This window comes from Sciurus vulgaris (genome assembly GCF_902686455.1).
Source record: "Sciurus vulgaris genome assembly, chromosome: 16".
NCBI classification, from domain to species: Eukaryota; Metazoa; Chordata; class Mammalia; order Rodentia; family Sciuridae; genus Sciurus; species Sciurus vulgaris.
The window spans coordinates 3,242,742-3,485,526 of NC_136477.1; the positions used below are offsets into that span (position 1 = coordinate 3,242,742).

The 242,785-nt window shown below is 62.0% G+C and overlaps 7 protein-coding genes and 3 long non-coding RNA genes across 12 annotated transcripts; 5 read left to right on the forward strand and 5 right to left on the reverse strand.

Moving 5' to 3' along the window:
* Positions 1 to 26,089: 26,089 nt before the first annotated feature.
* Positions 26,090 to 28,246, forward strand: FEM1A (fem-1 homolog A). The gene has a single exon (XM_079114036.1). The coding sequence runs from the start codon at positions 26,228 to 26,230 to the stop codon at positions 28,166 to 28,168; it is 1,941 nt and encodes a 646-aa protein (XP_078970162.1). The 5' UTR covers positions 26,090 to 26,227; the 3' UTR covers positions 28,169 to 28,246.
* Positions 28,247 to 28,812: 566 nt separating this feature from the next.
* LOC306647218 lies at positions 28,813 to 29,979 on the forward strand. The gene is made up of 3 exons (XR_013760056.1): positions 28,813 to 28,889; positions 28,951 to 29,221; positions 29,252 to 29,979. It is a non-coding gene; the product is annotated as an uncharacterized lncRNA (long non-coding RNA).
* A 6,104-nt stretch (positions 29,980 to 36,083) lies between these two features.
* On the reverse strand, positions 36,084 to 46,120 carry TICAM1 (TIR domain containing adaptor molecule 1). The gene is made up of 2 exons (XM_079115952.1): positions 45,967 to 46,120; positions 36,084 to 38,381 (listed from the first exon to the last, which is right to left on the reverse strand). The coding sequence occupies exon 2, from the start codon at positions 38,245 to 38,247 to the stop codon at positions 36,184 to 36,186; it is 2,064 nt and encodes a 687-aa protein (XP_078972078.1). The 5' UTR covers positions 38,248 to 38,381; positions 45,967 to 46,120; the 3' UTR covers positions 36,084 to 36,183.
* A 3,115-nt stretch (positions 46,121 to 49,235) lies between these two features.
* On the reverse strand, positions 49,236 to 63,302 carry PLIN3 (perilipin 3). 3 transcript variants are annotated; one of them, XM_079115294.1, is made up of 8 exons: positions 63,252 to 63,302; positions 60,840 to 60,928; positions 59,038 to 59,236; positions 58,833 to 58,915; positions 55,553 to 55,850; positions 52,817 to 53,016; positions 51,567 to 51,695; positions 49,236 to 49,733 (listed from the first exon to the last, which is right to left on the reverse strand). In XM_079115294.1, the coding sequence occupies exons 2-8, from the start codon at positions 60,909 to 60,911 to the stop codon at positions 49,392 to 49,394; spliced, it is 1,323 nt and encodes a 440-aa protein (XP_078971420.1). In that variant the 5' UTR covers positions 60,912 to 60,928; positions 63,252 to 63,302; the 3' UTR covers positions 49,236 to 49,391. The 3 variants fall into 3 exon arrangements, with proteins under 3 accessions (XP_078971420.1, XP_078971418.1, XP_078971419.1); XM_079115292.1 differs by lacking the exon at positions 63,252 to 63,302 and adding an exon at positions 62,423 to 62,627; XM_079115293.1 differs by lacking the exon at positions 63,252 to 63,302 and adding an exon at positions 62,200 to 62,335.
* A 28-nt stretch (positions 63,303 to 63,330) lies between these two features.
* LOC306646684 lies at positions 63,331 to 64,544 on the forward strand. The gene is made up of 2 exons (XR_013759939.1): positions 63,331 to 63,553; positions 64,263 to 64,544. It is a non-coding gene; the product is annotated as an uncharacterized lncRNA (long non-coding RNA).
* Positions 64,545 to 74,881: 10,337 nt separating this feature from the next.
* Positions 74,882 to 81,618, reverse strand: ARRDC5 (arrestin domain containing 5). The gene is made up of 3 exons (XM_079116653.1): positions 80,945 to 81,618; positions 79,396 to 79,601; positions 74,882 to 75,607 (listed from the first exon to the last, which is right to left on the reverse strand). The coding sequence occupies exons 1-3, from the start codon at positions 81,195 to 81,197 to the stop codon at positions 75,068 to 75,070; spliced, it is 999 nt and encodes a 332-aa protein (XP_078972779.1). The 5' UTR covers positions 81,198 to 81,618; the 3' UTR covers positions 74,882 to 75,067.
* A 2,690-nt stretch (positions 81,619 to 84,308) lies between these two features.
* On the forward strand, positions 84,309 to 109,409 carry UHRF1 (ubiquitin like with PHD and ring finger domains 1). The gene is made up of 17 exons (XM_079115284.1): positions 84,309 to 84,479; positions 85,675 to 85,837; positions 93,682 to 93,942; positions 94,353 to 94,513; positions 95,953 to 96,168; positions 98,513 to 98,613; positions 98,693 to 98,879; positions 99,248 to 99,371; positions 99,457 to 99,564; positions 100,342 to 100,446; positions 102,270 to 102,376; positions 104,506 to 104,668; positions 104,755 to 104,892; positions 106,056 to 106,191; positions 106,292 to 106,437; positions 107,992 to 108,090; positions 108,955 to 109,409. Exons 2-17 carry the CDS (start codon positions 85,685 to 85,687, stop codon positions 109,099 to 109,101), a joined length of 2,352 nt encoding a protein of 783 aa, XP_078971410.1. The 5' UTR covers positions 84,309 to 84,479; positions 85,675 to 85,684; the 3' UTR covers positions 109,102 to 109,409.
* Positions 109,227 to 113,091, reverse strand: LOC306646685. The gene is made up of 3 exons (XR_013759940.1): positions 112,870 to 113,091; positions 111,973 to 112,140; positions 109,227 to 109,338 (listed from the first exon to the last, which is right to left on the reverse strand). It is a non-coding gene; the product is annotated as an uncharacterized lncRNA (long non-coding RNA).
* Positions 113,092 to 113,554: 463 nt separating this feature from the next.
* KDM4B (lysine demethylase 4B) lies at positions 113,555 to 229,756 on the forward strand. The gene is given in 27 exon segments (XM_079116302.1): positions 113,555 to 113,678; positions 149,475 to 149,640; positions 153,986 to 154,161; positions 154,694 to 154,808; positions 159,881 to 160,074; positions 178,413 to 178,462; positions 182,269 to 182,372; positions 186,476 to 186,613; positions 202,465 to 202,661; positions 207,560 to 207,640; positions 207,877 to 207,878; positions 207,881 to 207,921; positions 207,923 to 207,994; positions 207,997 to 208,032; positions 208,034 to 208,076; positions 214,287 to 214,696; positions 214,863 to 214,983; positions 217,049 to 217,227; positions 218,758 to 218,980; positions 220,322 to 220,398; positions 220,569 to 220,624; positions 220,907 to 221,015; positions 224,517 to 224,702; positions 224,779 to 224,943; positions 225,280 to 225,399; positions 228,420 to 228,512; positions 228,998 to 229,756. Coding segments are annotated over 26 exon segments (3,309 nt in total). The 5' UTR covers positions 113,555 to 113,678; positions 149,475 to 149,499; the 3' UTR covers positions 229,178 to 229,756.
* LOC306647223 (uncharacterized protein) lies at positions 221,025 to 223,971 on the reverse strand. Its single transcript, XM_079116299.1, has 2 exons — positions 222,086 to 223,971; positions 221,025 to 222,046 (listed from the first exon to the last, which is right to left on the reverse strand). Exons 1-2 carry the CDS (start codon positions 222,430 to 222,432, stop codon positions 221,311 to 221,313), a joined length of 1,083 nt encoding a protein of 360 aa, XP_078972425.1. The 5' UTR covers positions 222,433 to 223,971; the 3' UTR covers positions 221,025 to 221,310.
* Positions 229,757 to 242,785: the final 13,029 nt, after the last annotated feature.

The window sequence follows — 242,785 nt, forward strand, 5'->3', positions numbered from 1 at the left end:
CCAAAGTCCGCCTCCTGCCTGCTCCCTCCCCCGCGGCCCGCGCCGCGCGGAGCTAATTACCGTAATTGCGGTGGGAAAGCTCCGTCCGCGTGCGGTGCGCCGGGGCTGAGCCGGAGAGCGGGACAGCCGGAGCCTGTGCTCCAGCAGCCTCGCCGCTGCCTCCACGACCGCCACCAAAGCATCCATTAGGCGCCTACTGTGTGCATCCACTGCGGGTGGAGAGGATCGGAGTGTTTGCGGCGAAGGTGGGGAACCCTAGCTTCCAGCCTGGATCTGAGGGCAGAGGAACTGGGGCCTCAACACCGGGCCTCATGGGCACTGTTCATTCGCTGTTGGCCTACTGAATAAACCGGCCCATCCCGCTGGGCCTGGGTTTCCCGTCCGCGAAAACACGGGAGAGCTAACTCTTGAGGGGAGTGCATAAAAAGACAGGGTCGGAGTCTCCTCTCTGTCCTCCCGTGGCGGCTCTAGGTGAGTGTCTTCACTGAGTCCCTGACCGCTCATTCGTTAAAAAGTAAAGAGGATATTTTTCTGTGTCAGTGGTAATTACGGAGAGGTTGTACACAAAGCATACAGTAGGCGCCAACAGCAGCAGCTAGTCCTCGCCCGAGCTCAGCTCCTGGTGAGCTGGGAGACTGGCAAGCACCGTCCAGCGCAGGGACTGGGTGGGAGGCCTCTGCAGCTCTGCGCCAGTGCAGTGTTTCCTTCAAAATGAGCCCAACCTGGGGACTCTCCTGTGGAAGGCCCCTGCAGGCACCTGAGACATTGATTCCTGAACTGGACTTCTCAGGTCTCTTCCAATTCTTTGTTGGCCTGTTCCCCACCCCCATCAACAATCATGCATAGAGCATCGTCCTGGGTCTCAGTTGTTAGCCTCACTGGGAGCACAGACTTCAAGAAGGAGCTCTATCAGTGGCCATAGATGTGGCCAGGATCTCAGTGGGCAGGAGGGCATATCTGGTCACCTCTCAGTTTCTCCCATGCTGGGCCCTGCCTCTGGGCCTTTGCACATGCTGTTGTCACTGCCTGGAAGTCCCTTTCCTCTGACCTGCCTCTCTTCTCTTCCTGTCCCCACTCTACACAAACAGCACAGCCCCAGAGGGGCCCCCTGGAAACACACACATCTTATTTCTGCCTCACCTATGGAGAGAACTTGTTCACACTCAATGGTTGTCAGAATTTGGGCTCCTGGCCCTTCCCCCACCTCTAGGATGGGTGTTCAGGGAAGGGCAGTTGTAGGGGAGGTTGTGCTCAGAATTGTGTCCATCCCTGCTCCCAGGCCAAACCCAACCAGGGAGCACACAAGCCTTCCTTCCCTGGAGGTCAGTCCCGGACTCAGGGCTGGAAGGAAAACCAGGGCTGCAGGCCCTTGGCTTCCCTCCTGGACTCTGCAGCCTGGAGCCGCCTTTAGGTCTCACTGGAGGCACAGGAAACGGCCACAGGGTGTGGCTACAAGTGGGGATTCTGGTTTCAGAAGGGAGTCATCTCCCTTTCCTGCTGTGTGAGCTCGAGAAAGTGCCTCAGCCTGTCTGACTGCCGCTTCATCTGGAAAGTGGGGCTAGTAGCACTGAAATAGGCAGCCAGCCCCAGGGAGTTGTCAGGAAATGGGAACTGGTGTTACTTCGGCAGAAAGGGGGTAAATTGAAGGGATGTTGTAAATGTCACAGGACCAGTAGGAAAGCTAGGACGTTGGCTTGGGGAGCTGGCAGGTGCCCAGAGAAGGGCGGGAGGCAGGGGAAGCCGGCCAGCTCCCCTCTGCAGCCTTTCCTGTCCCATCTTTGAATAGGAGCAGAGCTCCACGTTGGCTCGTGGAGGGGGAGGGTGTGAAATTGAGCAGATAACCCGTGTAGGGTTCTGGAAGGTTCTGGAAGGTCTAAATGTGGTACTCACAGCATCAAATATCTATTGGGGCTCACTATTTGCAGGTGCAAGACAGCGTGAGAGGCTCACAGAAAGGAGCATTGAAGAGAGGGCAGGGGACGCTGGGCTCTGCTATTTCTGAGCCCTGAGCCAGCGGAAGTTACTCCCGCTCCCTGGGTCTCAATGAAAAGAGGGACGGGGTTCAGTAACAGGATCACCTCCTTTCAGATCCCTTCTTAGCCTGTTTGCTGGGCGTCCATGGGAGGACGTCTTCACCACTCTGAGCCTCAGTTTCCACCTCTGAAATCGGGGTTCCGTCCTTGTGGCTCAGCTGGCTGAGGAGCACAGAGGGGACGCCATTGGCCCTTCCTTCCACGCTTCACGGGCAATCACTTCTAGGTGTTGGGAAGTCAAGATGATTAAAATGGGCGTGGTCCTCGCCTCTACATGGTAGATGACGCTCTGGGCAACAGGGAGTGACAGGTAAGTGGTCGTCACCATGGTCACCTGCATGGAGTTAGCACTGTCCCTGGCACATGAGGTGACACAGCTTCGGTTCCACGACGCGCCTACCAAGGCTCCTGGCTTTCCCACGGCTGAGGTGCCGAGGGCTTGGCGACTCTCATTCAGGGCTCTGGACCCTCCTTAGGGATTCCCTGGAGACCTGGGGGGCGGGGGCTGCGTGTGGTCCTGTTTGCTCCCTGCTTCTGGGCAAACACGTCCACTAATCTCCCCCTGCCTGGGCTCCAGGGTCAGGTTTCGGGCCCCAGGCAGATGTTGTCCAGAGCAGCTCAGTTTCCCTAATCCTCAGGGCTCCAGAAATTGTTGCTACAGGAGAGAAGGACGGGCCGGCTGAGGCCACCATCTGTGCGGTTTTGATTTGTAAATGCTCATGAGGGTAGGAAGGAGGTCTCTATAGTAACGGCTGGGGAAGGGGCTGGCGTGCCTGCCTGTGCGCCTGCGCGGGCCTGGCGTGGACCAGGCGGGGACAGGGAGGAAGAGACTCTTGTTCCTGGACGTTTCTCTTCCTGCCATGATGAGCTATTAATGCACACTCATTGCTGGCTTCGTGTCTCTGGAGATAATTAGCTACTGTTCTTCACTGGAGTCTCCAGGGCACATGTTCTAAAGAGATTCATTCACTACTCCCTGCTGGCACCTGTCCTTCCCCTGGGACACAGGCCAGTGTTGCAGAACTTGGGGTCTCAGAGGGGGAGAAAGTTGAACAAGGGGCCCCTCCTTGAAGCTGAAGCCCCCAGCAAGGTGACAAGATCAGTGCCAGAATTAGCCAGGACCCCACAGTAAGTGACTTTAAGAGCCAGCTGTGATTGTTGCAGAAGGTAGAATGAGTGCTAGGGGAAATTGCCACCTGGTGACCCAAAGCTGGGACTGGAGGAGGAGAGAGACTCTGAAGCCTGCTGGCTCTGGGCCCAGGTGCCCCCCTGCTCTCTGCACGTGCTGGTCCCCCTGCCGCGAGCACACTACCCACAGCTCCCCAAGTCTCAGTTGAAATGGCAGCACTTCCTCCAGGAAGCCCGCCATGATCTACCCTTGGCCCCTCCACCTGGCCTGGGTCAGGTGACTCCTCTGGGTTCCCAAAATTCCCTGTGCCTCCTCCAGACGTTTTGTTCCTTCGTTTTTGAGCTGTAACCATCTGGGAGAGCAAACCTTTTGTGTGGAGGATGACGGCATTTTCGGCTCGAGCACGTTTCATCTGGTGTGTGCGGGGTGCTACTTTTTGTATTAAAAGGTTGGAGGGGGCTGGGGAGATAGCTCAGTCGGTAGAGTGCTTGCCTTGTAAGCACAAGGCCCTGGGTTCAATCCCCAGCACCCCCTCCCCCCAAAAAAAAGGATGGAAAGGAAACAACGCATTTATTAGGTGGCTAATAAAGAAGCCGATGATACCAGCTGCTGGTGAGGGCTGGGAGCAGGGACATCTCACGCACCACCTGGGAATGCAGACGGGAAAGGCCAATCTCGGGGGAAGTGTGGCAGGTTCTCGACAGTGACACGCACTCTCACCGCGTGACCCTCCGTCCCTCGCCTGGACATTCACCCCAAGGAAGTGAGAGCAAGCCCTGCAGAAGCCTGTGCCTGCGTGAAGAGAGCAGCTTCACTCTGTCTCCGAACAGATGTCCCAGCCCCCAGGTCCCTGGAGAATGGCCACCGGAATCGTGGACTAGCACTTCATAGTGAAAAGGTGCTGTGTCTAGGTCCACACAACAGCAGGGCTGGGTCTCCAGCACACCACAGGGCGAGTGGCCAGACCCAGAGCCACTGCCGGGTTCTACCGGGAGAGGTGTGGATGCAGACAGGACAGGCGGTGGCCCGGGCAGGGTGAGGAGGGGACGCCTGCAGGGTCCAGAGGGACTTTGGGGTGATGGAATAGTTCTCATCTGGCTCATGGTGGTCACACGAGACTATACATTTGCCAGAATGTACAGAACTGCACACCTAAAATCACGAACGTCCCTCCCGGGATCACGTCTCTGCCTCTGCTACCTGGTTTTTTAAAATAATCACTTTTCTTTTCTTTCGTGGTGCTGGAAATGGAAGCCAGGGCCTCATGCATGCTGGGCAGGTGTCTACCACTGACCCGCACCCAGAATCCTGAGCGTGGGCCCTCCTGGAGCACAGAGGCCCTTAGGGAAGCAGGCAGGGCCAGCCGCCAGGAGCAGGAGACTCAGCCCAGGGAAAGCTGTGCTCCTTGCCAGCTCTGGCGCCTGCTTTCCAGGTGGCCTGTGTGGTTGCTTAGCCTCTCTGGGCTCCCGTCTCCCCACCTTTATAATAGGAATAATGGTAGCTGTCTTCTGGGGCTGCCCTGGGCCCCGGGATGCTTGGCGTGGACAGCATCTGGTGCGGGAGTCTGACATGCGCTCAAGGACAGGTGGTGGTGTGCTCAGGGGTGGGCTGCTCACCTAGCACGGCGGGGGGGGGGGGACTCTGGCTTCCACCCTCTGCACTTAAAAAAAAAAAAGAAAACTCAAGGAAGGACAGGACAAGAGGGGTGGTGGGAGGCCCCATGCGCCCCAAGGGGCTTCTCACTGGTCCTGGTGGGAATGCCACCTTCCCTGACCGCACCTGCCTGTCCTCCACTCCTCCACCCGCCCACCAGCAGGGCCTCTCCCTCGCCCCAACTCTTCCTTTGGCCCAATATCTGCCCTTTAAACACCCCCATGCCATCTCCTCACCTTTCAGGTTGGCGCTCAAGTGACCCCACCCTACGATGCCTGCCCAGACACCCAGGCTCAAGCACTGCGCCTCTCACCAGCCAATCACATCTTCCCACAGGGGTCAGCAGACTGTGGCCCCTGCTGTTGCTTTTATAAATAAAGTTTTATTGTCACACAGCCATGCCCATTGATTTGCATCTCTCTAGGGCTGCTTGTGAGTTCCTATGACCGAGGACAATGCTCATGACTCAGTTCGTTCCACACAAGTACTTTCTGGCCCTTTATGGGAAAAGTTTGCAGACCCCTGCTCTCCATTTTCCTCATGGAAGTCACCAACACTGAAAATTACCTGTCTTCTTATTGGTCTCCTTGCCTGTTATCCGTCTTCCACAGGGAACAGAGAACAGAAAGAACTTCTGCTTCATTCCCTGCTGTTTCCCAAGCATTGCGCACTTCCTGGGGAGTGCATGGGGGGCACGGATCTGGCTGGTCCTTTCCGGAACGTTAAAAGAAAAGAAACTTAAGACTCCCCCTCAACAAACTCTTGTCTTAAGAAAGGGGGGGGGACAAACCCTGTATCATACACACCCTTCGGAAGACAGAGAATGAGCCCGAGATTTAAGGGTGAAGAAGAGAATCCTGGGGCCTTAGAGTCATCTGGTTATCGCAAAGCCCCACTCTGCTAAAGTGTTGGGAACAGACAGCCCAACAGTGCAGGACTCTGAGTTGGGTCCCAGCTTGGGGAGAACTGCCGTAAAGCACAGGGCCACAGGGCAGGATGGCTGGCGAGATGTACTGGATTAGGCGATGGTGCTGTCCCGACGTCTTGGTTGTGATCGCTGTGCTGCAGTCGCCTGGAAAACCATCCTCCATCCTGGGGGCCGTGGGGATGAAGGAACGGGGTGCCTGCAACCTGCTGGCTGGGAAAGAAGTGGAAACAGCGCACGGAGCGTCGGGGAGCGACGGTGGAGATGCTGCGGGGTGTGTTCACGTGCACTGTCTGCCGCGCCTGTGGACTTGATCTTGTTTTCCTCTTTCTAAAGGAGAACAAAAAAAAAAAAAAAAAAGGAGAACAAATGCACCAAGCCCCTCCCCACGCTGCCTTCCTGCTCCTTCCTCCGCCTGGCTCTCGGTGCCCCTTCGGATCTGGGAAGCCGGCCCTGGCAGCCGAGGCACAGCAGAGGCTGCACAGTGTTTCAGAGGCGCTCCCTTGGGTCCTGCCTGGCCAGTGACCTTGTTGAGCACCTACTGTGTGTCAGGACTGCACATGACCTCTGCGCCTGCTCCAGGGTTTTGATGGAACTTTCCCCAGGGAACTCAGAGTCCCCTGGTGTGTGGGCTGGCTTTCCACCACTACAGCAGTCACACAGATGGGCGACTCCCCAGGAGAAAAGGCTTATTCTGGCTCATAATTTTGGAGGTTGGCCCCATTTCTTTGGGACTTGAGTGAGGCAGACCAGACCCACTCACCTGTTGCCAAGAAGCGAAAAAGAGAGAAAGCAATCAGGACCCCGTCCTCTTTGGGAGCACGCTCCCCCCCAGGCCGCAAGATCTCCCAACGAGTCCCCCTCTTGGAGGCCCCACCACCTTCAAATGGTGCCACCCTGGGGACTGGCCTCTGACACAGATGTTTGGAGGACGCTCACCAGACCATAGCAACTTGGTGTGGTCATCTTGGTTGACAGGTGCTGGGTGGCTTATTTGAAGCCCCAGGCTCCATGGGTCATCCACAGGGGCTCATTTGGGGGCTCAAATTCCCTGAAATGAGCAACCCCTTTGGAGATTTTCGGCTGCGGAGGGCACAAGCAAAGACAGGATCCCTCTGTTGTCACACACAAGGACATTAGAGTATGGTCACCCTTCCATCTTTACGCTCTCCAAAGATAAGGCTGCGTGCTCAACTCATGTAGTGCCACCTGTGCTGCCGCAGTGGAAGTTTATTGAGCAAATAAATGCAAGGACTGGCTCACAAAGTAACAGGCACGAGACCGTAGTGTCATGCCCTGCCGTCCTGGAGCCTAAAAGAAAGGAAAAAGCAAGAATGAACCTCTTTATTTAAGAATTTGATACTCTGCTCACCATGGTTCTTCTGCATGAACTGGGGTTTCTTAAAACATGATTTATCTTGGTTGCTGAGTTCTGTGGTGTCCCCTTAGATTTTGCACCCACGGCAGTGGCTCCCCAGATTGCCCTGGCTCTTGGCACACAGGGTCCACACATGGTGCTGGTTCCTCAGCGCAGTGCTGAGAAGGCCTTGCCGAGACTGCCACGTCACAGCGGAGCACACTGAGGTACAAAGGGGCTGCACGGTGCCACTCGAGGAGAAGCTCCGGTCCCCTCCCCTGCAGTGCTGCACCACGTAGTCACACCCCAGCCCGGGACTTGGGTTTTAGCGCTGTTTGGTTGTTGCCTTGGAGCCTGCTCCGCAAAGCTCTGTGGTACACTGTGCTGAGCGTGGAGTTCTGAGACAAAGGACAGAGACGTGGGTCTGCGCCCTCCTCGGCCCGGGCTCCTTGGAGCCCTCCATTCTGCAGACTCGGGTTCCCGAGGTGGAACTGGCTTCAATACTCAACGGCTCGTTTTCCTCCCACATGGTTTACCAGTTTGCTCTTCCCTGACCCAGCAGTGGCACAGACAGGGAGGTTACTGAGCCCCCCGGAAGCTCAGAGACACGGGTGGGGCTGGAATCGAGTGCGGGAACTCCGCGGAACCGCGAGGCGCGCTCCTTCCCGCTCCAGAAAAAAACCAGGTTTTGGGCAGATGCCAGACTTTTATTCTGAAGCCGAGGCCGCAACCTATGAGGTAATCCTTGGAGCTTCATTCGAGGCGGAGTCCCATTGGTTAGCGGGCGAAGCCCCCGCCCAGGGTCCCCGAGGCCCCACCTCCCCCGAAGCGCATAAAAGCGCGGGTCCCCGCCTCGGCCGCCACCGGACAGCCGCAACTTCCAGCGAGCCTGGAAGCAGGTGAGGCACGCGGGGACTGCGTGGGGGAGGGACGCTCCACGGGGCCGGGACCCTGGGGACAGGGCTGGTTCGCAGGTCAGCTGGACGAGGCTGGTTTGGAAGTCAGCACACGGATCTCTTCCCAGGAAGCCCGGCACCTGGGCGGTGAGTGCGGAGCCGCGCCGGGCGCGGAACAGGTACGAGCCCTCCCCAGCCTCCCCCGGCCCTTCGGAAACTCCCCGAGGGGAGGGCTGGCGCGGGGGGAAATGGGGTTCCCAAGAGTCGGGTGGGGGACCGGCCGAGAGAGCCAGGCAGGCTCCTCCCGCGCCGCCGAGGCATCCCGACGGCTTCAGCACCGCGCTCCGGACAGCTCCCGGCGGGGCCCGCGCTGCTGGCCCCTGGTGGGGACAGCCTGCCGCCTGGCGGGGGAGGGGCGGGGGAGAGGGCGTCCAGCGGGGCGGCGTGCTGGAGACCCGCCCCTGCCTAGAGACTTCAAAAACGGCTTATTTTCCAGATAAGCAGGTGAGAGGGAAGCACGCAAGGAAGCCCGCAATTCCCAACAGGTGACACGGCCATCAGCGGGAGCCGTGCCTGCCAAGTGGACCCCGCGCCTGTTCCAGACTCCGTGGGGAGCACCTGTCACGCAGTGCACTTACACTGTATCATGTCATCTGCAGCTCTAGAACATGGGTGTCATGACACCCAGGTGACAGTTGAAAGAAAGGAGGTCCCAGAGGGGCAGGAAAATCACCCCAGGGCTCCCAACCCAAAGTCCAAGCTGCAGACGACCCCCACATCCAGCCGCCCCCAAATCCCCGTGTTTCTGATGTGCCTTTCCCTCTCCAGGGGACAGTGTGGCAGTGGGAAGCCCAGATGCCCCAGGCAGGCCCAGGCTGCGGCCAGGCTGAGCGGGGAAGACCAGTGGTGTGGTCTAGTGCTGTGTGGAAGACTAGTGATTTTGTTGTTCTGGTGTACTATGACAACAAGTCACAGCCGGCCTCACAGCGCAGACTCCTGTCGACAGTCCAGAAATGGACAAGCTGGGCAGTGGAGGGTCAAGGAGGGGAGCCACAGGTCGCAGGCAGGGACGGGGAGGGAGCTGAGCATAGGCACACACCCCTGAGCCCACAGCTATGAGCCAGTGTCTCCCGCCACTGATGAGCACCTGCCTTCACACTCAGGACCCTTGGCCACGACCTGACGCATTCTGGGGGAATGGGTGAGGGAGGGCGTGGCCCCCAGACCCCTCCCAGACCAGGGCTCCCAGGATGCTTACTACCGAAGTCCCCACAAGTATCCCTCCCCCCTCACCGGCCCATCAGTGTCATGGACTAATCCAGGGGCAAGCCAAAACCGGGCCTGGGCAAGTCCTCGAGGCTCACCCACCCTCTGCGACATCCTGACATGTCACAGACACCACCTGTCTTCAGGCCTTTGCTTTTGTGGTCCCCAGGGTTCGGAATGCACTGTGCCCCTCCCACAGAGTTCCCCTGGAGGATTCTGCCTTGCCCCAGCTTCACTTCCTCCAGGGAAACTCCAGTGGCCTCACCACCCATCCCGTGAAAGGTCCGCCCAGATGCACGAAGTCCAGTCACCCTCAAGTCGTTTATTTCACTTCTGTTACCTGCAGTTTGGATTTTCACTGCTCTGTCCCCAACACCCAGTCCAAGGCCTGGCATGCAGCAGGCACTCAATGAATGTTTCTTGAATCAATAAAGGCATCGAAAATAAACCAATACACCAATCAATAAATGGATCGATGGCTTCGCCACACACACGAAGACCCCCCACTGAAAGATGCAGGGTGCCGGTGGCGGCAGGTGTTTATTGAGGCACTGTAATTAAATTTGTGGACACTCAAGGGCCAGCGGGACAACTAATAGCCCCAGGAGAGGCCAGGCTCGTTTAATTAGCAATTAGGAAGCATTGATTCTTCATTAGCTCGGGCAACCCCCGCCCCCGCTCCCTTTTCAGCCCCAGAAAAATGAAATTTCTCTCTCCCTGGAGGGCTGCCTCGGTGGGTCCATTAACACGCAGCAGCATGAGTCTAAGACCCCCGGATGCCAGCGGTGTGCGGGAAGGGGCGCGCAGGCCGGGCGGCAGGCTGGCGAAGCCTGGTGGCGGGAGCTGTGGCGGCGCGTTCGGAAGCGTCCGGGGTGGGAGAGAACGGAGGGGGTACTGCGGCGGGGGAGCCGCTGCCCCGCTCTTCCACAGTCACCCCGTTCGCCACTGTGGGCGGGGCGCCCACACCCAGCCCCCGCCTTCCCGCCCCGGCTCGGTGCTCCGCACTCCCCGCCGCCCGTCCGTCCACACGCCTCCCGCACTTTGCCCGCAGGGCCCGCGGCCTGCGCGCCCCTCCTCGCGGACCCCACCACCTGCCTGCACAGGCGCACAGCCTTCATCTTGGCACAGCCAGGGCTCCTTCTAGAACACTCCTCTGATCCAGCCCCGCCCTTTCGCTCCGGCTCCCGAGACTCCCGCTGCCCGCGATAAAATCCAAATACCCCCGAGGTCCCCCTGAGCGGCCCCACCCACCGCGGCCCCTGCTGTTCTGCCCCGCCGTCGCCGCCGCCGAGCCCAGCCCGCGCCCCAGCCTGGCTCCCCGCCCCCGCGAGGACCCTTCCCAGTTCCGGCAGGAGACAGCCCAGCGCACACGTGCCAGGACCCTCCAGGTCCCACGGGGCAGGAGCGAGGCCCGCCCAGGATCCTGCGTTTTGCCAACGATTGATTCCGGTTAAAGCACCACCAAATTTTCTTTTGCTGAAAGAGCCCCGGGGTCGGGGGCTCAGCTCGCCTCACTGGCTCCTCTTACACCTCCATTTTTGGCTCAGGGTGGCATGCGGAGCGCATTCACCTGGGGTATGAACGCAGTCACAAAATCACGCGGCCACACCCGTGCACACCTGCCTTCGCCCACACAGCCCGGCCAGCTGTGACCCTCCTGGCCACCCCCAAAGGGCTCGGCTGGCAGCTGCTGGGGGCTGCTGTAACAAGAAGGCGAGGGAGACTCCCTCCTTGTCCTTCTGGCTTTGCTGCTGTGACTGGTGAACTTGGTGAGGAACTAACTACACCATTTCCTGCCGACTTTTTGGGAAAGAGCAGAGCTGGCCCCGCGTGCCCTCTGGCAAGCTTGAGTCACCCCCAGAGTCAGCCTGGCATCCCGCAGGAAAAAAGCAGGTCCCCACCAGCCGCCCTGGCTCCAGACATCACTCCGGAGTTCTCAGGCCACCCAACTTCAGGCCAACTGGCCACAGATTCTGGGGTTCCCACAGCTTCCTCAGGCTTGATAATTTACTAGGAATGATGCTGAGAACTCAGAAAAGTGCTGTGCCAACAATTACAGCTTTATTATAAAAAGGCACAAGTCGAGGGCTGCCAAGTGAAGGGATGCACAAGGCAACCTTTGGGAGGGTCTTAAATGTGAACTACCTGTGTCCTCACCCCATGGAGTTAGGGCATAGAAATTAGTTTGTTCTGTTACTATAACAAAGTAACTGAGGTTGGATGACTTCATAAAGACACAAGGTTTATTTTGGCTCATAGTGCTTCAGGGTCAAGAGAGCCACATCCAGTTGTGGACTTCTTGCTGGCAGAGTCTTATGGCACACATGAGTATATGTGTTAGTCAACTTTCTGTTGCTGTGACAAAGTACCTGAGAAAATCACCTTAAAGGAGGAAAAATTTATTTCATTTCATGGTTTCAGAGGTTTCAGTCTGTGGACACCATGGACCCCTGGTGAAGAAGATCATGACAGGACCCTATGGCAGAGAACAGCCGCCCACTTTTAAGAGCCCGTTAAATCATGAATCTCTCAGCAGGGTGATCCACTGATGAGGTCAGAGTCTTCCTGATCCACTTGCCTTCCAAGGACCCCAGCTGGGCACCACAGCAAGTCCAGGGCCACTTGCTGCTTCAGGTCCAGCTGCACTCTCCTGCAGGGGTCGCACTCACTGTGTGGCCAGCGTGAGGTGTCTTCAGCGGCCAGGTGGGGAGGTCTGCCTCTGTGTGGAGGTAAGAGCCACAGAGAGCCCCAGCTGGGAGCAGCCCCCTCTGCGGTGCCCAGCTGGTTTCCATAGAGACCCCTGGGAGGCTGTCTCAAAGCTCCACATTCCAGAATGACATGTGAGCTCCCAAAGAGTGGAAGAGGGACAGACCCAGGGCTGCAGCCTGTACCTGGAGTGTCCCTGTGTGTCCCCCCGGGTGGCACTCCTGGGAGGCAGTGGAGCCCTTAGGAGGCGGGCCTGGTGGGCGCCTTCGGGCCCGTTGGGGCCTGCCCTTGCAGGGACCTGGGACCCTGGCGCCTGGTTCTTCCTCTCTGCCTGGCTATGGGGTGGGCAGTTGCCCCTCCACACACCCTGCCAAAGCAATGGGACAACTACCCGGGGCTGAAACCTGAAAAATGTGAGCCAGAGAAACCTTTCATCTTCATAAGCTGATTGACTCTGAGTTTTGTTACAGTATGGAAAGCTGACTCACACAACCAATGTCCCTGGACTGCTTCAAGGTCCTGGAGAGAGTGGCAAGGACAGCGGAGCTGGGGCACAGGCTGGGGGATCTTGGACGGTCTTCATGGATGGGGGTTAGCATGACGTGTATAGTTTATGGGCTTATTTTTGATGCTGTCTCGGTCCAGTTTGGATCAGCAGCTAAGTCCACACAGGACTGCCACCCTTGCGGGTTCTCACCCTGACCCTGTGCATTTACCCTGGGGGCTCTGGGCCAGGTACCAGGCACCTGCAGACACACCCTGTGCCCCAGAGGCAGGACACCACTTCAGGAAGGGGCTGCGGCAGGAGCCAGCTCCCACCCACCTCCCAATGCGCTTCCAGTCCCCACCCCAACCCCCTGGATCCTGTGAAACGGGCACAGCAGGAGGTAGCCATTCCAGTTAAGGTGGCCTTCAGTGATTCAGCAGTTCACGATCATCTGCAGCCATCACCAGTGCATTATCTCCAGAATCTTCCACCACCCCAAAAGGAAGCTCGTCCCTCTGAGCAGTCCAGCATCCTTCCCCAGCCCTGCACCCACGGTCCGCATCCTGTCTCTGGACTCCTGCTCTGGATGTCCCCTGTCACTGGAGTGGCCTTTGTGTCTGGTTCTCCTGAGCGGGTGTCCTCCAGGTCCATCCACGCGGGCTTGTCGGAGCTTCGCTCTTGCTCGTGGCTCCAGCAGGAGACAGACCCCGTGGTCCTTATTCAGTGTGTTTAGACAAGCTACATTCTCTGAGGTAGGTGCTCTGTTGTACCCCGTTTTACAGAAGAGGAAACTGAGGTCCAGAGAGGGGAAGCAAGTTGCTCAAGGTGGCACAGCCCGTGGGCGGCAGAGCCAGGGTTAGAATCCAGGCTGCTTCTGCCGGTCTGCGCGTCACACCGCCACCTTGCACCCGCTAATGGTTTGGTGATCAAGGACCTCAAGGCATGACGACGTGTCCCTGTCATTTTCCCAAGTGAGGATGTCGAGGCTGAGCTGCAGAGGGGCTCCTGGTGGTCAGCCGGGGGGCCGCTCCCCGGGGGGCGGTGGGGACACAGTGAGGGCAGCAGCGCAGGCCCCAGGCCCCAGAGTCCAAGGCCCTCTCCCAGCCCGCTGCGCCCTAGGGTGTGACTCAGACCTTCTGCTGGGGAGTGGGGGCGGGGCTGCCGTTCCTCGTCGCCCCACCGGGGAGGTGGGGGTCTGCCAGGGAGCCTTGATTATTTCCTGCCCCTTAATGGGTCCTTCACAAGAGAGTGGCTTGGCTTCCATGGCAACAGGCAGGCACCCCAGAGGAGCCTCTGAGGCTCCTCCCCACGCCCACAGCTGTCGTGGAGCCGCCCCCTCTGGCTGCCGGTCCAGAACCCGGGGCCAGCGGATGCCCAGCCAGGCAGAGGCGCCCGCAGGGTGGGCCTGCCCTGTGGGGCGAGGAAGGGATGGGTAGAGACCGCAGATGCCACCGCAGGCAGAGGGGACGGCTGGGGCGGGGTCCTGGGGCCCCCTCCTCACCCCGAGCTCTCCCAGCCCAGTCCACCCAGCAAAGTGTGGGGGGGTGCTGACAGCCCAGCAGCTAAGCTGACAGTGACCACCCAGGTGAAGAGTCCCCTCCTGGGACCGAGAAGTGAGCTTGGACCTCCAGGGCAGGAGGCAGCCAGTGGAGAAGAGTAAGCCGTCCCCCGTCCCGTGTCACACCTGGCTTAGAGGCGACAGCTTGGGGACTGGGGGTGTCCTGCCTCCGGGGACAGGGGCTGCCAGGGGTCACTGGCTGGACCGGCCATTGAGCTAGACAGCAGATCAATGACGATGCAGCTCTGAGCTGCAGCCTCTGGTTCTGACTGTCGCTCTGTGGTCCCAGGACCATGAGAGGAGGAGGTGCTCCAGCCTGTGTGGGGTCCGAGCCGCCAGGACTGGGCTCCCTCCAGTCACCAGGAAACCTTGCATCTAGGGTGGACACACATTTATATCCATTACATTTCATATGAACTAATAAAGGAATTTTTTCTGCATATTATTATTATTATTATTTTGGTATTGAGGATTGAACCCAGGAGCGCTTCACCACTGAGCCACATCCCCAGCCCTTTTTTGTATTTTATTTAGGGTCTCGCTAAGTTGCTGAGGCTGGCTTTGAACTGGTGATCCTCCTGCCTCAGCCTCCTGAGCCGCTGGGGTGACAGGTGTGGCCGTCGCGCCCAGTGTGTGTGTTCCATCTTACTTTACACATCTGGCACATGTCCTGTGACACTGTAAGACATCGATGTATCTCATAGCATAAAGCAGGGCGTATCATGCACTGTCGCTCGAACGTTCTGTGCCTGTGACCTACATCCTGGGTCGTCGACAGTGGTGTGCTGCGTGATCTGTGCTCTGGGCGGCTGTATTCACTTTTTTTTTTTCCCCCTGCGGTGTGGGGACAGAGCCAGGGCCTTGTGCCTGTCAAGCAAGCACTACGGTTTGGATGTGAGGTGTCCCCAAAAGTTCAAGTGTGAGACGCTGCAAGGAGGCTCAGAGGAGTCAGGGGAGCCTTCACCCAACACGCACGGATCCCTGGCCTGGTGGGACTGACCGGGTGGGCTCAGGCGGTGGGTGCAGTGGAGGGGTGGTCCCGGGCGCCGTTGGGGTGTCTATTTGGTGAGTGTCTCTGCTTCCTGGTGTCCTGAGCTGCTTCCTCCACCCTGAGGTCCTGCTTCACCTCAAGCCCGAGGGTTGGAGCCCGCTCTTGGTGGGTGGTCCGGGCCTCTGAAACTCCGAGCCCTAAAGCAAACTTTTCCTTCTCTAACATTGTTCTTGTCAAGTCTTTGAGTCACAGCGGCAGATGAGTCGGGTCAAACACCCTCTCGGTGTGGTGTCTGTGACTCGCACAGGCAGACAGAAGTGGACAGACGAAACCGCTGAGGAATCTGGGTAAGGACTCCGCCTACTGCCTTGGCAGTTTTGCCACGCTTGGAACCGTATCAGAGTAAAGAGGTTAAAAAAAAACTCAGTGCAAGGTTGAATATTCAATGATCACTCAGTGCAATTTGCCATGCTAATAACCGTAAAAGAAAAACCAGCAGGACGTGGTGGCTGCGCCTGTTGTCCCCAAGACTCAGGAGGCTGAGGCAGGAGGATGGCAAGTTTGAGGCCAAACCGGGCAACTTAGTGAGGCCCTGTCTCAAATTTTAAAATATAACGGCTGGAGATGAGGCTCAGTGGGAAAGTGCCCTGGATTCATTTCCCATTATCCAAAAAAAAAAAAAAAAAAAAAAGAAGAAGAAGAAGGAAGGAAGGAAGGAAGGAAGGAAGGAAGGAAGGAAGGAAGGAAGGAAGAGAAAGACAGACACACAGACTGGATAAGTACATTCTCAGAAAACTAGTAACAGAAGGGAATTTTCTCCACCGGATAAAGGAGCCTGTAAACCGTGCGCTAACCCTGTTCTCGATGGCAGGAGACTGGATGCCTTCGCCCTAGCGGGGGAGTGAGCCAGAAATGTCCACTCCTGCCGCTTGCTTCCGTTTGACGTTGGCTGAGATTCTAGCAAGTAGCAGGCCTCTGCGTGGGAAGAAGCAGCCGCCCGGTTCACGGGTGGCGTGGCATTCATCAGAGAACCCACGGCATCTGCAAAAGTCACTGGAACTAAAACAGCTGAGGATTCAGGATCGACACAAGACGTGCGTCCTGTGTCTACGTCCTAGCATTATCACACAGACGGTCAGAAAGTGGTCAGAAGTCGATGTTAAAAAACGTGTAACTAGCTGGGCTCGGTGGCCACTCCTGTAATCCCAGTAACTTGGAGTGTGAGGCAGGAGGATCATGAGTTCAAGGTCGGTCTCAGCAAATTATCTAGGCTAATTTGGGTAACTCAGGGAGACCCTGTCTCTAGATAAAATACAAAAAACGGACTGGGGATGTGGCTCGGGGGTGAAGCGCCCCTGGGTTCAATCCCTGGTAACAAAAATATGTTTTAAAAACTGTAAGGAGAACCCCAACGAAAGATGTGCAACATCAGCATACTGCAGACTCCCCCGTGGAGACGTTAAAAACTGAATCAGTGGGGAGCGGGATCCGGTCCACAGGCGCAGACCCGGGGCCACGGGCTATCCGCTGCCCACCCGTCTCTCTTCAGCGCAATTCCAACAAAAGCACGCTTTTGCGGAAGTGGGCACGCTGCCGTGGAACGCGCGGGGACGCAAAATGGCCAGGATCCCGCTGGAGAATCACGTGGAGGACGGGGAGGGCAGCCAGACGAGCCACGGCGGGGCTGGCGCAGGACGCGCCCGCGGAGAGGCCACCTGAGGCACCTGGGGAACCCTCGGCCCCACACCGGGCCACGGGGTGACCGCCCTGAGTGGACCCCACCAGAGCAAGCTCCCTGGGCACATGGGCAGCAACGGAAGGGCAACTCCAAAAGGGCCACAGCGCCAGATCCTGGCGGGAGTGAGGTGGCAGCCGCTCCCGAGGACAGGTCAGCGCTGGTGACACAACCACAAGGACGCGCCCTGTGGCCAGCGACGCCCTCCTGGGTGTTTCCCTGAAAGTCGGCGTCCACACCACGGGCCCGCGGCTACCGCGTCACAGAGGCCCAAAGGTGGGGGACGACAGGACGTCTTCAGGGGCGAAGCACTGCGGTCCTCACGCCCTCAGCACCACGCAGAAACAACCCGCCATGTGCAGGAAGGACGCGGAGAACCTGGTGGGAGAGGCTGAGCGAGCGGAGGGGGCCGGGGGCGGTGACGGGGAGGGCCACGGGGACCAGGGAGTTTTAGGGCAGTGACATCCGTGGTGGAGATGCGTCCCCGCACCTCCGTCCAGCCCAAGGGATGGACGCCCTGGAGAAGCGGTGGGCTTCGCTGCCCTGGAGGGATTGCCGACCTCATGCGGTAAATGGTGCAGGTTTCCCCTGGGGACAAAAAACAGATTTGAACTAGGTAGAGGTGTGAGCACTTTAACATGGGGGCTCAAAATCAAAAAATACACGCACACGGGGGCACGGTGGCCACGCCTGTCGTCCCAGAGACTCGGGAGGCTGAGGCAGGAGGATCACAAGCTCAAGGCCAGCCTCAACAACTTAGCGAGGTCCTAAACAACTCTGACTCAAAATAAAAATTTTTCAGAAGGGGCTGGGGATGTGGCTCCGTGGTTGATCACTCAATCCCTGGACCCAAAACACAAAACCAAACAAACCATGGCAAAGATCTCCCCTCTGAGAAGAGAGCCGCGCCCTGCTGTCCCAACACTTCTGGGGGGGCTGGAGCAGGGCCCCCTCTCCAGATCTTCAACGGGAGGCAGAACACACTCGTCGCTGGCAGCCACGGCTGGGGGTCATCTCGGCTTCGGGGAGGGTGGGAAAGCGGCCACGTAGCCCTGCCTCAGAAGACCCCGCGCCACTCCCCGCACGTAGCAGGGTCGGCGTCACCGTGCAGACTGCCCACGACCCTGGCACGGCGGCGGGGACAGGCCTGCCTCTCCCCTCGCTGCACCCTGCCCTCAGCCTCCGCTGAAGCTCCCTGGGCTGCAGAGCTGGGCTCTGCCTCCTCTGTTGGGCAGCGGGAAGGGCCCACGGCACCCGGACCAGGGACGCTCAGAGGAGGACGTGCGCCAGTGTTGGTGGCACAGCGAACACTGCCTCACAGATGCCGCGAGTCCCGCGACCTGCGAAGGACGGCTCCTGGGCATCCGTGGCCGCCCAGCGATGGCGGCAGCTCTGGAACACATCCCCGTGTCTGCGCGCGGCTCAGAGGCGGCTCCCGCCCCTCAGGAGCAGGACCTAGCGGCTCCTTCCAGCCAGCAGATGTCCACGGCAGGGCTGCCCGTGGCCTGCAGGGTGCGTGGCCGGAGGCTCCCGGCCCACAGCGCCTGCCGCGAGGGTGCCCAGCTGCAGGAGCCACACCGTGAGGACCGCCCAGCGCAGTCCACGCACGGCCACGGCCAGTGACGTGGCACATTTCCTTCACCGTCCTCCCAAAACCCCGGCCTCATCCCGGAAGCCTGGCCCAGTTCCTCCTCCTCTAGCCGGGGGCCAGCAGGGCCCGAGCTCGCGGCCCCCTCCGACCAGCCCGGGTTCCGGGAAGGGCGTGTGCCCCTGCGTGCCCAGCCTCCCCGCTGCCTGGCATACAGCGGGCGCTGCCGTGCCCGGAACGTGGCCCGACAGGCCATTAGCAAAGGTGGGCGGCCCTTCGGGCTGCGGGGCTGCGGGATCTCGAGGTCCATGGGCCCCGGGGACGGGGACGGGAGCTGCGCTCAGGCTGTTTCTTAGAAACGAAGCCGTCGCGTTTCCCAGCGAACAGGCTGTTCCTGGAGAGGAGGCGACTAGTAAACAGCCCGGCCGCCGGGCGCCTGGTAACAGGATGCTCGCGGCCACAGCCTGGCGGGCAGGGCCCTCCGCTCCAGGCTGCCTGCCGAGGACCGTCCACGTCCTGCCCCACGCCTCCTTGATGCCAGGGACCAGGAAGTGGGGCCCTTCTTTGCAGGTAGAAGGCCGGTCTGGAGGTCAGGGTGGCCTCTTGCACCTGCAGACGCCCCAGGGGACGCTGGGGAAAGGGGTCTGCACGTGGCCTCTCCCCTCCCCGTGGCATCAGGTTGTGCAGCTTCCTCACGGGGCAGGTTCCCCGGGCAGGGCAGCTCCCCACCCAGATAGCAGGCGAGCTCTGGCAGCCGGGCTCCCCAGGCCACGCCGCCCAGCCACGCAGCCCGGCAGCCTGGCCACGACGCGATGCGGGTCAAATTCCCTCCTCCCTGCAGCTCCCGCCCCTCTGCCCGGCCACGTGGCCGCCCCTGCTGTGTTGGCCATGCCAGGCCCCCGCCCCAGGGCCTCTGGGCGGAGGGTGCAGTCTTTCCCGACCCCTCCCAGGCTGGGGTGTGGCTCAGGGTCAGCAGCTGCCTAGCCTGAGGCTGGGCTCCATCCAGCCCCAGGAGAGGGAGAGGGAGGAGGGAGAGGCACCTCCAGCAGGGAGCTCCCACACCCCTTTCCCGGCTCCACTTCTCCAGCTCCGGGCGCCCTGCGCCCCGCCCTGCACCTCGCTGCCCCACGGCCAGGTGCAGGGAGGCGCTGGCTTGGGATTCCCGTGGCCCTTGGAGCCCGTGTCCCCGTGCACGGCAGCGAGGTGTCTGCCCAGCACCCGCATCCTCCGCACACCGCGCCTCAAAACGACTCGGAGCCGGGGCCACAGAACGTCGCGGCAACACCCGGCATCGTCTCGCCCTGTTGCTGAGAGGACGGCCACGTGGGCCAGGCCGCCCGGTCCAGTGCCCACGACCCGCAGATGCTCCCTCCCTGGTTGCTGGCCCGGGCTGTCCGTTTTCGGGGACGGGGTCTTGACAGAGGCGATTGAGGCAGAACAGGCCACGTGGCCTCCATCCAGAGGACCGAAGTCCCTATCAGAAGAGCCAGGGCACCAGGGATGCGCATCACAGGAAAGGCCTCACGGATGAGGCGTGGGTGTGGGCGGTGGCTCCTCGACCAGGCGAGGACTGAGGCCCCGGGAAGCCAGCGGGGCCACCCATTGGTCCTCGGCTGCGGCCTCCAGCTCTGCGACCGCCCGTCCGCTGTGTGGTCCCCTGGCAGGCTGGACTCTCCGTGATTGACCCAGCTGGCCAGGGCCCGGGCTTCCCAGCCTCCTCACTGCAGCGAGAGTCCGGTGCTGGGCGCGGGGCCTGCCCGTTCCTTGCGCCTCTCCCAACCGAGGGCTGTGTATCTCCGCCGACTGCCCAGGGAGCCGTGAGCCTGCCCTGTCTTGGGCAGGGTCATGTTGGGGTCTGTGCTAATATTCTCTTTATTCTTTTGAATACTTAAAATACGTTTTCATTAAAACATCATAAAGACCTGGGAAGGATTTGGCACATCCCTCACCGTCCCTGCGGCCTCCCTGAGCCACATAGATGGTCCTGGCACGGCTCTGCGCCGGCTGCCCCTGTTTCATGACTCCCTGGGGTGCGCTGGGGTGGTGGGGGAGCCGAGCAAGGCGGGCGAGCTTGGCGGGTGGACTTTGGTGGCCAGGGAGCCACGGAAGCCGAGAGCCTGCAAAGGGAACAGTCGCCTGGTACCGCCCGAGGTCATAACCAAAGAGCAGCCCCCACCATGCGTCTGTGTGGCTGCCTCCCCGAGGCCGAAGAAGGGGGGCTGGCGAGACCCTGGGGTGTGGGCACTGGGCAGCCAGCACCACGGCTGTCAGAAAGTCTTCCCAGGAGCAGGACGCGGTGGCCAGGCCGGTCATCCCAGCGGCTCAGGAGGCTGAGGCAGGAGGGTTGCAAGTGCAAGGCCAGCCTCGGCAACTTAGCTTTACCCTGTCTCCAAACAAAACTAAAAAGGCCTGGGGTGTGGCTCAGTGGTCAAGCGCCCTGGGTTCGATCTCCAGTGACGAAAAGTAAATTAATAAATTAAATAAAATTAAATTAAATCAAATTAAAAGGAATAAAAAGCAAGGAGCCCTGGCAGCTCAGTGGGGGACCGTGCCCACCAGTGCAAGGCCCCGGGCACCACCCAGCACCGGGAAGGGCGGAGGGGGGTGAGCTTCCTGCTGGAACGAGTCTTTCCTTGAGCGCCTGCTCTGTGCTAGGCCAGCCCCGGGAGGGACACAGGCCCCCTCTGTCCTGCTAGAGCTCCACAGCGAGAAGGAGACCCAGGAAAAAACATCCTACGTGTCCATTATGTCACAGGTGTGGCTGGAAATGGATCTAGGCTGTGGGACAACGACCGAGAGGACGTGGGGCGGACGTGGGGCGGGAGTGGCTGAGGCAGAGTGGCCACTTCCCTGGGGTAAACGTTCCCACCAGGCAGGACTTGCCTGCCGCTGGAAGGGAGGCAGCACAGACCCCTCAGTCTGGGGTGGGCAGATACACCACGGGGGTCCCCTGAGATCAAAATGGAGCTGGAAGCCCCACCGCCTGTGTTGCCCAGTGCCCTTCTCGGGCTTCAATGTGTGGGATACGTGCTCCCCACTGAGGTTCAGTCGCCTACCGCGGGCTGAGCCTCGGGACCCTGCCTGCTGCCTGGGCCACGGGAGGGCAGAGGCACGTGGCGCCGGGCTGGGCATCCACCCTGATCACACAGTGCCAGAGCGGACTTGGCAGGCGGTGAGGGACTGTAGTGCCCTGTTCCCAGCAGGCCCATGCGATAGATATAACCAGCCTCAGGAACGCACTTAAGGGTGATTCGTAGTAAAAGAATTAGGCAGTGCGCGGGGCGGTGGCGCGCACCGTGATTACAGCAGCTGGGAGACTGAGGAAGGAGGATCGCAAGTTTGAGGCCAGCCTCAGCACCTAGCGCGAGACCCTGTCTCAAAACAAAATTTAAAAAGGGAACGGGGATGTGGTTCAGTGGTAAAGGGCCCCTGGGTTCAATCCCTGGTACCAAAAAGAAAAAAAGAAGAAAGAAAGTCGGTGATGTTTCGGTGTTCACCGCCTCTGTCGCAGGATCTCTCGGTGAAGATTGCACGGGGCTGGTAAAACCCCGACCCTGCGCAGTGGCGGAGTGGCTCCGGTGGCCGGCCCGCCAGCTCCCGCTGCTGGGGGAGAATCCGAGAGGGCGAGGCCGGGCCGCAGCCTTAGCACGCAGGCGCGCTCTGCGGCAGCGCTGCGCGGGGGGACGCGCCGCGGTCCCCAAACCTCGCTCGCTCCGCCCCTGCGGCTGTCACCTCCGCAGGGCGCTCGAGTCCAGGGCCAGCCGGCCATTTTCCAGACCTGTGCCCATCCCCGTGTCTGCCTCCTCGCTGACCGCGGGCCGGGAACCCAGCCCCGTCCCTCCTCCTCCCGGTCCCTGGGTGGCAGTCAGGCGCGCCTCCCACCCAGAGTCAGAAAAGCCAGCTGGCGAGGCTGAGCGCAGTCAGGGCCTCCGTGCCTGGACACCCGAGGCAAGACCAGCGAGGGGAACCGAGGGCCGGCCCGGACTCCAGCGCCTGGAGCGCCGGCCAGCGCTGCCCCGAGAGGCGAGGAGCCGCGGCGGCGCAGGGCCACGGGATGCCCCGGGACTCTGCTCTGGTCTAAAGGGCGAATTTTATGTAACATTGACCTAAATTAAAAATAATCATACGGACGACAGGAGCTGACTTCACCCTCACGGAAGAGACTGTCGTGAGGTTGCTGGTCCAACGCTCCCTGTGTCGGCATCCCTGCCGCCCATGAACCCTACCATGACATGGTCGATGGTGGCCATGGAGTGCCTGACGTGGCCATGGTGACTCTGCTGTCCCTAGTCGTGCACTGGCTCGGCCTCTGTGGCCACAGAACTTCTGCTCACTCCCACGTCCCTGCTTTGATACCCGGCTCGAACCCTGGGGTCTTGACGCCAGCCGCATCCCCAGCCCTTGGCTGTATTTCATTTAGAGACAGGGTCTCTCTGAGTTGCTTAGGGCCTCACTGTGTTGCTGAGGCTGGCTTTGCACTCGTGATCCTCCTGCCTCAGCCTCCCAAACTGCTGTCACCGCACCAGCTTCTGCTCACTTCTCAAAGGCTGGGCTCAGTCAGGTCACGTCTGGCTGCAGAGGGAAGCTGGGAACGGCCCTCTTTATTCTGAGCAGCCCCTGACGTGACCCAGCCCCTACCGGGAGGAAGGTGAGATCAGGTTGAGGGTGACGTGCAGCAGCGAATGTGTCCCCATCCTAACATAAAATCCTCCACCCACAACCCTGGGCTCCCCCACCCTTCCCCAGCCAAGGCCTCTACCAGCGAGGTTGCACCATCTGCCTCTCCTGGAGGCCCAGGCTCCTCCTTGTTCAGCAGGCAGCAGCTCTCCTGGCCTGGGGAGCGAGCCCCGGGGTTTTCCGTCTCCTTCCTCCATGTAGGATGACCGGGGCCACATGGCATCCCCGTGTCCAGCCGTTTCTGAGCCTCCCAAGCAATCTCCTCCAGGTGTCCAGCACACATCCGCACCCTTGTCCTCGGGCCAAAGCCCTGTAGCCAGAGATAGGGACACGATTTCTGGTTAAGCATGGAGATGGGGAAGATGACTTTATTGCCACAGCAATCGTTCTTCTTCCTGGGGGCTGCCTGCGTACAGTCACGCGTAAGGGATGGGGTGTTCCCCGAACTTCATCACCATGTGAAATCAGGTGTCACGCAGGGCAACACAGCTAGACAGACCACAACCCGTGAGCCACATGGTGCGTGTGTGTGCACCTGTAGTGAGGGACATAGTCACGACGGTGGTGGTGATGATGAGGTAGCAGTGGTCATGCTCACGATGGTGGTGACGGCACCCAGGGTCACGATGTGAAGATGATACTGGTGATGACGGTGGTGATGATGATCACAACAGCACTCAGGGTCATGGAGGTGGTTTTGAGGTGACAGTGGTAATGGTGATAGTGAAAATGATGGTGATGATGGAGCTGATCATCATGGTGATGGCGATGGCGATGGTGGTGATGGTGGTGATGGTGGTGATGGTGGTGGTGATGGTGGTGATGATGGTGGTGGTGATGATGGTGGTGGTGGTGGTGATGATGGTGGTGGTGGTGATGGTGGTGGTGATGGTGGTGATGGTGGTGATGGTGGTGATGGTGATGGTGATGGTGATGATGGTGGTGGTGGTGATGGTGATGGTGATGGTGGTGATGGTGGTGATGGTGGTGGTGGTGATGGTGGTGGTGGTGGTGATGGTGGTGATGGTGATGGTGGTGGTGGTGGTGATGGTGGTGGTGATGGTGATGGTGGTGGTGATGGTGGTGATGGTGGTGATGGTGGTGGTGATGGTGGTGATGGTGATGGTGGTGGTGGTGGTGATGGTGGTGGTGATGGTGGTGGTGGTGGTGATGGTGATGGTGGTGGTGATGGTGGTGGTGGTGGTGATGGTGGTGGTGATGGTGATGGTGGTGGTGGTGGTGGTGGTGGTGGTGGTGGTGGTGATGGTGGTGGTGGTGATGGTGGTGGTGGTGGTGGTGGTGGTGGTGGTGGTGGTGGTGGTGATGCGGGTAGTGATGGTTTCCTTGATGATGTTGTGTTGGTGGTGCAGGCGGCTCTTCCGTATGGAGCTGTGAAGGCCTAGAGCAGAACGATCTCCCTCCACACCCCTTTGTTGCGGCCTCCCTCCCAACATGACCATTTGGAGACAGGACCTTTGGGACGTGACTGAGTGAGAATGAGGACATAGGTAGAAACTTAACCCGACGTAACTGAATCTTTGTCAGAGGAACGACCCCTGGACAGGGGTGCCCGTGTGGCAGGTTGGGTGGCCACATGCCAGCCAAGGAGAGGGCTCAGGAGAAACCAAACCCGCCCTCACTGAGCCAGAACCCAGCCCTCGTATTTTTAGCTCTGAGAGAGGGTCTCACTAAGTCACCAAGGCTGGTCTTGAATTTGCAATTCTCCTGCCTCCGCCTCCAGGGTGGTATCGTTAGTGAATTAATTTTTAAAATAAATCCTGTAATTACCTTGTTGAGACAACCATTGTACTGAAGGGTGCTGCGGTCTGTGGAGGGACATTTAAACCATGGTTAAGTGTTCTGTGTTAGAAGTTTAAGAGTCCCGATTTCACTGTAGAAATTCTGAATTTTTCAGCTCCACAAAAACAACTTTGTTTTTATGCTTTTTCTGTTAAAAAAAAAAAAAAAACTCCAATAGCCTCAGATGTATTTGTAATTTAAGTGGTTAAAGCTGTTAATTACGAAGATTTATAATATGCCACGAAATCGTACCTGGAAGCATTTCCTCACGTTGTCACACGCGGGAACACGAACAAAAAGCAGGAGGGACCTGGGCTTTTCCAACCGGAGAGGCCTTGGCCCAACGCTTGAGGGACTCCCTGGACCGACGTCCGCAGGATCTCACACCGTGAGAACAGGACATTACCCACGAGGAATGAAAGTGCAGTTTTACGGAATGCAAAGGTTGGTGGTGGCTTCATTTTTAATCACTGAAAACTGGAAACAACCGCTGGCAATGCCCGGGGGTGAGCCACCAGCTGAAGCCCGCAAGAGGCTCAAATGCAAAAGCCTCGCTAGAGGCAGACCCCTCCGGCCCAAGCCGCACGCTTTTATATTTACATTATCCAAGAGGCAGAACTACAGGGTCAGAACACATCAGCAGTGGCTAATGGTAGAGGGGAGGGTTGACCAAAAAGGGCTCTAAGAACTTTCTGGATTGTTGTGGTGTTGAATGAAAGAGTGAATGAATGAATGAATGAATGCATGAATGAATGAATGAATGAATGAGAAGTACGCGAGTGATAAAGATTAACCCTTATCGCCACCCGTCCTCCCAGCTCCGCCAGGGTCCGCGCCCTACTGACTTTTCAGCCTCTCCCGCGCGCCCTCTGTCGGTTAGCCGCTCCGCCACATCAAGACCAAATCAGACCCGCCTGACCGGCTTAGCCTTCTGGGAAATGTAGTCCTTTGAGGCCCTAGTCTGTTTGCCCTTCCGGTCGACCTGGGCAAAGTGATAGCAACAGGAAAAACGTCACTAAGTTTGCCCCGAGTCGCACAAGCTAGAGCGTGTGGCATGGCATGCCGGGAGTCGTGGTCCTTTGATTGGCTTTTTGCGCTGCTATCAGCTGTGATTAGAACGGCAATTCCCATCATGCACCGGTGCTCACAGGGTTCAGCGACTGACCCGCGGCCTTCTGGGAAGTGTAGTCCTGAGCCTTCAACGTCCCTCCGAGTCTTACAGCGCTGTCCTGCGCAGAGAACTCCATCTCCCGGCATGCCCCCAAAGGCCGAAGGCCCCAGGTCGCGCAGCCATTTTGTTCCGCCCGCCGAGCCCCTGAGATGGCGGCCGGGGAGACGGTGAAGGTTGCCGCCTGCCCATCGGGGCTGTAGCCGCCGTCTCCCTGCCCCCCCGCGGCCGGCCCATGGGCTGACGGAGGCCGAGAGCATGGACCTCCACACCGCCGTGTACAATGCCGCCCACGACGGCAAGCTGCAGCTGCTGCAGAAGCTGCTCGGCGGCCGGAGCCGGGAGGAGCTGGACGAGCTGATGGGCGAGGTGGCGTGCGGGGGGACGCCGCTGCTCATCGCCGCCCGCTACGGCCACCTGGACGTGGTGGAGTACCTGGTGGACCGCTGCGGCGCCAGCGTGGAGGCCGGCGGCTCGGTGCACTTCGACGGCGAGACCATCGAGGGCGCGCCGCCGCTGTGGGCCGCCTCGGCCGCCGGGCACCTGGACGTGGTGCGCAGCCTGCTGCGCCGCGGCGCCTCGGTGAACCGCACCACGCGCACCAACTCCACGCCGCTGCGCGCCGCCTGCTTCGACGGCCACCTGGAGGTGGTGCGCTACCTGGTGGGCGAGCACCAGGCCGACCTGGAGGTCGCCAACCGGCACGGGCACACGTGCCTCATGATCTCCTGCTACAAGGGCCACCGCGAGATCGCGCGCTACCTGCTGGAGCAGGGCGCCCAGGTGAACCGGCGCAGCGCCAAGGGCAACACGGCGCTGCACGACTGCGCCGAGTCCGGCAGCCTGGAGATCCTGCAGCTGCTGCTGGGCTGCAACGCGCGCATGGAGCGCGACGGCTACGGCATGACTCCGCTGCTGGCGGCCAGCGTGACCGGCCACACCAACATCGTGGAGTACCTCATCCAAGAGCAGCCGGGCCAGCCGCAGGCGGCCGGGGCAGGGCCGGCCCCGGAAGGCTCCGCCCCGGAGGAGCCCCTCAACTCGTACGAGAGCTGCTGCCCCACCAGCCGGGAAGCCGCCGTGGAGGCCCTGGAGCTGCTGGGAGCCACGTATGTGGATAAGAAGCGAGATCTGCTGGGGGCCCTGAAGCACTGGAGACGCGCCATGGAGCTGCGGCACCAGGGGGGCGAGTATTTGCCCAAACCCGAGCCCCAGCAGCCGGTCTTGGCCTACGACTATTCCAGGGAGGTGAACACCGCCCAGGAATTGGAAGCGCTGATCACGGACCCGGATGAGATGCGCATGCAGGCGCTGCTGATCCGGGAGCGCATCCTGGGCCCCTCGCACCCAGACACGTCCTACTACATCCGGTACCGGGGCGCGGTCTACGCCGACTCCGGCAATTTCGAGCGCTGCATCCGCCTGTGGAAGTACGCCCTGGACATGCAGCAGAGCAGCCTGGAGCCCCTGAGCCCCATGACGGCCAGCAGCTTCCTCTCCTTCGCCGAACTCTTCTCCTACGTGCTGCAGGACCGGGCCGCCAAGGGCAGCCTGGGCACGCAGATCGGCTTCACGGACCTCATGGGGGTGCTCAGCAAGGGCGTGCGGGAAGTGGAACGGGCCCTGCAGCAGCCCAGGGAGCCCGGGGACTCTGCGCAGTTCACCAAGGCGCTGGCCATCATCCTGCACCTGCTGTACCTGCTGGGGAAGGTGGAGACCAGCCCCAGCCAGGAGCACCTGAAGCACCAGACGGTCTACCGCCTGCTCAGGTGCGCCCCCCGCGGCAGGAACGGCTTCACGCCCCTGCACATGGCGGCCGACAAGGACACCACCAACGTGGGCCGCTACCGCGTGGGCACCTTCCCGTCCCTGCACGTGGTCCAGGTGCTGCTGGACTGCGGGGCTGACCCGGACAGCAGGGACTTTGACAACAACACCCCGCTGCACATCGCGGCCCAGAACAACTGCCCTGCCATCATGAACGCCCTGGTGGAAGCCGGGGCCCACGTGGACGCCACCAACGCCTTCAAGAAAACCGCCTGCGAGATGCTGGACGAGGAGCTGCTGGCCAAGAGCACCATGCAGCCCTTCAACTACGTGACCCTGCAGTGCCTGGCCGCCCGCGCCCTGGACAAGAACAAGGTCCCCTACAAGGGCTTCATCCCGGAGGAGCTGGAGGCCTTCATCCAGCTGCACTGAGCCTGGGCCCCTCCCCAGACGCCAGCCCGGCCTCCTGCCCCTGCCTGGTATCAGGGAGGAGCGGCGCGGCTGGGCACGGGCGGCCTGTGGGTCGTGCGCACCTCTGGCAGCCGAGGTGCTGGTGCCCAGCTGTCCAGTGTTAGGAGCCAGGAGGGGCCGGTGGACAAGGGGCCGCCAGCGCCCGGCTTGGTGGGTCTCCTGCTTAGGTAGCGGGTGGGATTCAGGCCTGTGCGCAGGTTCTGAGGTTTTGCTGCAGTGTTTTTAGGCTTTTTGTTTGTGGACCCTGCAAGCCACCTCCAGGCGGTGAGGGGTGTGGTGCCTGTCGCTGCCCATCCCGGCAAAGGAGGCCGCAGGCCCGCGTTGGTCCCCAGGATGCAGGTGGCCCTGGGTTTGTGGGGTTCCCTCCTGCCTTTTAGAACAGTGTTGCCCCGAGGGTCAGGGCAAGCACCCAAGAGGCCGCCACAGAGCGTGGCAGCCGAGTGCCTCCCAGGACGGCCCCGGTGGGCCTGGCTGGCACTGTGCAGATTAAAGAGACAGGCCACTTGGCCCGGAGATGCCCCTGTAGCCTCCCGAGTCTGCCCCAGGGCCCTAGTCCAGCCTCCCTGAGAAAGGCCCCGCTATGCGGCGACACAGGTCGGCCGATCGGGGCCCAGCTCTTGCCCAGCCCCTGTAGGCCCGGTCCCGCCAGCACCATGAAAGCAGACAGGGCCAGGGCCAGTCTGTAGAGGGCATGGCCTCCCGTGCTCAGGTGACACTACGGCCCCCGCAGGAGCAGAGCCCAGGTCCGTGGGCAGAAGGGCACCGGCCACCCCTGCGAGCAGTGTCCCCTGCTCGGGCTCCCACTGGGCGCCTGGCCCTGGAGGAGGCCCTCCGGCTTGCAGTGGTAGGTAGGAAGTGTATGTATTTGCAAGGCGAGCTTTTGATTCAACTCAGGAGGAAGCGCAGTGCCCGGCCCTCCCGGCGGCGAGGGGCCGCCGTCTGGTGGGTCTCGCGCCACAGCTGAGGCATTAAAGAGCAGGTGTCTGAACAGCCTCCAGCCTCCTTGCCTGGCGGGTGGGGCGGGCATGGCGGGCGCTTGCTTAGTGTGCTGAGCGCGAGGCCCTGGTTCCACCTCAGCCCTGCAGAGCATCCACCAAGTCCAGAGGCTGCTCTGGGGGGACCCCAGCACGGAGAGGGGCTGGCTCCTCCCACGGCCCCCCAAGGGCTGGGGGGTGTTGCTCACCGCCTCTGCGGCGCCCAGGAGCCTCCCCTGAACGAGCCGTCCTCAGGGCCGCGCGCCTCCTCCTGCCTGGTGCTGCCGCCTGGTCCCCAGGAGCCTGTGCCCACCCTCCACCTGCACTGGGGTGGGGTCGCAGCTAGTCAGGCCAGCCCTCCCCAAGTCTGCCCCACGGCAGGATGTGGAGGCCACGCTGCGAGGGTCTGTGGGGGGAGGCCCCTCGCTCTCCCGCTCCTGGTTTCTCTGGGGTGGACAGAGAAGCGCCTGCTCAGCTCTGCGTGACCGAGTTGATGCTGGACTTTATAAGTGCTCAAGCTGGACACAGCGGCCACACTGGCAACCAGCCGCTGGGAAGCGCAGGCAGGAGGGTGGCAAGTTCGAGGCCGACCTCCGGGGCTTCCTGGGACACTATCTCAGAGAACCCAAAGGCCGGGTGCAGCTGGGGACGCCGCGCCTGGGACGGAAGGTGGTCCCCCTGAGATGTGAGGTGGCCGCTGGCCACTGCGGGCAGGTCCTGCGGGGCGTGCTTAGAGTGGCCCTCTGGCCCGCACCCTCCGGGCAGGTGTTCTGCGCCACCGCGGCCCCGGCCTCTCCCTGCGGGGTCAGCACAGCCGGCACCTGGCGCAGGCTGGACCACAGGGAGCCGATGACAAGTGCGCCGTCAGACCTCGGACTCCGTCCTGACCTCAGCCCGGTTCTGGTGACCAGGCCACCCGGTTTCAGGCGCCAGCAGCCGGGCTCGCTGCCAGGTGCAGGAGGGCGGGGCCTGGAGCGGTGCCCTTGGTCACATGTCGTGTCTGAGCCAATAGCAGCCCAGCCTGGGGGCTCGGAACCCCTTAGGCCCGGTGGGGTCGGGGGTGCTGCGAGGCGGGGAGCAGCCCAGTGTCGGGCGGACGCGGGCCCAGGGGTCGGCGACGTGGGGCTGGGGCGGAGGGGCAGCCCTGCCCCATCCCGCCCTGCAGACGTCTGTGCAGAGCAGGGGTGCAGGGCGTGGGATCCCCTCCAAGCGGGAGGCCGGGGGAGATCCAGGACCCTAACCCAGGCATCGCCCCCACAGGCGCTACAGGTGTCCTGGCCCAGCAGGCCGCGCTGCCACCGTGGCCACAGAGTAGGGGTTGCGCCTGGGCCCCCAGTGGACACTTGGGACCCCCAGGGCCACCCCATCGCTGACCTCCTCCAGGAGGCCCTCGGGGGTCACTCGCCCAGCCTCGCGGGTAGTTCTCTTCACCCTGAACCCCTCTTGTCCAGTCTGACCCCCCAGCCCTTCCGCGCCCCTGACCCAGGGCACCTGCAGAGGGGTCTGGCCTTCGCCAGCTAGAGGGCAGACTTAGGATGCCCAGCGAGCCGTGGAAATGGAGGGACAATGGACGGGTGTGTGGCCAGTGGGCTGGCCAGGCCAGCACTGAGGCGCCTCTGGCGGGAGCTGGTGGGGGCCCGGGTCGTGGTGCCCGACTGCCTGGCCCAGGCCCTCGTTCACAGCCCTCTGGCCCTGGGGGAGGCCGGCGGTCCTGCCCTGCTTCTCCCTCCGCCAGGCCGACTGCTCGCACTCCAGCGTGGCTGGCCTGGGGCCCAGCACGGTCAGCCCCGGTGAGGGGGCGTCACGACCCACCCTGAAGATGAGCCCAGCCAGTGCCCCCTGGCCATGCTGGCCGCTTCAGCCGGACATGTCAGTGGCCTTGGGATTCGTGGCCCTGCACACAGTGTAGGACCCTCGGTGTTTTCAAAAGGTCGATGTTAGAACCTAAGGAAATAGCAGATGCCACGTAGAGCAAAGGAGGCCAGGGACTTGGAGGGCCTGGCGGGGCCCAGGGAGCCGGGCAGGTGCTCTTCCTGGGAGGACAGGCTCTCTGACTTGGAAACCGGACACCTGGCTGCCTCCCAGCGCTATAATAAGGCTGTGGCCGCAGAACAGTTTAAAAATAAGGTCCCGCCCGGGCACTTGGGGTCGGCCTGTGAGCCAGGCAGCCCCGGGGTCCCAGGGGAGGACTGCTGTGTGGCCTCCGCGGGCGTGTGCCTCTCTGAGCCACAGGCACGGGCACGCACAGGGCATGGGCCAGTGCAGCCTTGGCGGCCCTTGCCCTGCAGACTGGCCCTGCCACCCTTCAAGGTGACACCTGCCTCAGTGTCCCCCTGCAGTATGGGCACAGCACCGGTGGCCTCCCAGCAAGGACACACACTGGGCTGTTTGTTTCTGTCTGCACGGAGGCTGGGAGCCTGGCTGCGTCCCCGTCCCACTGCCACACGGCGCCATCTGGTGGCTCCGCCTGGGTCTCCAAGGGAACCTGTGTGTCCCTGTGTCCTCTCTTTCCAGGAGGGACAGTCCTGCCCAGGTCTACCACATGGCCATGCGCCTGCCCACCCCGGGTCACACCCAGGACCCTTCCTTCCACGCCCAAGGGCCTCAGGCAGGCTGCACCCGGCCACCCGCTGGGGACACCCCTCACGGGTCTGCCCCCCAGGCCCTGGGCCTGAACAGGCAGCAGCAGGGAGGGCCTCCAGCCTCCTGGGTACACAGCAGGTGCTCAGCACCAGAGAAAGTGAAGGGATGTGGGGAGGAAGGAGGGCGCCCTCTAGGGCTGGTGACTTGTGAAGACCCGCAGCAGGTTGGGTGTGGCCCAGTGGTTAGCGCTGCCTGAGCCCCGAGGCCCTGGCTCCATCCCCACACAGAACAAAGAGATCAAAAACGCACTGCGGCATCGGTCACCGGCGCCCGCTGTGTGTGGACACTGGGGTCCACCAGCCAAGGGGACAGAACCCTGCCCAGATGGGGGAGGCACAGGGTGGGCCCCAAATTGACATGCTGTGTTTGTCCAGAGCTGCCAGGTGTGGGAGTGGCGTAGGGCTGGGGGAGCCGCGGTGCCACCTCAGATGGACCTTCAGTGTGGCGTTCAGAAGCCCCGTCGAGAAGGTGGCACTGGAGCAAGGTCAGCAGGAGCCGGGGTGAGGTCTGGGCGAGCAGCTGTGCAAAGGCCCCGGGGCAGCATGAGCCTGGTGTGTGGGAGGCAGAGGGTGAGGAGCATGGACAAGTGGCCACTGGACTTGGCAGCACGAGGTCACTGACCCAAGAAGACGCTCCTGGAGGACTTCCTAAATTCCACTTGGGGAAAACCCTGCCGGAAAGCCCACCTGCTGCTGGGCCTGCCCCCGCGTCCAGAAAGCCCTGGGCAGCTGCAGACATGTGCTCCTCAGCCTCTGCTTGACTTTCAGTTCCCCAGGCGAGGCCCCTGGGCCAGCTGGAGGCTGGTCACAGCAACCTCTGGCTCCAGGGTCAGGGTGACCCCTGGTGCCGTCCCCATGAACGCTGGGCCTGGGAGGGGCCAGAATGGGGAGAACCCCCCAAACCTCACTTCAGCACAGAATATTTGTGAGGCCCTGACACTGTCCGGAGAGAGCCCCAGCAGGGACACAGCGGGGGCCGCCCTGGCACACTGACCTCAAGGAGCCACCTGTTTACTCGGGCTTCAGTTTCAGAGAAGGGCGGCCTTTTCCACTCAGTGTTCTTTCAGGCTGCACGACTCAAAGGGGACTCCCCCGGAAGGGCCCGTCCTGGGGCAGGCCCCACCTCGGCGCAGGAGCTGGGGCGTCCTGCGGCCCATCGCCCTCTGCTCTCCGCCAGCTTCCTTCTCAGCCGCTTTCCTCAGTCCCAGGACCATGAGCCAAGCCCCGTCACATCCCTGAGGACCGTGCCTGTCTCCTGCACACAGCACGTGCTCAAACAATGCTGGTGATACAAAAGGACAGATGAATCTACATCTCCCCACTTACTGTCCAGTGAACTCCACCAAGACGGGTCAGCTCAGCGTCCCCAGTGCCCAGAACCGACCTGCACACAGCAGGTGCTCAACAACGGTTCATCAAGTGAGTTCAATTACTGACCACTTACTGTGTGCCCAAGTTCTGAAAAAAACCTTCATGACAAAGACAGATCCCTAATCTGTGACTTGGGAGTCTGAGGCAGGAGGAGAGTTCAAGGCTAGCCTCAGCAACTTAGTGAGGCCCTAAGTAATTCAGCAGGGCCTGTCTCAAAATACAAATAAAAGGGGCTGGGATGTGGCTCAGGGGTTAAGCAGCCCTGGGTTCAATCCCTGGTACCAAAAAAATAATAAAATAAAGCTCCGTCCCCAGCCCTTGTAGGCAGCTTGGGTGTGTCAGAAATTTGCTCCAATCAACATGTTTTAACGAGAATCAACAAATAGTGAGGCAGACAGAGGAGGTTGGGTGTGGCCCAGTGGGGAGCACTGGCCCCTGGTCCAGGTATCCACTGCAGAGGCCGGAAGGACTGGAGTGCAGGGGATTCAAGCTGAACCGGCCAGTGACTGCAGCCTGCCCCAGTGGCGCTGGCCCTTGGGCAGTGCCTTCGGCTCTTTGGGCCTCCACCCCCACACAGTGCAGCCCCTCCAGGCAGCCCCTCCGGCCCTCCTGCGGGTCCTCCCTGCACACAGGCCAGAGTCGCGTGGGGCCAGGCAGGCGCAGGCCTTCCACTCCTGAGGTCACTGTCGCGTCCTGGCTGGGGAAGATGTCACCAGGAAGGGGCTGGAGCACAGCACCTGGAGCAAAGCAGGGTCGGGAGCCCAGCCATCCCAGCGCCAGGCCCCATGGGCTTCTGTGCACAGCCTGGCTGACCGGCGGCAGCGAAGCTGCCCAGGCGGGAACGGGAGAGGGGCCCCATTTCCTCTGCTTCCACCCGGGCCAGCCCCCTCACTGCCACCTGGGTCAGAGCAGTGGCCTCCTCCTGGTCCCCAGCTCCTGCCCTGGACGCCCCTAGTCTGTCCTCTGGGCAGCAGCCACCAGAGGGCGCCCATGAGCACCCGGCTCGGCCCCGCCCTCCTCCGTCTGCAGCCTTCCCGCCTCCCGCCTCCCGCCTCCCGCCTCCCTCCGGGCCAAAGCCCAAGCCCTCCCACCGCCTGCGAGGTCCTGCACGACTCTCGCTGGCCGCTCTCTCCCTCCGCGCCTTCAGCCTCCACCACGCCAGGCACGGTCCTGCCCCAGGGCCTTTACACGGCTGTGCCCTCTGCCTGGATCTCCGCTCCTGCCTCCCAGCTCTTGGCTTCAATGCCACCTCCTGGACCGCCTAAGGCCCTGCCTCTTGGACACCCTCTGTCACTCACACACTCCTTCCTCAAGTCCCTGCCAGGACCTGACATTCTGCTTCCTGATCTAGTGACTTCTTCATAGTTCCCTCTCCAGCTTCAAGCCAGGTCTGGACCCGTGCCGCTGCCTGCACCCAGGGACTGCACGGCTCCCGCCTCGAGGGTCAGAAGGAAAAGCGGTTGGCATGAGCCCCGCTGCCCCACTCCAGAATCAGATCTTGGAAGCTCTGCTCCCAGGATTTCACTTCAGGGCCACTGGGGAACCGGGCGGTGACGCAGCCTGAGTCAGCAACGAAAATAGCAAGTGCGGGTGACTGGTGGGTGGCTCAGGCCAGCCCACCTGGCGTGGCAGCAACCCTCGCTCCAGCCGGGCTGCTGGGAAGAGGGCCTCCTTCAGCCCCTGCCCTCGGGACCAGCCTCTGCCATGGCGGTGATCGCCCTGCTAATCTGGGTGATATGTGGGGCCAAAATTCACTCCCTTGGCCTATTTCCCCATTGGTAAAACGGGCCTTCGGAAGCGCCTCCTTTTGGGGTCACGTGGAGAACCCAAACATGTTAAAACCTCAGGAATGTCAGTGTGCCCCATGGCGGCCACACCTGTGATCCCAGTGGACTGGGAGTCCGAGGCAGGAGGATCACATTTTGAAATCAGCCCCAGCAATTTAGCGAGGCTCTAAGCAGCTTGACGAGTCCCTGACTCAAAAAGTCGGTTAAAGTGTGAAGTGTTCAACTGATAGTCACTCCTTTCTTATTCTCCAGTCACCTGGAGGGAAAACTAATCCCGTCCCTGCCAGGCGTTTAACGAGCGGTGAGAGGTGAAGTCAGCCTGGTGCCTGCGCGTTATCCTACACGCCCTTGAGTTAACAGCATCTCAAACCCACTTCTTTTTTTTCTTTTTTTTTTTTTGGCGCTGCTGGGGATTGAACCCAGGGCCCACGTGCTTGTGAGGCAAGCACTCTATCAACTGAGCTACATCCCCAGCCCTTAAACCCACTTAAGAGGAGAAAGCAGAGGATCAGAGAAGTTAAGGCATTTGCCTAAGGTCACACGATAGGCTCTGAGCCCAAACTTGGCAGTGGCGTCAAGGCAGGCCCAAAGAAAACAGGGCTGCAGACAAAACTACCAGATATTTGCAGTGTCTGGTACCAGGACTGACCCAGGGGTGCTTAACTCCCGAGCCACATTCCCAGCAGAGACAGGGTCTTGCTAAAGTTGCTGAGCGCCTCGCCAAGTTCCTGAGGCTGGCTTTGAACTCGCGATCTTCCTGCCTCAGTCTCCGGAGCCGCTGGGAGTACAGGTGCGCGCCACCACGTCTGACTCCCAGCACCTTTTGTCTGCACCTTCTCCAGTATTAGAACCAAGCCTTTCCGAAAGGCACGTGGTCGGCCCCAGGACTACATTTCCCAGTGGCCCTTGCAGCCGGAGCGGAGCCACGTGACTTTCTCCCGCTCAATGGGTGTGAGCAGATTGCGCAACTTCCTGCTCTGCCCTGCCTTGGCGCCGCGTGCTCTTCGCTTCCGCCCCTGTTCTTGGGGCGTGGAGGCCGCGTGTTCGCAGCCAGGGGCGGAGCTGACGTCCTCCAGAGGGCAGTGGCCTCTAAGAAGCCTTCAATAAATATTTATTATAATTAAGAGCCCCACATCCCCTGTCCCTCCTCGACCCCAGCCCACGAAGCCCTGCTGCCCGAAGCGGGTCCAAGGGTCAGCTGGTCACCGCCCTTCCGCCTCCGGAGCCTCGTCCTCGGGCGCCTGGGCCGCCCTCTGGTTCCACATGTGGTTGTTGAGCCCCAGCTGCACCATCTGCGCGTGGTGGATGATGAGGGGCTGCACGCCCGCGGCCTGCGGGGGCGCGGGCGGCGGGAAGGCGGGCGCGGGGCCGGCCGGCCACGGGCTCGGTGGTGCTGGCGGGGGGCCGCCCGGCCAGGCGGGGAAGGGAGACGCCCCCGCCAGGGGCATCTGGCCTCCAAAGGGCACCTGAGACGGGTGAGGCCCGTGGGTCCCCAAAGACAGGTGGCTGCCGAAAGCAGCCTGGAGCTTCTCCACCTGCGCCTGCCAGGACAGGTAGCTCTGCAGGCAGGCCGAGTAGGCCGCGCCCGCGGCGGCCGCCTGCCGCCGCTCGCTCTCCAGGTGCTGGCTGTGCGCCCGCAGCGCCCGCACGTCCTGCTCCTTCCTCCAGTGGGCCTTGCGCGCCTGCAGCTTCTGCGGCTTGAAGGTGCTGGCCACCTTCCTAGGGAAGATCTTGGAGCTTTCGTCCAGCCACACGAGGCCAGCCAGCAGGCCGGCGGTGTCGGGGCTGAGCTGCTCCAGGGAGCTCTCCAGGGGGAGGAAGGGGACCACGCAGTCCTGCCTGCCGTGCTGCGTGAAGCTGCTCATCAGGGCCTGGCTGACCTGGTGCAGGCTCAGACGGCAGTTGAAGTTGGGCGTCAGCAGCAGGATGGTGAACCCCGAGTGGTCGATGGCGTCCTGCAGGCAGCGCAGCTCCCCGCGCCCGGGCACCTGGAAGTCCTCACAGAAGGTGGCCCCACCTGGCACCCCGAGTGCCTCCAGCCTCTCCCGCACACGCAGGGCCACCTGCTCGTCTGCCCGGGCGTGGAGAATCACGAAGTTGTAGAACTGCTCCGGTGACCCTGGCTCAGAGGAGGTGGGCCCAGGGGCCAGGGAGGCCAGCGGAGGCCAGCACCATGGGGAAGGGGCGGCAGAGGGCAGCGGGGCCACAGGTGTGGGTGGGCACGCCGTGCTCTTCTGGGGTGCAGCCTCTCCTCCAGAGAGCTGGGGTGCTGTCCTGTCTTCGACAAGGCCAGGACTCTCAGTGGCCTCCACCATGGGCAGGGGCAGAGGTCCGGGGCCCGTGGGCACCTCCGTGCACTCCACTGGGAAGTGGCAGCTGGTCTCAGGAGCCGCAGGGGAGTCAGGGAGGTGGGCAGAGGCTGGACCCGGGGCTGCCTTGGGGAGCCTGGGGGCCGGGCAGTCTGGCAGCTCCAGGGAGCGGGCGGTCTCCCCTGCGGGGGGCCAGCTCATCTCCTCTGGCTCCTGGCAGCCCGTGGGGACAGGCTCGGGCACTGGGCTGGCCTGGGGCTCCAGGCAGAGCTTGCTGGGCCCGTGGGTGCTGCGGTGCGGGCTGCCCAGAGGCATGGTGGGCGACTGGCTGATTTCCAAGTTACTGGCCAGCGAGACGGGGCTGCCGGTGGACCGCAGGGAGCAACCCCGGCTCCAGTCCGGCTGGCCCTCAATGGGGCGGGGAAGGCTCCTGGCCCCAGAGGGTGATGCTGAAGATGCAGGGAGGCGACCTCGATCGGAACAGAGGGGCTGGAAGCCCCTCAGGCTCCCGACCATGTCCTGCCCGCACCGGTCCTGGGCCTCCTCCTGGAGCTCCGCCAGCCGCTGGCCGTCCTTGGCGCTGGGGGTGCGGAGGGCGGCCTGGTAGGCGGCGTCCCGCATGGAGGCTGGGCACAGGTGCTCCTCGGCCAGCAGATGGTAGAGACGGGCCACGGCCCAGGACACCTCCGCAGACTCCTCTGGGGCCTCGGTGCTGTCCACGCCCACCCACTGGCGGGCCACCAGCCGGGCCCCGGCGTCCGCCCCCAGGGCCTCCAGGGAGCTCCTGGCCTCGGCCTCCTGGCCCAGCTGGAGAAGCACCATGGCGTGCAGGAGCTCTGCCCCGCGGCAGCCCGGGCCCAGGGCCCTCAGTCTGTGCTGCAGCTGGACAAGCCTGTCCCGGCCCAACGCACCCAGGATGCCGAAGGCGCCGGGCAGAGACGGGCCCGGGCAGGCCATGGGCACGGGTGGGCACGGCCTCGGGCAGCAGACACGGGGGCGGGTGGAGGCATGTTCCGGCCCACTCCCTGCCTGCACGCCTGGCCACCCCTACCCGCGCAGCGGGCCAGCTTCCGGGGGCGGCTGCAGCAGACCTGTGGGAGGGAGAGGCCTGGTCACCACCAGAGGACAGCAGCCCAGGAGGCCGCCAGGGTCTCCCCTCCCTCCCTTGGGCAGCCACCCGGGGTCACCTCCCAACTTCCACTTCCTCCTCTGCAAAAGTGCAGCCGTCGAGCTCCGTGGCGGTGCTCAGAGAGGTGCGGCGCCCGCAGAGCACAAGACCTGAGCCACAGAGAGGCCCACTCAGTTGCCCAAAGCCACACAGCTGGCCAGGGGCCTTGGGCTCCGAGCCGGGGCAGCTCAGGCCCACACCACCTCCCAGGGCCTCGGGGGCTCGCTCCAGGGAACCAGGTGGCCCTGACGCATGGCGGGTTCTAGCACACAGCCAGGAGGCAGCTGGCCACCTGGAGGGCCCCCCAGGACGCACGGTCCAGTGTTCACAGGCCGGGGTGGCCCTTCAGTGCTGTGCAGGGCTGGTGCGGTCGAGGACGCCTCTGGTTATAAAGGGCCAGGGTTCCCTCCTGGGCTCGCTCCCCACTGCCGAGGGGCCGGCCAGCCTTGGGCAGCCCCTGGAGAGGCGAGGAGACCCTGGCTGACGTCCCACCACAATGTCCCGAGCGCCCAAGCCCCAAGGGACAAAGCAGCGCCTCGATTCCCAACCCCCCAAAACTGAGACTGACAAGCGTTGCTGCTGGTGGCCGGGGTGCTGGGAAGCCCGCCTGGCAGCCCTGGCCAGCTGTCGCAGCCCCTGGACCAGTCGCCTGCCGGGCGCCTCAGCCCCCGGGCCGTGTCCCTGCTCCCGCTGGCGGAGTGCCGCGCGGGTCCTGCCCCGGGCTGCGTTGGAGGTGCCTGTTTGTGGCCTGTTGTCTCCCTGTCACCCGCTGGCCTTAGCCTCCTCACCCGGGTTTCAGCCGCCATCTGCAGCCACCCAGCCAACCTATCACCCTCCTGCATGTGGACTCTGCCAGCGGATCGATGGTGCCGAGAGGAAGAAGCTTTTGCTTTTTTTAAATGACTTCTTCTTTGCTTCTGTTCCGGCACTGAACCCAGGGCGCTCGCCCACCAAGACGCGTCCCAGCCCCATCTCGCACTTTCTTTACAGACGGCCTCTCACTGAGTTGCTCAGGACCTCGCTCAGTTGCTGAGGCTGGCTTTGCGCCTGGGGTCCTCCTGCCCCAGCCTCCTGAGCCGGTCGCTGTGCCTGGCAGCTTCTGCATTTACTCCCCAGCTGACGGGCAGCAGAGGGGGGTGGCCAGCCGGCAGAGCACCTACCTGGCACATGCTGGTCAGGGGCATGACCAAGGCGGAACTCAGCCCGGCCCAGAGCCAAGGGCTGCCCAGGGCACACAGACCCTTCGGACGGCATCTGAAACTGAGTCCTCAGGGCCCTATTCAGACTGGGGAGGAACAGCCCCAGGGCCCCTGGGTCTGAGCCCTTCATAGGTCCCCAGCCGGGCGGAGCCTGGACTTTCCGGCCCCACATGGGGAGGTGCCCAGGGCGACCCCCGCAGTCCAGAGCGCTTCTCCACCCAGGCCGCCACGGGGCCCAGGGGGCAGTGCCATCACACCTGCAGGGAGGCGCCGGGAGGGTGGAGGCCAGGGCTGCTGCCCGGCACCCAGCCCAGCCTCTGTCCACAGTGCCCAGGGAGCTCCCGGTGTGGACCAAGGGGTCATGTCCGCCAGCCTCCTTCACAGACCTCCGCACACAACGGACGTGGGATTTCAACACTTCATCTCCAGCAGGTCCGCTGGGCCCAGGGAGGAGGGAGGGAGGACAGAGGAAGGCAGAGAGGACAGGGCTGGGGGCGGAAGGGGTGGCTTTGAACAAAGGAAGCAGCCTGACTGGAGAGAGCACTAACCAGGGCTGACGCCCAGTGGGGAGCAAAGAGATGATCCCCTTCCCAGAGTGTCTCCTGGTCAGCGCTGGGCAGGAGACCTGAGAGCGGCGAGGGAGCCCCAGGAATCCCTGGGCAATAAGAGCACTCGGGGTGCAGGCACAGCCGTGCAAAGGCCCTGGGGCAGGAGGAGCCAGGAGTGTCGGAGGCACAGTGAGGCCCAACCAGGAGAGGGAGGGAGGGGACAGGGCAGGTTTGCAGGGCTGTGGAGGTCACAGGGAGGATTTGGGCTTTGACCCAAGGGAGGTGGGAGCTATGGAAAGCCGTGGGCACAGGAGGGAGGGACTTGAGCAGCTGGAGCCACTTGGACCTGAACTCAGTTGCCGCGACTCACCTCAGGCCCCTGGTGGCAGGAGACAGGCCCCACTCACCAGCAGACTCCGGAGGAGCCGGACGCCGTCCGCTCTGTGGTAAGGTGGAACCGGTCTGGAGGCCGGAAGCCTCCTCCTTCCTGTGGTGGAAGGTTGAGAAAAGAAGCCCACCTCGCACCTCAGGCCCTTTATTCGCGTCCGTGCTTGTGCCGTGCGGGCCGGAGCCCAGGGCCCAGCCCTCCAGCGCTGACACGGGTCTCACTAAGGTGCTGAGGCTGGCCTCAAACTTGCCGTCCTTCAGCCCCGGCCCCCGTCACTGGGACGACAGGCCTGGCCACCGCGCCCTGCTTGAACACCCCCTCTGCCTGGAGCACAGCCTCCCCAGGCCCCCCACAGCTCAGTCCCTGACCGGTTCTGGGAGTGTGGCCAGGCCGCGATCACACCGCCAACTGCCTGTGACAGGCTCAGGGAATGCGGCCCCCAGGTGTTTTTGTCAATAAAGTTTTATTGGAACACCGCCAGCCTGGCTCATTCACACAGGGCCAGCGGCTGCCTTCTTGCTCCCTGAAGAGCCGGGAGTGGCCGCAGATACTGCCTGGCCCCCGACCGGGGACGCACCCAGCACCTGGCCAGGGACAGCCTGCGGTTTCTCGCCCACTCAGGGGCGAGTCTGGGCAAGATCACATGGCCAGCGGCCGACTTGGTCCCCACCACCAGGCCGGGGCTTCCCTCTGCCGTGATGATGGGCAGGGGCACCACGGCCAGAAGGTGGGTCGTGTCCTCCCCACGTCCTGCGCGGGCGGCCAGCACCGCCCGGGGGACCCTTCTGCAGGCCGTCAGGGTGGCCCCGAGTCGGAAGGAGAGCAGAAGGTGGTGGGCGTCCGCCTGCCTGCCAGCTCCCTGGGAGGCTGAGGCAAGAGGATGGCAGGACGGAGGCCACCCTGGGGGCTGGAATCAGTCGCCAGCACCACAGAACAAATAATAATAAATAAATAAAAGTGAGAAGAGATTAGGGCGGGCGGGGCCCAGTGGTCACCGGGGCCAGGCACACGTGAGGCCCTGGGTCGCGTCCCCAGCACCACAAAACAAACAGAAAATCAGGAAAAAAGGCTTTGTACTGGTTAGGTGTCGGGAAATCGAGTTAAATAAGATGTCTCGTTAGGATTGGTTTAGAATTGATTTCACTGGTCTCATTCTCTTGCGCGACGTGGCCGCTGGACAGGTACTTACACAGGGGCCTCCTGCCACGCTTCTCTTAGAACCTAGTCACACACATCCACCCTGAACAGTGACGCTGGGGTTACTGACACAAAGAAATGGGGGCACAGAGAGGTTAAGTAAGTGGCGAGGGGCACGCAGCACATCGGAATACAGCCGGATTGGAACCTAGGCTGTCTGACTCCAGAAGCCACTAAGCCTGAGGGCCACCGGTCACCTCGGATTCCCACTTATGTGGCTCAGAAACACCATTCACTAGTTTTAGTTGAATTCACCTTCATGAAACCTGAGCCCTCCTAGAGAAGTGGAGGACGAAGATGTTTCCCACACCAGGAACAAGGCAGCCATGACAACAGCAGCTTCTCCCTCCCTGACCTGAACCCAGCGTAACACGAGAGAAACGACGAGGATCTATATTCAGGTGGGACCACAGCCGGTCAAAAGTCGCTGAAATTGTCAAGATGACTAGTTGAAACGCGGTCTGCTATCTCCTCGGCAGCAACGACCCTGGTTCCACTGGTCTTCCCACCTCTTGAGAACGGCTGGAAACAACTGTGCCCACGATCAAGACAAACACAGGCACCACGCCTGTCGTCCCAGTGACTTGGGAGGCTGAGACAGGAGGATGGCAAGCTTAAGTTCAGCCTCAACAACTTAGTGAGACCCTGTCTCAAAATAAAAATGACTGACTGGGGCTGGGGCCGAGCTCGGGCGAGAGCTTGCTAGCACGTGTGAGGCGCTGGGCTGGATCCCCAGCACCACATGAAAGTGACCACAACAGACTCCGTGCCCCCTACAGCTGGTGGCACACTTTCTGAAATGGCTGGGATGTGCCAGGTGGCGGCACCCGGGTGCCATCCCCAGGACAAAGCAAACAACCCGACAGCGTTGGCCTGGCCTCGTTTCTTCGGCCGTGCCCGGTGTGTTCACACCAGCCTTCGCCGAGCACGGGCCCCTCACAGGTCACACCAATGAAACGGTGAAAGAAGAACAAGGTCGGAGCGTGCCAGGCAGCGGGCAGGCAGCTGAGCCTCTGGCGGCCTGCAGTTCCAGGCCGACGTCACACAAGGAGGTTTTGCATGAAAGTCTGGCTCTGGCAGCCTTCCCACAGGGGACAAAGGCCAGCGGGATGTCCCAAGGGCAGAGGGCCTCCAGTTCATCAGGCGCTCATCTGAAATGTGTCACCGGTGGTGCTGACCAGAGGTGGCCACAGGCCCTTGGGGCTCAGGTCTCATGGGGGCCAACAGCAGGCTGTGCCTTGGACAGGCCGTGTGCACATAAAAGCCTCCATCTCCCGGGTACGGTGGCGCACGCCTGTCATGTCAGCAACTGGGGAGGCCAAGGCAGGAGGATGGCAAATTTGAAGCAGCCTCAACAACTTAGCGAGGCCCTGTCTTGAAATAAAAAAACAAAAAGGCCCCAGGGTGGAGCGGCCTGGGGTTCAGCCCACAGTGCGCGTCCTTCCCACATGCCTGTGGGCCCAGCTCGGGAGGCCGCTGCAGGAGGCTCAGTTCAGAGCCAGCCTCAGCCACTTAGCAAGGCCTGCAGCAACTTGGGAGGCCTGGCCTCTACACGTTGGTAGAAAGGCTGGGATGGGGCTCGGGTTAAGCGGCCCTGGTTCACTCCCCGCCCCCCAAAACGGAGCCTCAGTCTTCTGTCTGTCAGAGGGTCCTCAGCCACGCTGGGCGCCAGGGCTGCCCCCTGCAGGCACCAGGCCTGGAGGACCCCTGTCCCCCAGGAGGCGCAGAGCCACCAGGCAGTCACCTTCCTGCTTCCTGCCAGGCCCCAGCTCCAGGGACTTGGCCAAGACCCGGCGCAGTCCCTCCCTGGACGCTGCCCCTGCCGTCCTGCTTGCTGGGCCGCCCTGCCCTGCGCTCCAGGTGTCTGGACTTGGCTCGTCCTGCTGTCCCCCCATGGCCTGGGGCACGGCCAGGGGCATCTGCAGCCTCCAGCCGTGACCTCACCTCAATGTGGCACTTGTGGGCTGGGCCACCCAGCAGGAGCGCCTGTCTGGCATGCAGGGGGCGCTCGGGATGGACGTGGCCTGCCGTGGACTCTCAGCACAACCGTGAGGCGCCAGCACCCCAGCACCGGGGCCCAGCAGGAGCCGGCACAGCGTCCCTCTTCCTCTTCTCGTCCTGACCTGCTGACCGTGTCCAGGGCAGGCCTGCCCGTCTCCTGGGTGCCGCACGCCCTCGGGCCCACTCACAGAGGCTTTACTGAGCACCTACTGCGTGCACGCCTGCCTGTGCTCCTGCAGACTGGCGCACCTCCTCACCCCTGGAGCTCACGCTGCTCCAGGGAGACCAACAGGAAATGAGAACCGCCAAGATCATTTCGAGAATGACAAGTGCTGTGAAGGAAATGAGCCACGGGGTCTGGGGAAGGGGCTGAGGGGACGGGTGGGGGTCAAGGAAGGCCTCTGGGAGGCGACACTGGAGCAGAGCCCTGAGGGAAGTGAGAGAGCAAGCCAGGTGGAGATCTAGGGGAAGGCGCTGCAGGAGAGGGCACAGCTTTGCAAAGGCCCTGGGGCCCATGGCATCCTGCGGCTGAGGGGGTGGGGGGAGGAAGGAGGCAGGGAGGGGACCGTGGGGCTGTGCAGGGTCCTTGGGCTTTGACCAGGAGGGAGGTGGGAGCCATGGCGGGCTGTGGGCATTGGAAGGAGGGACCCTCTGGCCCCTAAGGGAGGACAGGCTGTGGGGCAGAAGCTGTGCTGTCCAGGGGGCGCTGCTGGGAGTGGGGGTCGCTGCCCAGCAGGATGAGTGGACTGACTGGGATAACTTGGAGGCAAAGCCCTCAGGATCTGCTGGTTAAGAACCGAGTGGGGGAGGCACGCCAGGCTGGCGCTGAGATGGCAGGGTGTGCAGGAGCTGGTTTGGGGTCAGAAGGGGAAACAGAGGGTCCTCTCAGGCTTGACTGCCAGGCCGTGTCTCCCTGGGGACAACCGTCTCCTCCCGCTGCTCCCTGCTCTCTGCTCTGGTCACGATGTCTGGGGCTCGGCCCTGCCCCAGGACCTTTGCACAGGCTTCCCCTCCACCTGGCACACCTTCCCCGATGGCCACAGAGCAGCTGGCTCCCTCAGCCAGCTCATGGCCACCACCCCGCATGCTCCTGCCTCGTTTTTCTCATGTCCTTTCTCACCAGGGGACGCTACAGATCTTTATTTTGTTGGGGAACAGCCATGCCTTCCTGCTGGAGAGATCCACCTTGCGGCTCCAGCCTTGTTCACGGCTGTGTCCAGAGTGCTGTCTGCGTAGGCACTTCACAGATGCTGACCAGACAAGTCAGCGAACGGAGGAACGCAGTACTGTGTGCCTGGTACACAGGAGATGCTTAATAAATGCTGACAGAATGAGTCAGTGACTGCAGAATACTCAACAGGCAGGAGTGGTCTGGCATACAGTAAGCACTCAATGTGTGTTTCCCTCCCAGGCAAGGCACGGTCACGTGCTCCCCGGGGCCAGCCCTTGGTGGGTGCTGTCACTCTGGCTAAGTAAACAGTGTTCAAAAAGCCAGGGGGACGGCAGGGCCTGTCCCGTGGGGACAGGAGCGCGGCTGTGGCCCGGTTCCAGGCAGCCTGGGTGACATGGTGAGACGGCGACTCCAACGGCAAAAGAAACCGAAGGAAGTCACTACGACCCAGGAGGAGGCAGAGGAGGAGGCAGGGGAGGAGGGAGGGGAGGAGGCAGGGGAGGCCGCAGGGGAGGCCGCAGGGGAGGCGGCAAGCCCCTGTTCAGCGGCAGGCGTCTGCGGGCGCCCACGCCAGCCGGGCACTGCGCTTGCCAGGAATGGCCCTGGGGGAGGACAGAGCAGAGGCCCTGAGCCCGCCTGCGCGGTGGGGAGAGGGGGCCAGGGGCCGGCGGGGACCTGCTCCTCAGACCAGGCCGGGGGACATCCGCCCTCAGACTGGCCTGGTCACCCGCGTTTCCGAGGGCAGCGCGCCTGTCCCTCCTGGTCCCCACGGTGTGCTGTCCTCCTGGGGCCCCGGCTGGGGAGGGCGTGGCGGCCTCTTCCTCTCGAGGGGCCGGGGACCCCAGCCCCGCTGCCGCCGCCGCGGGCAGGACGGCCACCCGCCGAGGCCGGGCGCCCATGGCCAGGGCGGCGCGGCTCCCGGCCTGGAGGGACCCGGGGCAGGTCGCGCCCAGGCTGGAGGGTCGCTCCGGTGCCCCGCGGCCCGCCCGTCCCGTCCCACCTACCGGGCGTCCTGGGTCCTCGGGGCCGCGACGGCGGTGGCCGCGGTGGCCTCGGAGGCCGCGCAGGGAGAGGCGCCGCCCCTTCCGCGTCCGCGGGGCACAGGGGCGGCTCCCGCCCCCGCCGCCTCTCCCGGGAAAGTCCCGGCGGCCCCGCCCCGCCGGCCACGTGGGCGCCCTGCCCGGAACCCGCCCAGCGCGCTGCCAGCCACCCCGTCCCGGCGGCCTGTGTCCAGGGGCCTGGCCCCAGGAGGCCCGCAGGGCGCAGCCACCGGCCACCCAGGCGGACCGGGCGGCGGGAGCGACGGCCTCGGTTCGGGCCGAGAAAGTTCTGGAGGCGGCGCGGTGCGGCTCCCGGGCAGAGGCCCCCAGCGGAAGGACGGCTCACCCACCCGCCGGGGACGACGGCGGGTCAAGGGCCTGCTCACCGGGCGTGTCTGCCCAACCCCGTGGCGCCCGGCCGCCGGCCGAGCCCTCACCACTGAGCCACACGGCCAGCCGGAAGGCAGTGCAGGTCAGCCCACAGCAGGACGGCCCGCGATGGACTTTCCGCCCTCCTAAGCCACAGGGCCGCAGCCAGGGGCCTTCCCCAGTGACGACAGGCAGGGCGCCCTTGCCGGTGACTGAGGAAGGGGCGGAGCATCTGGAGCGTCTCCTGTCCGAGTTCAGGGACACCCGCTCCATCAGGATCCCGCCCCAGCGGCCCTCCGAAGGGGTTCGGGTGGATGCTCAGCCCCCAGTCTGCCCGGGGACACTGCAGTGGGGGAGAAACCCTACTAAGCACCTGCTGCATGCCAGGCAGCCGGGCCCTGGGGACGCACCAGCCCTGGGGCCTCCCAGGCTGGCAGGTGCGAGGCCCCAGGTTCCACCCTAGGCAGAGCCAGAGACCACCTCTTGGTCATGCAGGGTTGGCTGGGTCAGACCTCATCTTCCGGGCTCTGCAGGCCAGTTCCTCCCCAGGTTGGTCCTAGCACGGGGCACTTTGTTTTTCCCTTTCTGAGACAGGCTCTGACTGTGCTGCCCAGGCTGGCCTCAAACTCCTGGGCTCCAGCCACCCTCCTGCCTCGGCGTCCCCAGCATCTGGGACTGCAGGGGTCCCACCGTGCCTGGCCTTTGTGCTTTCTCTTTTCTTTTTTTTTTTTTTCTTTTTTTTTTTTTGGCTTTTTTTTAGTTGTGGCTGGACCTTGGTTTTATTTATTTATATGCAGTGCTGAGGGTGGAACCCAGGGCCTCACACGTGCCCGGCAAGTGCTCCACTGAGCCTGACCCAGCCCCCTTGTCCTTTTCCATGGCTGTGTAGTACCCCACTGAGGTGGTTGATCACCACGGGAAGGGTGAGCGAGTCTCACCCAGTCTCTCCTGACACACCCGTGTCGTTTCTGGCTGGGCCACGATGAACAAAGTCACTGTGGACACTTGTGGGCAAGTCCCATTGAGCTTGGGTGTGGACCCAGGGGTGGGATATGTGACCCATCAGGCACCTACGAAGCCACTGCAGCTCCCTTGGGGCCTGGGGCAGAGGACCCGAGGTGGCCTTCTTACCTTGGTCTTGTTGGAGACAGACGGGGGCTGGCTTGTCCCTGTCAGCCTGGAAGTCAGCGGTCAGCAGTCCTAAACCATCCTGAGCCCCACCCCCTCCATGAGGCCCCTTTGGATTCCCGGCTCCCCTGTCCTCCCTGGTTGAGGGGAGGGTCTGCGCCCCCTCCCCAGAGTCCCCAGGGTGACCGACGCCCATCGCATGGCCTTCAGCTCTTTTTCTTTTCTTTTTATATGGAGAAGTGGACGGGCCTAGAGGGGCGTCCAGGCGAGCTGGCCCAGCACGCGTGAGGTCCTGGGTTCAGCCTGGAGGTTCGGAGGGTGCGATCCAAAGGGAGCGGCCCCCTGGTCTGGCCTCTGGAGGGCAGGGGACGGGCGGTGCCATCAGCCCCCTCCTGGCCAGGAAGCAAGGGCAGGAGGCCTGGACCCCGCCTGCCAGCCTCTTTGCGGGGGAACTGGCGTCCCCCAGGTGTGGGAGGGGGCGGGCCTCTTGGGGGTCCCGCCACCCCGGTCCCCAGGAGTGCGGGAAAAGGAGCCCCGTGTCCACTCCATGCTGACCCCAGCAGCGTGGGCGGCCTGGCTGACCCCAGCAGCGTGGGCGGCAGTCTGGGCTGCGACACAGGCCGCCTGGTGTGAGGCACAGGGAGCCCAGGGCAGGTCTGGCCACGTCCGCCCCACAAGCCAGAAGGACTGCGGACCCTGGCATTGCCCACCTGCTGGAAAAACAGCTGGACTCAGGGCGCGTGCCCCCCATCCCCAATGGGTGGCCCTAAGAGGCGGAGTCCTCCGGAAAGTGGTTACACCAGGAGGGCTCTTTTCTCAGTGGAACCAGTGTCCTCCCAGGGAAAGCTGGTAGCAAGAGGCCTCGTGCCTGTCATCCCAGTGGCTCGGGAGGCTGAGGCAGGAGGATCAGAGTTCAAGGCCAGCCTCAGCAACTTAATGAGGCCTTAAGCAACTTAGCGAGACCCTGTATAAAGTAAAAAATAAAAAGGCTGGGGACGTGGCTCAGCGGTAAAGCACCTCTGGGTTCAAACCATGGTACCAAAAGGGGAAAAAAAAAAAAAGCAAAAAAGTCCTCATCTAAGAGATCGGGCCGCACTGGGCACCGGATCCACTGGTTTCCCCTTCTCAGAAGTAGGAGTAATAAATTTGTTATTTAAAAATGACCCAGGCTGGGGGCTGGGCTGTGGCTCAGTGTTGGAGCGCTTGCCTAGCATGTGTGAGGCGCTGGCTTCCATCCTCAGCACCACATGAAAATAAATGAGCAAAATAAAGGCATCGTGTTCATCTACCGCCAAACAAAACCAAGAAAAAGGGCTCAAGTGCAGCTCAGTGGTAGAGCTGCTGCCCAGCACAAGGGAGGCCAGGGCTGCGTCCCCAGGGGCACACGATGGACAGACACACGGACGACCAGCCTAGAGCCTTGGTTTCTGACTGTGTGTCAGTCCCTGGTCTCGGGCAGTGTTTATTGGGGGTGGAACCCGAGGTAAACAAACAGGCTGCTGCTGGGCTCGGCCCCCTTCTAACCCAGGACGTCCTCGGCTGCCCCCCGACGCTGGGGAGGCCAGCTTCTTGGACCAGGGGTCCAAGTCCACTTACAAATGCCAGTACCCAGGGCCTTGATGTAGGAAAGCAAGTACAATATACCAACTATATCCTGGATTCTTGTTTATTTTATTTTATTTTTTTGCGGTGCTGGGGATTGAACCCAGGGCCTTGTGCTTCCGAGGCAAGCACTCTACCAACTGAGCTATAACCCCAGATTCTTAAGAAGAGAAAAAATGCTTTGGAACTTTCTAGAAAAATTTTTTCACTGGAAACATCACCCATGGCAGGAGGCTTGCCGGTCGCCACATGGTGGCGGCCCTGGAACGGAGGTGCCCGCGCGCTCCTCCCTACTTCCCATCCGGGGTTTTCTCAGTGACCCCAGGGGCGAAGGGCCCCACAAGCCACGTGATGGGGGCGTTCTGGGCCACGTACTCCACCATGTGGTCCAGGGCCTCTCGGGCCTTGGTGACCTGCTCGCGGCTCTGCGTCAGGATGCTGCCAGACAGGTCCTGGAAAGAGTGGACGCTGGAAAAGGTGGCCTGCAGCGCCTCCACCTGGCGGCGGGCCTGCTGCGCCTGGTCCTTCACGTGCGCGGGCAGCCCCTGGATGCTGGACCCCAGGGAGGCGCAGGTGGTCTGCAGCTGCTGGGTGACGCCCCGGAACATGGCGAGTGCCTGCAGCTCCACCTGCTGGGAGGGGACCGTGGGGCCGTCAGGACCATTTGCTGCCTGGGCACAATGGCACACACCTACTGCCAGTAACGGGAGGCGGAGGCAGGAGGACCTCCAGGTGGAGGCCAGCCTGAACATCCTAGTGAGAACCTGAGGGCTTCGGAGCCTCCCTCTCAAAATATAAAAAAAAAGGGCTGCGGACGGGCCTCAGTAGTGAAGGGCCCTGGGTTCAATTCCCAGGCCTAATAAATAAGATAAAAGGTGGATTGACACGCGATCCAATCTCCAGCCCCGAAACCAAAAAAGAGCCCGTGTGCTCTGGACAGCGGGCAGCCGGGCGGGGAGCAGGGGTCAAGGTGGCTCCGGCCCATAGTCTCCTGGTGTGCAGCGCCGCCCTCGGGTTGGGACTGTGCGCGGTCAGAGCGCTTGCCTGGCATGTGCAGGGCCTGGTCCATCCCCAGTGCACAAGTAAGCAGGACAGCAAGAGGTGACAGGAGGAAGGACCCCAGGGCCAGCGGCTCCGTGCTCACGCCCGGCCTGGGACGCAGGCTCCTGGCTCAGAGTCCACCACCCAAGGCTGGACACACCCTGTTCTACTCTCAGCCACCCCACGACACCGTGTCTCGAGGCCCTGGGAACTGCCGACGGCGCAGAGGCCGGCGTGTGTCCCAGCCACTCTGCGCCCTCTCAGAAGCGCCTGGAACAGCGAGGCTCTGGGGGTCTGTGGGGTCCAGGACCAGCCCAGGGACCCAGGGACAAGTGTAAGTGGCTCCCAGGGCCCTGCCCACAGGGTGCCCAGCCCAGCTTCCATCAGCTGCAGGAGCGAGGGATACAGCCTGGCCACGCACGCCTGGCGTGTCCTTGGCCACCAGCAGGAGTGAGGCAGCACAGCTGCAGCATGGGTGGACGTGGTGCTCAGCGAGAGGCACACACAGGCCACAGCGTGTGACCCAGGGCAGGACGTGGACTTGTGAGTGCTGGGCTGGGGAGGATAGGTCACTGCTCATGGGGACGGGTCACCTCCTGGGGTGACGGAATGTGGTGAGATCAGATCGTGGTGGTGGCTGCGGAGCTCGGTGGGTCCACTAGAACACGCGTCACCGCCCGCTCTCGACAGGCGCGATCGAAGCTGCACCAACTAAATCTCGACCTGTTCGTTGTAAATGCCAGGCAGAGAAGCCCTGGAAGAACCTTCTAGGCAGGAAGTTGCAAGCCACCAAGAGAACTGTTCGACCGGGTCACTGAAAAGCCAGCTGGCGGGAGAGACAGGAGTGGCCAGGTGGACTCTGCCCGTGGCCTGGGCAGGTGGGGCTCTGGACTTGGACCTGGAGGAGGAGCCCTGCTTCCTCGTCTGGACCACTTCTGTGCCGTGTTTGGCTCTGGGCCGGGGACAGCCGTGGGTGGTCTGTGCTGAAGTCTGTGTTCCTAGCAGTGCTGGCCATTCACTTCCGGGCTCCCAGCGCGCTTTACGGCTCGACTTGTCCTTTTGACGCCTACGGAGCACGTCCCGCGGGAGCACCTCGCAGCTCTGGTCTACTGACGCGTGACCACTGCCTCCAACCCCAGAACACTTCCCCTCTCTGCAGGACGCCCGACCCGGAGCAGCCCTGCCCCTGCCTCTGGACTTCCTGCCTGGAGTGGCTCCCGTGTGGCCTGTTCTGGCTCTGAGCACGAGGTCCTCAGGCCCGTCCAGGCTGCAGCGTATCACCTGGCTCCTGCTCATAACCCAGGGACAGCTCACAGGCGTGAACACGCACACCTGAGCTCGAGGCCCCTCGTGCATTTACAGGCAGGGACACGAGCACGGCCCGGAGTGGACCTGGGCCCCGGCACCCAGGCAGCCCGCAGTACCTCTGGCTTGGCTGGGTCCTGCGCGCCCTGCGGTTGCGGCTCCTTCTGGTCCCAGCTGAGCCACATCTGGTGCAGCTTCTGCTGGCCCTCCACCAGCTTTTGGTCCACGCCCTGCCTGACGGTCTCCATCTGCAGGAGAGAGTGAGGGGAGGACGCGGCCCCCGCCCCAGCCCAGCCCTGAGGCCCAGACCCTCCTGCTCCCATCTGACTTATAGATGGTCTGGAGAGGGGACATCCAAGACCGTTTCTACGGCTACAGGGGCTTCCTGGGCTTCAGCTGGAGCACCGACGCCCTTGTGCCCATGTGGTCAAGGGCAGCAGAGAAAGTGGCCTCTTATGCTCTGGGTGATCCCGACCCATGGAGTCCCTCTTCCCCTTGCAGCCAGACCTGGCCACGTGACGGGGTTTGGTGCCTGAGGCATGCAACAGTCATAAGGAGGGACAGTGTGACGGCTGGCACATAGTGGGGGGACTTGGTGGGACCAGTCACAAAAGGACACGCAGGGTCCACCCCAGGAGGTCCCTGGAGTCCAGAGCTGGGGACAGAAGCAGCATGACGGCAGCTGGGCTGAGGGCTGGCGGCTGGGAGTCTGGACTGTGCACCTGGAGGAGGACTCAGGGTCATGCCTAGGCTGCGTGAGGCCCTGGGTGCCATCCCCGGCACTAGACAGAAACGAAGGCCACTTTGTGTCCACATCATGCCTCACCTGATTTTGTCCCTCCGTGCTGGGGCAGCCCCAGGACCTCGCATGTCCTAGGGAAGTACCCTCCCGCTAAGCTCCACCCTCCGCAGCCGGAACTGCCGAACAGCATGCGCACTGTGGCCTCTGCGCTCCGGGCACCTGGGACTCCCAGGCTGGAGCCAGGAGAGAGCCCTCGGCCAGCCAGCTGGAGGAGGAGCACTGAGGTCCAGCTCCAGCCCCGCTTCGGCTGCACTGTCTCCCCCAAAGTCGCATGCTGAAGTCCCAAAACCCGGACCTCGAGATGGGGCTGAGTTTGGAGATGGGAGGTGAAGAGGGGAACAAGACACCTGGCGGGCCCTGACCCAACAGGACCCGAGACCTCCCAAGAGGGGATCAGGACAGATCCCCAGTGACCAAGTGAAAGGACGCAGAAGACGGCACCTGAAGCCAAGGAGGGCCGGGAAGAGCCCGCCGCCGACGCCGCGCTGTCGCCCCGCCCCGCGCCCGCCGCGCCCCGCCCCGCCCCGCGCCCGCCGCGCCCCGCCCCGCCCCGCGCCCGCTGCTCACCAGGCTGAGCGCCTGCGCCAGCTGCTGCAGGGCCTCCTGGGCCCTCTGCCTGGTGCCGCGCAGCTTGGCCAGGGAGTGCTGGTAGGCGTGCTGGCGCAGGCGCTCTGACAGCGAGCCCAGGCGCACGAAGTAGCTCTGCTCCTGCCGCTGCTGCTGAACTGAGGCCCCGTCGAAGCCCTCCAGGGACGTGGCGATGCGCGCTGCGGGAGAGGGGCCTGGGTGAGGCGGGGCACCCAGCCTGGGGCTACCAAGGCCGGCACTGCCCCCAGTGCCAGCGAGGCCAGGCCCGGGGAGGAGGGGCTCGGCCTCCATCCCCACCTGCGCACGGGGGTGAAGGGCCAAACCCCCAGAACTAAGAGGCCGAAGACGCGCCTGGGCAGCCCTGCCCACCTCTGATTTCCTAGGACGCCCCAACGCGTGGGGGGTCGCGGCGCTACCGCAGTCGCTTGGGATCCAGGACCCGGGCCACCAAACCCTGGAGGCTCGGTCCAGCATAGCGTGGCCTCTGCCCCGACCCTACGCACACGTCAGCTGACGGGCCAGTGGCAGTCGTTCCGAGAACAATGACAAGAAAAATAAGTGTGCCTTTTTGGTACAAACGCAAAGGTGTGTTCCAGTATCTTTGAGCTGCGGGTTCAATCCGCGCACATGGGACCGCTCTGGAGTCTGTACCTGGCCCAAAATATCCATCATGTGGCTCTTTACAGAAAACAGTCGGCTGGTCCATAGGAGTGCGTGTTAACAGTGGCCCACCCTCGGCATGTGGTTTACACGAATGAGCCTTAGATTTTAACAACTTTAACAACTCCATTATCCTATTTTTGCAGGTAGATAAGGAAAATGGGGCTCAGAGAGGCTAAGCAAGGGGTCCAAGGACACACAGCTGGGAAGTGGCAAGCCTGGTGAAGCCTGGTCCTGCAGCTCCACGTCCCTTTGAGGAAGGGTAGAGAGGGAACACAGGGTGCTCCTCCACTGAGCCGCACCCCCAGCCTTTTTCATTTCGAGACAGGGTCTCACTGAGTTGCCCAGGCTGGCCTCCAACTTGCTGTCCTCCTGCCTCAGCCTCCAGCATACAGGTGTGGCCACAGCACCCGGCTGCACCCCATGTTCTTGATCGCAGTCACTGCGCCCGCCTACCTGCGGTCTCCAGACACTCCCACGTGGTGACGGCAAGGCCGAGCACTTCAGTGGATGCAGGGGCTCTAGGTGTGGCCACAAAGCTGCTCACAGTTAGCTAGCAGCCAGTTCTGATGCGGGACGACAGGCGCGTGTCACCACCCAGTTGAGAACAGGGTGTGGTCCTTTAGGGAAATGTCTCCCACCTCCGGGTCTATAGAGGTGAGATTCTGCCAGAAAGCCTGAGTTTACTCTCCTGCCTGGCATCTGAACCGCCTGCGTGGGGAAAGGGTAGAGAACCTGTGGCCACGTCCTCCATCTCCTCATGTCCACAGGACTGACAGTGTTGTGGGGCCACGCCTGACATCCCAGTGACTGGGGAGGCTGAGTCAGGAGGATCGCAAGTTCAAGGCCAGCCTGGGCACCTCAGACCGTGTCTCAAGTGAAAATGCAAACAGGGTGGGGGTGCAGCTCAGTGGCACAGCCCCGGGTCCACTCCCTAGCTCTGGGGACACGTATTCATATGCACATGTGTGTGTGAGCGTGAACACTAAATACACGTGAAAAAGAAACAGGGCCAAGTGTGTGGGCCACCAACAGGCGGCAGGGCAGCAGCCTGCCTGGAGGAAGGGCTGTCCCCCGTCCACGACCTTCCCCCAGCCAGCATGCTGCTCCTCCTGCCCAGGCCACCACAGACACAGGGCTGAGCACCTGCTCTGGCAGCTCCCGCCTCCTACCTGCAGGGGGCACTCATCCTTCCCCCCAGCCAGAGGTGGGGCACTGTCCCCAAGTCCAAGCAGGGCCTGGCACTCCCGGGTGCCCATCTCAGGGGGCGCAGCCCAGGAGCAGAGCGCTTGCCTGGCCTGCCTGAGGCCCTGGGCTCCACCCCAGCACCACGAAGAAAACCCCGTGGCCATGCCCTGTGATCCCGGCAGCCCGGAGGCCGAGGCAGGAGGCTCCCTAGTCCAAGGCCAGCCTGAGCAAATTAGCAAGACCCTGTCTCAAAATTAAAAAATAGTGCTGGGGATGTGGCTCAGCAGTTAAGCGCTCCTGGCATCCAAAAAACGAAACCCAAACCAACCAAACGAAACCAGCCTCCTCTCTGCCATTTCCCTGCACCCTGCCCCTCCCCAGGCGCCTCGGGAGGGCTGGGTGAGGCTCATGGCCAGCACTTGCGAGACCTGGCTCCTCCCCAGCACCGAAGAACAAATCAAAACTGTCCGCTGAGGGCCTACAGTACGCCAGGCTCTAGGAATCCAGCCGCGACCAAAACCCTCACGGAACTAGTCTGGGCACACCGAGGTCGGGTTGAAGGGCAAAGGTGGGGCAGGCCAGGGTGCCTGTGGGGGCGGAGCAAAGTAGGCAAGCAGACCCGCAGCAGGGGAGAAGGAGGAGGCAGGGAGAGGGGCAGGCCCTGAGCGATGGGGACGACTTGACCTTTGACCCCAAGGGAGGCGGGAGCCACAGAGGGCTGTGGGCAGAGGGCAGCTTGACTTGGATGCTCACACTGCCCTCTGGTGGCTGCTACAGGGAAGTCAGAGGTGAGCCCAGGGCAGCAGGTGACAGACTCCAGCTGACCAAGGAGAGGTGCGGAGGGTCCCGGCCACCCGCCACACTCACCCAGCTCGTCATTCGTCATGGGCAGGTGGTTGTCCATCCACGCTTCTGACCTGCCCAGCACCGTGTCCACCCCGCTCATCACCATCTGTCCCACGCGGGAGCCCATGACTGAGTGGACACCACTGGTCACCATCGACTTGGTCAAGTCCACGCCGCTCTGCACTGCCCCACAGGTCATGTCCACTGCTCCTGTCACTCGGGTGGCCACGGCATCCTTGGCACTGGACACGGTGCCAGACACCATTTCCCGGGCACCGGAAACCCTGGACGCCAGGAGTTCCTTGGTCTCTGCCAGGACCTACAAGACAGGCCACCATCAGGGTCTCCTGTCCCCAGCTCCTTAAGCCCCTCGCCTCCCTGGAGAGGGCAGGCGTGGTGTACCCGGAGCTCTGGACCCTGTGCTGACGCTTCAAGATCCACACTCCGGAGGCCAGCTGCCCCTACCAGCAGGAGCGGGAGGCCAGGCGTGGCCAGGCTGCCTATGCGGAGGACAGCCCTCGCTCCAACCCTGCAGCCAGCCACCCTCCCTGGGGCCCAGGCAGCGGCCTCTACGGCCTCCTCAACTCTGCCCTTGTACAGAGAAGGCAGTCGCAGGTGTGTGACTGAGCAGGCGTGGCCGCATACCTATAAAACTTTATTTTCAACTGCAGCCCAAGGACCAGGTTTGGCCCTTGGGCTGCAGTTGGCTGACATCCGATTAGAAACTGGGCAGTAGTCGCTTGTCAGTTGAGGGGCAGGGGAACCCGGCCTCCAACGTGTTGGGCAAGCGTGGCCCAGGACCTGCCGTTCATGCAGAGGGCCCGCCGCGGTTAGAAACCACACCCAGCGCATGCCACCCGTGGCTGCCCCTGGCCCAGCCCGTGCCGGGGTGCTCGGGCGTTCTCGGGAGCACTTGACGGGGAGGTCTAGCCTCGGCACTGTACTGCCTGAGCACAGTTCTCAGGCCGGCCCAGCACCGGCCACCACCTGCCCCACGGACCCTGGGAAAGTCACCTCCTCCCAGAGGAAAATCCACCTCGTGGGGCCCAGAGCGGGGAGAGCGCTGCCCCTCACCACGTGGGCAACGGAGCAGCTGCTCTGCTGGACGACCTTGGAGCACTTGGCCGTGTACATCCTTCTATAAACAGAAGGAATGCGGGCCCAGGGGCGCCACGGGGCTGCTGCTGCAGCACGGAGCCCTGGACAGGCCCTGGGAGTCTGCCAGGCTCTGAGGCCCGGCAGCTTCCCTGTCCCACAGGCCGTGGCTGCGCAGGGCCTTTGGGGAGCAGGAGGGGTCGGACGCTAGCTGTGCTCTTCCAGGGTGGCCTTGCCCCAGGCCATAGTGAGGTAGAGTGTGCCCCGGGCACAGCGTCTGTATACAGGAGGTGCTCAGCAGTAGCAGAGGATAGACTGCACGGATACACAGGTGGTCACAGTGGAGAGCCTCTGGAGGCTGGGGTGGAGGCTGGCTCCAGGGAAGACCCGACCAGGCAGAAGTGCCCAGGGGCCCTCTGCCGTGCACCAAGGTGGACAGAGGAGCAACCACAGTGTGAGGCCAGTGACGGGAGAGCGCAGGACAGGGGTCCAGAGATCGGAGGAGGTGCGGGTCAGGTGCCTGGCAGGAAGGGGAGTGGCCGACCTCTGGGGCACGTGGGGTCCCAGTGGCGGGAGGAGGGCAGCCGCCAGGGGTCAGGCTATCCGAACCCAGGGGCACTCGACCACTGAGCCACGTCCCCGCCCTGTTCTGTACTTTATTTAGAGACGGGGTCTCCCTGAGTTGCTTGGCGCCTCGCTAAATTGCTGAGGCTGGCTTTGTACTCAAGATCCTCCTGCCTCAGCCTCCCAAGCACTGGGATGACAGGCGAGGCCACCGCGCCCAGCTGTCCAAAGTTTTTCAAAAACAAATGTGACTGTACCAATTGCCCACATCCATGTAAGACCAGGAGGGCGACAACCAGACGCCATCCACAGAAGGATGGTGAGGAGGGGGCCTGGCACACAGCAGAATGTCACCCGGCCTCGAGGAAGGACAGCAAGCCGGGCTCTAGCACCCAGTGACGCTGCAGCCCACCCAGGACCCCGGGAGTCTCAGAGCCCCAGGGTGAGGAAGCAGCAGGTGTAGCCGGGCTGGAGGGGGACGGGTGTGCGGGGCGGGGCTGCAGCGTGGGGGACGTGGAAGCCCTAGAGGTGGCGGCGGGCGCTGCACAGCCCGGTGACTGCCCGAGCCGACGGCAGTTCACGGCATGCGTTTTACCACGACTTAGAGCATTTAACACGGTGAATCCTGAGCACGTGTTCCCAGCAGCCTGATTCCGACAACCAAGGTGGAATTGTCCCGTGTGCCCGTGATGGACAAAGGGACAGCGTGGCGCACACACCTGGAGCGTCACATGGCCACCAGCAGGAGCAAGGTGACACGGCTGCAGCATGGACGGGCCTGAGGACCTGGTGCTCAACAAGCGCCAGACACACAGGACACAGTGTGTGGCCAGTGACGGGAGAGCGCAGGACAGGGGTCCAGAGACTGGAGGAGGTGCGGGGCTGGTGCCTGGCGGGAAGGGGAGTGGCCGACCTCTGGGGCACGCGGGGTCTCTGGGGATGGACGTCTCAAGGTGCAGCTGGCGGGCAGAGCCACCGTGAGTACCACCAGCAGCCGGAGTTCCCTTCCTCGGTGGCAGGCGCCGCACTCAGAGCTCAGTCGGGGCGCCTGGCCGGCAGTGCCCCCGCTGGACGCAGAGAGAGGACGGGTGCCCCGAGGAAGCCTGCTGCCACCGGCGAGGTAGGAGGACCTTCTCTAAGTGGACCAGGAGGCCTCTGGGGACCAGAGACCTGAAAACATGCAGAGGGGAGCTGGGCGTGGTAGCCACGCCTGCCATCCCAGTGACTGGAGGCCGAGGCAGGAGGACGGCAAGTTCACAGCCAGCCTAGCAACCCAGAGAGACCCTGACTCTACGTAAAATACAAAAGGGCTGGGGTGTGGCTCAGGGGTCGAGCACCCGGGTTCAGTGCCTGGCACCCGCCCCCAGAACAGGCATGGCAGATCCTGGGGTGGACCCAGATGGGCCTGTCCGTTCCACCTGCCTCCCGCACCAAGCTTCCGCTTCCACGGCTATGTCCCCCAGATCCAAACTGCCTGGCCCCGCTGGGCTGACAGTCCCAAGGAAGGACAGAGGCCGAGCAGCTGGGGCCCTGTGGCCTTTGCTCTGGGCAAAGCAGCAGCCGCAGGGTCCTGCCCAGGTCCGGGTGGTGTTGAGACCCCGCAGTCCAGGCCCAGGGCTCCGGTGGTGGGTACCAGTGTTACCTTCTCCGGGGGCTGCTGCAGGACCGGCAGGCTCTGCTCCAGTCTGTCCAGGCCCCTGTGTGCATACTCGCTGGCCGATGCGACTGCCGAAGGAACAAACAGAAACCGACTGTCACTGTCCCGGGGGCCTGGGGAAGGGCACCGGGGTGGTCTGCGGGGAGGGGACCCGGAGTGGACGGGAGTGGACGTTCCAGGTGTTACTCACTCTGGGGTTCCAGCTTGGACAGGATGGGCTGGGCCCCACTGACCGCGACTGCGGTGAGGGTCTTGACGCTCTTCTCCGCCGCATCGCATACGGCCTTGACCTGCGGGTGGCTCTCCTTGGTGGAGGCATAGGCGGCGGACACCACATCGCAGGTGGAGCTGATGAGGGGCATGCTGGCCACCCGGCCCACCACGCTCGGCTATAGGGCGAGAAGCAGCTCAGGCCGGCTGGCCGGGTGATGAGGCTGGGGACGGAGTCCGGGGCCCAGGGTGCCCTGCACGCGTGGACACTGAAGCTGGCCAATGGCCCAGCCCTCCACACCTGGCGTCCAGTGACCCACAAGCCCAGACTGGGAAGCTCGGCTATGTGCTTCCACTGGCCGATCTACTTAGCATGACTTCACCCCCAGCCATGCCCAGGCGGTGACACGGACTGAGATCCCACTGTTCCCCAGTCCCCCGTCCCAGAGTGGATGCCAACAACTGGCCTCCACGGACTGCAGCTCACAGGCCCACGCCAGCCCGTCCTCCCTGTTCACCCGTGGTAACCAGTGACCCTCCCGTGTCTCCGAACTCGCCGCTGGACGGCGTCCCGCCCCGGATCCTGTGCGTGGTCTCCCTGCTGGCTCCAGCGAGCACGCGCTTGGGCCCACCCACCACAGCTGGTCAGGGCTGCCTTCGGGGACGTGGTGAAGTATGAGGCTGAAGGCCGAGCACTTCGGAGTGCCACCCTAGGTACGGGTAAGAGCACGGGTTCGTTTCCATTTCATTTTACTTTCCTCGCAGCCTTGGAGGTTGAGCCGGGGTGCCCTGCGCTACGCCCCCAGCCCTTTTTTAGTTTTTATTTTGAGGCCCAGGCTGGTCCTTGCTGAGCTTCCCCATAGCTGGCCACCACGCCCTGCTACTTATCATCTCAAGTGCCCAGTCCTGGGACAGGAAGCACGTTCGACTGTGTGCCGCTGTCCCCACCGTCCACCTCCAGAACCTTCCATCTCCCCAAGCGGAAGCTCCGCCCACTCAACGCTACTCCCGCCCCTCGGAGCCTGGCTGCCGCCATGTCGCCTCCTGTCTCTGGATCTGAGAGTCTAGGGACCTCCTGTGGGTGGGTCCTGCAGTGTGTCCCTGTGTCTGGCACCTGTCACTGTGCACCGGGTCCTCAAGTCCACGCAGTGTGGCATGGGCCAGAGCATCACACCGGATGGCCAAGAGAAGTCCCAGTGCCACATGGCCTTATGCATAAAGTTTTGTGGGGACACCACCGCGCCTCTTTATGTGACACCGTGGCTGCTGTGGCTGGGCTTACAACTCACAGAGCTATATTTACCACCTGGCCTCTACAGACGTCTGCTGACCTCTGACCCATGTGCTAAAACAAATAGAGTGGAGTCAGCGACCGCTAAGAGGGGTGGGCTGGGGACGCTGAGGGGACTTCTTGGGGAAGGGGCCTTCAGGTTAGGGCCCAAGCAGCATGCAGGAGCGGATCCAGAGGAAGAAAGTTCCACGCCGGTGCCCCAATAAGGTACCCTGCGCCACCTGCCTTCTTAAACCAGCTAAGACCCTGGCCTGGGGACTCACGCCCCAGGAGGGGTGGCAAGGGTGGATTAGGGACCTGCTTCCTCCCAGTAGGTCCCTAAGAAAACCCTCCAGGATGAGGGCAGTTTGGCTGGGGGAGGGGCAGGTAGCTGCAGATGGCGCCCCTCCCCCAGGAGCCTCTGGAGTCCAGGTCCCAGAACCCCTGGAATGGCCGCCACTCAGAAAGGCAGCACCTGACCTGCAGGAGCCCCGCCCACCCTGCCTCCTCACCTGCTGCACAGGTTCTTCCGCAGTCACCTGGGTGTCAGCTTCCACCTCTGTCCCTGGGCCATTGGAAGACATGTTGTCTGCAGCAGGCGCTGTGATCAGAGGGGACAGTCAGGGGCAAGTCCCAGCCCCCGGGGAGCTGGGGACAGGGCTCACGCCAGCTGCCCTGCCCCGTGATTACTTAGAGCATTGCCTAGTCGCAGCAGGTAGAAGCGTCACCTGCGGCCTCCTTAACGGGCAGGGCTCAGTCAGCAGTCAGCTGGTCCAAGGTGGGGCCGGCTGGACTCTGAATTTCTTTTTGGGTTTGAGGCAGGTGCGAGCATTTCGGCACCCTGGCCGGGCTGTGTTTCTCACAGCTCCCGGGTAGCAGTGACTCGGGGCTCTGTGGGCCACACCTTGAAAAGCAGCCCCTTCAAGGTTCACTGTGTCACCCCTAGTCCAGGGAGGTAGGTCTGGCCCAAAGTCTCTGCAGAGGCCAAGCTGCCCACAGCTGCCTGGTTCAACTACCATTCTCTCTAACCCAGAGAGCTCCCCTCGGGGAAGACCCCACACCTGCTCTGCCACCTGGCCAGAGGGATGTATGCCTGTGTTGGCCACAGCATAACATCAGAAACAACCTACATGCCCAGTGGAAAGGGATCAAAAAAAAGTAAAGCACATACTCAGTGCAGTGGCTAAAGAGTATCATTAAGAGACAAGAGGTTTTAAATAGTGCAAAATGTGTCACTTGCTTTGCACAGAAGTGTAGAGACACAGGAAAATTAACAGTGGCTACCTTTCAGGGATGAGGGAGGATCAGCTAGCGGGGCCTGGGGTGGGAGGGTGCCTCCTGAATTTTGAGCCAGGCAGATAAGAGTGCCTCCCATCAAGGGCTGGGCTGCAGCTCCAGGTAGAGCGCCTGCTTGCAGGCTCAGAGCCCTGGCTCATCCCCAGCATTCCCCACAAAAGGTGAGCTTTTAAAAAGTGAGAGGCCATGCAGATCAGTCAGGTCAGGTTAGAAGAGGACAGGGACCCCAGGTGGGTCCAAGTACACTGCTCAGAGGGAGGCCAGGAGCCCCAGCTCTGCCTAGGCAGCGAGGAGTCACCTATGGTCTCTTAAAGACATGTTTTAGCCACTGCACAGTTTGTGTGTTATTTTTCTGTAACCCCCTCTACTGGGCATCTAGGTTGTTTCTGACACCATGGACAAAGTGCATTCCTCTCCCCTGACCTTGGGAAGAATGGCTCTAAAAGCAGTGCCTGTCTAAAAGCCTGGATCCCCAGGACATGCTGGTGTGACTAGGTGGAACCCAGCCAAGAGCTCTGGAGTGGATCTGGTGTTCTGGAGTTCAGATCTGCATATAACCCCGCCTTTGCAACTCACCAGTTGTGAGAGCTTGAGTTTGGAATGGGGAGTGGCCCTGGGAGCCTCATTTGCCACGTCTGAGAATCTGGGATAACCATTTCCCAGGGGCTCAGTCTCTGCCCACCGGCGGGCCTCACTCAGTGGCTCTCACACAGCCGGTCAGTAACCGCCCCTGCGGTGACAAAGCCCCTAGCTGGAGGCACATCAGAGGGCTCAGGCTAAATCCCACTGTTCTGCTCACCTTCAAGTCCCGCTTAGGACTGGGCTGCTTCCTCCCGCCCGCTTCCATTCAACCCTCCTGGGACTAGTTCCAGCAGGGGTGGCCACTGCACGTATCAGCACCACTGCGGCCTTGGGGGTCAGGGTCCTGCCCGCCAGAACGCTGGCTAGAGCTGTTGCAACACTTCAACTCCCAATCTCCACTTCCTCATCTTGGAAACCGAGTGAAGTCCAAGGCAGAGGAGCTCCTGGCCCAAAGACAGGGCCGTCGGCGGCCGCCTGGACATGCTTAAGAGCGGACTTCGGAAATTCCAGAGGACGTGGTCCCAGGCCCAGCACCGCCAGAGCTCGGAGCCGATAAGGCCTTCGGCACTCCAGCAACCGGCGCCACGCCCTCCCAGGGGAAGGGGCGGGATTTGCCCCAGACCCCCGCTCCGCCAGCGCCAGCGGAGCGGGGCGCGGGAGGACAGCCCAGGAGGCAACAGCCTTCGCAAGGGAGGGGGCTTCGCGAGGCGCCGGATCGCCGCCCGAGCCCAGAGCCCCTGAGACCCGGCAGGAGGGCGGAGTCCGGGGGCCAGAGGCCCGGGCGTCCCAGAACTTGCCTGACGCCGCGTTTGCAAGAGCCCGTTTTCAAAGTCAGAGGCGACCTGGGGCGGGGCGAGGGCTCAGCCCCCCCGGACACCAGGGAGCTCCTGCGCCTCCCAGGCGTCCCGGGGCTGGAGGAGCTTGGGGGTCTCAGCCTGCTACGGAGTTGGGGTTCCGCGGGGGGGTGCCCGGCCCGCACCCCCGCCCCCGCCCCGGGGCGCCCAGGCCCGGCGGGCCCACCCCCAGCCCGGCCGGCCGCCTCTCACCTCGGTCCGCGGGCGTCGGGCGCAGCGGCCAGCGCTCCACCCGCTCTGCGCGGCCCGCGGCCGGGCGCGGGCTTACCCGCGGGGCGGGGCGGGCGGGCGGCGCGAGGGCCAATCAGAGCGGGGCTGCCGGCCCCGCCCCGCCACGCCCCGCCCCGCCGCGGAGCTCGGGCGGCGGCGCCCCTCGAGGGTCCCGCAGGACCCCGTCCTGCCCCCCGAGCAGGTTGGCGCGCCGGTGCCGCGCGGGACCCCGGAAAGGGGCGCCCCCTCCTCACCCGGGGACTCGACGAACTCCGCTCGGGCCGGTGAGTGCCACCCGCGGCGCGCCCCCGGGGTTCCGGGTCCCCATTTCCCCAGAGGTCCGCAGCGTTGGTTTTGTGAGGTCCTCTGCCCGTCGGGACCACGCCCTCCTCCCCGGTGATGCGGCCAAGCCCGCGGCAGCCGCAGGAGCAACTTGAACCTCGGGGTTTTCTGCCTGCTCAGCCCCAACGGAGCCTCTTAATTCGCCCAAAGCTGCGTCGTCCCTTTATGATCCCATTTTACAAATGAGATAACTGAGGCCCGGAGACCGTCAGCCAGGGTCAGTGCAGGCCCTGGCCCCAGGCTCTCTGACTCCTGGATCAGCCCCTTCCTGAATCTTGGATTCCGCCCTCGCCCCCAGCTGTTCTTTATCCTCTTGGCCGGTGGTGCTGGCCTGAATCCTAGCGACCGAGGAGGCTGAGGCGGGAGGGTCTCAGTTGCAGGTCGGCTTCAGTGACTTCCCTCAACAACTCAGTGACATCCTGTCTCAAAATGAAAAATGTTAAAAAGGCCTGGGGACGTAGCTCGAGGGCAGCGCACCCCTGGGTTCAGTCCCCTTTGCTGGGACTGGGTCTCTGAGCCAAGGTCTTAATCTCAAATGGCCCCAGGACTAGGCAGGAGGTCAATACCCCTGCGGAGGGGGTGGCAGCCCTGCCTGAAAGGAGCAGAGATTCCAAGGTCCCTGGAATTTGAGACGGAGTGCTCGCCTCTTAGAGACCTGTTGGAACAAGGACGTCCCAGCTGCGATGGCCCGGCCAGCCCTCTTTCCTCCTCCGCTCGGTTGTGCATTGGGATGGGGCTTACGGAACCTCCGGAAGGAGCCAGTGGAAGGTGGGCCTCTGTGACGGTGCAGTTTTTGGACAAGGTCTGTGTGGCATTGTGTAATAGGACACAATCTGTGGTGTCGGGAGGGAATGTTCTGGAATTCTGCAGCACCTGATATAATGGCCAGTGGCACCTTGTGACCATGGGACACCAATAAACTGGTTTTTGCTTACTTGTCTTTCAGTGCTGGGGCGGCGCCAGGGCCGAGCGCCCCGGGGCGAGGCTAACCACTGAGCCGCACCACAGCCTCAGAATGTCTCCACTTAAGTTCCACTGCGGCTAGGCCGGTGCCCGGTGAGCACCCAGTGACGACGGCAATCAAGGGAAGCAGGGCAAGATTGCTGGTCCTTCCTGCTCCTTCATTCAGCCACACTCCTGCCCTCTGTGCCGGGCAGGGGGCACAGGAAGCAAAACAGATAAAAAGCCCAGCCCTTGTGACACCCAGGGCTAGTGGGAGAGAGGACAATAAACAGGATAAGCTTGTGGCCTAATCAGGAGTCAGGTGATAGTGAGTCCTACCTGGAAGGAGGCGCAGGGCAGGTTGCTGATTGCAGTGTTGATAGGCTGGTCAAGGGAGGCCTTTCCAGACAGGGGAGTGAGGAGCCAGGTAAGGAGGAACCCTGGAGAGACGCGAAGAAAGGGGGGCCTGGGAGTGGGGTAGCCATGCAAAGGCCCTGGGGCAGGCGAAGAGCTGGGGTGGCTGGGAGCGGGAGCGGTGTGGGGGAAGCAGGGAGGGCTCAGTGCTGGAGTGCTCATTCAAGGTCTCCGAGCTTGAAGGTCATGGAGGTAGGCCCGAGAGCCCTCGGCTTCCCAACCAGCGAACACTCTGAACACTCTGGTCTAGAGGACCGCGACCCAGTCGGAAAACACAGCCCTGGTGGTCCTTCCCCCATGTCAGGGTAGCACTGGGCCTTGGGTGGTGGGAAAGGGGTGAAGGAGTGAGCCACACGTGGAGGCGGGCAGTTCAGGGCCGAGGGTGCAGTTGACCTGGTGAGCAGCCAGGCCCACCTGCCCAGGGGCACTGACCCCAGCCTCCCGGTGGAACTGGTCCAGGGCACCGCCCCGCGCGTGCGTGGGTGTGCGAGAGGGGAGGGCCCTTGGCAGGCTGGTCTCCTGACCAGAACCCCTTCTGGTCCTGCTGCCCTGCCCGGGGCCCTCCTCGTCTACACCGCAGGCTGCTTCAGACTCGGCTGAGACACAGTGCAGGAGGCCCGGTTCACCTGGGTTCCAGGCAAATGATGAGCACATTTCCAAGCTCTGAGCGTGTCCCACGGAATACTGGGACATAATTACCCTCAGAAATCATTCATTCTTCCTCTGAGATTCAGAATCCGCCGGGCACTGTTGTAAAGTCGTTTTGTTTTTCTCAGTGCCAAGGGTAACAGTCTGCTCTGTCCTCTCCTCTGCCGCAGCCTACCCTTCAGGGAGGCTCCCTAAGGACACCTCCTGTCCTGGACTCTCCCAGCCTCCTGCAGCCCCCGGGCAGGAGGTGAGAAATAGCCGCTGCTTCCAGAACTACTTCATTACATTATTCAGAGGTTTGATCCTCTCAGATTTTTTGAATGAAAAAACAGGATCAGAGAGGCAGAGTGACTTATACAGCATCACACAGCCAGAAATCAGGGTTGAACCCTGAGTTGTCTCTCTTGATTTTTGTTTCTGAGGTTTTCTCCTCTTCTCCACCCCGCATGACTCCCTGCAAACTCATTTCCACCAGGAGGGCTTTGAACGCTGCCCAGTTCTCCGACTGGAGAAGGGACAGCCAGGGGACGGCTGTGCCACAAGGTGGCGCACCTGCCCAGGACTGGTCCCTCAAAGCCCAGGTGTTCCTTCTGCCTGCCCTCTGACCCTTCCCTCTGTCCTTCCAGCCCTGGGTCAGGCTCCTCCTGCTGCCTGTGAGGCGGGCCAGTGATTGACTGGCCCTTCAGTCATTCAGCCGCCGATCATCAAGCCGTCCTCCCGCTAGCCCCCGTGTCTGGGGCGACCTGGGTGCGCCACCGTGCCTGGCCCTTCAAACGCAGCTCTCCTCACAACTGCGTCGGCAGAGGTGAACGTGACAAAACGGGCTCGCTTCCTCCTGACTTTAAGAGAAACGAGAAGGCACACCGTGGGCCCTAGTGTGTCACGCATGAATTGGCCCTGGTGACCCAGAGGCCTCAGGGGCCTGGGACCGGTGGGGGTGCACAGGCGCGCGGAGGCCCGGGGAGGGCCAGCCCAGGTGAAGGGGTGGTCCCGCGGGGCTCCAGGAGGGGGCCCGCATCTAAACAGGGATGGGGTGGAGAAAGGGGCTGGGGGCAGGGAGGGATCAGGGAGCCAATCTGAGGGCACTGGGGAGCCACCGAAGGTTCCAGAGCAGGAGTGGCAAGGGCAGGTGGGAGCACTGGGGAGATCTCCTGGGCTACCCTGTGGGTGAAGGTTCCAGGGGACCCTGGAGACTGGAGGAGGACAGGGAGCCCACCTGCTTCCACTCTGCCCTGAAGGCAGGATGTGGCGGAGCGACAGAGGCTGGAGGAGGCCGGTGCCTGCAGACACAGCCGGGCTGCTCCTCCCGAGCCTGGAGCTGCCGCGCTGCGCGAACTCAGAGCACAGGGTTAGGCGGGCAGTGAGCGGCCCAAGGAAGCAGAGCTGGGAGGGCAGGCGTCAGGGGACCAGCCGTCCCAAGCAGGGGAGACCTGGAGCGGGCAGGCATTGAGCCCAGGGTCTCCTGGGGGGCGTGTTCTGGGCCAGGCAACAGTCACGGCTCGGGCAAAGGCCCTGGGGAAGGACCAAGCCCCATGTGCTGGAGGAACGTGAGAGCCCAAGCCTGCGTGGCCGGCGCTGAGGAGCAGAGAGGGAGCGGGGAGGGCCCGTGGCTCCTGGAAGGCTTGACCCCAGGGAGGGGCGGCCACGGAGCTGTGGGCAGAGGGAGACCTGACTCACCTTCAGGCAGTGGCCCGCACTTGGGGCCCCTGGGAAAGCCTGGAAAACCGCAGCTCACAGGAGGGCGCCGGGCTGGGGAAGGGCTGGGATGGACGCTGGGACCCTGGTGCATCTTGGGAGCCACGGACAGAGCACAGGAGGGGCCCCCAGGTCTCGGAAGAGGGGCTGGGACCTGGGAGGTACAGGGACCAACAGGGCTGGCGCAGCTGCAGGTGGCGTGTGGCCTGTCTGCAGAGGGCAGGGCCTGAGGAGAGGGACTGGGAGCCCATGAGGGAGAGTGGATGGGACTGGCTGGTGCAGGCAGCAGGGCCACCCCAGGCAGTGACCCCAGAGAGGAGTGAGTTTGGGGGATCGTTTCTGAGTTCGGCCTCCCCTCCTAGAGCCCCGCACAGGGTTGCAGAGTCAGCCCAAAGAGCAGCAAAGCTCAGGCTGGACGGGGATTGCAGACCTGGTGGAGACTTTTGGGGGCTCTTTTTTTGGGGGTGCTTTACTACTGAGCCACATCCCAGTCCTTTTTATTTTTTATTTTGAGACAGGGTCTCACTAAGTGGCTGAGGCTGGCTTTGAACTCACCATCCTCCTGCCTCAGCCTCCCAGGTCGCTGGGATGACAGGCATGGCCACCGCCCCGTGGCACAGTGGTTGCTTTTTACACAGCATGTCCTGAAGACTCCAAGGAAAACCCTGAAAAGTTCCTCCTTCAGCTCAGGGCCGTCCCCAGCCCTTATCCCGGCTCCCCCACCAGGTGGCTGCAGCTGCAGGGGGCGCCTGACCATTGTGGCCACCGGGACACACAGGGGTTCCGGGCTCCCCACAGGAAGCTGGGGTCTTTTAACATGCAGGCCTGGCGGCCCGCCCTCTGGGGCCTGGTGGCGCCAGCCGCCCGCTGCCCCAGGGGCCTGGCGTTGGCGGGCTTGGGGGATGGGAGCAGCTCTGAGGCCCCCTTCGCCTCCCGGCCTCCTCCAGGCCAAGAGGTCCTGCTGGCCCGGGTCTCTGGCAGCGCTCAGGTGACCCCAGGCCAGGCCAGAGGCCCGGGCAGCAGGAAGACCTCCCCTGGCCCCTGCCTGCGGCAGCCGCTCTGCATGGGTGTGGCGAACCTCCTAGCCCTCGGGTGACATGGCCCTCTGTGCAGTGGGCAGAGCTCTTGAGAGAAGGCACTGGAAGCCCAGAGGCAGCTGACCGGGAAGGAAGCTCCCGAGGGCCTGCCAGCTGTCCCTCGGGGCTGCTGCCACCCCCAGCACCCTGGCACTGAGGAGCCTTGTTCAGGGCGGCCTGGCCAGCGGCTCGGCAGGCCCTGTGAGTGCCAGTGGCCAGGACGTGCCTGTCACGTTGGCGGGGAGGGAACAGGCTGTTCTTGGCTTACCCAGCTGCCCCTTTGTCCCCGGGCGGAGGTGGGGGGCTGTTGCCCTGGCAACCAGCCTCTCCCCAAAAAACAGTTATTGGAAATCGGGAGCCCCGGGGCCGAGGGGTCCAGCCAGAGTCGGAGCCCCTCCCTCCTCACAGCCACCCTGCCTCCTGGGGGGCATTTCTGGACAGCGGGGAGGCAGTCACCCCTTGGGACCGGAATGCCGGAGGTGGCAGTGGTGGGCGGGGTTGGACATTCCCAGGGGACTGGCCCTGTGGTGGCAGCTGCTGCCCCCCCCCCCCCCCCCCCCCCGCCTATCCTGCGTCCCTGGGGAGCCGAGGCTGCAGCTGGTGTAGGGGCTTTGATTCCTCCGTGAGGGCGTCCTGGGCGGGCGAGGGGCAGGCGGCCCCCACAGGCAGGAAGTGGGGCGCCCAGCTGCCCCGTCCCGTTGGCCCACCTGGTGCGGCGGGGCCCCCAAGCTACCACACAGGAAGTGTCCCCAACGCCCGCCTGTCCTGTGGGCCACCAGGTCTCAGGCCTGGAGGGGCGGCAGCCTGTGGGAAGGGGCAGGACCTGGGGCTGGGGCTGCAAAGCTGGTCAGAACCTTCGAGATGCCTCTGGCTGGGGCAGCGGCCATTGTTGTGCACCAGCCACTCAGCCCAGCGGCAGGCATGGTGGACGAGCCTTCACTCGACACGGGCTGGGCTGAGACAGGGACTGCCCGGGGTCCACAGCCCGCCGAGGCCTTGGCTCCCACCAGGGCCATCCTGCCCTGCCTTCTGGGGACGCCTGGCCGCGTCTGGGGACATGTGTGGCCATCACAATGGTGGGCTCTCCTCCCTGGAGTGGGTGGAGGCCAGGGACGTGGTCAGCGCCCTGCAGGGTCCAGGACACTGCAGTGTGGCCCCTGGCAGGAGCCCTGCCCGCGAGATCCCATGAGAGCAGCCACGTGGGGCTGTGGGGCTCCACCCGCAGCACCGTGTGGGGACAGAGCTGTAGATGGACGGCTGTGTCGCCCGTGCCTGGGCGAAGGGGCAGTGGCTCCGGCAGTGGAGGGGATGGTGGCAACCTGGCAAGACCCTGCCTCGAGATAGGCTGGGGGCCGGGAGGCTCGGTGAGCGTGGCCTGGCGTGGCGGCCACCGCCGGGCTCGACCACGGAGCAGGGCAGGTGGCATGTGGCCACGCTGACCACTGTCACCTCAGGGGTGGAGTAGGCGCGGCTGGGGTCCACAGCCACTGACTGCCCGTCCACAGACTCTGGGCTCGCTGACGTTCTTGCGGTGGCCGAGTCGCCTCTGCCGCGTACCTCGGACAGGTCCCTCGCCTGGATGCGCCACCAGGTGTGTGGCTGGGTTACCTGTGAGCACAGCCGCGGCCACCCCAGCTCGGCCCCCCTGTAAACCAGGCCACTAAGAGCAGGTCCAGGCCGTGAAGGTGCCGCCGTGCTCAAGGCCTTCACCCCTGCCTGTGGCCTCAGCTGCCTGCCTGAGGCCATCACGTCCCTGGGCGGTAGGAAGGGTGAAGGGAGTGTTTTGGGGGGTGGGCCGCGGCTCAGTGGCCGAGCGCTTGCCTGGCCCGTGTGAGGCGCCGCGTTGGGTCCTCAGCAGCGCACACGAGGACAAGCAAATGAAACGAAGGCGTCTGTCCGTCTAGGACAGCAGGAAGGTAAAAGGACGTGGGGGGAACCAGCCCCAGAGGCGTGGCGGGCTGGCGGGGACCCTGAGCATCAGGCCTCATTGAAATGGAGCCGGGACCAGCCGGCCGGGTGGGGAGGGGCATGTGCAGCAGCGGCCACGCCGAACCGTCCCCAGCTGCTGTAGGGCCGGAGACTCGTGGCTCTGGGGGAGGTTCTGCTGCCCAGGGGCACCAGGCAGTGTCTGGGGACATGGACGGGTGATAGGTGGCCTGGCGGGTGAACCCAGGGAGGCTGCTCCACACCCCCCACGCCCAGGGCTGCCCTCCGTCGCGGAGAGCTCTGCCTCTGCTCACAGGTCACCACAGAAGGCCAGGAGGCAGGGCCGGGAGGCCCTCCTGCTGCCCAGACCTCAGACGTCAATCATGCTGCGGTGGGGATGTCCTAGGGTGGACTGAGGGCCCAGGAAGCGGTCGCCCGTGACAGTGGCTTTCCCATTTGTTAAACCACGTTTCTTTGTGTCTGGGACATACCAGTGCAAGATGGAGTCACCGGGGCCGCTCTGCGCCACACGGTGGCTCAGGGATCCAGGCTCTTCCATGATGATCTGTCTGTCTCTCTCTGCTTTTGGTGCTGAGAATTGAACCCAGGGGCACTTTACCCCGAGCTAGGTGCCCAGCCATTTTTACTTGTATTTCGAGTCAGGGTCTCCCTACGTTGTCCAGGTCGTCTTCATACTTCCAAGCCTCCTGCCTCAGCCTCCCAAGTCACTGGCAGTCTAGGTGTGCACCGCTGAACGTGGCCATGCTTATCTCTTGAGTCCTCTTGGAGGCAGATTTTAATGGATGGGACAGGGCTGGGCACTGTGGCACATGCCTGTGATCCCAGCAGCTCAGGAGGCTGAGGCAGGAGGATCGTGAGTTTGAGGCCAGCCTCAGCAACTTAGTGAGGCTTTAAGCAACTTAGTGGGACCCTGCCTCAAAATAACCAGTAAAAAAGAACTGGGGCTGTGCCCAGTGGTTAAGTGCCCCTGGGTTCAACTCCTGGTACTGAAGAAAGAAAGAGAGAGAGAGAGAGAGAGAAGGAGAAAGAGAGAAGGAAAGAGAGAGAGAAGGAAAGAAAGAGAAGAGAAAGGGACAGGAAAGAAAGAAGCTGCAAACATTTCCCCACAAACCCAGAGGTCAAGTCCAACGCTCCTGGCGGATCATTTTCAGATGAAGCTTCGGGGCAGGCGGTGGGCTCTGGGTGTCTGTGGAAGTGAAGCTGGAGGATCATCTGCAGTCCAGCCCCCAGCAGAGTCCAGTGGGGGCTGAAGTCACCCTTGGCGAAGCTGGAGGGCTTCCCAGAAGAGGAGGCCCTGACACCTTGGCTTTTAAGAAAGCAGAAGTCAGAAGCCAAAGTGGAGGAGAGGCAGGAGGGGCGCGCGGCCCCAGGGAGGTGGAGGGAGGGTGTTTGAGGAAAGAGGAAATGGTCACTGCAGGGGCTGGGGCATCAGGAAGCGGAAGGGGTGTAGGGAGAGCGCCCCCTGCAGGACAATGCGAGCAGCCAACGTAGGGGAGTCTGCAGAGTCAGAAAAAGCAATTCTGCAGCCACGGCTGGGACAGCGGGTTCAAGCAAGAAGCGTCCATGGATACCTAGAGCGTTGGCAACAGGACGGGCAGAGCGTCTCAGAGTACCTGTCTGCCACGGGGTACGGTGGCCACACTTGTTACCCAGAAACTTGGGAGGCTGAGGCAGGAGGATCGTGAGTTTGAGGCCAGCCTCAGCAATTGGCGAGAGCCTGTCTCAAAATAAAAATAAATAAGTAAATAAAGAACTGGGATATTGCTAGTGCCCTGGGTGTGGTCCCTGATACCCTCCCCGCAGAAAGAACACCCACCCGCTGATCGCTCACGGGCGAGGCAGGGGCCCCTGTAACGTGGAGTCCTGGTTGGCAGCCCCTTATCTCAGTGATCAGAGTTCACAGCCTCTCCAGGAAGGGACACACCAGTGACGCACCTCCTGATACAGCACCCCAGACACAGTACCACTTCTGAAATCTCGCTGCTGGAAGGGCAAAATCCCAATCTAATCACTTGGAAACCATCTGATCATGGGCTGTAAGAGGCAAATGGCCACTGTGCTTTAAAAATGAAAGTCATGAGCCTGGCCCAGTGGTCACACCTTTCATCCCACTGACTCTGGAGGCTGAGGCAGGAGGATCGAAAGTTGGAGGCCAGCCTCAGCAACTGAGTGAGACCCTGTCTCGAAATAAAATTTTAAAAGGGGCTGGGGGTGGAGCTCTGTTTACTGTACCTCAAATAGCTTGCGAGGAGGAGGCCAGAGCTGACCACAGGGATCGAGGCAGGAGACAGATATATTGCTCTGTCAATATTTTTGTGGGATTGAAATTATTCCAAATAAGAAGTTTAGGAAAATAAAATAAGGCCAAGGGTGACCCAAGACCACGGGGGTGGCATGGAGGCAAGGGTCAGAGGCATGTTGAGAGCAGGCGAGTGCACCCTCCTGAGCCCGGGGCCTCGGCTCCCGGCAGGTTTCCCAGCCGAGGGGCATCTGGGTTGTTCCTGTTCTACAGAGGGGGCAGCAGAGGTTCCGGAGAAATCGCTGTCCCCAACCAGAAGGAGGTGAGGCTGGCCACGCAGGCAGCCACCAGGGTCCTCTGCTGGTCGCCACGCCCGCCTCCGTGGTGGGCTGGCCTCTCGCTGGGCTCTGCTGGAGCGTGGCCGGCTTCCTTCGCCCAAGCGAGGTCGGCAGGCTGAGCCCTGTTGTCCATGTCCAGCCCACAAAGGGCACGGGGCCCCTCCCCAGAGCATAGCTGGATCTGGGCCCTGGTGGGGCAGGCGGTCAGAGCCAGATGGAGCCCTGCAGAGGGTCAGCCCTCGGGGACCTGGGCGAGCAGTGCGAGCAGGCTCACTGGCCCTGAGGAGGCCCGCCAGGGCGCAGGCGCTAGGGTCGCAGGGTCATTCCCACCCACCTCCTGAGAAAGGCCTTTGGGTGAGTTTCGGGTCATTGGAGTGGCCGGGGACCCTGCCCTGGTCCACTGCAAGGGGAGATAGCCTCAGCCGCCCACCGACCCCCCAGCAGAGCTTTGGAACATGGATGAGAGTCTGGTGGGCGCTACCTCAGGGAGCGGCTGTCTTCCAGAATCTTCCCAAATGCTGCCAGACCCGCCATCAAGTGCATATGGCTCCGCAGCCCGTGGCCCTATGGCCGACAGTCACTCCTGTGGGGGCCGCAGGGACCTTGGCCATTCCTCAGGAGGCCAAGCTGCAGGCACTCGCAATGCACCAGGCCCTTGCAGGCCAGGATGGCTGTAGGCTTTTGTTTCAAGCGGGACCTGGTCGCGATCGAGGGTGGGAAGGAGCAGCCCTGGCTCACGCTGAGGGCCCTGGGCTGCCCTCGGAGGAGGCCGAGGATCTGGATCCGCGGGTCCACCAGCAGCACAGGAGTCAGGTCCCGTTCTCGCCCACCCGCCCCGTCCCGCCCCTCCCTCCATGTCCGTCTCATCCCCTGGACTTCTACCCCTCCCGCCCCTTGTGGTGTGTCAGCATCTGCATATCAGAGAGAACACCTGGCCTTTGGCTTTCTGGGATTGGCTTATTTCACTTAGCATGGTCGTCTCCAGACCCATCCATTGACCAGCAAAAGGCACAAAATCACTCTTTGTTTTTTAACGTGCTGCTGAGGATCAAACCCAGTGCCTCACGTGTGCTAGGCAAGCGCTCCACCCCTGAGCCACAAACACAGCCCATAATTTCACTGTTCTTTATGGCTGAGTGATATTCCATGGTGTGTATGTGCCCCATTTTCTTCATCCATCTAAGTCCTTTGGGTATAGGCCGAGGAGGGGCGAGCTGGGTCAAAGGGTGGCTCCATTCCAAGTTTTCTGCGGCCTCTCCATACTGCTTTCCGGAGCGGCTGCCCCCATCTGCAGCCCCAGCATCGAGGGAGAGTGCGCCTTCTAGCATCCTCACCAGCACTGCCCCTCCTGTCCCGATGACTGCCCTCCCGGCGGGTGCGGTGGAACCCCCGTGGGCTTCTCATCTGTTTCTCTAATGGCTGGAGGCGTCCTGATGCTCTTTCTTGAGAGGCGGATGCTTGGCGCACAGGAACGAGGGCCATGGCCTTGTGCTGCCCCTCCAGGACCCATCCAGGTGTCCCCTGCAAGACCAGGAGCTCCAGTGCCAGGCCTGGTGGGCTCACTGTATTCCCAGCAGCCGGGGAGGCTGAGGCAGGAGGATCACACGATCAAAGCCAGCCTCGGGAATTTAGTGAGGCCCTAAGCAACTCAGCAAGATCCTGTCTCTAAATAACAATATATTAAAAATCGAGGGAGGTAGTCAGTTTTTTCGCTACTGTGACTCAGCGACCCAACCAGCGCAGTTACAGAGGAGGAAAGGTTTATTTGGGGCTCACGGTTTCAGAGGTCTTAGTCCATAGAAGGCTGGTTCTATTCCTCGGGGCGTGAGGCGAGGTGAACCTCACGGCGGGCAAGCGTGGCAGAGGGAAGCAGCACCTCCACTCTCCAGATACAAAATGCACACCCCAGCCACGCCCAACCCCATCTCCCCCGCCACACCCGCCACCTCATCGCCCACCGGGACTGACCCGCTGGCTGGGTCCAGACCCTCACAATCCGTCATTGCCCTCTGAACCTGCCAGTCTCACAGGTGAGCCCTGGGGACACCTCACATCCTGACCGCGGCAGGGGGTGCGGCTCCGTGGTTAAGCGGCCCTGGGCGCACTCCCCATGCCCCCCAAGAAGATGGAGGCTCCTGGCAGAGTCAGATAAAGCTTTTAATATTTAGAAGTCTGGGCACTCAGTGCAGTTGGTGCCGGCTCTCCGCCAAGGGAGAGCTGGCAGCTGGTGGCGTCCGCGGGCGTGCTGGTGATGATGATGGGCACCTTCGCCTTGACGCTGGCCAGAGACCAGGGCAGGTGCACGGTGACGGCCAGCTCGTAGCGCGTCCTCACGATCTGGTCGTCCAGCAGGCTGGTGCTCACGGACAGCACGAGCGGCAGGCTGAGGGTGCTGACCACCTTGGTGCTGCTGAAGGCAGCGATCTGGGTGTGGGCCTCCTGGCGGAGCAGCTCGCTGCTGTCCCCTCGCCAGCGGCGCTCGGCCGTGGGCGTGAAGCCCTCGTACCGCATGTGGGCGTAGAGGGCGAAGACCACCGTGCGGATGCACTTGCCGGTCTGGTTGTGGATCTCCGAGGTGAGCACCACCTTCTCCCCGGGTGTGAAGGTGTTCCTGTCCATCTGGATCTGCAGGCACACGCGGCCCTGCCTGCAGCAGTTGTAGGACACCTTCTTCTCAGCCTGCACGAACAGCGGGTCCTGCAGGGGGAAGGGCGTGACCGGTGAGGGCCGTGGCGGGTGGACCCGCTTGCCCAACCCCGTCCCATCCCCGGGCTCCTCGGAGGTTCAGGGCTTTGCACCCAAAAGCCTGCTGTTGCCTCCCAGCTTCCTTTAACCCAGGCTGTTTACTGGTCTGAATATCAATGGCCTTATCAGCACAACACCCTCCCATCTTTATTTTGCTGTGTGACCTTGGATAAGTGGCTCGACTTCTCGGAGCATTGTTTTTCCGGAAGACAGAGAATCTCTTACAGTCTAAGAACAAGACCCTGGGCTTATGCACATATTTCAGTAATATGCATTCACTAGAAACTGCATTTTGATTTTAAATATGGATGCCACACCCCACCCCCAGCAAGTGAGCCGCAGCTCCCAGGTGGCCCCAGGATCGTGAAGGGGAGCAACCAACATTGTGCAGCGTGCCGTGTGCCTAAGCTGAGGTGCTCAGGTTGGCTGGATTCGGTGGATTTTACTGTTACAGGTATTTTCAGCATGCGGATTTATCGGGACTTGACCCTCTGGCACGTGCAGGGGCCGCTGTAGACAGCGAGTCAGCTGCCTGTGCACACTCAACATCCCGTGTTTAAAATTCACCCATGTGCCTGCTTCTCAGGTTGCCCGCTCGTGTCCAGGAGAGCAGCTGGGCGCCTTGCAGAAGGACCTGCCATCCATCCCGACCTCCCTGCGTGTCTGGCCGTAGACGCTGTGGGAGCCCCTGCCGGCGTCTTTCCCGTGCTTCCCCGGGGGCTGCCAGGTCTGCAAGGGCTGCTGGGACGTGTCCCAGGCCCTGCGCGCCCCACGTGGCAGCTTTCACACGTGCATCCTGGCTTTGTGGCGGGGCTGGGGTGGAACTTGGGGCTCAGGACACCGGGCCGGCGCTCTACCACCGCGTGACGCCTGCCTGGCTACTTTCTCCCGTAAGATTTTAACCGTGTGGAACCCGACACAGCTGTGTTCACAGGTGCACCTGCAGAGGAAGCACGCTCCCTGAAGTTACGCAGGCTGAGCGGCCCTGGTGGGAAATGGTTCCCATTTGAGTGTTTGGGGGATATTCCCACAGACGCTATTGAGTATCTCTAATCCGAAAATCCAAAATGCTCCTAAACTCCAAGACTTTTTGAGCACGGATGTGATCTTCTGTTCCGAGTATTCCATTCATATGCAAGATCTTGGTGGCATCTCTGGTTCACTTTTCTGTTCTTTTCTTTTCTACTTATGCAAGTCTGGCATTCATTTTCTTTTCTTTTTTGGTACCAGAGATTGAACCCCGGGGTGCTCATCCCCTGAGCCGCATCCCAGTACTTTTTATTTTTTATTTAGAGACACAGTCACTAAATAAGTTGCTCAGGGCCTGGCTAAGTTGCTGAGGCTGGCTTTGAACTTGCCATCCTTCTGCCTCAGCCTCGTGGGCTGCGAGCATTCAGGGTACCACCACACCCAGCTGGTAGACCTTCGTTTCTTAATCATAATGTTGGTTAAAACCCACCAAATTTGTATCTTCTGACATTTTCTATGCTTTTCTTTCATTAAAAACCAGCCAGGCACGGTGGCACATACCTGTCATCCCAGCGGCTCGGGAGGCCGAGGCAGGAGGATCACGAGTTCAAAGCCAGCCTCAGCAACGGCAAGGCACTAAGCAACTCAGTGAGACCCTGTCTCTAAATAAAATGTGAAATAGGGCTGGGATGTGGCTCCGTGGTCAAGTGCCCCTGAGTTCAATCCCTGGTTCCCCAAACAAACCAACAAACAGTTGAGGGACTGGGGCTGGGCTCCGTGGCAGAGCGCCCGCCTAGCACATGTGAGACCCTGGGTTCCATCCTCAGCACTGCATAGAAATAAATAAATAAAATAAAGGCGTGCTGTCCATCAACAACTCAACACACCACCACCACCCAGGTGATCGTGGGGCTGCGGTGGGGCTCAGGGTGGAGCACCCGCCGGGCCGCCTCAGGCCCTGGTTTCCTGGCTGGCGGGGAGAGGGATCGCGAAGCACCAGTTGCTTGCGATCTCGTATTTTCATCCCGCGTATTACATACACACTTTTCCTGATGCTGGGATTGAGTGCGTGGGGCGCCACCAGCGAGCCGCACTCCCAGCCCTCCTTAAACTTTATCTTGAGGCCAGCCCTCCATCAGTTTCCCCGGCTGGGGCTGGGGACGTCGCTCAGTCGGTAGAGTGCTGGCCTCGCAGGTACAAGGCCTGGGTCCCACCCCATCACCTCAAAAAATAGTTCCCAGGTGGCCTCAGGCTGGCGGCTGGCGATCCTCCTGCCTCGGCTCTTAAGAACCTGGGATGACAGGCCTGTGCCATCACCTGTCCTATTCTTTTATTTTATAAAAAATAGTGTGGGAAGCCCACCTTGCTGCCCAGGCCTGCGGGGCACCAGCGCCCGGGGCCATCAGCGCAGGACCCTCTTTTCAGTCCCCAGCACCATAAAAAAATGGAAGAGAAAATAGGAAGGGAGACCTCGGATCAGTGACGTGGAAGTAGCCCTGTGTCCGACAGGGCAGCGGCTCCCAGCCCGGGCAAGCACCTAGCTCTTCATTTGCTGGCCGCCTCCTCCCACGCCTGACACTCCCGGGCGGAGTCCCCGCCTGTGGAGGGGGTGTTTTCTGCTCCCGTTTCATTGAACTGGGCACTTCCGACTCCTGGAGGTGCTGCCTGCTGCCCTGGGCCACCTGGCTGTGTGCTGAGCCACAGCTGTGATACCACCTTGTGTCCCCCTTAGTTCCCATAGGTGCCCAGAGAGGGGACCTGGCCTGCTCAAGGTCACCCTGGGAGCAGGGCCTGAGTTTAGGGCTGCTGGTCTCAGGTCCAGGTCACGCCTCTGTCGGCTGCTCCAGGGCGTGTCTGTGCCACCCGGCGATCACAGGGGCAGGAATGAAGAGGCGTGAAGTCCGCCATCGCCCTTGGGATGACCTTGCTGCGCACCTTACGGAGGAGGAAGCCGTGGCTGCAGGGTAGCAGGTGGGGCGGGCCTTTTCGCCCTGACCTTGAGAATCACAATGCCAGCCTGTGGCCTCTGTCATCTTAATGCTTTGATGACACAGAACTCCCTGGGGAGGTGTGTGACCTTGACCAATGTTATTCCATTGCCCGGCTTCCCCCCTGCACCTGGCCTGGCCTCAGGAAGGATCTGGAAGTGTCCTGCACTCGGGTCAGAGCTGCACTGTCCTTCCATCTCCTGGGACTGAAGCACCTTCTTTTGCCTCTTAGGGACACCAGCTCCGTTTTCTGAGGTCTCGAGGGATCGGAGGGCCACTGGGTGTCCCGCCTCTCTCCCACCCATCGGTCTCTGCTTCTGCTTGGCTTGAGTTACTGATGGGCCCACGGCTCTATCTGTCTCTGGGTGGCATCCTGGGCACTGCGGGGTGCTGAGCGACATCCCTGGCCTCCCGGCTCCATGTCAGGAGCTCCCAGTCGTGACACCCAGCAATGTCCCCTGACAGACCAAACTGCCTCTCTCTTCTTTTCCCTTAAAGGCCCCTATTGACCTTTGGGTTGTGGGGGGCTGTCCCTGGCCTCTTACCCCCTGGGTGCCAATGGCACCTCCAGCCCTGGGCATGAGGATTCAACATGTCTCTAGACATCCTCGAATGTGCCCTGGGGCTCAGTCACCCTGGCTCAGTTCCTGGCCTGGCTGGTGACTCATCTGTGGCACTCTGGGCCAGCACACTGCCCTGCTCCCGCATGGCCCCCCGTGTTGTGACCACCCACCAGCCTCCTCTGCAGCCTGGAGGCTGCCCCTGCCATGGGCCCCCCGGCACCTGGAATGACTGTTCGGGGGGGAAGTCCGAGGTCCCCTGAATCAGTAAGTACGTCCTCCTCTTGGCTAGGAGGTGCTCGCGGCCCATGCAGGTGGCTTGAATGAAATAGGAGATGTGTCCAGTCTTGCTGGAGAAGGTGGAAGGAAGCCTGGGAGGTAAGTTGAAATGGAAGTCAAAGGTGTGGCTGCCTGCACTTAACCAATTATCTGAAAGCAAAACACACCGGCCATCAGAAGGTTCTAGAATCTTTTCTTCTTTTCTTCATTTCCCCCATTGTTTAGTGCTTGGACAGGGAGGTATCAGTTCTGGGAATGGCTCCTTGGTCCTGAGCTATGCCCATCTCTGTGCTTTCAAGGACCTGCTCTGTTGGCCCATAAACATTAGTCCCTGACAGGATGGGAGAGGGACGTGGCTGGCAGGGCACCCGAAGTACTGATGTGATCTTGGGCACCCCAACTCTGGACTGGAGAAAGCGGAGGTTGCAGCTGGATGTGGTGGTGCACACCTGTCATCCGAGCAACGCGAGTGGCTGAGGCAGGAGGGTCACAAGCAGGGTCCAACTTACCAAGGCCTTGTCTCAAAAAATAAAAAGGGCTGGGGAGGTGGCTCACTGGCAGGGGGCTTGCAGGCCTGAGACTCTGGGTTCCAAGCATGCCCAGTACTGGGAAAAAAAAGAAAGAAAGTGGAGTTCGGGCCTCAGGATTCTCCGGGCATGTGCCGAGCACCTACTGTATGCCAGAGGTGGTTTTAGGCAGTGTGGATAGAGCGGGGCCACACAGCTAGCACTTCCTGCCTCCAGGGAGCTCGGCCTGCCATCCTGGCCTGCAGGAGGGCTTAGTGTCTTGATTTTGTCTGTTGGTGCTGGGAGTGGAGCCCAGGGCCTCATGTATGGGAGGCGCACGGTCTGGCCACCGAGCTCTCCCCCAGCCCCCATATCTGTTGACTGACCAGGGAGGCAGAGGCCGCAGGCCCCTCTCGGCTGCCCCCTGTGCGTGAGCGTCCTGTTTCTTCCTCCTGGTGTCCCCGGCCTCTCTTCACCGCCCCCTTCTCTGGCAGGTGCAGCCTGACTCCCGGAACCCTAGCCGGCCTGTTTGGCTTGCAGCGCCCACGTTTGTTGAGTGATGGGCTCAGGCCCAGGCTTCCGGGGAAACCCAGTTGCTTGGAAGTGTGACGAGATGGCACCTGCAGGGGTCTTCCAGGAAAGGAAGCTCTGTCCTTACTGAGAGGCCAGCCCTTACCACTACTGGACCCTGGCACTTTTTTTTGGGCTGACAATCGAACCCAGGGCTGCCCTCCCATGGAGCCACACTCCAGCCTTTGCTATTTTATTTTGAGACAGGGTCTCATTAAGCTGCCCTGGCTCCCACCGCAGTCCTCCTGCCTCAGCCTCCAGGGGGCCAGGACACAACACCGCTGCTCCTGGCCTGATGCTCTCTGTTCTACCTGGCTGCTCCTGGGGCGGAAACTGCCTATTCCCAGTGCCCAGATGTCTTCACCCTCCAGGCCCAGGTTCCCACGTGGCTACGGCTGGCCACCAGCCTCTCCTTACCCTCCACCGGGAACGTCTTCGTCTTGTGCACGTAGTCGGCCTTATTGTTGCAGATGACCTCTCTGCTATAATCACGGGAAGCCCCGATCTCTTCGTTCCACTCGACGTAACCCCGTCCCACAAGCTCCACCTTCACTATGGGGTCCACCAGGGTGCTATTCAAGGTTAGAATCACCTGCCCCTTTATGCTGGAGCCGGCCAGGTAGATTGCATCCTTGGGCAGCACTAATTCGATGGACTTTACCATAGACATGGGGGTTGGGGTGGTGGGGAAACATCCTTCCCCCTCCCCCAAGCCACCGAGATTCCGGGTTCCTTGACTGTAGTGACATCAACTGTCTGTGACATCGCTGGGCCCAAAACTCCAGAGGGGTAGACACAGAGGCCAGGAGGGGGGGCAAGGCTGTCTGTCCAGTGTGAGCCGCGGCTCACACCCGTTTTTGAAATGGTAGCCTGACCACTTTCCCGACGGAATAACTAAAAACCAGAACTCAGACCCTCCAATATCAAGTGGCCACTGTTCCTGACACGTGGAGAAGACTTGCCATCAGACCAGAGTTGGGGGCTGAGTAGGGAAGAACTCTTCTAGCCACCTGGTGGGGGACAGCCTCAGCTCCCTTAACAGGTGGAAAGAGAGGCCCAGGGACCATCTTGTGTCCTATCAGGTACCCCCAGGGTGCCATCTGTGCATCTCAGGTTCGGTGCCACATTTGATCATCTTCCAGTTAAAGGCTCTTCGTTACCTAGTCTGTAATGGTAAAGAGTTTGGGCCGGGGACAGGACATGAAATCTGGTGTGAACTGCGGGCGTGTAGGTCTGAGTGCTGGCCCCGCACATCGTGCCCTCTGGAAGCCCGTCCTGCATGACTGATGTTTCTTGTGAAACGTGCTCCCCCGCATCAGTAAGTCCCTCCAGAGGGAGACTGTGTCAGGGAGGTTGGTGCCCACCAACGTCTGCCTGACCCAGGGTCTGACGCGGGCAAGGCGGATGGTCCTGTCAATAAAAGTTGGTTGAGTGACCTAACAGCCTCTGAGAGAGTGTCATTTTGCAAAAGGGAAACTGAGGCCTTTGCTTCCCGTGTCTGTCTGCATGTGGTGCCTCAGTGGGAGGGACGCTGAAGCAGAAAAGATGCTAGATATTACCCACTCAGACTGTCAGGCCTGGTTATCTTTGCTGTAGTCTGCTTTATTTCAAGTGACAGCTTTTGGGGACATTGACCACCTGTCGACTGGTTTGTGAACTCCTTTCTGAGATGCCTAGAATATTTTTTTTTTTTTTTCCTGAATTAGTCAACTCATCAATTATGAACTTGAGCTAATTTGAAATTTTGACATTAACAAAATGATTAGGAAATTAGAGTCCTGTATCACCATGCTTCAGTTTTTTCTGCAGGGAAAGATGGACACCTCTTTGTCAACTTCAGATGCCCAAGGCTCCGGCCTGTTCCCTGCACCAAGTGTACATCAGGGATACTTCCCTTTTCAGCTGCTTCTGTAATGGTAGTCACACATGGATGACACGGTCTCGTGAATAGGCCAGGTTCCTTTGCGCGATCCCATGTACCTCACATAGTTGGGCAGGGAAGAACTGGGTGGGGAGGTGTGCTTGATTTCTGCTCACACCTGTGGTGCGGACAACATATGGCCAAGTATCCAAAATTTGGTGGCAGTGAACGAGTCTCCAAGGTGGAGATAGTGAACAGCAACCTCTGGACTACACATATTAGATTGTATGAGTTTCCTATAGCTGCTGTAACAAAAGGCCAAAAATGCGGTGGCTTGAAACAACACAGGTCAGTTTATTTTCTTACAGTTCTGGAGGTCTGGAGGTCCAAAGTGAGTCTTAGAGTCTAGAATCAAGGCATTGCTGGGGCTGTGTTCCAAGGGAGTCTCCATGCCCTCTGCAGTTTCTGTAGTGCCCACATGCCTTGCCTCTTGGCCTCCTGCTTCTCACCTGCTTCTGGTATTGTACCTTCTTCTCAGACTTGGGCCTTCCTGCCTCCTTAGTCCACTAATTAGGACCCTTGTAATGGTATTGAGTTCACCTGGATCATTCTGGGTAACCGCCCCATCTCGAAATCTCTAGAGCAGCTAGGACCCTTTTGCTGCAGGAGGTACCGTATTCACAGTTTCTCGGGATGAGGACGTGGACTTTTCAGGGGCCATGACTGTCTGCCACGTGAAAAACAGAAGTAGCTCTGGTAGAATGGAATTTCAGCACGTGCTACAACAATCTGGTGAAAATGAAAGATGAAACAAGCTGTTTCTGGTCACAGACCTCCAGTGCTACTCTGCTGTAAGAGAAAGACTGAGGTGCCTCCTGTGGGCTTCTGGGTCTTCCCTGTTGCCCATCTGGCCCCATCTGTGCCCCCTCCCTGCCTCAGCCTGCCCTGTACTCCTCGGGCCTCCCTCCTGCTCCCCAAACCACCTTGGTATGTCCATCCGCCCTTGGCAGTCCTGCCTTGGATCTCGGCTTCAACATCAGATACTCAGAGACACATTGTCTTACCCCTGACCCGAGATCCTTCTCCCCAGCCCCTACGTGGCTGCTGGTCGCTCCCCAGCTTCCATGGACTCTCCTCTCTTCACTGCCCTCAGTACGATCTGAAAGTATCTATGCATTTCTTGCCTGTGCTCCCTGACAAGAATTTACTCTCCCCCAGACCGAGACGACCAACCTGGGAAGTACGCCTTGCTCAGTTCTGAGCACCCTGTCCAATCACTTGGTAGGTGCCCAGCACAGGTCACTTGTGTGCCCGCCAACAGTGGCCAGAATGAAACAGGCCAGGCAGAGGGGGCAGGGCAGCCTTGCTCGCTTGGACAGCCTCAGAGAAGGCGGGAAAACGAGGCGGGAAGAGGCAGTGAACAAGCCCTGCTAGTGGGTAGAGTGAGAAGCGCTGGCGGGTCCTGAAGCAAGACAGTGGGGCTGTCATTGGGTACACCCATCTGGGTACAGGCTGTCTCTTGGGGGTCCTCACATTCTCCTGCACTGTAGCTATAGATTCTGGCCTTCTTAGCCCTACTGGTCAATGTGTGTCCAGGGGAGCTGCAGGCAACGGACTTAGGAGGTTAGCGGGTTTCTCTCCTGGGGCTTCTGCCCTTGGGGGTGTCCACACAGGGCTCCTGCGGATACGCATAGGGGGAGGCCTGGGTCCCGCCACAGGGCCCCCAGTTGCGCACTGGGCCCGCCTTTAAGAGCGCGCAGGGCAGGGCGGGGCCGTGACCAGCTGGGCGGAGCTGAAGAGGGTGGATCAAGGCGGGGTGGGGCGCCCCTAACCCCCTTTCTTGCTTCCCGCCACTGTGGCGGCCAATCAGGAGGCAGGCACCCGCCCCCAGCACGGCCTCCGGCAACTCCCAAACGCCGTTTTCGCGGGAAAAAAATCAGAGCAGCTGGCAGCGCGGCGGGCAGCGTTGGCCGAGCGGGCGCTCCGGGTCGCACGCGAGTCGGCGGGGATCCGAGCCACGCACGCAGCTCTTTCACCATCCCCAGCAGGCCAGGCGCGCAGGCGGGAGAGTGGATCACGGCGGCCACAGAGGTGAGTTGCAGGGCGGATCCGGGTGCCAGTCTGGGCCGGGAGCACTGGGTGCCCCGGACTCGGGGACTTTGCAAAACTTTCCCGCTTGGTCTGGGACGCGCGGCCAGCATGGGCGCACGCATGCCCGCAAGGGGGCTGTCCTGCACACGGTCCCGGGATCCAGACCCTTTACCACTCCTCCCGCTGGCACACCGGCTAGGGCAAGGGCGAGCGGTAAGACGCGGAACTGGGCGGGGGTCGCGCGGGCCGGGCGGGGTAGGGCCCGGTGAGCCGTGGGGGAGGATGTCAGGCTCCGCGCCTGCGCGCGGGGCGCCCCGCGATTCAATTGTCGCGCCCGAGCCTGATTTCGCGCGCCCTGAGTTCCCCGGGTGCGTCTGGACCAATAGGGAGCGAGCGGGGCGGGGCGTCCGGGTGCGGCGGGGCCAATAAGAGGCGGCCCAAGTGAAGGGGGGCGGGACTTGGCGAGAGGGGCCCCTCGGTCGGTCCCGGCGGTGGGGGTGGGCGTGGGTTTGCTGGCGCTACCCGCGCGGCGGGGGCAGAGTGCCGGAGGGTCGCTGGGGCCGCGCTTCGGGAGTCCGGGGAGGCGCAGGCCGCCGCGGGGCCGTGGTGAGTCGCCCCACGCGCGCGGGGGCGGCCGGGACGGGGCGGCCGGTTGCCATGGCCACGGCGGGGCTGGCCGCGCACGCGCGCGGGGGGCTCCGAGGGGGTCCCGGGACCCGGGGGTCGCGGGTGGGGTCCGGTCCTACTTGGTCGCACTTGGTGGAGTTGCCCTGAGACTTCATAAGTTGCGGCGCACTCCGGACTTTGGGAATTCCCTCTTCCGTAGTCACGAATCCCGGGAATGAATGAACGAGCGGCGCGGCCACTCGGGGTGGCTGCGCGCCCCCGGCCCGGGCCTCCCCTGCCTCGGACCTGGTTTTCCTGTGAATGGGTGGTGGGCTGCGCTGGATGGCCTGAGATCTCGTTTGCCCTCCCTGCTCAGTCCTGAACACTTGCTGGTCATTAAGACATTAAGTCCTTAATTTACTTTGCCTGGCCCTGGGTGAGACTTGGCAATCTTTGGGGACCAGGAGGCTGGGAGGCCATTTGGGGAGTTTCATACTGTCCACCAGCTGGACAGAAGCAACCATGATCCCAGTATAGTCTGACATGGCCTGGTGGCACAGCTGACCCCACTCTCTCTCCCCCCACTCAGCTCTGACACCATGTGGGTCCAGGTGCGCACCATGGACGGGAAGGAGACCCACACGGTGGACTCGCTGTCCAGGCTGACCAAGGTGGAAGAGCTGAGGCGGAAGATTCAAGAGCTGTTTCACGTGGAGCCGGGTCTGCAGAGGCTGTTTTACAGGGGCAAGCAGGTAAGCCAGCCCAGGCTGCCCGCTGGCCCACCTTTGTTCTTACTGGTCTAGGCACCCGCCTCTGCCGCCACCAGCCGATAGTCTCCCCCCTCCGGTCCCGCTTCATGTCTCCCGGAAGAAGTCTTACAGAAACCTCAGATGCCTGCGAGGGAAGGAACAAAGGCCGGACTCACGTTGACACACCAGGCAGGCAGCTGGCACTTGAATTGATAGCATCTGGGCTTTTAAACTCTTATTTATTTATTTATTTTTTAAAACTCCCCTCAAAATATTTTCTAGAGAAAGAAGTTGGAGGCGACCGACAGCTTTGGAATTTTGAAGAAGGGCCTAGACTCCTGATACAGCTAGGACAAAGGGACCAGGGTTTCCTTGAAAACACCCTGAGAGCCCACAGCTTGCACCCCGTGCCCTTTAATCGGCAGGCCCCAGGGAAGGTTTTCTAGATATCTGGATGAGTTTATTCAAGGTCTGGAGATGGTGCTTTCTGACCAGGCATTTCCGCCACTCCGGGCTGACCGGGTGGTCTCTGCGGGGGTCTCCTCCCAGCCCCTTGCAGCATTTAAAGTGGCCGTCTTGCTGCGAGCAGCTGCCTGCACTTGGGACGATTTCTCTTTGGCACTTGGTGGTTTCTGCTTTGATTGGTGTCTTGGGGGACAGTGGGCAGGCCAGGAGTGGGGTTGCGAAGGGAAGACGACAGTGTGGTAGGAGGTGCAGTCCGTCTCCCCGGCTGGCCTGTAGTCGCCTGTGGCACGAGGCGAGGAGACCACTGAAGTGGATAAAAAGTCAGCTGGGCTTCCCGGGCCACTTGCTGGATGGACTGGAGGTGCTGCCATCTGCTGTCTAGGTTGCAGACACTCGCTGCTTGGCGGGCGCTTGGGGGCTGGTAGGCTTCTGCATGCTTATTTGATGTGGTGATGCATTTCTGGGGCTTTTGGCGCCCCGGGAGACCCGTGTTGGCTCCTTCCTGTTGGAGGCTCGCTGATGACGTGGGTGTTCAGGAGTCACGTTGACAGTCCCGCTGGGGAGGAGAGCAGAGCCTGAGGACTCGGACTGACTGGGCTGCCATCCCGGGCTCCCTCTGCCCCCTCCTCTTCCCACGGTGGCTGCTTCTCGTGGAAGGCTGTGCGTGGTTTGAGGTTTGAGCACAGCGTCTTTCAGTTTGCAAAGCCCTGCTGGAAACCGGTGTTCCTCCGAGTTCCTGGCAGGTTGGACTGTAAGATCAGGGCGTGAAGGTGGCGCAGTGCCTGCTCCTGGCCAGGCTCCGAGCCCACGGGTCCGTTTTCACCCGTGGGGTGTGCAGGCAAGACACAAGCCGCAGGCCGACAGACCTAACGTGTGGTCTGCCTGCCTGCTAGTCCGTCCTACTTTTTGGATGTATTTCAAAGTCAGTTGCAGACTCCTGCCCTTCACCTTCGCCTTCAGCGTGCCCGCCAGGTACCGGAGCCCAGTGTCCGTGGCTGTGGTCATCCACTTCCTTTCTTAGGCGCACTCCTATGTAGTGGGGTGTGCTCGGTAAGCAGAGGGCGAATTCAGCGGGAGCAGACCCCGGCTCCCGCTGTTCCTATGTGAAATCCGATCCGGGCAAGAGTGGGCCACGCTTTCTGGCACTCTTGATCGCAGGATGCAGCTACCAGATGCCTGGCCGAGGACGCCTGGCGTGGCCCGCCCAGCAGGCTGGTGCCGGACACAACCGGAACCTTGAGTGTCAACACTGCGTTTCTTGCCACAGTGCAGCTCTGCTAGCCGGGGAGGGCCCGCGTGCCTGTGCAACCCTGGGGGCCGGCCGACGCTTGACCCTCATCCAGGGCCGGTCCCATGCGGCAGCTTTGTAGGAAGATGTGTGCTGGCTTTGTTTTCCGGGCAGGGAGGCCTGGCCTCTGCAGTGACGCAGCGTCCCAGGGTACGCAGCTAGGAAGTGGCCAGGCGTGGGGAGGTGGGGGCGGCCGCGGGAGGGTGGGGACAGAGGTCCTCGCGCTAACTCAGCGGAACCAGAGAAACCAGCCCTCCTCGCGGTTGCACACGGCTGTTCTGTTCACCTTCCTTTGGGGCTGGAACCCGGGGCCTGGCACCTGCCAGGCAGTGCCCCACCTTCTGCCAGGTTTTCCTCGTCCGTTTAAAGAGACGTGGCACGGCAGCAGGAGGCCCAGTGCAGGCGACAGAGCAGAGGCCTGTCTTTAGGAAGCCAGGGGTGGGCCGGCCTGGGGGTCCCCTCCGGGCTGACCAGAGCAGCCGTAAGGTTGCTTGGTTGGTGGAAATGTGGGACCAGCCCGCATGGGGACGTCGGGAGGAGGCCCGGCCTGGGCCGGGGAGAGGCAGCTGGCAGTGTTTTGGTTTGTTTTTGTTTTATTGCCCGTGAAAACAACAATGCTGTCCCTGGCGGTGCCTCAGCCTGCTCAGGAGTGCCTGCCTGTCACCTAACCTTCCCAAGGCGCCTTGCAAACGTGGCTGCGTGGCCCTCCACCTGGCAGCCTGTTGATACTCTCAGGTGGCGGGCGGGGTGGCCGGGACCTGGCTCCCAGGAAAGGCCCGGGAGCAGCTTAGCTTGGGGCTCCCCGTGGCACGGAGGATGCTGGAGCAGGGCGCTTTCTGGGTGGCGGCTTGGGCACTTCCTGGGCCTCCACCACCCCCCTCTGGAGCTTCCCCAATTGTGACAGCCACACGTGTCCCCAGATATCGTACCAGGGCCCCTGGGGCAGAATGGCCCAGCTGAAAATTGCTAATTTATACATAACTCAGGAAAAGAGCCAACTGCCAGGCCTGCCTTCAAGGCCATGGCCAGGTCAGTGTGACCAGGAATGCCCTCCATAGGGGGCCTGGTGGTCTGCTGTGGTCGGCTTGGCCCTGTCCTCTTGGACGGGAGGATCAGGTGGCAGTGTGACAGCCCCCTCAGAAACCAGAGGCCTGTCCCTGAGGCTGACTCTCTGGGGCCAGCAGGTGCCTGGGGAGGGCAGGGGTGTTCGTGGCCATGGCCTTGGGGCCTGCGCTCAGGTCCACTCTGCACTGTAGCGCAGAAGCCACCCGCAAAGGCATGGCCTCGTCCCAGTGTGACTTTCTCAGTGGCACCCAGGGCATGTCCTCAGCGAGCCGGCCTCCTGGAGGGCTGGGCTTGCGTTGGCAGGAGCCAGCCTTGTGCCCGGCGTGGCCGTCCCTGAGGCGTGGTCCCTGTTGCTCCTGGGTGTGCTGCCCTCGCCCCACTCACCTTCCCGGGACGTACTCCCGCCTCCCGCCTGGTGGTCGGTCGGTCTGTCCGTCCACTGCTGCAGACCCTACAGGCCCTCCTGGCCAGGCTGATGGGACAGAGGGGGCCAGGATAGTCCCTGCTTGCTTCTCGCCCCCAGATGACGTGGCCTGTTGACGTCATGGTAGCGTCCTGGTTTGTGTTGGTTCACCCTGCGCAGCATAGAGGTCGCCTCATGATGTGGTCCTGGGGCTCACGGCATCCCTGCTGCCACAGCCCAGGGAGCAGACCACGCCCGCTGGACCTTGGTTCCCGGCCACAGCCTGGCTCCTCCCAGAGCTGCCCCTGCGGCTGCATGGAGGCTGCATCCCTTCACAGATGGCACCTGGCGGGTGCCTTGGTTGCAGTCTGTTCCCTGGTCTGTGTGCGCCAGAGCTGCCCTGAACCCTGGTGACCCCGGGGAAGACCTGGGTGCACCACCCATTTTTACTCTTGATGTGACAATCCTGGACTTCTTGATTGTCCCCCTTTTTTTTTTTGCCATTAAATGCAGGGTTGCTGTGGATTGAGTGGTAACAGGCTGTGTCTTGGGACAGAAGTTGGAGCACGGGTGCTTTTTCCTTATTTTTTTTGTTAGTTGATTTTTTTTGGCACTGGGGATCAAGCCACCACTGAGCTGCACCCCCAGCCCTTTTTAAAAACTCTTTTGAGACAGGGTATCAGTAAGTTGCAGAGGCTGGCTCCTGCCTTGCAGTCCTGCCTCGGCCTGAGCCGCGGGCGACGGGCTGGGCCAGGGCACCAGCTGCGGTGCTATCTCACAGCTGGGTTCAGCTTCGCTGCACTTGATGGGAGGTCATGGAAGCTTACTGTGATGGAAACTCGACCCTGCTCGGTCACGCTGAGAATAAAGCCCATGGCAGGGTGGCCCCGCGCAGGTCCCTTGGTGTGGCGCTCGGTGGTGAGGGTGAGCTTGCCTCCCACTCTTCAGACTATGTGGACAGCGGAACTGTCACAGGTGTAACTGTAGTGGGGTTGAACATATTTCTCAGGGGTTCGTAGGTCAGGCAGCTGGGACTCGGGGACACTGAAGTTCTGGACCACCAGGACTTCCTTCAGTGGCCTGGGTGGAACCTGAAGCCAGCAGCAGAGAGAGTCTCCTGGGCTGCGTGTGTGGACCAGGGTGCGCAGACGGCACGAAGGCCAGGGCCAGCACGTGGTTCTTTCACTTCTCATGTGGTGCTGAGAAGGGAGCCCGGCCCATGGGCTGGACTGGTGCTAAGCCCCGCCCAGCCCTGAGTGACAGCAGCCCTGCAGCCCTCATGGCAGCATCTAGCAGCCTGTGAATCCTGACTGAACGATAGCAGAGGCACCAGACCCCTCGTGATTGGAAATGACAAGAGTCTAAATGACTTTAGTGGGTTGGAGGGGAAAATGTCATTGAATGAAAACTAGTCCCACCAGTGCAGCCGAGGACGCACGCACTGGAGGGTTGTTTTGTACGGGGCGTTGAACTCTGGGCTGCTGTACTGAGCCACACCCCCAGCCCTTTTGATGTTTTATTTTGAGGCAGGGTCTTGCTAATTTGCTGAGGCTGACCTCAAACTTGGAATCCTCCTGCCTCAGCCTCCCAAGCCATTGGGATTACAGGTGTGCGCCACTGCACTGGGCTCTGACGGGGGGTGGGGGGTTAGCCTCATGGTGCTTTTATTTGAAAAGACAATATAGGTTTAGAATTGATGAAATGAGTATCTGAAGTTAGAAAAGAGCCACAGAATAATTCCAAAGCATTTAAAAGAGGAAGAAAGTAAAGATAACAGAAATTAAGGAAATAGGAACAAACCTGAAGACTCAGTGGAGGTAGAAGCTGACCCTGCAGCAGCTTCATGACATGGACGCTTGCAGCAGTGGCCATGCTGGCAGTCCCTGCTGAGGCAGCCTGGGCAACTTGGGGGGGCCCTGTCTCAAGATAAGGAGGGCTGGGGGTGTGGCTCAGTGGTGGACCCCCTACACCCTCCCTGAGTCTGCAAAGTCAAAAACCAGAATAGATCCTGGGAGGACCTAAGATGTGGCTGGAGAGTGAAGGGGTGGCCCGGGCTGGGAGTCCAGTCCCTCCCCAGCACCCACACGTCACTGAGGGTGGCCCACAGAACCAGGGCGTTCTGCGGCAGCCGTCCTGGGACTCGGTCGAAGGGCCAGTTTCCTGGAGTTCAGACTGACTCGCTTGTTAAACATGGAAAAATCGCTCTAGTGATTAAAAATCCACTCCCAACGTCAGCTGCGTGCAGTCGGATTAAGAGGGACGGACGGGCATGCGGCAGGCATGACTTGCCATGGCCAGTTTCCCCTGGGCCCCAGAGTGCCCCTGGGCTGTGGCCCGAGCTCCCTGTGGGTTTTGTCACGGGATGGAGCTGGGCCTGGTGCGCAGGGGGCAGGCCCGCCGTGAGCTGACCTCGCTTAATTCTTAGCACTAGAAGTGATGAGCTGGGGGTGACTTCCCATGCTCGGGCGCTCCTGTTCGTGTCACCGACCTGGAGCTGGAATTTCAGGCTCCCTATCACCAGCCCAGACGGGACATCTGGCCCCATACCTGCTCCCTGTGCCCAGAGAGACATCCCTGTGGCCGTGACCTAGCTGGTCGGACAGTGCCTGCCGCCGCCTTCCTGGTGCGTGAAGGGCTAGGGGCATGTAGGTTGTCCTGGGAGTGCTGTCCCTAGCCAGTTGAAGAGGGGCTGAGGGGACTGGGTGCAGGCTGGGTCCCCCTCTGGTCACCTGGGTCAGCCTGCCCTCTGGCCTGACCAGACCCTCACCAGGCTTCTCCTGTCTCCAGGCCTGTGTCCCCAGACTGGCTGCCTCACCCCTGGGTGTCACCGTTGCCCCTGGTCTCTCCGCTCCGACTGGGTCTGTCCAAGTGGACAGATGGGGTGTGGCCCCACAATGGCCTGGCCTCGCCTCACTGCCTGCCCTGCTGGCACGTCCATGCTGCTGGGTTGGCACAGGTGCCTGCCCTCTGGGCCTCCCACCTCTGGCCCCACTGGGCAGTGGTCGCCCCCTCCCTCTGCTGGGCTGTGCTGTCCCTCAGTGTAGGTGGTGTCTCTGGGCTGGGCTGCTGACCTTGGCACGCATGGGTGCAGAGCCCTCGTGGGGACCAGGGTGACGCATTTGTCCAGCCCTTGCTCAGTCGGCATGTTAGGCACATGCAGGGTCTCTGCCAGGCGGCGTTGGGACCTGTGGTCTTGACTGGGGAGTGGGCTCCTGGCCTGGAGTGGGCAAAGGCCAGGGACGCTGCTCTGCCCAGGACACCCAACCAGCAGTGAGGGAACCAGGGTCTGCTTGATGGCATGGTGCAGCCCAGGGGTGCACCAGGGGCATGGCTGGCCATCGGTGGGCTTCCTGGGGACAGTGGTGTTGGGGACGGTGCCTTCTCTCCCCCTCTTGGTTCACAGCAGAACTGTCCCTGCCCGCAAGGGCAGTTCAGGGTGGCCTGCCTGGACACATCGTCCTTGGAGCCCAGTCCTCATCTGGGCCTACCTGCGTAGGGGACTTCTGTGGGTGTGGACAGGGCGGCCACATGCATCTGGTGACAGTGCCGCAGCATGAGCCCTGTGCTGGGGCTCGGTGGGGGTGCAGAGCGGGCTCCCCTCCAGCAGCCGGTGCCTCCAGTCCTGCGCCCCCCCCCCCCCCCCCCGCGTCCCTGCCGCCTGCCTGTTTCCCTCTGGCTCTTGCTGAGCACCAGGTCCTGGGGTTCATGCAGGCTGCTGTTCGAGGCTGAGGGACGCTCCAGGTGTGGATGGCCAGCCGCGTGTCCTTTTGTCTCTGGGTGGCTTGGTCGTGGTGGATGGTGCCGTGTGACCACGTCTGTCCACCTGTCTTCCCGGGCGCAGCACCTGTGCCAGCCGCTCCTGTCTTGGGCGTGTGGGCCCAGGAGGCTCTGCGTGGGCAGGCGGGCCGTCCCTCAGGGCTTCTGGGATCCTGGCGGGGAGGTTCGCCTACAGGCTGGGGCCCTCTGGCCCCAGGTGTGCAGAGGTGGAGGGAGCGGCTCCTGTCCTCCCTTCCTGCAGGGCTGGCTCTGAACCCAGCTGAATCTGCAGCAGGGGACACTTGGGGTTGTCATGACTGAGGTGCCCCTGGCATGGAGTAGGTGGAGGCTCCGCACCCTGCAGTGCCCTGGACACCCACCCAACAGCAGTCCGCAGGGAGTGATCAGGTCCCAGCAGGGCATCGGGGGGGGGTCCTGGTGGTGGGCAGGGTTGGGTGCTGCTGGCTGGCTTCCAGCAGGCCCCCCAAGATCCCTCCCTGGGAGCTGCAGAGTCGGGCTGGGGCTCGGGGCTGTGGGAGCTGCCCGGGGCATGCGTCATGGACACCCAGGCCGTGTCCTGGGTCCTGTAGGGTGCTGGGCGGCAGCCCTGGCCTCTGCCATTCCAGGCCAGGACACCAGGCACCGTGCGTCCCCAGTTGTGGCCAGGTATGTTCTGGGCAGTCTGAGCGATGGCAGAGTGACGTGTGCTCTTTTTAAGGAGCCACGTGGTCCAGCGGTCTCCGGCAGGCGGGCTGTATCCTGCGGGCGGGCCACGCCCCCTAGGGGCCTTTCCTGAGCTGCTCTGGCTGGAGACCCTGCCTGGAGGCCTGCAGGCTGGGCGTGGCCGCAGCTCTGCCCTGGTCTCTGCAGATGGAGGACGGCCACACGCTCTTCGACTACGACGTGCGCCTGAATGACATCATTCAGCTCCTGGTCCGCCAGAGCCTCATGCTGCCGCCCAGCCTCAAGGAGAGGGACTCCGAGCTCTCGGACACCGACTCTGGCTGCTGCCTGGGCCAGAGCGAGTCGGACAAGTCCTCCACCCACGGGGAGGCAGCCGCCGAGACGGACGGCAAAGCCGGCCTGGAGGGCGAGGACACGTGGGACGAGACGGAGCTGGGGCTGTACAAGGTGAGGCTGTCGGCCCTGCCCGCTGGCCGCCCCGCTCCTGCCCTCGAAGTGGCCGTGGCGGCCTTTGCTCCCGTGGGCGAGCACGGTCCTCTGGGATTCCTGGGTGACCCTCGAAGGGTGAAGCCCAGCACTGGGCTGTAGGCGTCCCCTCTGGCCAGCTTGGTGGCTGACGTCTCTGCATCTGCGGCCCTCTCTGATCAGGAGGTTTCGCGGGAGGCTCTGCCTCCCTGGGCCGCGGGGAGCCAGGCGGGGAGCCAGGCGGTGTCCCGTGTGGCCTGTGGCTCAGTGGCCAGGGTTCTCCCGGGCGGTCCGCCTGAGGGCAGCCTCTGGGACACTGGTGTCCTGGTGTGTGGGAAGGGCGAGGCCAGGGGCCTGCCAGCTCCCTCCAGGTGGCGCCCTCGCCCCTCCAGGTCAACGAGTACGTGGACGCCCGGGACACCAGCATGGGCGCGTGGTTTGAGGCACAGGTGGTCAGGGTGTTGAGGAAGCCACCGTCCCAGGATGAGCCCAGCAGCTCCGCCGCCAGCCCGACTCCGGAAGAGGACGTCATTTACCACGTGAAATATGACGAGTGAGTGTCCAACGCCAGCCTGACGGTGGAGGCCTGGCCGCCTGGAGGCGGGACCGACCCCTGGGCTCTGCTGGGACCAGGCTGCCCGCATCCTGTTTCAGCTACACCTGGTGTTGTGGCTGAAGCCGCCGTGCGTCTCGGTCCTCTTCCCCAGCGGAAGGCTCTGTGCCGCACGGTGTTCACTGAGCACCTGCTGGGTCCCCAGCATAGGCGTCACGCATGAGTGGACACCAGGGCAGCTGGCTCCCTTGGGCCGCCTGACAGGACACTGTCTTCCCAGAGGTGTGACTACTGGGCCATCATCTGCCTTGGTCCCGGAGGCTGGAGTTCAGGGCAGGGAGCAGAGGCAGGTTTGTGGCCAGGCCCTTCCTGGCCTGTGGTCAGTCTTTTCAGGTGCACTCACAGGTGGCTCTGTCCTTTCCCTGGAGGGCCCTGGGCCACTGGCTGAGTGCCTCCTCCTGGTGTGAGCGTCTGTGATCTTGGCTGCCTCCCGAGGGCCTTGCAGCCCCATAGTGCTGGGCATGAGGCCTCTCTTGCACTGAAGGGGGCTGCGGTCAGCTGAGCCGTAACCCAGCCCAGCACCTGGGCAGCAGGCTCCTTGGCCCTTGCTGGGCCTGTCCTTTCCAGAGCCCAGTCTGCCCCCTGCTGAGCTCAGCTCTGTAAAGTTACTGGGGAGAAGGAATCCAGTCGATCCTGCTGGACAAGAGTCCTGTCCTCTTGGTGGGGGTCCGCGCACGGACCCGGGGGCAGACCTGGCTCCTTCTGTTTTGTAAGTAGAGCTTTATTGGAACGTGGTGGCGCCATTAGTTGGGGAGTTGCCCACAGCAGTGGCAGATAGAAAGCATTTGCTGCTGGGCCTGCGCAGAAGACACCTGCAGCCCGGCCTGGGTCTGGGCACCCTGTGGTCCCGGCTGTCCTGCCGCGTGCTTGCTTGAGCTGCGCTCCTGGGTGCCCTTGCCTGGCTGGTGGGACACCCGTCTGGGTGACGACTTCTCGTCAGTTTGCGTCCAGCCCGTCGCAGTTACAGAGGAGCACGTGCTCCCCTCCTGCACACAGCAAAGGCTGGAGGCCCTGGGCTGCCATGCCTGGCGCCCACCTGGCCGGACGGTAGTGACCGGCAGGCTCTGGAGCTGGAGGCCCAGGTCATGGTGCCCCAGGCCATCATCTCCATGTGTGTCCCTGTCCCCTCGCTGAAGGCGCCAGGCCCGCCCGCTCCAGGGACCTCACCTTGGTGCGATGACCTCCTAGCCGTTTCCAGAGCGGCCCTGGGCCCAGTTAGGCTGTGGCCCCTGGGAAGCACCGCCTGCCGTGCGCGTCCCCGAGGCCCTGCTGTGTGGCCGTGCAGCCAGTTCTGTGCTGGCCTCCATGCCGGCTGGAGGTCAAGCCTCACCCTGGGGGTCGGGCTCCTACAGGAGGTCAGGCTTGCGCTCTCCTCACAGCTACCCTGAGAACGGCGTGGTCTCCATGAGCTCCGGGGACGTCCGTGCGCGCGCCCGCACCATCCTCAAGTGGCAGGAGCTGGAGGTGGGCCAGGTGGTGATGCTCAACTACAATCCCGACCACCCCAAGGAGCGCGGCTTCTGGTACGACGCCGAGATCACCAGGAAGCGGGAGACCCGGACAGTGCGGGAGCTCTACGCCAACGTCAAGCTCGGGTGAGCCCCCGGCCCAGGCCTCCCGGGGAGACGGCTGGGACCCAGCCCGGTGCATTTCCGGCTTTCCTGAGCCTCCAGGGGTGCGGGCAGGCTCAGGGAAGGGCGCGGCCCCGCCACGGGGATGTCGTCCTGCCTGCCTGCTGGGGGCTCACGGGAGGGCTCATGCCAGGGACAGGGACAGTACTCGGGGAGCCAGGACACGCCCCTACTGCTCCCTCCCCGCTTTCTCTTTATGAGCCGCACCCGGGTCTCGCACCCTTGCTCAGGCAGGTCCCTGACTCCAGGCTCCCGGGACTCTCCTGCCTCCGCCTGTCGCTGGGACCGTAGGGCCTCTGTGGCACCTACCCATGGCCCTCTCCTAGCTCCCTCCGCCCCTCCAGGCCAGCCTTGGCCTTCTCGCCCGCGTGGTTCTGTTGTGCCCAGAGCGTCACGTAGGTGGGGCGTGGTGGCCCTGGAAGCCTCTGGGGTCGGCTTTCCCTCTGCGTGACGCCTTTTGCCCATGTCAGTGGCTGAGCAGTGTCCCACTGCACAGGGCCACTGGCCAGCCGTCCACGTGGCCAGGGCGTGTGCCTGGCTCCAGGTGTGCGTTCTTGCGGTGCTGGGGGGAGCCCACCCAGTCGTCCAGGTTGGCCGAGCGTGTGTGTGGTGGCATGGCCGTGTGTCCTGGCATGGCCGTGTGGTCAGGCCGGCGCTGGCCTGGAGGCGTCTGCGGCCCTGCCTTTTTGTTGGCCGAGTGGGAGCCAGTGCTGCCTGCCCGCGGGGCCTCCACCTCCAGGTCTGGGTGGTCTTTCTTGAGGAGCTGCTTGTTGTTGGCTGGGACCGCGTGGGTGTGGCGGTGCGGGGGAGGTGGGGTGAGTGGAGTGCCTGGTCTGCGCTGGGTCCTGCGCTGCCGCCGCGGCCCGCCTCCGCCCTGCTCTGCGAGTGGCTCGCCACCTCTCCTGGTCGGCAGTTCAGCTGTGCATGGCACAGTTCCTTGATCTTCTTGCCGTATTTTCCTGAGGCGCCGAGACCTCAGGCCTCACGGGGGCCAGGCCAGCTCCACCACAGCCTGCGCCCAGCCCGCCATTGGGCTGGAGGCTGGCTGCTTTGTTCCCTTGGAGTCTGCTCTTTGGGTTTCCTGCCCAGCCCACCCTGGCTCTTGGGTGGCCCTGCTCTTGGCGAGTGCTGGAGGCAGCCTCCTCCTGAGGACAGCCTCCACTGCCCTTGCCCTCGCCCTCACACCTGTAGCTGCTCGCAACAGGAGTTGCTAATCGTATTTAAAAGTTTTTGAGACTCTCTGACTTGCTTATTGGGAAGGGTGGTGTTGAGATTTTCCCATTATCTTTTTATTTTGTACTTAGGACCAAACCCAGGAGCACTTGACGGCAGAGCTGCACCCCAGTCCTTTCTAGTTTTTGAGACAGGGCCTCACTGAGTGGCTGAGGCTGGCTTGAACTTGTGATCCTCCTGCCTCAGCCTCCCAGTCATTGATTGGGATTGCAGGCGTGTGCCATCTGCCTGGCTTCCCACTGACTCTTTTTATTAAATACTTTATTTTCATGTGGTGCCGAGGATTGAACGTGGTGCCTCACGCTTACCAGGCAAGAGCTCTATCACTGAGCCACAGCCCAGCCCCTTTGTCTTCTGAAGAGTGACTTCCTTGTCGTCAGAGAACACATTCTGTATGATTTCAGGTCCTCGACGTTTGTTTTTGGCGCAGGACCTGACCTCTCTGGGCGACTGTCCTGGGGTGCTGCTGAAGCGGTGTGCACGCTTCTCGAGCTGGGGTCCCACTGGCCGGGGCTCGGGTCCATGTGCTCCCTGGCTGTCTTCGGTCGCTGTGCTCTGGGTCTGTCTATTCTGTGGCCTCCTTTGTGGTCCAGGGCCCATGGCTTCGTGATCACGTGTGTGCACGTGCGTGCATGTGGTGCCTGGATGGGGCCGGGCCTGGCGTGCTGTTCCGTGTTGGCGTGTGCTTTGCGCGTGCTGTTCTGAGATGTACGGTTCCGCCTGCGTCTGCCGTTAACCTGGGCTTGAAGCGCTGGGGTGTCTGTAGTTTGTGTCCTCTGGGATTGGCTGGTGGGGCCGCGTCGATCCTGCCATCTAAGGTACAGAAGGAGCTTTGGGGCGTCGTCACGGGCAGCTCTGCGTGAGCAGCTGGGTCCGCTCCAGGGCCCACCACCCTCCCAGACTCCTGGGAAGACGCAGGTTTGTCGTCCTCGGTGTCTGATTCAGTCGGACTTTGGAGGGAGGCGGACTTTGGTGTGGCCTGTTGCCGGGCCCTGGGCCCGCTCCGGCTCTCGGGGAGCCAGCTGTGTCAGGACTTGGGGAGCGTCCTGGTAACGTTCCGGAACGTCATCCCCAGGGGCGATGCTCTCAATGACTGTCGGATCGTCTTTGTGGACGAAGTCTTCAAGATCGAGCACCCGGGCGAAGGGAGCCCCGTGGTCGGAAGCCCCATGAGACGTGAGTCTGGGCCCCGCGTTGCAGCTGGGGGCCCCGGTCCCACTGGCCCCGCGCGCCTGACCCTGTTCCCGGTGTACAGGGAAGAGCGGCCCCTCCTGCAAGTATTGCAAGGATGACCCCAGCAAGCTGTGCCGCATCTGCGCCTGCCACCAGTGCGGGGGGCGCGAGGCCCCGGACAAGCAGCTCCTGTGCGATGAATGTGACATGGCCTACCACCTCTACTGCCTCCGCCCGCCCCTCAGCAGCGTGCCAACCGAGGCGGAGTGGTGAGCTGGCGGGGCGGCCGCGGGGGCCCTGCACACCCACGTGGGGACAGGCCTCCGGGCTCTGGTGTCCGCCAAAGCAGCCCCTTGGCCACTGCGTTCTCGGCTTGTGCTGTGACCTGGCAGTGGTGGCCGACCTGCCGGGCTCCCTGCCCCTGTCCCTGTGGGGACTCTGAGAAGCAGGACGGTGGGGAGGCCTCCCCAGGGGTCGACGCCACTGCATGTGGCTGCCGAGGTTCCCAAGGCGACCCAGGGCGGGGCTTCCAACTTTAACTAACGTGAACTCAAATTAAGTGGCCCCGTGTGCTGCGCGGTCAGGCGGGGCAGTGCAGACAGCACCCCGTGCGGGGGTGACATCCCTGCCGTCACAGGTACTGTCCCGACTGTCGGAATGACGCCAGCGAGGTGGTGTTGGCCGGGGAGAAGCTGAAGGAGAGCAAGAGGAAGGCGAAGATGGCGTCTGCCACGTCGTCCTCGCAGCGGGACTGGGGCAAGGTGGGCCGCCCTCCTGTCTGCCGCCCGCTGCCCGCTGCCCCTGTCACGGCCACTCACGCTGTCCCCTTGCTTCCCTGGTGGACAGGGCATGGCGTGTGTGGGGCGCACAAAGGAGTGCACCATCGTCCCCTCCAACCACTACGGGCCCATCCCAGGCATCCCCGTGGGCACCATGTGGCGCTTCCGAGTCCAGGTACCTGTGTGTCCCGGCCACGGGCTCATCTGCACCTCAGGCTGTTTCTCGTGGCAGTGGCCACGCAGGCCGGGGACAGACCCCCAGGGTTCCTGGCTGTGAGGGGGCCCTGGGGGTCTTGGTGTGGCCACGTCACCAGGGGTAGGGTGGAGCGCTCGCCCCCAGAGGCCTGTGGGACCCTCCCCAGAGGTGGCTGTTCCTTCCAGGGCAAAGTGTCACCTGTCACAGGCTGTCCTGGCCCAGGCCACAGTCAGTGGGGACAGCCCCTGGCTGTGCGTGTGCCAGGGTGGAGCCGCGTGAGGTCCTGGCACTCGGCCCTCGCAGGCCCTGACCTCCACCCACTTCATGGGGGAGCCCCCAGACTGCCCAGGGTTCCCTGGGTGGGATTGGCCAGGGTGAGACCCCTGAACCGGAGGAGGAAAGTGTGCCCGCTGTGCAGCTGGCAGTGCCAAACCCAGGCCAGGCGCTCCGGGCAGCTCTGCTCTGTCCCGTCGGTGGCAGCCAGCCAGGCCCGGGGTGACGGATCCTCTGAACGTCATGTGCGGGGCGAGCAGCAGCCTGAACCCCGAGTCTGCCCAGCAAAGGATGGTGTCGGCGTACAACGTCCTCATCCCCAGCCCTGGCTGCTGGCTGCTCCCGGGCACGGGAGGCACGGCCAAGACGGGCAGCAGCTGCCCGGTGGGGCTGGGCTCAGTGGGGCTGGTGGGCGGCATCTCCTGGCCTTGGCGCTCTGCCGGCCGGCGCAGGAGGTGCCAGTTCTTTCTGACGTGGTTATAGGTCAGCGAGTCCGGAGTCCACAGGCCTCACGTGGCGGGCATCCATGGCCGGAGCAACGACGGCGCGTACTCGCTGGTCCTGGCGGGGGGCTACGAGGACGACGTGGTGAGTGTCGCTGAGTCGGTTGTCTTCTGTCGGGAGGATTGAGGCCGCCGACCCGTCCCCAGCCCTTTCTGTTTGAAGACGGGCCTTGCCCCGTTGCTGAGGCGGGTCTTGGCCTTGGCGGTTCTCGCCTCGGCCTCCTGAGTCGCTGGGGCCCCATGTGCACCACGCCCCCGCTGTGCTGTTGGGTTGCAAAGTGCACAACTCAGCGTGCGTCTGCTTCTAAGCGTGGCTTCACCACGCATGGTTCTAGTTATGTGCAGTCGTGACACAGTCCAGAGACGTCGCCTTGAAAACCCGAACCCCAGACTCCATTCCGAGGGACGCAGCCCGAGTGGCAGGAGCTCCTGCCTTCCTGGTCGCCCTTGGTCCAGGGTATCTGCGTGGCAGGCGCTTCCCTCCCGCCAGTCGCCCAGTAGCGATCGAGGTCGTCACACCAACCGTCACACAGCAGTGCCATGCTCAGGTTGCCCTTGTTATGTGATGGGGCTCTAGAGTGCAAGGGCAGCCACGATGCAGCTCCTAGGTGCCGAGAGGCCCTGCAGTGCTGCATGTGACGGGTGGAAGGAAAATCCTGCGCTGTTTCCCTGGACTCGTGCGGGGGGGGGGGGGGTGTAGGAAGCTGCAACTGCTCTGTGCGTCCCCACTGTAGGAGCCACGGCCAGGCTGGGGACAGTGCCACCTCCAGGGAGAGGCCTCTCTAGTGTTTGGCAGTCAGGTCTCCATGTCCACGGGAGGTCTTGGAAGTGGCCGTCGTCGGCTTCTGTGTTGCTGTGACCAAACACCTGATGAGAACAACTTGGGGGTTTGGGCTCTAGGGGTCAGAGGTCACAGTCCACAGAGCGGCAGCGCGTCGTGGCAAACAGGCCCTGTGGAGAAGGGCGCATTCCGTGGTGGCCAGGAAGCGGGAGGGGCAGGGGCTGTGGGGGGACGCGTCCTGACAGCCTGGCCCGCCACCTCCCACCATGCTTGCCTGCTTCCAGCACCTTGGCCCGGCCATCTCGCCTCCGAACCTCCTGCACTGACCCAGAAGCTGTGGGGGACACCTCCCACCCAGCCCACTGCAGAATGCCCCTCGGTGGCCGGGGAGGAGACTGTGCTGGGTGGCAGCCTTAGACGCGTGGTGTGGCCACGCAGCTGTCCCCACTGTCCCCACAACTGTCTCACGTCCCCACCGTCCCCACAACTGTCTCAACGTCCCCACCGTCCCCACAACTGTCTCGCGTCCCCACCGTCCCAACTGTCTCATGTCCCCACCGTCCCCACAATTGTCTCACATCCCCACAACTCTCATGTCCCAACCGTCTCCACAACTGTCTCATGTCCCCACACTGAAACTGCCCCTTGGACGCTCTGCCCCCCAGCTGGGCTTTTGTCCTTCCTGTCCTTGTGGCCTGCCCCCCGGGGCTTCCTGTGGGCGGATCCCGTGTCATGTGCGGTCACCTGGACCGTCCCTTGGAGTGCGGTGTTGCAGAGCTGTCCCACCGCAGCGTGTGGCTCTGCTGCTTGTCGCAGCTGCGATGGAGACCGTCGCGGGAGGCCACCGTCTGTCCGTGTCTGCGGACACTGGATGGTCTGCCCCTGGCTGCCGGGGACGGGGCGCGGGGAGCTGGGTGCTGGGCTGGCACCGGGGACGCCCTGAGCCTCCGCGGCCCTTTTCACTTGGAGGCAGGGTTGCTGCTGCGGCCGGCCCAGAACCTGGCGCCCCTACCTTGGCTGGGCTGCTGGGGTCTCGCCCACGCCAGGCGCCTTTGGTCCCCGTGCCCGTGTGGGTTGTCGCGGTCACCCCCGCCCGCGCGGCTCACCGGCCCCCTCCTCTGTCGCAGGACCACGGGAATTTCTTCACATACACAGGCAGCGGCGGTCGCGACCTGTCCGGCAACAAGCGGACGGCAGAGCAGTCCTGCGATCAGAAGCTCACCAACACCAACAGGTGCGTGCAAAGCCGCCTCCCCGTGTCTCGTCGCTGTGTCTGTTGGCGAGAAGCCTGCAGGCGCGAGCAGGAGGGCCGGGCCGCCCTCCGCTGTCTGCGGAAGGCGTGGGAGTCCGTGGGGACCAGAGCTCCCCACCCCCCACACGAGGCCAGGCGACCGTCCTCTCTCGTCGCGAGCACCCCATCTCGCTGCGGGGCCCGCTCGGCCTCGCACAGCGGCCACAGTGGGTGGGGGTGAGGAGCGGTGGCCACCGAGGCCTCATCTGCAGAAGTCGCACAGTGGCCAGGAGTCTGCTGAGCCCCAGTCACAGGAGGGTGGACGTCTTCAGCATGAGAGCTCAGAGGACTTGAGGAAGACTTGACGTAGACAGTGAGACCTGCGGACAGAAGGCCACGTGGGGGACGTGGGCGGAAAGCGGGCACTGTGACTGAGATCGTTGTGTTTTCTACGTGAGAAGCTTTTCTTGTTCTTCAACTTTTTATGTATAGGTTTTTTTTTTTATTTCTTGCCGTTCAGGATCACAGTGCCTCACACATGCTACCCGAGTGCTCTGCCATGGAGCCACAGCCCCAGGCCCTTGTTTGTTTGTTTATTACAAATAAATAAAACTAATAGAAGAAAAGAAAGGGTCAGATGTAGTGGCCACACCTCTAATCAGGAGGCTGAGACAGGAGGATTGCAGGTTTGAGGCCAGCCCGGACGACTTAGTAGGACCCAGTCTCAAAAGAAAAGACAAAAAGGAAAGGACTTGCTAGTAACTCAAAACAGAAACGCGAGTCCAGGACCCTGAAGAGCTGCTCGCTCCGGCAGTCAGAGCACTGCGGGTTGAAGCAGTGGCGTGACCCGCTTTCTCCCTGTGAAATCAGCCCCAGAGTCCCGAACAGGGAGGCGCGCTCAGGCAGAGATGCATTGCATTTCTGGTAGAAAGACAAATTGGAACCAAGTTTCTGGAAAGCTCTTTGTATGTATGAAGAGCCTTAAAAATACTCTTGTTCATGACCCTGTAACTGCTCTGAGGTGTGCTCATAAGGACTGGGAAGGTGCAGGTCCTGTGCAGGGACGTTGGTCTCATTTAAGGTAGCGAAGCGCCTGTCACTAAGTACCTGAAGCGAGCAGGTTTGCTCTGAGCTTGCTCGGTGGAGTGTCTTCGTTCTGGGGACTGATCCTGGTTGGGAAAAGAGTATCAGAGCTGCTCGTGGGTCGCCTGTGGTGTAGAATCTGGGCACAAGCCTCTGCAGTCCTGTTGGAGGACAGTGCTGTTCTCTAGCCAAACTGATGAGGGGCCTCCTGGCCTGGCAGTCCCCACCCCACCCGGTGCCCTCCCGGGAGGCCTCCTGATGTCGTGCTGGGTTGGGCTCCAGTGGCTGTAGGACAGTCGATGCTCAGCTGGAGGCCAGGGTGTGAGGCCCGGGTGGACAGGGCCATGCTGGCTCTGGGGCTCCAGTGTCCATTCCAGCACGTGCTGGTGGCACGTCACTCGGCTCTGTCTGTAGCAAATGCCTCAGAAGCGGCTTATCAGGAGTTCCAGGAGTTCTAGGCCGTGGCTCTGGGGTTTCTGTCCCTGCTTGAGTGGCCCTGCTGCTTGGCCTGCGGTAGGGAGGCAGCTGGAGGTGCTCACAGTGGGAGAAAGCTGCTCCCTGGCGGAAGGGGGAGGGGGCTGGCTCCACCTTGGGGACACTGCCGGCCTGAGCTGTGGGGCCCACATCCCTGGCATGACTCGGGTCTCGGCATCGTCTCCTCAGGGTGTCCTCCCTCGCTATCTGGTTTTTGGGTCTTTTTCTTAAATGGATCAGTGGAGCCCAGGGCCTCGCCAAGTCTCTACCACCGAGCTGCACCCCCAGCCCTTTTGTTTTGAGATAGCGTCTGAGTGGCCCAGGCTGGCCTTGAACTTGAGCTCCTCCTGCCGCTGCCTCCTGAGGAGCCGGAGCAGCAGGCCTGGGCCTCTGCGCCTGGCCACGCTCTCTGACAAGAGATGATGCAGGAGCCTGGCCTCCCTCCTTCAGCCCCACTGCCCAGTGGTACGCCTGCAGAGACCTGCTTCCAGAGTGGGTGCGCGCTCATGGGTTCCCGCCAGGCGCATGCGCTTCTCGGTTGCGTTCCAGCCTCACGCGGCCCCGCCTCCCTGCAGGGCGCTGGCTCTCAACTGCAGTGCCCCCATCAACGACCAAGAGGGGGCTGAGGCCAAGGACTGGCGGTCGGGGAAGCCAGTCAGGGTGGTGCGGAACATGAAGGGCGGGAAGCACAGCAAGTACGCGCCCGCCGAGGGCAACCGCTACGACGGCATCTACAAGGTGAGCGGCGCCCGGCCACCCGCCCCCAGGCCCTGGCAGGGGCCCGCCCCGCTCAGCCGGCCTGACGGCCACTCCCACTCCCGCAGGTAGTGAAGTACTGGCCCGAGAAGGGCAAGTCCGGCTTCCTCGTGTGGCGCTATCTCTTGCGGAGGGACGATGAGGAGCCGGGGCCCTGGACGAAGGAAGGGAAGGACCGGATCAAGAGACTGGGGCTGACCATGCAGGTGCGTCTGGCTGGGTCGCCACGGGCCTGGCACTGCCTGGCCTGCCGCTTGGTGCAGCGGGGCCTAGTTTGGGACCCTTGCGGCTGGGGCACATCACACCTGGGCCTGGGAGGTCCAGCTTTGAGTCCGTCTTGGAGCTGGCGTGGGCTGCAGCGGAGGCCGGCTCTGGGCCCCAGCTCGTGCTGGAGTGCAGGACACGTTTCAGCCTCGTGTCAACCCTGGGGCGTGCAGGCCGCGGCTGGTGGCCGTGGGAGGAGCTGGCGCCAGGCAGGGGTCTGGTCTCTGCTGCGGATCGCCCCTTACCCCTCTGCTAAGAGCAAAGTCGCCGGCAGGACTGGCACAAGCAGAGCGTGGACAGAGAGGAGAGGAGGCCCGCGGCTTGCCTCTGCATGGGCACGAGCACGGCTTCCCGCCTAAGCGCCTAGGGCCGTGGAAGGGAGAACGATGGCGCCTACCTGGGTCACAAGGGTGTCCTTTGGGCGTCTGTGCAGCAGAGGTTTCAGAGGCCGAGGAGCCGGGGATAAGAATGGCATGGTGGGGCGGTCAGCTCTGGTGAGCGCTTTCACTGGGACTGGAGCAAGCCGAAGAAGGCCGGGGCCCGGACAGCGCCTCCCGGGCTCCAGCCTTGTGCTCGATGCCCGTGTTGGTGGCGTCGAGATATTCGCAGGATGGAAAACTTGGGACTTTGGGGTTAAGGTTGAGATTTCTTGATAAAACCACTGGAGAGTCACGAGACAGGCCCCAGACAGGGTGACATCCATCAGGGCCAGTCAGGACTGGCGGGCTGCGGGCGGGAGGGGAAGGGCGGCTGCTGGCAGGACCTGAGGACAGCAGGAACGGCGGCAGGGGATCCCGCAGTGGGTCCCGCAGTGGGCAGCGCGGCCCTGAGGTGGGTGAGGTGCGGCTGTTGTGGCGCCTGGCAGGACTGTCCACATCCTGCCCCTGCATCTCCCTGGGGTGGCAGCTGGGCACAGGAGCCTGGGCTCTGGGGTGAACCGAACCCCCGTCCATCCTGCTCTGCTCTTGGGAGTGGCATCAGATGCCTGTTGTGGGGAGGCCTGGGAGGGACGCTGGGACAGTGCCCCTGGCCCTGGCTCTGGCTGGCCAGCAGCCGGTCCAGGGCCTGCAGCCTGAAGCTGCCTGGCGGTCCTTCTCCCCTGCAGTATCCAGAGGGCTACCTGGAAGCACTGGCCAACAGGGAGAGGGAAAAGGAGAATAGCAAGGGGGACACTGCTGGCCAGGAGCAGGGCCGTGCATCCCCCAAGAAGGGCAAGGGCAAGTGGAAGCGGAAGTCCACAGGTGGGTGTCTGCTCAGCCCCCGGCCCTGCAGGGCACCGCCCCTCCCCTCTCGCCCCTCCCCCCTCGCCTGCTCCCCCCCTCACCCGCTCTGCACCCCCAGGCCAGGGAGGTCCCGGGACCCGGTCGGCCAAGAGGACCAAGCTGGAGCCCTACAGCCTCACGGCCCAGCAGCGCAGCCTCATCCAGGAGGACGGGAGCAACGCCAAGCTGTGGAGCGAGGTCCTCAGGTCCCTCAAGGACGGGCCGGTGAGCCGCTGCCCTCGGCGCCCGCTTTGATTTTGTCTGCGGGGGTCAGGAGTACGCCGTGCAGTCGCCGTTACTTAGGCATGCCCAGGCACCGGTTCAGAGGCACGGAGGACGGTGTCCTCGTGCGTCCTCGCCCCTCCAGAGCTCCCGACTCCCCAGGACCCTGCCCCTCCACACCAGCTCCCGCGCCACGCAGCCCGGGCTCCTCCAGGCTGCTTCCTGTCTCTGCTGAGACCCCGCGATGTCCTGTGGGTGACCCTGCAGCATGTGCTGCAGCGTCCCCAGGTCCTGGTGTTGTGGCGATGCTGGGCCCTGGCCGGCCCCACTGTGGGCGTGGCTTTCTCTCGGGCTCACCCTCGCACCCTCGGGTTGCTCCCGCCTTTGCTGCAGGCATCCCTGGGACCCCTGCGAGCCACTCTGCGGGTCCCAGCTCTGGCTTCTCTTGGGATATCTAGGAGACTGGCTGGTCACGTAGTGATCATACCTTAGCTTCTCTCCTGCTCGCTCTGCCCTCTGTGGGCTAGTGACATTGAGGGGTCACTGAGCGAGGGGCAGGGCATCCTTGGCCACTGCCCTGTCCTGGCGGAGCTGGCTGTCCTTGGATCACCTCCAGCATCACTCACCCTGAGCCTGAGGCCTGCCCTTGGGGTTCCCTGCAGGCATCCTTCCTCGTCCTGGCTGGGCTCCTCCGGCACCAGCTCCTGGGGCTGCTGTAACCGATGACCACAGGCCCAGTGGTCACCTGACAGCGTGCTGTCAGGTGCCAGAGACCCAAAGCCCACCACGGCCTTCAGGCTCAGGTCAGGGTATGGGCAGGGCTGGTTCTGCTGGAGACTGGGGAGAGCCAGAGCACTTCTTGCCTTTTCCTGTTTCTGAAGGTATCTGGTCACATGGCCTGTCAGGTCCTCTGCTCCCTGTGGGACACCTTGGGCTGGAGCCTCCAGCCTGCCCCTGGCCCCGGGCCCCTCCCCAGCACCGCAAAGCGCCCTTGCCATATGGGGGATTGTCTCCCATTTTGACCCACCTGCACACTTCCTTTTGCCACCTGAGGTGACATATTTGCAGGCCCCAGGATGGGGCTGGGGACACCTTGCAGGTCCTGTCCTCCTCCCACGCTCCTCTGGCTCTGTGGACTCTGGCTCTCGGGAGCCCCTCTGCTGTGCCTCTAGCCCCTGGGATGCTGCTTCACTGGCTTGGCTGGCTTTCTGCCACTGGTCTCCAGGTCCCGCGTGGGAGGAGCTCCCTGTCTCCCTCATGACTGGAATGGGGCCCTGGTGGCCCTGCGGGGGTCCTCGGCCTCTCCTCCCTGCAGGGGTCCATCTGTGTGGGGGCCCCTCTGAACCCTGGCTTGAATCCACAGCGCAGGCTGTGCGGGTGGCCCCGCTGGCCAGCCTGGGCCCTGCCCCCTGGCACAGGGACCTGGGTGAGGCTTCCTCTCTGGACGTTGGCGATCTGGCTCCGGCACCTGAGCAGCGTGGAGCCACTGGTTCCTGAGAGCCCCGCCACGGTGGCCGCTCGAGGGAGCCTGCGGCCTTACGCCCTCCCTGGTTTCAGATGTTCCTGAGCAAAGTGGAGGAGACGTTCCAGTGCATCTGCTGCCAGGAGCTGGTGTTCCGGCCCGTCACCACCGTGTGCCAGCACAACGTGTGCAAGGTGAGCTGCCTGCTGCCATCCTGTGCCAGCAGCTCTGCGCTCTGGGCCGTGGCTCCAGGGTCCTGGGTGCGGGCTCTGGCTGCCCTGGTGGCTCTGAACCCTGCCGTGCCCCCGCACCCTGCCAGAGCACAACTCCTGTCCACTGGCTTTCCCCTCTGCTGGCCTTTTGTCTGGCCGAGGGTCCAGGGCAGGGGAAGGCGGGCTGCTGGCCTGGCCTGAGGTCAGGGAAGGGAGCCCTGAGGGCAGACAGGAAGGCTTTCTGGAGGAGGCAGCTTTAGCCAGCAGGAAGTGGCCTGGGAGCAGCATCCCACCCTCAGAAGGGAGTGTGCTGGAGCTGAGGGGACAGGGAAGCGAGGGCAGCTGTGGGGCTGCCTGCCTCCCTTCCCCATCACACCACGGTGTGTGCCTACCAGCACTGAGTGCCACACACGGTGCTTGGTGTCAGGAGGGCCCACGGGACACGGCCCTGGTCTCCCACATGCCTGCCCATCTTGCACAAGCACGGCCAGAAGCAAGGTGGCTCCAGAGGGAAGAGGTGCCACTGTGAAGGAGGACAGGCCAGGGGACAGGCCTGGCCAGGCTGGGGCTGCTGCTGCTGTCTGGGCATCTGGGAAGGCCCCAGTGGAGGTGACTAGAGCCACCCACACCTGGCAGGGCTTGGTGGCTGGGAAGAGCTTGGAGTCTCCACACCCTGGGGGGACCAGATGGGGAGTGGATAGCAAAAGGGAGCCTGGGGTCAGGAGGGACCTCTGAACCTCATGAGAAGTCAGCTGTTGCCCTCGACTATGTGGGTGAGGACAGTCCCTCCGGGCCCAGGAGAGGGCTCGGCGGATGGGGCTTCTCACCTGCTGCTGTGTCTTGCAGGACTGCCTGGACAGGTCCTTCCGGGCCCAGGTGTTCAGCTGCCCGGCCTGTCGCTATGACCTGGGCCGGAGCTACGCCATGCAGGTGAACCAGCCGCTGCAGACGGTCCTCCACCAGCTCTTCCCCGGCTATGGCAATGGCCGGTGATCCACAAGCACTTCCTGGTGGCCTTTCCCTGTGGGAGGCTCCCTCCTCGGCCCTCGTTTGGTTTTTAGTGGGCTTGACTTAAACACAGTTTTCTCTCCATTCCCTGAAAAGGCTCGTCTCCCCCCCCCCCCTTTTTTTAAAATGTATACATTTTCAGGAATTTCCATGTTCTGGATGAAAGTTGGATTTCTCAGTGTTCTGTTCAGTTGTTTTAAATATATAAAGCCTGCAATTTATCTGCAAAACAGGAAAAAAAAAATCCCGATTTTTGAGGATGGACTTGGGAACCACGTAGCTCGAGAGCTGCTTCGGTCACTGCTGTGAAGTCCTTGAAGGTTCCCACCACCAACCAGCGAGGCCCTGGCTGCCTAGAACAATCTTTGCCAGGCTTGTGGGTTTGGCCCCCAGGTCAAAGCCAGCGCATCTGCTTCCAGCAAGGTGGTTTCAACAGTGACTCTGGCTTTGGGCTCGGTGGCCCAGCCAACCGGAAAGAAGTCCTAAAGAAAAGAGGACAGCTGAGGCCCCACAGACTCCCCAGAGCCACCCCATGGGTGCCTGAGACCCCCAAGACCCGCCGGTGCAGAGCCCTGGGGCCAGACGAGCTGCCTCAGCTGGACTCCACTCCACAGGAGGCGGGGAGCCGCCCCAAGCCATGTCCAAGTGCCTTGGGCTCCTGTTTTCTAGAGACGGGGCTCTTCGCTTCTAGCACTGAACTGTTGGAGAATGCCAACCAGATTCTGAACGCTGTGGTCATCCAGTTCTTCCCAATGCTGGGTGGGTGTTTGGGGATGGTTTGAGTTTTATCCATCATTTAAATTCAGTTTTTTCTTTTCTTTTTAACTCTGCAATTGAGAATTATGAGGTTTTTTTTTTTTTTTTTTTTTTTTAAGAACACATTTTTAAATGAAATTTTTTTTGTAGTTACTGTATATGTACTAAGAAAGATATAACTTAGGGTTTGTTTGTGTTGGTTTTTTGTTTTGTTTTGATTTTGGAATGGTTTTTTAATTTTTCTAACTTTACCAAAGTTTGCAGCTTATACCTCAACAGAACAGGGATGTTTTCAATCAGAACTGCAGACAGACTGGAGCAAGACTTTTTAAAAGGGCTTTTTTTCCTTGCTAGAGTGTTAACATATTAGGGAAGAAGCAACGAAATTCTGTGTAGGCTTTTCTAAAGTTAAATATTTGTCCAGACTGTAGATTCTCCGAATAAACGTTCTTCACAGATGTGTCTGGTCGTGCGCCCTATTTGCTGCTTGATAAGATTGAGCTCTTTTGCACCAGTGACCTTATTAGTTCTCTTCACAAACCTCAGGACAGAAAGCTAGGCAGGGACTGTCACTGCAGGGGGCGGATGAGAGAACACGTCTGAGCTCCGTCTGAGCTCCGGCTGCAGCTTGGGCTGGGGGTTGTCTCCTCTGCATCTCTTGGTGGAGGCTGGCACCAAAGTGGCCACTGCCTGCTTTTATAAATAAAGTTTTATTGACACAACCACACCCAGTAACTCCTGCATTGCACGTGGCCACTTCCATGCTGCAATCAGAATTGAGTGGGTTTGACAGAAACCATGAGGGCTACAACTGGAAGTGTCCACTACTGATCCTGCCCGGCAGCTTGCTAGCCTCAGTTCTGGGATGTTCTAGTCCAGTAGGATGTTCTGCAGTGTGGTAAATGCCATCTGTGCCCTCCAGGACAGTAGGAAGGCCACGCAGGAGCCCGACCCTTCCTCTGCTGTCCCTGGCAGAGCCATTGTTCATGCCAGGCCAGAGGACTGCCCTCCAGCCATGCTGTCCCTGTGCCCAGGCCTGCCTTTGATTCACACTGGGCTGGTGCTAAGGCTGGAAGGGGAAGCAGCAGTGGGCCTGCTCTTTGTGGCCCATGGGCTGTGTTCTCTGCAGACAGTTCAGCAGGATGGGAGGCTGAGCAGCTCTGCCTGAGGGGGTGTCGCCACTGCCACCCCAGCTCAGTCTAAGGCATCAGCCCTGCCTGCAGGGGCTTCTCTGGACCTGGGGAAACGTGCTTGTGTGTGTGTGTGTGTGTTTGATTTTATTTTTTTGTACCTTCCTTGAGAGCCGGGGATTTGACCCAGGGGTACTCTATCACTGAGTTGATCCTCAGACTTTTGAGACATGGGATCACTAAATTGCTGAGGCTGGCCTTGAACTTGTCTTCCTGCCTCAGCCTCCTAAGTAGCTGGGATTATAGGTGTACACCACCATGCCTAGCTCCATGTATTTTTGAAATTTATATTTTAAATATAGAATCTAAAATGTCTTTTTTTTTTTTTTTTTTTCTTTTTAATGCAACAAACCAACCCACAGGAGAGGAGAATCTCTGTAAAGGGGCGGCCATTTCTTGGCTCCATCCCTTGGGAAATGAAGGATGGGGACAGCTGGAGCCTGAGCACGGGTTCTGGAGACCAGGGTCCAAGGGCCTCCTGCTGCTGTTGCAGGAGAGATCCCCAAGCACAGTCCCTGGCCCCAGCCGGTGTGAACGTACGTCTGCAGAGCGGCAAAGTGATGAGCTGGGTTTTCCCCAAGCCGATGTGTCCAGAAATGCTGGAGTCTATTGTTCCTACTTTGCATACAACACTTAAGACAATCTAAGTTCCTCTAATTAAGAAATACTTTCAGAGGCTGAATTCCAAAACATCTGGACTTGATACTTGGAGGACACACCTGGGACAGGAAAAGGCTCGTGTTAAGCCATCCCATCCTGCTCCCTCCTGCCTTTCCCACTGGTTCAGGAGCTTCTCCAAGTCATTTGCTATTTTGCTATTTTTAAAGTTAAACTCCACAAGGACTATATGAATATGGTCCCACAGGAATTTTAAACACCCAGAACAGATTCAAATCCCCTTTGACTTTACCAGGCGTGAAACTTTCCTCCCTCCCCCAGAGATGAAGTCTTCTCAACTTGGGGGGCTGTTTTATGGGCACAGACACAACAGTACTTCTTGAATCTTCATGGTACAGGTTTCCATGATGTGTTTTGTTGAACATAGAACTCTGTGCCATCTTGCAGCTGTTCAGTGACACTGCAGGAGATATTACAGGACCGCGCTATGTGACACAGTTCAACACCCGCCCCCCCCCCGCCCGTCAGCTGCTACAGAGTAAGTACCCCAGAGCACCCGGTGCCCCAAGTTACTTATCCAATCCCCCATGGATGGATATTTAGAGCAAACTATTAGATACTGCAGTGTACAAATGGTTCAGAGCGCGCAGCTTTCAGGGAGAATGGTTTGCTGGGTTATTAGAAAAGTCAGATTAAAATGGGAGCATGCCCACACCTCTGCCTGGTCCAGAATACGATGATGGCAAACCTTAATTAAATGCCGGCTATATATGAAGCCAGAGTCGCACTCTGTCCGAGAACGCGCATGCAGGGCGATTCTAGGCTCATCGTTGGAACTTGGGTGGTGAGATCCCCAAATTGCAACGGGCCAAGCTTGAGAAAAAGCACCCAAGGCAACCCATTTTGCAAAGGAGGACAACCGAGAACACGAGAAACGCGTGCCTCGTTCCACTTAATTCCTACAACATCCCCAGGAGGGGAGCAGGCAGGATGTGGATACTATCGAATCCATTCCACAAGGGGAACAGAGGCGCAGCGAGCTTACTTCGCTGGAGGCCACCCCTGGGAGGCAAGGGGCCCAGCTGAGCTCCCACCCAGATAAAGAAGCACCGAACTTGACTCCTCCCCTACGCCATAGGAAACTTGTGGGGAAGACACCCGACTTGCTCCTTTGCACAGGTTTGCTGACCTGCCTTGGGTGTGAATGCTTGTTGGTTGACCCTATATTTTTCCAGTCCTCGGTCTTCCTCCTTTGAAAAATAGGTTATCTGGGGTGCTCTGTTTCCTTGTTCCGCACGTCTCAAGTTTGTGGAACTCGGCACCCAAATTCCGGCGCCGGTTCTCGAACCCCTCTGAAGTGCTCGGGGCAGAGTGCTGATGTTGTGCTGGTTCTCACGTACTCAGCCCCCGCCGGATAGCCAGGGCGGGATCCGGAACAAGCGGACAGTGATTGGCACTCATCCCAGCCAGTCGGTGTCTAGGGCCGATTCCTCAAGCCAATAGTTGCTTCCCTATGTGCGGTCGTTGGGCGGTTCCTAAGGCGCCCTTGTCAATCCGAGGCCCAGTCACCATCCGGTTGGTCTCGGAGGCCTTGGCTGGCGTGCGCCTTCCCCAATGAGAACTCAGCCGGTCAGTGGGCACGTGAGTGGGCGCCGGCGTGTCCCTGCCATCTGGCCAATGAGGAGGCGAGACCGGTTCCAGCTCCAGCCCAATCGCTGCGCTCGGAGGGCGGGCCGTGCGGTGTTGATGGGACCGGCGGAGGGGAGGGGCGGAGCTGTCAGCGGCAGCCAATGGGCGCGCGGGCGTGGGCTCCGCGTCCAATGGCAGCCGGGGCGGAGCTGGCGCACCGCCTCATAAGCCCCCCCCCTGAGGCGCTCGCGGAGGGCTCGGCCGCCAGCAACCGAGCGGGGCCCGGCCCGAGCGGGGCCTGGGGGTGCAACGCCGAGGGCGGGGGAGCGCGCGCCGCTGCTCCGGACCGGGCCGCGCGCGCCGCCTCAGGTGAGCCCGCGGGGAGGCCGGCAGCCGGCCGCGTCCGAGCGCGGGCCCCGCCGCCGCCATGCCGCCCCCGCGCCGCGGCTCGGGGCTGCGGGCGCGCCCGGGACTCGAGGCCCAGGCCTCGGGCGCGGCCTGCTCGGCCCGGCCGCCGCGCTTTGTCCGGGCCGGCGAGGCGGTTGGGGGCGTTAACCGCCCGGCCCGGGGCGCCCGCGGGGCGGCGGCGGGGGCGGCGGGGCCGGACAAAGGCGGGGCGCGCCCGGGGCGGGGGCGGGGGCGCCCCTTCCCGGGCCGGGGGCGCGCGGGGCCGGGCTCAGACGGCCGGGCCGGGCGGCACAAAAGGTGACAGCGTGGGTGGCCCGGCCGCCGGCCCTCCTCCTCCATTATTCAAAGTGATCCTAAGGATAATTAAAAAAAAAAAAAAAAAAAAAAAAACAAAACAAAAAAAAAAAACATAAAACGAGAGAGAAGGGAACCGGAATTAAAAAAAAAAAAAAGACCCCAGGCCCTCGGCAGCCCCCGCCTGCGTTTCCGGGCTCCGGGCACCCGAGAGGCTGAGGGAAGCGCCCGGCGTGGACACTCTGCGCCCCCGAGATGCCCGTCACCGTCCCACCCCCTCCGCGAGTCAACCTGCCGTGCAGTCGCGGCTTCCCAACACGCCCCCCGGCCCGGACCCCCGCAATAAGCATGCAACCTGGATTTTTTTTAATTAAAAAAGGTATCTACTTGTTATGCATTCGCAGCTTCAAGACGCGTGCCCCGTCCCTCCCCGTTTCGGCCGATCGCCATCTCGGAGGAAGCCCCTTCTCTGTAGAGATAATTGTGCAGTTGCTCCCGCGGCCACCCCTGGTGGGGTCCCCCGTGGACATCCCGTGGTGGCTGGGGACGGATGCGTTCTGAAATGTGCTCGTCCTGGGGTTTGCCAGGGCCTGGGTCTGCTCAGTGGGCGCGATGACATCAGGCGAGGTGGGGGTCTGTGTCCACTTGGGCACCGTGGAAAGGTGTCAGCTCAGCGGAGCTCAGCGATCCTGTAATATGGAAAGTGCCCTTTTCCATGTGATTCTGTCAGCGGCATGGATTCAGCGCGCCCCTTTGGGTCCTGAGTGTGGGCGCTGTCTTAGGGTCTGAGGATGGTGGGATGCAAAGGGTTGGTGTCATGCCTCACTCCTCTGTCCCAACAGTCATTTATCCTGCTGTCTCCAGGTTGGAGAAGTCTAAAAACAGCACCTGCCCTAAAATGGGCTCATTAGATGACTCCTGTGGGCTTTTAACAGAGTCTTGCTAGAGCTAATGACTCCCCTAATTCTCAAATAATAGCTGCCTCATGAGCCGTCGGGAGGGCCCCGCAGCCTCTCCCTGCCACCCTACAAAAGCAGTAGGCAGCCTCTCTGCCTTTTATTTTTTGAAATCCTCGAAGGACAGAGTGTAAACTGGTAGAGTCAACTTTTGATGCTCTTTGTTGAGCAAGGATTTCTAAAACTTGCCGGCCCTTTTTCCGCGCCTCTGATTGGACACTCCTTGGTGCTCCCCCTGGGTGCCGGGGACACTGGGAGGGTCAGACTGTACTGGCCTGGTGGAGGTCACCATGGGGGAGGGAAGCGAATGGCGGAGGTTTAGTGGCCAAAGGCTGCAGGGGGTTTGGTGTTTTGTGTGAAAGTGTGCTGTTGGCCCCCGTGTGTGCCAGTGTGCACGGGTGTGTGTGGTTGCTGAGGCCTGACATGTATACACGTCTCGAGGACAATTGATTGTCTCGAGTTTTCTAATCCTTTCCTTTACCGGGAGTAGGCTGCTAAGCAGACCTTAAGTCCTAGAGCTTAAAGGGGTCCTTGCTCAGTCTTTCATGGTGTAGGAGACATTTGCCTTTGTCGTACTTTTCTGTCTCTTAGTAGAGACCTGTCTTCAGTCCCTGTGGCTTCCTGCAGGAGCCCTCTGGGGCAGTCGTGGGCCCATCCTCTGTTGCCCCTCCCCCTCCCCTGCCTAGGTTGGGTTCCCAATTTCTCTGCCTCCCTGCTGGTGGCCCCTCCCCCATTTGTTCTGTGCTCCGCCCCTTTCCCTGGAAGGTCCTCAGAGTCTCATCCCTGGGGAGCCCATCTATCCTTGCCTTCCACTGACCCCTGAGGGTTCATATGTCCCTTGGAGGTTGGGTGTGGAGCCCAGGCAGATTGGGAGGGGGTCCTTAACCCCAGAGGGGAGCATTGTAGGTCACCCTAGGGTGTAGTGGAGTAGGCATGCTGCCTTTAGGCCCACTCAGACTGAGCACTATGTAGTAGGGACTGAGGAGTGGGCTGGAGAACACTTCTGGCTGGGCATAGTGGATGTGCCTGTGATCCTAGTGACTCTAGAGACTGAGGAAGGAGGATGGCAATTTAGAAGCCAGCCTCAGCAACTTAGCAAGACCCTGACTCAAAATAAAAAAATAAAAAGAGCTGGGGATGTGGCTCTGTGGTAGTGCTCCCCTGGGTTCAATCCATAGCTACCCCCCCCCCCCCCCAAAAAAAAAAAAAAAAAAGAATGTTTCTGGGTGGCTCTTCCTGGGATCTGGACATGTGGTCATAGACTCAGAGCTGTGTGACCTTGGGCCAGTCATTGCTCAGAGGCCAAGGTGGGGAGCCATCAACCCTTCCCAAGGCTGCTGACAGGAGGGCAGTGGACAGCAAAAGAACTGTGGGCAGGAGTTCTGTGCTGGTAAGGCCTGACAGATGGCCAGCCCTCACACAACCCCACCAGTTCCTGGCTGGCCTCCATAGACCTGCCACATGGCTGCCTGATGGGGCCCTCAGACCTGTCCTTCCCAGGGGGCTCCTGCTTCCAGCTTAGGAGCTGGACAGTGGAGGAGGGACTCCACGCGGTAGGTCTGCCCTAGTGTTCTTGGTGGCAGTCTGAGTTTCTGGCCTCTGTTTTAGGCTCTGCAGTCTTCAGAATTGGAGAGACCTGGGCGCAGATGCCTCCTCTGGGCAGCTCACTTCAGCGTCTGTGAGCTCGTACTTCCCCAGGAGGCTGTGAGGATCAGAGGAGCAGGGGGCAGGAAGCGCATTGCCGAGCTCCAGGCCTCCCTCATCTGTCATGTCCAGTCTGGCTGGTGTCCTCTGGGGTGGGTGTCCTGGGCATTGCAGGGTGGTAAGCCGGGTTCCTGGCTTCCAGCCACTCTGTCAGGAGCATCCCCGGTTGTGACAATTGCACATGTCCCCAGACATTGCCCAGTGTTCCCTGGGGTTACTGGTCGCTCCCATGTGAGGACTTGGGACCTAGCCTTTAACCCTGCAGCAGCACCCACGCCCTCTGACAGCAGAGACTCAGGTTTCTAAACTGTGTGGAGTCCACACCCTCAGTAGCCACCCGGGGAGGAGGCAGGCCCCACCCCTCTCTGGGGGCGGGTCTTCCTGGTCCGCTCTGGGCTCCTATAGGTCCGCGGAGGTGGACTGCCACGCCTGGCCACGCCCTTCCACCGCCACACCTGCCCTGTCAGCTTGATGAGCTGTTCTTCAACCCACTTCAGGAGGCTCGCTCCTTTAACCTGGGCCTATCCTGAGCAGTAATGCCGGGCGAGGTGGGCGTGGGCGCCCTAGGGCCATGCAGGTGGACTGGCTGGTGAGAGTCGCCGTCTGGTTCCATTCCCAGCTCCATCTAAAAAAAAAAAAAAAAATTGTCACCTTGTCAAATTGAGTTTGAGTTTTTAATTTTGGGTGAATTGGTTTTTGAGTTAGTCCTGCCTGGCAGGGCTTGTGCTGGGACCCTCTTCTTGGCTGGATAAGGGGTCCGGCTGGTTGCCAGTTTTCCCTCCTGCTCTCTCAAGGGGTTCTTGAAAAAGCCTTTCCCTGTGGGGGTGGGGACGTGGAAATCTCTTCCTTCTGCTCAGTTTTATTGCAACCTAACATCACTCTAAAAAAATCTATTTTATAAAATTAAGAGAAACAAAAACAAAAATGACCTTACCCTGGTCAGAACCTTCCGGTGGCTTCCTATTGCCCTCCTGCGGCTCCCTGCTGTGCCTGCCCCTCGGGTGGGGGTCGCCTCCCCTGCCTGCACCTTTGTGCCTGCTGCTCCTCTGCAGAGTGCTTTTCCCTCCTACCACCTGCGGGGCTCCTTGTCCATCAGGCCAACCAGGGCTTTCCCTACCACCTGTCTGAAGTTGCCCTTCCCACCACCGTTTCTGCTCACCTGCCTTTTTCTTCTTAGTGCCCTTGCTGTTGCAAATGCATATTAATCTCTTTATGCGTTTGTTGCCTGTCTCGTCCACCAGGGCAGGGCTTTCAGTAAAAGACCAGAAGGTAAATATTTTCATCTTTGTCCTGACCGCCCTGCTCTGCCAAGAAGCCACTGCCGACCGCACCACGTGGCTGAGTCCTCCAGTGTTTCAGTAAGACTGTGCGCGCAGATGTGGCAGTCGCACAGTTTCATATCGCGAAACAGTTCTCTTCTCTTGACCCTCCCCCACCATTAAAAATGTCAAAACCATTCCTACACCATAGGCTGCACAAAAATAGGACACGGGCAGGATTGGACCGGACCTGAAGTGGGCAGACACTGGGGCCGTGGTGAGGGCCACACGGTAGAAGTGACGCCGTCTTTGTTGCCCAGTGTGCAGCGCAGGGCAGCTCCTGGCGCCAAGTGGGTCCTTAGCCCCTTTCCTTTGTGGGAGCCTTTCATTCTCCTGCCTCAGTTCAGTTAGTCACACTCTAGACCCGGAATGTGTCCCAGATCGTTTGGAGGGAAACTCAAGCAGCAGGAAATGTAAGGAACTGTTGGGCGGACCTTCGGCTGGAGCTGGCCAGACTGCCACCCGTCCTCGCCTGGTATTCTGCCACTGCTTCTCTGCGAGAGCTCCCCCAGCTCAGAAGAGCATTGAGGCGTGTGGCCCCAGGGACCCGCTGTGACCCAGCAGATCTGGGGGCTTAAAAGGAAAGCCAGATCGCACAACTCGTGTCCGAGAGCGCCTGGCCCTCTGCCAACACCAGTGCCTGTCAGAGATGACCGTCGTCCTGGGGGTGACTTGCTGTCACCTAGCAGGAGAGGGGGTTTTCATGGGTATGAAAACAGCTTTGTGGGTGAGTGACCAGCAACATCAGGTCAGGGTGGTGGCTGGGACTGCCTGCCACCTCCCACTGTCTTGTTCTTCCAGGTTTATAGGCACAGAGACCGGCTGTTGTTTTCCTAGCAGGTCCGCGTCCAGGATAGGGACTCTCTGACTTGTCAGAAAAGGGTGCTGTGAACTCAGCGCTGTGCGGGCTTCGCGAGATTGGAAGGTGCATTCTCTGGAAGGTTGCTCTGCGTCCCTTGGCTTCCAGCAGTTGGGGTCCCTCATTCATGCGTTCTGCTGGTCTCTGTCCCACTTCCCCACTCCGGCCATCTCAGCTACATGAGGAGACTGACCACTGTGTGGCCAGCCAGCCTTGCCCCTGTGCCATCTTCCTCTGGTTGGTGTTTGAGCACCAAGGTGCCCCCCTCAGCCGGGGGTTGTGTTTGTCCGTCTACAGGAGTAAGCACCGGAACACTGGTGGCCGGGCCCCAGTGGCTCTTATTTCGTGGTGCTGGGGATTGAACCCCAGGCTTTGGGCATGCAAGGCGAGCACTCTACCAACTGAGCTATCTCCCCAGCCCCCCAGTGCTCTTGGAGGGAGGGGATCAGTGGCCGCGCAGACCTTACCTGTGCCCAGTCCAAGTGGAGGTGGCCGCACCTCAGACCTGCCAGCTGGGCAGCCGTGCTCCTGTGGACTGCATGCCAGCCGCTCCATATTTGCATTTGGACCCAGGCAAGGCACCCTCTGGGCAGCTGGATGTGGGTGGGCCCCCTTTTGTTCCCATGGATGCCCCAGTCTCCAGGGAGAGAATGAGGAAAGAAGTGATTCTCGAGCTGGCAGAAGACCGAGTTGGGCTTTGTGTGAGAAGTGTGGAAATGGGTCCCCCGGTCCCTTCTGACCACAGAGCCAGCTGAAGCGGCCAGTGGGCGCAGTCATGTGCCCAGGACCCTCCGAGCACAGCGGGGTGGAAGTGGGCTGCGCTCTCAGCCAGGCTCAGGACCCCAGTGTGTCTGGCCGCTTGCTGGGGAAGGCAGCAGCTGGGAGCTGGCTGCCCGGGCCTCCATGTGGACCTCCATGAGGGGGTCCGTGTGCCTGGGCTTCCCTGGATGTGTGGGGGCCACGGGAGGGGCGAGCGTGCGGTTCTGCTGGCCCTGTAACTGGGCTCTCTTCAACTTTCTGTGGCTGCTCTGTTTTTTCTTTAAAATATCGTATGTCAAGAAGGGTCAGCCTCGCAGAGTGGCTTCTTATCCTGGAGCGGGGCCTGTCTGGTCTGATGGTCGTGGTCCTGGCAGGGGTTACCTCGGCTCCAGCCTGCAGGGGAGCGGGGCCCCCCGGGGTTAAACTCTGGCTCCTGTGAGTGGCAGGAGGGGAGCAGTGGAGGCAGTGGGTTCCTCTGAGGCCTGTAGAATCTCAGCATCTTCTCCACTGTCCCTCCGGGCTGCTGTTGGTAGGGGCCACAGACTCTTCTTGGGCCCCCTGGCTTCCTCACATCCTGCTAGGACAGGGCCAGAGAGCCCAGTCTTAAGCGGGAGACCAATGTGTGACCTGACTCAGCAGAGAAAGTGGCCCTGGGGAGGGAGGACGGCTCTTCAACTGATGACAGCCACAGCTACGGGTCACTGGGGGCCCGGTAGAGTGGTCGTGGTGACTGTGCTCTGAGTCTGAGTGTTTGCTGTTATCCAGTTCAGCGTGGCACTGGTCAGTTGGTGTGTGCCTGGACAGGTGCTGTGGGAGCCGGAAGACCGGTCTCCTGGCCACGGGGGCATCAGGTCCTTCTAGAAGGCGGGGAGGAACATGCTTGGGTGGTGCTGGGAGGTTATACTGTTGCCACGGAGCCAAACCTTGTTGGTCTTGGGGACTGTAAATTAAGGGGTGGAGGAAGGGACATTGGGGCCATGGCTTGGGAGACCAGGACCTGACGGGGTAGAGAAGCCAGGGGGAGCCTGAGAGCTGCCGGGGTGTCTTGGAGCTTCCCTTCTGCAGGCACCCAGTGCCCTGCCGTCCAGGGGCTGGGGGGCGCCTCCCAAGAGCTGCCTGGTGCTGGGCTTGGCATGTGGCCAGATGATGAGGTTTCTAGCACAGCCTCCCGTAAATCCGCCTGGCCTTTTTTGAATGTATTTGTTCTTGAGCTATTGCAGTTACCAGACGCTTCATCCTTTAATAAGTCTTAGTGTGTTCAGAGTTGTACGACATCACCAATGTCAGGTTCCAGAATGTTCTGATTCCTGTCCCATGAGCAGCACCTCCCCACACCCCACCCGCTCGTCAGCTTCCCGCCTGGATTGACCCACTGAGTGTGATGTCCTCAGGGTGCAGCACGCGGCTCGGCGATTCCCGGTGTGGCTGAGTAATAGTCTACTGGGCGGACTGCCCGTGGTCCCCCTCGGGCACCTGTGCACACTTGGGTAGTCCCCACCTTTCTCCCCGCTGTGGTACTGGGATTGAGTCAGTCCAGGGTGCTCTACCTCTGAGCTGCAGCCCCAACCACAGTGATTACTCTTTTAAATTTTGAGACAGGATCTCGCTCAGTTGCCTATGCCGGACTTGAATTTGTGATCCTTCTTCAGCCTCTTGAGTAGCTGGGATGACAGGCATGTGTCACTGTTCCCAGCTTAGTTTCCCCCTTTTCCAGTCCCATCTCTCCCCTGGAATTGTCGCAGCGTTCCAGAATTCTGCATGCTGCATGAAGCCTGCAGGTCCAGCCAGCCCTGGGCAGGGGCAGCGTGGGAGCCCTTTGTCAGCTTCACGCGCTGTGGAGGGAGAGTGGTTAGCACAGCGGGATGGGCCAGGGCTGACTTTGGGGGGGCAGAGCCCCAGGTCACCTGCAGGAGGCACTGGTGGTCATCTCCCTTGCCTCCCTCTGCTCTGGCTTGAGCTGCCAGGGTCCCCTTGGGGCGTGAGCTTCCTCAGGCCTTGGCTGGTGGGCCCTTGAGCTAGCAGGACCTTCTTGTCCTCACTCCATGGGCCTGAGGGACCCTAGCTGGCCACAGCCCTGGCTTATCCATCTCCTGTGTCCTGTATTGTGCCTCCTGACGGACAGGACAGGGCCTTTCCTGCCCTGGTATTTGCCACAGCCTGAGCAGGACAGGACATGCTGCTGACCCCTCTTGCTGTTTCTGAACCCTGTGGGGCGGAAGGAGACCCTGTCCTCTGTTCTCAGCACTCTCCTGGTGGGTCTGGCCAACCAGTGTGAGAGAGATGCCAGCTGGGCCCGCCCCCAAGGGTGTGCAGCCAGCACCTCCCAGAGGCATGTGGCCACGAAGCCCACCAGTCGCAGTCCCTGCCCAGACATCCCCCAGGGCTCTCCAGGCAATGGTGTCACCACATCAGGTGACTTGGGAATGTAACTGGCTTCCCCAGGGAAGCAGTGTCACACTGAGACACCAAAGCCCGGGCTGGGCTGGTGTGGGGGCTGGAGGGGTGGCTTTGAAGCACACTGGCTAACAGGCTCCGCCTTCACACCCTCTTGGCAGCTGTCTTCCCTGGGGGACCTTAAGGTGACCTGGCAGAGGTGTAACTGGCTCTTCCCCTGCAGAGCATAAATGACCTGGGGTGTCCCGAGGGTGCTATGGGAGCTGCCATCTGCACTCAGGAGGATGGCACAGGTGTGCCTATGAATGCCAATGACCTGTCAGGCCCTGAGGTGGGAGTGTCCTCCCTCCCACCGCAGAGAAGGTCAGCTCCAAATGGGTCAAAGGCCTCATGCCGAATACCACAGAGCCCTTCAAAGAACACCCGGAAGTGGGAAATGCCCAGTGAAGGTCAGTGCAAGCCCCACGTATGGTGGTGAATTTTCTAGTAGCCACATTAAAGGGTAAAAAAGAAATAGGTGAGCTGGGTGTGGTGGCCGCCCTGGTGATCCCAGTTGCTTGGGAGGCTGAGCAGGAGGATGGAGAGTTCAAAGCCAGCCTCAGCAATTTAGCGAGACCCTGTCTCAAAATAAGGGCTGAGGATGTGGCTTAGTGGCTAAGCACCCCTTGTCCAATCCCAGTACCCCTCTTTCTCCAAGAAAAAGAAATAGATGAAATTAATTTAAAACATGGTTGGCTGTAGGTGGACACAGCACCTTCGTTCTGTCTATTTTTACGTGGTCTGAGGAGCGACCCGGGCCTCACCCAGGCTCTACCACTGAGCTGCAACCCCAGCCCGGGTACAATCACTTTTAATAAGATTTTTTTCTTCCACTTTTTTTTTAGATGTTGATAGAGCTTTATTTTACTCAGTTACTTATATGTGGTGCTGAGACTTGAACCCAGTGCCTCACACATTCTAGGCAAGCGCTCTGTCACTGAGCCACAACCCCAGCCCCTCTTCTATATTTTTTATTGGTGCATTATAGTCATACATAATGATGGGATTTGTTAAGAATTTGTATTTGGGCTGGGGATGTGGCTCAGTTGGTAGAGTGCTGGCCTCGCAGGCATGAGGCCCTGGGTTCAATCTTCAGCACTGCAAAAAGAAAAAAAAAGAACGTACACTTGCACAAGATAGAACAGCATACTTTGGTGTCACTCCCCAGTCTCCCACCTCCCTGCCCCATGCCTTTCCTCTACAGATCTCCCTCCGATTTTCCTGAGATCCGCCCCTACCTTTCTTTTTCTCTTTCCTCTCTAGCTTCCACTTGTGGGGGAAAAAAGATCCTTCACCTTCTGAGTTTTCCCTATAAATGCCATAATGTCATTTTTCTCTGTGACTGGCTAAGACTCCACTGTGTCCGCACACCGCATTTTCCCGCGCACCCACCACTGGTGGCCACCCAGGCGGGGTCCACGGTTTGGCTGTGAGCTGTGCTGCTGTCAGCGAGCGGCGCCGGCGTCCCCGTCCCCGTAGTAAGAAGACCCGGGTTCTTCAGGTAAGCGCCAGGAGCGCTGCGGCTGGGCCCCGGGCGGCCCCACGCCTCGTCTTTCCAGGAGCCTCCATACCCATTCCATGGCGGCCGTGCTGATTTACAGCCCCAGCACCGTGTAGAAGCCCCTGTCTCCCCAGGTCCTCGCCAGCACGTGTTCCTGCTCGTGTCCCTGATGGTCGCCATTCTGACCGGAGCGAGAGGAAATCTCAGTGTGGTTTGGATTTTCACTTCCCTAATCGCTAATGATGAGCACTTTTCATATATTTGTTGGCCGTTTGTATTTTTTCTTTCGAGAAGTGTCTGTTTAATTAATTTGTCCATTTGTTAATGGGTTAGTTGTGGTTTTTTGGTGAAGGTTTTTGCGTTCTTTCTACATTTTAGATACTAACCCTCTGTCAGAAGAGCAGCTAGCAGAGGTGTTTCTCCCATCCTGCGAGTTCTCTTTGGACAGTCCTGATCGTTTCCTTTGCTGTGTACAACTTCTTTTAAAAGTCATTTTGTTTTTATGTGGTACTGAGGTGGAACCCAGTGCCTCACACGTGTCAGGCAGCCCTGTGCAGCTTTTTGACCTGATCCGGTCTGCGGACTCTTGGCATTATGCCCTGAGCTCTAGGGGTCCTTTTGAGGGAGCCATTGCCTGCGCCCCTGGGTTGGAGTGTTGGCTGTGTTGTCTTCTAGGAGATGTAGTCTCTGCTTTAATTCCCAGGGCTTTGCGCCATTCCGAGTTGATTTTCTGCAGGAGGAGCCGCAGGGGCTAGTGTCATTCTTCTGCGTGCGAGTGACAGTCGCCCCACACCGTCTGCAGAGAGGCCAACTTTCCTCCAGCGTGTCCTTGGCACCTTTGTGGAGGCTCAGGCGACTGCCCGTTGGCCTGCTGGCCTGCCCGTGGGCCCCGTGTCTCTGCATGCCAGTTCCATGCCGCTCTGCTGCTGGAGCTCATAGCGTCACTTGAGAAGGTCAGGTGCTGTGATGCCGCCAGTACTTCTTCTAGGCTCAGAACTGTTGTGGCTCCTCTGTCTTTTATTTCTTCCAAATGAATTTCAGCACTGTTTTTTTCTAGTTCTGTGAAGGATCATTGATATTTTGGTGGGGGTTGCACTGAACCTGAATATTGCTTTTGCTGTGTGGCCTTTTAAATAAACTGAGTTCTGCCTATCCAGGAACATGGGTGGTCCTTCCCTCTTCTGGGGTCCTCAGTGTCTTTTTCAGTGTTACGTGGTTTTCATTGTGGAGGTCTTCACCTCCTTGGTTAGATTCCTTCCTATGTATTTTATTTTTTTGAGGCCATTGTGAGTGGAATTGTTTCATTGTTCATTGTTGGTGTGTAGGAAAGCTATTGATTTCTGTATGTCAACTTTGTAACATGCTGCTTTGCAGTAGCTCCAGCAGTCTTTTGGTGGAATCTTTTGGATCTTCTGGGTGTAGGTAATTTTATTGAGATTTTTTGTTTGTTTATTTGGTGCTGGGGTTGGAAACCAGGGTTTCCTGCATGCTAGAGAAGTGCTCTGCCACTGAGCTCAGTCCCAGACTGTTCATAAGTTTTGTTGAGTTCAGTACGCCCCAACTTATTGTTTCCATGTGTAACTGTGATACGAACTCCAGGAGATGTTTTACACTCCCCTGTCCCTGCTGCTCAGCTTGGATAGTGGACATGTGCTCCGTACTTAGAGCTGTCCCTCCCTGGCCAATCATTTGGGTCGCTGGCTGAAGCAAGCATGATGGGTCCAGTCCTGATAAATGGGGGTGGCTGGTGCTCAGTGGACGCTGGGTCTGCACCCCTTCCTCCCACACTCCCAGTCCTGCCCCTTCCCATCCCGGCACAATTCCTGGCTCTGGGTGGCCTCTAGCTGGGGATGACCTGGACCTGCCTCAGACAGCTCTGGGGTGGTGGAGTACAGCTGAGAGAGAGGCGTCTGGGGGATGAGGAACTCCAGCCCAGCGCTGAGCTTTTGTGGGAGGGGACCCTAGTGGTCACAGTGCCCCCGGGGGGAGCCCTCTGCTAAGCACTGCCAGGCCCACGCCAAGCCTTTGGTTCGTTCCAGTACTGAGTTTCCTCTGGGCTGCTGCCTTTCCTCGGCTGAGTCGCAGTGCTGCAGCAGGAGTTGCTGGACTCGGCTCCGTTCCAGGACGCCCGGTGGCCTTTGCGCCCAGGGAGGGAAGAAGTTGCAGGCCCCTTGCTGTGATACAGGGCCCCTGGACAAGAGGCTCAGCCCTCCGCCTCTGGAGCCTCTGGGTTCCAGTGGGCAGGTGGAGTGGACTGGGGCAGGGGTGGGCGATTGGGAGAGGGGTGTGGACTGGCAAGAGGCAGCACTGGCCCCACAGGCAGGCCTGAGTCTTGCGCCCTGTGCTGCACCAGTCTCCTGCCCTGGTGAGCTTTGGCTTGACTGTGACTGACTGGAGAGTCCTGCCCCTCCATCGACCACGGTGGTCAGGCCTGAGGGCCTGGGTGTGGCAGGCAGCAAGGCTCTTGTAGACCGCCCCTTGTGAAGATGGCGTGGTTAGGTTTCTGACCCCCTGGCTGTCCCCTGGCGTGGGCACAGTTCTTGTGCAGCCCCTATGATGTGGGGACTGGCTGCTGCTGGTGAGGATTCTAGCCCCTGCTCCAGGCAACCCAGGGTCTCCCTCTCGTCATCAGTTTGGCCTTTAGCCAAAAGGAGGGCTGCAAGTTTTGGGATGGGCCAAGTCACCTGTGGCTGTTACCGCTGGCTGACATCCATGTTTACCACGCAGGCCTGGTGCCTGGTGACCAGCGAGGGGCCAGTGAGGACGGGAGCTGTGAGCAGGGCATCCCTTAGCTGGCGTCAGGCACAGCTCCCAAGAGGCCCGGGTGCTGACCCTCAAAGACCAGGGGGAGGACAGTCCTGGGGGGTCCTACAGTGGGCATGCGTGAGGAGGAGGAGGCTGGCAGGGCTCAGCATGTCCAGTTGTGGAGGGCAGTGGCCCAGCCTCATGGTCTGCGACCCTGAGGGAACGTCAGGAAGGATGCTTGGCAGCACTGATGACATCTGAGATCTTGCTGGTGGCTATCAGAAGTGAGAGTAGGAAGACCCTTTGTCCAGAGCAGCGACAGTGGCTCTGAAGGAGTCCGGCTGGGGCCCAGCAGGCTGGGCAGGAGCATGCGTTGTGGAGGCCGACCCGAGGCCTCACTGGTGGATTAGCTGTGAGGGAGGGGTCGGTGCTGACTCCAGGTTGCAGTATCTGGTGGCCTGGTGGCGCACCCTCGTTTGCCACTTCCTCCCAGCTGTCACTCTGAGCCTCAGCTTCCTTTCTCTGCAAGATGACCTGGGGACAGCTCCCTGACTGGGCCAATGCAGTGGAGGGAGTCACTGGGTGCCTGGAGACAGCTAGGCTCTGTCATATCAGGCGATTCTCTAATGTGTGGTGGTAGTGTGGTTGTTTAAAGCAATGTCCAGATTATTAATTTGAGATTTCTTATTTTAAATTATATGTAGCTATAAATTTTCCCTTAAGTACTGTTTTAGGTGCATCTTATAGGTTTTGTTTTGTTGTGTTTTCCATTTACCTCAAAATATTTTCTCATTTTTCTTGTGACTACTTTGTTGACCTATTGATTGTAAAGGTTTTGTGTTGTTTACTTTTCACATATTTGTGAATCCCCACTAATTTCCACTATGGTTTGAGCAACAACTTTGTGTGATTTGAATTATTTTTAATTTATTGAGACTTGTTTTATATGGTTTATCTTAGAGAATGTTCTATATATCCTGAGAAGTAAGTGTATTTGCTGTTGTTGGGAGAAGAGTTCTAAGGATGTCTGTTCTCCATTTCTTTTATTCCTTTGTTGATCTTCTGCCAAGTTCTTTTATTCTTTATCAAAAGTGAGATATTGATGTCTGCAGTTATTACTAAATTGTCTATTTTTCCTTTCATATCTGTCGGTTTTTACTTTATATATTTTGGGGCCCTGTTATTGGGTGCATATGTATTAATAATTGTTATAGCTTCCTGATGAATTGGCCCTTTTATCATTATAAAATGATCCTCTTTATCTCTAGTAACTTTATTTATTTAAAATTTTTTGTTACTGGGGATTGAACCTAGGGGTTCTTTACCACTGAGCTACACCCCCACCCCCTTTTTTTAAATTATAAATTTTTTTTTGAGACAGGGTGTTGCTAAGTTGCTGGAGCTGGCCTCAAACTTGTGATCCTCTTATTTCAGCCTCCTGAATTGCTGGGATCCCAGGCAAGCGCCACCACACACAACATAGTCACTCATTTATCTTGTGGTGCTGGTGGTGGAACCAGGGCTGGTGCCACTGTCTCCAGAGACGTCTGCGTTGAAGTCTGTCCTGTCCAGTGTTGGTGCAGCCACTGCAGCTTTCTTATGGTTGCTGTTTGGGCCAATACCTGCTCTTCACTTTTCATCTTCAGCCTGTTGTCTCTGAATCTAGAGCGTGTTTCTGAGGGTCTTGTTTAACCTTGCCTTTGGTTGGCATGGTCGATGCAGCAGGGCCAGCTCTGCTGTCAGGTCTTCCTGTTCTGTCACCCGCCACTGTTTTCATTTGCCTCTGTGGATATTTTCTAATTAACGCTTTAGTGATTTTTTTCTTGACATTTTGGAAGGGTTTCTAGATGGTCTCCCTGGGTCTTACGTGTATCTCGGCGTCTCAGAATTGACTTCAGATGCCCGTTTTATTGGAAGTGAATCTGCCAACGCCCTTTCAGCTGCGCTCAGCCTGGTTTCACTCACTCGGCCAGTGATGTGCCATTGCCTCCCTCACTCGTCCTCCTTGCAGGCGGTGGAAGGAGCGTGTGGAGCCCTCTCAGGACCCGTGCTCATCAGAACGATTTGTAAGGCTCAGGGTTGGGGAATGGGGCGTCACCTCCTCCCTGTCCCTGCCCTCTGTGTGCTGCACCCCAGGGCTGATGGGTTTGTGGCCCCAATCCTGATGTGCAACTCTAAGTCTGGATCAGTGTGCCAGGCCACTGGCAGGCAGGTCTTCGGGTCTTAAGGAGCAGAGCACTCAGGACAAGAAAACCCCAACTCAGTCTAGAGATGACTGACTGAAGGCCACCAGGGCAGTGGGGTTTTGGCAGTGGCATTGTGACTTGCTTGCTGGTGGTGCCCCTCTTGGTGAGCACCTAGCATGGAGGTCAGCAGGCCAGGGCACAGGGCCCGAGCTGGGCTTCCACAGAGCCTGTGGCTGTGGTTGCTGGATGGCTTTTTTCCTCCTCTCCATACTGGGGGTGAACTGAGGAGCGCTGCCCCCACCTGAGCTAGATATACAGCCCTTTTTATTTTTTATTTTGAGACAGGGTCTCACGGAGCTGCCCAGTCTGGCCTTGAACTTGCCATCCTTCTGCATGGGTCCCTGAGTTACAGGGAACCTGGATGCCTTTGGTTGAAACTCCTGAGCAGCAGTGAAGAGTTGGTCAGAATTTTGGAGTGCACCTTACATTGATTTTTCTGGCCTGTTTCTTTTTTTCACATAATAGCTTGATTAAGTATAATTTGCTTGCCATACATAATCCGCCCTTTAAAAGTGTACAGAGCAGCGGCTATTAGTGTGTTTACGGAGTTGTGCAGCACTGTCACCATGATCTACTTCCAGAGTATTCTCATTGCCCCAGAAATGCTTCCTGCTTCAGCTTGCTGGGTAGCTGGGATTACCGGTGTGACTGCTACACCTGGCTGGACTTTACATGCACATCGCCTGGGGCGTGATGAGGTCTGGTCAGTGACGGGCCCCACACATGATGGCGTCTGCCCGTAGGGGGTCCCCTAGGGTGGTGACGGAGCTGTGCTTACCCCCCCGTTTGTGGTGGGCGTTCGTGTTTTTTGGCTGTTGTGACAATGCGGCCATGAAGCTGTTGGTACAGGTTGTGTGGACATGTTTTCATTTTCTGGGGGCAGATATGTAGGTGTGGAATGGCCACAGTGACTCTGCGTCCAGCCCCTGAGGAGACCCCTGACTGTTCCGCAAAATGGCTGCACCATCTTACAGTCCACCAACAACTTGGGAGAGTTTCCATGTGGTTTGGCACTTTACATCACGTGGAGGGCTGGGGTGTGGCTTAGTGATGGAGCACTTGCCTGGCGTGCCCGAGGCCCTGGTTCCACCCCAGCACCACCACCACCACCACAAAACCACTCTCGATGGCTGGCAAAGTTCCCTGGTCATCTGGTTATCCCTGACGTCTCATGTAGATCTTTGTATTTATTTTCTTTTTAATTTTTTTTTTTTTTTTTTTTTTTTTTTAGCTGTAGAGGGACAGAATACCTTTATTTCATTTATTTATCTTTTATGTGGTGCTGAGGATCAAACCCAGTGCCTTACACTTGCTAGGCAAGTGCTCTGCCACTGAGTCACAACCCCAGGCCCCCAAACATTTTTTTTGGTGGGTACTGGGGATTGAACTCAGGGGCACTGGACCACTGAGCCACATCCCCAGCCCTATTTTGTACTTTATTTAGAGACGGGGTCTCACTGAGTTGCTTAGTGCCTCACCGTTGCTGAGGTTGGCTTTGAACTCACGATCCTCCTGCCTCAGCCTCCTGAGCTGCAGGGATGGCAGCGTGGCTGCTGCACCCGGCTGTGCCCTCCTTTTCACCTGTTATTTCATACTTCTGTCTTGAATTGCTGGTCCATAGCCTCCCCCACTTGTTGAATTGTGAGGTTCATGCTCTTTCTGACTTAAAACAGGGTCTCTCCTCTTTGACAATGTAGACATTTGGGACCAGGTCCTCCTCTGACCTGGGGCATCCAGGGCACTGCAGGGTGCTGAGCAGCATCCCTGGCCTCCATCCGCTTAAGCTGTTAGCTTGCCTGTCCCCCAAACAGGACAGCTACAGATGTCCCCAGACATTGCCTGGTGCCCCCTGGGCAGACTCACCCCTGAGAAGCACTGATTTACATTCACCACTATATTGAGGCTATTAGCTCCCTTTTGCATTATTTTTTTCTCAGTTCCTTGTTTACCTTCAGTTTTATTTTTGATGTGTTGTTACATAGAAGGTTTAAAATTCATTGCCCCATTTTCCCCTTGCTTAAGGCTGCAGGTTTTTGACCTGCTTGCAGAGGAGCCTCCGCCCTGAGGCTTAAAAACCATTAGCCCATGTCTTCCGTGTTGTACTTCTGTGGCGATACGGGGTGAAACTGTGTGCCACCACCCATCTCCCGGCTGGTGTGGCTGGGTGGCTTCGGGCCTCCCCTTGTGTGAACCTCTGCTCCCTGGATGTTAGCTGCGTGACCTTGGGCAAGTTGCTGCACTGTGCTGTGCCTGGCTTTCCTCGTCCGGGAAGTGGGTGTGATGGTGCTGTTTCCAGGGGCTGTGGGCTGGCCCGTGCTGGCCTCTGGTCTAGTTGAGGGACTCCTGGCCTGCACTTCGGAAGAGTGCTGAGGGCCCGGGCCCTTGTCTGGGCCACAGGGACCTGAGGGGCTGTGCTTCCGTCTGCCCGTGGCCCACCCAGACTTCCAGGTGCTCGCCAGAATCACAAGGCAGATGTGCAGATAAGTGGAAAGGGTGTTCTGTCAATGACTGTGGCTTTAAGTGGTTGATCTGGGGACATCAAAGCCCTGCCTGCGCATGGAGGTGGGCTGTGCCGCTGCCGTGGGTGGGAGCCTGCTGGCCTCACCCACCCGGGATGCTGGCCTGCCTGGACCGCACCTTGCCTGCCAAAGGCGCAGGCAGCGCAGCCCCAGCCCCACCCCAGCACCGTGTGAGGGCCCAGAACCCCTGGGTGCCCTGGCTCTGCCCAAGAACTCCTTTCAGTCTTATTTTTTGTGGTTCTGGGGACGGAACCCAGTGCCTTACATGCCGGGCACGTGCACTTTCTGTTGGTCTCTGCGGAAGGAGCATGCCCCCGCTCCTGTTTCGCCCGCGTGGGCGTGTGGGTGCCCTGTTGAGCGGGTCCTTATCCACGGGTGTCATCCTTCTGCTGCTGATACGGCCCTAGACTGGGCCAGAGGGAGCCCAGTGAGCCGGTCGGTGCCCTTGCTCGTGCCCTTTCTCAGCACTTCCCGACTTCCGGCTGGGGCTCCTGCCCATCCTGAGGCCTCCCTCCCTGGGGACCGACCTCTCCCCAGAGCCGGGTTCCGCCTGTGGAGAATGCCATGCAGAGCCCGAGGTGTGGCGCCAGGCGTGCCCTTTGCAGCTCCGTGCCTGTCCTTCCGCCTCGGCAGAGCTGGGAGGCGAGGTGTGCACTCTGGCCACAGCCCCCTTCCGGCCGCCTGTCAGGTGGAGCTCTCCGTGTCCGTTTGTACTTCAGTCTGTCCACCTGCCCTACCGTGACTCGCTTCCAGCCTGGGCCCCAGCCCAGCACCCGCCGCCCTCCTTTCCTTATTCATGAGCCCCAGGCTGACGGGACCCTGCGGCTCCAGAGACCACGCCGAGTTTTTCCAAGAGGTGGCTGTGGCTAAGCGGTGGCGCTTACAGGCACCACGGGTTAGTGGATAGAAGGCGGTAGCGTCCGTCTAGGCTGGACCAGGAGACCTGGCTCTGAGACTGTTGTCCAGGGTCACCAGGTCGGCTGCACCGTGCCCGACGTCGGGCTCGGCGGCTGGCTCGTTTGTGTTTGTATCAGGACTGCCCCGCTCTGGCTGGTTTTTCTCCCATTGATTCGCGGGGACGTAGAACTCCAGTGTCCTCAGGCGGGGAGAGTCCCAGGGCCTGTGTCCCGTCAGCCCTGGCTCGACCTGGTCCTGTCGGGGCTCCGTCTGGCCATGGAGACGTCCCACTCCTGCTGCGCTGTGTTCGCCAGCCTTGTTCCCGGGGGCATGAAGGTCGTGTCGCCGGTTCCATTCACCGTGCCTACCATGCCCATCTGGGCGCTGGGGAGCAGGAGCTCGGAGTTTGGCCAGCACTTCTGTAGGAACGCGAGGGGTTGAGCACCTTGCGGTAGGAGAAGGGTCCTTCTCATGCCGTGTCTCTGAATTGCCTCTTTGTGCATCTGCCCATTTTTCTGTGGGATTTTTGATCTTTCCCCTGACTTTTAAAGCTCCAGGACACCCCGGGGAGATGAGCCCTCTGCAGTACGCGTCGCGGTCGCTCTCTGTTCTCTCAGTCTGCTCTCGCGGTGCTCTTAACGCTCACAGGAAGGTCTCTTTCCCTCCCGCGCTTCCCTCCTTCCTGATCTACGCACACTTCTGACCGTTTTCTCTCCTTGTCTCTGGCGTTGAGTCATCCTACCTAGGCTGCTCCGTGTTGCCATAGCGATACCTGAGCCCTGGGTATTCCTGAGGAATAGAGGTTCACTTGGCTCTTGGTTCCAGGGGCTACAGGTCACCTCCCAAAGGCCCTGCCCCCAATGCCATCAGCATAGGACTTGGGCGATTAAGTTTCCAACACAGGAACTGTTGGGGACGCACCGAACCACAGCAGTTCAGAGGGTGGAGAAGGGGTGCTCCAAGGCTTTCTTCTGATGCCCGTTTGGGTTCCTCGGTTACTCAGACTCCTAATCCTTTTAGGATTCATCTTCCGAGTGGCATGAAGTACGGACATAATTGTTTCCATGTGGCCACCCAGTTGTGCCAGCACCAAAGACCTGACCTTACCTCAGTGCTTCAAGATGCTACCCTTGTCACCTGCCGAAGCTCTGGAAGTGTTTCCAGACTTGGTTTTCTCTCTGCCGGCGTGCCTGTTTCCACGGCTCTGCCAGGCGAGGAACAGGCTGCTGCCCCGCCTCCTGCAGCACTGTTTGTGGTCGCTTTTTATGCACTTTGGTGCCCATGTGCTTCTTATGATGCTGGAACCGACATGGCTCAGGTGGTAGATAGCATGTCCTGGGAGGCAGGCGTGCTGTCAGGGACCGGGAACGTGGTTGTGAGTTCTTTCAGATCCTCCAGTGCCAGGCCTTTGCCCTTCAACAGACCAGTAGTCCAGCCTTCTGCCACCGTCACCCCTGCAGCCTCAAGCCTGTGGACCCCAGGGAGCCAGTGCTGCCTGCTAGCCAGTCGTCTCCCCGGCCCTTGCAGCCCCTCTCGCCCTGGCTTGCCACCTCTGTACTCCTGGCCGGGGCATCAGGGCCCCAGCTGCTGCAGCTGAGCCCCCAGCCCTCAGCTTCCCGAGTGCTGCCAGGACCCTGGGATGGGCTGGGTCTTTGTGACCCAGGTACCTGTGTGCCTAGACCTGGATCACCTAGGGAGGCAGGTGTGGGCAGGAGAGGATTGATCGCATTCCCACAATGAAGGATGAATTAGCAGGTTGGGTGTCTGCTGCTCCCCTGGGCAGGGCCACCCTGCTGCACCCAGCTCCCTGTAGCCTCCTTCACCCCTCGGTCCTGCCTGCTGTGTCCCTCCTGATGCCTACAGTCCCGTCCATGCTCCCCTCTGCTCACGTGTCCCCATGGTGCTGCAGGTGGCGTGCTCCCCTTCGAGCAGACTCACTGTCCCCAGAGGAGCTCCGGCCTCACTGCCCATGTCTCCTGCTGTCCGCACTTCCTGGCCTCACCCCTGCTCAGGTGTGGTGTGGTAGCAGTGCCCTGCAGTGGCACCAGGAAGATGAGCCAGGGCCCCACATAAAGCAGTGAGGGACAGCAGTGCGGAGGGGCCTGACCAACTTCCACCAGAGTAGTCATGGGCTCTTGAAGAGGCTGGACTCTGCCCCCACCACCCTCATGAGCAGCCCCCGCTGACCACCACTTCCAGCCAAGACTCTGTCAGGGAGGACCTCCGTGTTCCCATTTGACCTGGCCCCCTGGTCATCTCCTGTCCAGAGGGCAGGTGCCTGGAGAAGGGCTGCGTGGTCTGCCACACTGAGGGCTCCAGGGCTTGCTTGAGCCCCTGAGGCCAGGTGCTCTGTTAGCTTTGAGACCTGAGCCTGTGGCCCTGCATTCTCTCCTCTGCCAGGAGTCTACCCAGAAGCGTGGGGGAGGGGGCGTGTGTCCTGTGGAGTGAGCGCTGGGGGCTCCCCTGGCCCTCGTCCGCTTTCCTGGCTCACTGGCTCTCCCTGAGGCCTGTGCGGGCTGCCTGTCCACCTGCTTACTGTATCTCTGGTGATTCGTGGGCCTTGGGAGGGGGTGTGGCGTCTCGGGCAGCGTGTGGTCTCCACCTTTCTCTCGGCAGGCACCTGGCAGAGGCGCTGGCTTTCCAGCTGGTTCCACGATCTCACTGGACTTGGCTGTCCCAGAGCCTCCTTGAGGCTGGGTGGGGAGGGGTCTCCCCAGTGAATGGAGGCTCAGAGGCCTCCTTGGCTTCAGAGCCAGGTTGCTGGGCAGACCTATGGGGCAGCAGCCTGTGCCGAGACCTGTGTGTGCCCCTCTTCACCTGGCCCTCCTGGACTGACGTGGGGAGCTCGGGCCAGGCTCGGGGCTAAGGAGAGGCTTCCGGAAGGCCCGCCTGGCTCACTCCGTGTGCTTCTGGCCTCCTTTCTACTCCTTGGCTGCAGTGCTGTGGTGTTGGTGTCGTTTCTTTTTTTGGAACTTGGAATTGCTTTAGTCCTTTTGTTTGTTTATTTGTTGTAAGTTGCTCACGGCCTTGCTAAGTTGCTGAGGCTGGCTTTGAACTCGGGATCCTCTTGCCTCAGCCTCCAGAGCTGCTGGGATTCCAGGCGTGGCCTTGGCATCTGTTGAGTTAATTTTTGAGTGTGCTATGAGGATGTCCTGTATGGTTGTCCACTGGGCCCAGGACCTTTTGTTGGAAAGGCTGTTCTTTTTCCATTGAATGGTCTCAGCACCCTTGTTGAAAATCAACTGAGCTTAAATGTCTGGGTTTATCTCTGGACTCAATTCCCATCCACTGGTCCCTCTCTGTTATTTAGGTGTGTCTCCTGAGTTACTTCACCTCTAGGCTCGAGTGTGGAGACATCGAGGGAAAGTGATGTGGTTCTTGCATGTTTTGCACAAGGACACGAGGTCGCCTCTGGACCACGGCCTTCCTAGCCGAGGAGCAGACGACCGTGCGCCTCCTCGTCCTCTTGGCGGAGCCATCGTGGCTCCTCCATAGGACTTTGGAGTCAGTAGGATGTGGGGTTTGGCAGAATAAGCAGAGGCGTTCCCAGTACGCAGCGTTGGCGAGCTGCGTGGGACTCTCTGGTCCTTCCCTGTGGGGCTGAGCCTGAGTCCCGCGGCCTGGCTCCCAGCGGCTCCCGTGGGCTCCCTTGGGCGGGTGGCGGGCAGCCACCCCTCCCCACTACCGGGCAGTCCCAGCGCCTCTCTTCTCCTGCTGGGACCTGCCCTGCTCTGGGCTTCAGAGGACGGATGAAGCCACATTTTCTGAAAGTTTTATTTTGAAGTAATTTTAGATTTACAGAAATGTCACAAAGGTAGTGCAGAGAGTTCCCATGTCCCTTTCATTCCGTGTCCCTCCTGTCAGCAACTTACATAACTACACTGAAAGTGCCAAACCGGCGAGTTCCCCAGTGACACTGGTCACCAGGTGCAACTTCCGTCAGGCTTCCCGGGACCGGATCCCCCCCTCCCCCAGTCCTTTTCCTGGATCTGGCCCCATTCTTCCCAGCCTCCTGGGCTGGGCCAGTACCTTATCTTTCTTTCATGACCTTGACACTTTGCTTTGGTGCTGGAGATGGAGCCCAGGGTCTCAAGTGCCCTACCACTGACCACATGCTGGCCTCTGCCTTGGCCTGCCTGGAGGGCGCTGGGCAGAGCTTCTGTGCATGGCTTCCTGTGGCTGAGGTGCATCCTCTCCGAGAGCCTGGCTTAGGGAGGGGGGAGGGGAGGGCAGAGGTGATGTGCAGGTGTCAGGAGGCACATCGTGCCCCTGCTGCTCATTACTGGTGATGTTGACCTTGGCCCTTGGCCCGGGGGGCGTCCCCTGGGTTTCTCCAGTGGACAACTGCTCACATTCTCTTTGTGACTTTAAATCTGTGCAGATACCCCGCTCCGCAGGTGTTGCCCGTTGACTTCCTGCACTCCTGGTCACTGTGCCCTTGGTGACTTCCGTTACCCCCCTGCTTGGCAGCAGAGTCAGGAGCCTTTGGAGAAGAGAGCTGCCCCCCTGCCCCGGTCGCTGAGTCTGCTGCAGGTGTTTCATAGGTACAGGCTTCTGAGTGTTCATTCCACAGGCTCTGGTCCATTCTGTCATTCTTTGGTTGTGCAGGTGGCCTCATGGGACCTGCTTCTCCTGTCCTTTTGCAAGCCCACCAGTCCTGAGCCCATCCCTCCTCTCTGGCCCCACAGGTGCCCCAGGCTCACCTTGTCTCTTCCGGGCCCCAATTCTGGAGTTGGCCGCACCTCTTCCCAGGACTCCGGAATAAGCCTTGGAAACCATGACCTGGGGCTGGTGTCACTGCCCAGGCCCTGCTCAGCTGGCAGAGCTTGGAGTAGGGATGCCACCTGTGATTGGTGTGCGACTCTGCTGTGTTTCCGGGTGTGAGCTCATGTAACGGGGTGCAGTGTGTTGAAGTTGTCGGGTCATCTGGGCTTCGCAGCCTGCATGGGGTACACAGAGTCCTGTTGGGTTATAGGCATGGGTGGAGGCAGGAAATGACTTGTCCTTTTGAGGGTGGCTTTAGGCTGGTGACCCTGGAAGAAGTGGGTGGGTTGGACGCGGAGCATCCTGGTCAGTGGCTGAGGCCTTCCCTTTTGGCCCGAGGCTGCCCGCTTAACCCTCTGCCTCTCAGGACGGCACCAGGCTCTGGAGCAAGAGGTGGCGTTTGGTCTGTGTGGACACAGTCAGGCTGAGAGTCAGCCCTGGGCCGCTGAGGTGACTGGCAGTCTGAGAGCTTGGATTGGGGGTGGGTCCTTGAGGTCCCCAGAGATGGCGTCTGTAAGTGGCAGGCCCACAGCACGGTGGTACTGCTGGCTCTTTACCTGTTTCCTGCTGCGTGTTTGTCCCTGGCCAGCACGGGCCTTGCCTGCCCAGGGCCTGGCCTGGCGGCACGTGCAGACAGCCCCGCTGCGCGGTGGCGGTCGTGCCTTGCTGGGCGTTGTGCCCGATGCCCGGCTCCCTGCGGGCTCTGCACTGCCGCAGCCAGGCTGCCCTTGCCAGTGCTATTCTTAGTGCCCCAGATTCGCCCAGAACTCACAGCGAGGTCAGCAACCCACGGGCAGCAGGATGCAGCAGACCTAGCCGACCTGGGCCTTTCTACGTAGCAGGCGTGCTTTCTGGAACGGGGACGTTGGGCAGAGAGCCAGAGTTCCCAAACCCGCCTTCCCGCTGCCCCGAGGTCTTCACTGCAGTCCACACATCACCCAGGTTCCTGTCTTCCTGATGTCTACTTTCTGTCCCAGACACACAGGCCCCGTGGCGTCAGCCGTTCCCTCTCCACAGACTTCGCGTACCCCAGGCGCTCTGAGGAGGGCTCCTTGGTGGATGGTGGGTGGCCCTTGCCTGGGGTCTGTCCGAGGTTCTTCTGTGGTTGGGTTGGGGCGGTGTGGAGGCAAAGGGCCTCTTCCCAGTGTGCCGTGAAGGCCCCGCGCTGTCTATGGGGTCGGGTCTCACTCTGGGCACTTGGCTGAAGGGGTCCTGGTCAGGAGCCTGCAGCCTGGGCAGCCTCTCCCAAGTCTCTGCACGCAAGCAGAGCCTGTGGCTGTGTCTGGGGCCAGGCCTCAGTATCCCAGATACTCCAGAGTGGCCACTGACCAGCTGTGGAGGCCCTCATCTCCAAGGGGCAGAGGAGGTGGCTGGCCTGGCCCTTCGCCCATTGTGGATGGGTCAGCATGGACAGTGGCCTGGGCTTGGGCTGGGCCCTGAGAACTGGGCTGCACCTCGGCCTTGGAGCTGCCAGCCTCCCAGTGTGGAGTTGGCATCTTTGCCCCCAGAGAGCAAGTGCAGGGTGCCCATGGTCTTGGCCTCTGGGCCCGTTCAGAGCCCGTGCTGGCGGCTGCGGGTTGCAGGGTCTCTGTCAACCTTTGTTATTAAGACTCCTGGTGAGTTAGAGCGTGTGGGGGCTCGACCTGGCCAGGTCCCGGGACGAGCAGCCCTGTGGAAGCTCAGGCCCACCGAGGAGACCTTGGAGTAGCAGGAGTTGGGCAGGAGTTGGCATCAGTGAAGCAACGAGGAACGGAGGACAGTGGAACCCAGGGGCCCCGAGTGTGGCCGAGGGTCCCGTCCTGCCTGCTGGAGAGCCCTGCCCGCCCTGCCCTTTCTGTGTTCTCAGTGGCTTTCCACCTGTCCTTGCGCAGCAGAGTGGCTGTGGCGCCCCACGGAGGCCAGATTGTAGTGCCCTCTGTGCTCGAGGGTTCCATGCACTGGGTCAGGAGCTAGCCTGCTGGCAGGAGCTGCGGGCGTGCACTCACTCCCCTGAGCCGCGGCCGTCAGCTGGGGCGGGTGGACCTGGTGCTCTGCATTTTGGGAGCTCAGCACCCCCTGCGGGTGCCAAGCGGAGGAGCCCTGCTGACTTGTGGAGCGCCTGTGGCCCCACAGCCTCCCTGGAAGTTCAAGCGATCAGCGGGGTCTGGTCCCCTCCTCCCGGGGCGTGTATGGGCTGCACACTGAGGGAGGAGGCGGTGACCTGCCTGGTTCTGACCCCTGTGATGTCTGGGGTCAAGTCCCTTGGGGCAGAGGTGGCTCTGGGTGTTTCTTTGGGAAGGCTATGGTGTGCTCCTGCCCTTCGGCATCTGAACGCCTATCTTCCCTCCTGGGAACACTGCCCCTTGCGCTGTGGTGCTGGAATCACTCGCGGGGCGCTAGCCTGTCTCGGGTTGGCACCGAGTGGGGGCCAACTGCGAGGGGCTACGAGCAGGGGTTCACTGAGCCGCGCTGCCCAGTGCTCAGCATCCTGCCGGGGTCCAGTGCCACGAAGCCCCCTGTCCAAGGCCCGTAGCTAGTTGGGCCCACGTGGGCTAGACCGGGGGCCTGCGTGTCCATGTGGAGGCCTTCTCTGTCCTGCCACCGCTTGGGAACTGAAGGCGGCCCTGGAACTCCGCGTCCTCCTTGTTGGGGATGAAGCTAACCAAGAGGCCGCAAGCACCCGTGTTGGGCGGACCAAACCGGCCCACAGCCATGCCATGGCGGTGATGGCAGCAGAGTGGGTGACAGCCCGGGACTCTGGTCTGCGGATCTGAACCTGCTTCCTGCCAGGCGAAGCCCGCAGACCCAACTGGGGGGCACTGTGCTGGCTGTGCAGGGACTGCTGGCCCCAGACCACCCTGTGCCCTGCCCTCGAGCTCCGACTTTGCTCCAGGACAGCCGCTGCCTTCGGGCGCGGCTCTTGGCGCGGGGTCAGTGCGGCAGGACTTGGTAGCAGGCCTGAGGCTGTGGGTGCCATCCCGGCAGCAGAAAAGGGACCAAAGAAGGAGGGTGCAGCTCATGCTGTGAGCTGTGAGCGCGGCCCCGCAGGATGCTGCCGCTGGTTTGGTCCAGCACCCTTTGCCCTGCCTTTCCGTCTGGAAACCAAGCGTAGTCGCCGTGAAAACCGTAGTGGCGTGGCAGAGGTGCGGATGCCTGTCAGGGCTTCGCAGTCGAGGTATTCAGGACAGCGGGTCTGCTGCGGCTTGGCAAAATGGGCTGCCTTGGACTTTGTAGGAGTGGATTTTTAGATTTTTAGTGACCTTCACATAGCATTTACCTTTTAATGTGTGTAACCAGGTAGGTTTTAGTGCGTTTGTAGCGTAGTGCAACCATCACCCCAGAAGCAACCCTGTGCCCGTGAAGTCATTCCCGTCCCTTCACAGCCCTGGACCTAGGAGTCCACATCCGTCTCTGGACTGTCCTGTCCTGGTGGCTCCTGTCTCTGGGTCACGTGCTGTGGACTGTGCATCTGTTTCACTGAGCACGAGGTGCCCCGTCCGTCCACGTGGCTGCTGTGCCAGAGCCCAGCTCCCCTTCCCAGCCATGTGGTGCTTGATGTGCCCCTCCTCCCTCAGCGGGCATCTCACCGTTCCTGCAGTGGTGTGGCGAACATGCAGCCGTGCACAGCGGGGCCATTTCTGGTCATGCAGCACTCAACTCTCAGGTACGCGGCTAGGAGCGAAGCTCAGGGTCACGCGTCACTCTGCAGCCTTTAGGGCGTTCCTGGCTGAGTCCCCCTGGATGTGCCACTTCACGTCCCCTCCAGCTCGCTGAGGGTCACCCTTAGTTTTAGGAGGTATCTCAGAACACTGAGCCCCTTCTCCTTCCTGAGGCACAAGGCTGGCACTGGTCAAGCTGTGGGCAGCACAGCTCCGTGCTGAGGGGAGCCACTTCTTGGCTGCCCGGACCCCTCTGCCTGTGGCCGTTAGCCTAGTCCCTGATGGCAGCCATTTCTTCCTCCTGAATGGATCCGTGTTTCCCAGGTCTTGCAGCTTTTGCCTGCATGCTGCAAGTGCACTCCTTGAGCACCTGGGCAGGTGGTGTGCCCGCGGGCTTTGCGATGCTAAGCTCCAGCTCTGGGGGCACCCTCTGCGACTCCATGGGCTCTTTCGGGCACATCGTGTACTGTCATGACAGGACTACAGTTTTTAAAAATTCAAAGCAAATGCAGAAGACAGACCGAAAGGGGGATCAAGTGCTGACTTTCCAGGATGAGGCTTGATGCTCCTCATCTGCCTCCTTTGGCTTTTAGCAAGGGCCACTTGGGTCGCATGATGGTGGCTGGATTTCATTCTGCAGTTGGGGATGCTCAGGTGGGAGGATGGGGCATGCGCAAGGCCAGGCACCTGGTTGTCCAGCGAGCAGAGTCCCTGAGAGCATCCAGGCCCGCTCTCCGCCTGCGTTCCTGCGGCTGCTTCCTCAGGCCAGGCCTGTGGGTCCTGGGCACCTTGTGAGCGTGTGGCCCTGGCCGGGCCCTGGAGGTCCTGGGGCCCCAGCTCTGGGGATGAGCTCGGGGTCCTGCTGCTCTTTCCACCGTGCTCTCACGGTCTTCTGCTGCGCCTGCGCTCAGGGCTCGGGCTGCGGCTCTCCGCCTCACACCAGGGGAATCGCAAGGCTCGAGCCCCAGGGCCTGGCCTCAAGGGGTGTCCCACCAGCACTCAGATGCAGGCCCAGGATGCCAGTGGCAGTGCACAGTGTGGACAGACCCCTGAATACGGTGAGGCCACTGACCGTCCCGAGACGACTGGGAGTGCTGGCCCTGCCCATGCGGCTGGCCTGCAGAGCTGCCTGCCTTGCAGAGCTGATCCTGGTACCCGAGCAGAGGCGGAGGGCGTGAGGAAGGGGTGAGTGCCAGGTGGTCATCGTGATAAACTGAAGAGGATTCTCCGGGGACACCCAATCCCTGGAGCCTATGGCTCCGTCACCTCTTGTGGCAGAAGGGGCCGTGCGGATGGATCAGTGAAGGGTCATCAGGGCCCAGCATCCTCCTGAGGATGAGGTCGGAGGGCTAGCTAGAGAGAGCCTGGAGGGGCGGCGCTGGAAAAGGCAAGAGGACCTGCAGAGGGATCGTGGCCCGAGTGACGGCCCCATGGGACTTCTGACCACCAGGTTACAGTGGCAGTAGGCGCTCATGCCCAGGCATGTGGGTGGCCCTTCCTGCCTTCTGGGACTTGCTTTTGCTTGCCACTGTGCTGTGATCAGCCAGGGCTCCAGGCAGCCCTGCCCAGCTTGTGTCCTGTGCCCTGTGAGCTCGTCAACCGTGCTCACCAACCCTGGCCTCTGGAACTGCAGTTCTCGTTAGCTCTTAGCCTTAGTGTCTGCCTTCCTGCTTTGTCCCTCTGCTCTCTGCAACTCTGTCTGTCCAGCCAGTCCTGTAGCATCAAGCTTGTGGCACCCCCGGGCTTCCGCTGGACACTTCTGCTCAGTGCCTGCCCACCTTGCTACCCGAGCCATGTGTTCCTGCTGCCCAGCCCTGCTGTGGGACGAGCTGGAATCAGTGCAGGAGCTGGCCTCTGGGAAGGCGGAGGACCAGGAGGTGACGATGGGCAGCAGGCCACGTGTCTGACCATGGGTCCACAGGGCGAGGGGTCGTGGTGGACCTGGTACAGGCGGCACTCGGGGGAGTAAGGCGACAAGGCTGAGGAACGCTGGCCCCAGACCACGTGAGGGCTCCTCGTGGTTGGGCCCATGGATGAGGGAGCCTGCTCTGTTAGGGCAGCTTGGAAGCTGCTCATGGCCATGCGCCTGGGCTCAGCTGGCGTCTCAGGCCGCCTCTGCTGCGGGTGTGCCTGCAGGTGGCTCCTCCGTCATGGCTGCCTGTTGGGAGTGAGCTTCCGTGGGACCCTCTTCAGGAAGCCGGCCCTGTTGGTCATGTGTTGGGTTCTGTGCTTCCAAGGACACCTCCCAGCGTGCCGAGTGCTGGCCTTGCCCAGCCCCATGCCGCTGACTGCCCACTTCTGGTACACCCTCACCCTCAGACCCCACGGGCTGTCCAGTCCTCAGCACAGCCAGCAGGTGTGAGCTGATGATGGCTGAGGGCAGCGTCCCAGGCCAGGCTTCTCAGCTCTCAGCAGACTTGGAGCGCAGCCACCACAGGCCGGCCCCTGCTCCTCCTCAGCCTACCCTCCCAGTGGCCCTTGGGGCTCAGCCCACCCTCCTCCGTCCTGCATTCCAGGGCCAGCATCCAGATGGGAGAGCTGTCTGGCCGTGGGTGCGTGGGCAGCTGTGGGCGGGCGAGGTGGCCACAGTGTGCTGCTGGGCGTGGGGTGAAGGCCTCCCAGTGGTCAGTGAGTCTGTCCTTGCCCTCAGCCGTTGGTGTCGGCCCCATCCCGAGTCCTGTGTTTGAAGACCCCTGGGTGAGAGCTGTATAGGGCAGGAGCCCAGAAGGTGCCCCCAGGCTGGTGTGACTGTGACCAGAAGAGTTGCCTGGCTGCAACATGGCCCTGCTTAGCCTGGCCTGACACGTCCCTTCTCGTCACACTCTGGCGGTCCCTGCTGGTTTCTCTCCTACTGGCGGTAGCTTTGTCGGGACCACACCCGCCATGCCCCAGTCCATGCGCTTCCAGTGTGAAAGCCTGCGTCTCCAGTTTGTATGAATGGCTGTTCTCAGGCCTTGCAGCGAGGGGACGGCTGCTGTCACTGGGGGCTGTGGGAGCTCTGGGCGCGTCGCAGGCCCCGCTTGTGCTTGAGAAGAAGCCCAGCGCGTGTGACTTGGGCTGGTGCACTGCACCAGTCCCCAGCCACAGGGAGGAGCCCAGGCAGACCCTGCCTGCTGCACAGGCCGGCACTGAGCCTCTGTGAGTGTCGAGCACTTCGCTGCTCAGGCCCTGGGTGGTGCTGTGGGGTGCTCAGGGCCCAGCCTGGGTGGGGAGCCCCTGCACCTCAGCAGCTTTTCAGCACGTGTCCTTGTCACACGTGTCCCTCGTGGAATGCCTGCAGGCGTGGTGGTCTTGTCACCAAGACGTGTGCTTGTCCCTTATGGGTCTGGGGTGGAAGCCGAGGTGTCAGCAGCCACTCTCATCCTCCTGGGGAGTTCAGGGGGAGAGTCTCTCTTGCTCTGTCCTGCTTCTGAGGCTGCCTGCCTTCCCTTGCTCTTGACTCGCCTGACCCCAACCTGTTCCCAGGCTCCCTGATCCTCCTGCCTCCGCTTCTCAGGATCCCGTGAGCCCACGGGGCTTTCAGGTGCTGCAGGGGGCCCGCGCGTCTTCATCCTCCTCTTAGGAGACCATGAGGATGGACCTCGGGGGTCTCACGCGAGCTGCAGCCCAGCCCTCCACCTCAGTTAGTCCTGTCTGCAGAGTCCACGTTTCCCTGTGAGGCGACATGCCCACAGGTTCCAGGGTGAGGACATGGCCACCTAGGGGGCCACCATTCTGCGCCTGTGTGAAGCACCCGACTCCTCCTCTCCTCTCTGCCCCTGGAAGTCAGCCCTGCTCCTCTTCTCTGCCTCCCTCCGCAGGTCAGGTGATGTGGGCCCCTCTCCCAGCCGTATCCTCGCTCACCTGGCCTCCCGCTGCAGCTCCCCCTCTGGTCCTCCGTGGCCAGGACCAGCCAGTCTGCAGGGCCTGTGCTCGCAGGCTGCTGAGGGAGTCCGGCCGGGTGGCTGGCATCAGGACAGCAGTGGGCGTTCCGCGTGTGCGCACTTTGCTGCCTGTGGCCATCTTCCACAGAGGGAGCTTCCTAACGGTCCCTTGGGCCATGTCTTCTTGCCCGGTGCCCTCAGCTTCCCATCCAAACCCACACGGGCACAGGCTGTCCAGCCTGGCCACCTCGCCGGCCCAGCTGGCCTCCACTGGCCACTTTGTCTCACTTGCCTCAGCTTGGCCCTGTGTCACCCAGGTCCCCCCTCTGCTGGGAATGTTTTCTCCCTCCCTCTGTCTGTGACCTGTGCCCTGCACACGGTACCCCCGTCCCGGTCCCTGCCTGAGAGGCCTCTCTTCCCTGGACCTGCTCTGGCTCCACCTTCTTCCCTGAGGGTTTGCTGGTCACTCTCTGGATGGCCCCTGCTCTCAGGTCTGAGATCTGCCCGGACCTGGGGGCTGGCTGTGCCCCACAGAGGAGGCCCGCCAGTGGGTCCGTCTGTATGGGACAGCCCTGTCTGGGCTGGGGTGGGGCGGCCCTGGGGCAGCACAGGGTGAGCATGGCTGGTGTGGTTTTGGCTGAGCTTCTGCACGACGCCAGAGCTCGGTCAACCACGTGGCATGGTAGGAAGCACAGACGCTGGGCCTGCCCACGTCCCACTGGTGTCCTGCCTCTCCCAGAGGAAGTGGCCGCCTTCCGCTTTGGAGCAGTTGCCTTCACCTGGAGTCCTCTGCATGGGGCTGGAGTGGGCAGCGGGCCTGTGGTACAGGGCCCCACGTTGGCCTGGCTCCGCCTGGTGGCCTGGGTGACCAGTCCTTGGTGGAGCCCATGCCTCCTTTGGCCCAGTGGGGCCCAGCGCCCTTCAGCAGGAGATGGAAGAAGGGTTCTTGATGAGGAGTGGCCCTGGGCACAGCAGGGCGGAGTGCCCGTCAGGCGGGTGGGCGGGGCTTGGTGCCCTCCCGGTGCCTTTGTGTCGGAGCTGCTTAGTGCAGTCCAGGCATGGACGCTGCGCCCCCGGTAACCCAGCATCACTGGGAACAGGATAGACCCGTGTTGCGCAGGTTGCCCCTCGGCCCAGGTGCGTGTGAGGTTCTGCGTGCCTGCCCTCCTGCCGTCGGGGCAGCGCCCTTCCTCGCGGGGCAGGGGCTGATTCCTCTCTCCCGCCCTCCTCCTCTGTGAACAGCAGCCCGCCACTCACCCACTTGAAGCATTCTGTCCCGGTGCAGGCCCTGTGCCTCATTGCCAGTCACCTTCAGGACGTTTCATCCGCTCAGGGAGGAGGTGCCTGGCCTTCGGTGTCTGGTCCTCACTGAGCGCGGTATCTCGCAGGCCCCTCTGCATCACGTGTCCAGAGCCACAGTCCTCTGGGAGGCTAGCGCACCCTCACGTGACTGGCCGTGCTCTGCTGGGACCTTTGGTGGCTTCTGTGTCAGGCTATGTGGGTCGCACTGTGGCGGGCACACGAGGCTTTTTGTGGCATTTCCTCACTGCCCTTGGGCACAGTCAGCTGGGTTCTGGCCACCTTCATCCCCTGTGCTGCAAGGGCCCTGGCTGTCCGTCCTCCTCACCAACTCCTGTCTCTTCCTGATCCTGGCATCTGGTGGGTGCAGAGCACCTCCTGACTGCACTTCCTGCTGCCAAGGGATGCCAAGCCCTGTGTGGTGCCGGCACTTGGATGTCTGCGCTGGGGAACCTCGGCCTGCTTTTGGATGGGCCCACGTGTGGCGTGCTGGCCGGCAGTGAGCTGCGCATCCTGAAGCGTGTGGGCCCAGGGCTAGATGTCAGTCAATCATTCATCATTCTCAGAACCAGGGTCGCCTGGTAGGCAGTGCTCACCACTGAGCTGCACCCCAACCCCTTTTAAATATCACTGTGAGACTTGAGTCTTGCTCAGTTGCCCAGACTGACCTGGAACTAGCATCCTCCTGCCTCAGCCTCCCGAGCTGCTGGGATGACAGGGTCGGCTGCTGCGTCTGGCCATTCACTATTTGTTTTTATGTACGCACACGTGTGACTTGTGACTTCCTCTTTCACAAAACACAGCGAATGTTATGGATTGTGGAGATTATGAACCATTTCGATCTTCTTTATAATTTGGCTACCAAAAAATCATTTAAATGGCATGCACAGGCAGGAGGAGCAGCCTGCACGTCCCCTGCGAGGCTGGTGTCCCTTGCCAGTGGCACGTGCAGAAAACTGCCCTGCCCTAGCTGCTGTCCGCCTCTCATGGCAAGTCTGTCTTGGAACGTGGGTTTTGAGGTGAGAGCATGTGTTAGCCAGCTTTGGGGTGCAGTGACCAAGGCACCTGGCAGGAACGGCTGAGGGGAGGAAAGGCATATTGCGGCTGCTGGTTGCAGAGGTCCAGTCCGTGGGTGGCCGCATCTGTACTGTGAGCCCAGGTGAGGCAGAGCATCCTGGTGGAAGGGTGTGGCAGAGGAAGGTCGCTCCGTTAATGGCAGCCAGGAGGGAGAGCTAGGCGCCCAGCGCAAAGTGTGTGATCCTGCCGGTTACGGTGCCCTCACCTGGAATCCCAGCAGCTTGGGAGGCTGAGGCAGAAGGATGGCAAGTTCAAAGCCAGCCTCTGCAATTTAGCAAGATCCAGACTCAAACTAAAAAGGGCTGGGGATGGGGCTCCATGGTTAAGCGCCCCTCGGTTCAGTCTGTACCAAAATCAATCAATCAATCAATCAGTCAATCAATCAATCAATCAATCTACGTGACCCCAAGGGCACAGCCCCAGAGACCTGCTTCCTCCTGCCCGTCCCACTTGCCTGTGGTCACTACCCTGTAAGCCTTCGATTGTTAACCTACTGAGGTGGTGGCTCTCGTGGCCTCGTAATTTTATCTCCTGCCTTCACATGGCAGTGTTTTGGGAGACCTCAGTCCACACCAGAGGAGCTCTCCTGACAGTGTGGTGTCAGTGATAGGCTGCATGCACCTTGGGGTCACTCCCTGGACCTGTGGGGTGTGGGGCTCCCATTTTCCAGAGGCAGTCCTGGCGCCAGCCTAGACCCCAGCAGCTGCTTTCTGGTCTTCCAGCCTGGCCCCCGGACACACTGCACCTGCTCCCTGTGGCAGAGGCCTGGCGAGGGAGGCAGCCCTCCTGCAGGAGCCCCATGGGTCTGGAGACCCCTCCCTATGGCCACCTGGGGGAAGAAGAGCCAGCCCAATGGGGAGGTGGCCAGGGCATGGGAGCTGGTGGGTACCACTGGGTCCTGGCACATTCCACATGGGTGGGAGACTTGGGAGGGCAGAAGAACCTGGCTGGGCACCTGGCCCCATGGCCTACCCACCTCTGTGTCCCTTGTGGTCAGCTATGGAAGAGGGAGCCACCGTGCAGTCCTGTGGCACCGGCACAGGATGCCTGGGGCAGGCTGGGCTCAGGAGGCAAAGATGTGCCAGCCACCGCCATTGCCTGTGTGGGGCACCTGAGGCTGGGACCAGGTGGACCCGGGGGGTCACACTGGGCCTGCCCTTCACCTGCCGCCCCTTACCACGGCCAGCAGGGCAAGGGGCCTGCCTCAGGCGGCAAGCTTCTGAGGACAGACCCCACGGTCCTGGATGGCATCTGGGTGTCTGGGTGGAAGGGTAGGAAGGACCAGGGTCCACGAGGCTGTGAGGCCCTTGGAGTTGCAGGTGAGGAGTCAGGGACAGGCCCTGGCATAGGTGAGGGTCTGGCTGGGCCAGTGTGGTGGCCTGGGCCCTGGGCCTCCAGGGCTGGGCAGAGCTGCAGAGGGGCAGCCTTCTGGGCAGGCAGTGTCTGTGACTGGGCATGCCAGCGCCTGTTCCCTGGAGGCTGGTGACAGCCCCTCTCTTCCAGCACAGTGTGGACCATCACCATGGCCACAGCGCGCCTCCTGGCCGACAGCTTTGGGTCTGCCCGGGAGAAGCTTCGAGAACTCCGAAGAGTGGAAGCTGTGGGACTGGGCTTGGGACGGGGTCCTCTCCATCGGCAGCCCTCACCAGGCCAGCTGGGGGCGTCCCACAGAGTAGCTCGTACTGCTGTCCACTGGCACCAGCCCCCTGTACCCCCGGTGGTAGTGGGGTGGTTGAGGGCATGTGGTGGATGCAGGGCAGGTGGTGAGGAGGCTGGTGGTCCCTCAGCCTTTCTTCCATTTGCATGGAGGTGGGAGCTGTCTGGGCTTCCGGATCCGGTCCTGCGTGGGCTTCTTGGGTGCCTGCTGCCCTCTAGTGTCCACTATCAGGAGCGCCTTTGGGGAGCTGGCAGGCCACATCTTGGTGACCTGGAGCCCTTGAGGAGGGGGCCTCCTGCCTTTCACTTCCTGGGTCACTCTGGTGGGGCTCTTGGGATGGGCAGGTGGACTTTTAAGACTTTTCTCCTCGGCCCTTGGGTCTGCGCGCTTAGGTTCCTCCTCTTCCATCCGGGAGGGGCTCTGGTGTCTCCACGTGCTTTTGGAGAGTTTGATCCAGAGATTTTGATCTGCCAAGGACTACCCTTGCCTGAGATTGACTGAAACCTTTCCCTGGCTGGCGGGCTGCCAGTCACCACTTGGTCCCCTTAGCTCCTGGGACAGGTGGGTGCTGCCCCAGCCTGTGGCCTCCTTTGTGAGGACGGCCCAGTGCCCGATACTTCCAGCGCCAGCGGCCCGTTGTGCGGTGAGCACACTCAGCCGTGACCACCCCTCCGTGCCAAACACGCAGACTTGTTCACAGGCAGCGGGGACGTGGGAAGCGAGCCGCCGGGCCTGAGCCTCTGCTCCCTGGGCCAGGACTCTGCCAGCCAGGCCAGTACGAGAATGCCCAGCCGGCCGCCGGTGGTGGGCTCTGCCCCGTTGCGGCTCCTTGCTGGTGGGTGTGTGGAAGGACGCGCTCACACAACCTTCCTCACCCCGGACACACAGCAGGCCCTGCTGTCCCGAGCACACGTCTGGCTGATGAGAGGATGTCTGGATCGGAAGCTGCCACCAGCGACCGCAGCTCAGCTGCTGATAAGGACAGCTTTTCTTTCCAAGGGTCCTGCTTAGAATGAGCCCACTGGCTTCCAGTCTGGCCTTGGCGTTTAAAAGTCGGACGCCTCTGTTTTTAATTAATTGTAGTCATTGTGGCCTCTGTGCTTGGCACAGCGCCACGAGCCGCCCCCCGTCCCCCGGTGGCCCTGGGTGTTTAGCGTGACCTGCGGGAGAGGGAACCAGGAGGCAGTGGGGCGCTGACTTGCTCACCTCTCTGCTTTTCCCCAACAGGTGTAGTGCCCACACAGCTGCAGCCATGGGGTCTGAGGACCATGGGGCCCAGAACCCCAGCTGTAAAATCATGACCTTTCGCCCGACCATGGAAGAATTCAAGGACTTCAACAAATACGTGGCCTACATAGAATCGCAGGGAGCCCACCGGGCGGGCCTGGCCAAGGTGGGTGATGACTAATCCTGGCGCAGCGGTCAGTCTGCCTGCACGGTGCCCGCTGCCGTTCCCTCTGAAGATGTCCCCGTGCAGGCTGGCTTGTCCACGGGCCACTCCCACCGCCTGCTCGTCAAGTGCTCTCGGGCCTGCAGGCGTCGGCGGGTGTGAGTCGGACCCGCGGCCACGGCCCAACAGCCTTCTTGGTTCTGGGAGGCCTTGCTTTCCCGCTGTGTTCCTGGTGGAAGCGTTTTGTTTTGTGTTTTGAGACAAGGTCTTGCTGGTCTTGAACCCGTGAGCTGCAGCCAGCCTCCCGGCCTGCGTCGCTGGGACTGCAGGTGGCCACCCTGCCTGGCTGGAAGGGCTTTTTTCTGAGACGACCGTGCACGGTGAGAGGGAAGGCGCAGAGGCAGCCCTTCCGCAGCCCCTGTTCTGCAGCGACAGCCTCCGGCACACTGCGGGGCACAGTGTGGAGAGACAGGCCCTCTGTTGCGTGCAGGTGGCCACAGGGGCTGTCACGTTCCACGCGTCCTGCGGAGGGTCTGTGGGTCTGTGGCTGGCGGTGTGGAGTGTCTGACGGGCTCGGCCGACGCTTGCCAGATGGGTGCCTGTGCGTCCTACTAGCTCCTGCGCAGCGGCACCTTTTTCTGGGAGGGACTGTTCTCTGTCACTTAGCCCAGGCAGATGGTCTACAAAGTGCCAACGGCGAGCACAGTCAGCCCGGGGCCCGCGACGGCATGGCTGAGTGGGCAGGTGGCACGCCAGTAGGCTCTTTGTGGGCCTCGGAAGGTGAGCCTCACGTCCTTTTCACTTGCCCAAGGTGCTCCTCTTGGTGTTTTTCTTCCAACCACCTTGAAGAAAAGGCTCTTATCTCACCAGCCTGACAGGAGTGGGCAGGGGCTGGCTCTGACCTGGGCCTCAGTCGCCGGCCCTGAGGCTGTGTGTCCCCTGCTGTGAGGCTGACCGCTCCTGCCTGCCTGGTTCTGCCTGGTGCTGTGGCTGGCTTCATCTTTCTCCTGGTGCCTGCAGGACACCCCTGCCCTTGCGGCCTTGGAAGCGCCCCCACGCCTGCCCTTGGCTTTTCTTTCCTGCACGCCTCTGAGGCAGGGTGGCTGTTCTGCCGCCACTGGCTCCAGCCTCCGTGTGGCTCTGCCCGTCCACGCCTCCTCGCGCAGCCTGCCCAGCTCCACGTGGCTGGAGCTTGCAACCTCAAGAAGGCTCTGGAGCCGTGGCCTTTGCCACCCGGCTGGTGTGGGTGGTCTGGTTCCCTTGCCTGCCTTCACCTCGTGCCTGTGCAACTGGCAGGTGGCCGTGGCCTTTGCTCCCCGTCCAGCCTTGGTCTCCTGTGGCTGGCCCGCTTTGATCTAGGGCACAGCAGCCCTTCCTGAGTTGGGACCCATGCCACCCTTTCTGTCAGCAGGGTCGGGTGGCTTAGTCTCTGGCTATCCTGTTCTCTCCTCTGAGACTCCTTTAAGTGCCACCTGTCCCTTCCTGCCCTTATCGTTTCACTTCAGCCTGTTTCCAGACCCGTCCTCGCCTCTGTGTTTCGGTTTCCAAGCTCTGTCCCCGCCTCCCCCTCCACCGTGCTCCTTCCCCTTCGTCTCCTTCGGCTGTCCCGGGAGCCTCGGCGTCTCTGCTCTAAACTTGCTCGCGATTCCAGTGGGCTGATTTTTTGCTGGCCGATGAGAGGATGGGAAACCCAGGTGGGCCGTCCTGTGTGGCTCGTCCTCCGCCTCCATTCTGCTGGCCCTTTCTCCTCTCGAGGGTGCCGCAAGCGCCGTGTGGTCTGACCGCAGGCCACCTTTGCCTGGGAGGGCAGGCCTGAGGCATGCTCGCGGGCAGAGCTCTTGGCAGCTGCAGTCACACGGGTACCCAAGTGTGGCACACCATGCACGCCCGTCCCTCCTCCCGCTGCTCTGTGGGGACAGATGGGCTCAGGGAAGCATCTGCTCTGGCCCCGGGCACCTCCGTTTCTTCCAGATGGGGCCTTGGCTCTTAGGGCTGCCAGCCTCTTGGGAGAAGGAACGCAGTGTGCTGCTGGCTCTGCTCGAGCCGTGGGGACGTGGGCATCCCCCTCACTGGCTCTCCTCACCCTGACCAGCCTTTGTGCGCGAGTGCTGGGGGTTCCTGCTTCCGTGGGAACTGTGTTGTTTACTCCCCAGGATCTGCAGGGCCGCTGAGACGGGCAGGTTTTATAGGTCCACTGACCAGGACCCTGGAACCCCCCAGGCATGAGCCTCAGCGGCTCTGAGGATAAATTGGGGATCCCAGAGGCCAGAGGTAGGTCTCGTCAGCCCTCCCGGGAGGTGCTGACTGGAAAGAGCCCGAGGAGCCCGGCTTGGGGTTCCACGGGGGGCTGAGATTGTTGGGAGGCGGCCTGAGCTGGGTGTTTCTGAGACTCCTTGGCCCTTCTGTGTCCACCTCAGCCACCATGCCTGGGCACCTGGGAGTGGTGTCTGGCACAGGTCGTCTGCCTGCTGGTGGGCTGCTTCCCCTGGTGTCCTTAGTGTGGCCTCAGGTCTGCGCACAGTGCCTGCGCCACCCATGTTCACCTGGCTGGGTGTGGTCCTGTGGCCTGCCCGTTCTTCCTGGCCTCGGCTGAGCTGCACAGAGGGGCCAGTGCAGGACTGTGCCAGCCCGGAAGGTGCGAGGGTGGCAGGAGGGTGCGGTGTTCTCCAGGTCACGTCCCTCGCCTGGGACCTCCGTGGGTCCCGTCTTGGCGGGACTCGGAGGCCGTGGCTTGGGGTGTGGCTTTGCGAGCAGCTCACTCCTGTGGTTCACATGCCTGCAGGCCAGGGGTCACAGGGAGTGCCCTTCCTTTTGTCCCATGTGTGTGCCACAGCTGTGCCCTTGGCGGAGGGGCAAGGAACGAGGCCGCCAGGGAATGGAGCACTGGGGAAGGGAGCGTCCTTGGTGGTGGCTGGCCGGGGTCATGCTCCAGCCTCCTGCATGCGGGAGCTCACCGTCTGGTGTGGGCTGGCCTGGCCCCAGCTGGTGGCTGTCTGGAGGTGGAAGGCACTGGCTCTGTAAGGAGGGGCGTCACCTGCATGGGTTCGAGGCCACTCGGGGTCACAGGTCCGCAGCCAGCGTCCTGGGCATGGAGTGTCGTGACTGCCCCCTTGAAGTCCTGGGAGATCGCACCTCAGAGCTGATGCCCTGGCAGTGCCCAGGCGCTGTGGCTGCCCTCGACGGCGGGTTAGAGGGGTCCTTAGGACCGCCCTGCGCAGGCCCTCATCAGCACCACCTCAGGGGCTCCCCGCCCTGTGCCCTGGGCTGGCTCGTGCTGCAGTGGCATCCTGGTGCGACAGTGCTGAGCAGCGTCCCTGGCCTCCACCCACCGCAGGCCAGGACAGCTCCAGGCTTGAGAGCCCAGAGGTCCCCAGGTCAGGCTCGCCCCTCTGGGCCCCAGCCCTGCCTGCTGTGGTGGTGGCGTGCTGGCTCCAGGTGCCTCCCTCTGCCGTGGGCCTTCCCAGGCGACAGCAGTGTCCTGGGGGACGGCCAGTGTCAGCAAACAGCTTCCCTGCGTCCTCCTCCTTCCTGGTTCCCAGGGCTCCTGGCTGATGAGCGGGAACAAGCAGCTCAGTTCCTGCTCCCAGACCTGAGGGACCCCGCAGCTGGCTCGGGGTCTGGAGAGGGCACCATGGGCCTGCAGGGGGCCATGGCACCAGAAGAGGCGCTTACCCTCACAGGCTCAGGCCTGTGGCCCCCTCGTGGATGGGAGGTGAGAGGCAGAGTGGATCCCTGCTCCCGCGCCATCCAGGACCTCCTCTGTCTTCACCGCCGTGTGTCCTGGCATCCCAGTTGGCATCTTGGCCACAAGTCCAGGCATTCTGGCCCGCGTCCTGCCAGGCCTCCCTCTACCTCCATTTCCCCAGCTGTCAGGAGTGGTGCTGCCCCTCCCCCCAGGCGGGCCCCTGCAGACACAGCACTGCGCACAGCTGGGAGCTCCCGTCGTGCCCATCCCCTCCTTCAGGAATCACCCCAGCCCTGGATGGGGACTTTGTCTTCCAGAACTAAGCTGGCCTCCTCGCAGGTGCTGGGGGGCCCAAGCAGCCCCACAGTGGTGCTGCAGGCCTTGTGTTCAGCGTGGCTCTGGAGGGGTGAGTGGTGGGTCTCAAACAGAGGCTCTGCGTGCGGAGGCACCAGGACGCCAGCCCCACCTGCTCGCTCAGCTGTCGCCATGCAAGCACATGGTGGGCCCTGGCAGTCTGGGCCCTTCCCGCTTCCCCGTGCCAAGCGGTAGTGGTAGTGGTAGCGACAGGGCCCTGGCTCCGCAGTCAGTCAGCACCAAAGTCTCGGGGCCGAGGAAGCCCAGCTGCGACCCGGGACACCCGTGACTCCTCGCTTGGCCTTGCAGATCATTCCCCCGAAGGAGTGGAAGCCGAGGCAGACCTACGATGACATCGACGACGTGGTGATCCCTGCCCCCATCCAGCAGGTGGTGACCGGGCAGTCGGGCCTCTTCACGCAGTACAACATCCAGAAGAAGGCCATGACCGTGGGGGAGTACCGCCGCCTGGCCAACAGCGACAAGTGCGTGCAGGCGGCCCAGGCGGGGTCGGCACCCACTCAGCTCTGCACCTCAGGAGGGGCGCGGCCCGCCCACCTCATCCCCTCAGGGCCACGCCTAGTCTCCTGCCCTCCTGTGTTTGATGATGGTCCTTCAGAGAAGGTCACCTCCCCATGTACCGCCTCTGGGTTCCACGTGGGCCTGAGGCGCATGCCCCAGTCACCCCAGGTTCCCTCCCCTACCCCTGGGTAGTGGGTCCTGAGTTCTCTGCCCAGCCATGCCTCCAAGCCTGTTTCCAGCCGGGTCTGGGTCCTGGGTCTTGTAGGTATGGGAGGGGAGGGAGGAGGTGTCCTGTGAGGGCAGAGCCTGGCCCACCCTTGGTCGGCAGAGACGAGCCACCTGGGCTCGGAGCTCCGCTCCAGCTGCCCTGGGGTGTGTCCCGACTTAGGTCCCGGCCCAGTGCCTGAGGGGAGGGGAGTCCTGAACACCCGGTGCCCCCCACCAAGGGTCCCGCTGCTCCCGCCCCGCCCTCAGCCTCTGGGTGCTGTTCACCAGGTACTGCACCCCACGACACCAGGACTTCGACGACCTGGAACGCAAGTACTGGAAGAACCTCACCTTCGTCTCTCCCATCTACGGGGCTGACATCAGCGGCTCTCTGTACGACGACGTGAGTGCCAGGCCTGAAGGCCTCTCGGGTCGGGTGAGGGCTTCTGGGGCAGGACCAGAGCTGGGTTCCTGGCAGGCTGGGGCAAGGGTGCCCTGCTGCCCACGGGCTCCAGCGACACACTGCATCTCGAGTGGACGGGTCGCCCAGGCATTGCCACCTGGCCCGGAACCCCTGCCTGAGCCGGCGACGCCCCTCGCCCACCGTGGTGAGGCTCGTGTGCCTTCCAGGGCCTTCTCTGGATCCTGGTGACTCCAGCACCCTCTCCTCCTGGTTGGAGCACTCCATTGTCTCACAGACCTGCGCCCCGAGTTCCGAGCTGACCAGGCCCCTTGCTAGATTCCTCCCAAGTTGATTCTTGCCTCTGGCCCCGATCTGTGTTCACTGGCCATGCCACCTGCTGGCCAGGCTCATCTGAGGGTGTGCAGCAGACAGGGTCACCTGACCGCGGCTCCGAGGCCAGGGAGGCAGGTGTGGCAGGTGAAGGGTCAGTGGGCTCCTGGGATCGGGAGACTGCTTCCTGAGACTCAGGGCTACGTGGCACAAAGCTGCCCGGCTGCAGTGTCTGAGCCTGCCCTTCTCCTGTGCCCGCACGGGAACCTTGGCCGAAGCTGTGCCCCTGCCCTGGGCTTCACGCAGAGGGCGCCTCCTGCCTCCAGGCCAGCTCTGTGCAGGCAGCTGAGGGCACCGCCTGAGTCCTGCTCCTGGGTGGGGCTGGCGTGGGAAAACGCCACTGCAGAGGAGGCCCAGGACCCTGCTGGGCGCCCGAGGATGAGCGTGGGCAGCTGGGCTCCCCTGAGCCCTCGGCCAGCGCCATGCCTCCCCTGCCCTATGGCCCGTGGCCTGTGGTCCTTGGGCTCCAGGGTTGCCACCTGCAGCCCAGGTGTCTGCTCCTGAGCACGGGCCCCTGCAGAGGTGCTGCAGGCTGGGCGAGCTTGCTGGAGCCCCTCGTCTGAGCATCTGCGTGCTCCTGGCCCACCATGCCTTCCAGGCCTTGGCTGCCCCACTGAACGCACGGCGGTGTCCCTGGGCCACAGCTTGCAGAGGCCACACAGCCAGCCTCCTGGCTTTGGGCACTGAGGCCAGAGCTGCTCCCTGTTAGGTGCAGTGGGGCACCGTGCCTGGGCACATGCTGCAGCCCTGGCACTCATGAGGGGCATGACAGAGCCGGTGGCAGTGGCACCCCAGGGGAGGTCCAGGAGCTGGGCTCCTCATGCCACCTCCGCCTCCTTCAGGCCCAGCTCAGGCCACAGCCCCCAGCCTGTGCCTGGTGCCTGCAGCAGGGCCAGGGGCCTGCGCCTGAGCAGTCAGGCGCCACGGGCAGCCCGTTGCTTGAGGTCCAGCAAATGTTCCTGAGCTTCCTGAAGGGTAACTGGGCATTGGTACTGCCCCTGTGGCAGCAGCGGCCTCCCGTCCTCCTGCTCCCCTGGCAGCAGTGATGTCTTGTTGGGCTCAGGTGCCACCTGGCCTCCCTGGCCACTTCTAGGAGGAAGGCCTCCTGGGCAACAGTGACAGGAAGCCGCTGGCCCCTGACCTCTGGGAGCAGGGCAGCAGCTCTTTCCAGGCCCTCCCTGCCGGGGCCCACACTTGGGCAGTGCCAGCAGCGCCCATCCTCTGTGTGCCAGCCCTTGCCCTTCGTGACTAGTGCTCACAGCGCCCAGATGCCCTGCCCACCTCAGGTCAGGGTGCCAAGGGCCCGCGCCAGCTGGCCACAGCTGTGCTGCCCGCATCATTGTGCTGCGGGGGACTGTGTCTGGCAGCCTGAGCGCAGGCTGTGGGGGCAGAGCAGCCGGGCAGGATGGCTCCTCTCGTTGCCCCATTCTCATGTGTACACTGGCGTGCGCAGCGGCCTCCTGCGTGTGTCCTGGTCCTCAGCTCAGTGGTGCAGCACCTGCCAGGCACATCCGAGGCCCAGGGTCCACCCCAGCACAGAAGAACTGCACAAAACCAGACAGTGGCATTGCTGGTGTAGCTCACGCACCACCCAGTTAGCGAGAACGCCGGGCTTGAGAACGCCCGTGGGGTGAGGCCATCCCTGCCGTCCAGTTCAGATTGCTTCATCCCCCGGAGGAGGCCTGTCCTCGCGCTGTGCCCAGCTCCTCCCCGGCCCCTGCCACCCAAGAGTCCACATCCTGTCTCTGCACCTCCTGTCCTGGAGGTCTCCCTCCAGTCACTGGGTCACATGTTGTGGCCTTGTGGTCTGGTTCTCACGAGCACTAGGTCCTCAGGTTTGCCCACACTGTGGCTGTGTTACGAGTGACGCTGCAGGTATGCATGGGACCCGCTGTGTCTGGCCACCTGTCTGTCCAGAAGGACGCTGGTTGCTCCTGCTTCCTGGCTATCGCCAGCTGCTGCTGTGGACATCTGGGTGCGTGTCTGTAGGAGGGCCTTATTGCTCTGGGGCAGACAGCTGAGGTTGGCCCTCCTGGGCTGCTTGCTGACTCCACGTTCATTTTGCCGAGGATCCGCCACACCGGGTCTTTTCTGGGGCAGCTGCAGCACGTCTTGTTCCCACGCAGGGCCCAAGGCTCTGGCTCCTGGGAGAGTGCCCAGTGCTGGCTGTTGGGTGTTCCTGGGTCCAGCCTTCCTGTGGGTGTGAAGGGGCCTCACTGTGGTTGAGGTGGCTGACGATGCTGAGTGTCTTTTTGTGTTTACTGGCCGTTCCTATGTCTTCTTTGGAGGAACATCTACTTTTTTCTTCTATCGCTGTGCTTTGGTGTCTTATCTGAGAAACCATTGCCAATCCCCAAGTCCTAACAATTCACTCCTATTTTCTTCCAAGGGTTTCGTGGTTTTGGTCCTGTTTCTGTGACATGTTCTGCCTTCTTTTGCTTTGTGTGTGGGGGGTGGACACTGAGGGTTGACCTCAAGATTACTTTTTAGTTTTGTTTTGAGACTGGGCCTTGCTAAGTTGCTGGGCTGGCCTTGACCTTGCCATCCTCCTGCCTCAGCCTCCCGAGTTGCTGGGGTGGCGGGCGTGGTGAGCTCCCTTCTGTACACATTGAGGTAGGGTCCAGGTTCTCTCTTGCATTTGGAGGCCCAGTTGTCTTTGCACGATTTGCAGAAAAGACTGTTATTTCCCCATGAGTGTTGATGCCAGGTGGGATCTCACATTCATATTTATTTTTTATTTAAAAAAATTAACTTAAAAATTTTAGAGAAGTTTTAGTTTAAAAAAAAATTAACTAGGAAGTATGAGATTTCCCACAGACCTGTTCCCACTGCTGAGCCTCTCTCACTGTCAGGACCCACCAGAGTGGGGCGTTCATGACCACTGACGAACCTGTGTGTGGGTGTGTCCTGTCACTGAAGGGTGTTCTGTGCCCGCGTGTCTGGACAAGTGTGTGACGTCGCTGCCATTGCAGTGCCACAGAGTGAGCTTGCTGCCCAGAGACCTCTGCCCCTGTGTCCGCCCGCCCCTGACCCTGCAGAGGCTGGCTGGTCCCGTGTGCTCCTGCCCTCTGCAGAGTCCTGCAGCTGGGTGACGGGCTGCTTTTCAGGCTGGCTTCTTCAGGGGGACGATGGCAGGACTCCTCCAGTCTTCTCCCTTCCTCCTGGTGTCCAGCATGTCCAGCTGGGCAGGCTGCAGTTCCGAGCACTCTGGGGGAAGGACTCCTTTGTTCGGGTGTGGGCAGGCAGGTAGAAGCCCGGGTGTCCTGCGGGGGCGTGGGCCTGAGCAGCTCCCTGGGTGGGGGCTGCCAGCCGCCCTCCTGCCGCACGGTGACTGTGCCCTTTGCTCTCCAGCAGACGCTTCCCGCTGCTGCAGGCCCCCAGCACCCTGCATCTGGTCACTCTGGGGTGTGGGGACATCTCCTGCTGTTAGGATCTGCATGTCGGGTGCTGAAGGGGCAACCCCGGTGCTGCCTGCCACCCCGTGCTTCCTTTGCCGAGTGCCCCGTATGGCATGCGTTCCCCTGGAGGCTTCGGGCGGCAGCCCTTTGCCAGCCACGTCCTTGCAGACGTCTTCTTTCGGTCTGCGGCTTTTCTCCTCATTCTCTTATGGATACTTTCTCATTGTTTTTATTTATTCATTCATTTTTTTGCGGTGCTGGGGATTTGAACCCAGGGCCTTGTGCTTGCGAGGCAAGCACTCTATCACTTCTGCTCTTAAATAACAAATCAGAAAGCGGAGCCTGGTCCTGTGAGCACCCTGCCTCCAGCCAACCTGCGGCCAAGTCCTCACGGGGGATCGAGTCCTGTGTAGGCTCTGGTGGCTGAGGCTGGGTGGCGGGCTGCAGCGCCAGTGGGGATGTCCGCCCCTGTGCGCCTCCTCACGGCCCCTCAGGGACGCCTTGCTCCCCCGGGGTGTTGGTGCCTGCCTCAGGCCAGGCCCCGCGCGCTCCTCTGGCCTGCAGCCCGCCCGCCACATTGTGGTCGGAGGCAGATGGTGCACGGTCGAGGGCTTGGGGACCTGGTTCTTATGCCCTCGCCCTGACGGGGCAGCTCCTGCTTCCGGAGACCTTGCGTACCCCACCCTCACCGCAGGCGGTCTGGAGCTGCCCCTCGCTGTGTCCAGGGCTCCCGCTGGGGCTCGCGTTGCAGAGTCACTGCTGGCGGTGCCACAGGTCAGGGCCTTGGCGCTGGGACAGGAGCTGGCCCACGGTGGTTTTGGGACGTGAAGGAACAGCTCCCGAGCGACTGGGAGCCTTCTCCAGGACCTGGGGTTCCACGTGTTCTTACGGCAAGAGCAGGATGGCCCGGCTGTGGCACACAGAGCAGAGGGTCTGGGGCTCGGCCTGCTCGGAGATCTTCCTCCTCCTGTCACTGACTCAGAGGTGCATTCGTCATCCCCCCCAGCTGCCGCCGCGCCACGCAGTCAGCTCTGCAGGCGGGCGGGGCGTGTGTGGCGGGAGCTGAGCGGTGGGCGCCTCAGTGAAGGAGGCGGGTGCGACCAGCCAGTGCTGCGCGGGGACTGCTGTGGCAGAACTGGGCTCACTCCAGGCGCTCCGCGGAGGACGTCTCACATCCCGGACCCGAGCTGGCAAGCGCAGCCTTCCTGCTCGTCCTGGGTGTCGGGGGCCAGGGCCACGTAGGTGCCCTGGGCGTGGCCAGGCTGACTGCTCTGCCGCCCGCAGGACGTGGCGCAGTGGAACATCGGGAGCCTCAGGACCATCCTGGACATGGTGGAGCGTGAGTGCGGCACCATCATCGAGGGCGTCAACACCCCCTACCTCTACTTCGGCATGTGGAAGACCACCTTCGCCTGGCACACGGAGGACATGGACCTGTACAGCATCAACTACCTGCACTTCGGGGAGCCCAAGTCCTGGTGAGCGGCCGAGGGGAGGCCCGGCCTGGGCCTGGCCGAGCCTGGTTTCCGGGCCGTGCTGGTGGCCACAAGCCTGCAGCGGCAGCCTGGTTTGCCCCTTGGCTCTGGGAGGGGAGGTGAGGTTTCCAGGGCCCGGGAACTTGTGGTGTGCAGTCCAGAGTAGAATCCTGACCGGTTATGGTGTCCCCGTGGCCACACAGCAGCATCTGCCTGTGGTCCTTGTCAGGTGGTGGTGGCGGACGTGGGTATTGTCCTGTGGGCCACAGGCCCGGACCCTGAGTTTCCCTGGCCTGGCTCTTGGTCTCCAGCTTCCAGAGTGGTCAGCAGCCTAGAGGGCTCCCTCCCTGGTGAGCAGGGGCTGGGCCACGCCAGAGACAGTGGCTGCTCTTGTGATGGCCTGAGGGCTGTCCCCCGTCACCAGGGTGCTTCCCGGAAGCTGGCCAGCGGTGCTGCTGGAGCCCTCTCTTCCTGCCAGCCTCTCTGGTCATGACAGCTGTGGGCCATCTTCTTGTCTGGGCAGCCCGTGTTCCTCCTCACCGTCGCGCAGTGGCCGCTGAGCACTTGGGGATTCAAGCTTCTTTGCACCCACCCCCGCTAGCTCTCAGGGGCCTGGGGAGGACGGCGCCAAGTGTCTGGGTGACTGGGGTGGGGTGCCTAGCCTCCGAGGGCGGCTCTGCCCTAGGAAGGGGACCTTTGCTCCCACCTCCACAGACTCCAGGGAGCAGGGCAGACGCAGGAGGAGTGCGGCCTCTCCTCCCCACTCACCACCTCCCGCGAGCCCCCAGGCGCCAGGCTCCCTCCTCCTTGGCCCGAGGGCCTGCCCAGCCCTGTGCCCCCGGCCGCTCTCCCTCCAGCGCAGGGTCTGCCTGGGTGGTGCATGCCCCCTGGGCTTCCATTCCGGGGTGTGAGGCTGCCCTTTGCTCCTGGAAGCATGTTGAGCGTCACACTCAGGGCTGCCTGGGGCAGGATGCTGAGAGGAGTCGAGTCAGGGTCCCCTCTGCTGGCCACAGCTGCGGTGTCCCTCCCTGCGTAGCCACATCGTGAATGATGGGCTCATGCTGCTCCTTAGTGACGCCCTGTGCTCAGGCAGAGTGACCCTCTGTCCTCAACTGTCCCAGGTCACCCCAAGTCCCAGCCCCAAGAACCCTGAGGGTGGAGGAGTGCACAGTTCTCCAAGCTCCAAAGTGCTTACCAGCCGTGTGACTGTCCTCAGGTGTTCTAGAAAGAGGAGCCCGAGATGCCCCTTGTGCCTCTCTCCCTCTGGCTTCTTTACAAAACGTCCAGGGCTGCATTGCCCACCCACCTCCCTTGGGTTTGGGCCTGCTCTGCCTCGGGGCCGCCTGGGGGGCATGTGATGTGCCCTATGGCTGGTGGCAGAGGCAGGTCTGGGGCTGGGTGGATGCTGGGGTGGGGAGCTGAGGGCAGGCTGGTGCCCACAAGGGAGGGCATACTCAGTTCAGGGACGACAACGCCAGGGGCTTCTGGCTTGCTCGGTGATGCCCGTATACCCTCCCTTGCACCCTCATGAGCCGGGGACTGTCCTGCAGCCTGTCTGCGGATTGGCACTGGCTGGCCCTCGCCTCCGGGAGAGCTGCTTGCTGGAGTCACCTGACTTCCAGGCATCCAGAGTCTGCATCTGGTGGGAGGTTGAGGAGGTGGAGGAGGGACGGAGCTCGTTCCCCTGGCCTCTGCGCAGGTAGCTGGCTGCTTACCTGGGGTTGGCCAGGATCGAGTGAGTGGCCCCTGGTGAGCCTGCTGCCTGGGGTGTGACCAGCTCCTCCTGAGTGACAAGCATAGAGTGGCAGCAGAGGATGGGAGGACAGGGCTGGGCATGGAGGAGCCTCTTGCCACCTCTGTGACAAACCGCTCACCTCACAGGTGGGAACCGCACAGGTTCATTCCCTTAGAGTCGTGGAGGTTAAACACCCCAGGTCAGTCTGATGGTCTGGTCCCAGGTGCGGCCGGCTGCCCCCCAGGCCCAGGGTTAGTTCGCGTCCCTCCTCTGGCTCCACAGCCAGCAGCGCCTTCCCTTCTAGGCTCTCTGCGCTGGCTCTCCTGCTTCCTCATGAGGACCCTGGGGTGACCTCCCCGGCCCCACCTCAGAGTCCCTTCTGCCCCGGGAGGTACCATCCACAGGTCCTTGGGAGGAGGAGGGGGACGTGCTGGCCACGGGCACTCTGGACTCGGTCGTGGCGCTTTGCGTGGTTGTCCCAGGGTGGCATTCTCAGGGGAGAGGTCTGGCACAGTCCTCCCACTGAGTCCCCACAGTGACCCATGAGGTGGTACAGAGATGGTGCTCAAGGGACCAGGGGCAGAATGGTGCTCGGGGAGATGGGGACAGCTTCGCATCCACCCCTGGTCCAGGGAACTTCTGAGTCAGAATCATGGGAAGAGATATTGTCCGGTTGGGGACAATTGTCTTTCAAGCAGCCCAGCGCCTGCCTCTGGGGAGTGGAAAATGTCCTGAGCCACCCTCAGGTGACATTTCCTGGTATGGAGGCCTGTGTGGAAAGGACCGAGCTGCAGGACCTGGCACGCCAAGTCCCAGTGGCCACCTCCCATTGCCCTCCTCCCTTGAGGACGAGACTGGACTACCCTAACGGCAGGGGCAGCACCGCAGTTGCGGCTCTGACCCGAGTCCCCCTCTGAGGTGGGGTGGGCTGAGGTACCTGTGTTCCTTCCCCGGCCGCCCCGGGCAGCCTGCTAGCTGCGGTAGACGGGGTGTCCCTGACGGGCGGGTGGCAGTGTGGCAGTGCACAGACGATGGTCTCTGGCTGCCTGCTGGCTCCTGCACACTTGCATCGGGGCCATGGTGTGCGCGTGCATGTGTGTTGGAGGCCCAGCTTGTTGGTGTGAGCACGCTCTGAGCGAGCCCGCTCTGACCGGTGGTGGGATCTGCAGGCCCGGTCCTGCCCCCGAGGGCCACTAGGTGGCGCCCCCGCCCTTCTGCTCTGGTCCGTGCACCTTGGAGTGTCCTGCGCTCTGCCCTGCTCACCACGCCTGCCTGGGGCCGTCCTCGCTGGGAATGGCCGTGGGGGAGGACAGTGCGGAGGGGCAGGGCAGGGGGCACGCTCACCCCCAGATGCCCTTGTCTGATTGGGGTCTCGGGCAAGAAAGACCCATCTCTCCACAAAGCCCACAAAGGAGAGGCAGGGAGAAAGGCCTGCCCCCACCTTCACAGGAGCAAGGGGCCTGCCAGGCGGCAGGAGCACCCAGCACAGGACTCTGCCTTCAGACCCCTCTGTCACCATGGGAACGATGGGGCACGTGAGGGTGGTCATGGAGCCCCTCCTGGCCAGTGAGAGAGGGCTGAGCCTCTGGAAGGTGGCGAGAGCCACGTTAGTGGCAGAGCTCTGGTGGCAGCCCGTGCAGCTTCTGTCCACCTGAAGGTCCTGGTGCTGGGCGCCTTCGCTGCTGCTCAGCGGGGACAGTGCTCCCTGAGAAGCGGTGGTGGGTGGGCAAGGCTGGGCGGGCCTGCAGGCTCCTGCGGCACCATCTACTGCACATGTGACCCTGGGATCTGGGGGGCCCGGCCCTCTGCCTGCCCGCTGCCCCTCGCCTGCCCTGGCCTGCTCCGGTGGCACCTGTGCTCAGCATGTGGGGAGCACTGCCCACCAGCCCTGGACGAGCACCCTGCGTGGCCCTCGGTGGGAGGTTTAGGGCAATCGCCAGCCAGCCCAGCCTCAGTCCAGCCAGCCTGTTCTGCAATGGGGTGTGCCCCAGCCCCGTTACACTGCCCCACACTCCCTGTCTAGGGCAGGCAGGGACCAGGTGGCTAGGTGGCAGCCCTGGTCTGCTTTTGGCATCAGTCTCTCTCAAGCAGGCCCAGTCCCTCTTGTGTCCCCAGCCCTCAGCAAGGGCCAGACAGGAGAGGACCCTCAGGATACCTGGGCTTGGGGTGTCACCCAAGCCTCTTGGATCCCTGTGTGCCTTGTCCTGTGCGGCACCTTCCCTCTTGGGAGAGGGTGTGGTGCCCGCTGCTGTCCTCACCTTACTGGCCCTGAGCGGGCCCCTGGCAGATGAAGCAGATGCTGCCTATGCGCTGTGCTTGGGGTCTGCCTCTTAACGACACTGCTTATGTCTGCACTGGCTTAATTGTGACCGTTTGGGGTACTTTGCGGCGTCCCTGGGTAAGCGGTGGCGTGCGCAGGCTTGCAGAGTTTCATTAAGCCTTTCTGGGTCTGTTGCTACTTGGTTGGTGTGATTTGTGTCAAAGTGACGTGAGCAGCCTGGTGTCCATAACAGCTTGGAGCCAGCTCGGGCAGGCCAGCACCAGGACTGCTGCTGTGGGCTGCGGTAAGCTGGGGACGAGGGCCACTCCCCCTACTGGCCTCCCCGCTTTCCTGGTCGGCGGCCACTGTGGGTCTGCCTTCTCTGGTGCCCAGGACTGGCGGGCAGTGCGCTGCTAGGAAACGGGTGCGCTGCAACTTGTACTGGTGCTCAGCAGCTGGCTCGGTCAGCGCTCGGTCACTGTGACCAGACACCTGGGCTCAGCTTACAGAGGGGAAAGGTTTTTTGGCTCACAGTTTTGGAGGCTTCAGTCCACATGGTGGGACCTGCTGCTGTTGAGAGAGGCAGCTTGTCACGGTGGGCACACGGAGCCCACGCCCTCCTAGTGGCCGGGAAGCTGAAGCTGGGTAGACACCAGGTCCTGCCTGCAGTCTTCTGGAAGGGCATGCCCCACCAGGCCCCACCTCCTGCAGGCTCCAGCAGCTCCCAGCTGGGACCAGGCCTTTCCCACCTGGCTTGGGGGACACTCCAGATCCAAGCTACAGCCGCTGCTGTCCGTGTCGCTGGAGAAGAGGGACCCCAGGCGGGCCTGAAGCAGAGCGGGTCCTGGTTGACCCCGTGAGTCTCAGTTCTGGCTGCCTCTGTACCCGAGAGAGGATGCTGCCTGGCCACTGTCCTGTGCAGGGTGCCCCAGCTCCTTCCCCACTGCCGGAGGCCAAGGTCCCTCTCAGCCTGTGGGTCTCCAGTGAGTTCCACCTGCCCCTGGGGGCGGTGTGCCAACCTCTGACCTGCGTGCCCACGCACCAGGCAAGGGCTGGCAAAGGCCTTGGGTACCGGTCTCCCTTGAGTCATTAGGCTTGGCGACAGCCTGAGGGATCTGGATTTGGTACTGGGTAGTGTGGGGGCTGTGGACCCTCAGGAGGCACAGAGCCTGGGCCTCCATACCAGCCAGCAGCTGCCCAGATGCCACCTCTGTGCTCCCAGCTCACAGGCTGAGACCCACTGACAGGCGGGGCTCGTGCCCTTGGGCTCCCGCTGTCAGCAGTGGTGACCCCCTGTGACCGCACGTGTACTCCACTCCACCCTCCAACTGTCACTCGAGGGATTCCCCTCCAAGCCCTTCTGTCTCCGTTTTCCTTGCTGCCAGCTCCCAGGCCATGGGGGACAGGGCACCCCATCACCTGTGAGAGCTGAAAGATGCCTTGACCTTTGAGAGGCCGCAGGCGGCCCTGGTGCAGAGAATTTCCCCTTTTGATTGGCAGCCTGGAGCAGGCTTGGCACTGCACAGGGTCTCACAGGAGTGGCTCTGAGGTGGGTAGGAGGACTTGGGCTGAGGGTGCCCGCCTGGGCCTCTGAGGCTGGGTGCTCCCCAGCGAGGGGCAGCCGTGGAGGCAGCTAGCAGGGTTGTCACTGCTTGGCTGCAGGCTGGGCGGAGGGGGCCCCTGGCCACTGGTCTGATACCCTGGGAGGCCAAGCAAGGCCCTTCTTAGGGCAGGGAGGCTGCTGGCTACTCCTGTGCCCCCTGCTGTCCCCTGCCTGGCATGCTGGCCACATCCAGTGTCATCTGTAGGCACCAGTGGGTTGGGCAGCTTCTGGGACAGGTGCCCTTCTCCTCTCCACCCTTCGAGGGCTCCTGGAGCCGGGCTTCAGGCAGCACGCAGGGCCCACGAGGGACCAGAAGGTGCAGAGTGGAGGTGGGTAGCCCTCTGCCACATGGTGCAGAGTTCCAGGGCTCACGTGAGGGTATCCGGGACCCGGCTGGTCTGTGCTGGCCACGTGGGACTCTGTGGCCCTGAGGCTCAGCACCCGTGCCTCCGCCAGCATCAGGGACCTGGGCCCCATTCCCTGACCCTAGATTCCACCCACTCCGGCAACTTGAGGGACCCTTCCCAGCCACCCCTGCCCCCCAGCTGCTGCAGGGGTCCAAGATGACAGAGGTCTTGGGGGAGCTCCGCGCCTCTGCAGCAGGGGCCACTGTCGGTGCCCTGCAGTTAGGAGTGCAGATGGGTCCCAGCCTGCCAGCGTTGCAGACTGGTTTTAGTAACTCAGCTCCCTCATGCAGGATGCTGTCCACGCGCCAGAGGAGAGCGCAAGATAGACGTGCGCTCCCACCCCTGCCCCCGTGCTCCCTCAGACCCCGCCCACCCAGGTGGCTGTGGCGGCAGCAGCCCCAGGGTGCTGTGGGCAGGCGGCGCGGGCCTCGGCCAGTGGGGAAGCTGCTCCCCGGGAAATGGTGACAGGCAGCAGAGCCGGAGCACGCCGGGTCTGGACGCGGCCTGGTGGTTGCCTGTCTTGTCCCCGTTCTTCCTCCCCGAGCACCTGGATCTGTGTCCAGGGTCTCATGGCTGCTGGGGCTGCTGAGGAGGTCGCCTTGCCTGTGTCGGGCTCTCTGGAACTTTTATGAAGCGCAGGTCCCTTTCTGCCGCAGGAGCAGCTTCCCAGAGAGGGTGGTGGCCTGGGGGCCTGACACACAGGCAGGTGGCTCCTCTGAGGGCGCTGGCAAGGACTGGCAAGAGCTCTGATGCCCAGCTGGCTGGTTCTGGGTGCAGTGTCTGTGCCCTGGGTGCCAGCATACCTGGCACAGGTGTGGTGTCTGCGCCTGTGCTGGACGTGGCTGTGGCAGGAAGGCCTCTGCCTGGGCTCTTCTCTGGGCGAAGGAGCACGGCGTCCGGGCGGCTCGCTCCTCACACGTTCTCCTGACCATTGCACAGTGGCCTGGCGTCTCCAAGGCTCGTCCTGGATTCCCGCAGGCCTGGCCACCTGCGGCACTCGGTGGCCCTGGAGCGTGTGTGCCTGTGTGGGTCTGCATGTGCACTCGCCGGACTGCGTCCAGAGCTAGAAGGGCAGGGGTTCCATGAGCTGGCTGAGACCGACTGGCCCACCTGCTGCCCAGGGCCTGTGGGGAGTGCCGTTCTCCAGCTGGGCCTCGCTGTGCGCCACGGAGCTTGGCAGGCCGTGCCTCGGCCTGGGCGTGGTGCCGCGGCCAGGAGGGCCTGGGCACGCGGGAGCTTATGGAGGGACAGCTGTGTTATCCCTGGCCCAGGTGCCCCAGCCCTGCTTACTAAGGCCTTGGCTGCGCTCTTGTCACAACTCCTCTGTCACGCCGAGGCCACCGGCCCAGGCCTTCTGCTTGTCCAGATTGGGTAGCAGTTCTGGAATCAAGGCAGCGGCCCCCAGTGCTGGAGAGAGACGAGTCTCAAATTGGCGTCTGATTGCCCTGCAGCGAGAACGGGACTGTCATCAGTGACTGGAGTCCGAGGGGCACGGCGCTTTGGGAGAGGTTAGGCACAGCAGGTGCTGTCGTGCCCGCTCCCCGTGGCTGTGTTGGGACCGCCCCCAGGAGCAGAGCACACAGAGCCGCCCAGCCCACCCACAGGCGGCTCAGGGATCGCGGGGCAGCCGTAAGGTTGTGTCTCACCCAGAAAGCAAAATCCCCACGTGCTGTCCCCAAGCCAGCGGCTCTGGGCTGGGGATGTGCTGCTGTCCCAGGGGACTGTCCCACCACCTGCTGCAGGTCTGGACGGCCAGCAGCTTTGTGCAGATGGCTTGTTGGTGAGCAGGCAGTGGAGCGGCCGAGCCCTGCCCCTGGCTCTGTGACCTGCCCCGCTCTGGGCAGCGGGCCCTCACCTTCGTCGTGGTGGGCGTTTCCCAGACCCCTGGCACACTCCCTGCAGCAGGGCCCTTCTGATGGCCCCCAGGACCAGCCACGGGCGGCTGTGGCCGCGGCATTGACTGAAGGCCCTGTTCTGCTCAGATTCTTCCGGGTCCCTAACCTCCCCCTTTGGGCCCAGGGCCCCTGGTGACGTGGCCACCTGGGCCTGTTGTCGTGGGGTGGCATGCAGGCTCTTGTGGAGCCCCTGGCAGGCCTCCCTGTTGTCCCTCCTTGGCAGAGCAGCAGACGTGGATGGAGCACTGTGGCCCCCACCCCACGGGCCAGCCTGTGCTGCCCGGCCCAGCAGGCAGCTGGCCCTGCCTGGCCCTTTCCGTGCTGTACTTATCAACTGAACCTGACTCTCTTCACAAATGAAGTATTTTAATCATCAGAAAAATAGGAGAATGTGGCGGGCAGCCTGGTGCCCGGTTCTCCAGGTGGTTGGACGTGATCGTGGGTGGCAGCGCGCGGTCGAGGACTTCCCATCTCTCCTGCTCCTCTGTGTCACCTCAGGGTGGCGTTAGTCTCCTGCCATGCGTGACTGTGAGGCAACAGCTTGTGCTCTTGTGGATCCACAGTTGAAGCGGAGGTGGCCGGTCCTCAGCCCAGGGCCTGACCCCAGGGTCGCAGGGCGCGGACATGGGAAGGTGCCCCTTTCGGTTCCTCAGGGTTGTTGGCAGAGTCCAGTTCCTGGGCTGGGTGGACCGAGGCCCCTGCTTCCTTGCTGCTGCTGTGGGGGCCACTGTCCCCATTGCCAGGCTGCTGTTTAGCCTTGCAGCATGGCCCCCTCTCCCGCCCAGCACGGGGCTCAGTCAGGCCCACTCTGGGGAATCGCCCTTTTCCAGGTCTGCCCACTAGGGTCTTTAATGACATCTGCCACCTCCCCAGCAGCCAAGAGGAATGGCTGAGTGGTGGAGCAGCGTGGGCCCCGGGCCCGAGGCTGGGTCGCCTAGATTCCCGCTGCCCCTTCCCCAGCGTTTCTTATTGTGGAAGGTGACATGGGACAGAAAAGCATGGAAAACACCTGAGGACCGCAGAGGTGGTGGCTCACGCCTGTGATCCCAGGCGCTCAGGAGGCCAAGGCCTCCCTAAGTGAGTCCTGCTCAGTTGCCCAGGCTGGCCTGGAACCGCAGCCCTCCCGCCTCGGCCTCCTGAGCTGCCAGGTGGCGGGCGCGGCCCAGCCTGCATGTGCGCTGCGTTCCCGGGACAGACTTCCCTGCCTTTCTGCCCACAGTCACCCTGTGGCACCAGCTTGCTTCCTCTCTGCTCTGACTCTGCCATCGCGCGGTCCTGCCTTGTCTGTTGATGTTTTGTCCCTAGTGAGGTGCGTTGGCAGGAGGCCTGTCCTCTTCAGCTGCTGTCCATGCGCAGAGCCTCACGTTAACCACACAGCGACCCTCAGGCTGTAGCCGCAGCTCTTGTCTGCACTTGGCGATGCGGTGCAGGCCGGCAAGCATCTGCTCAGGCCAGGGAGTGAGACTGGGGTGTGGGAAGCGGGCCGCCCACCCTCCTGCAGCGCATGGCCCCGGCGATGACGGCGGTGGGACGTGAAGAGCAGGAGAGGAGGACCCCGACAGTCCCTGAAGCCACGTACTGCTCAGCTGTGGCTGCTGGCTCCTCTAGGGACGGAGGAGATGGTGCCACAGGCAGATGGGGCCTCAGGAGCTCTGCCTCCTGTGGTGGGTGGCGTCTGAGGTCACCCTCAGCATGGGCATGCAGGTGGGGAAGCAGAGTGATCTGAGCTGGAGGTGCCATGTCTTCTGCCCACACCCCTCTGGCCAGCAGCCAGTCAGCAGGCAGCCCCCGTACGGAGGGAGGCTGGGCCATAGTTGGGGTGCACGTCCAGGAGCAGAGAAGGGTGGGGAGCCGCAGCGTGCTCTGCTCCTGATCAGGGTTGAGGATGGTGGCCTCTGAGGAGGAGGAGAGGGTCAGTTCAACCCTGGCGGAGTGCCCACTCAGCACAATGCAAGCCATGCCTGGTACAGATGTCATCTGGAGGGGTCCTTGGCATGGACTGGCAGCCAGACCCAGGAGCCCCCAAGGTGGAGAAGGGGAGCCAAGGCTCTGCTGGCAAGTGGGGATGGGGTGGCCTGGAATAGGGAGCCCAGAGCTGGGTGTGGTCCTGGTTCCTGCTGGCCAGGGCCTTGGCATGGCAGGGTCTGGGGGCTGAGATGTAGCAGGACCCTTGTGCTATCGCCCAGGCTGCTCCACCCACACGGCTGCGGTTATGTTGTTTGTCCTTTGCAGCTACAGGCATTGCCCGTCTGACGCCCAGGCCCTGGCATGGTCTCTGGGAGCAGATGGCCTGCATTGGGGTGTCTTGTTCACAGCGGGTGCGTCTGTGGGACACTAATGCATCGCACTGGCTCATGGTGCCTGGGAGGCGTGGGGTCTGTGCCTGGTTAGCTGGTGTCCAACAAGCCCGTGTCCTGTGCCTGTGGGAGCTGTGGGTAGGCAGCCAGTCCCGCCCTGCCCTCCTCCTTAGGAAGCCACCAGTGCTGTCTGCAGTGTCACGGCACCTTCAGCTGACCACCCCAGGCAGCTTGGAGCGGGAGTCAGCTCACACTGGGCCCCAGGGGGACCCCCCTGCTTCAGAAGACCAGCCGCCTTGCTGGAGTCACTTGTCCACCCAGCTGCTGCTGTGGACAGCCGATCTCTGTGTGCAGTGACAGGGTCTGGTTCCCATGGCAGATGGCCCTCCTGTTGGTGGGACTTCTGGCAGCAGGCCTGAGAAGGAGCTTGCTGCAGCCTGGGGTGGAGCCATCACCTTTGCTTGGTCATCTTTGCTTACAGGTCGGGCGCAGAGAGCACACTCTCCCTCCGTCACCCAGCAGCGGGGCTCAGAGCCCTCGTGGCCTGATGAAGTGGGGCAGCGCAGGCCAGGCCAGGTGACGGTGGTGCTAATGGCCCTGTTCCCCAGCTTTCCTGCGAGGTTGGCTGCTGCCTCTGCCTGGTGGGCCAAGGCCGAGACTAGCCGGTGGTCAGACAGGAGTGCGTGACCCGCGTACCTCCAGGCTGGCACCATAAGAAGGCAAGTTAAGACCCCAGGGCCACCGTGGGGCAGTGGGTCACACGGTCGCTAGAACTCCGCTACAGGGCCCTTGGCTGCCTTCGTGTCGCTATGTGGAGAAGCTGAGCGTCCACGTGTGCAGAGGTGGCAGGAGTCGCTTCAGGGGACCTGCCTGGGTGAGTCTGGACTCCCCTCGGCCCTCAGAGGCCCGGCGCAGCCCTTGGGAGCGGCTTCTGCACCCTTCTCTCTGCCCTGCTGCCTCCTGGGGTTGGCCCCGCTGGGACTCGGGGCTCCCCGCCCGGATTCTGGCTTTGCCTTGGGCAGGTGTGGTGTGGCTCTTGGTGGACCCGCCCTGACGCCCTCCTTGGGCCTCCTGTGTGTTTGAGGCTCCTGGGAGCGTGGTGCCAGCCCCGCCCTGCCGTGCAGGCCGGGCGCTCAGAGGCCCCTCCTGCTGGCTTTGTGAGCTGGATCCAGGCCACTCCCACAAGGGCCTCGAGGCTGCTGTGTACACAAAGTGGGGTTTTTGGTGACGCTGTGTCCCAGCACATGGTCCCCTCCGTGCTGGCGGCAGGAGGCCTTTTTCCAGCCCTGACTGCAGATACTTGTCCCTGGGTGCCTGCCTTTCAGACCTTCCCATGAGGGTACGCTCACTGTCCTGGGGGGTGGCAGGGAGAACACGGCCACTCTTGTCCTGTAGTAAGAATACCTGTGGCCTAAAGTGGGGTGGACCAGATTCCTCCTGTTCAGTATTTAGTGGAGCCCCGACCCGGCCTGTGTTCTCCTCTCGAATAAGGGGGCAGGGCAGTGTGCAGCCAGCGCCTGTGGCCTGCAGAGCAGCCAGTGTCTGGACACCCCCAGCCCCATGGTCCAGCTGATGCCCTGTGCACCACAGGCCAGCGCAGTGTATGATGACAGTGTCGTTCTTTGAGGTCATTGGTACTGCCCTGTGAGATACCCACTCCCGCCGCCTGTTGTCTCGGGAGCGATCCGTTGGCGATGAACCACCGTGGCAGAGGAGGGCTGTTCCCTGGAGACAGGCCCCTGCAGGTGTCAGTCTGGTGGGGTCTCCCGCTAGAGACAACTGTCTGCAGGACTGGCTCTCAGCAGGGAGGTGGGATCTTGTGGCAGACGCGGGGCAGGTGTCGTCCTGTGCCGGCCCCGAGGGGATCTGCTGTCAGGCGGGTGGTGCATACAGGAGCTGGAGCCCGCCGCCCCCTCACGCCTGCCTCCCCGCCTGCGGCCTCCTCCTGGGGGGCTGGGGGGCTGGCTGCTCTCCCTTGGCCCTCCCAGCTGGGCTTGGGCTCTGGGGTGCCCTGGTGCTGCCAGGGCTGCCCATCTGTCCTGGCCCTGGAGCTGCTGCCCTCTTGGGTGATTTCTGAGGTCTCCCCACCTCCACCCACCTGCGGCCACCCGCGGGTCCCCCTCCTCCTGGAGAGACGTGGGCATCACTCTTTCTCCCACCAGCCAAGGTGACAGGCTGCCGTGCTCCTGCCGCAGTCGCCTTGTGCTGCCTCGGTGACCGTCCTGCCCTCATCCCTGCCACAGGGAGGCTCCGGTTCCTCCTCTGGCCACCCCTGGACTTGACTGCAGGCCAGGGGTGCTTGGACGTGCTTCCTCCGTGCAGCAGCTGCCCCCACAGTGCCACGGCTTCCGGGAGCAGAGCTGGGTGTGCACAGCTGGGGCACCCTCCTGTCTACCGCCCGCCTGTCCCTGGGAGGGGCTCCTGCTTCAGACCCCTGCCAGGGGCTGGCCCGAGCAGCCTGTGGCCTGTGAGTGCTCTGCAGTGGACGAGCCCTTCCGTGGGCTTGGACCTCTGCCCCCTCGTTGGGCCTGCGCTGGTGCTCAGGCTTGCTCGGCAGGCAGACTGAGGTGAGCTCCCTTGGAGTCGCTGGCCTAGGCTCTCTTCCTCCTGGTGTGCCTGGCTCCGTCCGTGGTGTGGAGCTGGTGGCAGGCTGCGGCCTTCCCGATGCCCCTCTGGCCTTCCCTCCCAGGCATGGCTGGCTGAGGATTTTGTATTGAGTGGCTTGAAATTCTATATAGGTTTTACTTGTTTGGGCTGTTGGTGTGACCCTGGGTGTTTTGTTTTATTTGTCTATTTGCTGTGCTGGGCTAGGGCCCAGGGGCTGGCACTTGCTGGGTAATTGCTCACCACTGAGCTGCACCCCAGCCCTGTGGGGGTACTTTATTTAGGACTCACCTCCGTGGGAGACTGGCCTGCCGCGTGCCGTGCGCTTGTCTGTTGGTGGTGGTTTCCTGCTCGCTCATCCCTCCGCTCATCCGCCACAGCGTGCAGGTGGGTGGGGCCACCTCGGCCGTGCTGGCCTCAGTGTGAGGAGGAAGCGCGGAGGCAGCAGGGCTGGCACCTTTCCCCTGGGTGCCGGGTGACCGACACTCCCCGGGGCTTCAGGCTCCTCTGGGGGGGGGCTGGGTAAACCTGAGGAGGCCCAGAGGACACCTGCATGCCACATGTGGCCATAGCACTGAGCCAGCTGCTAGGACAGACTGTGGTCTGCCCATGGTGTCCACAGTGCTGGCCGGTGTGTGAATAGCTCTCCTGAGGCCAATGTCCCTGCCTTGCTGGAGTTGCCCATCTCAGGGCACCTGGCTGAGGCGCCGTCCCTGGTTCGTGGGACTGTGCTGCCCTAGCTTCTGCTCTGGGGGTGGAGGGCCCAAGCAGAGCTGGGCCTGGCCTGGCAGGAGGTGGAGTCCCAGCAGCTGGGCTTGCAGGTGGTTGCCTGGGTCTTCAAGAGTGGGACCGGACGGTGGTCCTGCTGGAACCACCCCACTGAGTCCCAGGCCACGGTAGGACCTCATCATGCCTGTCAGGTGCGTGCTCCGCCTGCTGGCCCCTCGTCTGTGATGGCCGTGGGGAGGGAGGGGCCGTCTGCCGGTGTGGTGCGGACACTGTGAAGTTCACCGCCCGGCTCTCCAGCGCGTGCGGCTCAACTGGCATCCCGCGGGGCTTCTGCCTGGACCTGTTCTGACCTTGTCCTTGGCAGAGGAGGCACGAGGCCATGCCTGTTAGCACTGGCACCTGGTTGCCAGGGGCCTCCTGATGCTGGGAGCTGCCAGGCTGTTTTCACTGGCAGAAGGTCACACAGGTCTTAGGAACAGCCATGCTGATGTGGTGGGCTCCTGTCCCTGGGCTTCAGGCTAGCCTAGCTGCAGGGACTGTGGGGTGGCAAAGGGCCAAGGCCCCAGTTCACAGGCCTTGCCCCAGGGCTGTGGTCTCCTGCTGACCTCAAGGTAGCAGCCCCTCTGGCCGGGGAGAGGAGGGTAGAGACCACACGGGCTGACCTGGCTTCAGTCAGAACCCAGCCTGCGTTGGTTTCCAAGGTCCAATGTCACTGCCATATCCACGGCAGACCCTTGGGGTGCTGCAGTGTCTGAGTTCAGCGATGTCATCTTGCCACGTCATGTCCCTGCCCAGAACTCCAGCCTACCCCTCTCCAGGGCCTCGGGTCCCCCACCAGGAGGCGAGCCCAGCACCCCCTCAGCAGAGTTCCGTCAAGGCCCTGCAGCAGGGGACGTGATGGGGTGGTGCGCTCGAGGGCAGACCCCTCTTCCCCAGGACAGCCTGTGTTCCTCTTCGTGACACACTCATTTAATTTTTAACTCACAAGGCATTTGCTTATTTATTTTCATTGTTCTTGATAATAATTCTAAGCCATTAGAGGGGAAAATTATATTCAAAAATGCTGTTTCACACTTTATTTGTTTGATGATTTAGAGCGATAGAAAATAGCACATTTGCTGGCTTTTATAGTCTGATAATTATTCACATCCATCAAGCCATTCCAGGGGAATAAACAAAACACCACGAAAATTACACTATTAATAGGCTTCTCCGCGCACGGGAAGCTCTTCCTGGCTGGCCAGCGTGAGGCGATGCGGCCCATCCCAGGCCAGAGGCGGCGACTCAGCCTTGCAGCCACAGGGAGCCTCTCCACTGCGCTGCCCAGCTGCCAGACATTCCCTCGTTGTCTGTCTGTCTGTCTGTGTGGCCAAGGAGCCACGACGGAACCCTGGCCTCCCAATGCCCTGAGCTCTGGGGTCCTTTTTGATCAGCCAGGGGCCACGTGGATGGAAGCCTGTGTACCCCCAGGGCCGTGTGCGAGGTGCCCAGGGTGGCTTTGCTGCCAGCCTGGACTTGGCCTGTTCCCAGCACAGCCAGAGAGTGCGCTGTGGTCCCTGCCCCGTCCTGTCGCTCCAGCCCGTCATCCTCCCTGGGCCGTGTTCCTGCTTTGCCTTCCTGGGGTGGCAGTCATTGGAGGGGTGGCACTGGCTACTCAGTGTGCCTTGAGGAAGGGAGGAGAGGTCAGGAAAGCATGAGCCTGTGACCACCATCTTCCCCAGGCTGTCCATCTCCTGTCTCCCAGACTTGGGATGTTGTTACCTTCCAGAACCTTCCGTCCAGAGCTGATCCTTTTGCCGCTACCATTGTGCTTCCCTGTGGCCTCTGGAACTCTAACCTACTGTTTTGTGGGTCCCTAACTAAAGGGTGGCCACATCTGGGCCTGCCTTTCCCTATATGCCTCACGCCTGACACCTTGTCTAAGAAGGTTTCCAAAAGGGGTATCTGCCCCGCCATCCCTGGATGTGCCTCCCTGGGCTCCGTGGCCACACCGCGATGTTCAGCTCAGGGCTATGGAGCTTGCTGCAGCCCATGGGCCAGTGCAGGGTCACCTGGAGCAGTTGCCAGGGAGACTGCTTACAGCGCGGCCGGGGACACAGAGTTGATTGTGGGCTGGTATCACCTAGAGCTCCAGAAGGGCTCTGCTCAAAACCAAGAAGGTGGGGGAGGCACAGACTGGAGGGCTTTTAAAAACACAGAGACAGGCCCCAGGGCGGGATGGCTGCGGAGACAGTCCCAGTGAGTGACCACTCGCCCTGCCCTGAAGACGCCCTGCAGTCGCTGTGCCTGCCCTTCCCTGGTCCTGCAGGGGCAGCCCAGGACAGCCTCTCAGCCTTGCAGAGCCTGGCTCATGGAAGACTCCATCACACTGAGGGTCCCATCCCAGGGATGTGTCCCAGAAGGTCCCGGAGGGAGGAGCACAGGGGCCCATGTGGTCCAGAAGGGTCTGGCCTCCCGGGCTGTGGAGAATGAGATGAGGCCAGCCCTGGAGGGGCAGAGGAGCCAGGGGACACAGGCTGCGTGGGGACTGCCATGCCCGCAGGACTCAGGCGGGGAGGGAGGGAGGTGAGACCAGGCTCTGGTGGGTGGATCAGGGATGAGCCTGTAGCAACCCAGTGTGGGCACCAGCTTCTGTCCAGGGCCGACCTGGACACATCCCTAGGAGGTGTGGGAGGGGACCTGGGAGGACACCTGTCCAGGAAAATGTGCAGGAGTCCTTTGCTGCACAGTTGGGGCTGCTGCGTCCAGAGAGGCCACCCAGGGCCACAGGCGGGCAAAGCGATTGATCTTGGTCATGAAGTTTGACCTTGTGGTGGGGACTGAGCTCCCAGGGAGGGAGACAAACTGCCTCCCTGCGTCGGTGACCAGTAAAACCAACTTGTTTTACAGCCCCAAGAAATTGCTTGCTAATAGCCAGACAGATGCTGCTTCTGCCTCGAGGTTCAGCGAACAGACGTTTTCAACCCAAATAGCCACTTTTCCCTGTTTTCCTCCTCCAGAGCCAAAGCTGAGTGTCAGGGGTGCCCCAGCGTGGCACCAGGCGTGGGCTGTGGTGACAGCAGTGTGCTCTGTCTGGGCCGGGCGGCCCGTGGGACCGGCTGTGGCTGCCCTTCCCCACCATGCTCACCCTGCTCCCTCCCGGGATCTGACCTGGCCACCTGAGCCCTCAGCACCCTGGGCTCCCAGGGCACCAGGCAGCAAAGGTGGGAAGGCGGGCCCAGCCTCGTGGCCACCTGGAGCTACCCCCGACCTTGAGGCAGGTGGCACTCAGAGCACTGCTCCTCCTCTGGGTGGTCGGCCAGGCAGTGCCCAGCGCCTGTGTCCCTGAGGACCTGGGCCCTTGGGTTGGGTGGGCCGCAGATCCTTTGTCCCTCCTCTCTACAGCCCTGGGCCATCGCTAGGTCCTTGTAGGTGCGGGGGTGCAGCTGGCTCCCGGGCCTTGACGCGCGGGCCAGAGCTCCGAGGCTGCGTGCCTGCTGTCCAGGAGCTCTGCGCCCTCTCCAGGGGCTGCTCTTCCCAGCACTGGCCAGCGTCCCGCCGTCTGTGCTTCCTGATAACAGAGGAGCCGCGTTCCAACGTATTAAACTTTTAACATCCACCAGATTCAATTAATCTTATCTTTACAACTCCCAATTACAGGCGGTAATTAAGTGAAAGCAGCATTGTAGACTGGGGATATTGCATTAATCATCACAGCCTTGGAGCCATAAATTAGTTCCTTCCCATCCTCCAGCTCTTCCCAGAAGGCATGGACGTTTCCTTTCCTGGGTGGGGGTGGGGGCGCCAGTCCCACAAAGGTGTTTGGATTGGGATTAACTTTTATCATCTTTACGTAAATGATAAAAGGCCATTTAAGAAGGAATAACCTCCACTTTGTCCAGACAATGGAAAATTCTGGAACAATGGAGTTGAAGGTGCCTGGGTCACACCAGGCAGGGGCCCTGGGAATGTGCCCAGAAATTAATTTCTGTATCCTGTTTAGATTAGTGAAGACCTGACGTGTGCCTTATTTCCTCCCCAACCCTTTTAATCTTATTAGGAAAATACTCTGAGCCTCGCTTGGAGGGGCCAGCAGGTGGGCATCTGCTGCGCGCCCTCCTACCGGCTCCACTCCAGATGCTGGTGGTGCTACTCTAGGGGGGTCTCTTGGCCCAGGCCCTCCTCTGGGGTGGCATCCTAGGTCCTGCGGGGTGCTGAGCAGCGTCCTGGCCTCCACCCCACAGGCCAGGACACCTCCAGCGTGAGCCACAGAGGCCTGGTGGTGGGCAGCGGGGCCGCGGTTCTGTGCGAGGCCGTGGGAAGGGCTGCATGCCCATCCCTGCCAGGCTGAGGCTGCTGGCATGTCCCTGGCGGCCTCGCCAGCTCTTGCTCGCAGCTCAGGTGGCCTGTCACCCACCGCATCTGTTTGCAAACCCCCTACGTCTTTCTTGTTGACGATGGAGCCTCGTGGTCTTTGCGATGGGAACCGTGTGAGAGAGCGCTTGTGGAGTGGTGGCCACAGCGCTTCTCCTCCCTGAGGCCTCTTCTCCCTGCCGGTTCGTGGGCGGGGAGCTGCTGGTGTGGGCGAGCCTGCCGCTGGAGGCAGAGCTCCCATGGGGCTTGTCTTGGCTGCTCTGTCCTCAGCAGGGTGTCGTGCCACTTACCCAGGGACATTCCCGCTCCTGGCACTTGCCGCTGCTGTCGCCAGCCTTTGGGTTCTGCCCTCGCCCGCCCTCCCCCGTTGCAGGGAGTCCATCCTGCCGCCTCCCCTGCCTACTGCCCACTGCCCATGTCGGCCACTCTGCCTCTGACCTGCCTCCCTTCTCTCGCAGGTATGCCATTCCCCCGGAGCACGGCAAGCGCCTGGAGCGGCTGGCCATCGGTAGGTGTCTGCGCCACGGGAGTGTGCGGGGCTGGGGGCGGCAGTGACGTGCCTCAAGACCCTGGTGTCCTGGTCTTCATTTCCTTTCTCTCTGGGGACCAGAACCACATCCCTAGCCTGGTGTTTAGTCTCTTGTCCTGTTTTCCGGTTCTTAGCCAGAGCCTGGGGCCTGGCCGGCTCCTGCAGGTGGGAAGACAGTGTGTTCCCACGTCCTCCCAGACCTGCCCACGCGAGCCCATCTCTGGCTGCAGGTCTGGTTGAGCTGGCAGCTCCCTGGCCTGGCCTGTCATCCTGGTGCTGAGCTGTGCCCTGCAGACATCCTTGCTGCCCACACCTCTGGCCTGCATTCTCATCAGAGCACTTGTCTGAGGGGCTTTTGGTTGTGGGCAGCTGGGGAAGAGCTGGACGTGCCTGGCTGGCGTGGCAGGGAGGCCTGCAGCTCTGCTGTCCAAGGCTCCTGGGCGGGTGGAGGGAGCAGGGCCCCAGCAGCTCCCCACCAGGAGCCCGCCCTCTCGGTCCAACCCACGTTTGTTTCCTGCCCTCAGATGGCTCCTCAGAGCCTGGCCAGCCTGGCCCTGTCTGACGGGTTGCTGGAGCCAGCATCCTGCCTGACTCGTCGTGTTGCACCCTGTCTTGGAGGCTGGGGTTTGGAGATCAGACCCCTAGCAACCATGGGGTCTGGTGAGCGCTGCTCCTCGCAGGTGACCCCTGCTGCCTGTCCTCTGTGTGCAGGGGCTCAGTCCCTTTCAGGAGACCTAAAGGCCTCCCAGGCCCCACCTCTTCCTGCTGCCCCATTGGGACAGGAGTTCCAGCCTCAGAGCAGCGAGCCCAGCTGCTGCAGCGGCCTCTGCCTGGTCCTGTCCTGTCAAGCAGCAGAGCGGCCAACCCCCTGCTGGCCCTGCAGGCGGCCTTGGGGCCACATGGGGGTAGCCTGGGACACATGAGAGGGTGAGGGGCAACAAGGACCCTCTGCCAAGGAGCTGCCTAGAGACCAGGAGGGCCCTTCCTGGGCAGCGGGCAGGTGGACGTCCTGTCCTAGAGGAGGCACACAGGTGTCCACTGACTGAAAGACACAGTTCGGGTTGGAGGGAGGCCTGCTGGGGAAGGTGGGCCTGGTGGGCCTGGGACCTGGTTCCTGTGGGTTGCCACACCTGGTCCCGGCAGCCTGCCGCCTCCCACTGGGGTTCTGCAGTGATGCAGCCACAGCAGAGGGCCAACCCACTGTGAATCCTATTGCGTTTTTTAAAAAGTATAATTTTAATTTAAAAGTATGAGACCGTTTCCCCATTAGTCTCCCTAATGGGCTGCTGCTGCTTGCTGGCCTTAAGTAGCACACACTTACCTGCGGTTCTGAAGGTCAGGAGTCTTAGGTCAGGTACGGCAGGCTGGGCCTCCTGAGGCCCAGGGAGAGTCTGCGTCCCCTTCCTCCAGCTCCTGAGGCCCCAGGGACAGTCCTTCTCCAGCTCCAGAGCCAGTAGCACAGTGTCTCCCAGGTTCTCTGACTCTGGCCCTCCTTCCTTCTCTCGTGAGAAACCCTGTGGTTACCCTGGACCCCAGGTCACAGGGTGACCCCACCTCAGAGCCTCACAAAAGGACATTGGTTTGGGGGACTGAGGCGTGGATACCTGGGGCCTCCTCGTGAACTCGTGAAACATCCAGAGCGGTGAGCCCAGCTCTCTGGCGACCGGATCCCCCAGGCGCAGCTTGCTCAAGCTCCTCTCTCCCACCTCCCCCGTGCCATCTAGACCACCGGCCACATCCCAGTCCTTCCCACTCAATTTGCAGTTCATGTTAGAAGAGCAAAGGCTGACCAGAGGCTTCAGCTGGGCACTCGCAGAAGGCCCCTGCCGATCCTGGCACACACGTCCCTTCTTGCTCCCCCACAGCCAAACCTGGGACCTGGTGGCAAGTCCTGTCTAGACACACAGGGCTTGGGGAGGCGGGTGGGGTCCAGCCAGGAAGGAGGACGCTTCCACGTGGGGCTTCCCATCAGGTCCTGGGAAGCCGGGGCTCGGCCTGTCACTCCTCAGCAGGGTGGAGCAGCTGCCAGAATTCGGGAGAAGACCTTGGCTGTCAACCCCGGAGGGTGGAGGCGGAGGAAGGCAGGCCCTTCAGGTGCCAGCCCGCTGCCTGGCCTGGACCCTCCCGTGTCCTGGGGGCGCGTGGCACGGGCTCAGTGGTGGAGAGGATGAGATGGGTTCACGATTAGTATAGAGAGTGAAGGGCTGAGCCCTAGGGCTCGTGGGGCGTGTGGGCCTCGGAGAGAGCAGAGCTTTGATGTGTTGGCGCATTTTTGGTGCTAATCACTTAAAATGTGTGCCTTTATTAGAGCTTTAATGAGCGCCACTTAAACCGCGCATTAAAAGAGGAAACTGCCGCGCGGCCGGCAGCCGGGTGGCAGGCGGTCGTAACTCTAATTGAAATGCTTTCAGCGAGGAGGAGAGTTTCTGGTCCAGGGATCCGGTGCACCTTCCAGAACCTGCCATTGTGTCTTTGTGCTCTCGGTGCCTCTGCCAGCACAAGGTTCCTGGAGGCTTCACGCTGCCACCTGGCCAGTGCCCATGTGCACACACTGGGTGCCCTCTCTGATCATCTACCCCTGGGGTGTGTGCTGGCCAGGAGGCCAGGGTCCCAGGTCCAGGCTGGCAATGGTTGCAGATCTGTCCTGGAGGGAGTGGACACTGTGAGCTGTGTCTGCCACGACCCCCCTCACCTCCCACTCTTGGATCTGAACGGCAGCCTGGTCTCCCCTTGTGGGGGTGTGGCTGGGATGGACAGGCCAGCACTGTGGCAGACAGCTTGGACGAGGGAGCAGCTTTTGCCTGGTCCTCCCTGTCCCGTCTGTGTCCACTTCTTTGGCCTCTTCTCTTGGGCAGATGCCGAGGCCAGCAGCCATCTTCCTGCCATGCACTGGGGCAGAGCAGAAAGCACCTGAGTGTGGAGCAGCCGGTCCCCACGTGCTGCCCGCCCTGACTTGGAGCTGCAAATGTGTCTGCTGTGCTGGCTCTGGGGAGCGTGGCTCAGCCCGCGAGAGCAGCCTGGGCTTCCTTTGGGGTGTCCCTTCCGCAGCGGGCCGTGTGCTCCACCTGGTGTTGGGCTCCTGGGGACGCTGGGCCACAGCCAGGACTTGCTGTCTGGAGGCTCGGGACACCCTTCCCTGAGCCTCAGGCAGTGGCTGGGTGCCGCCTGGGGCCTGCGGGGCGATGCTGGTTCCTGGCGGAACGCAGCCTTCTGCAGCAGGAGTCTGCTCGGGCGGGAAGCACCTGAGCAGGAATCAGGCCTCCCTTTCCCGTGCCGAAGAGATGGAGGGTTGGTTCTCCCCCGGCCTGGGGGCTGTGGGTGGGTACCTGTGGTTCCCTCCCCTACTCAGTGGTGAGGGGGGGCCGGGCAGGAGTGCCCAGGACCTGGTGTGCACCAGGGTCTTCTCCTTGGGCTGTGTCGGGCTGGTTGCTGGTTCTGCCCTTAAAGGAGGCCTGGCTCCCAGCGAGGGCGGCCACTCCTGTCTCGCTCTCAGTCTGCACTCTGGGGTCACACAGGGGCTGTGTCCATGGCGACAGCGGCACAGCAGTTTTTCCAGGAAGAACCCAAGTATGGAACCTGCTCCTTCCACAGGGAGGGACTCTGGGCTGCTCCTGGCGGCCTACTGCCAGCTGGGACCCTGCCATCCCCTCAGCAGAGCCCAGTGCCGTGTGCGGGTCCTGCTCACTTCCTGCCCTCCGGTGGTGGCCCTGGCCCTGAGGCCTGACTGTGGCTACGGCATCCCAGCCAGCCACAGCCTTCAGGCTGACCCTGGTCTCTCACACCAGGATTCTTCCCGGGGAGCTCGCAGGGCTGTGACGCCTTCCTTCGGCACAAGATGACCCTCATCTCGCCCATCATCCTGAAGAAGTACGGGATTCCGTTCAGCCGGGTGCGTACGGGCTGGGAGACACCTATGTGGGGAGGGGGCTGGGGACCTGGGCCCAGTGGCTGAAATGCCCAAGGAGACAGGCTTGACCCTGAGAAGGTCCAGGGGTGGCAAGTTGTCCCTGAAATTGGCCACCAAGCCCCGCTGGAGGTGAGATGGCGGGGGAGGAAGGGTGAATCAAGCGGGGTCTGGGCTGGTGCTGCCCCACTGCCTGAGTGTTGCCCCACAGTCCCTTGGCCAGGCTGCAGTGGGGTACAGAATGGAAAGGCAAGGACCTGCTGTGGACCTGTGGAAGCCACCACAGAAGCCCAGGGCAGCCCTCCCGGCCTCAGGTGCACTGCCCAGGCCGCACCTCCTCTGGGCCCTGCGGCGTGGCCGCCTCAGCCAGTCTTGGCGAGGAAGCACGCTGCTTAGAAATGAAAGGTCTGACTGGCGTGCAGCCTGCTGCTCCCAAGGCTGCCACTCATCCTCGCAGAGGCTGTGAGGCTGGAGGTGCCAGGAGGCTCAGCAGTGGATGGCTGGGTGCCAGAGGGCAGCGCTCTAGGCACCCAGGTGACAGACACCTCAGTCCGATCAGGGAGCTCTGGCATCCCCAGGGGAGCATGCGGTGTGCCTGGCCTGGAGGCTCAGCAGCAGGTGTCCAGGACAGGCCTTTGTGGGAAGGCCAGGCCAGGCCTGTGTCTCCAGGTCGTCCAGGTGGGAGGCATGTGCACTATGGCCTGGCAGGCGAGGCGGGCCTCTGGGGATCTGGCGACTTGACGAGGCCCTGGCTGCCCGCTCTCAGCATATGCGTCGGCAGGGGACGGCCGCTCCCAGCCCCCAGTGGTGTGCACTGAGCGGGGTGTAGCGGGTGCGTCCTGAGGGATGCAGGTTCCACTCCCTCTTTTCTGTGGTCTCAATGGGGTCATCACCAAGAGACCTGCAGTTGGAGGACGGCTGTGCTCACAGAAGGGAGCAGCGCTGGTCCTCCTGCAGGTGCGTCCAGAGTGTGCCGTCCTGTCTCCACCGTGGGGTCTAGATGGCAGGTGGTGACCTGCCACACACCACAGCCTCTCCCTTGCTCCCGGCCTGGTGGCCTGGGCGTGGCCTGTGGGGCCGGGCGTCTGTGCCCATCCAGCTGGCAGGAGCAGCCCCTCCCAAGTGGCCGACGAGCCGCACACCCTGCTTTTGAGAGCAGCGTGGTCCCTCCTCTGGATTCCTGGCACCCTTCAAACGACGACTCCCACACTCCACTTAGGAGTCTTTGTCCTGGTGTTTACTTCTAGAAGGAAAAGCAGATCGAAGTCGAGCTTCTTAATAATTCAAGGCGTGTGTCCTGTAGTCTGCCGCGACTTCCTCGCCTAGTCGGCGAGAGCCTCGGCGGACTCCGGCCCCGGGCTCCTGCCGGTGCCCGTCCCCACTGACGGCCTGCTGCTGTACTGTACAGTGAATGCTGACAGCGTGACACAGGAACAGACCTTGTGGGCCTGGTTGTAGCCCCCAGGATGTGGATGTTTCGACAGGAGCAAGTTCTCGGTGTCTGCACCAGCACATGCTGTCCTGACCTTGGTTCAGGGAGGGCTTGTTGGGCAGACAGGCCGCAGTGTCCACCCGAGCCTGGCTCCTCCCTGCCAGCCCCCTCTTGTCTGGGCTTTCACACTTGGTGTGGCGGAGTCCCTGCTACCCTGCTGTACCCGGGAAGGCCCAAGTCTGGCAGCTTCCTGTGTGTGCTGCATCGGGAGCCTGCAGGCCTGCTTCTGCCCACGCTGTCCCACCTGTGAGAGAGACAGCAGGCTCTCTGGGTCAGCTCCAGTGGCTGGGAGTGCGGTCACTGCATTTTTATTATTAATTTATTTAGTTACCGGGGGTTGAACCCAGGGACCTTAACCGCTGAGCCACATCCCAGCCCTTTTTTTATATTTTACTTAGAGACAGCATCTACTGAGTTGCTTAGGGCCTCTCTAAGTTGTTGAAGCTGGCCTTGAACTCATGGTCCTCCTGCCTCAGCCTCCCAGACACTGGGATGACAGCTGTGCACCACTGCGCCTTGCCAGTAATTGCGTTTTTAAAGTCCGAGCCTTGTCTTGCGTGCTCTGCTACGTGCAGCTCTGACTGAGGTGGCAGAGGCGGGCCCAGGGCTCTTGGCTGTGTGGGAGCTTGCGGGCTCTCTGCGACACCGGCATGTCCTTTCCCTGTTTTCTGCCAACACTTCATCCTGCTGCATGAGACTGCCGCATGGACAGAAATTTAAAAATATGACTTAATGCACACTGACTCCCATGATTGGTGCAATTAATTATTTGAAAAGAAAAAATATCACGGTGTTCTCAAGGACTGGCTCCTCCCCCAAGCTGTGTGGTCTTGATTGACGCTTGATGCGGCGGCTGCTTTGGGAAGACAAAGCTCATCTCTGCTACCCCTACCCTGCCAGGCCTTCGACTTCTGGCCACTCAGATGAATCCGGCCATTTTTGCTCGCCTCGCGGGGGAGCAAAGGCGATTTGCAGCCTGAGAATACCTGCAAGCCCGCAGCAGCCAGGAGGCAGCAGTGCTGTGCAGGCAGGGCGGAGGCTAGAGGCCCTAGCGTGGACGCGCAGGCCAGCAGACACGTTGCCCTGGCCTCCCAGAGGCACAGCAGGGCCTCAGTGGGGCCGCAGGTGCTGGTGAGCCCTGGGCACCCTCTCCAGGGAGCACGGGCCCAGGCCCACCAGTGCCCTCTGCGCCCACCAATGCCGAGATGGACCCACGTCTGCAGGGAACCTCACACAGGGATGTTCCTGGTGGCTTCCTCACTGGAGCCCGAAGCTGGAAGTGGCCCACACGGCCATCAGCAGGGAGGGGCAGACAGCAGTGATGTAGGCTCACCACCCCTCGACCCAGGAGGAGGGGCACTCTTGGTGCCCGTGGCGGGGGTGCCAGCACGACCCCTGTTGAACACCACAGCTTGGCGCCCGTGCACCTGGAGAGCCAGCGAGACCTGAGTGGCAGAGCACGCCTGGGTGGGATTGCCTGGAGGGTGCGGGTCCTGCCTGGCCGCCGGAAGCCCCTTTCCTCTGAGGGGCCTGGGTTGCACCAGGCTCGGGCATGCCCCATGGCCTACCGCGTATGAACAGGCCAGGAGGAATCTGCTGGACCTCAGAGCCACCTCCCCTCCAAGCCTGGGTCCCTGCGTCTGAGAAGTGCCCTGCGAGCCCCGCGCCTCGGCCAGTGGGGGCCAACTCCACTGTTACCTGTTGTCCGTCCCCTGACACCGCCTTCCAAAGTGCTTCACCAAGGGGAGGAGCCGCTGGCAGCAGGGTGGGGTTGGGGGTCATCCACCGTCCCCACCCTGGGAGGGAAGGGGTGGCCTGGCATGAGGTGTGGCCCCCACTGGCCGGCAGTCCCCTCCTCCAGGCCTCAGGAGTCTGTTCTGGAGCCTGAGTCTGGGTCACTGCAGCCCCACCCAGGCCACACTCAGGCCAGCTCTCAGTCTGGGTCTGTCATAGATGGACAGTCTATCCAGGCCTTGGAACTGGACCTGGGCACAGCAGACCATTCTGCAGAGGTGACCACTGCTTCACGCTGGTTTCTGTGACCCTGTTGGCCTCATGCAGAGCCACTTGAGGGCATGATGGGAGATTCTGGGCCCAACAGTGACTTGCTACAGGTCACTCCTTCTTGTACAGGGGTAGTACAGTCCCCCAGGTGCCCTGTCCCTTTTCAGTGGCTCTGCCACTGCCACCAGTGCTGTTCGCTTCACTCCAGCCCCACCACATGGGGACACATGGCCGTGGCTGTGCCGCAGCCCCCTTTGAGGCAGAGGCACTGCCTAAGTGCCCAGCTGCGGTGCACAGTGGGGTGGGGGAGGGTGCTGGGGGGCGGAGCTGGCTGGCCACAGCGAGCTGCAGTGCTGGTGGCACAGCCGTGACCCTGCTCTGGGGGCTGGGCAGGCGCCTTGGCTCCAGAGCTCCCTGACCCTGCAGACCCCACTGGCTCCTCAGCTGGGCGCTCTGGGCACAGGCTGGGAACTCCTGCAGCCCATGCCCCTGCTCTGCTTGCCAGTGGCTCCTGGTGGCCTTGTTCCTGCGTCACTGGCCTGCCCCTCCTCTGCCCGCCTCCCTTCTCACCTGTGCCCCTTTCCCTCCTTAGATCACGCAGGAGGCTGGGGAATTCATGATCACGTTTCCCTATGGCTACCATGCTGGATTCAATCACGGCTTCAACTGTGCAGAATCTACCAATTTTGCCACCCTGCGGTGGATCGATTACGGCAAAGTAGCCACTCAGGTAGGTGCTGCAGATGTTGTGCGAGGGCCTCGGGAAGCAGGAAGGCCCAGCCCTGCCTCTGTCGCCAGGGCCCGGGGCTCCTAGGCAGCTGCATGTGCTCGGCCTGGGCCCAGCTGCTCAGCCAGGCTCAGCCTCTGGGGTCCTCAGAGAGCGATGCCCAGAGGCTTCCTAACTTGCACACGAGGGAGGGGACAGGCGGTGCGGTGGGTCTGCAGCGGGTTCCGCTCCCAGCTTCCCAGCCTGGTGGCATGGTGTGCTGGCCCTGGGTGTCCTCATGGTCCAGTCTGGATGGGGGCTTTATTGCAGTTGGCAATTCACTTGGGAGAGCTGCGAGGCTGAGGCGCACTCTTTAGGCCTCTGCCTTCCCATCCCTGGTGGGGCCCTCCTGTGGCAGCTCTGGGTGATGGCCAGGACCAGCCCCAGCTCCTCTTGCTGGCCTGGTGAAGAGCAAGTTCAGCGGTTCTTCCTGGTCATCTGTGCTCCTGGTCTGGGGCTGATGATGACCAACAGGTGTGACATCTGAACTGAGTGTTCATTCCCAAAGCTGACCCTTCACATGCTGTCCCTGCGTGCACTGTCTGTGTGGCGCTTACAGGCTGGAGGCCGTGCGAGGCCACCCTTGGGACATCCTCAGAGCTGCTGCTGTGGGGTGGGGCCTCGGGGTTCAGATGCCAGTGGGTATGCAAGGGCTCGTGAGCGCTGGCTCAGAAAACCTGACCGAACCCCAGAGGAAGCAGCAGGGGGCTGTTGGCTTGGCTCCTCCCAGGACCATCCCTGCAGCCTGTCGCTGCCTGTCTAGCCACGCGTCCGGGAAGCCACGCGTGCCCTTCTCCAGCCCGGCCCAGGGCATTGGCCCCGACTCTGGTGCTCTTCTTCTTCTGGGCCCCTCACTGCCAAGAGCAGACCTGCACCCTGCCAGCCTCCAAGTGTAGAACCTTGTGGTTCCTCCAGGGCCAAGAGGAGCCAGAACTGGGGCAAACTGGATTTTCCCCAGATCCAGATGGAGGTGCAGGGTGAGGGGAGGTCATGGGCCAGACCCAGGTGGCACAGCATGCTCTAGACCCCAGACCTTCGCCATTGTGGCTCTGGCACTACACTGGCGAGATGCCTGCTAGGTGTCTGGGACTGAGGATGACAACCATGCCTGTCTCAGAGTTGACAGGGAAGGCTGAGGCAGGAGAATCCCAAGTTCAAGGCCAACTTCAGCAACTCAGTGAGACCCTGCCTCAAAAAATCAAAAATCAAAAGGGCTCAATGGTGGAGCACCCCTGGGTCCATCCCCAGTTCCGAAAAGATATGTAGTTCTGACACACCTTGCACGCCCTTGTCCACATGGCCACGCAGACTGGCGTTTCTGGATATATTGGGTTAAACAAAATGTGTCCCGAGATGAATCTGACCTGCTTCTTTCCTGTGAACACGGCCGCGAGAACGCCAGTGCTGCAGCGTGTCCGGTGCTGCGTTCCCGCGGGCGATGCCGGCCTGCGTGAAGTGACTTCTCTATTTTTCTGGTTATTTGATTTTCCATGTTCATTCTTGTGCTGTAGTTTTTTGCTGTTGTAGTTTTGGTTGTGTGGTTTTGGCATTCCTGGGGATGAAACCTGGGTCCTTGTGCGTGCTGGGCAGGCGCTCACCACAGAGCTGCACCCAGCCCGGGTGCGGGTCAGGAAGGAAGCGGGCCAGTTGGGAGGAGGCCTGAGACACGCCTAGGGTCCAGCTCAGAGCATGGTGGCTGGCTGATCTTTGAGAGAAGAGAGATCGCAAGTCAGGATTCTTCTTCTGCAAAGGAGCAAACATCCCAGGCCTGTGGTTCTGTGGACAGGGAGTGTGGCTGTGTGTGCGTGGCGTTGCTGCAGGACACCTTGGTTGGCCCGGACCCGCCTGAGCTGTGGCTGGCCTACAACAATTGAGCCGTGAGCTGGCCTGGGCTCGTCTGGAGGTGCTGCCGGAGCTGAGACCGCAGTGGGGACTGCCCAGATATCAAAAGCAATTTTGGATTCAGCCATGTGTTCACAGACTAGTGACATTTGGGACATGCAGCTTGAGACGGGGCCTCCACGCTTACATTGTCGGGCGGCGTAGCGTGAAATTACTGAGCAAGCGGTGCGCAGCGCTCTGAGCAAGCTGGGGCTGGGGACCGTGTCCAGGTGCTGCGCCCCCTCCCCGGCCCCCAGCCGTGCCGCCCCTGCCCAGGCACCTGGTAGGGCCAGGCCCACCAGGGAAGGGAGGTGGCTGTGGCCCAGAACAGGGGCCCAGCTTGTTGCTCCCTCCGGAGGCTGAAAAGGCCAGTGTGCCCTTCACACTGAGAAGCAGGAGGCGAGGGCAGGGACAGCTGGGGTGAGGCCGAGTGGGCCCACCCTACCGCAGGACCTGCCCCGGGGCTTCGTGTGCCGAGCTGCGTCGGCACCAGCGGCTTCCCCGCATTGGTCGGGGGAGTCCCTGTCCTGCATCTTGGAGGCTGTTTCACCTGGTGGCCAGCTCACCTTCTTCCAGTCCCCAGGGTCCTTCCCAACGTGTCCTTGTCAATGGACTCCACTGTCCTGTGCTCGACCGGCCTCTGTAACTGAAGCATCTGGGCAGGGCTGCAGTCAGGGCCCAGGGCTAGGGCCAGGAGGCTGGCCTTGTCCAGGCTACAGAGCAGGCCCGAGCTTCACATTTTTAAGGATCGGGAGGGGCATCCAAAGACATGTGGCCTGTGACAGTTAAATGGGACCCAGATTTCACATCCCCAAGGTGGCTCGCCGTCCATCCTGCGGTCCCTGCCCTGGACAGGCTGCTCATTCTCTGGCTCCAAGGGTGCCAGTTCCCACTGCACACGCTCTCTGGCCGTACAGAGTGTGTCTCCACCCTGGCCCTGCATGCCAGCCTGGACTCTGGCCAGGTGGCCACTGAGCAGCCCCTCCTGCTCCCAGCCCCAGCCTAGAGTGCTGCCCCTTCAGCAGGGTGGCCTGACCGCTCCCCACACACCCAAGCTGACCCCACTGCCTTTGGATGTTCCAGATGGGCCTAAGATTAGGCCTGGGCACCCAGCAGGCTGACCTGGCTGCAGCGTGTGCTACCACCCCCAGCTACGCATCCCTGACTGCCCAACAGTGGTAGGAGGCGGCCCTGTGCCAGTGGGTCCCCAAGGGCCCTCCTAGCCGTGAAGTCCCTGAGAAAGGCACACTTCCCTGGGCGGTGGCGTGCCTCACAGCCTCTGGCCAGCACCATTGGCTGGGCTTGTCTGGCTGGCCACACGCACAGGCAGCCACAGCCCTTCCCTGCCCTGGCTTGGTGCAGGCAGGGCTCAAGAGCCAGGAGGGCCAGGCTGGTGCTAGAGGCAGAGTGCTGAGCCACACGCAGGGTAACAGGCTCCTCGGTGGCGCTTTTCCTGTCCCAGCTGTGGTGCAGGCCTGGGCCTCCCTGCCTGTCTATGTGGTGCTCAGGTGGCAGGAGGTCTGCAGCTGTCTGCACCTGCCTACCAGGGCCCACCCAGCCCTCCCCCAGAGCTGGGTGCTTGGTCTCCCCCTGTGGCTGGCCACCTCAAGTGACTCTGAGCTTCCTGGCTGCAGAAGGGGTACCTGAGCTGTTGCAGGAGTGGGCGGGCAAATAGGAAGGAGTGCACCATCCCTCGAACACTGGCTCTGGGGTCTGACCACGGCTCTCTGCCTTCAGCCCTCTGGACGCTGGGCCCAGAGTTTCCCTGGGGTGGCATCCTGGGCCCTGCGTGGTGCTGAGCAGTGTCCCCGGCCTCCATCCACTCCAGGCCAGGACGCCAGTCGTGACACCACACGTCCCCATCATAGCCCAGCGTCCCTGGGGCAGGACCCCCAGCACGGCAGTGTCCTTGGGGCGCTGCTGCCAGCCCTGCCCACCCGTGAGCAGGAATCTGAACAGGCACAGTGAAGGAGACACGGCCACTGCTGCCTCCCACGCAGCCAGAGCAGGAGTGAGGTGGCGGCTGCAGTGTGGATGGAGGGCCACACACGCAAGGCCACAGCATGTGACCCGGTGACAGGAGGCGTCCAGCACAGGAGCGTCCAAAGACAGGATGTGGGCCTGCAGGTGCAGGGCTAGCTGCTCCTGGGGACGCAACTTCCTCTGGGTGATGAGGATGTTCTAAGTGCGATGGTGGGAGAGTTCCAAGAACCGCTGGCCACGCCCCCAGGACACTCCTGTTACCTGAGAGTTCACTGTCCCCGTAAACCCTGGAAGGTCCAGGTGATTAAAAAAATCATAGACCCTGCTCCGCGCTCGCCAGACTCTGTGGCGCGGGCACCTGGGGGACGTGCAGGTCTTGCCTGGCACCCTTGCAAGGACAGAGGAGAGTGGTCCTGCGGGTCACGTCCACAGGGCCCAGCCCAGGCGTCTCGGACCTTGCTGTGTCCTGGCTCACCCGCTGGGCAGCCACAGCCACCAAGGGGCCGCCTGATTCCCAGAGGGAGCTGCCTGGCACGTGTGCGGATGGCAGGCCTTGCAGGGGTGGCTCGCGGGGTCGAGAGGCGCTCCTGCTCCTCAAGGGTGGTGTGCACGTGCCCACTGTTTCCGTCTGGCCGAGAATCAGGCTACGAGACTGCGTGCCACGTAGGTTAGCGGCACAGCCAGAGCCGCTGGGCAGGTGCTGGGCACGCACGGGCCTCGTCAGGAGCCCAGGACTTCACAGTGCCCTGAGGGCCGCTCGGTGGAGAGCTGATGGGGTTTAGAGCCTGCCTGGCACGGCCGGGGACCCTGCGCTCGGCTGCTCTTCCCAGCATCGAGGTCACTGCCTGCTGAGCGCGCAGCCTGGAGCCTCTGCACTCAGGGCCAGCAGGGAGGAGCTCAGCTGAATTTGGGGTGAGGAGAGGGGACTCGGATCCCAGGAGGTGGTCCACTAGGCTCCCCGTGACCCCGCCCCCACATCCAGGCTGGCAGCAGCTGGCCCCTCAGCAGCCCGGGTGCCATGAGCTCAATTACAGCAAAATGGGAGCAAATTGCTTGTGCTCGGAGGACTGTGTGTCTTCTGCTTGGTAATGACGCTGCCTGCTCTGGGTGATTAACCCGCGGCCCAGGAGGGAGTTGGCAGAAGGCTGGGTGGAGGGTGGCGGGATCGGGCCTGGGCGGGACCCACGTGCGGGCTCAGGTCTGCCGTCTCCGCCTCACTAACCCCCTGATTCATGGCCTCACAGGCCTGGTGCGTGAGGGATGCTACTGTTGCTTCGTGAAATATGTTCTCCCTGCACTCCTGCCGGCATGGTCCCTGTCACCCCCCGGCCTCCAGGCCCTCGCGGTGGGAGCGCCTGGTGTCCAGAGGTGCGCAGGAACGTGGGGGGGGGGGAGCAAAACGTCCCCCGCAGGTCCTGCACTCGCAACCCAGCACTACCACTCAGCCAGGTGCTTCTCTGGTGGCATCCCTGGCCTCCCCACTCTGCAGGCCAGGAGCATGTGACAACCACACATGTCCCCGTCACTGTGTTCCCTGGGGGCAGTTACCCCAGTTAAGTTCCCCTGTTTAGGAAGGCTTCTCAGAGAGCTGTGGTCACACCTGTGCAGGACCCAGGGTCTTTTCTGGGCAGGGCTGGTGGTCATGTGGTGGGACCGTGGGGCTGAGCTGCGTCCGGCCTTCCTGCTGTCCTGTGTGGACGGCTGGGTCTTGGCTGTGCTGGGCGCTGTGGCCTGGCGAGGAGCCTGGTGTGGGCACTGGCTCGGCGCTGAGTGTGCCACTGTGAGCCTGGGGTGCCTCGGAGGCCTGGTCTGCAGCAGGCCGCGCTCGGGACGGGGGGCCTGCCCTGGCTGCAGTGCCCGGGGCTGCAGCCTTCTCACTCGGGCCTTCTGCCTGGCCCTGCCGCAGACTCGTGGCCATGTCTGTGCCCCCTCCCCACTGTGCCGATGGTCCCTGGGCCTCGCTGCACGTGCAGGACCCCCCGCGGTGAGGGCATGGGGCTGTGCCTGGGTCTGTGCCTGCACACCGTGCAGCCCTGCGCAAGCCAGCACCCCATGCCTGCTTCCCCTTGGAAAAATGGGGCTCCGGGTGTACCTTCCAAGGGAACACAGGGTCCACTGCCATGGGGTCATCCTCATCTTACAGGCAAAGGGAGGCAGGAGCCCGTGGAGACACGCAGCGGCAGAAGGGGCAGGGGCGTTGGGCCTGCCTGGCCGGGCGAGCGCCTGTCTGCTGCTCCCAGGACCGACAGGTGCATGGCAGTCTTCCCTGCTAGCCGGGCAAGGTTGGTGGCCTGTGCAGGAGGCCCGTGTGTTGCCGGCCCCAGCCAGGGCTGAGCCCCAGGATCGCACCTGGTTGTTTCACTGGTGAAGCGCCGACTTTCCAGCGCTTCCTAACTGACTGGTTGGCATCAGCCCTCTCTGTGGCCTGGTGATTACATGAGAAGCAGGGGCGACATCTTTTCACAACTCCCAGCCTTCCACTGGTAGGCGTGGCCTCTTCCCTGTGCCCGGGAGCCCAGTGCCTGGTGTCCAGCCGGATGTGGCAGGTAAGCAGCACATTTGCTTCCCCTGAACAAGCCAATGGTCAGGCAGTGGGGTCCAGAGGTGGAGAGGAGTAAAGGACAAGAAGGGCTTCTGGCCCTGGGAAGTGGCCATGGGCAGGGCTGGCCGGGTAGTGGCAGCCAGTGGCCCAGGGAGGAGGCCGGAGTGGGTGCTGCCCTTTGCCAGGCCACATCTAGGCTCTGAAATGAGGGAGCTCCCAGACCTTCCTGGGGGCCTGGGGCTGAGGCCGCGTCTGTGTGGGGCTCCAGGGAGGGTCTCCCTGCTCCCTGAGGCTTTGCGACTGCGGCACTCGCCTGGCCTCATCTGCCCGGTGTCCTCTCCTCTCCTCAGCAGGACGTAGGCATTGGCGTGGCCTCAGCCTAACTAGTCCCATCCCTGAAGACCCCACTCCCAAGCAAGCTGCCCTGCCAGGGGAGAGGATGGCAGGCGCAGGAGCAGAAGGTGTCCAGAGTCCCTGGGGAGGAGCCTGGTGCAGTTGGGGAGGGTGGCTGGGTCCAGGTCCACCTGCCCCAGGAGGTCAGTTTCCTCTTGGGTGTTGGGGGGACACTGGGCATTTCAGCGAGGATCAGGGTATGCCGTGGGGGACCTAGGAGGCCAGTCTGTTGGAGAGATGCGTGGGCCAGGCTGTGCCCGTGTTACACCGTGTTCCTGCTGGGCCTCAGCCCACCTGGACACCAGCTGTGTCTGGAGTGCTCGTGACCCCAGGCGGTGTAGACCGAGACCCGAGCCTCCTCAGGAGCTCTGTGGTGGCGCTGCTGTGACGGGCACGTGTTCGGTGGGAACCCGGAGGGGTCTGGACCTGTCCCGTCGGGGTGACGGCGAGTCAGCCGGAGTGCAGCCTTGGCTCCCACGCTCGTTGCGCTCGTGGGCGCTGGGCGGGGCGCAGGGGCCGCACACGGGTCCTGGCAGCGGTTCTCTCCCCGCCTCCCGCTTAGGCAGTGTCCTCGATGTTCTGCCCTGGTTCCCGCACCCGCAGGCTGGGAGCTGGCGCGGCTGACAAGCTCGTGAGGGGCCCCGCGGTCAGGCGCTCTTTGGGCTGATGATTTTATTGAACTGCATTTAATGATTCTCTCCTCAGGCTGGTGGCTGTAACTCCTCTCGCCCACTTTGCATTTTACATGAGCAAATTCTACTATCTGTTCAGTGCTTTGAAACGAGATGGCCTCTGACTGATGCTGCGGAAGTGGGGAAGCGGGGCAGTCAGACGCTGCCGGCAGCAGGCCACACCCCCACGATCAGGGCGCCCAGCGCCAGGGGGCCTGGCCATCTCTGCTGGAAGGGTCAGGACCAGAGCCCCCAACCTGCCACATGCTTTAGGAACAAGACTGTCCCCAGGGCCCCCAGCAGGTGCAGGCGTGGGCATACACTGTCCCCAGGTCAGAGTCCAGCGGGGCCCCCAGTCCACTCAGTGAGGTGTGCAGGCCCCTCACTGTGCCAGGCAGCAGGAGCGGGCCATGTGCTCCCGGGACCCCAGAGGCCTCTGGGGAGGGCCGAGGCTCAGGGAGCAGAGCAGAGCAGGGCCAGCCCGGCACGGCGGAGCGGGCTCGCCTCTGAGGGGCGTTCCTGGGCCCCTCAAGCTCAGGGGCTCGGGGGCTCCCCGCAGCCCAGCTCTTGGCTCCTGCTGTGAGCTCTTTGGCAGGTGGAACGTGGGGCCACCCTGCCTGGTGCAAGACATGCCCTCTGCTCCTGAGAGGAGGCTGAGGAGCCTAGAGCTTTTTGTCCAGGGTGCAGGCATGGAGGAGGGGGGCAAAGTGGCAGGAGCAGGCCACCACGGGGGCGGTGCCCAGTGGTAACCAAGGGCCCCTGCGGCCATGTGGACGTGGCTCCCCCACCACAGGAGCCTGGAGGCCTCTGTGACTGCATGTGTGATGCCAGCGGGCCGGGGAATATTACATGACTTGGAAGAAGGGTGAGGAGCCCGAGGTTCCCTGGGGAACACGTTCCCAAATGTGCCGTGACCATGGAGGGGTGTGGAGCACTCACCACAGTGGACCCTGAGCTGCAGTGCGTGTGACCGCGGGTGCCAGGGCCACAGGTGGGTGGCTGCCACCTTCCCGTTTCCTTAGGGCTGTGTGACTGCTCTGGAAAGCTCTGCTCGTGTCCCTCGCTGGCCCGGGTCCTCCTGTGGGAGGCGCAGTGAGGGCGCCCTGGCCCTGCCACCTCCTCCCTGGGCTCCTTAGATCTCAGCCTTTGGGGCCCGAGGGTTGGTCAGCACTGGGTGCCCTCCACTGGAGACTGCCCACGCGGGCGAGTCTGGGGAGCAGTGGGCGGCGCCTGCCCAAGGGCGCTGGGGCGGGCCCAGCAGGCGGTGTCGAGACAGCCTGGCGGCCCACCCGCCACTGGTCTCCTACAGGCCTCACAGGAGACCGGTGGTGCGCAGTCTCAGTGACCTCCTCGGTTGTTGCGGCTTTCGGAGGCCGATTTCTGCAGCACAGCTGGGGCCGCAGGCGGTGCAGGCTGCATCTCCAGGCGCTCCCCTTGCCGTCCCAGCAGCGCATCCCTGAGGAGGGTCTGCAGCCTCAGCCCCACCCCACGCTGGTGGGTGTAGGAGATGGACGCTGGAGGCGGTTAAGTCAGCAGGCGGAGTCCCGTGGGAGCTCGGCCCTTACTGAGGGACCCCAGAGAGCTCCCTGCCCCTCTTCCAGGTGCCACGCAGGCGCTGGATCTGAGATGCAGAGCCCCGTCCTTCTGCCTGTGGCCAGCCCCCCCGGGCTCCGCATCTGGGGCTGCAGGATGGTCCACATGCAAGCGCAGGCCGTGCCCACCCTGGCTCCATGGTCGCTTGAGGCTGCCCCTTCCCACAGCAGCCTGCTGCCCTCCCTGGCTCCCTGGCTTGGCAGGGTGCCCTGAGGTGACAAGTGGTGGGACCCTCTGCGGCTCGCTGGGTGTCTGTGGTCACCCTGCCAAGGCCGTTCGCTTTGTGTGACAGCCCTGGAGTGTGCATGGCGAAGACGAACCCTGTCCCCTGGTGGGCCCGCTGGCTCCCTCATCTGCCCCTCCACGTGGCTCGCGGCCTGGGGAAGGCAGGGCACGAGCGAGGGCGGTCGGTGGCTCCGTCTGGTCTGCCAGTCGCTGCCCTGACACCCTCCATGCTTTGGAAAGACGCTGCCTTCTGGCTGCGGCCGTGGGCCCTGCTGTGCTCAACTGGCAGGGACCCCCCAGCCCCGCCCTGGTTGCTCATTTTCCTCGGAACTTGGCAGTGGCTTCTCGAGACCTGGTCCTGGATGTTGGGCTGTGTGATCATCAGTCTTCCTGGGCTGGGTGACAGCCATGCTGCCCCCAGCTCTTTGGCTTAGTGTCCAGGCACCAAGTGACAGGGCGAACCAGAGGCAGAGGCACTTAGACCAGCTCTGGGCCCCTGGGCTCAGTGGTCATGAATCTCCTGCTTGTCACGTGTGAATGGCATGCTGTGTGCTGAGCCCTGGCCTGGTGATCTCTGGCCGCAGGGCCTTTCCTAAGGGTCTGTGACAACCCCCTCTGAGGCCCACGTAGACTGACGTCGGGGCCCCACGTTGGGCCTGTGTGGCCCGAGTGGCAGGGGTGCAGCCTGGAGCCCTGCACCTGGGCTCTCCTGCACGTGCCCCTTCCTGCGCCCTGGCCCCTCCCTGCCCCGTGGGGGGCATGGCCTCTTTCACCGCCAGGGGTTCTGGAGTTGGCATTCTTCCACTGTGAGTGGCTGGTGGTGTGGAAGGTGGTGACCTTGGGTGACAGGACCTAAGGCCACTTCCCAGCTGGAATCAGAGGCTCGGACACTCCCTACAGGGAAGCGCGTGGGCCCGCACTCTTCAAAATGGGGCTGCTGTGAGTGTCCTGAAGGACACGCCTGTGGACGACGGCAGCACTCTGGAGCTGGTGCGGGTGGCTCTCCTCATGGCTGTGGCCTCCGCTGTGCCCAGCATCCCTGTGACTGTCGTGACTGCAAACCACAGCAGGGTCCAATGACCACGAGCACACGGGCGGCCCAGTGCCAATGAAGCTTTGTTCAGAGAGACCGGAGCAGGCCAGACAGGGCACTGGGCCTGCCCCGGAGCCTCGGGAGCCACTGGCTCCGAGCTCGTTGTTCTGACAGTTGAAAGGTGCGTGGTGGTGTTTGAGGAATTCTTTGTCCTGTTGAAGAGAGTTCGCTCGTCATTGGACCCTACTGCGTTTGTAGCCAGAGCGCAGATGCAGGGAAGAGCGTCTCTGCCCTGGAACAGTCCCACTGGCACCCTGCTAGCCCTTCCTGCCCTCTGCCACTCCCTGGGTCTGCCCGCAGAGGCTGGATGGTGGCCGTGCTTCTTCAGGGTGTAAGGGTGCTGCTGGGCCGTGCGGGGCGACGGCTCAGCCGCCCGCCGCCTCCTGGCTGTGGGGCAGCGCTGCTCCTCTGCTGTCAGAGGCCCCAGCGTCCCTTCTTCCTGGGGTGCCCCTCGCACGTGACTGAGAGGCCCTGGAGGCTGGCTGGGGGATGCCCGCTCAGGGGCCTCTGGTGCCGCAGCACCGCAGGTGCCGAGGGGGCGACCTCTGTCCACAGGCAGCACCGCTGGGGTGAGGCGGCAGGGAGCCCGGGGGGGGGGGGCAGGAACAGAGGGCCTGCAGAGGACGGCAGCCACACACAGAAGCTGGGCCAAGGCAGGGCCATCTTGGGGCAGAGATCCAGGTGGCAGGCACTGTGCCCCAGGTGGACCCCCAGCCCGAGTCTCACACTGCTGCTTTATCTGTCCCCAGCGGGTGACACGCTACTCATGGGATCAGCAGTGCCTGCCGGCCGCTGGCCTAGATTGGACTGTTAGATGGGTTGCCCTGGGCTGGACCAAACTGGAGTGGGCTGGCTGCACTGGACTGGACTGCTCTAGATTGCATTGTTCTAGGCCAGACTGGACCAGCCTGAGTTAGACAGCACTGGACTGGACTGGGTCAGGCTGGGTCAGGCTGCACAGGTTTAGATGGGGTGGGGTGGGGTTGGACTGCCCTGGGCTCTGCACCCAGGTGCCGGGGTGGCAGGCATCTGAACTGCCCAAGGTGCCTACGTCGGGCCCTGGACACAGGCAGGTCAGCAAGGGCCACTCAGACTGCCTTCCCCCTTCAGGTCCAATTTCTCCATCAGAAATGAGTGAGTTGGGCACACTCTCCTCATGGGCTATCCATCTCTGTCACAGTGCTGGTGGGGACTGTCCAGCTGGGGACCAGAGAAAACGGTCAACCTAGTAACTGCAACAGGTCTTGATGAGAACATGTGTCCCAGAGGGTTGGAGCCTGGAGGGCTGGTGGGGGTCCTGAGCTGTGGGCAGGTCCTGAATGAGAATGATGCGACTTGCCTATTGGCTGCTCTCCCTGGGCGCCCGAGGTTTCTGCTGAGGCCCCTGCTTCCCGCTGCCCGCGCTCCTCCCAGGTGGCCTTGGAGCAGGGCGGCTCCAGACCTGGGTGAGGGCTGCCCCCGCAGCTGCTCACGCAGACCTGAGCACGCTTGCTCTCTGCCCTAGCCCAGCCAGCAGGCTCTGGCAGTGGCTGGCTGCTTCCTAAGGAGGACACCACCTTTGTGCTCGCCTTAGGGTCTCACTTTCTAGAACCTTCTGAGGGAAGCCAGGCCACAGCTCTGTGGCCCTTGCCCCTGTGCCTGCACCACAGGCTGTGACCCCTCCCCAGGGCCACGCCCTCTCCTGCCGTGTCCTTCTCGGGTGCCGACACTTACTCTTCAGAATTCGCGGGACACGTTTGGGTCCGTGTTCCCAGCAGCCCTGTCCCTGCTGCAGATAGGCCTGTGCCAGCTGCTCCTTTGGGCGGGTGGCGCAGCCATGGCAGAGGACACGCCAGAAACCCGGCCAGCCTTGGCTGGTGGAAGGCTGGGGCCGCGCCAGGCTGGGGTGCGCCTGTGGAGCGTGTCTGCGTGCCCCCGGGGCGCACACAGGTGCTTTTTAATTACTTAAGGAAAAGCAATTGCAGAGCCGCTCAGTACAAATCCCTTAAGCCGCTGCTGACAGTGGCGCCCGGGCGGCCGCAGCCCAGCCAGGACGCTGAGCATGGGCGCCATCTGCGCTCCCGACGCTACAGCCAAGTCACGCCGCGGCCCTGCTCTCCGGCGCCGTTCCCGTTAAATGACTCACTTGGCCATGAATACTCCCTCCCGCTCGGCATGGTCGGGTCCTCTGTTCCCAAGTCCCTGTGCCGGGCCAGCACCAGGCAGTGCGGCTGCTCCTGGGGGCAAGGGCGGAACTGTGGGGGCTCCACAGATGCCGGCACCCCGGAAGCCTCCAATTTGGGGCCACAGACCTGTGTCTGCAGAGAAAGGAGGGAGGTTTGAAGGCTTGTCGGGAGAGAGGACGGCTTGGTGATGTCCAGTTCAGTCCCTCCCTGTATCCTTCGGCACTGTCGAGAATGCGGCAGTGACAGCTGGTGGTCCTAAAAGCACCTGGCTTCAATCATGGCTACCCTTGGGGACTGGCCAGACAGGGAGGCCGAAGCTTCCAAATGGGCTTTCGCGGCAGGACCAGAGCACGTCAGGCGCCCTGTGCACGGGTCCTGGCTCTGGCCTTCCAACAAGGTGGGACTCTGTCCTCAGAGCTGGGGCGCCTGCAGCTGCACAGCCTCCGCCTCTGCGTCCAGATCAGGAGTCAGCAAGTCACTGCCCTCCCCAAGGCCTGGTCTTTGTGAATAAAGGTGTTTTTTTTTTTTTTTTAAATTGTAAACCAATGGGATACATGTTGTTTCTGTTTGTCCTGGAGTAACAGCATACCATTTGCATAGTCATGCATTCACATAGGGTGATGAGGTTTGATTCATTCTGTTATTTCTCCCCCATCTCTCTTTTCCCTCTATACAGTCCCTCCTTCCTCCATTCTTGCCCCCTCCCACCCCCCATTATGTGTCATTATCCGCTTATCAGCGAGATCATTTGTCCTTTGGTTTTTTGAGATTGGTTATCTCACTTAGCAGATATTCTCCAATTTCATCAATTTGCTGCAAATGCCATAATTTTATCATTCTTTATGGCTGAGTAATATTCCATTGTGTATATATATATACCACAGTTTCTTTATCCATTCATCAATTGAGGACATCTAGGTTGGTTCCACACTCTAGGAATTGTGAATTGAGCAGCTATGAACATTGATGTGGCTGTATCTCTGTAGTGTGCTGATTTTAAGTCCTTTGGGTATAGGCCGAGGAGTGGGATAGCTGGGTCAAATGGCGGGTCCATTCCAAGTTTTCTAAGGAATCTCCACACTGCTTTCCAGAGTGGCTGCACTAATTTGCAGCCCCACCAGCAATGTATGAGTGTACCTTTTTCCCCACATCCTCGCCACACCTATTGTTGCTTGTGTTCTTGATAATCGCCATTCTAATTGGGGTGAAATGGAATCTTAGTGTAGTTTTGATTTGCATTTCTCCTATTACTAAAGATGGTGAACATTTTTTAACGTTTGTTGATTGCTTGTAGATCTTCTGTGAAGTGTCTGTTCATTTCCTTAGCCCATTTGTTGATTGGGTCATTTGTATCTTGGTGTAGAGTTTTTTGAGTTCTTTATAGATTCTGGAGATTAGTGCTCTATCTGAAGTATGATTGGCAAAGATTTTCTCCCACTCTGAAGGCTCTCTCTTCGCATTGCTGATAGTTTCCTTTGCTGAGAGAAAGCTATTTAGTTTGAATCTATCCCAGTTATTGATTCTTGCTTTTATTTCTTGTGCTATGGGAGTCCTGTTAAGGAAGTCTGATCCTAAGCCAACAAGTTGAAGATTTGGACCTACTTTTTCTTCTATAAGATGCAGGGTCTCTGGTCTGATTTCAAGGTCCTTGATTCATTTTGAGTTGAGTTCTGTGCAGGGTGAGAGATAGGGTTTAGTTTCATTCTGTTGCATATGGATTTCCAATTCTCCCAGCAACCATTAGTTGAAGAGGCTATCTTTTCTCCATTGCATATTTTTGGCACCTTTGTCTAGTATGAGAAAATTGTATTTATTTGGGTTTGTGTCCGTGTCCTCTATTCTGTACCATTGATCTACCTGTCTATTTTGGTGCCAATACCATGCTGTTTTTGTTACTATTGCTTTGTAGTATAGTTGAAGTTCTGGTATTGCGATACCCCCTGCTTCATTCTTCCTGCTAAGGATTGCTTTAGCTATTCTGGGTTTCTTATTCTTCCAGATGAATTTCATGATTGCTTGCTCTATTTCTGTAAGGTACGTCATTGGGATTTTAATTGGAATTGCCTTGAATCTGTATAGCACTTTTGTTAGTATGGCCATTTTGACAATATTTGAATAAAGTTTTATCAGCACCCAGTCTTGCTGATTCATTGACATATCATGATGCTTTTGAGCTACAGCAGACTGAGAGGTCAAGACAGAGACCTTCAAGGCCAAAAAGGCCTCCAGCTTGGCCCTTCATGGACACACTTGCCAGCCCCTGCCCTCGACCCTGGGTCGTCTTCCCCCTCCCTCCCTCTCACAGTAGGGAGATGTTGCTCTCCCATCTTCTCTGTCTCCACCTGGTACCTAGCCAAGAGACCAGAGCCCCCGGCAGCCTTTGTGGGTCTAGTGCGCATGGCAGGGCTTTGGCAGACAGCCAGGAAATGGCTGCTGTGGACTTCAGAGTCATGCGCCAGACCTGGCTTCTCTGGCCCCAAATTCCCCAAGGTTGTCCCTGAGGACAGTGGGAGTGGGGTGGGACAGCTCTGTGCAGTGCCAGGGGCTGTGGTGGGTGTCAGCTCCTCCTCCTGTGAGTCTGCTGCTTGCCAGGGGTTCCACACAAGTGTCCCACCTGTCCTGAGTGGAGTTTGCCTGAGTCTAGCAGGAGGCCCGCCGCGCCTGCCCTATGTGCGGCGTGGCAGTGCTGTCCTTAGTGAAGGGCCCCCACGCCCCAGCTTCCTCTCTGGCAGCCCCCTCCCCCAAGTCCCTGAGGGGTGGCTCTCGGCTGAGTGTGGCCCTTGGAGAGGCCCAGGAGGAGGTGCCGCCCTGGGAACGCACCGCGCCTGCTCCTCCCTGCGCCCGCTCCCTGGGGCTGCTGACTCGGCCCCTCCTCCGGCTCTTAGACCGTGCTGTGCGCCTGTCTGCCTGGGCCTGCGCACTGAGGGAGGAGGTTTCTGTGTGAACTTCACGCAGGTCTCAGGCTGGTCGCCTCGGGCTCGGCTGCTGTGCTCCGCTCTCACCCCTCTCGGCCTGCCTGGGCATTTGCCAAGTGTGGCCAGGACTCCGCTGCAGGCCGGGGGTTCACAGTGGGGTGTGCGGCTTGAGAACCGGCAGCGACGGCTTTTTCCCTGGGGAAAGGAGCTGCCACCTCCCGTGTCAGTCAGGAGAAGGGAAGGCCAGCAGCAGGCCCGGGTGGAGGGCGGGCCGCGAGGCCTCCACCGGCTTGGGGCGCCTGGAGCCGGGGCCTCCTTGCCAGGGCCTCAGGCGTCTGTCTCCTGTCCCCGCAGTGCACCTGTCGCAAGGACATGGTGAAGATCTCCATGGACGTCTTCGTGCGCATCCTGCAGCCTGAGCGCTACGAGCTGTGGAAGCAGGGCAAGGACCTCCCCGTGCTGGACCACACGCGGCCCACGGCGCTCAGCAGCCCCGCGCTCAGCTCCTGGAGTGCGTCCCGGGCCTCGCTGAAGGCCAAGCTCCTCCGCAGGTGGGTCGCTCCTCCTGCAGGTGGGCCAGTCCTTCCTCCTCTTCTCTTCCTGATGTGTCTCCTGCTTCCGGCCAAACACGCTCCTCAGCCTGCTGGCTCCTGGGCGCCCGCTTGGGCAGGAAGCACGCATTCACCAGCTGCCAGCTATGCGAGCCCCCCGCCCTCCTGCCTGAGGCTGTGTGGAAGGTGAACAGTGCCACTCGCGTTTGAGGTCCCACAGGTGACCGCTGAGGCCCGGTCCATGGGGATGGCCATGGGGACCCGACAGTCCCTGCCTCATGGCAACCCCAGGGTCCCCACCCAGCAGCACAGACGGCCATGCCAGCGTGTGTCTGCGCCTGGCAGGGGAGGCGGGCCAGGCACTGTGCCTCCACTGGCCGGGGACAAGGGAGTGGGGGTCTGAGGAGGACCTGGGCTCGCCGCAGGGGGTGGACACCCAAGCAGCCCCGCAACAGCTACGCCTCTCAGGCACTGCCGCCCACTGCTGATTCTCCAGGTAGGGTCAAGTCTCCAGGGCTCTGAGCTGCTTGCAGCCACGTCTATCCCTGGAGTTCCTTCCGCTTTGGGCCCCAAAGAGTAGTCAGTAGCCACCAAGTGTGAGCTGGAGCTGGGAGGATGCAGGGGGACTTGGCCACTCCTGCTAGGGCCAGTCATTGGGACTTTGCACCCTTGGCATCTCTGGCATGTCCACTTAACTCAGCAGGTGGCTCAGAGTCCACGTGTATGACAGACCTTCAGTGAAGGCATGCCAGTGGCTGCGTCCCCATGCCGGTGCCTTGAAGCTCTGACTGGCCGTGGACATCCTCGCTTGTGGGGGGAACATGGTGGTTTCTTTTCGAACTTAAAAACTGTGAGTCCGTCTTGGTGGCAGGCCACATCTGAGCGAGCAGCACTCTGGCCCCTGGGCCCTGGCTTGGAGGGCCGCCTCCCCTGCCCTTGGGGCACTAGCTGCTCCATCAGCAGATGCTTGTCACTTCTGGCTGGACCCGAGGCCCGACCACCAGTCAGGGCAGGGCATTGTCTGAAGTCCAGTAGGCCTGGCTGGAGCGTCCCCCAACTGGTTGCTTGTTCTCAACATGACACGTCTGTGTCTGTTGGCCTGAGTCTGCGTGGTGGGTGGCTTGGGCCTCGTCCGCCCATTCCCCTCTCTAGCCTCTCTTAGTGAGTGCTCAGCTGTTCTGGAATGGTCTCACGGCTCTTCCTGACAGCCTCCTGGCCTATAGGTGAGGCTGTCCTTTCTGGGTTCCTTTGTTGTCTGTCCTTTGGATTTCCTGCTCTCAGCCTTTCCCAGGAAAAGCCACCTCGTGTGGAGGTTGCTCAGGGCTCTGGCAGCTCCCAGCAAGGCGGCGGGCAGCGCAGCAGGCCTCCCGCTCCGCCCTGGACGGGCTATTTGCATAATGGTTAATTGATTGTGGCTCAGGCTAATTGGTCAACAGAACGGGTTGCCAATAAACAGGCGCCACATTCCAGGAGCAGAATGGGATTAGAGGTTGTCTAAAGAGCCTGCCAAGACTAGACGCCGAGGACAGAGGACAGGCCGCCAGAGCCGCCAGGCAGGGCGCACTGCAGAGGCTTGCGGAACAGCTCTGCGGCCCCGCCTGCCGCCCCTTCCTAGACGCTAGCCTGCTCCTTTCTGGGGTGTGCCGAGCCTGCCTGCCCTCCTCCCTCCTCGCTGCCCACGAGCTGTGAGGCTGGCAACCAGTGAGAGCTGTTCCCTCGGGTTCCTCTGCGGGGCTCTTGAGGAAGGCTGCCTGGCGAGTCGGGTTCCAAGCCTCAGCAGGCGGCTGTCCTCGGCGGCATCACAGTGGGCCTGGTGGTGGGGTGGTTCTCGGCGTTCTGGGCTCTGCAGGGTGCAGAGCAGCACCCTCGGCCTCCCCTTCCCTCCCCAGTTGGCACCACCAGCATCCCCTGCTGGGAGCTGCTGCCCTTGGGTGCCTCCCCCAGCGGGCCTCCCTTGGTCGCGGACCTGCAGGGAGCGCTGTCCACTGGGCTCCTGGGAGCTGTGGGCGTTGGCTCCTCCAGGACACGGTCCTCCCAGCCTGCGTGGGAAGCCAGCGGCCCCTACCTGGTTCTCCTTGCCACGGATTTATTTCCACGAGGGGATCTTGTCGGCCGAGTTGACACCAACCCGTCAGGCCACTGTGTGAGACTGCGTGAGTCACTTCTGCGGCGGGGTCAGGCCTCCGGGCTGCACCGAGCTCCTCCTGAGCTGCCCACCTCGGCCTGGGGTGGAGCCACCAGGAAGGTAGGCGGGAACCACGTGTCCCACCCCGGAGCCCAGGCAGGAGAGCGCACTCCCAGCACCACCCAACGTGGCCGCGGTGACCCCGGCCCCCGGGTCCTGCCAGCCACTCTTGGACACCTATGGACACCCTCAGACTGGAAGGTGATGAGCGGCCGCACACTGCGCTGAGGCTGGCCTGCCCTCATCCCCAAACCACTGCTGGACACACCACACTGCCAGATCCCTGCTGAGCCCCTCCCCACAGACGGCGACCCACAGCCTCCAGAGGAACTGGTAGCCAAGTGCGGTGTCCCCTGCCTCTCTCCCTCAGAGTGTGCCCTCACGTGCCTGTGCTGGGTTCTTGAGTACACACAGGTCCCTGCCTGGGCAGGGCTGGGGGCGAGTGCCAGGAGAGCAGGGCCAGTCAGGGGAGACGAGGGCCCAGACCTTGTGACCACCTCATGGTTCCACCTGGGCCTCGAGCCGCACACGACCTGCCACTATGGTGGCCTGGATTCTCGTGTGGAATGAGAAGCTGGAGAGCTGACTGCCTGCCCAAAGAGCTGGCCGGCCATGTGCCCCATGCCCCGTCATGATGGGGCCATCACCATGTGCGTCCACTCACTCCTGCCAGCGAGGTCCAAGGGACGCCCACCTCCATCTTGACAGCGTTAGTGGTGTTGTCTGGACTACGCCCGACCCTCGGCTTGTCCACATTAGCCAGGCGATGTCCTGCTTGGCCCGTCGATCCCCCTCTCCAGGATGCCACTCAGCCGCCAAGGGGTGAGGGGGGTGGGAGCAGGGCAGGAGCAGCGCACGGCATCTGCCGTCAAGGACCAGAGGACACAGGAGGACCTGCAGGGAACAGGGGGCCTGGAGCCGAGTCCCAGGCCCGCCAAGGGCCCTGCCGCGCACCTGTCTTCAGAACCCGCTCACGGCCACCCGTCCATGCTGTCGCTCAGGTCCATCGACAGCCTGGCTTCTGAGGAAACCTGGGCAAGCCAGGGCCGCGGCAGGAGAGCCTGCGCCAAGCCGAGAGACCTGCAGGCCCCCTGGTGGGGCAGAGCCTGTGGCGAGGGGAAGCGCAGCAAGAAGACCACAGGGGCACGCGGCTCCTGGGCAGGAGCCCCGGCGAGGCGGGCAGGCGGGAGGGCCCGCCCAGGGTCAGAGGCCTGGAGGCTCCCGAGGAGGAGTGGAGCACCTGCTGGTGCCGGGACTTACTATCAAGAAGGGCCTCGCGGCCCCTGGACCAGCACGGGTGGAGGTCCTGGAGGCGCCCTGCCCATAGCGGGTGCGGGACGGAAGCCAGCACACGGGCCCCATGACGTCCATGGGCAGCAGTGCGGGTGTGGGGCAGGGCCATGGCCGTGGGCAAGGTGGGAAGGTGGCCCGAGGAGGGGGGAGAACGGAGCGGCAAGGAGGGCCTCAGGCCAGCCTTTCCCTGCTGTGCCCCAGCGATGGCCCCTGTGTCCTGAGGGCCTGAGGGGCCTGGGTCCTCGGTGGAGGGGAGGGTCAGTTGGGGAGAGGCCTCCAGGGGTGGTTCTGGGCGGGGCTGGGGAGGGTAGGGACAGGGACTGTCCTGGAGGCTGGTGTGAGGAGCCCAGGCAGGTGAGTGGGTAAGAGGCCACCCCGTGAGCGCTGCGTGGGCACAGGACAGCTGTCCCTGCAGCTGGAGGCAGTTCCAGACCATGGGAAAGCCGGTCTCCGGCAACAGTTGGTGCCCTGCTGGAAAGGCCCGTGTCCTCGCTCCTCCCTGTCAGGGACCCCCTGATCCCTCCCCACCTGCCTGTGCTCCCCTGCAGTACCCTGCCTGTGCCCCACGTGTGTGACGCCTTCCATGCTTCTCCCTGTGTCCCCATCCAGAATGCCACACCTGCTTCTGCCACTGGTCATCTTGTGGGGTTCATGCTACAAACATCAAGTGGCCTCCCTAGGCTTGGGGACAAGCAAGAACAGGCCCAGAGCCGTCAGGGTGCCGAGGTTCTAGTTAGGAAGAGGAGGACACAGGGCTCAGTGACAGGGGCAGGGCTGCTGGCAAGGGCCAGCCATCTCAGTCAGGGCCTCCCAGAACTGGCCTCAGCCTCGTTCAGCCACCGATGGGGTTTCAGAGGATGACTCTCAACTGGCTGGGGGGTGGTGCAGAAAGGCTAGTGGCTTCAGGGAAGCTGCGTGGCCACGTAGGGAGTCCTGGGGGACACAGCCGCAGGTGTCTCCACCTGCTGGAGAGCATTAGTGACCTGCCAGTCCTTGTCTTCTGCCCCAGCTCCTGGCAAAGGGGCACCTTGGGAAGCCACAGCCCTCGTCAGTCTAAAGCAGCTCTGTGCCCAGCCTGGAAGGCCCCGGCCACTGACAGGCAGGCTCTCCTCTGCTACTGCTCCTTTCTTCCTTTGGACCCTCTTCTCCCTGGTTTGCACTAAGTGCACACAGGCAGCCAGGCCTCCGGCCTGTGGCAGGTCCCTGTGCCAGGCTGGGCGTGGGGCTGTGCTTTCCTTCTGGCCTCGGCCCCAGCTGAGAGGAGCCTCCCATGGCCAGCTGCGAGCCCCTGTGTATCCACGGGACTGTAGAGAGGGGGCCCAAAGGGTAGGGCACACGCCCGAGGTGAGGCCCCTGGCAAAGCATCCTGGGGAGCCCCACGGAAGCACTAGAGAAAAACTCCCTGAAATTTACATTCTAGACAAATTAGTGTGAAAGAAAACAGACACTGGAGAAAGACTGAGGAGGAGAGGAGGAAAGAGACCAGGAAGCCGGGGCTGGCGTAAGTGCACCTCCTGTCCGTCGGCTGTCTCCATGAGTCTGCACTGTGTTTCCCGCCCCTTCAGCCACCCCTCCCGGTGTTGCTCAGCGTCCCACCTCCAGCTGCAGCCCCCCTCCCTCAGCCCCAACAGGCGGGCCTCCCTGCCTCCTCCTGCCTGGCCTGGCAGAGCCTGGCAGAGCGCACAGTGGGGCCTGCACCATCACCGCCCCCTCCTGCCTATGCATCTCCTTCTCCAGGTCCCCCGCAAGCGGACTCAGCCCAAGAAGCCCAAGGCCGAAGACCCCTAAGTCTCCAGAGGAGTGCGCCACCGCCGCAGCCCTTCTGGAGGAGGCCGGAGGCTGTGTGAAGGAGGAGGGGCTGTGCAGGAGGCCGACCCGGAGGAGGAGGAGGAGGCAGCTGCAGCAGGGCCTGCCGCAGGACGCCGAGGGCACCGAAGGTCAGTCGTGCCAGGTACACCCGGTGCTGGGGCAGGCTCTGTGGCCGTGCCACGTGTCCTTGCCTCAGCTGGCGCTCTCGGGGCCAGTTGCCGTGCATTCTTGCTGGAGGGCGATCTATGAAAACTGCCCCCAGGGGACTGATGGCCTGGACCCTCCTTGCTCCCAGCTCAGGGCCAGGTCCACCTCATGGCCAGCTGTCTGTGACCCAGACACTGGATGGGCCCACAGTGGGGTCGCACCTCTGAGCACAGGGTCTGGCCCCCTCCCAGGACTGTCCCTGGGGCCCGGGCTTGCAGGGGAGGGCTCTTTCAGGAGCACCCTTCACCCCGTGGGGGCCTGTGGCTGCAAAGCCTTGGTCTCTGAGCCTTTTGGAGGTCTCCCCTTGGTGGGCGGTGTTGCTCTGTCCACTCATCCTCTCGGCGGGTGCCCTCTTCCTGGCTGTGCTGGTGTCTTTGCCCGACGTGCGTGCACCTGGGAAGGGGAGCCCCAGCCCTTCCCCTCTGGCCCTTCCTGTGTGCATGTGTCACAGGGGTGCCCTGGAGAGAGCGGCAGGGGCAAGCCCAGCGGGACAGGAGGGTCGGCCCACCCAGGCAAGACCAGGGAGGGAAAGGACAGGCGTGGCAGCCCCGCTGGCACGGGACACAGTGTCCTGCGGAGAGCAGCTGGGAGTCCACAGGGAGACCTGGCCTCGCAAGGAAGCCGAGGCCGCAGGCGCGCAGGCGGTGAGCCCGGCTCAGAGACTCAGCTGGCCAGCTGGAAGCCCAGCAGCCGGGGGCGAGTCTCGTCATAGCCGGGACACCTGTGACCACAACCAGGAGACAAAGCCCTGCAGTAAGTCTTAACTGTACTCAGGCCTGCAAGGGGGGCGTTGCCGCACAGAGGGCCGCCCGAGGAGGACTTCCGGTGCGCCCAGCTGCTCCCAGCCTGGGGTGACCGTGTCCTGGCCGGAAGTCTGCCGGGGGGAAGCCAAGAGCCGAGTTGCAAGGCCGGGCAGCCTCTGGACACCGAGACCGGCCATTGGCCTTGCAGGACCTGAGAAGGGTGAACCAATGGCGGGCCCAGGAATGGGGTCCCTGGCAGGGCACTCCTGGACGGTGCCCCGGAGCCTCTTCCCTCCCACTGCCTGTCCCGTGGCCAGGTTGAGCTCCCTGTGGCCACTGTGCCCAGTGACTACAAGCTTGGGCCACAAACCACGCTCGCTCACCTCTCACCGCCCCGGGGTCACAGTGCAACATGGCTCTCCACGAGCCAGACCCAGTTGCGCAGGCTGGCCCTCCTGAGGCCTAGGGAGAGTCCGTGGCCCCTCCGCCAGCTCCAGAGCCAGCAGGCAGCGTCTTCCAGGCTCTCTGACTCTGGCCCTACTGCCCCTCTCGTGAGGACCTGTGACCAGGGTGACCCCAGCTCAGGGCCCTTCACTGACCCCACCTGCAGATCCCTTCCTGCCACAGGAAGTCACTGTCCCGGGAGTGGGACGTGGACGTCATGCCACTACTGCCTGCCATCTGGGTCAAGCTCAGGCTGGGAAGCTGGAGCTTTAGAACCGTCAGCGCAGAGTTGGGATACAAATCCTGATGATTTTAAGCTACATTTTTGTTTAAAAGCACAAACAAAAAAGATGAAGATTGGCATGTCTGGTCACTCCAAGACGAAGACCTGCCACTTGTCAGATGAGGACGCTGTGAGAGGAAGTGGCGGGTGGACAAGGAACTGAGAACGCCCCCCCCCCCCCCGAAGGGGGCCGAGGTGATGGGCGACGTGCCTGGGCTGCAATCCCGCACACCCAGAGACGGGAAGGCCAGCAGCCTGGCCTTGGTGCAGGCTCATGGCTGCGGCTGCCTCGCAGGAGCCAAGCTGAGCACAGGACCCCCCACAGCTGGAGGCCCAGGGTTGCTAGCCATGGAGAGTGCCCTCGCAGGACAGGGACGAGGCGTGGGAAAGCAGGCCAGCGTGCCGTGCCCTGGGGCGACCCTCGTGGGGCGTGGGAGACCTCAGCCTCTGCGCTCCGCTGGTCTGGACTTGGGAAGACACCAACCAGCCCCGGGGTTGACTGGAGCACATCTGAGTCTCCCCAGCGCCGTGACCAGGTCCTGTACCCAGGATGGTTCTGGAGGCTGGATGTCCAAGGTCAGGTGTGGGCAGGGGCTGAGGTCAGGTGTGGGCCGGCTGAGGCCCTGCCAGCCTCCACCTCCACGCCACGTCCTCCCTGAGCGCTGTCCAGGTCCCCCTTCCATAAGGACTCAGCCATGCTGGGCCAGCTCCCCAGGCCCCCGTCCTTGCCTCTGCAGCAACTCTGCTTCTAAAGTGTACGCTCTGAGTCTCGGTGTTGTAAGTGCCCAAGCAGAGGCCGCTGGGCACTGGACTGTTCCCTCGTGGCCACCCCTGGGTCCTGCACAGATGCACACCCCACAGGCAGGTCGGGCCCCAGCTGGGGCTGTGTTGGCTAGTGGTGAGAGCTCTGGTAGGTGGGTGGCATGTCCAGGACCCACGTCTCCTCAGCACGGGCCACGCCGTGGGCCCAGGGAGATGAGCCTGAGGCTGAGTGGGGACGTGGAGGGACTGGCAGGGGGAGGAGAAAGCCAGGCTGCTGGAGGCCCAGGACCACTGCCCTGTCAGGAGGATGCAGCCCTTGGGGATGGCGTGGGCGTGGGCGTGGGCGTGGGGCGGGGAGGCCCCTGTCGGCAGCCTGCAGGGCTCCTGAGCTGGGGCCTTCGGCAGGGCCCTGGGAGGAGGCTGGAAGGGTGTGGGGTCCACCCGCGGTCTGTTCATCCCTGTCCACAGATTGGGGGCCTGGCTGGCCTCGGGTGGACAGGGGCCGGCAGGTGCCTCAGCTTGCCCTGCTGGTCTGCAGGCTCCCTTCACAGTCGGCTTCTTATGAATCTGCCCGAGCCCGACTGTTTGGGGACTGCTGCGTCCCCCAGCCTCTCTGGGGCTCTGAGGAGCCAGAGGACTGGCTGTTCAGGCCCACCCACCCGCAGGCCCTCACCAGGGAGACCCCTTTCTCCTGTGTGCTCTCCAGTGGGCCCTCCAAGCGTGCTGCTCCAGATGGGGGCAGCCCCTGCCTGGGGGTGGGCACAGTGCTGTGGGCAGCGCTGCCTATGCCCCCTGACCGCCCAGAGCCTGTGGGCCCCTGGACCGGTCACTCAGCCCTGTTAAGGACCGTGGGACCCTCAGACCCAAGGGCTCCGAGGGGTGGTGGCAGCCGTGGGCTGTGGCTGCGGGAGCCACTGAGAGGACTGAGTGTGTGACAGGGAGGGCCACCAGGCACCGGGCAGGGGCTGCGTCGACGCCTCCACCCAGGGCTGGCACCGCACCTGGACACCGGCCCTGGGCCGTGACACAACCCTTCCTGAGGGGAGTTGGGGGCTCCCATAGGACATGGCCTCCCATGTGGCAGCACCGTGCAGGCGGGGTGAGCACAGGTCCTGCAGTGCCCGCCGCCCCAGCCGCCACCGCTCAGGAGCCCCGGGTGTTCCTTTCGTGCCCCAAGTTTGGAGTACAGCTGTGGGACGTCGGAGCCTGTCGCTCGCTGAGGTGGCAGGGCCAGGGTCCTGAGGGGAAGCCTGCAGGTGGCAGGCCGGGGCTGGCTACTGGGACCCTGGGGTCGGTGGTGGAGGTTGCACGTGTCCCTGACCACTCCCATGGCCTTGGGTCCTGGAGAGCAGCTGCCCTGAGGGCCATGCAGGAGGCGGAGGAAGCCTCTGCCACACCCGCCATCAAGGCCTGCCTTGCTGGACGGCCGCGACTCCAGCCTGCACCCTGCTTGGCCCCCATCTGCCGCTGGCTGAGCCCCTCAGGCGGCGCTCACAGGGCAGGGTGGGAGCAGAGCCAGGCTGCCCAGGGGTCCGGCCACACCTCCCCTCCCTGCTGTGGCCCCAGCTGGCGATTGGCTGCCAGTCCACACTGGCCACAGCGCCAGGGTGGGCAAGGCTGCCACAGGGATGGCTGGTGACGGGCTGGGAGTGAAGCTCGGGAACCCCCAACACATTCCAGCCGGGCCTGGGTGCCTGGAGCCCCGCACACATGTGGTGCCCCTGCATGGCTGCCTGGGAGAGCTCGCGCTGTCTGCTGGGAAAAGCCACGGCTTCCCTCTGCTCAGGTCCTGTGTGGGGCCACCTGGGATCTAGCCCTGGATGGGTGTCAGAAGCCAGAACCAAGAAGGCCGAGAGTCCACCGTGAAGGCCCACATGTCCTGGGGAGGGACCCGCCAGACCCGCAGCCCGTCCTGTGGACTGCCTCCCTGGGGCAGGTGTGGGGCTGGCCAGGTCCCTGAGGGGGTGTGGCCACCCTGGCTTCAGGAGTCCCCATGCAAGGCCCCGGAGGCAGCTACCAGCACCCGCCTTCTTTGGGGTGTCCTGGCTTGGGCCGTGTCACCCAGAAGCACCGTCCGTTGGCTCCCGAGGCTTCCGGCTGGAGACCACGAGGAGCTGGGCCTTGTTCTTGCTCCTCCGAAAGCCGTGGAGTCAAGAGTCCTGGCTCCCCAGCGAGTGGGGGGGCTTGTGGCATGTTCATCTCTGTGAGCTGGACAGGGCCAGGCGCAGTGGGCTGCCGCCCAGACTGGGTCCCTCCTGGAGCCTGAGGCGAGTTGGGGGCTCCTATAGGACGTGGCCTCCCACGTGCAGTACCACACAGGCGGGGTGAGCACGGGTCCTGCAGTGCCCCCCGCCCCAGCCGCCACTGCTCAGGAGCCCCTCCTGTGGACTGCCAGGTCCCTGAGCCGGGCCCCGAGAGGACGAGAGCACCTCATGCTCACCTGCGCTGGGTGGCCCCTGCCGGCAGCTGTGCAGCAGGTGGGGGTCCACTCAGCTTCTGCCCTGCTGCAGAGGGCTCCTCGCCCCTCACTCCCCTCACCACTTCCTCATTCGGGTGCCGAGGACCTGTGAGGCCACATTCTGGAATCCCCCCTGCGTCCTGCACCGCAAACCATTTGGCCAGGTCCTATGCTGGCCCCACTGCACAGAAGGGCGGGCGAGATAAGGGAGCCCGCTTGGGCTTCAGTCCTGGTCCTCTGCAGTGGAGGCCGTGTGGGGGCAGATGGGACCCAGCATCCTGACCCCTGGCTGCTGCTGGCACTGCCCGCAGGAGTGAACCTGCTGAGTTCTAGAAGCGGGGCCTCCCAGGGGTGGGCAGGGGTGCCAGGCAGCCTCAGCGCACCTCGTCACCAGGGGCAGCACCTGACCTCCATCCCACCCCAGCACCCAAGGGGCAGCCGGCCTTGCTTCTTCCCTGGCCTCCCTGCCCAGGGCCGGCCGTCTGTGGCACTGCCCCGCATCCTCCTTGGCTGTGTGACAGGCAGGAGGGTGCTGACCCTGCCCAGACACGGGGCTGTGGCCTGGGTGGAGCGCTCTTCTCCCGCTGGCTGACAACTCTTCTTTAGGGGGAGCCGGGGATTGAACTCAGGGTGCTCGACCACCAGGGGCCCACAGCCCTACTTTGTGTTTATTTAGAGACGGGGTCTCGCTCTGACTCTGCCCCTCCTGCCTCTTCTCGTGAGGACCCTGTGGTGACACTGGGCCCTGATGACCAGGTTGACTCAGCTCAGGGCCCTTCGCTTGGTCCCCGCACAGTCCCTTTCATCCTGTGCTATGTCCACGAGTTCTGGGGACCAGGATGTGGCTGTCTCTGAGGCCCAACCTGTTGCCCACGCTGCCTCACTGCATGCCTGTCCTGGCACCAAACCAGATGCCCCAAGGACACGCCCGACTCCTCCCTGCCACCCGCAGCGGACTCTCCCTGCTCGGGCTTCAGGGCTTCCAGGCAGGGCTGCCCTGGACCTGCAGGCCATGTCACTTCCGTTGGCTCAGCATGACAGCTCCGTGCTGGCGGTTCTGCTTCTGAAGCCCCCACCCCACCCCACCATCAGTGAGGTCTGCTGGAGGCCACCCGGGAAGCGCCCAGGGCACAGGGACATCTTGCCTCCCATGCTGGGCGCTCATTAGTCAGCCGTCCTGGTCCTCCAGGACCCAGGGCGGGAGCTGGTCAAGGCCAGTCTCTGATGAGGAGCCGAGACTCACTTTCCAGTCCAGTTGTGACACCTGTCACACCCAGCTCTCTGCCCACTGGGGCTGGGGGTGCCTCTGGGGCTGGAGAGGACCTTGTTTCCCTGCAGCTGGCACTCTGGCCAGGGTCCTCCTGGACAGCCCTGGGGCAGAGCAGGTCGGCCTGGGCCTGTGGACTCCCGGCCAGTTCTGAGTGGTCTCTTCTCCCCACAGAGGACGGGCGGGCCAAGCTGCGGCCAGGCAGGGCCAAGAGCGACCGCAGGAAGAAGAGCTACGGCCCCCTCTCGCCCCAGCTGCTGCCCCAGTTGCCGCCACCCCCTCCGGCCCCGCTGGCCACCGAGGAGGGCCTGCGACTGCCGCCCTCTCTGCAGCCCCCGGCCTTGGTCCCAGACTCCGCAGCCGCGGGGGAGGGCACCCCGCCCCCGCCCCTCAACATGGTGCTCCCCGAGGCACCTGGCGAGGAGCAGGAGGCCCGGCCGCGGCCCATCATCCCCATGCTCTACCTGGTGCCCCGCACCAGCACGGCCGGGCCTGACCGGGACCCCGGGCCAGGCCAGCAGGCGTCGCCCATGGAGCTGACGGGCCCCGAGGAGGAGACCAGGACCCACGCTGGGGGCGTGCAGGTAGGGGCGGGAAGCGGCCTGCACTGGGCCTGCCCAGCTGCTCAGTGCCTGCAGCTCTCCCGGGGGGCGGAGAAACGCAGGGACTGGGAGGCGCGCCCCTCGTCCAGGTGCAGCCTGCTCTGGGGCCTGGGCGCCATGCCTCACGGGGACAGTTGTTCTGTTTCAGGTACCAGCTACCTTCCCCAAATTAAAGATGGAGATCAAGAAGAGCCGGCGCCACCCCCTGGGCAGACCACCCACCCGGTCCCCGCTGTCAGTGGTCAAGCAGGAGGCCTCAAGTGACGAGGGTGAGCCAGAGGCCTCTCCCAGTGGGCTCACTTCTGGGCTGGAGGCTCGGCCGGTGCAGGGGCCCTGGGTCATCCTCCCCTGGAGCCCCGCCCCTCTCCGTCACCCCCGCCACTGGCAGTCACCTGGGAAGCAGCGCTGGCCCCAGTCTGCCTGGCCTCCCACCACACGCCGGGCCTGCGGGCCCCAGGGATGCTCCACCCACGGCTCCTGCACCGTCCCACGACCACACAAGTGTCTCTGCACCGGCTTCCTCCACCCTGCTCCCCCTTTCGGGGCACTTGGTCTTGCTGGAAGCATCCATGGCTACTGCAAGGCAGGCCCAGACCTGGGCTCCAAACGCACCACCTCTCCCTGAGCCTAGGGTCCTCACCCCTGCAGAGAGACTGCTGGCCCCTGTGGGGTCCTGCTGGGCAGGTCAGGGAGCACTGCCTGTGAACCACGAGGCCTGGTGCCAGGTGCACATGGCTGTGGCAGGTGGCAGGCTGGCGTGGCTGCATGTGGAGGCCTCGCTGCCTCTGATCCTGGGCGGCACCCTCTGGCTGTGGCTGTGCTTCAGCAGCTCCTGCCCCTGCCTGGCTGCAGTTACCAGCGCCTGTGCCCTGTGCATTCGGTCCTGTCGGGCGCTCACACCCCAGCCTCCCACAGCCTCGGCACTGTTGGGATGCCTCTGAGTGGGTGTCCCAGGACGGCAGTGGAGCACCACTGTGCGTGTGTGTGCATGTGGTAGGCTCGCGTATCAGGTGCACAGGCAGTGTGGGCATGCATGTGTGGTACCGTGGGCCCTCCCCGCATGTGAAGTTCTGGACGTGGGTTCCGAGTCACTGGGTCACAGAAGCTCCTTGGCAGGCTGAGCTCACTGCTAAGGCCGGTGGGTGTCCCCTTCTAGTCTCTAGGTGCGTTTCCAGGGGGAACACCTCCCCGCTCTGACCCAGCCCCATCCATAGAAACACTGGGGTTGAAGTCTGTCCGCAGAAGCACCTCAGCTGCCTTGGTGGCAGAGGGAGATGGCCTGGCCTGCCATCTGGCCTGTGCGGGCTGCTGCAGCCTCTCACCACCTGCTGCCCTGTGTGCAGAAGTCACACTGAGCCAGTCTCACCTTCGCCTTGGGCTTTTACTTAAGACACACGTGGAATCCAAAATTGTGTGCATGACTATTTTCACCCTGGGTCTGATTTGAGGGCTCGGGAGAGGAGGTTCTAGATCCTGAGACCTTTGTGACAGAGGAGCGGCCCGCTGGGGCCTTCCCTGCCCCATGCTAGCTGGACCACCACCCGAGGCCAGAAGAGCAGTCTCAGCCTGAGGTCCTGCACCTGCCCCGGGGTCCTGCGCATATGTGTCAGGGTCCTGGGCTGGCCCCCTTCTGGGTGAGCCAGGAGTGGCAGCACAGCTGGACAAGTCCAAAACTCCAGAACTCCAGAAGGCCTATTGGGTTGAGGAGTGGGCCTCTAAGGAGCCCCCTTCTTTTTGGAGACAGCACTCTGCCACCATGGGAGAAGCAGGAAAGGGATGTGGGGATCCTGGGACAACTGATGGCAGTGGGACCAAGGGCTCCAGTTGAGGACAGGCAGCAGGCCGGGAAGGGAAGGTGGCTGCAGCTTCTCTTGAGCAGGCATGTCCCCTGGCAGGCTGAGATGCCTGTGACCTGCCTTCACCAGGGCCACAAGTCCATGCCTGCCCTGCTGTGAACATGTGCCTGCTGGTGGCCACTTGGCCACTGTGGAGACAAACAGCACAGGGATGACAGGAGGGCCAGCCTCTCCCAGCACGGGTGCCCAGCAGACAGGCCTTGGTGGGCCTGGGTGGCAGGGCCTCGGCCTGCGGCAGGCACGGACAATAAGGCTGGGGGCTGATACTGCTCTTGAGCAGCCTGGGCCTCAGGCACCAGGGGGATGCTGCAGGGCAGTTCAGTGTGTCCCTCCCTTGTCATGAGACCAGGCCCTGGGGGGGCGAGGCCTGCAGGGGTTGGGCCCATGGCGCGGGGCGCCTTCTGCAAGGCAGCGAGAGCAGGCAGCCCCCGTCGGTTTCCACCGGCTCAGCTCTCCCTGCTTGCCTGCTATGTTCTAGAAGCTCTGCCTTTCTCTGGGGAGGAGGATGTGAGTGACCCTGAGGCCTTGAGGTCACTGCTATCCCTGCAGTGGAAGAACAAGGCCGCCAGCTTCCAGGCTGAGCGCAAGTTCAATGCCGTGGCTGCCCTGACCGAGCCTTACTGCGCCATCTGCACCCTCTTCTACCCCTACAGCCAGGTGAGTGGCATGGCCGTCACACAGGCTCTGCGGGAGAATCCCAGGTCCATGGCCCTTCGCCCCACAGCGGGCGGATCCCCTGGCCGCAGGCCTTCCCGTCTCCTGAGAGGGTATCACCCCTTGTCCCCGACCCACGTATGCAGGAGCGTCTCTGCAAAGCCCAGCAGCAGGGGCACTGCAGGGAGGGATGGAGGCAGCTGCCCTAGGCCAGCGGTCAGCGTTGGTGGGGTGCTGAGGGTGGCGTGCGCGGTGGCCAGGCCGGCGGGGTCCCCTGCCTGGCACCATTTCCCAGGTGCACCTGCTCCCAGCGCCCCGCCACCCCCACTTTTTTTTTTTTTTTTTTTTTTTAATTTGAGACAGGGTCTTGCCAAGATGCCAGGCTGGTCTCAGACATGGGATCGTCCTGGCTCAGCCTCCTGAGCAGTGGGGATGGCAGGTGTGGCCACCATACCTGGCTCTCCTGCTTTTCCTCTTCAGCCCTTGAATCTCCCTTTCCTCTGTCCCTTCGAGTCTTCACGCCTCCAGGACACAGGAGGCGCGCCCCACTCCCTGTGCGTGGGGCGTCCCACGGCTGTGCTGGGGAGGCCCTGAGCCCAGGGCTGTGCTTGGGCCTGGGGTCTTGTTTTAGTCAGCTTTTTCACTGCTCCGATTAAAGGACCCAACTTTAAAGGACCCAGAACAACTGTAGAGGAAGAAAAGTTTGCTTGAGGGCTCACCGTTTCAGAGGGCTCAATCCATAGACAGCAGCCTCCATTCCTCAGGGCTGGAGGTGAGGCAGGACTTCATGGCGGAAGAGTGTGGTGGAGGAAGCAGAGAGGCTCCGCTCTGCAGATACAGAACGTACACCCCAGGGCCACGCCCCCAGAGCCACCTCCTCCAGCCAGCCCCACCTCCTCCAGTCACCCCTCTGTTACCTGTAGGGATCAATGCACTGGCTAGGGTAAGACGATACCCCGATCACTTCTCCAGACCTTCCTGTGTCATCTCACACGTGAACCTTTGGGGGACACTACATCTAACCCTTTACAGGCCTGGAGAGACAGCAGGCCCGGGGCATGTGTCCCACCAAGGTGGCACGGCTATGACAAGGTCCTGCCCCCTGGCTGTCGACACCTGCCTCTAAGTGGGATGCAGCACTCTGGCCACCGAGACAGACAAGTCGCAGTTTCCAAGTCCGTTCTGTCCCTCACGTGGCCAGAGGTGCTGCTGGGGTCCTAGTGCCAGTGTCCCCTTGCTGAGCAGAGCGTCAAGACTGATCTGGTCAGTCTCCCCAGCAAGCCACGATGCTGGGGCTGACTGGCCAGCTTGCTGCTGAGCCTAGATGGCCCAAGCAGACTGGGATAGGCCGGGTCCCGTGTGGGGATCCTCTAGGGCTCTCAGGAGGACCTGGTGGGGGCGGGGAGGCTGAGGTGAGGGCGCCACCGCCTGGGCTGCGGGAGCAGGTCGGCCTGGACCTCCTGGGTGCAGGAACCCGGCTGTGCCCTGAGCCAGGTCTCCGCTCTCCCCACTGAAGGCTTCACCTCCCTGTAGTCCTTGCAGACCGAGAAGGAGGCACCTCCAGCCTCCGTTGGGGAGGGCCCCCCCACCACACCACCTTCCAAAAGCGGCCAGAAGACACGGCCGCTGATCCCAGAGATGTGCTTCACCTCCAGCGGGGGGAACACCGAGCCGCTGCCCGCCAACTCCTGTGTGGACGACGACGGGACCAGCCCGCTGATTGCCTGCGCCCGGTGCTGCCTGCAGGTCCATGCCAGTGAGTGCCCACCAGGCGGCAGCAGGGGAGGCTCCCCTGCAGGCCCTCGTGGGTGCCAGGGGCCCCAGAGCGGCCTGCTCCCTCGGGCCCAGCAGTCTCCCGCTTGCCCGTCCTGCCTGCCTCGGGTGGGCTGTGGGGTGGCATGCCGCTGCGCTGGCCAGGAGCTCACTGAGGAGGAGCGCCTGGCAGACCTGGGACCATGAAGGGCCTGGGCTTCGCCAGGCCAGCCGAGGAGGGCGAGGCCCCACGCCCATCGTGCCCAGGAGGCGAGGTGTGGCCCAGGGTGTGCAGCCCGTCTGTGGGGACAGCCTTGGGGAACAGTCACGTCCTGTGGGCGCTTTGCTCATGCTGGCCTGGGTCTTGCGCCAGCCAGCTCACCTACAGCTGGCGCAAGAGAGGAAGGCCAGGAAAGCCCTGCCCCTTCCCACCTCTCCCTGCGAATGGCCTTGGGGGCCAGTGTCCTTGCACTTCACCTGACCACGGGGCTCCTGGGCCAGTTCCTCTGAGTCCTCCACAATGAGGTGCCATCAGACGCCCATGACCCCTGGGGCCAGGTGATTCCTCTGCAGTCAGGGGCCGACCGGTCCCTGCTATTGCCCCCCTACCCTGCCCAGAAGCTTGACCAGGCCCAGGCAGGAAGGGCGTTCACCCCTGCCTCAGGTGCACGGTGGGGCAGAGGCTGTGGAGCGGAGGGCTCAGAGCACGTGCTGGGGAGGTGTGCGTGCACCCGCCTGTGCCCTCCCTGGCGGGCTCCTCGGAAGTCCAGGCGTCTCCTGGCCGGGGCTCTGCTTTGCTGTGGGGCTGTTTGGGGCCCACTTCTAGCATTGGGCTTCTGGGCAGCATGGTGCCGGCTCCAGGCCTGATGTGGCCAGCCTGCCTCACCAGGTCAGAGGTCGCCACCGACAGAGAGCTGCCCCCTTGCTACACAGAACCCCGAGGCAGGCGTGCCCACCCCTGCTCTGGGCCTGACTCACCCATCCCCTGCCCATGCCACCCTCTCCCCATTCCCAGACCCAGGGCCACAGTGCACAGCAGGTCACATTCGCCTCTGACTTTGGGTGGCATGAGTAGCCATCTGGCCGTCTGGGTGGTTCTTGATTCTGGGGGCGTTTCAAACCCAGCAGAGCAGAAGAGACCCTCCTCCCTCCTCCAGGGTGCGAGGGTTGGCAAGGGGCAGGAGGGGCCCTGGCATGCCAGCATCTGCGTCCACATAAGCTCTGTAGCCACTCGTTCCCATGCAGTGGCCTGGGCTGAGGCAGAGAATGGTCAGAGCAATTGCCGTCGCGCCACACTGGCCCTGAGGGCCCTGGCCCTGGTCTCAGCACCCCCGCTGTCTTCCAGGTTGCTATGGCATCCGCCCCGAGCTGGTCAAGGACGGCTGGACGTGTTCCCGGTGCACGGCACATGCCTGGACTGCGGTAACAGCGCCCGGCCTCAGGGGGTGGATCTCGGGCCTGGGGCCTTGGTTTCCTCACCTCTGTCCTGAGCGTGGAACCCGACCACCTCCTGCTGCCCCTTGGTGGCCTCTGGGGTGAGAGTAAGGAGAGGGTGGGAGGTGGCCTCACCTGGCCTCGCTGTCTGCCCACAGGAGTGCTGCCTGTGTAACCTCCGGGGGGGAGCGCTGCAGACCACCACCGACAGCAGGTGGGTGCTGGCCTCCTGTCCCCGGTGCCCGGGCGCCTGCCGTTGTCTCCAGCTCCCTGTGCTGTGGGTAGGGCGGCTGGAGGGGAGGGCAGACAGCCCATTAAGGTTCCTTGTCCCCAACCAAGCTGACAGCCATCTCTAGGGCGGGGACTGTGTCCTGCCTGGTCCTGCCTTCCCCTCCCACTCACCTGTCACCCCGGCCCAGCCTGGCCTGGCCAGCCCCTCCACGATGGTGCCCAGACCATCAGAAGCACACCTGTGACCTCCGACCCTGCTCTCCAGGTGGATCCACGTGATCTGTGCCATCGCCGTCCCCGAGGTGCGGTTCCTGAACGTGATCGAGCGCCACCCTGTCGACATCAGCGGCATTCCTGAGCAGCGGTGGAAGCTGGTACGTCCCCTGAGGCCCTGGCTTGTCCACCAGCCAGCAGTGCGACCTTGGCGCGACAGGCACACTGCCAAGTACAAGAGCCAAAGGGCCCGGCCACAGCCCCAGCCGGGCCTGCTTGGGGCGTCCTCTGCAGAGCCAGAGGACATGGCTGCCTCCTGCCCTGGTTGTCCGGCAAGCCTCGGGAGCCGGCCGCCTTGCACCACCAAATTCACACCCGCTGACTGCCCTTTCCTGCTCCCCTACTCTGGGGTCACTCACGTTAGGTCCCTCGCTAACATGGACCAGGCGGTCACGTTCACGGGGGTGGGTCTGAGCCCGCAGATCTCTTCCCTCTCGTGGCTGCGTGTCTTTCGCTGTGCGCGGCCGTCTTCTGCCTGTGCGTTGTGCCCGGGCACCTGGGCGGTCCCGGCTGGCCGGGCTGCGCCCTTCTGACGCGCCTTCCTCGTGTTGCCCTGGGTGGCCGGGGACTCAAATCTGGACCCGTCCCAGGTGTGGTGTCCCTCGCTGGCTGGTGGCTGCCTGGGGAGGCCAGGCCTCTGGTCGGGTCTGTGCCTCCCTGTCGAGGACAGCATCGAGCACCCTTCCAGAGCCCCTCGCCTGTGGCTGTCGGTCCTCTGCTGTTGTCAGTCAGGCGTTTGGATTTCTGCCGTTGAGTTGGCCTTCCGCCCCTGGTTGGCCCTGTCGGGAGCATGGCTGTCCTCAGGCACTGTGGTGCCCTCCACTCCTGCTGGTCATGGTCCCCTGGGGGAGCTGCGGGAGGAGCAGGGCAGTGGGGGCTGCGACTCTCTATGCCCAGCACGTGCAGGCCCGTCCCCCATTGCCCCAGCTGCCCGCTGCTTTGGGCCACTCCCCGCCCTACCTCAGGGTTTGGCTCACACAGCAGCAGTGGCCGGGCACCCCTGCCTGTCTTGCAGATGAGGAGTCTGGGGGCTGAAGTGGGGTGACCGGCGTGGCCAGTCTCAGCTCTGAAAGGACCTTGGTGGCACTGCTCCATGTGCTCCCTGTGCAGACACTCGGGGCCAGCCACAGCACTGGGAACGAGTCTCGGCATGCCTCAGACCTGGGGGCACAGGGCACACGAGCCCCAGCCTGTGCCCTGCACATGTGTGCTCCCTGCCAGGGCACGGGCAGCGTCCGGCTGTCTGCTCTGCCTGGGACAGTTCTGGAGGTGGACGCCGAGGCTGCTGACTGGCGTGTCAGGCAGGGCCTGCTGGAGCACTGGCGGGGCAGGCTGACCCTGCTGCAGACCCCAGGCCCTCTGAGCAGCTGGCGCCAGGGCTGGGACCACATGCTCCAAGCTCACAGGTGTGGGGCTGCCTGGGCAGGCCGAGCAGGCGGCTGCGGGGGCATGCTGGGAAGTGGGCACAGCTGGGCGGCTCCTCCGTGGCGGTGCCGACTCCATGCACGGCGACCTCATTGTTCAGGTGGAGCGATGGCGCTGCGAGACGCAGCATAAATCCTCCTCCCGGACGCGCTATGGATCGCCTGGTGTTTCCAGCAGGCAGCCTCTTCATCGCGAGCACTTGTAACGATGAGTTACAGGTCCTTTACTCCAGGCTCGCTTGTACTGCTTAATGGAGCCTGGCGAGGAGCGCGCAGTTAACTCCTGCTGGCCCAGCGCCGCTGGCAGGCCTCTGGCCGGCTGCACCACAGGACTGGCACCCTGGTCCTCTGTCCCTGGACTCCCGGGTTAGTGAAGTGTGTGGCTGGGAGTCCACCTGCCTCGCCAGGCCCAGCTGCTGGAAACACCCGAAGCTTTCTGGAGGAGCCCAGAGCTCGGGAAGGGGAAGTTGGCTCTGGGGCTGCTGGTGTGGGGCAGTGGGTTGAGCCAGCTTCACCTGCACCCGAGGCCAGCTTGGCCTCGTGGGTCATGGCCAGACTTCTGGTGGGAGGGAAGGCTCTCTCCACATTTGCCAAAGCAGGGTGTCACAGCAGCATGCTCCAAGCTTTGGGGGGCAGCCCGAGCAGTCCATGGCTCTCTGTAGACATCAGAAACTCCCCCTGAATCCTTAGCCCGAGGGCCTCGGAGAAGGGGCACCAAGGTGGAAACCAGAACCAACACCGTGCCTGGCCCCTTCTGGGCCTGCCCCATGCACACTGGCCTGGCTGGGCAGCTCTGGACAAGGCTGTCAGACCAGGGCTCTCAGGGGAGGCCTGATGCCTAAGAAAGCCAAGAACATGCAGGCTGGCCGGACATCATGTGGCCACACGGCATGTGGCAGACGGGGCCTTCAGCCTGAGGAGGTGGTGCTCTGAGTGACCCATGCTGCAGCCCCGGTGCAGCTGCTGACAGGTGGTGGCGTGGGGCAGGTGCCCACGGTGACACGTGCTGCGCTCCAGGACATGTGGGCTATGGACTCTCTCGGGCTTCTGCTGTCTGGGGCCCTGTGGGTGCGTCTGGCCAGTAGCTCAGGGCCAGCCAGCTCTGGGGTGGAGGCTGCTCGGCTCTGGCTGTGCCTTGTTCCTCCCGAGGGCAGGCCCAGCTCTGCAGGGTCAAGGCCAGGCCCACGTGCTGCACATCAGTGCCGGTCCCTGCTGGCCGAGCATCAGGTATCGACAGCTTTATAATGAGCTCTCATGGCTGTCGACCCGGTCGCTGCGCTGCTGCGGGCCTCAGCCAGGGGGCCGATCTGGCCTTTGAACATGGTTATGGAGCCATAAAGGGCCTGCTTATGAAATACTCAGCGTGAGGCGTCAGGTGGGCTCAGCCTGGGTGTGGCAGCCACCCCAGGCGCTGGCCCGCGGATACTCCTACAGGGCAGGGCGGGCAGGGTGGCTGCAGCACGGACCTCACTCGCCAGTGCCGCTCCTTAGAGGAGGCTGCCTGCGGGCCTTTGCTGAGGAGAGGCTCAATCCTGCTGTGACGGGGCTGGGGACTGGCCCAGGGCTCTGTGCAGGACCTGTGCTCTAGCACCCAGCCAGCCCTGCCCCACAGCACTTACTGAAGGTGCTTGGTGCACTGACAGGGAAGCCCTGTCACCCCTACCCCTCCCACAGTCCGTGGCAGCCTCAAATCCACCTCCCGTCTCTGCACTCGCCTGTCCTGAACTCTCCGATGGGTGGCCGAGCGTGTGGCTTCCTCGTGCCCGCACGTTCCCCAGGGCCCCTTGAGGGGCTCGCCCTTGGTGCCCGCCGCTCCTCTTGCCGAGCTCTGCACGTGGGCTCCCAGAGCCGTTCCACAGGGCCTTCTGCACAGGCCCAGCCGAGGGGCGGCCACGCTCTGGTGCTTCCTGCAGCTCCCAGGGTTGCAGCGGGGGCAGTGGTGCCCCTGGAGGGGTCGCGGGTAGCCAGCGAAGATGCCCTCCCCAGCAGGGCAGGGCCTCCCCAGGATGTCACCACCCAAACTCGGGCGAGGGTGGCTGTGCTCCGGGAGAACTCCGTCTTCCCACCCTGGGCCTCAGGGTCATTGCCAGGTAACCCCTGGGGCCTGGCAGACCGGCTCCCCGCTCCATGAGGCAGGAGATCCCGGCTAGAGCCTCCTTTCGCTCCGTGTCCCCCCAGAAATGTGTGTACTGCCGGAAGAGGATGAAGAAGGTGTCCGGGGCCTGCATCCAGTGCTCCTACGAGCACTGCTCCACGTCCTTCCACGTGACCTGCGCCCATGCTGCTGGGGTCCTCATGGAGCCGGACGACTGGCCCTACGTGGTGTCCATCACCTGCCTCAAGCACAAGTCGGGGGGACACGCGGTGAATGCCCTGCCCCACCCCCACCCCTCCCATCGCCCCCTCCCTAGCTGACAGCCCCTCCCCGCCGCCCTCCCAGGTCCAGTTCCTGAGGGCCGTGTCCTTAGGCCAGGTGGTCATCACCAAGAACCGCAACGGGCTCTACTACCGCTGCCGCGTCATCGGCAGCACCACGCAGACCTTCTACGAAGTGAACTTTGATGACGGCTCCTACAGCGACAACCTGTACCCCGAGAGCATCACGGTGAGCCTGGAGGGCGGGGCGGGGCGGCACGGGAACTGGGACAAGCTGGTCCTGTGGCGCCTGCTCCCTCCCTGCCAGATACCCCTCCCGCTTGGTCACCCGGGGGTGTGCACTCCCAGCCCTTAGCCTTTGCGAGGAAAGCTGTTTTCCCAGAAATAGCAGAAAGAACCGTCCCACATGAAGCCACAGGGAGGGCCACACCCCAGCCAGGCACCCACCCAGGGTCACGCTTTCCCTGCCATCCCCCCAACCCCACCCCATCCCTGCCCACTTTGGTGCCAAGGGACCTGAAGCCCTGACATGCACAGCTCATTCCAACCGGCACTCTTCCCGCAGAGTAGAGACTGCTTACGGCTGGGGCCCCCTCCCGAGGGCGAGGTGGTGGAGCTGCGGTGGACGGACGGCAACATCTACAAGGCCAGGTTCATCTCCTCTGTCACCAGTCACATCTACCAGGTGAGCAGAGGACTCCTGTAGCCCCCGAAAGCCTTACCGGCCTTGGCCCAGTCAGGGGAGCAGCCTGGTTTGCGTGGGGCAGGGCCCATGTGCCCTCTCCCAACCCTCTCAGGAGTCCAGGTCTTGGGCCAGGATGTAGCTCAGCTGGTCCAGTGCTGTCCTCGCAAGCCCAGGGCCCTGGGTTCGATCCCCAGCACCGCCAAAAAAAAAAAAAAAAAAGAAGAAGAAATACAGGCCCGTTGGCTTTTTAAGCTGGAAAGGGCTTCCCACTGTCTGGGGACCCGGTACTTGCTCTGCGGTGCTGGGGAGGGAACCCAGGGCCTGCCTGCCCATGCATCGCAGCAGCAGCAGCGCAGCTCTGCACCTGGGCACCCTCCACTTCCCTCCTCGGGCTGAGTTTTGTCTCATGACTGAGAGAGAAATCATTTCAAAGTGTGATTTTAGAAAGCAAGGCCCCAGGTCCTCGCAGCCTCCACAGACCCCTGCCTAGGCTCAGGCATCTGCTTTTCCCAGGCCCCCCACCAGGGATTTGCGAGGACCCTGCATCACTGCTCCTGTGTACCCTTCTCCCTCGCTGCCCTGGGGGTTGCAAGGGTCACACAGCCCAGAGGCAGGGCGTCCTGAGCCTGGCTTGCATCTCTGCTCACCTTTGAGTCTGGCCCTTTAAAGGGACGGTTAAAGTGGCACAGGCCTGTCATCTCAGCAGCTCAGGAGGCTGAGGCAGGAGGATTACAAATTCAAGGCCAGCCTGGGCAACTTAGTGAGGCCCTGAGCAACTCAGTGAGACCTTGTCACAAAATAAAAAATAAGAAAGGCTGGGGTTTGGTTTGTGTTGGAATCCCTGGGGCAGTCCCCAGGACGAAAACAGAAAGGGAAGAAGAAATCCGCAGCCCCCGCAGATGGCCCCGGGACGGCCACTGACCTGGAAGCAGAGTCTGAGTGTGCCTGAGGGCCTAGGACCCTGGGACCCTGTGGCTCTGCCCGGCCCTGGCCCTGTTCGGGTCAGGCCCCACCAGGTACTACGCAACCTCGCTGGCCACACCCTGTGCCTAGGACTTAAGAGCAGGTGCTTTCCAGGCTGTCAGGGGGCAAAGTGGCCCATCCCTGGCCCTGCACTACCACCACGGGCCCGAGGGACATCCCAGCCAGACAGGCAGAACACCTCAGGCCTGCCACCGCCCATGGAGGCTCTGCCACCTTTGGGCTTCCCGACTGGCTTGTGTAGGCCCAGGCCTGTGGGGCTGGGCCACGCTCCTGAGCCCATCCAGCACCAGTGAGGCAGAGGGACGTGGAACAGGAAACTCCAAGCGGGCGGCTCTTCCCTGCCTGCAGTAAGTCACGCCAGCCTAGGGCCTGTCAGGTGCTGGAGGACGGAGCCGGCTGTGGGGCGGGCGGTGTGTGCCACCTGGGTGAGCCTGGCTGGCGCCCTGCCCTGGGCCTACTCCAGGAGCAGGCGTCCTGCACAGGCACTGTGGCATGCCGCTCACACAGGCGCTGTGTGGGGTGCAGGCCCCAGGAAGAGCCCGTCCAGCCAGCTGCCATCCGCCCCCAGCGCTGGGGGGACTCCACGCCTCGGGTGCAGAGTGCCCAGCTCCTGGTGACGCGGGCTGAGGACTGGGATTTGGGTGCCAGCGTCTTCCTGCTGGGAGTCCCTGCACACCGCCCTGGGCTGCTCATCCCCACCTGGGGCCTGGCCCAGACCCAACCCTCTGGCCTGCCCGCATTCCAGGCAGCTCTGCAGGGAAGCACCTGCCTCGAACAGCCTCAGCTTCGCCATTGAGCACGGGGACACCAGGCCTGCTGGGCTCCCCTGAGGAAGAGCAGGGCTGGCACGGGAGCCCAGGGCTCCGTCCCCAGCACTGCAGGGCACCGAGGTGTGAGGAGAGGCAGGTTCTGCCAGGCCCTCGGGAGTGGCTGGACCTGGCATCCCACGTGAGGGCCAGAGCACAGCCGCCAGGTCCCCACCTCTGCCCTTCTGCATGGCCCGCAGCCCACACTGCCCCTGGAGAGGGGTGGAGTCAGGGTCCTGCAGACCCCAGAGAGGAAGCCAGGCCAACGCCCACGTCCCCCACTCTGCAAAGTGATGGGGTCCCAGAACGTCTTCTGGGAGCCGCTGGCCCAGGCAGATGGGCCAGCCATTCCCCTGCCATGCGGGTCGCTCGGTGCTGGGCGGGTCAAGACACCGTTGGCCGGTGACGGGCTCCCCCGCCCGATTCCTCCTGTGGCAAGGGCAGTGGGAAGGGGTCTCGGCCTTCGGGTCCCTCTTTTTACCTGAGCCGGGAGAGGCAGCACAGCAGGGGCTGTGCTGCATCCCAGGACACAGATGAGACTGGCTCAGGGCTCTGCCCCTCGCCTGACCAGGCCCCAGTGGCCGCCGGGCAGCCGACCACACTCGTGCTTCCTGAGTGACGGGCCCCAGGAATGTCCACGTGGGCTCAGTGCTCTGCGCCAGAGCCTCTGCTCCCAGAGCCCAGTGTCTGCTGGGGTCAGCCACCAGGTGGCCTCCTGGGCATGAACGCAGGCACCGAGGCTTTCCACTCGAGTCCAGGCGCCCGACTGCAGTCACCATGAGGCACCTATCCCCAGAAACTGGGCCCTGGAGCATCAGGCCTGCCCGTCACCCTGAGCTGCCCCTGCTGGGCCCTGGAGTCCCAGAGCCCTCGGCCGCTCCCACCCGGGGTCCTGAGTTGGCCCCGCACTCCCTGTCTGCCCACCTCCTGGTCCTTAAAACCACAGTTGGTGCCCACCCAGCGGTCACTGCCCCTGCCCCACAGCCTTGTCCCCGGGAGCCAGGCTCCGCCGTCTGTTGGCCTCTGTGGCGTCTAAGCTGAGGTCGGTCCCCTCTGTGCAGCCTGCCCTGCCCTTGTCCAGCAAGACCACAAGGACAGCCTCTGGCCACTTCCCTGTGGCTCCCAGCACGTGGCGGTGGGTGGGGCTTGTGCCCTGGCTGGCGCCTTGTGGCCTCTGGTGCCTGTGCACCCGCGTGGTGGGCCGCAGGGTCAGCGCCCGTGTGCCCGCAGGTGGAGTTTGAGGACGGCTCCCAGCTGACGGTGAGGCGCGCGGAGCTCTTCACGCTGGAGGAGGAGCTCCCCAAGAGGGTGCGGTCCCGCCTGGTGAGTGCTACGCGTGGCACCTCGGGCCGCGGCCTCCCCTCGGCCTGCCGGCTTGTCCCTTGCAGGAGGCCGCTAGGTGCAGGCTCCCGGCACAAGCCTGTTGAGGGAAGGGGATGCCACTGCCGCCCTTATCGCGAGGGCCAGGCCAAGGGTCAGCTGGCGGGCCTCTGTGCAGCCGCCCTCCGGAGCGATGCTTCCCAAGCAGGAAGGCCGCATCCTGGTGGCGGCGGGGCCGGGCCAGAGCCGTGTGGCTGCTGTTCCCGCTTTTCTAAGGAAGGCCAGGTGGTGAGGGGCTGCCCTGCAGGTGCACTGTCAGGGCCGCGGGGCGGGGGTGGAGCAGGGATGCTCGCTCAGGGTCCAGGGGGTGCCTACGGGTGGCCATCGGCCTGTGTCCGGCCGACTTGGCTCGGATGGGCACATGCCAAGGAAGGGTGGCTGGGCCTGGCCCGCCCACGCTAACCATGGTGCTTTCTGGCCTCCCACAGTCGCTCAGCACAGGGGCACCGCAGGGCCCTGCCTTCGCAGGTGAGGAGGTGAAGGCCGCCAAGCGCCCACGGGTGGGTGCCCCGCTCGCTGGCATCGAGGAGCCCGGGCACAGCCCCGAATACCTGGCCTTCGTGGAGAGCCTGCTGCAGGTGCGGGGCCGGCCCGGAGCCCCCTTCTAGTACAGTGGCCACCAGGCGACCCCTCGGCCCAGCGAGGCGGACATGGCGGGCCTGGGCGTCTGCTTGCGGTGGATTCCTGTCCTCGCTTCCCAGGCCGAGAGGCCATCTCCGCGCCACGGGTGCCCCTCCAGGGTGACAGGAGCGAGCAGGACGCCCATGTGGCCTGGACTCAGGGAGCAGGGCCAGCGGGCTGGGGAGGCCGCGGCTGGTGCCGCCCAGGGGCTCCTGGGATCCCAGCCCGCGCTCCGTTCTCAAAGGTGCTACCGCACTGCTGCTGAGCAGCTGGAGACGTGGTTTCTGTACATAGCGGCCTTCCGAGGTGCTTTCTACACGCGTTGTCATGAAAAGCAAGGAAACAGCAGCAGGCAGAAGCCCAGAGCGGTCTTCTAGATTTGTGGCTTTGAACCAACAAAATGAGACGGGACACGTTCTTTTCTGCAGAGCCAAGGCCCCTCGGACCCTCAGCTCACCGCTTTCGTTTGTCCTTGTTTTGAGACTCATCTGTCTGCAGGGAGGGGCGAGGCCTGGAGTCTGAGCAGCTTGGTGGCTCTGGCGGAAGGGCAGGCCCCTGGGACGGGGACGGGGACAGCCCCACCCCCGGCTCACATGCCCTGGCTCCGCCTGGCGGGTGGTCCAGGGCCCTCCCACCCCTGCACTTAGTGTGGCTGTCCCCTGCGCCTGGCCAGTGGAGCCGAAAGGCCCGGGAGCCCCTTCCTCTGCACAGACCTTGGCAAGCAGACGGCCTCCCCGGAGGGTCACTGCCCGGCCAGGGGCAGGTGTTGGGGCAGGTCCAGGCCTGCGGCCCCAGAGGCCAGCGTGAGGGCTGTCTGCTCCTCGGCAAGTGTGGTGGCACCAGGTCTGGGAGTGAGGGTCCCTGTGGACGAGGGGATGCAGCCAAGACAGGTGCCACAGGTGGCCCAGTCCAACAGTGCAGGCCTGCCCAGCGTGCTGAGCCCCCCCGGGACGCCTCCCTCCACTGTCCCTGTCCTCGGCCACTGCGGACTCACGTCCCGCCTTGACTCCAGGGGCCGCAGGCTGAACTGAAGCTGCCCGGGCCCCGGCCGCCCCACCCAGAGCCTCCCATGGCAGCTGTCCCACCTGGGACGAGAGGCCCGTGTGCTTGTGTGGAGAGTGTTCTGCCGTGGCCAGGCCCGGGAGCTGCCCAGGTGCCCTCTGCAGGCAGCGGCCTGCTGGGCGGCTGTGTCCATATGTAGTTTGAAAATGCTATTTATATTGTAAAGAGTGAGGTGGGCAGGGTGCCCTGGGCGGCCTGGCCAGAGAGGGTGCCTGGCCTGGAGTGCAGGCGGGAGGCACGCACAGCGCCGGGCAGCCGACTGGAGCCCCTCCCAAGACCAAGGGCGCGCTGTACTCGCGCCCAGTTCTGCTGCCTCCGGGTTCATGATGAATTAAAGGCTCTCGAGCACTCGAATGCCCCGCAGTCGGCGTCTTCCTTTCTGGCTGGGCCGGTCAGCCTGTGCAGGGCCAGAGCCGCAGCGTCCCTGACAGAGCCCTCCCCGTCCCCTCCACCCGCACAGAGAAAGCTGCAGGGCTTGGGGGCACCGAGGCAGCGACCCTGCAAAACTTCCAGACCCCCACTGGACCCGGGAAGACCCTTCCGGCCCAGGGCCACCCCACCCCCACCAAATGCCCATCTGCTGACAGCTGAGCTGGAGCTGCACCTGTGGTGCGCGTCTGGTGGACAGGGCACTCAGCCCCAGGCAAGGGTGGACCAGGCCACTCACCGAACCAGCGCCCACCTGCACCCATCCTGTGGTTAGCAGGGCAGGAGGCTGGGGCTGTGCTGGCCTGGGTCCTCCTAGGACAGGGGCTGGATCCGAGCTCCACCTGCCTTTGTAAATAAAGTTTTATTGCACACGACCACCATGATGTTCATTTGCATATAGTGGCCACGCCTCCAACAGCAGAGCTTGAGGCCTCACTCAACCTGCCAGCCTGCCAGGCCCAACGGAGTATCCGCCCGCTGGGGAAGATTGTGCTCCCATCCCTGAGCGAGGCAGCTGCAGGGCCTCCACCATGACTGTCCTCAGGGGAGAGGGCCCCTCCGGGACCCCAGCCCTCTGCTCTCTCCCAGGACCCCGGCTTTGGCTAGGGACTCTCCATCCATCCATCCTCCTATCTGTCCACTGGGGAGACCCTGTCCCCTCCCTCAGGCTTGAGAAGCTCAGTGTCCAGCCCTGGCAGCTGTCCCCACAATCCTGGCCTCCCCCGTTGGCCACCATTGGCCCAGGCAGGGCAGGACAGAGGACCTGGCCTTCTCCTGTGATTTGTGCCCTGGCCTGTGTGACCCACCCCTGGCTGTTGGGGTGCTGAGTCTCGATGTCCCTCTAACTCCCTTGACCTCACCCTGGCCATCCCTTCCTGAGGCTCCCGTCCCACCCACCGCAGGCTGCTGGGGACCTGGGGTCACAGCTCCTGGACCAGAAGGGAGAGAAGGGTCTCAAAGGCTCCCACTCTCACCTGGGGACGTGCCTGGGGCCTGGCGGTCTCTCGGGTGTTACTTAGCATGTCTTCTCTGCTGATAGAGAAAATCTGCTGCACAGATCCTGGGGTGCCAGCCGGGGACAAGAGCAGGAAGAGTGGCCAGGCACCGCACCTGAGCCCAGCGGCAGGGACAAGCGGCCCCCCGGCAGCTTCCACAGGGCCCAGCAGCTAGCCAGGTAGAAGGAGGCCCCTGCTCCACTCCGGGCTCACCGCCTGGACTCGGGAACAGTCCCACAGCCCAGGGGCGTGAAGAGAGAATTCCTCCCGTTCTGGAGGCTGCGGGTCCGGGATCCAGGCGTTGCCAGCTGAGCCCCTCCAGGCACCAGGGAGGGTCTCCCTGCCTCTTCTCGGCTGTGGCCACGTCGTCCAGTCTCTTCAGTCTTGGTGTGGCCTCCTCCTCTCTGCCTTATGAGTGTCCCACGTAAGGACACTGGTCACTGGCTCGGTCCACCCAGATAACCTGGCTGGCCCCTGGTCTCGGCATCTTTACCCACAGAGACCTGTCCCAATGAGCAGTCCGTGGCCATCTCACTCTGCAGACGTGGACGGGGCTTGGAGGCCACCAGTCGAGGCAGTGGTGGGCCTGTGCCTTAACCGCCTGGTCCCACAGCTGTCCCCTTGGGCCTCGAGCCCCAGGAGGGTCAAGACCAGCCTGTGCCCAGCCTGCTTCCCTGTGGGCGGGACAGGAGGGGACAGGGCCTGCGAGGGCAGGCGTGAGCTCCTGCCACATCATCCGTGCGTGGCTTTATGGCTGCGGAAGATGACGTGGAGGTGGTACAGATGGCCCAGGGACTCAGGACAGGGCTGGCATGGGTGACCCACACTGGCCAAGCCCGCAATCCGCCAGCAGCCACCGAGCCCCAGCTCTGGGCCGGTGTCTGGCAGAGCCCAGCCCTCACACTCATGGGCCTCTGCCCTGGGGACAGGACAGACGCCACCTCCATGCCACCTCCAGGCCAGCGGACATTGGGAGCAGTCATGCAGTGACCAGGACGTCCATCAGCATTGCCCATCCAGTCCACCCACAGGGGCAGGACTCCCAAGTGCTTGCGCTGCATGGGCAAAGTGACGTTGTCCACTGAAGCCCAAAGCTGGGCACCGCCAGGCGGACGGATGGTTCGGCTGTGAGGTGGAGCCCGAGCTGGTGGGGTGGGGCAGAGACAAGGGTGGCCTGGAGGCCACGGGTGGCCGCAGAGCCAGTCCAGCAGCAGAGCGGGAAGTAGCGGCTGCGCTGTGGAAGGCAGCCTGGCACGTGCCCTCCCTCCTCCCAGACGGGGGCAGAGGAAGGAGGAACGGGGCGGAAGCAGAGTACTGGAGAGAGTGGGGCGCCGGCCGCCGAGCTCCGCTCACCCGACTGGCTGGAAGTGCCTCTTACTGCTGCAGTCTGACTGGGCGTGGGGGGCGCACCTGCCAGCCCAGCGACTCGGGAGGCTGAGGCGGGAAGATGGCCAGTTCAAGGCCAGCCTCCCCAATTAGCAAGAGCTGCCTCTAAATAAAAAATAGAAAGGCTGGGGGGTAGCTCAGTGTGGAGGCCAGGGCTCGTCCCCGCACTGGGAGGGGTTTGCACCGAGGTCTGGTTTAGGAGCCTGGGCTGTACCGTGCGTCGCTGGGACCGCCCACGCCTTCGAGGACAGGACGGCCGCTCCCTCATCGGCCTCCCTGTCACTAGCCTGTGTGTGGAGGGGTCTGCTCTCCTTCTGTTTCACTGCCTGTCATTCTCTGAGTGCTGTCCTCCTGGGCAACCGTCCCTGCATCCGGTCCTAGCGCAGAGGGGAGAGGAGACTGGGGGCTGGGGACATCAGCAGCAGCCCTGTGGCCGCACAGCCTGCTGGCAGGTGCAGGGTGAGGGGCCTGGGAAGGGTCCCGGTGACGGACCCTGGTGAGTGGGCAGAGGGCGGTCTGAGCCCCATCCCTGCTGGAATCTGCATGTGGACAGTGGGGCCACCACCGTCTGATAATGGGACCTGTCGGAACAGCTGCTGGTGACAAGAAAATAGAGTATATTAATGAGGCCATTGTCACTCCCTAATTAAAAGCTAATAACTAAGAGTTAATTGCCTTTAAAGGACGAGGCGGGCGGCCTGGGATTTATCTCTGTTTTCCTTGGCTTGCCTGGATGGCTGATATTTGGGAGCTAATTAATTGAATCAAATCTTACAGAAAACTAATAATCTCCTTGTGCCGCGTGGCTGTTGGATTAAAAGGTGATTCTGCACCGAAGTCGGCCTGGGCTCGGAGTGCGGAGGCCCTGGGCAGTGGCTGGGTGTCTGCGGGGACCTGAGTGGGCTGCAGCTTTCCATCCTGCAAAGCCCAGGGCTCCCGCGGACTCTAAGCGAGGCCCAGCCCGCGCCCCGCAGGCCCTGGCCGCAGGTCCCCGACTCCCCAGGGCGCGTTCACTTCTGACCTCCCACCTTCAGGTGGGCGGGGCCTGCGCCCCCCTCCCTGCCCAGCACCGCGGACCATGTGGCCTCTGGGCCCTCCTGTCCGGATGTCCTGTCACTGGTCACGCACTGTGGCCTGTGCGTCTGGCTGCCACTGAGCACGAGGACCATCCATGCTGCAGCTGCCACCTTGCTCTGCGGGTGGCCGAGTGTCTGTGTCCACACTGGGGCCAAAGCAGGGTCCTTCAGCCTGTCCCCCCCCAGGCCCAGGTGCCATGCACACCCAGCGCTGGTGGGGGAAGGTGCCATTGTGGCTCCAGTGATGTGGGGCTTGTCCTGTGTGTTCTGGAGCCTGGGACTCCTGCCTCCTCTCTTCCGCCACGGGGCCTCGCGGCTGGCTGCCACCTGTGACGGCTGCCTGGTCTCCGCAGACTTCCCGTCACCACCACGTGCCTGCAGGTGTCTGGAGCTGGTCGATTAAGTGGCCCGGAGGCGGGAGGGCTGCAGGTCCCTGCGACGGCTGCGCCCCACGTCCCCGGCGCTTGGCGACCCAGGATCTGGGCCCTGCGGTTGGCAAGCTCCAGCCTGGCCCTTCTGCCCTCAGCCCCGTGTCTTCAGGGCTCGAAGATGAAGAATGTTTTCACATTTTTAAAGGGTCGAGAAAATCAGAAGACGACGTCACCCCACGTGAGGACCACATGAGCCAAGAGTTCCCGCCCAGGATGAAGGCAGGAGAGACTGCCACCAGGGGCCGCCACCAGGGGCCGCCACAGCGGCCAGCCGGCGGGGAAGCCCCCCGGGGGGGTGGGGGGAGGCTCCGCGGTTACAGCTGTGCTCAGGACACAGCCTCACGTGAGTCTCAGGATCATCCAGACACTCCACAGAGTCGCTGCGGTTCCCAGAAGGGCCTGAGACAGGGTCTTGCTAAGTTGCTGAGGCTGGCCTCCAACTTGCACTCCTCCTGCCTTAGCCTCCTGAGTCACTGAAATGGCAGGCGGCGCACCCACCAGCTCTGGGGCATCGTCTCCTTTAGAAGAAGATGACGCAGGTCGAAGTGGCAGCATTTTTTCCTTTCTCCCCGTCTCCTTTCTGCTGCCTGGAATACAGGCATCACGGCTGGGACCCTGGCCGCCATCTTAGAATATGAAGGCCACGGTCAATGGAGGGTGGAGAAAGAAGAGGACAGAGGCCTGAGCCCTTGCTGGCCGTGGTGGAGCCATCAGCCCAGATTCGCTCGCCTCCAGGCCCCGGCTTACCGGCTGGAGCCGTGTGACTGCGCAACCCTCCTATTTATGTGGCGGGACCACAGAAGCCCGGGAACAAGGACGTGGGAGGGGCCAAGCGGACCGCCGAGAGCCCCGCCCCGGCCCAGGGCGAGCCCCCTGCGCTCCGCTGCGCTGGGCTGGCTGGGGAGGTGGTCCGGGGCGTGGCCGGCCAGCGACGCACGAGCGCAGGACACGCCCCCCACGTGGCCCTCCGAGCTCGCGGCAGCGCGAGCCTCTGAGTCGCGCTGGGACCCGGTGACCAGCGACTGTGCCGACAGGTGGGCCTCCGAGGCGCAGTGGCCGCAGGGCCTGTGTTCCCGGCACCGCGGACGGGCGCCGCGGCCAGTGTCCAGCCCGCTCCTGGCATCGCATCCGCTCCAGTGTCCCCGCGCACGCTGGGATCCGCGTCTCTCGGGGCGGTCGGTCTGCTGTCCTGGTCGCCTGCTTTGGGAACGGCGGGAGCAAGGCCCGCCCCTGGCCACCCCCGGCGAGCGCCCGGGGCCGCGGTGCTGGCGCCTTGGGCGCTGCGGGGCTCGCGGACCCGGCGGCTCCCGGCGCGCCCGTCGGACAGCGGAGAAGGCAGCCTTGCCGGCGGCGGCGCCCGCCCGCCCCAGTCTGCATACAGCAGGCGCTCTGCGTGCAGGGACGCTGAGGCCGTCGTCCCTCCCTGGGCCAGGGCAGCGTCCCCCTGGGGCCCGCGTGCCCAGGGCTCCTGTCCCGGAGGCCAGTGTCCCCGCGCACGCTGGGATCCGCGTCCCTCTGCTGCGGGAGGGGACCGAGCACCCAGGGCGCGTCTCCAGCGGACCCTGCGCCGCGGGGTGCCCGGGCTGTGGGCGCGACGGCAGAGGGAGAAGTCGCCGGAGCCGCGGCGCCTCCCCTCCAAGAGGCAACGTGGTCCGCATCTTAGCGCCCCTGATGGCGCTGGGTTCCCCGGTCCCCTGCAGGCGGCCCAGCCTCGCCCGCCCCCTGCCGGTGGGAGGGAGCGCCGGCCGCCGCCCCCCTGCGACGATGCCTGGGGTCCGGCCCGCGCTGGCCTCGGGCTCTGCTCCCAGGACAGACTTGTACCTCATGGGGGATTTGGGTGGCCGCTGACCGGACACCCAGATGCCTTGGAGGGGAAGGATTCCAGGGGCAGTAGGAGAGGTGGCAACGCGGGGAGGGCCCGGTTGAGCCACCGTGGATGCCGAGAGGGGTCTGGACGCTCCCTCTCTGCTCCCCTCACGGAGGCCAGCGCTGCCTGTGGGGAGCTCACTGTGGGGTGCAGGGAAATCCATGCTCTGCAGACACGTGGCAGTGGGGTCAGGGCAGCTGAGGGGTGGAGGAGGCTCCAGGTAGTGGGGTCTGCTGTGCACAGGCCCTGAGGTTGGATGGCAAGTGGGGCACTAGGACCCGACCTATTTTTAAATTTGAGATCATTTACATGGCATAAAATCCACCATTGGGTGGGGTTCCGGCCACCACCGCCACCCAGCCTGACTTTTTTGGTACCGATCCAGGGGCACGTGACCACTGAGCCACATCCAGCCTCTTATTTTTTATTAAGACAGGGCCTCACTAAGTCACTCAGCACCTCACTAAGTTGCCGAGGCTGGTCTGGAACTCATGATCCTCCTGCCTCAGCCTCCCATCTCATTGGGGTTATGAGCCAGCCATCACCACGTCCAGCAATTTCAGAACTTTTCCATCACCCCCAATAGAAGCCTGTCCCTTGAGCAGCCCCTGGCACCATGAGCCCACTTCCCCTTGGACGTCTCCTGTCCCTGGGTCACACTTGGTGGCCTTGTGTCTGGCTCTCACTAGCAGGAAGTCCTAAGATCCTCCACGCTGCAGCTGCCACCTGGCCCCTGAGGGACGGAGGGACCCTGCAGGCGCGTGGGCCTGTTTCCTCACCCACCCTGCTGACCGCCCAGGAGCTGGTTCCCTCCTGGCCAATGTGAAGGGAGGTCACCAAAGCTGTGTGAATGGGCAGCTGCCCCGTCTGCGGCTGTCCTGCCTGTGGGATGCTGGGCCCTGGGGCCACCCCACCGGTACCTCCGACCCCAGCCTCTCAGGGACCAGCACACTGGGCCAGTGCCCCCTCTGAGCCGCACCCAGCCCTTTTTAAATTGAGACAGGGTCTTGCTAGTTGTGCAGGCCGGCCTCCATCTTGCCGTCCTCCTGCCCTAGCCTCTTGAGTGGCCATCATGATGGCGCCTTCTGTGTGGCTTGCTGCTGCCCCTGCAGCTGTGGGCAGTGGGAGTTGGTCTCCATTGTCCACGTGGCACTGAGGGCAGGAGTGGACAGGGGCAGAGCCCACTCAGGCAGGAGGCCTGAAGGGAGCTGGGCTCAGGCCGGACGCAGCCCTCCAGCCCCGCCTCCCGCAGGGATCCCCGGGGTGGAGGGGTAAAGCCCCCACATCCCAGAGCTGGGACCCTTCCATGGCCCCAGCCAGGCCCATTCAGGGGACTCCTGCAGCCTGTTTGAAAAGGCCCTGGAGGCCCCTGCAGCTGAGGGGCCTCCCGGCCTCCCGGAGGGCTTCCAGCAGTCCTTTGTCCTGACCCACCACCGGAAACCCTCTGGCTGCTGCAGCCCCATTGTCTGTCCTGATTGAAATGCAGAGAGAAAATTAGAATCGGCTGCTTTCTCCCGGTTCTTCTGGATCTTAATGGATTCAGCAGTTACAGGCGAGCAGGTGGGGAAAGGCGGCCTTTGAGTTTTTTATTTTTATAAAGATGACTGTTTTCGTTTCCAGGCTGATGGGTGTTTGCATCTTTGTTCTGCACAATGTTCCCCAAGGTGGGGGCCAGGCAGGATGGGCCGGCAGCTGGCTCCTGCTGGTCCTCCAGTAACTGACTTTTTGATTCATGAGGAATCAAAAAGATTTAGAATTTTATCTATTCTACACAGCAGATGACTATAAAAACAAACATAAAGGGAACAATTACAGTGATGCAAACGGCTGAGACTTGAACCCTGGCTAGCTGTCCTTCAGAGAAGGGAGAGGAGAGGGGCAGGTTGGTCATTGCAGGGCTTTTTTGTTGCTGTATACTATTCCATTTCTTTGTGGGACATGGATACTCCTCAGTCAATGATGAGGTCAGGTTGCAATAAACCCATAGTCAGTTGAAAATATAAAGTTGAAGGTGCATTGGTCACATCTCGCCTACTGGATGCCCTCGCCCAGCAGGCCTCGGAGGTGCTCAGGCCACGTACGTTAGCCCGCGGTGTGTGGGCAGAACCGCTGCACACGTCTCCTCTGTGATAGTGTAGGCTGCTCCTGTAATTACTGCCTAATTAGAAAGTGGGAGGCAGCACGATGGATGCGCTGTTACCCAAGTGGAAGACAAAGCATTGCCAAGTGGAACCACAGCAAGGCCAGGACCCATGTGCAGACAGGATGGCGTTTCCAGCCCTCCCAACAACAGTCACCGGGTGGTGGCTTCACCCGTCCTTCCAGCAAAGACAGGAGGCTGACACAGGCGGATCACAGGCTTGAGGCTGGCCAGGGCACCATAGCCGGACCCTGTGTTAGCACAAAAAGGCCAGGCAGGAGTCCGCTCAGCGGCTCATTCAGGAAGTTTCACACAGGAGTGGGGTGCAGGGACAAAAGGGCCTCGGTGGACCCACCTTCCTGGTGGAGAAGGAGCCACTGTACAAAGAAAGGACTCACACGGGTCCTTCTGAGGGGGCACACGGGAACCTGCGCGCTTCTGGCTGGGGGTCGGTGGGCGGTGTCTGGAGAGGGCCCTCTTTGGAGGAGATGGATGCCTCCTGGAGATGTCGCCCTAGGGGTGCCCACAGCCCTCCTCCCATCTGCGCAGGAGAACACGCGGCCTCCCTTTCACTCCCTCTCCCAGGCCTCCTTCTCTTGGGGCCTCTTCTGTCTTCCTCTTTTGGGGGCGCCGACGTGTTGGGCAGAGTCACCTGGCTGAGCCTCGGGGTGGAGGCCCGCCTCCCAGGAACTGGAGGCCATGAGAGACTGTCAGACAGCCTGGCAGCAGGTGGCCCTGTACAGAGGCGGCTGGGCCCTGAGGAAATGCTAGTTCCCTGAGCAAATGGCTTCCCTCCTCCACCCACCCTGTCGCCCACACAAGACCCCTCCTGGCGTGGCCCCTTCACCTCTGCGACTCTAAATAGAGAGAGGTGGGCCTCGGCTGGTCGGAGGCCACATCTGGCCTCCCGCCACACCCCTGCCCTTTGGAAAGACCACTGGCCCTTGTGGGTGTCGATTAAATAAGTTCATCAGGACCGACTCGGCAGCCCCGTCCGCGCGCCCCGCCCGCAGCGCGGCCCCAGATGCTGCCCGCGTGGCGCGGGCGCGGGTTTCAGCTGCGGTGCGCTGGGCGGGGGCGCTCGGGCCTCCCTGCCTCCCGCGATCTGCAGCCGGACTCGTGGGTGACCATGGACTTGTCCGTGGCGTTCACACGCGCCGCGACCACACGACCGTGGCCCCCGCGCGGCCGGCGGCCCCCGCCCGGGCCCTTCCTTCGCAGGCCGGGCCCACGTCTCCTCTTGCCCCGCGGCTCCCAGGCGGCCGGCGGCCGCGCCTCGCGGGTCTGCTCATTTCCGTCTCGGGTCCGCCAGTCCCTGTGAGTGGCGGTGCCGTTTGTCTTTCTGGCGGGACAAGCTCCCTGCAGAGCATCCCGCCTTCCTCCTCCTTCCGCCCAGGGAGGACGCCTGGGCGGGCTCCAGCCTGGCTGGGACAGCGCTGCTGGCCAGGTGACCGCCGCGGCCCCCGGCCTCCCTGCAGCCTCCACACCGGCCTCCGCGGCGGCGGCGGGGTTTACAGTCCTGCAGTATGAAGTGTCCCTCCTCCTTCGCGTCCTTTCCAGCATTTATCACCAGTCCTATTCTCGCCGGTGCCGTTCTGACCCGGACACGACCTCGGGGTAGATGTGATCTGGTGTCCCTAACTGCTAATGAGGTCCAATGTTGTTTCAGATGTTTGTCGGTCCTTTCTATTTCTTTTTTGAGAAGTATCTATTTAATTGCTTTGCCCGTCCATCCACTGGGTTACTTAGTGTTTTGCGCTGTATGGATTCCAGCCCTGGGTCCTCTGTGCAGGGCAGGAGCCAGGCTGCGGTCCTGCTCGCTGGGCGGTTTCCTTCGCTGTGAGGAAGCGTCTCGCTGAGGCCGGCCCCCGTGCTAACCCTTGGCTTTTTCTCCTGAGCTTCACAGGTGCTTTTGAGAAAGTCGCTGCCTGGGCCTGTGTGCTGGGTGCTGACCCTGTGCCACCTTCTAGGAGTGGACCTCGCATCTGGTCTAATTCCTAGGTCTAGGATCCATTTTGAATTGATTTTTTGTGCAGGGTGAGAAAAGGGTCTCGTTTCATCTTTCCAAATGTGAATAACCCATTTCCTTAGCACGTTTGTTGACAAGAATGTTTCCTTTGACTCATGTTCTCGGCACATTGCTGCAGGCCAGGTGACTGCAGGCGTGTAGATCTGTCTCGGAGTCCTCCGTTGTGCCTTGCCCTGTCTGCTTTCTGCTGGTACCATGCACTTTTGACATCAGCTCTGTAGCGGAATGCAGCGTCAGTGTCGACATGCTTCCGGCATGGCTTTCTTTGACTGTCCTGGGTCTTTTATGCTCCCAAGTGAGTGTTAGCACTCTTATTTTCCTGTTCTCGGAGCAGGTCATGTGTTTCAGCAGGGATGGCCCTGAACATGCAGATTGCTTTTGTGCTGTGGCCATCTTGAGCAGCAGTCCTGCCTGTCCATGAACGTGGGAAGCCTTTCCTCACTTGGCCCTTCCTCAGTTCCCTGTGTTGCACTTTGCATTGCAGACGTCTTTTACCTCCTTGATTAGACGCATTCCTAGCTTTTTGAGGGACGATCATGGATGGAATAGTCCTGACTTCTCTCTCAGCAGATTCATCGTTGGGATATAGGAGAACTATTGATTTTTTTAATGTTGATTTTCATAACCTGCTACTTTGCCAAATTTGTCTATTAGCTGCAGCAGTCTTTTGGGGGAGCTTTTTTTGGATCTTCTAAATATAGGGTCATATCATCTACAAACAGCGATAATCTGAATTCTTCCTATTTTTATCCCTTTTATTTCCTTCCCTTATTTCCTTTTTCTAAGTTCCTCTATTTCCTTCTTCCTGATCGCTCTGGCTAGAGTCTCCAGCACTCTATTAGACAGGAGTAGGGAGAGCAGTTACCTTGTCTTGTCAGGGACTTTAAAGGAAATGCTTTCAACTCTTCCCATTTACTATGAGGTTGGCTTTGGGTTTTTCATAAATAGCTTTAGGATGTTGAGATAGGTCCCTCCAATCCCTAGTTTCTTCAGTTTTTTTTTTTTTAATCATAAATGGGTGCTGACGTTTTATTGAAGGCCTTCTCTGCCTCTATTGGGATGACTGATTTATGCCCTTAATCTTATTTATGTGGTGGATTACATTTACTGATTTGCATATGTTAAAATACCCTTGCATCTGTGGGATAAAACTAACTTGATCATGCACGACCTTCTTAATATGTTGTTGAACATGAACATGATTTGCCATTTTATTTTAGTACCAGGAATTGAACCCAGGGGTGCTTAACCACTGAGCCACACCCTCAGCCCTATTTTGTACTTTATTTAGAGACAGGGTCTCGCTGAGTTGCTCGGTGCTAAGTTGCTGAGGCTGGCTTTGAGCTCGTGATCCTCCTGCCTCAGCCTCCCGAGTTGCTGAGATTACAGGCGTGCTCACTGTGCCTGGCATGATCTGCTATTTCATCAAGCGTTTTTGCACCTAAGTTCATCAGGGATATTGATCTGTGTTTTCTTTCCTTGCTGTGTCATATGGTTTTATGGAGTGTGATGTTAATTTCATAGAATGAATTTAGAATTCTATTTCATGGAAAAATTCGAGGAGTATGACATCAGTTTTTTAATGAGTTTGGCAGAGTTCAATTGGGAAGCTACCTGGTCCCCGGCTTTTTGAGCCTTTTTATTACTGCTTCTGTATCATTGCTGGTTATTGGTCTGTTTAGACTTTATATATCCTCTTGATTCAGTTTTGGCATATCATATTTGTCTAAAAATGTACCCATTTCCTCTAGGTTTTCCAATTTGTTAGAGTTTAAGTTTTCAAAATAGTCCCTTAATGACCTGCTAGATTTCTGAGATCTATTTCTGAGATTTCTTTTTCTAAGAAAGAAATCACCACGTTGGTTTTTCCCCTCCTACTTTGATTTACTGATGATGTTTGATTTTGATCCTGTTTCTCAATTGCTTAGCTACTCTTTAAATCTCTAACTTCCTTGATTTGCATCTCTCTCTTTTGGTTAGTTTGGCTTAGGGCTTATTAATGTTGTTTATCTTTTCAAAGACCCACCTCTGTGTCTCACTGATCCTTTGTATATTTTAAATTCTCAATATCATCGATTTTCACTCTGATCTTGATCATTTTCTTCCTTCTACTGGTTTTGGAATCGGTTTGTTCTTTTCCAAGGGTCTTGAGATGCAGCAGTAGGCTGTTCACTGGGATC

Coding starts and splice junctions, on each gene's coding strand:
- PLIN3 (XM_079115294.1), bottom strand. CDS start 60,911: ATGTCTTCCAATGGCCCAGGGACAGAGGTGGAAGCTGACACCCAGGTG. Junction 58,916..59,037: donor GTCCAAGCTGGAACCCCAGA/GTGAGTAACACC, acceptor TTCCTTCGGCAG/TCGCATCGGCCAGCGAGTAT. Junction 53,017..55,552: donor CATGACGAATGACGAGCTGG/GTGAGTGTGGCG, acceptor CCTCTCCCGCAG/CGCGCATCGCCACGTCCCTG.
- FEM1A (XM_079114036.1), top strand. CDS start 26,228: ATGGACCTCCACACCGCCGTGTACAATGCCGCCCACGACGGCAAGCTG.
- TICAM1 (XM_079115952.1), bottom strand. CDS start 38,247: ATGGCCTGCCCGGGCCCGTCTCTGCCCGGCGCCTTCGGCATCCTGGGT.
- UHRF1 (XM_079115284.1), top strand. CDS start 85,685: ATGTGGGTCCAGGTGCGCACCATGGACGGGAAGGAGACCCACACGGTG. Junction 104,669..104,754: donor GCTACGACGGCATCTACAAG/GTGAGCGGCGCC, acceptor CCACTCCCGCAG/GTAGTGAAGTACTGGCCCGA. Junction 106,192..106,291: donor GTGGAAGCGGAAGTCCACAG/GTGGGTGTCTGC, acceptor CTGCACCCCCAG/GCCAGGGAGGTCCCGGGACC.
- LOC306647223 (XM_079116299.1), bottom strand. CDS start 222,432: ATGAGGTCGCCGTGCATGGAGTCGGCACCGCCACGGAGGAGCCGCCCA. Junction 222,047..222,085: donor GGCTGGGGCTCGTGTGCCCT/GTGCCCCCAGGT, acceptor ACTCGTTCCCAG/TGCTGTGGCTGGCCCCGAGT.
- ARRDC5 (XM_079116653.1), bottom strand. CDS start 81,197: ATGTCTATGGTAAAGTCCATCGAATTAGTGCTGCCCAAGGATGCAATC. Junction 79,602..80,944: donor GAAGACGTTCCCGGTGGAGG/GTAAGGAGAGGC, acceptor TTTTGCTTTCAG/ATAATTGGTTAAGTGCAGGC. Junction 75,608..79,395: donor CCCCCGAACAGTCATTCCAG/GTGCCGGGGGGC, acceptor TTCCCCCTGCAG/GACCCGCTGTTCGTGCAGGC.